This window comes from Vigna umbellata, chromosome 5 (genome assembly GCF_029865625.1).
Source record: "Vigna umbellata cultivar VRB3 chromosome 5, Vumbellata_1.0, whole genome shotgun sequence".
Taxonomy (NCBI): domain Eukaryota; kingdom Viridiplantae; phylum Streptophyta; class Magnoliopsida; order Fabales; family Fabaceae; genus Vigna; species Vigna umbellata.
The window spans coordinates 59348206-59636563 of record NC_142169.1 but is presented as its reverse complement, the minus strand read 5'-3'; the positions used below and the strand labels follow the sequence as shown (position 1 = coordinate 59636563).

At 33.8% G+C, this 288358-nt stretch overlaps 25 protein-coding genes, 4 long non-coding RNA genes and 1 pseudogene across 48 annotated transcripts; 15 read left to right on the top strand and 15 right to left on the bottom strand.

Annotated features, from left to right (window-relative positions):
• The first annotated feature begins 6709 nt into the window (after positions 1-6709).
• Positions 6710-8845, top strand: LOC124836019 (uncharacterized). Its single transcript, XM_047311074.2, has 3 exons — positions 6710-6968; positions 7087-7162; positions 7401-8845. Exons 1-3 carry the CDS (start codon positions 6939-6941, stop codon positions 8705-8707), a joined length of 1413 nt encoding a protein of 470 aa, XP_047167030.2. The 5' UTR covers positions 6710-6938; the 3' UTR covers positions 8708-8845.
• Positions 8846-9124: 279 nt separating this feature from the next.
• Positions 9125-15646, bottom strand: LOC124836018 (mannosylglycoprotein endo-beta-mannosidase-like). The gene is made up of 11 exons (XM_047311073.2): positions 15385-15646; positions 15154-15292; positions 14522-14749; positions 14257-14315; positions 13999-14047; positions 13342-13572; positions 12407-12576; positions 12084-12288; positions 10731-11399; positions 10378-10605; positions 9125-10113 (listed from the first exon to the last, which is right to left on the bottom strand). The coding sequence occupies exons 1-11, from the start codon at positions 15531-15533 to the stop codon at positions 9322-9324; spliced, it is 2919 nt and encodes a 972-aa protein (XP_047167029.2). The 5' UTR covers positions 15534-15646; the 3' UTR covers positions 9125-9321.
• Positions 15647-19847: 4201 nt separating this feature from the next.
• Positions 19848-23029, bottom strand: PGSIP4 (plant glycogenin-like starch initiation protein 4). The gene is made up of 2 exons (XM_047311069.2): positions 22297-23029; positions 19848-20746 (listed from the first exon to the last, which is right to left on the bottom strand). The coding sequence occupies exons 1-2, from the start codon at positions 23027-23029 to the stop codon at positions 19848-19850; spliced, it is 1632 nt and encodes a 543-aa protein (XP_047167025.1).
• Positions 23030-27935: 4906 nt separating this feature from the next.
• LOC124836003 (cyclin-P3-1-like) lies at positions 27936-28815 on the top strand. The gene is made up of 2 exons (XM_047311054.2): positions 27936-28308; positions 28497-28815. Exons 1-2 carry the CDS (start codon positions 27947-27949, stop codon positions 28654-28656), a joined length of 522 nt encoding a protein of 173 aa, XP_047167010.1. The 5' UTR covers positions 27936-27946; the 3' UTR covers positions 28657-28815.
• A 1173-nt stretch (positions 28816-29988) lies between these two features.
• On the top strand, positions 29989-32955 carry LOC124836016 (Rrp15p protein). Of its 2 annotated transcripts, none has more exons than XM_047311070.2 (9): positions 29989-30120; positions 30534-31051; positions 31132-31233; positions 31361-31442; positions 31565-31584; positions 31707-31767; positions 31953-32032; positions 32468-32575; positions 32655-32955. In XM_047311070.2, exons 2-9 carry the CDS (start codon positions 30560-30562, stop codon positions 32715-32717), a joined length of 1008 nt encoding a protein of 335 aa, XP_047167026.1. In that variant the 5' UTR covers positions 29989-30120; positions 30534-30559; the 3' UTR covers positions 32718-32955. The 2 variants fall into 2 exon arrangements, with proteins under 2 accessions (XP_047167026.1, XP_087971462.1); XM_088115336.1 differs by having other exon boundaries at positions 32453-32575.
• Positions 32956-35082: 2127 nt separating this feature from the next.
• On the top strand, positions 35083-40936 carry LOC124836007 (uncharacterized). Its single transcript, XM_047311058.2, has 6 exons — positions 35083-35239; positions 35320-35359; positions 35439-35519; positions 39564-39750; positions 40145-40412; positions 40508-40936. Exons 1-6 carry the CDS (start codon positions 35183-35185, stop codon positions 40712-40714), a joined length of 840 nt encoding a protein of 279 aa, XP_047167014.1. The 5' UTR covers positions 35083-35182; the 3' UTR covers positions 40715-40936.
• A 750-nt stretch (positions 40937-41686) lies between these two features.
• On the bottom strand, positions 41687-42961 carry LOC148198748 (uncharacterized). Its single transcript, XR_015786969.1, has 2 exons — positions 42755-42961; positions 41687-42039 (listed from the first exon to the last, which is right to left on the bottom strand). It is a non-coding gene; the product is annotated as an uncharacterized LOC148198748 (long non-coding RNA).
• A 2448-nt stretch (positions 42962-45409) lies between these two features.
• Positions 45410-46303, bottom strand: LOC124836021 (putative GPI-anchored protein At3g06035). Its single transcript, XM_047311076.2, has 2 exons — positions 46143-46303; positions 45410-46036 (listed from the first exon to the last, which is right to left on the bottom strand). Exons 1-2 carry the CDS (start codon positions 46222-46224, stop codon positions 45519-45521), a joined length of 600 nt encoding a protein of 199 aa, XP_047167032.1. The 5' UTR covers positions 46225-46303; the 3' UTR covers positions 45410-45518.
• Positions 46304-49807: 3504 nt separating this feature from the next.
• On the top strand, positions 49808-51540 carry LOC124836006 (NADPH-dependent aldehyde reductase 1, chloroplastic-like). Its single transcript, XM_047311057.2, has 4 exons — positions 49808-50095; positions 50196-50572; positions 50711-51069; positions 51155-51540. Exons 1-4 carry the CDS (start codon positions 49973-49975, stop codon positions 51175-51177), a joined length of 882 nt encoding a protein of 293 aa, XP_047167013.1. The 5' UTR covers positions 49808-49972; the 3' UTR covers positions 51178-51540.
• Positions 51541-51952: 412 nt separating this feature from the next.
• Positions 51953-55543, bottom strand: MK (mevalonate kinase). Of its 3 annotated transcripts, XM_047311056.2 has the most exons (6): positions 55253-55543; positions 54813-55050; positions 54467-54720; positions 53576-53989; positions 52338-52478; positions 51953-52217 (listed from the first exon to the last, which is right to left on the bottom strand). In XM_047311056.2, exons 1-5 carry the CDS (start codon positions 55383-55385, stop codon positions 52360-52362), a joined length of 1158 nt encoding a protein of 385 aa, XP_047167012.1. In that variant the 5' UTR covers positions 55386-55543; the 3' UTR covers positions 51953-52217; positions 52338-52359. The 3 variants fall into 3 exon arrangements, with proteins under 3 accessions (XP_047167012.1, XP_047167011.1, XP_087972346.1); XM_047311055.2 differs by lacking the exon at positions 51953-52217 and having other exon boundaries at positions 52272-52478; XM_088116220.1 differs by lacking the exon at positions 51953-52217 and having other exon boundaries at positions 52272-52478; positions 54813-55024; positions 55253-55539.
• An 8120-nt stretch (positions 55544-63663) lies between these two features.
• LOC124836008 (nuclear transcription factor Y subunit C-3-like) lies at positions 63664-66406 on the bottom strand. Of its 2 annotated transcripts, none has more exons than XM_047311062.2 (4): positions 66298-66406; positions 66002-66050; positions 64319-65126; positions 63664-63952 (listed from the first exon to the last, which is right to left on the bottom strand). In XM_047311062.2, the coding sequence occupies exon 3, from the start codon at positions 65123-65125 to the stop codon at positions 64343-64345; it is 783 nt and encodes a 260-aa protein (XP_047167018.1). In that variant the 5' UTR covers position 65126; positions 66002-66050; positions 66298-66406; the 3' UTR covers positions 63664-63952; positions 64319-64342. The 2 variants fall into 2 exon arrangements, with proteins under 2 accessions (XP_047167018.1, XP_047167017.1); XM_047311061.2 differs by having other exon boundaries at positions 65995-66050; positions 66298-66383.
• Positions 66407-83275: 16869 nt separating this feature from the next.
• Positions 83276-85992, bottom strand: LOC124836010 (cation/calcium exchanger 5-like). Its single transcript, XM_047311065.2, has 2 exons — positions 85055-85992; positions 83276-84429 (listed from the first exon to the last, which is right to left on the bottom strand). Exons 1-2 carry the CDS (start codon positions 85862-85864, stop codon positions 83665-83667), a joined length of 1575 nt encoding a protein of 524 aa, XP_047167021.1. The 5' UTR covers positions 85865-85992; the 3' UTR covers positions 83276-83664.
• A 1953-nt stretch (positions 85993-87945) lies between these two features.
• On the bottom strand, positions 87946-93899 carry MEF19 (mitochondrial editing factor 19). Of its 7 annotated transcripts, none has more exons than XR_015779884.1 (7): positions 93771-93899; positions 93345-93556; positions 91402-93232; positions 90830-90933; positions 90409-90722; positions 89460-89515; positions 87946-88234 (listed from the first exon to the last, which is right to left on the bottom strand). XR_015779884.1 is itself a non-coding variant. In XM_088091980.1 (3 exons), the coding sequence occupies exon 3, from the start codon at positions 93148-93150 to the stop codon at positions 91465-91467; it is 1686 nt and encodes a 561-aa protein (XP_087948106.1). In that variant the 5' UTR covers positions 93151-93232; positions 93345-93556; positions 93771-93899; the 3' UTR covers positions 91321-91464. The 7 variants fall into 7 exon arrangements, 1 of the variants encoding a protein (XP_087948106.1); XR_015779883.1 differs by having other exon boundaries at positions 90409-90701; XR_015779886.1 differs by having other exon boundaries at positions 91543-93232.
• A 1256-nt stretch (positions 93900-95155) lies between these two features.
• Positions 95156-98120, bottom strand: LOC124836013 (cation/calcium exchanger 5-like; annotated as a pseudogene). Its single transcript, XR_015786862.1, has 2 exons — positions 96931-98120; positions 95156-96306 (listed from the first exon to the last, which is right to left on the bottom strand). The product of XR_015786862.1 is annotated as a cation/calcium exchanger 5-like (transcript).
• A 143-nt stretch (positions 98121-98263) lies between these two features.
• On the bottom strand, positions 98264-101356 carry LOC124836017 (signal peptidase complex subunit 3B). Its single transcript, XM_047311071.2, has 6 exons — positions 101100-101356; positions 100949-100996; positions 99665-99727; positions 99232-99285; positions 98640-98726; positions 98264-98550 (listed from the first exon to the last, which is right to left on the bottom strand). The coding sequence occupies exons 1-6, from the start codon at positions 101223-101225 to the stop codon at positions 98425-98427; spliced, it is 504 nt and encodes a 167-aa protein (XP_047167027.1). The 5' UTR covers positions 101226-101356; the 3' UTR covers positions 98264-98424.
• A 600-nt stretch (positions 101357-101956) lies between these two features.
• On the bottom strand, positions 101957-103389 carry LOC124836011 (basic 7S globulin-like). The gene has a single exon (XM_047311066.2). It carries the CDS (start codon positions 103327-103329, stop codon positions 102055-102057), a length of 1275 nt encoding a protein of 424 aa, XP_047167022.1. The 5' UTR covers positions 103330-103389; the 3' UTR covers positions 101957-102054.
• Positions 103390-131686: 28297 nt separating this feature from the next.
• LOC148198746 (uncharacterized) lies at positions 131687-158981 on the top strand. Of its 2 annotated transcripts, XR_015786834.1 has the most exons (12): positions 131687-133069; positions 133191-133228; positions 133341-133665; positions 133907-134049; positions 147386-147477; positions 147825-148174; positions 148334-148769; positions 150902-151563; positions 151805-151947; positions 157141-157201; positions 157999-158090; positions 158477-158981. It is a non-coding gene; the product is annotated as an uncharacterized LOC148198746 (long non-coding RNA). The 2 variants fall into 2 exon arrangements; XR_015786835.1 differs by lacking the exons at positions 148334-148769; positions 150902-151563; positions 151805-151947; ... (1 more) ...; positions 157999-158090; positions 158477-158981 and having other exon boundaries at positions 133341-133617; positions 147825-148255.
• A 2338-nt stretch (positions 158982-161319) lies between these two features.
• LOC148198745 (uncharacterized) lies at positions 161320-165062 on the bottom strand. Its single transcript, XR_015786841.1, has 2 exons — positions 164923-165062; positions 161320-162967 (listed from the first exon to the last, which is right to left on the bottom strand). It is a non-coding gene; the product is annotated as an uncharacterized LOC148198745 (long non-coding RNA).
• LOC148198744 (uncharacterized) lies at positions 162961-174600 on the top strand. 5 transcript variants are annotated; one of them, XR_015786838.1, is made up of 6 exons: positions 162961-164358; positions 166514-166590; positions 166712-166749; positions 166862-167092; positions 167428-167570; positions 174059-174600. It is a non-coding gene; the product is annotated as an uncharacterized LOC148198744 (long non-coding RNA). The 5 variants fall into 5 exon arrangements; XR_015786837.1 differs by having other exon boundaries at positions 166862-167138; positions 174059-174598; XR_015786836.1 differs by having other exon boundaries at positions 166862-167186; positions 174059-174596.
• Positions 174601-177535: 2935 nt separating this feature from the next.
• LOC124846681 (Tetratricopeptide repeat (TPR)-like superfamily protein) lies at positions 177536-179816 on the top strand. Its single transcript, XM_047323999.2, has one exon. It carries the CDS (start codon positions 177594-177596, stop codon positions 179559-179561), a length of 1968 nt encoding a protein of 655 aa, XP_047179955.1. The 5' UTR covers positions 177536-177593; the 3' UTR covers positions 179562-179816.
• A 5585-nt stretch (positions 179817-185401) lies between these two features.
• On the top strand, positions 185402-187851 carry LOC124846680 (Chaperone DnaJ-domain superfamily protein). Its single transcript, XM_047323997.2, has 6 exons — positions 185402-185642; positions 185734-185858; positions 185930-186009; positions 186844-186927; positions 187071-187179; positions 187372-187851. Exons 1-6 carry the CDS (start codon positions 185439-185441, stop codon positions 187511-187513), a joined length of 744 nt encoding a protein of 247 aa, XP_047179953.1. The 5' UTR covers positions 185402-185438; the 3' UTR covers positions 187514-187851.
• Positions 187852-188990: 1139 nt separating this feature from the next.
• On the bottom strand, positions 188991-191875 carry AXR4 (alpha/beta-Hydrolases superfamily protein). Its single transcript, XM_047323992.2, has 2 exons — positions 190587-191875; positions 188991-189471 (listed from the first exon to the last, which is right to left on the bottom strand). Exons 1-2 carry the CDS (start codon positions 191775-191777, stop codon positions 189277-189279), a joined length of 1386 nt encoding a protein of 461 aa, XP_047179948.1. The 5' UTR covers positions 191778-191875; the 3' UTR covers positions 188991-189276.
• A 222-nt stretch (positions 191876-192097) lies between these two features.
• Positions 192098-198988, top strand: LOC124846673 (Metallopeptidase M24 family protein). Its single transcript, XM_047323989.2, has 13 exons — positions 192098-192453; positions 193168-193293; positions 193383-193502; positions 194112-194387; positions 194597-194769; positions 194951-195205; positions 195701-195852; positions 196192-196382; positions 196597-196705; positions 196802-196956; positions 197478-197570; positions 198161-198241; positions 198609-198988. Exons 1-13 carry the CDS (start codon positions 192157-192159, stop codon positions 198684-198686), a joined length of 2106 nt encoding a protein of 701 aa, XP_047179945.1. The 5' UTR covers positions 192098-192156; the 3' UTR covers positions 198687-198988.
• A 4599-nt stretch (positions 198989-203587) lies between these two features.
• On the top strand, positions 203588-205642 carry LOC124846672 (microtubule-binding protein TANGLED). The gene is made up of 4 exons (XM_047323988.2): positions 203588-203665; positions 203765-203889; positions 204523-204557; positions 204637-205642. Exons 1-4 carry the CDS (start codon positions 203588-203590, stop codon positions 205509-205511), a joined length of 1113 nt encoding a protein of 370 aa, XP_047179944.2. The 3' UTR covers positions 205512-205642.
• A 1356-nt stretch (positions 205643-206998) lies between these two features.
• NP2 (NPK1-related protein kinase 2) lies at positions 206999-212906 on the bottom strand. The gene is made up of 17 exons (XM_047323993.2): positions 212438-212906; positions 212135-212176; positions 211724-211789; positions 211526-211636; positions 211357-211437; positions 211201-211278; positions 211012-211094; positions 210382-210466; positions 210211-210311; positions 209850-209889; positions 209608-209664; positions 209472-209521; positions 209165-209318; positions 208861-209091; positions 208426-208757; positions 208267-208334; positions 206999-207418 (listed from the first exon to the last, which is right to left on the bottom strand). The coding sequence occupies exons 1-17, from the start codon at positions 212726-212728 to the stop codon at positions 207315-207317; spliced, it is 1974 nt and encodes a 657-aa protein (XP_047179949.1). The 5' UTR covers positions 212729-212906; the 3' UTR covers positions 206999-207314.
• Positions 212907-221763: 8857 nt separating this feature from the next.
• LOX1 (lipoxygenase 1) lies at positions 221764-229565 on the top strand. Its single transcript, XM_047323995.2, has 9 exons — positions 221764-222020; positions 226093-226391; positions 226519-226759; positions 226872-227210; positions 227326-227411; positions 227530-227637; positions 227741-228045; positions 228142-228405; positions 228609-229565. Exons 1-9 carry the CDS (start codon positions 221864-221866, stop codon positions 229360-229362), a joined length of 2553 nt encoding a protein of 850 aa, XP_047179951.1. The 5' UTR covers positions 221764-221863; the 3' UTR covers positions 229363-229565.
• Positions 229566-230564: 999 nt separating this feature from the next.
• On the top strand, positions 230565-266233 carry REV3 (recovery protein 3). Of its 4 annotated transcripts, XM_088116090.1 has the most exons (24): positions 230565-230750; positions 230912-230994; positions 231243-231297; positions 231628-231677; positions 231808-231920; positions 232073-232115; positions 232283-232351; positions 233079-233189; positions 233325-233496; positions 233622-233713; positions 233803-233978; positions 234060-234207; positions 234395-236024; positions 245617-245838; positions 246217-246521; positions 247087-247229; positions 247376-247967; positions 248467-248613; positions 249754-250029; positions 260491-260598; positions 260952-261157; positions 261431-261734; positions 264997-265608; positions 265911-266233. In XM_088116090.1, exons 1-24 carry the CDS (start codon positions 230639-230641, stop codon positions 266082-266084), a joined length of 5943 nt encoding a protein of 1980 aa, XP_087972216.1. In that variant the 5' UTR covers positions 230565-230638; the 3' UTR covers positions 266085-266233. The 4 variants fall into 4 exon arrangements, with proteins under 4 accessions (XP_087972216.1, XP_087972215.1, XP_087972217.1 ...); XM_088116089.1 differs by having other exon boundaries at positions 233803-234207; XM_088116091.1 differs by lacking the exon at positions 249754-250029 and having other exon boundaries at positions 233803-234207.
• Positions 254614-255388, top strand: LOC124820997 (uncharacterized). The gene has a single exon (XM_047292790.2). It carries the CDS (start codon positions 254614-254616, stop codon positions 255358-255360), a length of 747 nt encoding a protein of 248 aa, XP_047148746.1. The 3' UTR covers positions 255361-255388.
• Positions 266234-267462: 1229 nt separating the features above from the next.
• Positions 267463-272188, top strand: LOC124822029 (zinc finger (Ran-binding) family protein). Its single transcript, XM_047293980.2, has 5 exons — positions 267463-268181; positions 268492-268609; positions 268988-269340; positions 269675-269773; positions 270649-272188. Exons 1-5 carry the CDS (start codon positions 267604-267606, stop codon positions 271925-271927), a joined length of 2427 nt encoding a protein of 808 aa, XP_047149936.1. The 5' UTR covers positions 267463-267603; the 3' UTR covers positions 271928-272188.
• A 1530-nt stretch (positions 272189-273718) lies between these two features.
• On the bottom strand, positions 273719-281727 carry LOC124822027 (sucrose nonfermenting 4-like protein). The gene is made up of 14 exons (XM_047293978.2): positions 281474-281727; positions 281028-281384; positions 280787-280874; positions 279305-279472; positions 278505-278612; positions 278342-278401; positions 278095-278184; positions 277474-277608; positions 275634-275778; positions 275378-275551; positions 274562-274625; positions 274387-274456; positions 274191-274308; positions 273719-274107 (listed from the first exon to the last, which is right to left on the bottom strand). The coding sequence occupies exons 2-14, from the start codon at positions 281150-281152 to the stop codon at positions 274016-274018; spliced, it is 1437 nt and encodes a 478-aa protein (XP_047149934.1). The 5' UTR covers positions 281153-281384; positions 281474-281727; the 3' UTR covers positions 273719-274015.
• Positions 281728-288358: the final 6631 nt, after the last annotated feature.

Here is a 288358-nt window from a genome sequence, read left to right as displayed (position 1 = left end):
AGGTAAGGTGAGAGAATGAGGAGGATGTATGATCATGTGTTTGTTGAGAATACTATGTGAGTTTAAATTTTATATTAAATAAAGATAAATAAAATATATATTTATTGTTTTAAAGCTTTAAATTGAATATTATATTAATATCTTTATGTGTAGATTAAACTTATATTTTCTTGGTGCTATATACGGAACTGTTTAACGTTAAGAGAATATAAAAAAAAAATAGTAAAAATAAGATGAAGTGGTTAGTTGATATCTAATCATTAAATTTAAAACTCGATCAAGAAAAAAATTTCATCTTAAAAAAAAACTTTATAGATATCTATCGATTCAATTAGTATCTAAACTTTGCTTATGAAAAAAAAATAATGAACTATGTATAACTTCTTCAATCCAAAAATTCGAAGCTTAATTAAAAATAAATGTATATAAATTTATATTTAAATTTACATACCAATGTTGAAATCCTTGGTCAAGAATTTTAAGGAAGCAAGAAGGACTTTTTGAATTTTAGAATTCAAATTTAGATTTAAATCAACGACCTAGATTGGTCCATGGTTGATTCATACTTCTTATGTTTCAATCACACTTATTATATTTAAGTTATCCATAATTTTTCTTTGACTTTGACTTGTATGTTTGGCATATTGGCTTACATTTGGGTTTGATTACATTTAAAATTCTCTTAATTTTATTTTTTCAATGCTTACATCCCTAGCATACTGAACGTATAAAATGCAAATACAAATTATTATTTATACCTATTTAATACATGAAAGAAAATAAGAATATTTATTAATTTTTAAAATTTATAATAAAAATAATTTTTATTCTAAAATAATATATATGTTTATTTACTACTATTTAAAATCTTTTCTATTTATATCCTCAGTAGCAGTGGTCACTAAATAAAAAAAAAAAGAGAATGGATCATTACCTATCAAATTAGAAACCTTACATATGTTTTTTAATAATTCAATATTATAAAACTCTGTTACAAATAGATTGCAAATATGATAAATGTTCAAATTTTTTATACACGATTTGATATATCATCTATTATTCTTCGCTTCAAAATCCTTTCATTGCAATTCCAACTTTAGACTATTTTTTCTAACTTTTAAAAATATTCAAATCAATATAATTGAGAAACTTATTTCAGTAAAGTAAATCCTAATAATAAAAAGTTAATGTTGCCATTCTAAAGTGCAAGAATTATATTACAACATGTGGTCTTCTCTAATCAACATTCTCTAGAGTTGACTCAACCTCTCAAGAGAACCATCAACTACTTTCATTCCACCACTTCCACCTCTATCTTCTGCCCCCACTTCCACTTTCATAGTTTTATCTTATTGCTTTGGCCCAACCTAGCTTTAGGAGGAGACTATCACATTTTGAACTTGTAAAGTTTATTATTGTTATTCATTGTTATAATAATTTTAATAGGCAAGGTATTCACCCTTCTCATGACTTATGTATTAAGAGATATAACAGTACACATGAACTATTTTCACAATCCCTCCTAGAAATGACTTATCATCTTGCATAAATATGGAATAAAAAGGGGAAGCAGAAGGAAGTTTTACTTCGGCCCCATTTTGAGGGTCAAATGTTCTTATCGAGATTCGATGTGTGAACCTTTGAACAGGTGACAAAATCTTAACAGTGACTTGAATGTTCCTCATGATTGGAATTGAATCTCTCATTATTTAAAAAGGAAAAATCCATCCACAAAACACTATTCGACACTCAAGTTAGTAATAATGTTTTGGATCTTTATGAATAAAAGAGAGAGTATGAGAAAATTGTGTGTGTATTTCCTAGTGAAATACCATGTGTATTTATAGGATTTCTGGGTCCCATAATGCTTGTTGATAATATTAACAGATATAATAACTTACTATATATATGATAATTAGCGAAATAATAACAATAACGTGATATCTTACCTGATATTCCAAATATTATATAAATATATGATATTAAGAAGGGTTAAATATGTTTTCAGTCCCTAAACTATTGGTCGTTTCTGGTTTTAGTTCCTCTTTCAAAATAAGGTACAATTTGGTCCTCATTCTTTTCGAAACTTTGGTTTTAGTCCTCTAAAACTAACACCGTTAAAATTTAGCTGACGTGGCTAACGGTAGACTGAGATACTATTTTTTTTTTAGTGTTTCTCACCACTTCTTCCTCTCTCTCTTCCTTCCATCTTCCACCCAACTTCATCTTTCACAGCATCTTCGATCACAAAGGTGGCAACTTCTCAACCAAAGCTGGCAGCCCATCTTTTGCATCTGGAAGGAAAAAGTACATGGTGAATTGGCGTTTATCTTCGCCTTGCTTGTAGGGAAGACCAAGGACTTTAAAACCCTCAAAAGGCCTTATGAATTACTTCTTCTTGCTAGTCATAAAGGGAACCTTGACTGATTTGCCATAAAAAAGGTGAAAATCATGGTCTTTTGTAATTGAAGCATCAAACTTCTCATTCCACGCTCCTTTGAAGTACAGTGCATTTGCAAAGATGAGTCTGGTTGTACTGTCAACAGATCCAGCAGGAAGAAGTTCTTTTACAAGGCCATTTGTCTCCTTTTCGGCCCAAGAATTAACTTCATTGGCCACTTCAACAGCCTTAGAAATTTAAAATTATTATCAAATTTAAAATCAATTGTATAAATGGACAACAATGAGGAGAGCTACAAAAACAGACCATCAAGTCGATAAGGGAACAATTCCAAGGGAAGTTGACAGTCGTGGTGCTCTACAATCAACTTGACGATGGATCGAGAGATTTGTGTTCTATCTAGTACTACATTACGGGAGCAAAAGACCAGAGGTTCGTTAAGTTATTGCAGCACTGGTTGGCACATGGTCACAAACTCGAAAAGACTAGCAAGTCCAGTGATTAAATGAAGATGCTTGGATCAATTTTAAATTGGTAATGACTACAAAGACATCAATTGGATGTTTTCCATATTTTATGGGCAGTGGCAAGGTTGTATCAACAGAATAAGAAGCATTTCATACTTATAAATAGCTAAAGCTTTCAAAAGGATGAAAAAGCATCCACACTGTCACACACAATGCTATTGAAATTTGTACTAAATATTTTGGTTTGAAGGTGGCATTGATCATAGTCTAATGTCAATGTTTAGATGAAGACTTGTTTAAGAGGAAAATAAGAAAACAAATAAATAAAATAAGTTTCTCTACCAACATAAAATTAGGTATATGCATAAACTAATTTCTGCTTTTGGAGTAATTAAATCATTTATCTTATCCAGATATCGAAGCTAATTTTAGCTTGCGCTTATTTCTCTTTCCTTGTTTTCTTCATATAAAAGTGTTTTGGCTAGTTTTTGGAGAACCTAATATGGGAAAACTTCTGCAAATTATCTTTTATGCATAAGATCTCAGAGGAACTTCTTCCTTTTTCTTCTCATTTCTTCTTCATTTTTAAAATCAATTGTATAAATGGACAGGTGCCCCTTTTATCTCATGCATTTCAATAAAAGTGTTTAAGTTTTTGAAAAAAAAAATTCCCACATAAATACGACTGTAACAGACAGCAATGAGGAGAACTACAAAAACAGACCATCAAGTCGATAAGGGAACAATTCCAAGGAGAGCTACACCATGTACTTTTTCCTTCCAGATGCAAAAGATGGGCTACCAGCTTTGGTTGAGAAGTTGCCAGCTTTGTGATCGGAGATGCTGTGAAAGATGAAGTTGGGTGGAAGATGGAAGGAAGAGAGAGAGGGAGAAATGGTGAGAAACACTTGAAAAAAAAAATAGTGTGTCAGTCTACCGTTAGCCACATCAACTAAATTTTAACGGTGTTAGTTTTAGAGGACTAAAACCAAAGTTTCGAAAAAAATGAGGACCAAATTGTACCTTATTTTGAAAGAGGGATTAAAACCAGAAATGACCAATAGTTTAGGGACTAAAAACATATTTAACCCTATTAAGAAATATCATGACATAATCAAAATATTGAGATTTTATTACATATATTTGAATATTTATACCAACAAATATATCTTAAAATATCTTTCAAAATATATACATAATCTCTTTAATTTTAACACGTGACATATTTTAAATAAAAAATACTCAATGACATATAACATACTAAAAAAAATGGTCATATTGAGTTTTATTTATAAAGATATAGACTTAATCAAATAAAAATTATAAAAATTAAAACAAATTAAAAACATAAATAAGAAAACTAAAATATTAATTAAACCTAAAATATTATAAACATAATTTTGTGCCGTCCACTTGTAAGAATTGAAGCATGCTTCTTATAAACTTTGAACTCAGAAGTGCAAAAACCAAAACAGGTTCCTTTTGGAGGATTTCTTTTGCACACCAATATTTTTTCTTTTCATCACCTCCGTAAATATGAAATTTCATACTTAATATTAAAAAATAATTTTTGAACTATGTAATTCAGAAATTGCTTTAAATCCTAGATTATACAATTTAAAGACTTTTAGACTTTTAAATTATATAATCCATTTTTTCTATTCTAAAAATTATTTTAACATTAAGTTTTTCAATTTTATAATCTGAAAATTATTTTTAACTTTCAAACTATATAACCCTAAAAATCTGCATGAAATCCAAAAATTACTTTTTTTTAAAGAATGTTAGATTAAATAATCCAAAGTATGAAATTTTAGATTATGCAATTTAAAAGATTTTTGAACTTTTAAATTATATAATCCGATTTTCCTTTTATTTCCAATTTGTATCTAAAAGTGATTTTTTTACTTTTACATTATACCAGTTAAAAGTTATTTTTACATAAAAAAAACAAACTTTTTGAAAATTATTTTTAACTTTCAAATTATATGATTTTTTTTTATTTTTAAATTGTGTAATTAAAAAGTAAAATTTTATATTAAAGAACATTAGTATAAACCTAATTCAAAATTTAGTTTTTGTTTGCATGTTTGCGATTCTTGTGCGAATTGGGTTAATGATGGAAGAGATCGCGATGAAGGTTTGGATGCTTTTAGTTTTTTGATTTGGGTATCTATGGTGGTGGAAGAAGATGAACTGATACATAATTTGGAGAGATTTTTGGACACTGGAGATGGAGGTTTTACGGTGTCCATGGAGGTGAGTGTGGTGGAGGGTGGTTGCGCATGAGAGTTTCGCGGTTGATGGTGGTGTCGGAGGTGTTGGAGGTGGCGTCGGAGGTGATTGTGGTAGAATCGGAGAGAGAGAGGAAGGGAGAGGAACTGAGAAAGATTAACTGGTGTCAGAAAAAAAAAATAACGTGACACACTATCGTTAGTCACATCAGTCGGTTTTTAACGATGTTAGTTTTAAAGGACAAAAAATTAAGTTTTTCTCAAAAAAAAGATTAAAATGTACCTTACTTTAAAAAAGGGATTAAAAATAAATTCGTTTCATAATTTAGAGACTAAAAACATATTTAATTTTATATAATTTAAAAGTATTTTTACTTCCAAAATTTATTTTATCGTATAAAAATATCTCCTAAAATATAGAATTCAGAACACAAATTCACGAGTGATTCAACACAGACCCACATGGAAATTATGGGTGCATAAAAATGTCCTTTGGATAACTTAAAACACAAGGATCACTAAAATGAGGTTTTGTCTTTTTCCCATTATCTGTATTCCAAAAGAACATATGTCACCCACTGTACCAACCATCGTACCCATTGCAAGTGCAGATTCTTCCGCAACACTGTCTCAATACAGAGTATATACTACAACATGCATTTTAATTTAAATTCATATACGTTGGTCACATCAACTTTTAATTAATTTTCAAGATTTTTATTTTTTTAAAAGATAAAATTTGCTCTAATCAAATTATAGTTTAACATAATTTACATTATATTAAATGTCAAGCGTATTTCTTTAACAGTAACATCTTAAAATTGTACGAAAGTCAAGAGAGTCAATAAATATTTTAGAAGAAATTAGAACTATTTATTTTTAAAACACGTCTTAAAAAATAGAAAAAAATATATGATTTCATTTTTACTTTTAAACCATATAAAAGTATTAAACATGGTAGGAAGAACATTTAAACCTTCCTTTAAAGTTTCAAGTTAATTTTTATTTCAGGTGGTTCGAACAATTCTATGAAACACATTTATATTTTTACTCTTTAACCATTAGAGTAGTAAAATTTATTTATAATCCAAATTCGTTTTTTTTTTGTTCCAAATCAAAAGTACGTACAAAAGTAATTCGATACTCAAATCAATAAATGAATAAATTATCTAAATAAAATCAGAACAAAGTTTTAAATTTATAATAAATATAATTATATATTCTTTATTCTTACTTTTTAACTTTTATTTATAACTTTTGAGATAAATATAAAATTAGTAAGGTGTTAATCACGATTCAATCTCAATCTATTATATTAATTGGTATTTACTTCTAAAATTGATTCTTAATATTTCTTAAGAAATGTTTTGATCAGAAATGTTTTGATCATCAATCTAGACTAGAGTAGACTGATGATCCTTGTATTAACTTTCCTTAAATTAGGTATTTAATATGAATCTTTACAGTCGGATCCGTCCGGTGATACAGTATATAGTTTTATTAATAACTAAACAAAAAAGCTAGTGAGAGACCTTAATTATTGAACAATGATTTTTCTTTTTTTGCTTAATGCAGGTTTGAGAATGAAGCTTCCACCACCGCCTTGTATGTGAAAGACAACTCATTGTTCCCCTTTTTGTTTATTTGATGTCTATGACCGCCTTCTATTTTCTATAAATAAAGGAACTGTCTTCTGCAATAGTCACTGTCTGCACACTCTATAGAAACTTGAACACACACAAAATTAGTACTGTCTTCTTCAACACTCTTCTTCCTTATCTTTCACACTACTTTTTTCTTTCCCTTTTGCTCTCTCTTCTCTCACTTCTGTTAAGAATGAGTAAACAGGACTTGCTGAAAATTCAGGTACACTACACACTTCATTCTCTAGTACTGTTTTTGTTACAGTTATGTTTGTGTCTGGTTTTTGGGCCCATGGAATGTTAATTCTGAACCGTTTTTGCTGTTTTTGGTCTCCTTTTAGACCTGTGTTCTCAAGGTTAATATCGACTGTGATGGCTGTGCACAGAAAGTTAAGAAAATCCTGCAGAAAATCGATGGTACATTAATCTTAGCACACTTCTTTTTTTGTTTCTTATTTCAAAATTTCTTTCCATGTTAACATGTTTCGTTCTCAACTTTATTACCATGTCAGTTAATCAACATGTCCTGCTTTTTGTGGTTTGCAACTTCCCTTATACAGATTATATTATCTGGGTTCTTCAAGTTTACTTGGTCTAATCTTCATTAGATTAGATTCATTTGCCTGTAAAAGAAATTGTTATTGTTGTTGTGCAGGTGTGTATTCCGTGAAAATAGATGCAGGTGGAGGGAAAGTGGTAGTGGCAGGGGATGTGGATCCAGAGAAACTGGTGAAAAAGATAAAGGTGGGAGGGAAACATGCTGAGATATGGGGTGGAGAGAATAGGAACCATCACATCAACCCTAAATTCCAGACCTTGCAAGTTGATAACAACAAAGTGGGAAGGGACATTAAGTCCCAAAACCAGAAGGGTCAGAAAGGTGGTGATGGTGGTGGAGGAGGTAAAGGTCAAGGTCAAGTTGGTCAAATGGCACACTTCACAAACATGAAAGGGATTCAAGATCTCAAGGAACCTGTCAAGGAACAAAAATCTGTTAGGTTCAACTTACCAGAGAAGGAGTTTGAAGCTAGTGATGATGGTTTTGATGAATATGAGGACAGTTTAGATGACTATGATGATGAAGAGGAAGATGAAGATGAAGTAATAGGCCATGGGCATGGGTATGGGCATGGCAATCCAATGCATCATAAGATGATGCCAAAGATGGGAGATGGAGGTGGGCCTCATGGGCCTGCTGGTGTAATGAATGGGCCTGCCATTAATAATGGCCATAAAGACAATGCTGGTGGGAGTAGGAACAATAATGGAAGTGATAAGAAAGGTGGTGACATTGATCAAGCAATGCTAATCAAGGGCAAAGGTGGGAATTACAATGAAGCCAAAGTTGATGATAATGAAGGGAAGAAAAGTAGCCAAAAAGGTAAAAAGAAGAAGAAAGATGAGATTAAAAAAAAGGATGGTGGATTGCTAGGTAGGTTTCTAAGCTTTGGGGGAAAGAGCAAAAAGGTTGGATTAGAAGAAGTAACTTATACCAGTAGCAAGAACCAAAGCAATGAAAGTGGAAATAAGAAAAACAAGGAAGGAAAAATGAAGGACCATAGCAATGGTAAAAATGATTTTGATTTTCTTGATTATGACAAGACTCCTCTTCTTCATAAAAATGGCAAAGTAGGTCAGATGGATCCAAGCCAAAAAGGGTATCAGGCATTGCAGGGTGATGCAATGGGACATCAAGGAATGCAGATGCAGCATGTTCCATATAATAACCTTCTGCAGCAGCAATACATGGCTATGATGATGAACCAACCACAACATCAGCATCAACATCATTATCAACATGAAACAAATATGAACAACATGTATCCAACAAACATGATGTATGGTAGGCCACATCCGTCTATGAACTACATGGCACCACCTCCTATGCCATCTCACCCAATGGCTGATCCTATTACTCATACTTTCAGTGATGAGAATGTTGAGAGCTGCAGAATCATGTAGTAATTAGTAGTTACAAACTATTACATTCTGTGTTTTGGTATTTTGGGAGTTCATAGAACTGGTAAATGTGTAATCTTTAGATTAGATTATATTATACTTTACATTATAAATCATAGTATAATTTCTTCTTTTTTTTCATTTATGGAGCAGTTTTTACATTATTAAGACAATTATTTATAAGACAAAGTTAGACAGTTGTCATATTTTGGAACACTGTTAATGGGAGATAGAGTGAGAGTCGGACAAAGCCGAAGCAATTATTTTCACTCTTCATTGTTTTTTTCAGAAGAAATTTAAGAAAGTCAAAAGTTCACAAGTGAAAGAGCGTGAAGGTGTCCGCAAAATCTAAATAATTTCCATTATCATGTTTGTAAAAAAAATGTTATCACTAAGTTTATGTCTGCATTGAAATTGTCATAATTTAAGAACTTGCAACTACACACATGCATTGTTCTCTTTTATTTTAATTGCAGAGGTTTACCATTGGATATATTAGCCTTTTAAGGTATAGTAAACCAACAAAAAAAATTGAAATCACGAAGGTCTCTCTTTATGATGCATTTTTTAATGGCAAGATATACCAGAACAACAATCCCTGATAATTTCAGGGGGTTTTATACAACTTCATAAATGAGTTCACCTCCATTGTAATTCCAGCCATGAAGAAGTACTTGAGGAGTGACACCCTGAGGAGCCTCAAAGGATATATTTATAGGCATGGTCTCTCCAGGGACCAGTGAAAAGTAGTTATCAGAGTAATGAACAGGAAGAATTCTTGTGTCTTCTTCCCCTTCCTTGCTGTTCTTCTTTGAAGTATGAACAGAAATTTGAAGAAAGAAAGCAACGCCTACATCAGATCCCTTTATCTCTGTAACTTTCAGACCGTCACTTTTCCCAGAAAAACATCCGTGTATCCCCTTCAACAAAACAGTTTCATGTTCTCTTCCAACACTAAAATGTGGAGTTTCCAGTGATTGTGTGCCACAAAAACCATCACTTGGCCTAACTGTTGAGCTTCTTGACTCTGGTCTTTCAGATGAATTTGTCACATGCATTTGGATATTATAAACGGATTCTTCAATTGAAACCTTCGATGTTATGTTGAGAGGTATTTTCTTCTCCCTATATGGCTCCAATAACTTGTAATCTCCACCAGAAAGATGCAACCAGTAAAAGTTTCTGGATATAACACTTTTATCTGACATGTTATAGAGTTTGAGAAGAAGAAAGTAGACAGGCTTTGGATCTTTTGACTTTGGATACTCCATCTCAATAATAGGTGCTACTTTTTTTGGCAGAAAAGAGAGATTTTCATTAAGACTGTAGTACGGGCGTGTTCCTTCAAGATCCCACACGGAAGTTTCAATGGCAACATTAGACAACTCTTTTGATGTAGTATTAACAACCTGTTTTGGGGAGGAAGATAAAGAAATACACAGCCTTTAAAGATTTACTCTTTTATTAGAAAATCATGCATAAATTGAAAAGAAAATTATAATCAAACAATTTTCCACAATTTCATTATCCTTCAAATCTTTTTAACTGGCCACTTTTGACTTCCAATCTCAATTTTAAATTTTAAATTTTAAAAATATATTATCAAATCGGTAAAATAACATGACTACTTATATGACCTACTCATAGAACTAGAACTTCATTTCGATACTTACCTCTATCAAATATGTAGCAAGATTAAGCTGTACATGAATTGGTTCTGCGGCACACCGACAGCCATAGAAACCTGCTGTTTGATCAAGTAGATGGTCGTAAAATTGACCTCTCAGACCAGTCCAAGGATTTTGTGTCTTCCATATCAATACACCTGTATATTTGCTCCACATGTGAGAAGTCCATCCCTCAAGAAGAGCTCTGTATTGAATGTAGTTAACAAGTTGAGCCTGAGGAGATTATAGCATCTAAATTAAACATCAATTCAGCAAAAAAGAAAAAGATCAAGAGAAATAGGATGATGAAATATTCATCACTAGTGGCCAACAGGATAAGGTTTCTACTCTCTTCTTACCTTCAAACAAAAATCATCAAGATCTTTTGCATCACCATAAAGTTGAATCTGATCATGAACCTTGTTTGGTTTTGAATAAGGAATATATTTATGGTATTCCCATATGGCATTTGGAACTTCTTCAACATAACCATTGGGAAGTTTCTTAAACAATGGTATCTTCCAACCTTCTGGAGGCATTGTTGCTCGTATGGTAGCTGCAACTGGCATTCCCACAGAACCAACCTCTGGATTGAACCCATACTTATAGTAATCGTCCTTGAAGAAATCTTCAGGATTTTGAATTTCATAAGGACCATCAGTGAAGTTCCCCATCCCATCAGCAAACCCATCCCACATTGAACCTTGTATGTAAATCCGTGTGCCGTCAAGGTACTGACTAGGATCTGACGGTGTTGGGGACAAATCTCCTACGGGTTTGCTGCTTTCATCCTTACTTTCAAAATAAGGATGAAGCCTTAGATCATATTTTAGAGCAGCGTTTATATCAGCTGGTGGAATTTGCTCATTTCCCCCCACCCATAGGGCAAGACTAGGATGATTTCTTAGAAGCTTAACTGTGTCTCGTGCACAAAACAAGAAAAGATCATGGTCCAGAGGACCATCTGGATTAGATACTGGGTCACCACGTCCATCAACATCCCCAGTAATCCAAAACTCTTGCCACACCTACAAAACTCAGCCAGCAACTAGATAAATTTTCTAAACCAACACTGCTACTAATGTAGTATAAACATGAACACAAGATATTGGACAGGACCAAGGATTATATGGTAAAACTTTGTCTAAGCTTCAAACCAGATAAATCATCAGTGACCACCTGGTCTAGCTGTAGCAGGAGTAGCGTCACTTTTCAGAAACACAATCTGGGTATCCCCAACATCATAATCACCACATAACAACCATTCACTTAAAATCACTATCAAGAAACCCAGACAAAATAATGGGTTTTAGAAAAAGAAGATTAGAATCAAATCTCCACTTAAACAACATAAGACTAAAACATTAGAGGAATTATAAAATGTATTAAATAACCAGGTGAACTATAAAAACCTGCCCTTAGCAGGGTGTTTGAGTCATTCAAGTCACTGCTATATCCACACTAAAGTACCCATAAATGAGAGAACGTGACAAACCATACATGCATATATGTTACTCAGCTGTGCATAGACACATTGAGGGGATTCTATCACATTAATGTAAACCATTTCTTTCTACCCTTCTAAAGTGGCCTTGAAATTTGGATGTTAACTTGATGGCATGCATATATAAGCAAAAATTGAAATTTGGATGTTAACTTGATGGCATGCATATATAAGCAAAAATAAGGATCTGGTAGCAGTTTTAACTTACCAGAAGGCCATAATAATCACAGTAATAATAAAACTCGGGTCTTTCAGCCAGCCCACCTCCCCAGCACCGAATCATGTTAAAATTCATATCTGCATGAAATTTAATATCTGAACTATACCGCTTCTTTGATAACCGCAGAAGTCCATCAGACAATATCCAGTTACCCCCTCGAATAAAAATTGGTTCTCCATTAACTTTGAATAATCTATGATATTCAATGCACACAACAAAACATATACAGAAACAATTTAAAAATTGAATCAATTCTACCAAGTAAAAGGTAGATAAATACAACATTGATTAAATTTGAGAAATCACCTTACCTTCCACCAGTAGCATCATCGATATGGCTCTCAATTTTGCGGAATCCAAAGTGATGGCTCCATGAATCAGATTCACCAAATCCTTTAACATCAATGTTAACAACAACATCATACAAAGATTGCTTTCCCATTCCATTCGGCCACCATAAATACGGATTGGAGAAGATAAGCTGTTAATTTGCATCATTAGAACTTGAAAAGAAACGTTAAAACTAAAGCCCCAACATGTGCAAAATAACAGGCTTGCATGTGTGCAATGCCAAATAAAGAAATAGCGTTGTCCCTATGATCACTTGGGTTGGTTTAAATGTTTCTACATGCTTTATTGTTATATCTATCCAGGATTGCATACACTCAATGTAAAAAAGGGGGCAGGGGTTTCCCTATGATAACTTGGCTACTTTTGATCAGTTGGCTTATCTAAGTATTTGGCCATCAGCTTTGTTACTCCAGATCATACACATCAAGCATAACCGGTAAAGAAAGACATCAAGTAATAACTTACAAATTATGGAATCCAATGTCTTGACAATTCCTAATGTATATTTATCAAATTTATCCAATCATATCTGAACCTTTGTTCCTATGATAGGTAAGGAAATATAAGATCCATTTAACCTAAACACAATTAGCAGTGTAGTAAAGATTGTCTGGTTACATTACAAGCTCAAGAAATGATAGTACATTTCAATTATAATTACAGTAAATTAGAGTTATCTAAAAGTTAGACAAACTTATATACCACAGACACATGATGTAAGCCATATACATAAACATATACCAATGATGTCTAAGAACCAAGAGAATAGGGTCTGAAATTGAACAAATTTACTAAAATAACCAAATTCATTGATAAAGTTGTTCTTCAAATGTAATAAAGGTGTACGCGCAATGAAACAAAATTTGTCACAAGCATAATGAATACAATCACTAACCTCAGGAAATGTATATTGCACCCGTGAGTTTGCGGGTATAGAAAGATTTTGAGATTGAAGATGCTCTACCAAGATAATGCTATCCTCGGGTTCTATTGTCACTTGGACACTCAGAGAACACTGAGCAGTCCAGGAGCTTCTGTTTTGCAATTCAATCGTTGTATGTAGATACGCCTTCTTGTAGTCATCAGAAAATGTTGAAACCAAGTGCGGATCAATTATTTTTACGGGCTGCACCAAACACAGACAATGAAATTATTCAACCAAGGAACAACTACAAGCACCATTGTCTATAAAAGAAAGACAATCAAAACTCTAGAATATTTAATCGGGTTTGTTGATTTATGGACTGCACTAAAAGCTAAAAAGAGCATAGCAATTCTATGCCTCCGCAATTTCCTGGTTTAGTTTTCCAAACATATCGAGGACTCCCCAGACAATATTTCATGAAGCCAGCCTATGATTGGACTTGAAGTTCATCAATATTTGCTATGAACTACAAAAAAAAACTAGTTATAGCAAAAATGTAATAAACACAGAAGAGTCGGGAAGGAAAATGAAAGGCCTCCGAAATTGGTCTCAGTGGGAAATCTTAAATTGATTAAAAGACCAATGGTGAAGACTTCGGGATGTAATTAAATAATTAATGCTACTCACCCCAGTAACAGAAATAGAAACTTCATCCCATATTCCAGTATTCCTATCTCTGCAATCATATTAAAAACTCGCATTAGTCATAGATGTACTTACTTCCAACTCTCCAAATTTTGAACTCAATATCTAATGCTAAAATTGCTGTAGAAAAAGAATTACATGTTTTAGTTCAGAAAACAAAGAAAAAGTCAATATTTATTTTTGGATCAAAAAGCCAATGATCACACATCAATACATCTATACAAGTATTAGCAATGTCACCTTATAGGAGCCATCCAATCCCAACCTTCAACATATTGTGTGGCCACATCTTTTCCTATCTACAAAATAACCCCGAACAAAATGAATTAGATATCCAGTACGCAACAACAAAGCATTGTTCCTCTTCCTCTTTCACTGTAGTCCTAATTGATTCCAGAAATTAGGAAACACTTGAAATTGAAATCTAAAGGTTACATGTAACAGAAAGGTTAAGTAGTTAAAAGAATAAAATTAATTGATTAGAAGTATGAATTTAATTTCCAACCTCGTGATCACCACCTTGTCCCCCCTTGGGAGGAATTCTCCCAGGATGATCTGGAGGATGAACAAGAACAGCAAGCAGGTTTGTGCCATCAGCATGAACAAAATCGGTGACATGAATGGAATGCCTCCGAAACATCCCTTTTGGTAGGACGATTTGGTGGCCATTCAAATACACATCAGCAGAGTAATTGATTCCACGGAAGTTCAGATCACAGTGTTCATTGTTTGACTGCAAATGAAAAGGAGTCAAGTAATTAGTGATGCCCCCTTCCATCAAAATAAGAAACCGCCATCGTATATTCAAAAGAAGATTATTGTTGAGATACTAGAAAGGTTTTAAAAATGGACTCTCCACAACTGCAAATTCAAGCTACATCAGCCACATCTGTCAACAAACTTTTGAAATATCCCAGATCATAACTAAACCACAACTGTAAGTCTGTGACTAACCACACTTTAAAACCTTACGCACTGTATACTATACTGGCCTACTATTGGAAAACTAATCTCACAAACTTGAAAAAACAAAAATATCAGCATAAGCCAAAAAAAGGAGTATGAAATTAAAGTCAAAGGGTACCACTTAAAAATCCAAATCTGTAAAATGTACAAGAGAACAATCACAACACGTACAAGTTTGCAGTTAAAGGTTGTAAAGAACCAGAAGGTGTAATAGTCTCTTCCAGAATCAGCAATGTCAATGATATGTTCATTTTGCAGTCCATAAAAAGGATCGGGCACAACTTTGTTCTTCACCAAGGTCGCCAGAACACTGTTATGATGTTATGTCACATTGTGTGGAATCAAGTCAACATTGTATGAAAGTAAAATAACAGAAATGGAGATAAAAAAAATTGTGATTACGTTGCTGGAACGAGAGCTTCCATCCATGGTGAGGTGGGGCCAGTTGGAGGGTGCGTAGTGGTGAGCTGGGTTCCGGTGAATTGCACCTCAGTGGACCTTGCTGCGAGCCAACCTGAATCCAGCGTTCTCTTACGGTGCTGCTCCGCCATCACCGAAACCTTAGATCGCCGGAGAGGCTTCTTCTTCACTGCTCTTGTTCAAGCGTACGCAAACAAGAAAGGAAAAGAAAAACACTCGTTTTTATCTTTGCGTTAGACACGTGGATTTTGCTCCTTCCAGGTGATGATTTACGTTAAATTGTTTTTTTCCGAAATTTGGGTTGAAAAGAGAAAAGGATATACTTTGAATTAAAGGGACCGGATAAAGTACCCCAATATTAGGTTACTCAGGATCGTCGCGACTATTACTAAATTCTTTTTTTACCATGTTTAATTTCATCATGTTGTGCTATGTTCAAACGATTTTGTTTTAATTGAAATAAAATCATGTTAAGTGAAGACAACTAAAAATAAAAGTATTTATAATTTGAGACATAATTTCATATTCTTTTATGAAATATATTGAAATCGACTTTCGTTTTTATAAAATGTACTGCAGTCGTTTAAATTGTGACAACTTTATTTTTTTAAGTCATATTGATTTAATAAAATCACAGTTAAAATAAAATCGTTTTAATTCATTTTTATGAAATCGTAAAATTGACACGACTAACTCAAATTCAAAATTCTTTTAAATGTTACCTCAATTTAGTAAAATTTACTAATGATAATAAAAAACCACTGAACTTTCTAATAACATTACAGCCTCATTCTAACTGTATAAAAATATTTTTGTAATATATTTTGAAGTAATTTATTTAAAAATTCAATTTATGAATTATAAACAACGTTATTTAAAATAGTTTATAATTTATAATTTATCTTCTTTTTGTTATTATTTATAATTTAATTAGAGATATTAAAATTGGTTGTCCACTCACGTGAGTTCCATTGAATTAGATTGAATTAAAAAAAATCAATTCTTTAAATGTGAGTCAAATTCAATCTGAATCACTTAACTCACAGGTTAAACCAAACCGTTTAAAACAAGTTGAAGATATTATTATTTATCATCTTCTGACAACAACTTTTTGTTATTTTTTTACCATTCTTCATAATTTTTTCATTTGAAATATTTATTACTTATAATTATATATGTTGGAAGTCCCACATCGATTAGAGATAAGGTCAATTCATAGTTTATAATTGGATGCAAACCTCACCTTACAAGCCGGTTTTGTGGGGTTGAGTTAGGCTTAAACCCACTTTCTAATAATATAGGTTGAGAATTTGATATTCTTAAAAATTAAGATATTACTCAATAATATTTGAATACTTTTATAGTTAGTTTATTTATTTGCCTTTTTATATAAGTTGACACCTCAATTTTTAATTATAATCTTTATAGTAATATTTCATGAAATAGGAAAACACTTTAATTATATAACTATAAATATATATAAGTGTGATCAATCCACTTTAATTGTGTTGCATTAAATATATAAAATGAATTAGAAGAATAAAACATTTTTAAGCGAGTTAATTCACCTAATTTAACAACCTATATTATCATGTTACAAAATTTTTAATTCACAAAAAGTAAATTAGGTTGAGCTAACTTTTTTTTAACTCAATCTGTAATAAATTAATCTATATGTGAACGAAAAGAAAGATATTTTTATATTATTTAAGAAAAAAAATTATATTTTATATTCCACCAAATGTGTTGAAAAATTATATATTTTGTTGTAAAATTCTTCAATGTAAAATAACAAAAATACTTGTTTTTTTCACCTTCTTGTGTTAAGGAGTTATGAAAGTCTCAGTAACATCAAATTTATTCAATGACATCTTTGTCAAATTTATTAAATAGCTTAAGTTTGTCCAATTAATCAATCTGTGTTTGTTTTAATTATGATAAAGAAGTATAATAGATATGTTCTTATTAGATTGTTCCAAATTTACATCTTGTTACTTAATGTTTTAAAAATAATTACTTGTTATTTTTCTTGTGATTGAAATGGTTATGTGAAATAAGTACAAGTGAGAGATTTTTTATGAATTTGTACGATGAACGATCATATGTTGACTGGTTGTAAATCATTGAAGTTATGTATGATTTGGTTGTGAAATTTTAGGTTGTTGGAGTTAATGATTATACATAATTGATGGTAGCATTTGTGATGAGAAAGGAGTTGAAATACTTTAGTATATAAGTATATAAGGTTGTTTTGTTTTTGTTCTTGTAGGTTCAAGAATACACCGGAAAGACTCCACAAGAAGTTATTATCTTCACTCTTTAACCTTTAAGTGTCGAGATATTTCTCAGTTTATATATTGTTTCAAGCTGAGAGGGAATGTGCTTGTAAAAGACAATCTGATGTAAGTTAGGAGTGTGCGTCAAATGATAAAAAATGTTGTAATAATGAATATGTAATTAATTTACCTTGTGAATTGTGTTATTTATACTATATTTATGCGTTTTGACCTGGTTGGACATGATACACAAATATAATCACCTTAATTAATTTGCCTAATGTCGTAGTAACATGTTTTAACTACTAGGACTTTTTTCATAATGTAATGGTCGACATGATATGCTATTGATCAAGGGAATCTCGATCATATAAGTATAATCTAAGATAATATTAGATAAGTATGAGAATATATTAGTAATATAAGTCGAGATGTTCTCAAGTTAAGTACCCGAGATAATCTTAAGTATATGTAGTACAATATAAATATTTGTGTTTAAGAAGTTATAAATTGAATATTTAATTAGTGAATATATAAAAAAAATTATAATAAATGATTAATATTCATAAAAAAAATAATTACAATTATACTAATGTTTTTAATAAAAATACTCAATACTAAATATTTTCTAAATAATTTTATAAATTATAAGTATGGAGAATTAAATTAACTTTAAGTTCCACAATATAAGAAATTTGAGTAACATATAAAATAAAATATCATAAACATAGTTTTAAGTAGAAAGGGTTGTTTGATCCTTAAACATGTGGGTTAGATTTAATATCGTAACCTATTAAAAGCCTATAAATTAAAAAATTGTTAGTTTGAAAATAATTATAAATTTAACTTGGCAAAGTTATTTTTAAAATTAAAATTGTTATTTGTGGTTTGAAAAACTAATACCAAAGTTATTGATAATCTCAGTCTTATTTTCCTTCCACCCATATCAATGAATTGACGAATTATTTTTCAACTTTTGTTTAATACATTTTAGACTTGATATTATGTTTTTGTTTTTGTTTTTCTTATGTAAACATAAAACTAAATCTATCTTAGCTCAATTGGTTAAGTTTGGTCCATACAAACTCAATATTTAAAGTAATTCTCTTTTGTAGTTTGTTTGATAAATTAAACTAATTAATAGATAACATCATATTTGGACATCTCGGATTGAAAATTTTTATATTATTAAAATAAAATATATCATGTGAGACATAATATATAGGTGTAAGCGAACTTTACTTCCTAATAAAAACTAAATGAGAATTCTATTTTAGTAAACCAGAGTCCATTTATATTATTATAATATAATTATGAAGCGGGTTTTTAGTTATCATAGTATTAATTTTTTAATTGTAATTTAATTGTGTTTATTACTGTATTAAAATATCATCATCATATTGAAAACTATCATTTATTAGAAAAAATATTTTTAATTTAACAAATGCTTAACAAACTACTTTGAAGGATAACATGATTACTAAAAAAATAAATTCTTATAATTATAAATAAAAAATAAAAATATTATACATTAAATAATTATAAAAAATATTAAATATGAAAAATGTGAAAATATATAACACTTGTTACGTCACGTCAACTTTTACCCTTAATTTTACTGGATTTCAAAACATACGTCTTCAAAGTTTATATATTCTAATTAGCTTGCTTATAATATAATATAATATATATATATATATATATATATATATATATATATATATTGTAATTAGCAGGCAGATTATATATATTTTGTAATTATCGTAATATATTATCTTTAAAATTGCGTTGTTAAATGGTTGAAAAAGTGTTATAAGATAATTTTTCTTTGTAAGAATCTCTCATAGAAAATATTTTATTTGTTAGTTGTACTTTTTAATATGTTAATTTTAAAATGAATTATTATTTTATCATTAATTTTAGATGCTTGCATTAAATTGTTTGATGATTCAGATCATGTTATTCGAAAAAAAAAATTGTAATATAAAACCAAATGGAATGTCATCATAATTTCAAAATGCAAACAAAGTGAACCTATGATTTTGTTAATATGGTCTGTATCAAAGTAACAGGAAGAAAAATGTTCTAAGTCTATGAAGTCAATATCAGCAAGAACACTGAAGGTTAAATCCAAACCTTTATGCATACACAGCACCACACCAGCATGTTCTAATCTGAATGATAACTACCCTTTCTTGGATCTTTCACCTTGATCTTCCAATGGCCATCAGACAAACTGGAATTTCTTGCTATCCTTCTCCACTTCACGATCCTTTCATTCATCTTCTGCGTAAGTCCACAGTAAGATTGCAACTCTTCAGGCATAGTATCATAAACCTGCCACCACCTTCTGTGAGCAGAATCACTTGCAAAAATATGACGATCCTGCATGTCCCAGTTGCAATCATAATCCCTATAACACATCCATGGCTTCAAACCCAAGTAGTGTATGGCATAAGGGACTTCATGATTCTCGTCCTCATCGTTTTGAAAACCTTTCAGCAGATTAACCTTCGTTGGCAAACGGTGCCACCACGTGAAGATCTCATTCAGAAAACCTTGGTCACCCCCGTTGTAGGAACGTACCTTGAAGGTTTTGTTCATCATCTGTTGGAACATGCACTGGGATGGCTCGACCACCATCAAGCCCGAGTTGAACAAGACTTTCTCGTTAGGTGCTGCTGACAACTGAGGGTACACGAATAAATGGTCGAGGTTGTTGAGGAGTACGAGGTCGGAGTCTATGAAGATGATTTTGTCGTACTTGGTGAGTTGCCATATTCGTAGTTTGCTGTAGTTCCACTTGTTGTATGCACCCGTTTTGGCAAAGGGGCTCAAGATGCGTTTGATGCGTTGGATCTTCCACCCTGCAGCTTTTAGACCAGTTATGGATTTTGGACCAATGGATTTATCAACCAGGAGTAGAAGATCGTTTGGAAAATTGGTATTTGCTCGAAGAATGCTTTGAGCAAGTGCTATTGCACCACAAACATAAGCTTCTGAAGAGTGAAGAACAGATACGTAGGCTACTTTTGGAACACTAAAGAAATTTCTCCACACCTCTTTACCTGCAAAATATCATCATAAACTGAATAAATTTATCATTTATATTCCATGATGTCTTGTGACAGTGAAACAATGGTCCATGCATTTGCGGTATACATCCCACTTATATATACGCTAATTTTGCTTTATACCAATAAACCAATTCTTCAAACTTCTCTCAAAAACTCATTAGTACTTAGGAAAACATTAACACTTGAGAGTATCACTTTTTTCATGCACATGAAAGTACTAAATATTATATATATATATATATATATATATATATATATATATATATATAAATATAAGTATATATAAATCTTATATTATAAGTTAATTGTATAGAATTGAATTAAATTACTTTTTAATATAGTATTAAAGTTATAAATTATAGTCTATTTAACGAAATTTATTATTTGTTAGGTTTATTATTAGTGTGGTTTATTATTAGTGTGGAACTGTTATTGTATCAATTGTGATTTTAGGTTAAAAATAATATTAGAATTGATTTTATAATGTTGGATTACACTTAAAATTTAATTCTGAACAATATTGGATCATAAAATCTAATGATCACCTATTAATATTTAATATATCTTGGATGAATTTAAGTTGAAAATGATATATTGTTGTCTTATATATCTCATCAATGCCAAGTATCTTTCCTCGTAAAATCTCACATAATACAAATCACTACAAAGTGAAGTGTTGAACGAAGATAGAAGATATTACAAACAGGTTTTCAAGCAAGCTCGTAGAATGATTATAGTTTAATATATGAAAAATATTACTAAAGAACGTTATAATTAAATAGATATTACGAATTTAAAATCATAAGCCCTGAGTATATGTCTAAAAAAATAACGGTTACAAAAATCAGAATTAATTAATTTATACATGATTTGTAGATACATCAATTATCTGAACTGATATTTAGACACTCCATGTCGTCACTTATATATGAAAAATGTGAAAACAAAAGAAAGTATACATGAAAAGCTACACCACATGCACATATTATGGTTAAGAGATTGGGTATAGGAAAGAATGTCTATGAATTTGGAAATTTTGATTAGTTAAGGAAGATTGTAAATTCCAACATTCCTTAACCGTGCCAAGCATATATATAAGTTACATCATTATCTCATCAAAAGAACAATTTCCGTTGATTAAATAATTTATTAATACTTTTTTTTCCTTAAAATGTAATATTTTGATTTTTTTTCTTTTCAAATTCACGAAACATTGTTAAAAAAAATGGTAAAACTAAATTAAAAATAATTAAACAATATTAAAATGAGTTTAAAAATAAGAATTAAATATTTTTTTTCTTTATACTATTTTTAAAAGTTGTATTTCATTAATAGATTAATTAAATTATATATCTATTTGGTCTTTATAGTTTTATAAAAATAATGTAATTAAAATATCTTTGAAATAAGCGAAATGAAAAAATGAACCTTTATAGTATGCAAATGATGTTTTATATAACCTTTATAAAGTGAAAAATATATTTAACCTTAAAAATAATACAATGTATTTATCAGCATTGGAAGGATTAATTAAGGTGTACCTGTTTTTGCATACCCAGGAGCAATTTGACATGAACCAACAGGCATAAGTGTTTTCTGTTTTAGGCTCCATAGGTCAGGTTTGTACACCCAATATTGTTGTTGATGCGACAAAAGGTTGTCACAACTGAAAATCTCTTCCATGGGACCACAAGAACCAACAAACACAACATACACATTCCTATGATGATTCTCCATCTTGTTCACCCATCCACTTCTCACAGCCAAATTTGCCACCACCAAATTCACCTGCAACCTAAACACATCTCTAACCCCACATGGAACCTTTGCCACCACACCATTCAGATCTTCAAAATTCTCCAACTTTGGCATTGGAATGTCTGGGCATTTGGCTTCACCCCACTTCCCATTTTCATCAATCCATTCTGGAAATATCTCCTCCCATTTCAAATTCCCATCAACATGATCAAAATCTACAAACACACTCTCCATTTCACCCTCAAGTGACAACAATTCTTCATCTCTAGCATCGATGTTAACAACACCTACCTTAACTTTCTTCTTATTGAAACCTTTTCCTATCACATCAAACCAGGTTGGTCTTTGTCTTGGTCTTGACTTCGGATCCACCTCAGTTGTTTTGTTCATCATCCTGTTGTGCTTCTCTAAAACTATGAATACCATGAAGGGTAGAGACATAAGTAAGATACAAATGAGAAAACGTTTTGCCCTTGAATGATGAGATCTCGAAGTAAATGACTTTATAGAAACCATTTTTCTCCTCCTTTAGTTTGGTGGATGTGGTTTTGATTGATGACTATATCACAAAAAGGTTTCCTTTCATAAGAGGCTTATTTATACTCAACAACTTTCCTTTCATGGAGTTTAAATTTTATGCCCTTTTTATATAACCAAACTATTATAAAACATTATTATATATAGTTGTAAAACATCTCAATAATTTTTATTTTATAAAATGCCTCTGATTTAATTAATAATTATTTTAATATATAAATTTGATTGCTGTTTAATAATTTTATTGTGATATATGTATATAAAACTTTTATCCTATATTTTTTTTTGCCTATATCTGATATATGGCAGATTACAAATGTAGAAATACTATATTAATTCATAGAAAATTTCTAATACATTTTTTTATTTTTTATATTTTATTATAAAATATTATATATAGTTGTAATTTAGTTTTTGATGAAAAAAACTAAAAAAAAAACATATATTCCACTTATTTATCCTCTTTCATCTTTTCATAGATGTGTGTGTGTGAATTATTTTATCAAAATATGAAAAATTATCATACAAAAATTAACATAACAAGTCTCTTTCATGATTCCCTTGGCACCATGCATATTTCATCCGATAGTTAGAAGAATTTAGGATGCTTATGGGAATGAAGAAAAAGGACTTAAGAATGAAATAATAGTTTTGAGTATTAATGGTAAGAATGTGTGAGTTGTGAAAAGAATTTGAAAACAGTAGGAATAATAGTAATTTGAATAACAATGTTTCTCCTAACAATGAATCACAAGGTTTCAATGTTCTTCATCCTTATCCATTTTCTCATCGTATTTTTTCTATCCATATATATATAACAGAAAATAATTACGACGATGATCCAAATATAAATTGTAAAAAAGTATTTAATAAATTTAAGTTTATTTTAATAATTTTAAGTTGATAAAAAAAGCAAATAAAAAAGACAAAAGAATACCTATATATAAATCAATAGACTAAAAAGTCATTTGCATAATTAAAATTATGGATATTTTTATTATTTGTTAGATATTAGTTTTTATTTATTTATTTCTTTTCGGACCCTGTCTAAATCTGACAAGTTTTACGAAATAAAAGACACGTAAATTATTAACAAGTAAAATTAAAGAATGAAAACTCAAAATTTACGTAAAAAATATTAACAGTAAGCAGAATTTAGATGGTCCCAGGGTTAGCTGCAGAACATCGAATAATAAAACTATTCTACACAGTAACAATTGAGTGTATAAATGACTTATAGTTTTATTTTATTATATTTATTGAAAATTATAAAAGGGTTTGCTAACGCGCGTACGCCTATTTGTCAGTTGATACATTTTAGCAATGTGTACCGGATTTTAATAGACAAAAATACCCTTATATATCATGGATTCTAAGTTTTAACGTTGAGGGTATTTTAATAATTTTCATTCTCAAAACTTAAAAAAAAAAAAAAAGAAATCCCCAAACCCTTACTCACCTCTCTCATTCCTTTCAATCCTTTCTCTTTCATCTCTCTCACTCCAACCTTTTCTCTGTCATCCCTACTGTAATTCCAATTGAAAACCTTTAAAAGATTTGCCTTTGTAAAGAGTTGAGTCATTGACATATTCACCTTTAAGGCAAAGGTTCATTCAAGATCTCTTCAATTTCACCATCTTCACTAACCTCTCTAATTTCATCATCTGTATTTGTTGAATCATCATCTCTAAAAGAAAACCCTCCAGGCCAATTACCAATTCTTTCGGATGTCATTATGCTTGTGAAAATTAGATAAAATTATATAAGACAAAAATTATAAAATGAAAACTCATTATAAAGTCATTTTTTGTAAGAAATTGTTTAACAACTGAGTGTTTCTGATTTTTTTCCTAGCCAATTACCAATTCCTTTGATGTCATTATGCGTGTGAAAATTAGATAAAATTAGATAAGACAAAAATTATAAAATAAAAACTCATTATAAAATCATTTTTTTGTAAGAAATTGGTTAACAACAACTCATTATAAAATAATTTTTTTGTAAGATTGTTTAACGGCAAGTGTTTCTGATTTTTTCAATTGGGGCTACAGTAGGGTGTTTCTGATTTTTTCAATTGGGACTACAGTAGGGATGACAGAGAAAAGATTGGAGTGAGAAAGGTGAAAGAGAAAGGGTGAGTAAGGGTTTTAGGGTTTTTTTTTTTTAGTTTTGAGAATGAAAATTATTAAAATACCCTTAACCTTAAAACTTAGAATCCATGGTATATAAGGATATTTTTGTCTACTAAAATCCGGTACACATTGCTAAAATGTACCAACTGAAAAACAGGCGTACGCGCGTTAGCAAACCCCATTATAAAATTAAGAATGAAAAATAAGAATTATAAAACTTTATGACTTAATAAAGTTTTATTAATAACAAATGTTATAAAATGTGTTGTTTTTTTGGTTCTAAATTGTTAAAGGGAACTCTTGTTTATAATAATTTATTCTTTTAGAATAGTATTTTATCGTTGTTGTTGAAATTAAAAAATAAATAAATTTCTGAAATTTTTTGGCAACACAACCTATAAAATATAGACACACCATCAACATTCTTCGTTAACAGAAAATTTATTCAAGATTTTGTCATTAACAGAAAATTTGAAAATGCAGGCAGAAAATTTGGAGGTACAAGAAGAAATTATTTGCTTATAGTCTAATAAAAAATGACTAAAATAGTTGAAAACTTGAAAAAAAAAAACTAGTCACTTATAAAACCTAACACCAAAACACAACATGAAAAGAACATTAGTTGAAACAATAAAAATTCTAACTGGACCAACAAAAAGAAAAAGAATTTATCACAAATATAATCAAATTATAAATAATAGGAGCTCATAAAAAATGAACTTGTTGCATGCAAAAATCTAGTAAAATATTTGTGGATTTTTGAATGAGTCCAAAAGCAAAATCATAATTAAAGAGAGAATTGGGAGAGGAGGAAAGAGGGAAAAAAAGAAGAAGGAAAAACAGAAAGAAGGTAAAAAAAATGAACTTGAGATATTTTTTAGAAACTAAATATGTGGTAAATGATATCAATTTACTCATGTATATTAAGTTAGTCAAGTCACAATTCAATTATTTAATTAAGATTGTTATATTATTAAGTAAAGCTAGTTATATCTTAATTATCGATTATAACTTTTATTAGTAGTTATTTGATTCAATAATTAGTATCAAAATTAAGGTTATAACTTAATTTCCAGAAGAAAAAAATTGCTACAGAAGATAGTTGCATGTGCAGGTGGCAGACACCAACAAAATAAAATAACTAATTTTAATTATTAAAGTTTTTATAGTACGTTCTTTTTGAAAAATATAATATAATTGCATTGTAAATTAATATATATATATATATATATAATATATATATATATATATATATGTATATATATATATATATATATATATATGGGATTTGCTAACGCGCGTATGCCTGTTTTTCAGTTGGTACATTTTAGTAATGCGTACCGGATTTTAGTAGACAAAAATACCCTGTATATATGGATTCTAAGTTTTAAGGTTAAGGGTATTTTAATAATTTTCATTCTCAAAACTTAAAAAAAAAAAAAAGAAACCCCCGAAACCCTTACTCACCTCTCTCATTCCTCTCTCTTTCATCTTTCTCACTCCAATCTTTTCTCTGTCATCCCTACTGTAGTTCCAATTGAAAAAATCAGAAACACTTGTCGTTAAACAATCTTACAAAAAAATGATTTTATAATGAGTTTTCATCTTATAATTTTTGTCTTATCCATTTTTATCCAATTTTCAGAAGCATAAAGGAATTGGTAATTGACCTGGAAAAAATCAGAAATACTTGCGGTTAAACAATTTCTTACAAAAAATGATTTTATAATGAGTTTTTATTTTATAATTTTTGTCTTATCTAATTTTATCTAATTTTTACAAGGATAATGACATCAAAGAAATTGGTAATTAGCCTGGAAAAAATCAGAAACACTCGTTCTTAAACAATTTCTTACAAAAAAATGACTCTATAACGAGTTTTCATTTTATAATTTTTGTCGTATATAATTTTATCTAATTTTCACAAGCATAATGACATCCGAAAGAATTGATAATTGGCCTAGAGGGTTTTTATAGAGATGATGATTCAACATATGCAGATGATGAAATTAGAGAAGTTAGTGAAGATGGTGAAAATGAAGAGATCTTGAATGAATCTTTGCCTGAAGGTGAATATGTCAATGATTTAACTCTTTACAAAGGAAAATTGTTTCTGATTTTTTCAATTAGGGCTAATAGGGATGACAGAGAAAATGTTGGAGTGAGAGAGATGAAAGAGAAAGGATTGAGAGGAATGAGAGAGGTGAGTAAGGGTTTGGAGGGTTTCTTTTTTTTTTTTTTAAGTTTTGAGAATGAAAATTATTAAAATACCCTTAACCTTAAAACTTAGAATCCATATATACAGGGTATTTTTGTCTACTAAAATCCGGTACTTATTGCTAAAATGTACCAACTGAAAAACAGGCGTACGCGCGTTAGCAAACCTATATATATATATATATATATATATATATATATATATATATATATATATATATTTTATTCCTTTCAATTTATTTAATTTGAAGTATTAAATGACTAATTAAAAGGTTATGCCCAAATTGGTCCAATCAAATGGAATTGGTTCCATTTTTTGTCAAAACATATACACAATATTCTTTGTGGTGTGATTCATATCTCAAACCCAAAGGAAAGAATAGACTTTTGTAAATATTCTGCCAGAAAGAAGCAAAAGCAAAACTTCTCTACCAATCCAGAACAAACCACAGCACACTAATTAAACTGCTAATACTGTGATTAAGGCATGCCTAATGATGGTGCAGTACTTAAATAGAAACAAACACCACCACCAACATCAAAAGCCATGACTATCATAAGATCAGAGGTTTTTAAATCATTAGAATTGGGTGGTGTCTCAGAAACTCCACTGCTGAAATTGTGTTCGATTTTGGAGAGATCCATTTTGAAGAATGAGAAATTGTTGGTCTCAGGAGGAAACTATGATCCTGTTACCATCTTTCATGGGTCCAAAGCACCAGACATGAGTGTTACACAATACATGGATCGCATTTTCAAGTACTCTAATTGCAGCCCTTCTTGTTTCTTGATTGCACACATATACATGGAAAGGTTCTTTCACAACAATGGTGGTTATCTCACTTCCTTCAATGCTCATCGCCTCCTAATCACAACCATTATGGTAGCTGCTAAGTTTCTTGATCATAAGTAAGTACTTCACAAAAACACAATTTGGATTCTCTTTCTATTTTTAGTGTTAGTCTTGTTTACATCCTACTGGAAATTTATTTTATATATTGTAAATATAGTCTATGTAAAATATTCGACCATAAGAAGTTGAAAATGTTACAGTTATAAAATACAATACAATTAAGTTATTTCAATTTTTTGTACAGGTACTGTAGCAATGCTTACTTTGCGAAAGTGGGAGGGGTTAGCACAGAGGAGATGAATAGGATGGAGATAGAGTTTTTGTTTCATCTGAAATTCAAACTCTTTGTCACAACAGAATTATTTCTCAAGTACTGCGACAAACTTGATAATATGTGTCTGTGAGAAACATCTATTTAAAAATTTTATTTGAAAAAAATACCTTCTAACTCTAATCCTGAATGTTATAATGTAATTATATTAACTATGTCAAATTATAAACAAACAAGGGTTGCAAAATAAACAAATAACAGATCATTATAATTCATTATAATTAGTAGCACCAAAAACAAGGATATTATGTCGAAAATTGTAATATTTTATTGAAAATTGTAATATTTTATTGAAAATAATAATTTTAAAATTAATTTAGAGGTTATATAATGTATAAATTATTTGAGTAGAACTACCACAAAAGTTGTCGTGTCTAAATTCTAGATTTAATTAAATGTTTAATGTTGTTTTTAATATAAAAGTACTTAAAACATTTTTTTTCAAATTTGAGAAATTTAAATAATCTTTCTTCAATATTTAAAGAATCTAATTGAGATTCATCATAAATTACAGGATTAAAAGTATAATTGTTTATACTATTTTTATAGGAATAAAAGTTGTAGAAATAATATACACGAAAATTCATATTTTTTATACGGTGCGCCATAATTCATATGTATAATTTGAAGAAATGTTACATATATAAGATGGGAAGGACTAAAATAGTCATACATATACAATAAACTGAAATATTCGTGTTTATAATACGAGAAGAAATTGTGTATATTTACTGATAATTTTAAATATAAATTAACTAATAAAATTTATGTTGTTTAATCTATAATTGTAAAGAAAATATTGATGAAACGTGTTTGATTTAGATTTTATATATAACATAATTCCTTATTATTTTTTCACATAATGTTATAATTTTACAAATAAATAAATTTTTCACTCCGTTATTTCTTTTCTCAAAAATAAATATTTCAATTTGCTCTTTTCTTTCTAGCTAGCATCTCACCTCAGGTATAACCTTTTTTATACAAAATGATATGATAATGTAATCTAATCTAATTATGAAAATGACGAATTTGAAAATTTATAACAATGTAATATGTTTATACATTCATAATTTGTAATATTTCAATATTACTTTTACAAAGCTTTATTTCAATATTTTCCATTAAAATATTTCCAAGTTTTTTACTATTTTTTGTATTCTAAATTTAATAAATATATGAATTTTATCCTAATAGTTATTTTATTACTTTTATTTTTTCCGAGGCTAATAATTATGATAAGTAATTCAATAGTATAATTAAAGAAATTTAAATTTAATATATTTTGACTTCCAATTTTTTATTTACAAATAATTTTTTCCTTATAAATTTAAATATCTGTTAAAGATAAACCTAAAAGCGTATATTAGAGATGGAAATTTAAGATTTTAGCCAATGTAAATGATGTAAAATAAATAGATAAATAATAAAGTTTGTATAAGAGAAAATAAATAGGTTTAAATATGCATCCATCACACTAACGTTCCCACTCCGGCGGCCACGGCAAATTCTACCCTCGCAGACATCGTCAATTCGGGTACGACCCATCACTCTATTCTGTTCGCCAATTTATTCTTTATTTTAGAAATTGAACTTCAATGTATTCTCTAGTTCTCGTCTTTTCATGATTAAGGGCAAACCAATCTACATTCAATCAAAGGTTTATCATTCTGATTGATTTTTTGTTTGATATTTTTTCAAGTTTAAGGACAAATGAGTTTGTGGATTAGGTTTTTTTTGGTTGTTCTGTTTGTGAGGTGTTAACTTGAAATTTGAATTCAGACTGTGAGTTGGGAATTATTTAGGGTTGCTATTGGTGCTTACTTATTTTTTCTTCTATTTATGACTAGTGTCACATTCATTCTTGCGTGGTACATAATGTTGCACCCTTTATTTTTGGGTGGATGCTGAATGCTGCAGTTTTTTTTTTACTGGTATTTACTTATACAGGTTGGAGTTGGGTTATAAAACAGTCAATGGCTGAAGAAATGGCAATGGTAGAATCTGGAAGAGCTAGGAGGAAATTTGTTAAAACGCAAGGCCGTAAGAAGTCAAGTAAGAAAGGAAAAGTGATGCCATCACCACATGGACAGAAAAAAGTTAAAATAGACAAAAAAATGAAGAAACTTTTCCGCAAGCGAGCACGGGAGTATAACTCTGATGATGAAGAAGATGAGGCCATTGTCACTGCTGCCTCGGAGACTAGACGTTTGGCATCTGTCACCAATAAAAATAATGAGGAGGATGACATGGAAAGTGGGGACAATCAGTCTGAAGATGAAGAAGCTGCAGCACCACTAAAAACATCGAACAAAAATGCTACTGGTACGAATGATCACAGTTCTGATGATGAAGGAGATGATGATAATGAAATACAGCCTGGAATTACAAAATTCACTGAAGGATGCCGAGCATTCAAGATGGCATTTAGGAATATTATGAAGAAGAGTGTTCCTGATGATATGTTGGTAAGTTATTTGAATACAGTAGATTATGATTTTACAGAACATAGGGAAACTAGTTTTTTTAAGACTTGGATAATCTGCAGGGTCCAATACTGTCAGCACACAAGAAACTTGTTATAGAAAAACTAGGAGAAGAGCAAGCAGAACACAATATGAAGGGAGAGGCCAAAAAGGAAAAGCAGATGGTAAACTTAAATTATATTTTGACAGATTTTATTGTTTTCCAAAGACAGTTACAGTTTATTTGTATGCTCAGTTTTTATCTCCCAAAAGTTTCCCTGTCTTAGATCGTAATCTTATTGCTTTTTACAGTTAGCAGAAAAGGGACACGTCAAACCTGCTCAATACTTGGACTCACATGAAAAGTTTCTAATAAGTGTTGCAACAAAAGGAGGTAAATGAGTTGAATTTCTTAAATAAAAGTCTATAGCTGTTTTAATTTGTTTGACGACTTGCATTTTCTTGTTATTGATGTGGACTTTTGTTGTGACCATGCATCAAATTGGTTACTTTCAGTGGTCAAGTTATTCAATGCTGTAAGTTTTCACTTAACATTTAACCAAATTTGGTTTCTTCATAGATTTTTGTATCTGTGTCTCTGTGATGGTTTGTATCTCTATCATAATTAAGCCAGAGATTTTGTTCACATCTGTTGCAGGTCAATAAGGCACAAACTGCTCAAAAAGGGTTGAACCCCTCTAGGAATAAGGATGCAAAAGGTTAGTTGTTTGATTCTGTATTTCCTTTTTATTCTTATTATAGAACTACAGTACTTTACTCTTGATTCTCTGTTTATTCCTACATGTTCTATTTTCTTGGATCTTAACATGTTATCCAATGTGTGTATAATTCTAATCTTGGTGATGAGTGTATAATTCTAATTATCCAATGTGTATGCTGGCAGAGATACGAAAACGGGCCAAACAAGCCTTCTTTTCAGAGTTAGGGAAACCGTCATTGCCTTCAACTGGCACCTCAACAAAGGTGATTTTTAACTGCTCATTCTTTTTTTGATGTCAATATTTGGTTAGGTCAATTTAGCTAACAGCTCAATAATTTTGATTAGTGATTTAAAAGTGGTCAGAGTAGTCTGGTCTCAATTTTACCACTTTAAATTTTATTGAAGTTTAGTAGGGAAATCTTGAATGTGGAAAAATTTTAGTAATACTATTTTGGATGAGGATGTAACCATTAATGTTAAACATATTATTTGATGTTCCATTTTTAAAATTTTATATTTTATCTGGTCTGTCTGGTCAATTGTCAAACTGGTTGAACTAGGTTTGATATGTTTAAACCAGTGCCTCAGTGCCTTGTTTAAAATTTCTCTTTTTTCCCAATAAACTGTAGCAACCCTATCTTGATGAGATAGGTTCTTTCTTTTGCTTAATTATCAAACTGTAGACTTTTTATATGCAGATCAACGAAGGCACAGGCAAGGTAGAAGACCAACAGCCTGCTTGGGCTCCATTACGAGATAATTATATGCTGACAAGTTCAAGGCTAAAGGATTGGGACAAAATGCCTGTAAGTATCATTTGAAGTTATAACAAGTTGCTTTTATGTTGCACAGTTACCTTCCACTCATAACTTTGCATATCCGCAGGATAAAAACGTATCAGATGACTTTGGAAGGATTTCTGAAAATAGTAGTTCAGATGAAGATTAGTATATTAAAACTAGAGTAAGCAGTATTGAGATTTTTATGGTGGGACAATCTGTTAGATTTAGAATATTCGAGTTGTTAAGTTGTTACAGGCACGGGGTAGGAGGAATATCTTATAATCATACGTTTTTCTGTCAATGGATTACTAAGACTAGTAATGAATTATTCGTATTGTAATTTCAAAGAAATATTGTAGTTTCAAAGATCATTTATTGGTGTTGTCGGGTATTCTATTTTACAATATTGTAGTTTTAAAAATATGATTTAGAAGCAATATATAATAGGAATGCTATCAGATTGTTACATGTCTATCTGTAATTATTTAGTTTTATGTTGAGATGTTCACTTATCGATGGGAGAAGGTGTTAAGAAATTCACGTCACATATGTGTTTATGTTAGGTTTTAAGCATACGATATGATTGATGTTTTTGAATGTATAGCTAGGAAAATCTTCTCCTATGGAGACACTCTCCCAACTCACTCATAAGCTCTTTCAATTTGCTTTTAACATTTTTATTGTTGGAATTTTGATGTTTAATGTTACTTGCATCAATTTCATGAGTGTTCTTTCCATGTCTACACGGGTAGCGATCGAATAACACCTGTGATTTATACAACTAAATGAGATTCAAATCGAAGCTGTTTATGATTTTTTGAAGACACAATAAATGTGAAAAAATTCAAAACATTTAACAGTGGGATTTAAAGATTTTTTGTTTAAATTAAAAGATACCGAATAGGATAAATGATTGATGTTAATTAAATTATCCACGTTCAAAATGAATATGAAAATATGTTAGAGATTTTATTTTTAAATATTTAACTAAATTATAATATATATAAAACTTATAAATATTGTTGTACTTGATTTTGAAATGTTGATATAATTAGGGATGGTAAAATGGGATGGACTGACTAGTCTGTTAATTAGATAGGTTAAAATTGTGAATTAGTCCAATCCAATCCATTGGTCTGTTTTTTTTATAATTAAATATAAAAATAAAAAATATTTTAAAAAAATATTTTTTTTATATTATATTTTTCAAAACTGTGTATACATTAGTATTGTAACTTAAATAATTTAACTTATAAATTAAGTTTCATTTATTAGTTATAGTAGACTAATTTAATATATAAATACAATAATGATTTTAATTTATTTAATTAAAAAGATTAACTAATCAATTAAAAGTTTAGAAAATATTTTATATGATTAAATATGTTTCTAATATTTATTTATATGTATATATAAACCAATTTTAGAAATAAAAATTTTAAAAATTAAAAAAAATAAAAGAAATTAAAGAAGAAAAAAGAAAAAAGTGACAGGCTAACTTGATTTGGTCTGTTTCCATGCGGGAGGTCCGACTAACTATTTTATCATCTATTTTAAATTTACAGTTTTCGATATTATTTATAATGTGAAAATTTGCATGATTATATACCTTTAGTACTTTAGAATTTGGATAAGGTATCCGTTATTTAATTTTTAAATAAATCATAATTTATTGTTTGAAATTGCAATAATATTTTATCATTTCATTAATATGGACCATTTTACTACAATCTCAAAAACTTCAAAACTTAAATACAAATTCGAAATTCATATAAAAAGCCTTGAAATAAGAGTTCTATTCAAAAAATTAAAATGATAAGTATTTTAAATATAAAAGTTATTTTTAACTGAGAGTTTGTTAAAGTAACATTATTTTAATTTCATCCAATCAATACATATAATTTATTTATTTATTTTGGAACTATGAAAATGGATTTCAATTAATGTTTAAAAATCTTTTAGTCCTACACTTAAAGAGAAAAAACTGAGAAATAATTGATTAACATTATTAAAACTATTTATAAACTTATTTTGAAACTAAAAGTAACTTGTATATGGCTATAAATTCCCTTGTATGTTTTTAATTTATTTATTTTTATATAAATTAATTTTAATTTATGATAAAAATGATTTATTTTTCTTCTTTTGTAAAATTTTATTCAAACATCTCACACTCACTCTGCATGAACAAGCCCGTCTACACGAGGAATTTACCTTTCTCACTGTAATAAAACAATGGACAGAACATCATTTAAAAGTAAAATAATCCAAAGAGATACTTTCATTACTTTCAAACATACATGAGAGTAAAATATTTTAATGTGTGGACAAATATAATTTGGTATAATTAATTTATACATAAATCAATTTTAACTTTTTAAAAAAGATTTTTTCTCAGTGAAGAGATAACTTAATAAAGATGAAGAGACTAATGTAGGAAAAACAGTAAAAAGAAAAAAAAAAGAATAAAAGAAATATTTTAATTACATTTGTTAAATATTTTTTAATAGACTTATTTAATTATTTAAATACAAAACGAAGAGTGGAAGCTTTTGGGGGAAAGAGAAGAGAGGAGAGATCTGAGAGAAGGAGAAGAAGAAGGAAAAGGGAAAAGAAGAAGATCAAGTCAAGATGATGTCGGGAAAATATACCTCCATTGACGCGCAGCAAGTTCAGGGATCTGTTCCTGTCAGTTCTCTTTATCCAAATCTTTTGTTCCGTTATTAACTCTTCAATTTCTCACTTCTCTCTTTCATTTTTTTTTTCAGGCTGTTCCAGATTCACGACAGGTCACTGTCAATTTCGCAGGTTCAACTATTTCCTTTCTCTTTCTCTCATTCTCCTATGCTGGATCTGATCACCGATTTGTAATTTGTTTGCATTTTAGATTCAAATCTTCAGACATTTCCTCCTTCTGGAACGCAGGGCAAGATTACCGCTGCTTCTGGACCTCCTCGTGATGCCGATGGTATGTTATAACTACACTCTCTTCGTTTTTTTAACATCTTATAGAAAAATAGGTTAATTAAAAGCTTTCCTTTCCCAGTGATTGATTATTTTATGATCCATGATGGAAGTTCTGTGATTAGTAGTCTATTAGACGCCGTGACTTAGTTAGGACTTCGCTTGAATTATTAAGTTGACAGGATAATAAAGAGATGAGATGACATCATAGGACCTTGGGTTTACAGACGGTGGTGATGATACTTGAAAGGTTTTCAATTCTTGCTTTAATAATATTCCCCTGATCTGGCTTTATATTTCGTGAACTTGTCTATTCTTATGCTTTTTATCATGTTTATCGTATGTGTGTGTGCTGTTTATAGTATTAAATTATGCGTTGATTTGTCTGATGGGATTGTTAGAAGGTGTGCGTGGAAGAGGGAACTAGAGTTATCAGTAGTGCAGCAGTTATCAGTAGTGCAGCAGCTATGGGCTGCTACGAAGTTTGCGCTACAGTACCCTTTTGAACGGTGGCTGTCATAGCTGATATTGTTGCCAAAGTAGTAGCCTATTACAGCACTATAGCGGCACTACAATGACACATCTTAAAAATCCTATTTGCCCTTGAAACTGCGTTGTCTGAGAGAGGTGGGGTTGAGATTTCCCTTCCCTAGTCAGAATTTTAAAAAACCATAATTAGATGTAGTTCCCCCTTGGAATAGTTGTTAAAATCTTAATTTACATTGTGAAATCGCATAATCCTAGGTGCCAAGCAGCCTTGTCTGTGCTGAATTGTCGCCTGGATCGTTTGGGAAGAGATTTAGAATCTTCCACGTGGGATGGTTGATCTCAAAGCCAGAAGTTGGCCAAATAACCTGTTTTGACAATCCTAGAATCACTTTGTTCCAATCGTTTTTCTCATTCATTCCCATTTGCAATCTGCTCTTGTTTGCTGGCTGCTTCTCCTTCAGTATTTGCTACTGCCAGACCTTCATCCTTCATCACCATTGCTACCCAGGGCCACTGCCGATTTCTCCCCTGTTTGAAAATTATGTTTTGTGAACTGAACTTTTTTTCTTTTCATGCCAGGTTAGTTCTCTGATTTTATTTTTCTCTATACTCTCATTTGCAAACTAAATTTCGTTTTCCATTCATTTTGTTATCGTGTCTTCTTCTGATTTGCCAAGATTTTTTGGAAGGAGCGTGTGTATTTTGAGTTATTAGTGAGCCTAAGCATATAACATATAATTATAAATATTCATATAATGAATACAATACAGCTTTTCAATAAAACTTATTATAATATATAGTTATTCTATTTTTATTAGCCTAACTGCTCCCCTTTTTTCTTAATTATTAATAATCATACTAATATATTATAGTTATTCTGTTAATTATAATATATTATCATGGTTATGAAGTTTCAATTTAAGTTTGTTTAAGGTTGTAATATAGAGGTTATTTTCTTTATTTGTTATTTTTAGGTCCTATTATATTAATTAGGCATAAAAAATTTATATATATATATATATATATGTATATATGTATGTATATATGTATGTATGTATGTATGTATGTATTACATATGATATAAGTATAATTTTTGTTTGAGTGTAAGATCTTTCGATCCAATCTACATTCTGATATACTATCGCCAGTCATGAATTTTCATCCTCTTGTGATTCTAGTTAGAATCCTGAGTTTAAGAACCTTGGTCCATGCTTCTCTCTGCTGTGCAACCAGAAGCCTCGGTCCTCCAGCAGTATTTCTGGCAGACACCCATTTCTGTTCTCATCGGTGGTCAAATGGAATAGTTTGAAAACTATTGATGTAACCAAAGTCAATTTTTAAATTATTGATGTAACCAAAGTCAATTTTTTATTTTTTCTTGTATGTTTCATAAACGACCTATGATGTTTTTAATGTTAATTATGACTCATCATGATTTTGATTAGTAGGGAATAGTGCGCTCTTATGTTGCTATGGAATTCAGAAAGCAATGTGGTTTTCAAGTGTGGCTTTTTGCATACCATTGCGGTGCTACCATGCCTTAGGCTTCCAAACCCATTGTTACTCCTAATACAATGTTTAGAATCTTTTTTTTGGGTAAAATTGTGATTTTTCTTTATTTTCTATTGCATTTTATGCCACAGAAACAATAGGACTAACCCTTCTTCTTCGAATATTTTACAGAAAGTTACCTGTGTTTGGCCCTTTGTTTCTTAACTCTTTTCAGGACTTTTTTTTTTTTTTGCGTGTTTCATTCTTTCATCTTCCTTTACGACTCCTAGTTCATATTATGCTAATTTTTTTATAATTTGTTATGTTTCTTATTTTCCACTGATTTCACTATCATCTTTAATTTTTCTGATTTCATTACTATGTTCATATTGCCCCTAGATTGACCATGTCTGAAAATAGTCGTGAGTTTTCATTTTTTATGAATTTCTTTAATTTTTCTTTTGGTTTGATTATTTATATGAGCAGTATAAATTTAGTTTGTATTATAGTATTTAAAATATACGTCATCCCACTTCCCTCTTACCTCATGGGATTGATATTTTTAAGGTTAAGTTATGATTTTGTTTTTAAACCTGTCTGTTTTTTTTTTTTTTTTGTTTAAGTATCTATATGAAAATTATTACATTTTGGTTCGCATGAAAAATTACCGATTGATCCCAATCATTTATTGAAGTGATGGTAAATAATTTTTCATGTAAGGACCGAGACAAAAAAATATACATCATGTGTGGAGGCCAAATATGTGGAGTTTCTCACAGGGGGGAGCTGAAGTAATTTTTAATTTCTTTTACTGTGTAGTGTAGATATTTGTACAAAAATGATGTCAAGTATAAAGAACAAATTTAATATCATACTTTGGTTGATGGTAGTGACTAATTCGGAAAAGGTTTTTCATAAAGGGATTCAAATGTAGGATCTTTTTATGCAAGGAATAAAACAAAAAACAGTGTTGGCAGTAAGGACTATATGTAGGGGTGTCAAAATGGGTTCAAACCCATGAGTCAATCTGGCTCACCATGGGCTGTGCTGAATATGGTTAGAAAAGAATAGTTTTTTATTTTTTTTATTTTTTAAATGTGGACTATATTGAAGCCAGCTAACTTAATTAGTGGGTTAAACTTGTTTGAGTCAGGTTGAAGGTGGGTTGACCAGTAACCCACCACCAACACTCCTTTATAATTTTTTTCATTATAATTATTACTATAATTTTGTAGGTTGACACTTTGGTTTTTTTTAATATTAGAATGTTATTCAATAGCATTTGAATGGTTTGGATGCTTAATTTATTTGTTTAGCCAATTATATAAGTTAACATTTTTTATTTTTGATAATTATCTTTATAATATCACTTCCTAATTGTGGTTATTGTTCAGTGAAATAGGTGGACGTCTTAATTTTACTATTATAAATAGGTGGATTGAGTCAATGCACTTTGATTGTACTGGAATGAATTTATGAAACAAGTTGGAAAAACAAAATATGCTTAAATGAGCCAACTCACTTTGTCCATTTAACCCAACAACCTTTGGTGGGTTGAGTCTGAGTTACAAACTTTATAGATTGCAAAAAAGTGAGACAGGTTGACTTACTTTGACTCCCCTATCTATATGTATACTATAGAATATGCAATATAAATTTTGACGATTTCACTATGGTATTTGGGGGCTTGTCTTGCAAAGTGTTGCTGTTCCATATTGATATCTATGGACTTTGGTGGAAACTGTGCTGGTAACTTGGATGGATGTGATGTAATGGTGACACCTATTAACCTACTATGTATAATTGTAACAAAGATACTGTTAGTACCGACTTATAGTCAATGCCAGCCCATAAAACATTAGTATTATTTTCTGCTGTTGTGTTTGGTCCGATCTTGTACTTGTTTCTTTTACTCTCTAGAGGGAGGGTGATTGATGCATATTACTTATGTTATTGCCTTCTCTTGTACATTGGGAAATTTCATGGTTGGAGCTGTTGCTTTAAATTATTTCTCTTGGGTATCTGTTTCATATGTTTGTGTTGAATTGTTTCGTTCATTTTTATGCAGATTCATTTTCAAAACCTATATCTGGTTCTGATGAACCCCAGCAGGGTGGTTGGTTTCGGACTTTTACAGTTGCCGCTTACAAACCGTACTTTGATGTTGACACTTCAGATGTTCTTGAGAGAATTATTGACTCGCTATTTCCATTTAGAGGATCTTTTAATGAAAAAACTGCTACCAACCCTGATTTGTGAGTGGACTGTCTTTTTCTCATGTCATTGACTGAGCATACTACTACCAATTTTCGGTTTTGATTGCTGACGTTTTGAAATTATGTTATGCACATTGTTAAATATAGGTTTTATGGAGAAGTGGTGTATCTGTGTTGTTGTGGCCAGTTTTAATATGCTAATATCTTCCAAGCTAAACACTCACGTGTTTAATGATCTGTTTGTTGTGTTTCATTTTTATGTGAAAATTTATTGAAGTGTCTTCTGTGGCCTAATCTCTTGTTACTTAAATACTGCTGTGTGGACAAGATGATGTTTACCTTTTTTTGTTCTTGGAGAACAACACTTTTATAGCTTTGTCGTAAAAGGAGTGAGTTTTGTGCATGTAATTTTTAGTTCACATAATATATGCAGGTATGGTCCATTCTGGATTTGCACTACCTTAATATTTGTAGCAGCATCTATTGGCACCTTTGTGACATATGTAGCACACAAGCTGAAGAGCAAGGAATGGGATTATGACATAAATCTGGTGACTTGGTCTGCTGGTTTGTTTTATGGCTACGTTACAATAGTTCCTCTTTGCCTGTATGTAATCCTCAAATACTTCTCTGCACCTGCGGGCCTTGTGCAACTATTCTGTCTATATGGGTATTCCCTGTTTGTCTTTATTCCGGCACTTGTAAGTTGTTCTTCCTTTTTCTACCTTCAAGGAAACATAAAATATGACATTATTTTGTATTGTCTTATCAACAGTCAAACCCTTGTTTTATGCAGTGTATGTCCATAGTGCCACTGGATATATTTAGATGGGTGGTTGCAGGTGTGGCCGGGTTCATGTCAGCGACATTTGTGGCACTTAACCTCCGGGCACATATCAAATCAGCAGGTGAAAGGTGGTTCTTGATTGTTGCTGGCATTTTTCTGTTGCAGCTGGCTCTGGCCGTTGTACTAAAAGTTTACCTCTTCACAGTATCAGTATAAAAGGAAACTGGACATCATGAGTGAAATATATAGAACGAAGGTATAGCTTTTTGGCATTTTAGAATATGTAGCTGAAACACAATCCAAAGATTAAGTAATCATGTATTCATTCATTTGTGGCAATATAGAGGCGATAACTTGTGATTATCATAACTAAAGCTCTTGTCTTTGACAATTTATTACACGTACTTCAGTGATATCTTGTCATGTTTGAGTTCTGAATGAGTTTTTACTGATCGAAGTTCGGACTATACGGTTCATTGATATCTTTGAATTGAATGTATGGGATACCTTTAAAACTCCCTCCAAAATTACCTCCATCCAGGGTGGCAGAAACAAAATTATTATTTTCAGAAAGTATATTCAGGGTGCTCCAACGGAAAACGAACAGCAATATTCATAGAAGTCTCATTTAAAACCTTGATTTCCAAAATGGTATCCAAATAGGTAAGGATATATTTTATACATAAACTCTCTCTTTTCGCATTAACCGTGCAGATCCCTAATTGGGTGGCTAAAAAGCGTTCATCACTACAGAGCATAAAAAATTTGTTGCTCAGTCCTATGACCAGCCCTTTACGACCGTTCCTTGCTGAACGTAATGACCTCGTCCGTTGGATAACTGAGTTGAATGAAATCAATATGACAATTCATAGATGAATGAAATCTAAAATGTTTTTTTACTGCTGAACTTTGGATTGTTTTAACAGGAATCCAAAATGTTTGAAATGCTGAGTGATTGGATTCGCCTCATTTTCCTTCTAAAAAATCACGTCCTTCTATTTTGCTTAGATTCGCATATCCCCGACTCATTTTACCACGAGATGTGAACCAAGCATACACACATTTTATTCGTATCTCAGGTATCTTTAGATATTAATATTGTTGAAGTAGGGTTTGTTTTTTCTAACAAAGTATTCATTCGTAAGGCCAAGAATTGAACCCTGATAAGACATTTAAAAGACTCAAATATCTGCCAATTTTGTCAATACTATCTCGATATTTAACATATACATATTGGACTCAGAAAACTGACAATTAAAATTGGTTTTGATATCATCCTATAGGATTTTTATCTCAGGATTTCTGAACCTATCTGAAGACTCTATTGTAATGTATTTTTTTCCTTTGTCTAATGCAGGTAAAAGTAGGTTTTTTGAATCAGGTCAAATTTGTACATTTTACTAAATGTACCTTTTTTGAATAATCTACCGACATATCAGTGTAAGAAGTTTAAAACGAAAATGATCAAATTTGGAGAATGTAACTATGCTTGAGTGCTTGTAACATTTTCAACTTTAGCACAGCTTGGACATGATATGGCCCTGAAGAAAGTCAAACTACAGGGATTAAGCGAATCCACCGGCACACAAGTATAGAATATTTTAATGAAAGTAGAATAAATTCAATTTTGGCCACTGCTTGAACATGATTTCGCACTGAAAATAGCCTATAGTCAGGGAATAAGATATTAGGCAAAAAATAGACAATGGCAACGCGCTGCATCAACGCGAACCACGCGATGACTATTTGTTTGCTTCAATAATTTCCAGAGGCAATAATCATATCTGTCCTTAGTCTATCAAATTAACACACCATAACTTTTCCTCCAGAATTTGACCCCAACAGCACTATGTCCACCATTCGGATTTATCCCAATAAGAATTGCTACTATAAAGTCAACACAATCCCTTAGAAGTCTTTGAACATGCTTATTGTTTACGCCAAACTTTCGTTATTACTAGTACTAATTTGACCTAATTTAATTTTTAGGCAGTGCCAACTAGAGTTAGAGAAGAGAACCGACCAAAATACATGTTTTGAAGTGATAGATTAATTGGAAAGAAATTTGTGTTCACAAGAACATCTGACAGAAGAACGAGTGCTAAGGTTGAAAATGACGAATCCCAAAATTTGATATGAAATAGATTATAGAATCTGAAAGCTCCCACAACCTAGTCCAAAGAAAGAAACAAACCCCACTAGAATACATTACTCTATAAACATTAAGCCAGACAGATAACATGAGCTAAAAGATACCTTTTACAGTTTACTGAAATCTCTTACTCCCTCATCGAGCAAGTAACTCTCAAACATGAAGAGACCATAGGAAAAAGAAACAAAAGTCACACTAGACCTGGAAAATAGCATTGACCACCCATACAAAGCACACAATTTGAACTTTAAAGGTGGAAAAAAAGTTAAGATAAAATAAACTGGTGTTAAAAGTCAAGTTCTGATCCTGAAATTGGGGTTCTGCGATTAACAAGGTTAGGGTGATTTTGGAAGTATAAGGAGTTTATTAATCGACTTAAACAACAATATTCCATGGCCATAAATGTTTAATAGTTGATAAAGGAATGGTTGGTTGGTATCCAATAGACAACAGTGTACATATTTCACCATCAATGCACAAACTCTCCAATTTCTGGTTTCTGAAACGTCCTTATATTGCATGTCGGGTCAGGTTTAATGAAATGGACACTGATTATGAAGTACCACACATGAAAACATAGTCAAACATTATTAACTCTGACTTCATCTGTATTGGAACTAATATTATTATTACTAATTAAATTAACTGAAACACGAGTTTGGAAATTTTTTTCCTACATTTCCCTTGTCTCTTTCTTTACAATGAATAATGCAATGTATACCTACACCTTCCACCTATGTTTGATGACTAGGATTTGGATTTGGGAGCTACCAATTAGAAACCAACCAGTGGAATTAGAAGACTTGACCCACATCCGAAACAAATAATGATTTGTTTTACACATGTAGGTGGGAAACAACTATCCTCATTTCAAACTCAGCATACTAAAAGAGTCATAACTCATTATTCTTAATCTTCATTTCCCTGCACACTTATATTGGGAAGAATCATTTTCCTTTCTCTCCTTGCCACACACCTATTCTTCAACATCTTTCTAGTTTAATTTCCTTTCTTGAACATACCAGAAGAATTTGGTGATGAACAGTTGCAGTGAAGTGATGTCGATTTCAAGGTCTCAAGTGGGGTGTCTCTTGCTGGTACTACTAAGTATTTCAGTTTTGAATTGTGAAGTATTGGGTGGTCGGTATGTAAAAGAAGAAATGGAGGCTGTGCAGAACAAGTATGGAACAGGGAGAAAAGGGTTTATAAATGAAACAAATGAAGGGTCTTCTTATGCTGCAGTTAATAGAGTAGTTCCCTCTTCTCCAGACCCCTTGCACAACAGGTAGGTGCAACCATAGACCCTGTATCCTATGTTGATACAAGGAAAAAGTTATTCTGTGGTTTTCGATTGTGTGGAGTCCAGGTTAATCTCTACTGGACATGTAACTATATTTTCAGTTTATGAGAAAACAAAAGTTTTACTGTCATGTAGGACAGACACTATAGGAGTGAACTTAAAAGAGTAGCTGCTAGAAAACATTTTTATTTTTATTTTTATTTTTTTTAATAATAGCTATTTCAAATCTGCTTGTATTAATAGTTTTTAGTAATAAATTATTTTTGTAAAATTTTCTTTCTTTGTTTATTTATGTGTATCTTCTGTTAGAAGCGGAATGGAAATATTTGGTGTTATAGACAAAATTGTTCAAGCTTCTATATTTATTTATATTGGTATTATCTTCTCTAAACTCTAAATTATCTATTTCATATCTTTTAACTAACATAAAAGACTTTTACATAGGTGCTCAAACAAAATATCCATCTTAATATTAATCGTTCAGGCTAAATCATATTTGACATAATGATTGACTTTTTGGATTCATACCTAATTATTTTTAGGTTAAACATTTTACTATGCATTGCTTAATATATATGCGATTCACATTTTACTATGCATTTTTCTTCTTCTACAACTCATTGGTGTAATCATTCATTTTCGCTCTACAATTTTTTTTCTTCATGAAAATGAGAAAAACATACATATATATATATATATATATATATATATATATATATATATATATATATAAAAAGTGAATAAACAAAATTTTAAATTCCTTTTTGTCTTCGTTAAGATGTCTATGGGAGTGTGGGTTTCTATGATCAGAACTTTTCAATAGTCATAATTAAAATATTACATTAAACCTTTGCCCTCCCACAAAAAAAAAAAAGAATGGAAGAAAAGTAAAGGATGGGTAGATAAATAGTGTGAAGCTACATGGATGCAAAAAAATATGAAATGAAGAATATAAGAGATGTATTGGATGCAAAAAAATATGGAAGGAAACTTTTATATAGTAGACGTATGACACAGTATGCTTCGTAGATATTAAAATATTGAAATCTGAATAGAAACTCTAACACATACCAGAAAACTCAAATGTTCAAATTCAAATTCATAAATTAATATGCAGTTATTTTCTTGTAGCTTTGAGATAAATCTTGGACAGTGTAGACGTAAAAAGTTTTTCCAAACTCTTATTCAAATTAAACACATCATTGTAAGAACCATTTTTTTTTATTCTTAAACGAGCAAAAGAAGAGTGCAAGCTGAAATTATGAAGGGCAGGAAGAAACGGCCCATCTGGAATTTTTGCTATTCTATAGGGCCTCTTTGGGCCCGTCCTCTTTTCTAGTTTTAGACTAAAACCACAGTCGAAAAAGAAAAATGAAGATTGATGGCAAACAAGGAAGAATTTTGATACGAAATTTCACACAGCATCTAACGGTGAGGGGATGGGGGAAAGAGGAAGATGTAAATAACAGCAACACACAAGTTAATTCATAAATTTCACATTACACAAACAGAAGTGATATTAAAGGGTCCACATTCCAGAAAATGAAGCTGAAAAGAAAGCAAAGTGCTCAATCAAAGAAGTTGGTGAGCAGAAGCAGCAAAGCAAAGAGCAAAAGCCCCACAGAAAGAACAACATTAGAATTAACACAAGTTGAGGAAGCAGAAGCAGAGAAACTCCCACTGACAGTGTTGGTGGTAAGAACAAGGACCATCCAATCATCCTCAGAACCAAGGCCTGCTCCCGAGTATTTAGAATTGTTGAGAAACTGTGCATAACGATCTGAATGAGTGTAATTAGAGAGCACAATGGTGGGTTCCAATTTGCGGACACAAACTGGGAGAATGACTCCATCTGTGGTGCTAGTGATGTTGATGTCACATTTTTCAATGTGCTTCCTCAAGTTGGGGATGTTGCCGCCACCAGAAACAGTTGGGTAGAATTGATTCACGTTTTCACATGCTGTTTTCTCTATTTCTTCTGCAACTTCACCGGCCAAACATTTCGCCTTCGAAACTTCGACCAAGGGTGTCAGCTTTTTTGTCTGCCTGTAGCTGTTGATTCCCTTTAACACACTGTCCTCCTTATCTAATCAAACAAAACATTCTAATAACTAAGTTTCATGAATAAAATGAAAGACACCGTTTATGCAATAAAATATCGATTTATAAGGTTGGAGTTACAAGGTACTTACCATCAGAGAGCACTGAGTTAGAAAAGGCTATGAAAGCAAAGAGAAGAGGAAGAAGAAAGAGAGAAAGTTTGAGGGATTCCATGGTGATTTTGAGTGGCAGAGAGAAACAGTGTTTGAAGAGGTGGAACAGCAGATATTGGAGCCTAAAAGTAGTAACAGGTATCAACGTTTCATCTTCCACGTGGCTAACATGCAAGGTAACAACTTCATCCTCATCTGGTCAGTGTTCATGATAATCAAAATGCATAGCTGTGAAGCCATTGAGTTTAATTACAACGTATTTATAGTGTAACGTCTATATTTTAAATTTACTTTTCTAAGTATATGTATTAACTACTAGCAGTAATACTATGGCATTCACATCTGTCAATTCATCAGATATATTTAATTACATCAATTAATATCATAAACTCATTGTCAGAAAATAAATTATTTGCTCAGTTTAGTAAAATAACCATTAAATTTTTAATTAATTACCTTTCAATTCATAGAGTAAAAAATATAACTTAATAATATAACTTTTCTCTATACAAATAAACTAATGATATTATTAATGATGGAGGTCTCATTAAAATATATATATATATATATATATATATATATATATATATATATATATATATATATATATATATATATATATATATATTATATTGGATACAAATTTTCCACTATAAATCGATTATGGATTTTAAATAGATGACAAAATTATTAATTATAATGAATTAGTATGTGAGTTTAGCTTCATTAAAAAATTAAAATCCAATAATTTAACTGAAATTTAATACCGTTCGACCAAAGTTTAATATAATTCAGTCGATGTATGATATAACTCGGTTAAGATTTGAAACCATAACTCTTTCAATCCGGAATCAGTCCCGTAGCTGATCATTAAACTATTTTCATGTAAAACAAATTAACTCATTTTTATGTTATATTAAACTTTTGATGAAAAAAAAACAAGTAACTCAATCAGTTAGGCCAAAATTCAATCCATTACAGACCAGTCTTGGTCTATTTTTGACATACCAATATTAAACCAAATTTAAATAATTGGAATGGCCTGTTTTATCACCTTTAATTTTAAAAAGATGAATTAAATTTAAATAGTTTTTTAATTCTCTTTTTTAATTTAAAATATTAAACTTTTAACTTTTTAAATATATTTTATTATTATTAATATTAAATCAAAAAAAAATTTAACCCACGTTGGAACATTGATTAAATAAAAAAGAAATTTAATCAGCATTCGAATGTCGATTAAGTAAAAAAAATTGTAAATAACGTTCGAATGTGGGTAAAGTGTTAATCGATGTTTGAATATTGGTAATTATTAATGAAAAGGATATGTATAAGAAAATTATGGAGATGTTGAGAGAACTGATGAAACTTTTATGAGTTAAACTTCAATTTGAAATTGGATTCGACTTTTTGTTTAAAATTTTAATTTCAAATTTCAAAAGTAAATAGATATAATTTTTTAATTTAATCTTCAATTTTTTATATGTTAAATGGTATTTTAAAATAAGTTTTTTAAGTTGGAAAGTATTAAATAATATAAATAATGCAAAAGCAAATTAAAATGCAGTTTAAAATGTAAAAAAAGTTTACATAATATAAAACTTATATCTATTACTTTTAAACTTTTAAAATCAAAATATATCAAAACAAAAATTTTAATTTTACGTATTTAATAGAATATCAATATTGTTTCATATCTACTCTTTTTCATCTCGATTCTTTAAGTATCTGTCCAAACCGACACAAATCATCCAAATTCTTTCTGCCAATTCTAGTTGGCAACGTCAAAATGAAATATTAAAACAATCTGTATTCCATATACAACTTACACACACCTATGCTATAACTACTCGTCAACCCGCTACTAATTAATTATAGGTTAGATCTGTTTCAAGAACAGAATAAATAAATAAATTATATCATTTTAAAGTGATTTAATGAGACTATATATATATATATATATATATATATATAATGAGATAATAAATTTTATTAAATATAAATAATTTTTAATCTTTGAAAATATTTATTTTATTTTTTTATCCTTATTTTTTAAATTACACATAAAAAATTTAATTTATAATTTATAAATGAAGGCAAACCTCATTCTAAAAATCTATTTTTTCACTTTATGGAAGGTCTTTCTAAACATATGTTCTAAACATATGTAGGTGTTAAATTCTGTGAAATGTTTTCGCGAGTACAGAGACGATAAGGATAAGGCACGTGTGATGTAGTGTTCAAGTTGTGGAGCATAATGGTTTTACGTGTGAGATCATTACATTTCTTATAGGTTTTTGTTAATGCTTTAAATTTCCAGTGCTCGAAAATTTGGAAAATTAGGTGCTTATTAATTTGTTTTCTAAATTAATTGCATGGTTATTCTTTGTCTAATTATTATGTATATCGTTGTAGTAATGGATAGGAGGGTTATTATGTATTTGTAAATGTTTGATTTCTAATTAAACAGGACTAAATAATAATCCCCTGACGACCGCTATAGAAAATAATTGAAAATTTTAATGAAAGTAGAAGTCAAAATACAATTCACAAAGATTGAATAGTAATTTTTCTAGAAACTATCAATTTATCATTTAACTATAAATCATCCTTAACGTATTCAAAAAATAATTTATTTTCTGTCACATTAACTACATAGTCAAATGCAGTTCCATACCAGGTACTATGAATTGTAAAATTACATTTTCTCATCATGTTCTAATCATAATAAAGAATTCTAGCATTCTTTATAAATCTTAATAAAGAATTATAGCATTATTAAGTAGGGAAGTGATATAAGTAATATTTAATTTTTTTTAAACTAGGTATAAAGACAAAAATAATATATAATATATATTATATATTTGATCTTTTTATTCATCCTGTTTTAAATTATTAAAACATATATAATTTTCAGATAATTTACAAAATTTATATGAATTTTTTATTGTCTTTAATTTTATAATTTATTTTTAGAATAGGTATAATTTTTCCTCTTCTCTATATTTTTATCCTATTTTTTTATTTAATTGTTAATTATTATTTGTATCATGTTTATTTTATTATAGTTTTTATTTTTATAAATTATTTAATTAATGTTTAAAAAAATAAAATAACTTACAGAAAAATGTATTCGATGTTTGATAGATATGAGAATAAAATTTTATACACATGTAAGTATAAGATAGGAGTATGGGAATGATAATTGATATTTTTTACCTAGTATGTTTTTTATTAGGACTGTAATGAATAGGTTTTACACTTCCGAAAATTGTATTGTAGAAGTTAGTTGTAGCCGATCATATTAATTAGACGGCACCTTCAAGAATACGTTTTCTCCAAATAAAGATGCCCCGACAGTTGTCACAAAATTAGTTAAGGAAAAAAAAACGTGTCCTGAAGGAAACCACTTTAACATTGGAAGGATAACCAAATAAAAAACGTGTCTAACACCACAAGCTAATCCCACCGAGTGCCACTTCTACAATTATAGTGAAGAATGGTACTTTGGCATCTAATTGTTTTTATTCTCAATAAATATTATTTTTTTATTCTCTTTTTATGCAACTTATCAACACAACACATGAGCGCCTCCTTCTTGCTAATTCTGAATAAATCACTAGACAAAACATGTGTATTAGTATGTGTATCCATCAATTTGCATTCCATAATCACAAACGTACCCTACGTTCCTAACACTTTCTTCAACAAGGACAACGTTATAAAGCATCCTTTCACCTAAGGACTACACCACACAGTTTTCGACCATCTTTTAGATTCTCAAAATTGAAGCTCTTTTACGAGAGAGAATGGCTTCTGGTAAACAGAACTTCCCCCCTCAGAAGCAAGACACACAACCTGGCAAAGAGTATCTGATGAATCCACCACCCCAATATAGCAGTCCAGATTACAGACCATCAAATAAACTTCAAGTATGAAGGCATATATATATATCATAATATGCAGTGATTTATTTATCTGAAAGTACTTTTTTCTATCTCCTTCTGCTTAATCGGTTATATATATTTTCAGGGGAAGGTAGCTGTAGTAACTGGAGGTGACTCTGGAATTGGCAGAGCCGTATGTAACTTGTTTTCGTTGGAGGGTGCTACTGTTATCTTCACCTATGTGAAGGAACAGGAAGACATAGATGCCAAAGACACACTTGAAATTATCAGAAAAGCTAAGACTGCAGATGCCAAAGATCCAATGGCTATAGCTGTGGATGTGGGTTATGAAGTCAACTGCAAAAGAGTGGTGGATGAGGTGGTAGATGCTTATGGTCGCATTGACATTTTGGTCAACAATGCAGCCGAGCAATATGAGAGTGAATCATTGGAAGAGATCGATGAAACTAGACTCGAGAGAGTGTTTCGAACTAATATATTTTCTCATTTCTTCATGACCAAGTAAATAGATAACCAAACCTAACATTTTTTCCGACATTGATCTTCACAACATGATCTATTTTATCTATTTCGTTAACTATTAAAGCAGTGATTGAAACTAAAATAGATTACATGTAACCTATGACATTCATTTTATAGGCATGCTGTGAAGCACATGAAGGAAGGAAGCAGCATTATCAACACAACATCAGTGAATGCATACAGGGGACATGCAACGCTGGTGGATTACACGTCCACAAAGGGAGCCATTGTGGCGTTTACGAGGGCCTTAGCACTTCAGCTTGTGAGTAAGGGAATAAGAGTGAATGGGGTTGCACCTGGACCGATTTGGACTCCATTAGTAGTAGCAACTATGAAGGTGGAAGAAATTGTTGAATTTGGTTCAGAAACACCAATGAAAAGAGCAGGCCAACCTATTGAAGTTGCTCCATCTTATGTCTTTCTTGCTAGCAACCAATGCTCCTCTTACATAACTGGCCAAGTTCTCCACCCCAATGGTCATAAACACACTAATACTATTTTAACTACAGGCACTTATTGTTCCGTATTTGACTTACTTTTTTTTTGGCTTTTTTCTTTCAGGTGGAACCATTGTGAATGCTTGATGAGTTTTTCCAAAGATAATTGATTCTCATTAATAGAGGTTGGTGTACGTTACATTGACAATCTCTGGGGAGTTAATGTGAAGGGAAGAATTTACATGTTTGGATGAAGATTGTAGTTGAAAGTAAGCCATGTTTTGCTATGAAACATATAGTGTAAAACTAATAAAAATGCTACTTGAAATTGAGTGTAAGACTATCTATTGTAATGTGGACAGATGTGGTCATTGTAGAGCTCAATTTCTCCGTAATGATTGTCTTAGCCACCAACTGCCATTTTGTCAAAATTCTGTTCGTAATTATTTTACTGAACAAAATTAAGCGTGATTATGAATAATAAAAGTGTGTTTATGAAACTTCCTATCACGTGAAACTCTCAATTGGCTTATTCATCCAAGAAAATAAATCAAGTGAACTAGGCAATGTAAAATCATGAAAATTCAATATATTTATCCTCATAACTACAGTAAGAGTATTTTTATACTTTACACATCCTATAGATGTAACGTAAGTAACTTCTACGAAGAGTAAAATAATCATTTTAAAAATTGAGGAAACACTTACTAGTTATGGGAACGCAGGAAGAAAAGAACACTTCTGTAATTAAGAAAGTATCCTCATTCATTTCCATATTTTCAACTCCTTTTATGTAAAGGATGTACTATTTTTATTAAGGGTCAAGAAAATGGATCCGATTCATCTCTCACGAGTCTAGCAATATAACTGGATTCAATATCCAGACACAAAAATGGCTTGGCTACTTAGTACGAAAAAGGGGTAATTTGTACGTACTGTTCTGTTTTCAGTTCATCCGGCAATATTCTCGAAGCAGTCCAGGTAATTAGTATCTGAGTCAGCCTTATGACACTAAAACGTTTTCATACAATTTTTAAACCACATCAGTAAGATCACTTAAAGCGTGTGCGTGTGAAAGAGACGGACCTTGGATACGATACGTCACTCCACGATCCCGCTGACTACCATGTTCTTAATCAAATACGCGAATTTATATCCGCCAATTCCATTCAGGATTGAATAAGAAACTGTTTAAATTAATTCAACAACAGAGAAAAAGTTACAGATTGACACGCTAGATGTAAAAAAGGAAGCATATTTATTTATGCTGTTTATGTGAGGATCTGATACTTGTCGATATCAAATACCTGGAAAAATAAAAATAGAAAATCAAGATGACATCGCAAAGTTAACTTCAACACCTCCCCCGCCAATTCCAGCAATGAAACACTGGAATCCGCATGACTCCAGTTCAGCAATTACTTTGTCTACAATAGTGCCTGATAGTACTGATTAAAGTATGTCAAGGAAGCGATACAAGAAATTGAGATTAAAAAATATATTATACTTACAAGCTAAGAAATCATGATGGGCAACAAGGATTAAGGAAACGACTTTGGTTTCTATTCTTATGAAGACAATAAATCGTCCACCACCAGAAAATTAAGTTTTAATCGCCCAAACAATATCTAGAGAAAGAAAACTGTGATGTATGAAGTGGAATGACATTACTTGGAGTAAATGAAAGTCATATAGAAAAAATAGATAAATGCAAAGACTTTCCTCTAAAGAAACACGTCTTTACTGTCACTTCCAGGTTTTCTAGCCATGCTTATGTAGTCAAGTCCATATATCATAACAAACACTTAGAGAAGAAGAACAAAATAAATCAAGAAGTTGCCTCATTTAACTTTCAACCAGCACATATGCACTTGGGCATAAATTTCTGAACAAGTACTTGCAGTCCTTAACTTTCTAAGAAGGTTCCTCATTTAACCTCTCCCAATTTTCTGACCCAATTACTTCATATGCCCCTAATTCAAATTTATGGGCTACCTTAAACTTATCTCAACTGGAAAACTCCTGTGTTAAAAAGTTAATCCAAAAAAGGGCATGTCTAGGGTTTAATAAACGCCTTATGAGTGTATATATACAAACCTCGTGCTTATCTAACAAGGCAGCACATAAATAGCAGAACATCCAGGACAATCCTGCCGGCAGTATTTACGGGTAAAAAGAGCCCCTCCCTGTTAATTTTGTCTCTCCTCCAATATTTAAGGATTTGAAGGTGAGGGAAAACGCTTGAAGTTTGTAAAATTGTCTGGTTAAATTATCATTAGTTTGAATACTTGAACTTAATGGTTTCATTAGTATATGATAAGAGTATGATAGTGTATTATTTTATTTTCTGTCAAGTCCACTCAAACTAAACAAGGAGTCCTTCCCTTTCCCTCCTCTTTTCTAAACCAAAGCGATTAATAGAATAATAAAGCAAACATAGGTTATTAACTAACTGCAGACAAGAAAATAAAAAAGAAAAAGAAAACTAGAGAGTAATGGAAAGCATTAGAAGCACAAGGAAAAGAACAATAATTGAAGAGGATACATGTTGGAAGCAGCGTCAAAACACAGCCCCCACCACCAGCTCCAGTCAATTTGGAAGCTAGCTTATATTTCAATGTTGTTCTCAGAACAGTTTCTATAGTGGCATGACTGACCCCCATAGACTGGAGCAGACCTTGATTCATTTCCATTAGTTCTTCTATCTTCTCTTCCTTCTCAGTTAGAGAGAGCTCATCAGGTGTGGGTGACTTGAGAATGGAAGTCAGCTCCTTGCTAATAGAATCAACAGCACTAAACACGAAAGCCATTATTTCAGGATGCCTTAGCATCCTCTCTCCAACACCAGCAACCAATGCTTTTGTGTTTCTCCCAACTTTTGTATTCGTGATGAGCATTTTAAGTGTCAAAGTTGACTTTGTTCGCGTTATGTTACCTGACTTGAAGCTGATAATGTTACCTGATAATGGTAACTATCCAGTGAGTTGTAGATTCAATGGCAGTAACTTACATTTGTAAACACAGTATATGATAATTAAACACTCCAAACAAATCACAATTTATACATGATATATCTCCCATCATAGACTTGTATATTTCTCAATTCACTGGCACAAATCAGTGTGCCATGCATGACCTTAAGTTATGCCTTCCGGTCCACATTAATTAAAATTAGTTCTGGTGAGACTATTAACAGAACAAGTAAAAGAGAAACACGTACACGGCTAGTTCCCACATCCCTTCTTAACAACCGAAAACATTTCATTCATCCTCTCCAAACTCCTATTATACAAAGGTTATGTTCCTTTTCAGCCTATTAATACAAAATATTCAAACTCTAATCATCAGTAACTAGAATAAATGCACAAAAAGACAAGTTCCAAACAGTAATCAATAAAAGTTAATGAAACTTAGTAGCAAAATCGCTGAGGCATACCATACGAGCTTACTGTGTTGTCAATTCCAGATGGCTTTCCATGAATGATCTTCTCCCCTTCAAAGGCCCACTTATTTACCAACTCAAGATCCTTCTCCGTAAAGGAGAGCCATCCTTGATGACTCAAATCCAGAGAAACAGAATCAGTATAAGCCAACAAGGCCGACGCGAGAGCCACACAAAACGCGGCCGAGGAACCCAATCCTGAACCGAGAGGAAGTTCAGAATTGACAACCACAGTAGCAGGCTTAAATCTACACAAAGAGCAAAACACAATCAAACCTACACAAATAAAACAAAAACACATTCACACTCACACAACAAGAATTTTAGAGTTGGTTCAGACCCTTGAATAGAAGAGTACAGCCAGAGAAACGCGGAAACTCCAGAGGCAATTCCAATTTTGGCCTCTGGAATGTCCAGCTCTTCAACGAGTGCGGCAATGATCTTGGCAACCTCAACGGAGCAGGAAGTAGGAGTACAAGATAACACGGATTCTAGAAACGCCGCTTTTATTCTACTAATAGGCCACGAGAACTCCAAAGCCGTGTCCTTCAGCTGCAGTGTCAACAAATCCCCGTCGTCTATCACACAATCCACAAATCCTAACCGAATCAGAATCTCAACCATAACTAAAACAGCGTCTCTCAAACACGCCATTACCGATCATGACAAATTTCGCAAGTTTCAACCAAATAATAACAATAATAACACATATCTGCGATCGCGAGGCGGATATTGAAAGAACAACAGAATGAAATCAACGAGAGAGAGAGAGTAAAATACCGGAAGGAGTGGAGAAGTGGACAAAAACGTAGGTGTATAAATCAATGGAAGTAGCAACTGCGGTGGATCCATGAACCACAGCATGTTCCCCGGTCAATATAATCTTCCCCGGTGCTCTGGCTCTGACCTCCATTTCTCTTCGGTTATGCTATGAATTGCGATTTCACAAACCAAAAGTTTCTCTCTCACTTCATTGCTTTTTCTTCTTCTTCTTCTTCCCCAAGGGTTCTGAGTAATCCGTGTCGTTTTGTCTTCCTATATGTGTCTGAGTCCAGTGAAGCGGATCCATGTGGAATGCGTGCGCAATTAATTTATCAACAAACATTTCTGTACATTTTCACCTATCATCCAAGCCCAACCTTAATCACTGGTGTAACCAATTTTCCGCTATAGTTTTTAATATCAAATCATAATTTTTATTACATATAAAAACACTAAGCTATATATTCTAAATTATTAATTTAACTTCCACAACACATCTACATTGTGGTGGCATCTTTTGTGTAGGCTTAATAAATTCCAAAATAACAATTGTGTCATAAGTTCAATCCTTAACATTTAATATTCAATTTCTTACACCAAATAAATATCTTGGTTCATTCTTTTTATTTTAGTCAAGGATGATTTTATTTAGTTTATATATTATAATTTTTATCGCAATAGAAAAACTAATTTAAATAACACCATGTTTATTCGACGTAATAATTGTGCAACTCCTAGCAATTTTTTTCTCTATAACCTACAACTATTAGGAAGGTTAATATACGGACATCCATATATTAGTTTTTGAGATATATATTTTATTTTTGTCATTTTCTTTATTCCTGTTTTTTCTCAATTAGTCCTTAAAAAACCCTAGCGCCGCGTCTTCTCGTTCATCTTGCGTCAGATTTAGTTTCAATTTTTGAATCATCTGTAACTCTTCCTCGTCACGCATCCCTCTACAAAGCAAAATCAGGAGAAAACAAAGAAAATATCTCAGCCATTAGTTTTGAAATGGACAAATTTATCAATCTAAGCATGTTTTTTTTTCCTCTTTGAACATAGATATATAGAATTTCTAACTATCACAAAGTAAAAATGCAACTAAACCAGCACGAATGATCTTGAAATGTGTTTCATCGTTACATCTATATATAATTAAGGTCTTAAGCTACGAATATCTAAAGGTGGTGAATGCAGAACCGAAAACTCGAAGGCCACAACCACATTGCCACCACAGTAGCGAAGTCCAATTTCTTGATCATACTTCAGATCTCTTTTCCTTATGATCTGTCTGAAAGGCTCGATCGAATAAGCAAACTCTTCCCTTGCCTTTTCCAAATTGTAACAAGGTGGCTCCTCCATGGATTTTCCCTTCGTTGGTTTTTCACCAGAAACAGGCATAGGATCAAACCAAAATGACTCTTTCTTGAACAACTTAGCATCGTAAGTTTCACCGTTATCAACATCATAAATCAAGATCTTCACTGGAATCCATGACTCCAAAGCTTTGCGGCTGCTTTCATTCATGTGCCCTAGCAAGCTTTCTTCAAACTCCTTAGGTGAAATCTTGAGGCTATCCCAGCGCATGCAATCTCTTGTTAGCTTCATTCTGCATGGCCACACATCATTTGTTTTCTGAGCACTCCTGCTGCTACATTCTGTGACATTGGCCATGGATAAAAAATATCTCGAACAAGAAAATTACTATGTATAACAACAGAAAATGATATGGTGTGAGAAACAGATACCAATATATATGCAATCTCTTTGTTTGTTTGTGTATGAAGTGTGCATTACACTCCATTTTCAATGCTCATGTAATATGCATGGATTTCCTGAATAACTCACGTTTATGTTCTTACCTTACCTTGTTGTTTTTTGTTTTCATCCAACGTAGTGCCAGTTATGGTATCAATTTTGTTTGCACCTTCATCGAACTGTGTATTTGCTGTTACAATACTCCAACACGGAATGATTATCTGTCTATAGGAACTGACATTATGCAAAGTTGATGCCATGTATTATGTCCAAACACATCCTATTTTCCTTATAGATTCATATTCACCTTTCTAATAACTCCATCAGTTAAATGAAAACACAAATTAATAAAGTAATCATTATATATGTTACAAATATGTTTCTCTATTTGTAAGAAAAATCTTATCTTTCCAACAGAGAAAAATTAAAATGAATTTTTAAAACCTTTCTACTAAAAACCTCATATGATTTTGGTAGAGATGTTATGAAAAAAAAAACACTTTTACTTTATATTCAATTAAAAAAACTCTACTAACAAAGATTGTAATTAATTATCAAAAATATTTATTTAAGTTTAAGAAAAAAAATAACATAAGAACTACTATTACCTTGCCACATCACCATGTTGCGTATGATAAAGCTAGTTTTTTTTTAAAAAAAAAGGTAATGGAAAACACTTTTGTAGTATAAATATACTCCAGTTTTGATATTGTATCATTTAAAACAGTTTTATTATCTATGCGCTGTCATTATCAAATTGTCCTTATTAAACGAGTTAAAACTCATGATGAACATGATTCATACACGTTTTGAACAAACCAGATGATAGTTCTCAAACAGAAAATATGAAAATTCGTTTTTTTTTTCCTTCGTGTATTGAAAAAGAAAGTAACGTACGAGAAAAAACACGAGCCAAACAGTTTTTTAGTCTTCCCATTTGGAGAAGATGAGGTAAGAAAGATGAGTTGTGCATTTAAAATATTAATTTATGTTATTTATGATTGTAAAGATGTAAATTCAAAATATTTATGTTCCAGCTCATTTACAGCCAGATAATGGATAGGTCTTTGTTATTCATTCCCATAATTATGTGCAATTGAAACAATTTATTAACAATAGGTATCCCAAAAGGGGCAATCTTTTGATCAAATCAACAAAACCAACCAAGATTGCAATGAATTTTCAGTATTTTATAATTTTAGGAACAGTATTTTATGTCTCTATCATGCTCAAAGGTCACATCTTTTGGATATTTTCATCCTATAAGAACACATTTGGATCCATATTTATCATTGGGGCTGAAAATCGGATCTTGCTTGAGCTACATCAAAATAGTACAATGAAAATGTTCTTAAGGAAACAATTGGGGTATGTAGATATATACTCTCCAAAATGTAAACTTTTGGTTTATTTTGCAGGAGAACACAAAAACCTCTAATATTACAAAAATATTACAAGCCGGGATTGTTTATTAGAAAATAGGTACATATTAGAAAGTAGGTTTTATTTAAAAAAGGTCATGGTGGGACTATTTGGTCCATGGCTTGGGCCAGGGTAACAGGGTTCGATCCGGTTCATTTAAAAAGGGTACAAGAGTTCCAAACATCAAAAATAAGTTTTTATTAATTGATTTTTGTTATCTCTTTTTTAAAAAAAAGGCCCAAAACGGTGAGAATCATTAAGTATATGTATTTTTAAGCTCATACCCTAGAGGGTGACATATTTTAGATCTTGTTTTGGTGTATAAATACTAAATTAATGAAGGTTAGCCTCATAATTAAACCTAACCACCTTGAGAAAAATTTTAGACAAAAAGATAGGACTTTTGGGTTTGTCATGCCAAGGTCAAGAAGTTGAAAGTGTTAGAGGTTGAGTAAGGATAAAGGTTTGCTGAAATAATAAGGAGAGCTAGCCTTCAACGTTTATGTTTAAGAAATTATGTGTGAGTGCATGTCCCTTTTGTTTGGTGTGTGTGTCGTGAAGGTGATGGTATGTCCCCTAATATTACAAGGCCATGGTGGGATTGTTTATTAAAAAATGGGTACCATATTAGAAAGTGGATTTTAAGCCTAACTCAATCCCAAAAAATCAGTTTGTAAGTGAGGTTTTTATATATTATAATTTGGCTTTATTTCTAATCGACACGGTCTTCCAACGTGTTCTTGAGCATAGTTGGGGATGATAAACAAAAATTCCATTCTCTCTCTGTTAGCAAAATGCAAAAGTATGAGTGAAATGAAAAAACTGCATGGGTTAATAGTCACAACCCCAACTATTAAGTGCATTCGTAAGGCTGGTTATGATCCCTGTCTTCACACCTAATAGTAATATCATCCTTTGCAACTGCAATTCTTGATATGTATGCTAAAAGTGGTTGCTTGAAGATAGCCCAAGAGAAACATTGTAGCTTGGAACAGTATGATTAATGCCTACAATCAGTATGAGAGGCATCAGGAGGCGCTAGATCTCTTTTTTGATATGTAAACTAGTGGCCTTTATTTCTGAGTGTTTGTGCCCATCTGTGTGCTCTGGCATTGGGACAAGCTGTTCACGCTTATTTATTAAAAACTAACATTTTGCAATGTTACTGCTCTTCTTGATACTGCTCTTCTTGACACCTCTTCTATGTGTTTCTGAATGATGAACCCTATAGCACTCATTCTTATCACCTCATGAATCTTGTGAATCCCCTTTTTCTTCATCCAAGAACAAAGACAGATATGTTCTTGGCCCTCTTTTTTGTCCACCTTCCCACAATGCTCTACACAAAGCTTGGAAACGATGCAACAAATGGTCATTACCTGGCTTACAAGATCAATGGCACATGTTATATATCCAGCAATCAGACATGTGAATGGACTCTATTTCCAACATTTGGAACGATCTTCATCAAAGGTTCTCGCATGGTGATAAATTTCATATGGTATCCAAGAATAACTTCAAAGCTGCAGACAAGGTGATTTCACAGTTTCTCAATACTATACTCATCTGCAAGTTATTTCGAAAGAACTGGCTTTATATCGAATAGTTCTTGTTTGCAGTTGCACTTCTTCCTGCAATTGTGGTTTAATATTGAAGATTCAAAAAAGAGTGTGATGATGATTGTGTTATAAAATTTCTTCGTTGCCTTAATGTTGATTTCTCTCTCAAGTTTATTCTCAAGTCATGCTTATGGAACCTATGCCAACTCTTGTTAACACCTTTTCCTTAATTCTTCAACAAGAACGTGAATTCACTGGTTCTTTCCCCCATAATTCTCAAGAGTCTATTGCTCATCTTAAATTTCAAGACAGTTCCAACAAGAGTTCTTTCAACAACCGTGGACGTTTCTCAAACTGTCGTGGAAGAGGTCGTTCAAATAAATCTGGTGAGTGCAACACCAAATACTGTAATCATTGTCAAAGGACCAGGACCAATCATACTTCTGAAAATTGTTGGATCAAATATGTTCTTACTCAAGGCTGTCGTAACAATACTAAAAATAAATCTACTCCTCCAAAGTCTTATGCTAGTATGTTTGATATTAAATCCTCTACAGTTGTTGATCCGCATGTTGTGAAGAATGATAAAAGTAGTACTCAATTTGTTTTCTCTAAAGAAGAATATGAAATTATCCTTGCTTTGTTACAATTAGAAAGGAAAACGAGTTGGATCAAGCACATAAAATGTTTACTGTTATTTGGCTTCCAATAAAAAAAATTCACTCATTACTTGTCTTATATATTGGATACCCATTTTAAAAATATATATAACTATTTTAGAACTCTAGAACTCGTGTGGATATTCACATATATTTTAAAAAAAATATTTTATAATCTTTTAAAATAAAATTAAAAAAATATAAAATATAATATAAATTAAATTTTAATTTTAATTTTAATTAAATTTAAATTAATAAAATATAAATTAATTTTAATTAAATTTAACTTAATAATAAATTAAAATTTAATTTTAATTTTTTTAGATAATAAATATGTACACGTAATTGTAGTTATAGTATGATATCTACACTCTACTAGTTTATAAATATATATTAAATATTTGTAAATACTAACCATTTGTTATGGATTTTATCGGGTATACTCACAAATATTGTTGTCATTCTTTATTACATCATGTTATTTAGGATCTTCGCTCAAACATATGTTTTTGCTATACTTCTTTGTCCTCTGCTAATCCCAATCACAATAATACTGAAAAGCATCCTTTTGATATAACTATTTTTTTATTTTCCTTCTTTAATTGTTTCAATTGCCACAGCTCCCACGCAAGATAGTAATGACACTTCTACTATTGTTTCTAATAATTCTCAAGTTATTGTTTAGGCAAATGGTCATAGAACTTCTCTTAGAGTTAAAACTAGGTCTTGATACTTGGACCAATATTATTGTGATGTTGCTTCCACTTCTCTATCTAATTTTCTACTCCTTATCCTATGCATTTATTCCTTTCCTATATGAAGTGGATATCTGCATGAAGAAAACTATATGAAGTCTCCATCTGGCCTTTCTCTTCCTCATCTGAAACTCGTTTGTAAGCTTCACAAGTCTATGGCTAAAAATAGGCTAGTAGAAATTTGAATAAAAAATTGACTTCCGAACTTCTCCTTCTCGGATACGTTTGCTGATTATTCTTTCTTTGTGATGAGTTCAACATCCATGACCACTACTCTAGTAGTTTATGTTAATGGTGTGGTTCTCACTAATAATAGTCTTTCAGAGATAGTTTTTGTTAAAAATCATCTTCATTCCATATTTGGGATCTTGAAGTTTTTGTTAAATATCGCAATGGTTTGATTTTAAAGATTATTTCAAAAGCAGGTAAGCTTAGCTGCAAACCTTCTCCTACTCCTTCAGACCCTTCAATCAAACTTCATCTAGATCAAGGCACACTTCTATCAAATCCTTCTCTCATTGGGAGACTGCTATATTTGACCAAAACCAAACCTCACATGCAGACAGCCATAAGGATTATTAACTACTTAAAATGTTCACGGTTCCGGTTTCCTATATCAGTCAAATACTCCATTCAAAATACATGTTACCAACAAATGATCTATCTTTGGTTATTGTGTCTTCTTAGACACATCTCTAGTTGCTTGGAAATCCAACAAACAAACCACTGTTTCAAGATCTTCGTACGAGCCTGAATTCTGAGCTTTGGCTTCTTTAACCTGCGAGCAACAATAGCTTCAGTATTCGTTTCAGGATCTGCATTTCTCTGTTTCAGCTCCCTACTCGACTTTTTTTTACAATAATTTAGCCCTTTAGATTGCAAAAAGAAAGTAATTTTCGTGAGAGAACAAAACATACAGAAATTGACACTCATTTCATCAAACAAAAGATTAACTATGGTGTCACACGACTCCTTCATTTTTTATTTTTTTATAGACATCAAACGAATCCTTCATATTCCTTGTACAACTCAACTTGTTGATATCTTACTAAATTTCTTCATCTCGCTACTTTCAAGACTGTAACGCTCAAGTTAAATCTCCATGATATTCATGCCCACTATGAGAAAGAGGTGACAGAGATATCATTATTTGAGATATCTTCTTTCATTTAGTTTCAGTTAATTAGTCGATTTATTTTCTATTTATAGACTATTTGCCTGAATCCTGTATATTCAAGTACTCCAAACTTTTGTGTAACTCTGTTTTCACGTTTTTCATAATGAAATCTTTTCTAACAAACATTTTCTCAAACACTTACGACACACACGCTCACTCTACCTTCCCGTTCCATTCATGTTGAATTGGCCATGGCATGACTAGTGGTCATTATTAACCTTGTTTGAAGTCAAATACAAATCTCGACAACTACAAGCTATTTGTGCGATGAAGGAAAATAGAATATATGCAATAGCATGAAATTATGTAATCATTATAAATTGACAACAGATATGGAGCTAGATTCGACTTCACACAACAATATCAGCATAGATATGAAGAACTGACTCATCATAAAGGGTGTGACTGGAGAATCTTTCTACCAACCCAACCGTCTAATTTCCAGGTATCCGTGCTTGGTTCACCGTCATTTTCTGAGCACCACACACTTGCAATTATCATTATTTCCTTGATTGAGTGGTCCCTATCCACTTTTTCAGAGTCATTTAGCTTTATCATGATCTTCATTTTATCTCGTAATGTTGTTCCATAAAGCTAGATCACTAGTGATTTTCCAATCGCAAATTGTTAGCTTGCTTCAAATAATTTTGATTAACCATGACTTCCGAAACCAATTAAAGCAAAAGAAGAGCTAAAAACATTTGTTTTAATTGTTAATTTAAAAATCAGTGTGGCTTTAAGTATAAGATAAACACTAACATCATACTCTTCACAATCCTAAACAATTTTTTTTATCATTAACTAAAAATTAATTATAAATCATGTAATTCTGCAAGTAATTGCTAACAATACCCCTTCATACGATTTATCTGTCCATGGACTGCTTACCAAAAACGGAATCTTGCAGCAACAAAGTAGCAGTCGTTTCTTCCTTTCATTGTGATGAGTGATGGGATAGAAGACTATGTAACTCGCAGTGGAATTACTGATACTGTACATATCATAAAAACTGCAAATGTGCTCTTGCACATGTTCTGAGCATATCAGATGTGACAGCTGAAAATTTTCCAACAAAGCGAATAAGAAACCCATAATGTGAATGATAAGATGGGATATATTTTGGGCACATGGCAGGTTTAAACACTCAAGTAAAAATCCTGCTGTGCACCAGTAAATAAATATCATCATCTGATGACCTGTAATTTAAACATGAAAAATACCATTTTATCCAGCTAAATCAAAGACAAAGTTAAGTTTTCCCTAGCACATTATCTACATATGTTTATAGTCTGCATTGCATGTAAACTATCAGCTACAGCTTCTGCTCGCTATGGACTTCCCCAACCTTTCAGTCACATTCACAACTCAATCTGGTGCCTGGTTATCTGCAAGATATAAAATATAGGGTATTATCAGACCAAAAGAACTGTGAATCTGTGATGAATAACAATACAGAAAAAATTTAAAGATGGCTTAAACTGATCAAAGTATAAAAACAGAGAAAATATCAGTGTTGAAAGTCCAACAAAAGCTTGTTTATGAAATGGCAGTACAAAAGGGCATACCTATTATACGAACTTTTTTAACTATCAATAATAGTCTACATAACAGAATAACATTTAGAATCCATCAAGGAAAAGAACTGAAATTGAAAGCACGCAGAATAAAAAATTTAGTATAACTTACTAAATAAGCATTTCAACATAAAATTTAATTCAAAACCTTAAAAGTGAAAGAGCCTAAATCCCCACCTTAATTTCCATAACACATCAGAGCTAATGTTCTGGGGATGGCTGACGTTGGTCTGGAGGCTGGGGCCACATTTGTGGTGCCATGTAGGGGTGAGACTGCTGAGCATACATGTTTGGGTCCATCACAGGCTTACCCATTATGACACCACCGGTTCCAACTTGAGGAGCATGCTGAGGAGGCATGTAGCAGTATGGAAGTGCATCAGCGGGCCCTCCAACAGGCATTGTTCCTCTAGGGATTGATGCAAGCACTTCATCTTTCAAGTCCTCACGGGGTACAATGTCAACCAAGAAATCAAAGATGTCAGTCCTTGTGATTGCTGCAGCAATGTCATTTTTTTGAAGTGTTCTCCTTTTGTTTTCTTCAGTGTGATTCCAAGAACGCAGGGTTAACTCTAATATGAACATTTCACATGCCCTTGCAAATATGACTGGTGCCTCAGCTGAAATCATTCTAACATCCTCATCAGCCTTCATAATTTTCTTGATCCTTGCCAGGGGAAGACTGTGGTTCTTGAAATCAGTAACCTTCTCAATTTCTTGGTACTGATTTGACCAAAATTGTTGGAGCTGTTGCTGAAGCTGATGTTGTTGTTGCTGATGAATATGCTGATAAGCAAGTTGATGCTGTCCAAGCTGTGCTCCAGCAGGTTGACCAGTAGACTGAATGGTCCCAACAGATGCCACAACCGACCCTGGTGGCCCAGTTATTTGGCCTTGCTGATATGGGTTAGAACCATATGTTAATTGAGCTCCACTACCAACAACCCCCATAGATGGGTTCTGGCCATGCCCTTGATGATCCATTCTGTTTCAGGAAAAATAAAACTATCCTGAGTGTTTTCACTTCTCAATTAAGACAAGTTTCTCTATCATACTAGTATGTTTTACTATGATTAAATATTCAACTTAAACGTGGAAGGGATGAAAAAATGGTCTCTAATGCAGTGCCCCTCAATCATGTGATGGAAAACAACATGAACTTCGCGAAAAAAAAAGTAGGTAAATATTTTTCTTGATTTGCGCTAAACACTAAAGCAGGCAACTATTTGCATAAAGCATTAAAGCAGGTGAATATTGCACACAAAGTATTAAAGTAGGCAACTTTGGCAGCTAATAGAAACACACATGTAATATGTGTGACACAGTTCAGAAAGCACGGTAAACCAAATATATATGATCACCAAAAATATCTTCACCAAAATGCGATCCCATTTAAAGAAGTATCGGATGCCTCCAAAAATATAAGACAACCACCCAACTCAACTAAAGAAAGAAATCTATAAAGAAATTAACAGTTCAAAATAACATGCAATCCAAGATTTCCGAAGATTTTAATTCTGAGCTGATTTTAGCACGGAATCATAAAAAAAACAGCTTTTATTTTTCATATTTTCTAACAATTAAGATCAAAGAGAATTCTTCAGTCCAAGACAATCAGTTTTCACAATCGCGAAAATCCGTGTCCGGGGCGTCAGGAAAATCAACCAAAGGAACCTCAACAAAATGGAATAAAACAACAGCAAATTGAATTATGAGTAACCAATGAAAAATATCCAAAAATATAATAACTGATAGACAAAAGCATGAAGACCACGCTACAGTAAACCTAAACAAATGCAGAATCATGAACAAAATCACATAGACATATGTAACTTTGTAGCAAGAGTTGTTACTTGATACCTTCCCCGAGAGATGATGTTGCGCTTCCCAAACACTTATAATCCAGAACCTGAAAAGGAATTAAAAGGCGATAAAAGAAAAAACAGAGAAATGATCAGAAATTGTGTTCGAATCAAAGATCTATGGTATAAGAATTGTGGTGGATGGAGCACAAGAAACAGTTTTTTGAAGTGTGAAAGATCCCAAAGTTCATAGCAGACAAAAAAAATTTAGGGTTTCAGAATAAAAATACGAAAACAAAAAAAAGCATAGCAGAACTGGTCATGAGGATTATCGATGTTTCTTTTGGAACGAACCTCAGACAGCGAAGTGCGAAAACAAAAGCTGTGTGATCGATTCTGACTAACATTGTCGGACCTAACTCTTATATTGCCCCAAGTGTTTTCAATTTTCTCACAATGACCAATTTACCCTTTTCATATTCCGCGCTCTCAACATGACATTCTTCTTCGCAAACTTACATAGATTTAGATCTTCCCCTTATTTGCCTAAGTTCACGCGGTCATATCAAAATTTTTTTTTTTCATTTTTAATTGTTAAAAAATTAACTAATACTATTGAATTTATTATATTTTTTAGAATTTTAATAGGCTGTATGAAGACATAAAATAAAGTTTTATGTCCAAGAAATTAACTCTCTAAAGTGTATAAGATGTTAATTATTAAATTTAAATTAATTTATGTTTTTGTAAACAAATTATTGTCTTATTTTCTTATATTTGGATATTTAAGAAAAAAACTAGTGAAAAAAACATTGCTATATTTAAATTAGAATTATCTTTTTTATTTTATTAAGATTTTATGTGATGATAAATTTTGGAGGTGTCATAGATATCTAAATTTAAAATAATACTTATTTAAAAATTAAAATTATCTTTTTTCATAATTAAATTTTTATACATGAAACTACAGTACTAAATGGATACTAGTGGTTTTTACAGTTAATAGCAGTAGAATTATATTTGAGAGAAAAAGGTGATCTTTAATTGAAGAATTCTAAACATTTAAGATTATTTGGATTAAATGAAAAATAGTAAAATAGGTGAGAAATAAGATTATTATTATTATTACCATTATTTTATCATGTGTTATTTCTATTACAATAGAGTAATATAAAAATATTTATAATATGTTTTATAATCATATAATAATATGATGTTAAATATTATATACATCTCAGTTAAATTGATATAAAAAGTATATCTATAATTTATTTATCATGGTATATAAAAAATGTATTAAAAACTTTAAAGCAATTATTTAGATCTGGAAATAAAAAGTATATCTATAATTTATTTATCATAATATATGAAAGTAAAATATATTCTTGATAACTTATTTTTATAATATTTTAATATTATTTACGTGTTATTTAAAATTATTTTATAATTAATAATAATTATTATAAACACTAACCGATCACATAATAATAATATAAAGGTGATATTAAAATATTGTTAAAATTTCCTTTTGTTAAATTATCATTGTCTATCTGAAAAGTGTATTAAAACTTTAAAGCAATTATTTAGATTTGGAGATAAAAAGTTTATAAAATTGTTGTGAGTTTTCAGCATTTATGAGAAAATTGGTAAAATTGATGTGCATAAATGAAGTTATGGAATCGAGAGCTGAGAAGTGGGGATGCTCTGACATTTGTATTTAATGCGTGAATTGAAAACGTTGCAGGAAAACAGAGCAGGAATTGCTTTTGGCAGGATTTTAGGGTTTCTTCTTCTTTTCATTTGTTCTATTCTCTGACTCATCAACCATTTCGCTATTTTCCTTTCTGCTATCATCAATGCAACGTTCAAACCTTCATAACGGTACTTTTTAGCTTTTTCAGGTTCGCTTTTCTACTTTATACAAAATATAATTTTAGTCTTACTGCGTTCATCTACTTTCACAAAGTTTTGATTGTGGAAAATCTTTAACTCTTGTTATTTTGAATGGATTTGAGAAAATGAATTTAAAGAGATACGAGAAGATTTAAAGGTAAATTTTTTATCGTTTATTTGAGTAAATTTGAAAGTAGATAAGAGTAAATTTAGAAATAAAATTTGTGAGAATTAGTATAGAATTATATTAACGTGACAAATTAAAAAAATTTATTTTCAAATTCATTCTCATTTACATCCAAATTCACTCAAATAAACAACAAAAAAATTTATTTTTAAATCCTCTCCAATCCCCTCAAATCCACTCAAAAAAACAAGATCTTAATAATAAATCAGCATGCTCATACAAAATCGACAATGGAATACTGAGATTATAGTATGTAAAGGCTTTTTTTAACAACTTAAATTCTAAATGTTCATCTTAAGGTAGGTGAGAAGTACTTGGTTTTCATTTTTTTTTTAATGTGTAAAGGTATTATGTAAAAAAATATTTTGAATGATGGATTAGATACAATATATCATATTTTACCATATATCATATTTTACCGTGTTAATGAGTTTTTATCAGTATGGGCTCAATTTACGTAGTTAATTATTTTGATTAACTTCATCTTATCTTAATCTCATACTACTAATATTAGATATATGACCATCATGATGTGACATGATTATACATAAATCGAGTACATCTTAACTTAGGTGGTTAAGATGTTTCTTGACATGTACAGTAGAGTACCTGTAGAGTACCTCTCTCCTACTCCTACATGACATTATATATGTTTAAGTTCTTACAATGTTGGCATGAAATCAGTATTGGAGTTTTTATGATGTTAGTTTTGCTAGGTAAATACAAATAAAATTTGTATTTCTTTGATTATATAACCTTATAGGTATACAATCAAATTAAATCTATTTTAGTGTTGTAATTAAAAATTTTAAAAATCAAATATAAATGTTGATTAAAAAATTAAATTATATCTATAAATTTTATTGTATAAGTATAAGTGTAAGGATAAAAATAAATAGTAAAGAGTTGTAATGGTTTTTTAAAATGTGACAAAAGTCTATTCTAAAAACTTCTCTATGTATTTTTAACCTTATTTTTCATTTGTTTAAAAATCAAAGAAGATGCACAGAACTCCACACATTTAAATTATCTGAATTCAAAATAGAATAAGTTTATTTTTTTCTCATTTTTTATTTAGTATAGTATTTTGAGTTGCATATGACTATTTGGTTCATGCATATGTGTCTCAAAATAACTCAAGGTTAAAGCATGAGGATTAAGATAGAATTTTCTTTGTGTAATTAAAATATCTTATGAGAATAAGAGTTGTAGTAATAATCTCTAAGTCGATTTTTTTTATTCTAGATAAGAGAAGTTAGTACTATTTTATACTAATTTATGTCTGAACTCAGATTAATCATATGATGGATGATCCATGACTTCTGATTGATAAATTGTTAATTATGTTGTGAATTGTTTGAATATTCTTAGTATGTGATGAATGAATGTCTTATGGATGACACAATTTTGAGGATAGGTATATGAGTTTGATTAATTGCTTCATAATAAAGTATTTTTAATTGATTGATGCCAATTGTGGTTTATAACAGGATAAAAATATTGATTAGATCCAATTGAGTAAAATGATATACTTGAATCATTTCTGGTTTTATGCATACTCATTAGACGAGCAAAATCTCTATTGAGCGAGAGTTAAAATTAGGATTACAAAAAGTTGTAGGACTTTGAACTCGTTGAAAGAGTCAGAGCTCATTGGGCGACCTTGATTTTAAACAAACCCCTAAGGCCTCAATCATTGGGTGAGTGAAAGATTTGCTTGACAAGACTAAACTTCATAAAAAATGGCATAAAGGCAAGAGAGGTTTAGTCATTGAGTGATCCTAGCCTCATTGAGAGAATTTTTCATATTATTATTTCTAGGGCCTGAGTTATTGAGTGAGTCATCTATTCATTGAGCTAGTATACCACTAAAGGTAACTCGTTGAGCGAATCTAGGAAGGGTTGGATGAAAAAAAAAGTAGGTTTCAAAATCGAAAATTGTAGAGGTGATTGTGAATGTTATGAAATGATTATGATTTATAAAAAAAAGTTGACATGTACTTAAATAAGGAAATAAATTCTATGTGGATATTATGTGTATTATATGGATATGGTCTTTCCTAAGGAGGAATGACATAGTGATCACTGTAGTGTGTGTAAGAACCAAGATGATAAAGTTTTCCTAACTCCATTAAACTCGAACTCATGGGAAATGAAGTTTAGGTAGTGACAATTGAAGGAGGTTCCTATAGTGGGATTCGTTTTGGAAAAACTCATTTTGGGCGAAGTTAAATTGAAGTAACTTTGTCACGAGGGATTTTAGACCAATTAAATTTGGATAATGACATTTTATTAAAAGGTTACATGACAAATTCAAAACTTAATTAGTGTTCAAAACAATATATAACTAATTCATAATTGAGTATGTAGTAGGTTACGTTAGAGTTTATAAATTGAGAATGTGCTTAAAAAAATGTTTGAATGATAATAAAATTTGAATTCTATCAATTTATATATATATATATATATATATATATATATATATATATATTATTTTGTATATTTTTTAAAATTTGTTTATGAAATAAATTTTATCAAAGATAAGTTTTTAATTTTTGTGGAGACTCTATATGAATAATATTGTTTAATACTTCTTAATTATCATACTTAGATGGGATGGGATGTTGAAGTATAACAAGTAATAAATATAGTTAATTATAATTATAACTTCTTTTTTGTTAGATTAATTTCCAATAATTGATTATCTATTAACAATTATGATATTTTTCGAAAACTTAATTAAAGTTGATGTCATCTCTAAATTTAAGAGCTTTATTTTATTCTATTGAATGTTAAAAGTATTTATATTTTTCAATTAGACCTTGACTAATTGATTTTTCAATGTGACTATTTGATTTTCAATATCAATGAAACTAGTAAATCTTAGTAATAAGAGAAAAAGTGTTGAAACCTTATTTTATGAATTAAACACTAAAATAATAATAAAACTAATCATGTGAAAACATGAGACATCAAATAATGATGTATTATAAAAAATAATTAAATTTTAGAACTTTTTTTTATTATCTAAATTTATGGTGTTCTATTTGATATTACAAAATCAAATTATTACGTTATTTTACCTAGCTGTAAAAATTCATTATAATGGATTTTTTTTATTAGAAAGCGATTGAAAATAGTTAAATTGAGTTTTTTTCATTAAAATTTAAAATTTTATTAAATTATTTATTTATTTTTCGTATAAAAATGTAAATAAATTATTACGTCACTTAGTTTGTAACAAAATTAAATAATAAATATACAGTTAAAAAATATAAAGTTTTAAATACTTAATATATTAAAAATGTTAATAAAATTTTAATTAAAAACATCGATTGATATAAAATTTAATTAAACAGATTATTATATAACTATAAGTAGCAGTGGTAATAAAGTGAACTATTTATTCCATTCTTAACAAAATTAAATTTTTATAAATGATTGATTATAAGTTTTCGTTTAATGTCTCAATAGTTCCCTATTTTTGTTCAGAATTTGAAATAGATCCCTTTATTTTTTGGCGTCTCAATTGGGTCCTTATTTTTGTTAATTTGATGCAAATAAATTCTTTCCTTCAATTTCATCAAACGGTGTTAAGGATCCAATTGAGACGCCAAAAAATAAAGAGATCTATTTCAAATTCTGAACAAAAATAAGAACATATTGAGACATTAAACCTTATTATTAAAGACAAAAATATATTTAATCCAATAAAATAACATAATCTTATATTATTTTAGTTAATAAAAATATTTTCAATTATTTTGAAATGAATATTTGAAATTAAAACTAGACAGTTAATATTTAAATTTTAACAATTGCAATAATTCCAAACTTTGATATCAACAAAGTAAAGTGAAATATGTATCACTTTTTACAAGAAAACTAAATCTCATTCTGAATTTAAATAATAAGTGAATATGTTTATTTGATTACATGTTACAAACTGTTCAAAACATCATGACTCATTTATTATCTTTGACTTTTCTATTAAAGCTTTTAAACCCTGTGCTCGTCATTATTAAAGGTGCCTCGTGTAGTGAAGTCAAACGAAGTCTATTTCTTTCAAAGTGACATTTTTCATCTAAATTTACTCTATATTTCATTTTATATCATTTTAAATTATTTATAATAGTTTTTTTTTTTCAATTCTTGTATTAACGGGGTCTTATTAATCATTTATTTAAAAAACAGTTTAATATAAAGCAATCTTTAATATATGATTTATCTCATCTAAAATATGCATCTTTGGTTTTCAATCAGTTATTTTGAAATAATATTTTCCCTTGACGTTAACATATGTCATTATTTAAGTGAATGAAAGTTAAAATGTAAAATTTCATCATGGTTTTAAAATAACATACATTATGATTATTAACTGTGATTTAAATATATAGACATAATGTCTATATTTTATATCTAATTTAGATATATAGATATAATGTGTATATTAATATAAATACATTTTTATTATCATTATACAATTTCGGAATATGATTTTTAAAGAAATCAAATTGAGCATTTCCAATCGGAGTATATTGTTGAAATATATTATGGAATTTCCCTCCAATAAACATAATAAAGATAAATTGTATACCTTTTTTTAATAATTGTAAGGGTGAGTTTGTTTACACCTCTACTAATAGCATTAGAATGTAACATCATAACTTAAATTAATATATATGTTTTCTAGGTTTCACATATTTTTTATTCAAGGAAAGTAGGCTCAGTGTCTATTATTACGTACAATGACATCTTTATACTCTTTAATTAATATCTTATAAGATTAGCTCAACTTTGACACTAAACAACTTTATTGCACCTTTGGATCAGACCATAAATGAAAGTATTTGTATAATAGATTAAAAAGATGGACTTGATCTCCCTGTAATCAAGCTTTCCCAATGAAACTTGTGTAGATTAAGTTAACCCACCAACCACCTAAGCAAAAAGAAAATTCACTCAGTTAAGTTAAATTAAAGTTTTAAAATGTTATGTATTATACAAAATTTTCAAAATCTAAAAACATGTATAAACACCTTATATCTACTTGAAAAATTGAAGTAATTAAGGATCGAAAAATATATACAAATGACAAAAACTCGTATTGCCTAATTATTCTTGAATTTCCTCTTATATTTTCACAAAATATTTGACTTAATCAATACATGATAAATACACACATCTTTGTCACTTTATTGTTTTCATATTTAATACTACTTTAAATCTTTACTTTATGTGATAAATATAGGCAATTATGATTTATTAATCGTTATATAACTTTAAAAAGAGGGAAGTATGAATATTTCTACATTGACTTTTTAACATATTTCTAGTGTTGGATAATCTCGTAGAACTTACATGTCATGTGTTTCTATAGAGTTAAATCGTTCATCAAAAGTCTTATGGATAAGGATCACTACTCTTATCTCCTATGGTGGAGTCCTTAGGTTTCACTTTTCACTACTCTCTCAGAAAGCCTTACGGATAAAAGCATCTATCTCTCACATGTAGGCTTATGCGAGCTAGTAGGCTTAGAATCTCGGCCCACCAGCCCGCTACATACTTTTCACAGCAGGCCTACATGCCCACTTGTCTTACATGTCCCACATTGCCACCCCTATTTTGAATTGTTTACGAGCTAATGGGCCAACATGCACCGCCCCATCACAGGCCTACATAAGTTGTGGGTTATGTGAGTCAAACTTATGTGGGCTAGGGTTATGTGGATTAAAAATCTCAGCCCTACCCGCATGTTTCAAACTGGGTCTATAGGCCGACTCACCTTGCATTGTCACTCACCTTGCATTGTCACTCAGATAACATACTCTAGCATTTTCTCATATAAAATATTCCACCACATACAAACAAAAAAGTAAGAAAGAAAGCAAGTAAATAAGAATGTAAGCTCTCCCTATCTCATACTCTTTACTTCTTTTTGGATTTGCCCGCATTTTTATTTAAAAATCTTATCCTCTGATATATTTAAAAATCTAATATTTGTATGGAAAATACAATATTTTATTCTCATTTATATAATATAATAATATATAAAAATATATGATAATATTTGTAAGACCCTTGAAAATAGTTGTAATTAAGATACTAGATTTTTTTAAATAAAAAATAATTTTATGTATAATGCTTTAGTAAAATGCTACAGTAAAATACGTATAGTGCTACAGTGAAATATGTACAGTGCTATAGTAAGAATATCTCGTGAATCATGTGTTTCTACAATACTGCTACAGGAAAAATATAGTTCAAGCTACAGTACTGCTATAGTGAATTGTAATACAGCTACAATACTGCTACAGTAAAATGTAGTACAGCTACAATACTGCTACAGTAAAATGCAGTACAGCTACACTACTGCTACAGTACTGTTACAATAACCCTAACTTCAACTAGAAATAGGGGTGAGAAATGAAGTTTTGGGGGAAGGAGAATGAAATTGAGCAAGACTTTCGTTGAAAATAAGGAGATATTAGGACTAAAATCTGAGTTGTAGAGAATGTAGCAAGAGTTTCTAAAGAGGTGTTCTTCATCCAGGAAGGAGCGAGAATTAGGTAAGGGAAGCTAACCTTAAGTCTTGTGTTTTTTTGTATGATCTGAAATCTTGAATATTTTTAGAATTTTGATTCTCTTTATGGATTTAAAATGATATTCTGCTTTTGTTGCATTTTTCTGGAAGGATAATAAGTTGTCTAACTGGTTTTGCCAGATTCAACTTCTTGTTTCCCTAGAACTTTTATTGTGTTTCTTTTTCTCTTGCATTTTCTGGAAGGATAAGAAGTTGTCTAACCGACTTTGCCAGATTCAACTTCTTGTTTCCCCAAAACTTTTATTGCGTTTCTTTTTCTCTTGCATTTTCTAGAAGGATAAGAAGTTGTGTAACTGGCTTTGCCAGATTCAACTTCTCGTTTCCTCATAACTTTTATCGTGTTTCTTTTTCTCTTGCATTTTTCTGGAAGGATAAGAAGTTGTCTAATCGGATTTGCCAGATTCAACTTCTTGTTTTCCTAGAACTTTTATTGTGTTTCTTTTTCTCTTGCATTTTTCTGGAAGGATAAGAAGATGTCTAACCGGCTATGCCAGATTCAACTTCTTAGTTCCCCATAACGTTTATATTGTGATATTTTATTATTGTTAATTTATTTTGTGATATATTCATTTTCTATGGAATATGTGATGAATACATTTTATTATGTTGAATAAGTAAACTATAAAATTGTTGAAGTAAATATTCAATCAAATTGTGAAATTTAAAATTTTGATCATGTTTTTTCCATTTTTCGAAGCTATCTTAGTAAAACTCTAATTGCTACTTAGTCTACCATTAGATAAATCTGGAAATTTAATATATAATTTATAAGACGTAGAAATTAACTTTGACCATCAGGATCTTTAATTTGAGAATTGTACTTAGAGGAGATAATATTATAATTTTGGGTAGATTGACCATCACTTTATTTCTATCTCTAACTTATATCAGAAAAATCTAAATTCCCCCTTCTTTTGCCAATAGATTAAGTTGGAAATTTTGATAAATGATTCCAGAAATATATTACTATATTTTGACCACTCGAATTTGTAACTGGATGTTTGTACTTGGAGGAATTAATTCCGCAATTTTGATAGAGTCGACAACCCAATGAATAATGTTTTCAAATTGTATAAATCTCAATCTCTACCTAGTTAACAGTTAGATTAACCTAAAATTTAGATATATGTAGTTGCTAAGACATGTTGATGTATTTTGACTGTTCCATTTTTTAAAAAAAACTAAGTAGTGTTTATTTAAGGATCTCAATTTTATGTTCCTGAATTACAGATGCAAAATTTTAAATTTTCACTTTATTAATGGTTAGATCGAATTGAAATTTTTATCCAAGATTCTAGTAAATTATAATTCAATTTATCAGTTTAGATCCTGAAAGTGAAACTTGTACTAAGAATAATTTTTTATGTAACGTCATAAAAAAATAAATAAAATAAATAAAATTTGGCCGATCTATAACCTTTGATTGGTGAAATTATGTTGAGTTTGTACTAGTTATGGAAAAGATGAGATTATAAGAAGAATATTATATCTGGCAATATGTTTATTTTATTTTGGATATTGACACGAAAATGGGTTATTATCAATTTATGATTAGAGAACGAACATGATTGAGTTAGATGGATGAGAAGATATGATTTGTTGATGTTAGGAAATGTTGGAGTGAATATAAGAAATCGTTAATTATGAAATGATGTTTACTATCGGGAGTAGTATATTTGGTTTATACCATGAGACCTTGATATGAGCAGAATAACACATGAGGTTTATGAAAGCAAGCTGAGACTGGTCTGATCATAAGGCTTTGACATAAACATATTACTCATAAGTTTTATAGAAGCAGGCAGAGAGCGGTCTGACCATAAGGCTTCGGAAAGTAAAACATAGTATACGGGTAAGGCTTAAGGAAGCAGGCAGAGAGCGGTCTGACCATAAGGCTTCTTGAGTAATCATAGTATACTTGTAAGGTTTATGAAAATGAGAAAGATGATTTTGAAGAAGTTAAGGAAAAATGAATTAATGACATCGTGATAATTGTGTTAATACATAATTGAATTATATATTATAAATAAGTTTAATGATTGTATGTTATGGTTAGTTTACTCCTATTTGTTTGTGCTATGATCGTATAACTCATGTTAAGTGAAAAAATATGTTGTGTAAGACTTGTAAGTTTAATTTCGAATTTATGTTAAGTGGTGAAAAGTATATTGTTTAAAGTTTGTAAGTTTGAAACCGTACTTTGGTTGAATTGAAATAAAGTTTGGTTATTTATATCATATATCGAATTAATTTAATTTAGTACTAGTAATACCCTTAAATTGGGTGTTACAATATCTAACAATATATAAGGATATATTTTAATTTGTAATCATGTAACAATATCTAACCATATCAACTAATATCTAACAATATTCAATAATATTTTTTCTAATTGAATAATTATTCACCAAATCTTATTTTTTAGATTTTTTAAAATAAAATAAATCATTTAAATTATAACTAGCAAATTATCTTATCTTTTACTTAAAATATTTAAAAATATTTGTATATTTTTTCTAATTATTAAAATTGACAGGATCTCACAATTATTATATTTCATTTAATTTTATTATTATTAATTATTATCATATTTGTAAGGACTTGGATTTGAGTCAGCAAAAAGGGGATGACAAGTGGCAAAAGATGAGAGGTTGAGTACTTTAAAATAAAATTACATTAGTTTTGAAACATTGATTTTTAACTCATTTCTCTTGTCTGAGAAACCATTCCTCTTCCTGCAAGCTCTCTCCTCCTCCTATATCTTCTCCCTTTCCATTCTTCACACTGAACCATTAAATTCTCGATTAGGTGCTGCCCCAACGATCACAAAGTAGCGGGTGTTGCTCTTAGTCGATCAATTTTCTCTAATCTGAACCGGTAAGAAAACCCCTTTCTCACGTGCCCTAGGGTTGTAAGCATGTGATTGAACTTGTTGCATGCAACCCATTTCGTTTTCTTCCATAATCTAGCTTCTATGTGGTGCTAAGATTCGTTTTCTATCATCAATTGATGATTTATAGGTGATTCTAACATTTTGAAAGTGCAAGCAAGTGGTCTAGGGTTCCTACTTGAGCTTGGTTGTCTACACTTAAGGTAAGGGGAGCTAGTTCTTCTTTTTCGATTTAGTTGGATGACGTGAATGCATGATGATTTTCAAATTGGTATGTTGTTGGAAGCATAATTTTGATTTTGCTAACTTGAAATGCATGTATGGAAGTGTGAGTGTTATGTGAATTTGGTGATTGATGGATATGAACTGTTTAGGATGATTTTGAGTGATGAATTATGTATGTTGGAACTGCTTTGGTGTGGAAAATTTGTTGTGGTGTTGATAGGAAGGAAAATCAAGTGTCTTAGGGTCACTTTTTGGTCATTTTAGAGGAAGTGAGGTAGTGATTTTGAGCAAATGAGGTTGATCATGTTTTTGGACTGTGGGGACAGTTTCACTCACTGTATTGTGACTTGTTTGAGTCACTAAATTGGTCAAGATAGGTGCAAAGTGGTAAGATTGGGTTTTGGGTCCCTAAGTTGTTGAAGTTACTGTTTTGGGGCTGAGAGTGAACTTTAATCACTTAAAAATGGTAGTGGAAATGTTTAGAATCATTTGGATAAGTTTAATTAAGCCTAAAACGAGAATTAAGAGTCTAAGAAGTTGAGAAAAGTGGTTAGAAATGGTCAAGGGAGATTCTGATACAGTCTGCAGGATTCTGAGAATTCTGCAGAATTAAATTCTGCAGAGTGCGCAAACTGAGCGTTCGTCCATGTCGGAGTTGAACGCTCGGTCATGCCATGTGCTGAGTAGCGTTCGGTCATAATCATGCTTTGGTTTAGGCAATTAGCGTTTGTCCTTGTCTGGAGAGCGTTCGGTTTTAGGGGATGATATTAATGGCGTTCGGTCATTGGTTTAAGTAACGATCGCTCAAGTTATGGTTTAGGAACGATCGTTCAGGTGTTGGTTAGTAGCGTTCGTTCATCCGCTGGTTTAGTAGCGTTCGGTCAGTTGAAGGTTTAGTAGCGTTCGGTCAGTTGAAGGTTTAGTAGCGTTCGGTCAGTTGAAGGTTTAATTAGCGTTCGGTCAGGGGTTGAATTAGTAGCGAGCGTCCATAGGTAGCAGCGAGCGTCCATATTGGTGACGTTCGGCCTAGTGTTTGATCTCACAGCGTTCGTCCATGGAACGCTTGCATTAACAGCGCTCGTCCCAATAGTGCTCGACTAAGAGTAACAGCGTTCGTTCAAATAGTGTCCGTCCAATGGGTTAGGACGTTCGTCCAAACAGTGTCCATCCAAGGGCTTTTGGCGCTCGTCCATATAGTGTTCGTCCAGTGGTGATATTTTCTGTTATGTTTTCTCTTATTCCAGTAAGTGATGCTATTTAAATATTTCGGTTACAATTTATGAATGCATCTTCATGTGATTCAGATTGGTTGAAAGTGTATGGTTATAAGTGGTTTATGATGTACATTGTTGATCCAAAAGGAATATTATGAGATTTAAAATGGTCGGATTGAATCGGAAATTTAGATCCCTCGGTGGGATCAGTTAGTGTATTGAATGAATGTAAGAGGCTTCCATATGGGGGGTTATCCCTAACACTCCAACGGTCTTTCATTCTCACTTAGAGAGGATTGACGCGTGTGGTGGGAGTAGTGGGAGGTCCTAGGGTAGACGCTATCACTGGAGGTCTATTCCGCGGTAACGGATTAGCCTTGTGTATGGTCGGGTGGAACCCCTCGGCAATGGCTTTGCAAAGCAGTAGAGGCCATCACAAGTGCACAACCCGCCCCAGCTCTACATATATTCTATGTCCGGACGTGTCTAGAGTCTTAACACGATAGGATGCTTGTCTTGATGAGTTTTATGAAATAAATGCTTATGTTTATGATGACTTATGTGTATGGATATTCTGGTAAATGCTAGATTGGTTGAAAATGAATTGTATGATTGTTTGAGACCTAGCTCACCCTTGCATTTGTATGTGTTGCATGTGTTTGCTTTCCCCCTTGCGATGATCATCCAATCCTTTGGATGTGAGCAGTAGGTGATGATGTACCTTTGGAGCAAGCTTTGGAAGTTGAGGAAGACCCAGCACCTAGTGCTTAGGATTTCTACCAGCTCTTATGTTAAATAGCTTTTCATTTTGAAAGACTTCTAGACTTCATTTTATCATGATCCGTCATTTCGAGAAACTTTTTAGGCCCCTTTAAAATTTCATTAGTCTTGTATTTTGGAGAATTATGAACTTGTACTTAAGTTTTAAAGTTTTCCAGCCAGACTTGGATAATTGTACTCCTTAATTCCATCTATTGTGTACCCTTAACTGCTTTCTATTATTATAATCGATGCATTCTACGTATATACATTGCTATATATTTTGGGATGTCACAATATTAATTTAATTTAATTAATATTATTTATTATTAATTATTTAAAATATAGGTTAAATATATTTTTGTTTTAAAAACTATTTAAAAAAATTGTATTTTATCTTTAAATTACACATTATAGTGTTACTTATAAAATGTATTAAGATGAATGGGAAGCATTAGGTTACATTGACCTGCTTGAGACATATAATCCCAGGTAATAAATAAGTGTACCTACAATCCTTAATTTCTTTAAGTAACTGAATTATTTTCAAAAAATACACATTTGAATTTTAAAAAGAAATGAAAAGTGGAAGGACAGTGAGATTCCTTAGACATATTACATATAGTCTTAAGATTCGATTTTGAGAAGAAAAAGAGGACAAGAGGACACGAGAGAATATATTAAGTTGAAATTTTGATTTCGTTTCAGTTAACATATATATAAAATTCTAGATAATTTTAAAAATTCATAAAAAATGTTAAGTTGGTTTACTTGTCAAGAAGATTTAATTAAAAATGCATTTATATTCGTATTTTCTATCTTATTAATTTGTGTAACTATAGCAGAAGATATAGCAGCATTCAATAATTAAAAAAAAAAATCAACAAATCTTGGTCTAACATGTGCTAAGAACTTTTGATCCATATTTGTTGTTCTTTAAGTGTGAAATTGATTGAATAGATGGATGGTAATTTTTAATGTGAAATTTGTGGGAGTGGTATGATTGCTGGGGCAATAGATTAGGGTTTGGGTGGAAGAGAACCGTTGAATAATTCGGTGATGATATGATTAAAGATGCTGTTTTTCAACTCCCAAAGGTCAAGAGACCAAAACACACGAGAAGAAAAATAAAGAAAACCTTAGATTGTGAGTGGCATATAGCACAAAACACTTCTCTCTTCTTCTTTTCTCAAAACCCTACTTTTCACTGTATTCATTCAGTGCTCACTTTTTACACCCATCATCCATCACCAACTTTTATTTCATTGGCCAACAATTATTCCAACCTCACTTGCAATGCTTAGGGTGCCACCTTTCCAAGAGTCTACATGGTAACGGGTTAGATAGGTACAATGACGTTGATCAGTTCGTTATTTGTATGAATATTAATTTAAAAAATATTTACGAATTTTTTAAAATTTATGGAGACGTGAAAATATTTAAAAAAAATATATTTTATAATTTTTTAAAATAAAATTATAAAAAATATATAAAAATATAATACAAATTAAAATTTAATTTTAATTAAATTTAACTTAATAAAATATAAATTAATTTTAATTTTAATTAAATTTAACTCAATAAAATATAAATTAATTTTTATTTTATTTTTTACAAATATCAAATATCCACGTATACAAATAGTATACAAGTAATATAATACTCGTATTCGACTCGTTTATAAAAAGATATTAAAATAGTCAGTAGCCACAAGTAATATGCGAACACTAACTATACACAGATTTTATCTACTGATACTCATCGACACATATTTTTGTCTTCCTATCAACCACCCACATTGTTCGAAACATTGCTTTGAACTTTCTTCTTAACAAAATCAAATAAGAGAAAAATAAAATGTTATGAGTGAGATGAGAAATTTGGATGGAAATCCAATCATAAAGTTGTTTAGGGTTTAGTTAAGATAAAATTATAATAGAATAACCGTACACTAAAACAAATAACCCTAACAATTTTGGAGTTAAAAATATGATAAATTTGATTATCATGTCAAATATTTAAAAATTCACTTATTTTTTAATATTCTGGAAAACTTTAAAAACTAAAATTAAGAAATATTTTATATTTAGATAAATTAGGTTGTGAATGGTTGTGAGAATGAATTTACTGGAGTAGGAAGATGAATGACACTAATGTGTTTACTACCAAAGTAAAGTAACCAATGCATGCTGAAATAGGGATAAAATAGTAATTTAATATTTTAATTTCATTTTTTTCGTTCTTTCCAACAATCATAAAAAAAGTAATCCCCCTTCTCACCACCAAACAAAAGTAAGGAAGATGTCTTCTATCTAGCGAGGACGGAGGAGAATGATCAGACTAAAAAGCAGGATGACATAAAAACCCATACTCGCGGATAAAATCTGCTATAGATATTTAATACCTAGGGATAAAAGGTATCCGCGGGTAGCAGGTATTTTAATACTCGTTTGTTAACGGATCAGGTTCGGATATTATATTATCCGTACCCGCATATACCCGTAACCCGTCTGAAAAATGAAATTTCAATTTTATCTTTTTAAATTATTTTCTAAGCTCTCTCTGTCGTCAAACCTTAAATTTCAATTTTTTTTTTCTCCTACATTCACACTATCGTCACAGAGAGAGAGAGAGAGAGAATTCTTGGGTTTCCTTTTGAAGGGTCACACTCAGTGGCTCATTCTATCCTTTCTCTTTCTCCTTCATCACACTAAAGCCAGAAGCTTGAAGTTTATGTTTTTCTCTCCACCGCAGACGACCCAATGTTGGGGGCGATGATGATATGCGTCTTGAGCAGAGGCAACAACCTCACAGCGACGATGATGGAGCAATGGCGCGACAAGAGCATAGCCGGTGGACCAATGATGGCGCGACTCACGGAGGCATTCTTCCTTTCTTCTTCGTTGGATCGGGAGCGAACTCCCTTTGTCATGGTGCGACAAGGCGCGACAGTGGCAGTTTGGAGGCGGTGAGGCGCTAGATCTGCGATTCGTTCTGTTTCAGTTTCGTCTTTCAAAGGGAAAAAAATTTGGCGGCCTGCAGTGTGAGGGTTATTGTTCGAGCTTGTTTCATGGGGGAAGAAGTAGTTGTCCCGAGACTGCTAAGAACTTCTCCTCTACCGCACCGCACACACACCGGGGAGGAGAATGACGACTACTCTAAACATGAGGAAGAAATCCTAAAGAAGGGTTTAGGCTTGGTCCATCTTTTTATTATGGAAAAAAAACCTAAAGAAAAGGTTTGTACCTGCCATTTTGAAGAAAATAAATAGATAAAATATTATTTTTTAAAAATATTATTGGATTAAAACCGGTATCTAACGGGTATCCACGGGTTTGAAAAAATCCACCGGATTTTTTTTATACGAGTATCCGGCGGATACCGGGATGGGTACGGGTATAGTTTTTAACATGCGGGTCAGGTCCGGGTATCACACTATTCGTGCCCGACGAGCCCGACTCGACCCGTTGCCATCCAGACACAAGTAGAATTAAGCATTTCATATTTTACTCCACCATAGCTTCATGTTTATGAAATGGAAAAATTCCAAACTAATGAGATGTCAAAACATTAATTTTATTACCGATTACAAGTACATTCAATAAAACTAACAATCAATCTCCCCTTCGGTATCACAGAACTTTAAAAAAAAGAAGAAAAGATCAATTGTGAACAAAATGTCAGTAAGCAGAACCAGTAACAGATAGCTGTAATTACAATGATCTAGCCTGCTTGGGACGGTATAACAATTTTATGTTGAAAAATTCCAATTATCAGGACCCAGCTAATTTTTTTATCCTACCTAAACCAAATGGAGAAACCTAAAAGGAAACCCATCATAAACATATATATACGTGCTGAATACTTCTTTCAATAATGCCATCTATGAGGATTTAGCTTATGGTTGAGTTTGAGTATGAATATAAATCATAGATCTACCTAAAAAAAATCACCCTGAGAACATGGCTATTCCTAAACTTGCTGCCGTAAAAGTAGCATAGATGCCTACCAGACAGAATCCCCAAAACCTAGGCACTCTGAATCTGCACCAAGTGATCACTAAGAGAGACCCCATAAGGCTTAAAAGCAGGAATACAAATGCCATCACTATACCAACGTGGAAATTAAGCTCATAAGCTCTAGGATATACATTGGCCGTCTGTATGACTAATGCACTTCCAAGGCCAACAAGCATGTTGAACATTGGTCCGGCAAAACATCCGGCCATAGCCATCGCCGGATGACCGGCTTTAGCAACTGCAACATCGGCAACAAGATCACCCACTGAATTTCCCCATGCCAGCACAGTAAGACCCAGAAGTGCTGGGGGCAGTTTGAGATGTGTGCCTATAGCTTCCAGGCAGTTCACCAGCTCTCCAGCTGTAGTAGATATCCAGAACACGCTCATCACAAATGCCATGACAACCACCGGCAGATGCTCTGTTTTGGGGGGTTCCTTTTCGATTATAAAATGAAGAAATGCAAGAGAGAAACTTGCCATGAAAACAACTGACCAGAGGGGAAAGTGAGTGTTGGGGAGGAGGAAAACTATGGAGTGATTAAATGGCATGAACGAGTTGCAGGCGTACAAGAGGGCAAGTGGACAAAGTGCAATATTGGCTGATGCATAAAATCTGCTCCATTGTGCTGGTACTGGTTGAGGGATCGTCAATCTGAGGACAGTTTCCACAGGAAGCTCCCATGTTTTTGAAATCTGAGTGCATAGGGCAAGGGATGAAAAGTCAGGACTGCAAAAGAAGAGTGATTAAGCAATATCGTAAAGAACCAGAATTAGAAACATATCCAGCAATGCATAAAATTCCCTAATCTTTGTACTCAAGAACAATGATTGACTATATTGTGGTGAATCATTGATTTTAAGATAGAATCATATCACTCTCTCAGAAATACCACCCACTTAGCAAATTTATGAATGATCAATATGTTTTGTCTACATATATCTAAAACCTTCCCTATATTCTATTAAGAAAAACAAACACATGATTATAATCGTATCTCGTTTCCTTCCAAATTCAGACATACTATTCTACCTCTAACTTGAGAAACATATCACATTACTAAAACTGATACATGAAAACATTGAAAAATGGCAAGCAAGATGCTAAAAGTGAGTATTTTAACGATGCAAGAAAGTTAGTCGCAGCATTTTACAGATGCAAAAGTGCTTACTACATCAAAGACAAAAACTAGAAAGGAATCTTAAAAGAAATAAAGTAGTTCAGTGTCAATTGCCTTGCTAGGACGGAAAGATCATATACCCATGCACCTACGCACACGAAGTGGAAACCACTACAGTAACAACAACAACAACAACGTACCAATCGAAACGCTCCACGCACTCCAGAAGCGCGTTTCTCTCCCTCGACTGATCTCGAAACTACAGCGTCGGGATCCGATTCCAACTGTCCCTCGAGATCCGCGGAACTCTTTTGAGCGCGATCCGCCATCCCGAAATCCATGTAGAAGACAAACCCTACGAAGAACAAGTAGAAGGCAACGAAGCCGACGGCCTGCCAAAGGAAAATCTCGGCGCTAAGGTATACGTAGAAGAGGAACATTGCAGCGGTGAGGTAGAAGAGAACATCCCTAACGAAAGGCGCGGGATCGACGGAGAAGGGCGCGGCGTAGATGGCGACGAAGCCCACGACGAGGGCGGAGACGAAGGTGCCGGCGGAGAGTATAGCGCCGAAGCCAGTGCGGTACTGACCGGCGCGGAGGGCTGCGAGTGAGGAGAAGACGTCGGGGGCACCGTTGCCGAGGGAGAGAAGCGTGACGGCGGCCATGCTGGGGGAGAGGGCGAGGTGGGAGGCGAGTTTGGTGGTGACGAGGGAGAAGTGGTCCTGGGCGGTGGTGATGAGGATGTAGAAGTGGAGGAGGAGGAATAGGGAGAGGATGGGAATAGAGAGAGCGGTGTGTTGTGGGAAGAGACATTGGTATTTGAGGATTCCATCGGATTTGGCGGAACACGGTGAGGGAGCGAGGAGGAGTGACCTCCGTGGTGTGGAAATGGGAGAAAGAGGGTTTATCGAGAAGAAGAAGAATACGAGAAGAATGAGAGTGGTGGTTAGGATTATTGAGAGTGAAGAAGGTTTTGGTTTTGGTTTCAATCTCAACCATGGCAGCGCCATTCGTGCAGTGCCTTCTTTCTCGGCGCTTCCGCCATCTTAGTCATCACCCTCGCCACTCCATTCCTGGGATGGGACCCACCCTGTTTTCCGCGTTTCTTCCTCTAACAATAACACCCCTGTCAATCTATATTAATAATTCAATTATATATAAACATGTTTATGTCATAATTTAATAATATTAAAAGCTAAAAAATAATGTCATTTTAACATTCATTAGAAATCAAATAATTCGTAATATTTAGATTTAGGATTCAATCATACACAAAGAACATTCTTTAAAATTATAAGTTTCTGGATAACGAAATCATTTATATTTATTCTTTTTTTTGTGTTGAGTGACAATATTGAAAGGAAGGATATAATGTTTCTTAAAACACATTATTAAATGCATTGTTAATTAGAAATCAACTAGAATTAAAATATATTTTATTTTTATTTTAATGTTTGTATATCTAGATAGAGAGGTATCATCTAAAAATGACACGTGTTTATGTTGTTGAAATAACATGAGAGAAATGATTTCATTATTATTATTATTGTTGAGAGCATTTGATCCAATGTGCTTTCTCATAAGAATGAATAGTTATAAAAAATTGTTGTGTTTGATCATTTTACCAAATTAGATCGAGTATTCAAGTCTCAACACCTCAACATTAAGAGCTTTCAATTATGAAAATTTCAATTTGATGGTAAAATATCGATAAATATTCAAGTGTTGATACAACCTAAATTTGATATCAGATTAAATATATTTAATTTGATATCCAGAGATTATATATAATATTTAAAGAAAAAAATTCGAAAGGTCCAAATATTTAAGTTACAATTATCAACTGTAATTATAAATGATCACATTAAAGTTAATATAGGGATAGTGACTCAAATCACATGGTAGGAGTTAAGGAAAAACTTTTAAACATACCTTAATTTAATAACGAGTAGGAATTTTAGAAAAATAATGTCAGTAATATAATGGATATCACCGCAAATAAAGAGAAATGATCACAATTTTTCAGGAATAATATAAGATGAATATTAAATACTCTAATTAATATATAAAAAAAAATTGACCGCAACAAAACTCCATAATCTACATGTATATATACAATATCTTAATTAGGTAAAAGTATTTTTATAATTTAATTTAAAAATAACTAATGAACAAGATGTTCACATTATTATTATATCAAGACTTATATTTGAGTGAGTTAAAAATATGTTTTATCTTTAATGTTATGTTTAAAGGATTTAATTATAAAATTTTAAGTTGTATCTGTTTAATTTCTAAATTAAGAAAAAATATCATTTCAAAATAGTAATAGTAATTATATATAAATAATATTTATTCTTTAACTTTCATATTTATATTTATATACAATATAACTGATTTTATTTACTAAACAAGGGTTAAATATGTTTTTAGTCCCTAAACTATTGACCGTTTCTGGTTTTCGTCCCTGTTTCAAAGTAAGGTACAATTTGATCCTCATTCTTTTCGAAACGTTCGTTTTAGTCCTCGAAAACTAAAGACTGTTTAAAAATTTGGTCCTCATTTAACAACAAATGAGGACTAAAACCAAAATTCCGAGGACTAAAACGAACGTTTCGAAAAGAATGAGGACCAAATTGTACCTTACTTTGAAAGAGGGACGAAAACCAGAAATGACCAATAGTTTAGAGACTAAAAACATATTTAACCCACTAAACAAAGACTTCTAATATTTTTTTTTTGGCTTTTTCCTTATCTGTTATGCAATTTCTCTAATTTTTATATATCTTGTTATAAATGCTTTGTTTTAATATACAAATATTTTGTTTTAGGTTAGTTCTTTATACATTTTTAATTGATATTTTAACTTAAGAAAAAGTATTTTTATTTTTATTTTTCAAATGGAATGTGTAATATTCCTAGTGGCAAAATAAGAAAAAATGATAAAAAGATTTATTAAAAAAAGTAAAATAAATTGGCTATGCATATCTACAAAAATTTTATAAAATTAATGTTTCCTAAAAGTTTGGTTTTATATATCTACAAATAATTATATCGTTTATGATGAAATATGTCCAATGACACTAATGCATACAAATTATAAAGCTTGTATATTAAACAAAAATACATGATGAATGTGTTTTAGCTTTAACAAAAGATTTTAGACATTAACTAAAACTCGATTACATCCAATAGATGTTTTTTTAGTATTTTTAAAATTGATATTTGTTTATTAACTTAAAACATAAGTGAAGATAACAAAGTGCTCAAGTATGAGATTAAAATCGTTATCTTCCTCGGTATCAAAATCCTTAACCTTCACATCTGCATCTTCCCCATACTGGATGCAGTTGTCAATTTGGCCCAGTACATATTATATACTGCAGATAGAAGAATCCAGAAAAAAGCATAAAACAAAAATAGATTAGATAGAAGAATCCAACAAAAAGTATAAAACAAAAATAGGTTAGACAAAAGAATCCAACAAAAACAAAAATAGGTTAGATAGAAGAAGCAAACAAAAATAGGTAACAAATGGAAAAAGAATGGTGAGACTAGCATGGACTATAAGGAAAATAAGGAAGAGTGATTCCTCTAGTTTGACAAAATATTATTTTACCACAATATTACTATAGTTATTTAAGTCCGTGAACATTATTAGTAATGCCAACAAGTTATATTGTTCCAAATTAAATTTATTGTTTTAATCAATTTTAATATAATGAATTTTTTGGAGGAAAACGAATCAGACTTTACATACTAAAAAAAACGTAATTAAATTTATAAAAATGTGTTTTTCTTAAAAAAACAGTTGAAAATGGGGAAAATAAGTTTGAATTCAAGGAACACAACACAATTCCAAGTTAGCATGTTAATTCCAGAGTACAACATACTTCATATATCTCATGAAGACAAGCTTTCTTAAGCGATGAGACTTATTCTTCCCCCAACTAACATTATTCAAACGATATGTTCTATTCGTTTCAACCATTACAGAGGAAAGATCTAATACAAAATCAAATCAAAGTTCATTTATCTAAAAGCCTGCAACGATTTGCCAATTCACAGTCATCCAACAGCTATGGAAGCTCAAGCTACAAGAGCCATAATTTGGGTTCATCTGATAGGAATCAGTTCTAATCTAATAAAACTGTGACTTGTATTGAATGAGAAAAGAAGAAAAAACAACAAAAACATAAGAAGCTGAGACAATTAATCTAGATCTTCTCTTTATAACATATCTATATGTATACTTTCTCTCTGAATAACAACTAGCATTCCCTCCACGGACCAGTGCCTAGGAAAACAGGTGTAAACCAGGGCCGTCTTGGCCAATTCCAGTTGGACCATGGTGCTATCTTCAACTATAATAGTTTAATTTATGTTTATTCTATCTTTTTTTCTTTTTACCATAGAAATAATTTACACCTATTCCAGTTCCTACCATAAAAATTTAGTATTTCAGCATCACACCCATGGTAGATACCCAACACCAGTCTATGATGCACAGGCACACAATTATTTCCGCTATATGCCAACTATATAAATATAAGAGTATTCAAGAAATGAACCGTCGCTAGGATATGCAAGGAAAAGAGAGAATACCTTTTTTCCTTCCTCAAGTCTAGTGGTATAAAACTCACCATGCTATAGTTATTAACCTGTTCAGAAAGAGGAAATCGTTAAAAAAAGTAATAGAATAAAAACAAAGTTCTGTGACAGTTCAATAGGGACTGATTGTCCCATGAAGATATATGGGAATGGGTTAAGCAGAACCAATTCCCTTAATTATTTTTGAAGATTGATCCCAAAGGAAACGCAAATTTCATATATATATATATATATATATATATATATATATATATATATATATATATATATATATATATATATATATATATATATATATATATATATATATATATATATATATATATATATATATATATATATATATTTATTTATTTTGAAGAGATGATTAATAAGTGTACAGTGACTAGAAACATAGCAAGATTGGGTTAGTTTAATAGACTGGTCTCATATTTGGAAATAAAATGCATTTAAATGATAAAACAGGTGGCCTATCTGAACCTCATGAGTATGGTTGCACTCAGACAAAATATGATATTTAAAAGAGGAACATCAGCCCAATAATCTTGCCCAGAAATTCAATGACAATTCATGGTTGCTTAACATCACCCAAGTATTACTTTTACAAAAAAGAAATAATGATAAACTCAATTGCTTATTTAGATTTAGAAATTGTTGTCTACAAAAATCCACTATACCTCAGTCTATATCAATTCTAATAATATAGCTATCTATGTTCTATGTTCCTGGGTAGTAGTCCTACATTCTACACAAACCCGGCACGCATATGATGGAAGTGTAAATTGCTGTCAAGTTGTGAAAATATAACATGACATGGTATATAACCCAGACATTAATAAACGGTTTAACATTGAAAACCAACATGTACACATTATATTAACTTATAATATTATTGGGAAAGGAGGAAAATGGCATAACTTCCATAAAAGCATAGATGACCTACCAATATTATTCAGCTTTGCATAGAGGACCCATCCGTTGATTCAATTCAGACAGTAAAAGGGTGGGCTCTGGATCCCAAAAACTCAGAGCAAATGTATATTAAAACTTGAATGAACGAAAATATCAACAAATTTGGGAAAGACAATTTAGTGACAGTGATTACTCATCAAGATCTTTCTTGTTAGTCACAAGGTCCATTTTTTAGAGGATATTAACATGAGGTAGTTCAAGTTGAACCATTGCAGAAAGGCATGCCATGCATCCACTAATAAATTTGGTCACATCTGTCATGAACTGGAAACAATTTAAAATCATCTGTCAACAAACACGATAGTGCATATAAACAACAGCTGGAAGCCTAAAGAAATACGAGAAATCCAAAAGTTTAAAAGAAAATATGCTTTCAGAAATCTACCACAAACCTGAGAATCAAGTAAGTAAACAGCACAAACACTAAAATTTTTCCGTTTCAGATGTTCCACAAAATTCTTAAGCATTGGAACGTGTGAATAAAGTTCTATCTGACCTGCAAAACATATTACAAGGTAAAGCTGATTTATAACAACTTGTCAAGCCAACCAAAAATCATGATAAACAACCGAAAAATAGACTTCAACATTACAAAAACTGGCCCTACTACCGTTCTGTTCTAAAAGAACAAAATTAAAGTAGTTCATTATACCAACCCTTCTTATTTCTGGCCTTCCATATATGTTATTGCATTTTGTAATTATAACAATATTATCACCACCTCATAATCACAATATCCTCCAAAAACTTCAAACATCAAACTTCCGCTACTAAAACAAAAAAAATAAAAATAAACAAGAAAGATAGAGAAGAGAGCGTGAATACCAGGGCAATCAAAAGTTTTTGAGTGCTTGAATATAAAGGGAATCAAGAAAAAAGTCTATAAACAGGAAACAAATCATGTGTGGCAGTATTATGGAAGAGTGACAATACAAAAAATGGCAGTTACTGTACAAAATTTTACCACTATGGATTCTGAATCACATCTATTTGATATGTTTCATACACTTGTACAAATTATACAAACTTATATAATTTCAAGCGAACTGTGACCAATTGTCTTTGTGATCCTTCTATGCTTCATAATTTTTCTAGTCACATTTACCTCCTCCCACATGCCAGCCGTTGCATATATATTAGATAGAAGAACATGAACCCCACTTTGACCAGGTTCCCGCCCTGTTAGTCGTGGTTTCACTTGATTAGCAACAGACAAGTTTTCATGAATCTGACAGCCATTTAAAAGAGCACCCCATATGGCAGTATTTACTTTTACGGGCATTGTCCCCACTAATCTTTCTGCTTCTATGAAATGACCAGCCCGACTCAAAAGATCAACCATGCACACATAATGCTCTCTTTCTGGCACTATACCGTACATTTCTGTCATTTGTCTAAAATGTTTTTGAGCCTCTTTAACGAGTCCAACATGACTACATGCAAATAAAACTCCTAGGTAGGTGATGTGATCAGGAACTAGAGAACTATCCTTTTGCATTATTTGAAACATACTCAATGCTTCATTTCCACGACCATGCATGGCTAAACCATTGATCATGCTAGTCCAGATCACCACATCCTTTTGCTGCAAACTGCTAAAAATCTTCCGTGCACCTCCTAACTCACCAGTCTTGGCATACATGTCAAGAAGAGCAGTATCAAGGGCAATGTCTGTTGCAATAATGTTAGTTTTTAATAGATAAGCGTGAACAGCTTGTCCCAATGCTAGAGCACACAGATGGGCACAAACACTCAAAACACTTAGAAAAGTAGCCTTATCAGGATAAATGCCACTAGTCCACATATCAAAAAAGAGATCTATCGCCTCCTGATGCCTCTCATACTGATTGTAGGCATTGATCATACTGTTCCAAGCTACAATGTTTCTCTTGGGCATTTTGTTGAACAGTTCTCTTGCTATCTTCAAGCAACCACATTTGGCATACATATCAAGAATTGCAGTTGCAAGAATGATATTACTATTCGGTGTGGACACAAAGGGATCATAACCAGCCTTACGAATGCACTGGTGGATCCGACGTCCACTGTCAACGTCTCTGCTAAGAGCACAGGCAACCAAAGCATTCACCATAGTTATTTCATTAGGCTCGACACCCCAATGGCTCATGTCTTCAAGCACCTTCAAAGCTTCATATGGTTGATTATTGTTCACAAACCCAGCAATCAAACAAGTCCAAGCAACCACATTCGACTTGGGAATATTATCAAACACTTGCAGTCCTGACTTCATATCTGCACATGACGCATACATTTGGAGTAATCCAGTAGCAACATAGGCATTATCTTCAAACCCGGATTTCACTATGCAGCTATGAATGCATTTTCCACAATCTTGATCGGCAATTAGACAACATGCTTTGAGTGCAAATGGGAAAGTAAAGTGATTGGGGGAATACCCATCTTCTATCATTTGTCTATACACAAGCATAGACATTCTTGGATTGTGACGGTTAACAAAGCCTCGTATCATAGAGTTCCAAATGTAAACGCTAGGGGTATCAATTTGGCGAAATACCAAGTTTGCATAATTGATGTCCCCAAATTCTGAATCTACACAGAAGTCAATAAGCTTGCTCAAGGGGACTATGCACTTAATAGTTGGGGTTGTGACTATTAAACCATGCAGTTTTTTCAATTCACTTATACTTTTGCATTTTGCTAACAGAGAAAGAACGGAATTTTGGTTTATCATCCCCAACTATGCTCTAGAACAATCTGACCATGGCCTTGTAATATTAGGGGTTGTTGTGGTGCCAACTCGAGCAATAGGTAGACTGATTGCACAAAAAGCAGGACACACAGATAATTGCAGTTTTGTTAAATAGCAAATTTAAAACCTTGGTATGTGATTTAACTCAGAAAATTCTGTGAAAGCAATAGAATTACCTTGCCACTACCAGCAGGACCTATCACAAGCAATGCATAACCCATGGTAACCTTATGAAACAGCAAGGAGGTTTCAGAAAGTACAGAAGTAATTGACTGCTCGAAAGGAAGCGAGAACTGCAACAGTAATGTAAGCAGTACACCAAACCGCAAGGGCAAACAACAAATTCACCACATCACTGTAGGCCATACACCACACACTACTACAAAACCTGAACATAGCAAAAATCAAAAGCCAAAAAGTGTAAAATACGAAAAAGAAAAAAAAATCGCTTCATTTCCACTTTGTGGTTCTCCCTAATTGTTTTTGCATTGCAAAATCCTTAGTATTAAGTATGATTGATTGCAATGCTAAGAAACAAATTAAGTTTAGTAAAAAAAAATGTAAATAAATGAGTTAATGGATTTGGATGATGATAACAAAACCTGTGAGAAGCGTGTTAGGGTTTGATTGATTGAACGGGGGAATAGCAGAGAATAGTTGTGGAATCAAAAGCCTAAAGGTCTCCTAGTAGATGGCGTGGGTGCTACTTATACCAAACCGTTGTTTAGTTTAATTTTTTTTCACGGAAAATAATAATGAAAAATAAAATAAAAATTCATTATTTCTGTGTGTTTTTATGAATATTAAATTTACAATTTACATCTTTCTATTATGTAATGTAATTTTCAAATTAATTATTTCTGTGTGCTTTATGAAAATTTATAAAAAGGAATGTTTTTAATATTTATAATGTTATTTCTTCTTATAAACCAAGCCTTCCAATACCCAGTCAACAGCAGAGCTGCCATTTATGGATGTCCAATACAAAATATCTCCAAAAAATATAACAACCTATAGACAAAATCACGAAGACCACGATACACTAGACCTAAACAAACGCAGAATCATGAACAAAATCACATGGACATTTGTAACTGTGTATCAAGAGTTGTTACTTATTATCCATGTTGAGAACTAAGTGCAAAAAATCGATGTTGACTAACATTGTGTCACCTAACTCTTATATTGTTGCGGAGTGTTTTCAATTTTCTTACATGACTAATTTACCCTTTTCATATTCCCCAATCCCAACCACATTCTTCTTCTCAAACTTGCATAAATTTACATCTTCCAACTTATTTGCCCGTCATGCGGGTCATATAAAAAATTCTTTTTTTTCATTTATAATTGTTAAAAGAAATTAACTAATATTATTCAATTTGTTACAATTTTTAAAATTTTAATAGGCTGTATAAAGACATAAAATAAAGTTTCCAAAATCATGCCAAAAAAATTAACTTTGTAAAGACTATAAGATGGTAATTATTAAATTAAAAGTAATTTATATTTTTGTAATCAAAGAATTGTCTTATTTTCATATAACTAGATATTTAGTAGTGCCTATACATTAAGAAAAGAACCAGTGAAAGAAAACATTATGAAATTTAAATTAAAAATTTTATTTTAACAAAATTTTAAATAATGATGAATTTTGATGAATTTGAAAAAGTGTTCAGAGATATAAAAATTTATAATAACACTTAACATAAGCTTATTTTAAAAAAATAAAATTATCTTTTCAATATTTAAATTTTGATACATTCAAATGCATTTATACAAAATGCATACGTGTGTTTTTTCATAGTTAATAGTAGTATATTATATTTCAGAGAAAAGGGTGTGTCATTAATTGAGAAATTCTAAACATTTAAGATTATTTGGATGAAATGAAAAATAGTAGAAAATAGGTGAAAATAAGATAATTTTAATTATTATTTTTAATTATGTTTTACTTCTATTACAACAGAATAATTCCAAACTAAAGAGATGTCAAAACATTAATTTTATTACCGATTACAAGTACATTCAATAAAACTATCCATTAATCTCCCTTCGGTTTCACAAAACTTAAAAAAAAAGAAAATATCAGTTGTAAACAAAATGTCAGTAAGCAGAACCAGTAACAGATACCTGTAATTACAATGATCTAGCCTGTTTAGGACGATATAACAATGTTCAAAAATTCCAATGACCAGGACCCAACTAATTTTTTTATCCTACCTAAACCAAATGGAGAAACCTAAAAGGAAACCCGTCATAAACATATATATACGTGCTGAATACTTCTTTCAATAATGCCATCTATGAGGATTTAGCTTATGGTTGAGTTTGAGTATGAATATAAATCATAGATTTACCTAAAAATAATCACCCCGAGAACATAGATATTCCTAAACTTGCTGCCGTAAAAGCAGCATAGATGCCTACTAGACAGAATCCCCAAAACCTAGGCACTCTGAATCTGCACCAAGTGATCACTAAGAGAGACCCCATAAGGCTTAAAAGCAGGAATACAAATGCCATCACTATACCAACGTGGAAATTAAGCTGATAAGCTCTAGGATATATATTGGCCGTCTGTATGACTAATGCACTTCCAAGGCCAACAAGCATGTTGAACATTGGTCCGGCGAAACATCCCGCCATCGCCATCGCCGGATGACCGGCTTTAGCAACTGCAACATCGGCCACAAGATCACCTACTGAATTTCCCCATGCCAGTACGGTAAGACCCAGGAGTGCTGGCGGCAGTTTGAGATGTGTGCCTATAGCTTCCAGGCAGTTCACCAGCTCTCCAGCTGTAGTAGATATCCAGAACACGCTCATCATAAATGCCATGACAACCACGGGCAGATGCTCTGTTTTTGGGGGTTCCTTTTCGATTATAAAATGAAGAAATGCAAGAGAGAAACTTGTCATGAAAACTACTGACCAGAGGGGAAAGTGAGTGTTGGGGAGGAGGAAAACTATGGAGTGATTAAATGGCATGAACGAGTTGCAGGCGTACAAGAGGGCCAGTGGACAAAGTGCAATATTGGCTGATGCATAAAATCTGCTCCATTGTGCTGGTGCTGGTGCTGGTTGAGGGATCGTCAATCTGAGGACGGCTTCCACAGGAAGCTCCCATGTTTTAGAAATCTGAGTGCATAGGGCAAGGGATGAAAAGTCAGGACTGCCTCAAGAAGAGTGATTAAGCAATATCGTAAAGAACTAGAATTAGAAACATATCCAGCAATGCATAAAACTCCCTAAACTTTGTACTCAAGAAGAATGATTGACTATATTGTGGTGAATCATTGATTTTAAGACAGAATCACATCACTCTCTGTCAGAAATACCACCCACTTAGCAAATTTATGAATGATCAATATGTTTTGTCTACATATATCTAAAACTTTCCCTATATTCTATTGAAAAAACCTCAAACACATGATTCTAATCGTATCTCGTTTCCTTCCAAATTCAGACATACTATTCTACCTCTAACTTGAGAAACATATCACATTACTAAAACTGATACATGAAAACATTGAAAAATGGCAGGCAATATGCTAAAAGTGAGTATTTTAACGATGCAACAAATTTAGTCGCAGCATATTACAGATGCAGAAGTGTTTACTACATCAAAGACAAAAACTAGAAAGGAACCTTAAAAGTAATAAAGTAGTTCAATTTCAACTGCCTTGCTAGGACGGAAAGATCATATACCCATGTGCGTACATACGCGAAATTGAAACCACTACAGTAACAACAACAACGTACCAATCGAAACGCTCCACGCACTCCAGAAGCGCGTTTGTCTCCCTCGACTGATCTAGAAACCACAGCGTCAGGATCCGATGCCAACTGTCCCTCGAGATACGCGGAACTCTTTTGACGCGATCTGCCATCCCCAAATCCATGTAGAAGACAAACCCTACGAAGAACAAGTAGAAGGCAACGAAGCCGACGGCCTGCCAAAGGAAAATCTCCGCGCTAAGGTATACGTAGAAGAGGAACATTGCAGCGGTGAGGTAGAAGAGAACATCCCTAACGAAAGGCGCGGGATCAACGGAGAAGGGCGCGGCGTAGATGGCGACGAAGCCCACGACGAGGTCGGAGACGAAGGTGCCGGCAGAGAGTATAGCGCCGAAGCCAGTGCGGTACTGGCCGGCGCAGAGGGCTGCGAGTGAGGAGAAGACGTCGGGAGCACCGTTGCCGAGGGAGAGAAGCGTGACGGCGGCCATGCTGGGGGAGAGGGCGAGGTGGGAGGCGAGTTTGGTGGTGACGAGGGAGAAGTGGTCCTGGGCGGTGGTGATGAGGATGTAGAAGTGGAGGAGGAGGAATAGGGAGAGGATGGGAATGGAGAGAGCGGTGTGTTGTGGGAAGAAACATTGGTATTTGAGGATTCCATTGGATTTGGCAGCACACGGTGAGGGAGCGAGGAGGAGTGACCTCCGTGGTGTGGAAATGGGAGAAGGAGGGTTTATTGAGAAGAAGAAGAATACGAGAAGAATGAGAGTTGTGGTTAGGATTATTGAAAGTGAAGGTTTTGGTTTTGGTTTCAATCTCAACCATGGCAGCGCCATTCCTGCAGTGTCTTCTTTCTCGGCGCCTCCGCCATCTCAGTCATCACCCTCGCCACTCCATGGGACCCACCCTGTGCTCCGCGTTTCTTCGTTTAACCATAACACCACTGTCAATAATAATACTCTACTCAATATCCGAAATTAGGTACTGCTCCACCCGTTCAATCTATATCAATTATTCAATTATTTATAAACATGTTCACATCATAATTTAATAATATTAAAAGCTAAAAATAATACCATTTTAACATTCATTATAAATAAAATAATTCGTAACATTCTTTAAAATTATAGGTTTCTTAATAAATTCTTTCAAAGAAAAAAATCAATAAAACATTTAAATAATAATTAGAAAATTTCTTTCGAATATTGTAAACCAGTTTTGGAAGGATTGCCAATTTTTGATGGGAAGAATTTCACTCTTTTCCCCGGTGTGCAATGTCTAAGTGGTTTCAACAGCTAAAGGGTTCATTGTAGCATAGTATTTTTTTTTTCTTGGAGAAATGAAAATGGTTCAGACCAATCCAGAAAGCAAACTTGGGATGTTTCAGTGTTCATTCAAGCGCAATTGATTTCACTTTCCAAAGCACAAATTCCCTTCCTCATTCTAGTTCTTTGAACTAACCTTCTATATCCGTCATAAAAAAGGGTTTAACGTTACAACAAAAAAAAATAATATGACGAGGCATCATCTATACTCCGCAGGCAATCGGTAACCCGACATGACTATTTTATCTGCAGACATTTTGCCAGTCTTTGGCATAACATGCCAATGCATGGTAAGGTTATATTCTTTGCCACGCAAATTGCTTCCCTGGACATATGAAATAATAGAAAAGTTAAGTCCTAAAGAAACCGGAAGCAAATCATAGCAGTGAAAAACATCATTCTAGAGTTGCATACCTGGTCAATGAATCGGTACTTATTTGATGTGTGAATCCAAAACTTCGCATGCTCTTTAGAGGGAATGATACCATCCCATAGGGATATCTGTAAAATGGCAAATTAAGAACCTTAGTAACATGCATGCACGACACAAGGATGGCAGAGATGCACCATAATATGCAAAGCCACGGCTATCTGGGTGATATGAATAGTATTAAAAAACTCTGACTAGAAAACATATATCAGTAAAACAGAATAGTCATGTTATGTATGAATCCAAAACTTCCCCTGGTCTTTAGAGTGAATGACACCAACCCATAGAGATATCTGCAAAATGGCATTTCAAGAACCTATGCAACATACATGACACAACACATACCAAAGATGGCAGAGATGCAGCATAATATGCAAAGCCGCAGCTATCAGAGTGATGTGATTTGTATAAATAAATTCTGAAGCCACCGCCTCACTAATAAAAATTCAAGATCCTTTAATGCACCAGTTACCATGGCTTGCTTTTATTCTTTCTTTTATAAATACAAGCTAGCAAACTTACAATTTAAATGATTATATTTCAGATGTAGATTCAAACAAACCAAACAATTCAAACCTGATTCAAGGAATGCTTCGGTGTTTCATACTCAGCAGCTAGAAAAACAAAAACCTGCAACCATACAAAAATAACAGAACTAAATCACTGGACAGCACCGAAATTTGTAGCCTTGACACAGTTTATCTAGAATAATTGATTGGAAATAAGGATCTCATAGGTGTGTCATTAAGCAGCTTGAACAGACAAAAAGAAAAAGCAATGGGAAAGAATATAAATTAATATTCCGCGACATGAAACAAGATATGTTGGAAGATATCAAAGAGCAAACAAACACATTTGTTTTAGCTTATTTCACGAAATAGTCACTTTTTCCCCAAAAGCAATTTAATTCATTCTTCACTGTCATACGAAGATCATCCATAATTTTCAGAGTCAAAGGGAGAAAGGCAAAAATTAATTATAATGAAAATTTCAAATTAAAGATAGAAACCTGTTTTGTGTTCCAAGTGAAAAGGGACTGTAAATCTGCGGATATATTCAGTGTCATGCTGACCTGCAGGAATAAAAACGCCTCCACTTCAGATTGAATAATGAATAATGACCTTTAAATGACAGAGAAAATTATTACAAAAGCTGTTTTTTTTTTTTTGACAAACTATGGCATCCAACGTCATAATATTACATATGCAGCATACAGGGCATGAGCACGAAACATGAATTTGGTAAAACTAGATCTTCTTCTAGGAAAAAAGCACAATACAGTTATAAGTTTTACCATGCCAGGCTAGTCTAAATAGCACAATATACCTTAAAAGCTTTAAACAATCCCAGATTGATATGTAAAATTATGGTTCGTGTATGGTTGATAGTCTTGGGATTTGGAACAATAGAAACTTTAAATAATTGAGCTATTTGTAATCAATTTGAGCTTGACCCGCTAAAAATGACCAAACTCAAACTTTACCCTAATACTTCATCATCTTATAACATAAAAATCTCTACTAAAAAGCAAATTGGTAAACTTCAAAACTCATTGTGAATCGATCGGATAGAGGAAAAGCAACTATTCATGCTAAAAAAGAACAAGAAAAATGAAACACAGACTTCATATTTTTAAAAAGTCAAGCGTAAGATTTAATTTGCCTCTATCTCTATTTCGCAAGTACGGTCACAGCTTCAAGTGCTCAGTTTTGCTCATATATAAATACTAGGCACCTTAGATTCGTGGAATTAATTTACTACTTTCATTTCATCTGTGTTTGATTGTTCAAACTCTTTCTTTCCTATGTGACATAACAAACAATCTACAAATAAAAAGTATCCTGTATGCCATGTTTTAGCAGTCATTATATATTTTGGTTGTTTGTTACCGCGACGACAACCATAAACTGAAATTGCAGAATAAACTGTCTAAGCATCAATATTAATACCGAGTTCGCAACCGCGGAAAGATAAAACAGAAATAAATATCATCTACTGGACAATTATGAGTTTAATTTTGAAAGAAGGCGAAGTGCAAAGATCTCAATGGTTTTTTTACTTGTGGGTCAAATAGAAATCAGTAATCACCCTAAGTATAACTTTTAAAACGAATGAGCAATTTTTCAGTCACATCGCAATCCATAGAATAAATGAAAACCAAAAAAAAATTGCAACTTTAAACACGATCCTAAATCTGAAAGACATTCCAGAGAAGAAAGTGGGAACGAAGAAACCCAACAGACCTAGCCACCAGCCAGGATGTTGTTTTGATTAGGAAAAGAAAATGACTTACCTCGTCATTGCCGTTGGGCTGTTTCTGAAACCAGTTGATATTGAGTACCTGCATCCAGGAAAGCAAAAAAGGGGATAAAAGAATTGGCGAATTGCAGATCCACAAAAGTGAAATTATAGAGACACACTCAGAGAGAGAGATAGAGAGGGACCTGGACTTGCGCAGAGGGAGTGGGGGTGTTGAAGTTGTCGGATAGAGAGGCCATGGCGCACATAAGAGCAAGAATTGTTATGGCAAAGGTTAGTAACGCGTTGGCTCTGTACCCGAACGAATGCATTTTCAAGGTTTCTTTGTTTCTTCCTCTTCGACTGCGCTCTGTGTGTTTGATCAAAAGACTGAGAGAGAGAGAGAGAGAGAGAGAGAGAGAGAGAGAGAGAGAGAGAGAGGACTAGTTGACTGTTCTGAGCAGACAAGGAAACGTTTTGGAGCGTTTATTTTTCGGTGTTTTGGCATTGGATCAAACACGCACTCACTCCTCCGAACCACGCACACAAATCTTTTGCCACCAATTATACAGTGCCACGTCAATAAAAGTTCCACATCAGCATTCTCTTAGAACTAATTGAGACCCTAACTCCATTAAGGTCATTTTAATGTTCTTAATTGACTTTTTTAAGTCTAAATTACACAACAATAGAAGTTAGACTATAAAAAAAATTATTCCATAATAATAAGTCTTGCTGTGATGGTTTCAAAATATTTAAAAAATAATTATAAATTATATATTCTGAAACGTATTTTCGTAAATAGTATAATCTATAATCTTTTAATTCTTTTCTAATACCATGAAGTGATTTCTTTTTTTTAAGACGATATTTTGATATACACAAAATTTTTATATTTATTTAATATTATTTATTTTTTTACTGTTTTTTAAAATACAAAAATTTATTTTTTATTATTATTTTATCTTTTTAATGTATGCCAAATGAATATAAAAATGATTACGAAATCACTGTATCTGATTAATCGGCAAACAAAACAGGTAAAAACAACAACATCAGTTCCTGAGAGAACAAACAAGAGTTTTTATTCTGAGTTTACTTTATTAGTGCTTATTTCCTTGTAAAAATAAGCATATGTAAAAACTTAAACTTTCTAGTCTCTCAGGCATTAACAAAGTTGAAGAGATCCCCACATTTCACCCCAAGCGAGCTCAGTGGGGAAGTGCTAAAGCCAACCCTTGATTTTGCAAGGTCGAACACCACCAGATTCTCTTCCAATTGCCGTGCTCCTATGGTGATTTCAGCGCTAGGTTGCATTCCACCATTCACAACAGCCAAACATGACACCCCGGGTTGTGTCTGCACAGTCAAATCCTCTCCAGAAATTCTCCAAACAGGACCATTAGGCTTCTCCATCACAAGCTCCACGCTAGGATATTCACTGATGTTTTTGGAGTGAAAACACAGCTCAAATGGTGCCACAGCTTTCACTTGAGCTTGCTTTGGAAGCTGCTGAGCAAACACTTGAACGAAAGACATATAAAGAGATTGCTGCAGAACCATGTGAGGAGTTGAGGTGCTAATCATGGTTCCTCCAGAATGTCCTACTGTGGTTGATGATATCTTGCTCACTGGGGTCACGCTGTACTGGTTGATTCTTATGGAGTTGACTCTCACATTGTACTCTCCTTGTGGGGTGATGGTTAACGGCGTGTAAGCCAAATCATGGAAAATAGCGTGGCCGTGAAACTCACGCAAATTGTTTGGTGCATCTCCAAAGATGATAGCACCCTTGGAAGATGAAGAGTAGCGAGAGAGGCAGGTGGTGAATTGGCGTTGCAGGCCAAAGTGAGAAGCAAGTTGGTTTGGAAGAGAAATAGGTGCATGTCCTAAGCCAGCTACTCCTTCGATGTTTCTTGGAAGACCCTTTTGGAGAAGGAAAGAAGGTGCACAAGAAAAGAGGAACTGAGGGACTGTGAACAGTTCACCAAGTTGGGTTCCTAGAGAGATGTGGATTGCGAGTACATCTTGGCCTAGTTCACCCAAACCGTTTTGTTGGGTGACAGGGTTGGTGGACATGAGACCACATGTGTTTTTGTGGCACCCTGGCCTTGATGCTGCTGGGCAACTGAGGCATTGGTTTGTGTTGGCTCTGAAGCACTGTGCAGAGTGACAGAAGGGTGCTTCGTAGGTTTTGGATGAGTAATGTTGCTCACAGTTGAGCCACACCTGGTTTCCGTTGAGGTCCACTAGGACTGGTACTTGTGTTAGAGGTGTTCTTTTGAGAAGGTTGGTCCAATGGAGACCAGTGGAAGCATCTTTTTGAGTAGGTAGAACAAGCAGGTATGCAGGATTCATAACATAATTGGACTCAGATAGTGAGAAAAGAAACGAGCAAGAAAGAGAGAGGACTAAAAAGTAGAGGATAGAAGCCATTACTAGTACAGTCTAAAAGGGATGCAAGGTTGGAATAACAGATGATAATGTATGTTACTGTATTAGTGAGCTGAAATTTATAGAGAAAGGACCATATAACCTTTTGGATGGAGGTGACTATGGGGAAAAACATTATGGCAGGGAGATTCTCTTTTCTTTTGGCAGTGTTGATCACAGAGCCAGTCACTAAATTGGAGCTGTTTGATGTGAATTTCAAGGAGATTAACCTTATCAGTAAGAACGACAGAAGAAACAAAAAGGATATGGTGAGTGAGAGGGTACTTGGCAGCTGAAAAGAATGCTTATGCTTAGTTGCATGCATTCAGTGTTTAGTTATGTAAAAGAGCCGTGTGAGTTGGTGCTGCCTTGTTGCGGTGACTCTTATACCTTAGCTTGGATTTTTGTCTTGGTAATCAATGTATTAAAATTTCTCCACATGTTACTGTTTGGCAATATTATTGTTCATTTTATCCCCTTAACACTACTAAACCTAAAACCATTTGCTCAGTTCAGTTCAGTTAAGTTATGTAATATACTGAGGTTGAAGTTTGAGTTACAACTGAGTTTGATCAGTCACTTGTGTTTTAACTAATTATATAAATTTCTCTGCATATTTTGGCCACTGAACTTGTTTAAATACATAGTGGAAAATTTGTACTAGTAAAAGCATAATCTGTGATATATTTGTATCAGTTGATATAACTTTCCTGGTTCTGTTCTACTATAAAAGTTGAAGAAAGTTGCATCCACCAGATATTTGTTGAAAAGTCTCTGCCACCATAGTGAAGATAGCCGGAAAGGGTTTGGTTTGGTTATGCACGTCTGCCATAATCCCTTGAGCAGTATAATAAATTGATCATTTAAAACCAATACAATCATTGAAATTTCACGCTATAAATTTATTGGGTATAAATGGATGTAATTCTCTCATATAAGTCAGTTTTGTACCTGATGAATTAGATTTAAAATTTATTTTAAAATATGGTGAATGTTATATTCATCTTATAAACAAATTATGTAGAGATGAATAAGATTTAAAATTCACTTTTAAATATATATAAAACTCATTTTAGTATATATTTTAATAAAATTTGTTATTTATTAAATTAAGTTTATAATATATTTTTAAATCACAATAAGTCAAAGCTAGAAATATGTAGAAATTTAACTTGTTTCACTTCATTATTCTCAATCTTACAAGATATTCTCAAATATATTTACTTTTAAAGAAAAATTTAATATCAACCATTCTTTCATAAATCACGCATTTCCTAACCATGATTTGAATAAATTATTATTATATTTAATTGAGTCTGTAAATTTAAATATTTTTAATTAATTATTTAAATAATTTAAGCCTATGATAATTTGTTGGATTTAAGTGAGTATCTGATCATTTAAAACATATTAATTACATGAGTTAATTAACTTATTTACAAAATTTATTATATGTAAAAAATTTATGATAAAGTAAATTTTGAATGTTTTTATTTTAATTTTTTGAAATAATAATTTTGATATTTGCGTCTTATAAGTAATTATATAAAATTGTGAGAATGAATATTGAGATAGTAGAGAAGAAAAACAATTCAATAAGCCTTTCACTGAATCAGACTCGATTTTCACAAATGTAAGAGATTGAAGTATGATGAATCAATTTAAAGTGAAAAGTTAAGAAAATAAGTGACCAGACACTTTATTCTAAAACTATGTGAATTTATTTTTATTAAAGAGATATCTCTTTCTTATGAAAATGATTTTTTTTATTAACGTAAGAAAATAAGTGAAAGATCCTAGATAAGATGCAAGGCATTGATTTTATACTGAATGAATGAAAAGATGACAACAATTATGATTTGAAGTTTATAAATTATCTTTGAGCATCCGTTATACTTTGGACTTATTTTCATGGTTCATTTTATTTAAATTTATATACATAGGCTTTGTTGTTTTGTAGTGATTTAGAAGAGATGATTTAGAGGAGATGATTTGAATGGATTTGAGTGGATTTTAGGATAATTTTTTGGTTATTTTTTTGAGTGGATTTGTGGATAATTGAGAGTGAATTTGAAAGTAAAATTTGATTGATGTGAAAGTTTTAAAAAATTTGTTTAATTGCTAGAAATTAAAGATTATCAAAATGTCCCTAGTTATTAAAATAATATAAAATGATAATGGTTAATATTATATTTAATTATAAAAATATTTATAAAAAGTAAAAAATTTAAAAAAATTATTAAAATTATTTTTTAAAAAGTAAAAAAATTATAATTTAGTGAAATGAATACTAATAATACATGACATGCTATTAATTATTTTTTTAAAAAAATAAGTTAATTAAAATATTTTTTCAAAAGTTAAAATAGAATTAAAACTTAAAAAAAAAAACTAACTTACCACGGTTAAACTAAAACGGAACCGAGTAATTAGAACTAGAGTAAAGAAAAACATATTAAAAAGAAGGACATTTTATAAATAAGAAAAATAAAGTAATTATTGAAAGAAAAAAGGGTTAGCTTAGAAAAGGGTTTTTTCTAGTGAGTAAGGAAACAAGGTGTAGTGAGAGCAAGGGTTTTTGTTAGGTAATATATGGCGATAGCCGGGCAATGCAGTGTTGACGCAGATGGGGAGCACGGCGGTGGAGAAGACGGAGGAGGTACTCCGCAGCGAGATCGATGAGCTTCTTCGCCAACAACGTGAGGTTTTCTTTCTAATGTTTGTTGATTTTGTAGATTACGGAGAGGCTTCGAGATCCTCGAGGTCTTCGCAACGGTGCCTTGGCGGGCCTCTTCTTCGAACTAATGGTGGTGTTCGCCAAACGCAAGTGCGTCATGAGAGTTGCGAAGAGGAATTGAAAACTGCGATTTTGATTTAAATTGGAATTTCGTTTTGGTTTCAGAAACGCTGAAGTGGTTCGAAGAGGAACCACTTCTTCCTCTCTTCTTCACAGTGATGGCATTTTATAAAAAGATTGAAGGTAAAAAGAACGAACATTTCACCGTTAATCCGCTTAAATCTTCGCAAAACCGCGAAACATGAAAAATTCCTATATCTAGCAAATTTTCGCAAATCGATCTTCGCAAATCCTTTCATGTGAAAGCGTTTTTTATCGCAAATCATCTCTCACAAATTTCCGTGAAGAATAATTCCTCACAAGTGAACACAGGCTTAATTTTGTTTTGGAAGTTTTCTCTACCTCCATATTTCCTTCTTAATGTATGGACAATGAAAATCAGAAGCACGAAATAAAAAAATCAATCAAAATCATAGATTGCCATAGTGCTGAAAGCGAAAAAATAAATGGACAATATTTGTAATTGATACCACAATTCCATTGTAAAAACGGAAGTATCCTACAATTTCAGTCTTATCTCTTCTCTAGTGCTGTTTAGCAAAATCTCCGGACAAACGAATCAACTACTAGTAACGATTGAAAGCAACTCCGGTGGTTAAAGCAAATGCCTCACAGCCCATTCTGCTTGTCCAATGATACCATAAATCATTCTCCTCTAACAAGTGTAATGAACTAATCTTTCCGGATTTGGACGAAGAAAGAGTTATATTTTTTATCTTATGAATAAATTAAGTGAAAATAATTTAATAAAAGTATAATCTAATATAAACTTCAGTTAAATGAGAAATTTTCAGATCTATTAATATACATAAGATTATATTCATACCATAATTATGCTATTATTAATATATATATATATATATATATATATATATATATATATATATATAGAGAGAGAGAGAGAGAGAGAGAGAGAGAGATAGAAATTAGATAGGTTGAAATACAAAACCAAATCCATGCTACTAAATTTGTAAACAAAAGTTTTCTTTTTATTTATAAATTTATAAACTTTTTTGACAATTAAATAAATTCTTATCATAATATGAACAAAATATAATACATTAATTTCTCTCCACCATTTGTTTCATGATTAAGATCAAAAGGTTGTTTTTTTTCTACACGTCTATAATTTCTTTCTAATTTCTTTCTGTACTTTTCTATTTTTCAAAATTCCAATTTTACTTTCTTTTAATTTGAGTTCTAAATACACAATTCCAAAGTTATAGAATATATAATCTAAATAATATGCAATATAAATTTTGGTTTTCCTATTTATATAATCAATAATATAAATATAAATATAAATGTCAGATTATATATTTTATAATGCAAATACTCTATTTTAGAGTATTTTAAAATATATTTTTTTTATTTTACAATATATAATTCAAAATGCTTTTTATTATTTTGTATTCTAAATTTATAATTCACAAAATAAAATAAAAAATTAATTCTAAATTGCATAATCTTAAATACATATTTATGAAATAAAATAACATTGTATTAAAACAATAGAAATTGAGAAAACATTTGGTGTATTCATGAATCCCTAGAATACTAGATGTACTTGAAAATTTATGAACTTAAAGATATAAATTTAATAAAATAAAAGTGAAACAATTTATTTTCTTAAAATAGTTATATTTTCAATTATAAAATAAAATAAAGTGATTTTATGGGAAATATTAAAATCATAATCACTTTTGCACGAGGTTAAAAGATGGTTGTAAATTTTCTTAGATGCGTTCAAAATAGATTTTTAACTATAAAAATATAATTTTGGGTGAAACATGACTTATATTTTTGGTTTAATTATTTCGAATGTTCCTATTTCTGCAGAGTAATCTCAAATAGGTCCTCGTATTTTTTTTTTATCTCAATTAGGTCTTTGTTCCTGTAAAATTAAGTTAATTGTAACCTTGCCGTCAATTAGACCGGACGGTGTTAAATATTTTGGGTCGTGGATAGTGACTGCGCAATTATTAAGCATGTGACACATATTACATGAAATTTATTTATTTTAACATTTAAATAAGTTAAATTTATTTCCTAGAGATGACGTCATTCTTCCACTCCTCAACGTACTCATTCCCGTTGCACCACATGTATCTTCCCTCCCCTCCTGCAGGTTGCATCGCCACCAACCCTCGTACACGTCGTCGTTCGTGTACTGCTTCTCCCTGAACATGTGCTTCCCGTTCGTGATACATATCCCCGTCGACACCGACGAAGGTCTCAGTTCGTGCATCCTCCCGTTCGTGCATCCTCCCGACAACAAATAATACCGTCCAATATAAACCAAACTTCTGCCAATCCAAACCAAGCCCACAAGGACTCCACCACGGTCATAATAGAGCAATCTGCTGCCAACCACCACGCAAAACAGGTCGTCGCTGCCATCGCAACCACCGTGATACCGTTCGCATCCCAACTTTGCCAGAACTGAAAATTGGAAACCCTTTCTCCCACGGTCACACCCAACATCACGAGACAAGAACCAACCCCAATCGCTAAGCCCCAAATCGCACCATGAGAAACAAGAACAAACTTTAATCGCAAAAAAAAAAAACTCAAAACACCCAAAATTGCATGAACAGATTCCAAAACCCCCCAAAATTCTAAAAAAAAAACCCTAATTCCTAAAGTTGTGACACAGTATGATGTTTCGTTCCTTTTCCTTAATCGCATCGCGAACCTACTCGTACATTACAAATGCTCTCTTTTCATTCTGGGCCAGTTGAACTTTGTTCGCTTAGTGAGAATTAGCTTCAGGGTTCTTTTTTTTTCTCTGGTTTTGAATTTTAGGTGTGATTGTTTCTTCCATTATTGGTTAATTGTACTGTGCGATTAGAATTAGCGAAGATAGGTATGACTGTAATTTTTAGGTTATTGTGCCGTCTGGTTTCAGTGGTCGGAAGTGGAGTCGCAAAACGGTGATGCCATTGTGGATACCATGCTGGAGATTGTTGCTGCTTCAAAGATGAGGGCTAATGCAATTCTGAAGAACGAGGACAGGTTCTCCATAAGCAAGTGAAGGTGTTGGATGAGTTGCAAGGTGTTGATGAACAATTCTACTTTCTTGCCTTGGATTTGTTTGAGAACAACTCCAGCGCCCGCGAGATTTTTATCTCTCTCGAGGGTGACAAGAGGCTATCATTCTTTCATCTTTGAATTTAGAGATTTAACAAAATCCCAATTTTTTTTCAGTTTTAAATTACACATACAATTGACGCAATTTTACAAAAATAGAAACCTAATCGAAATAAAAAAAAATACGAGGACCTATTTGAAACTACTTTACAGAAATAGGCGAAATTATTAAACATATATTTTTTATTTTGTAAATAAATTAAGTGAATTTTTTTTAATAAAAAGTATAATTTAATAGAGTCCAATGAAAAATATTTAGGTCTTTAAAAGTTTTATATATAAGATTATGTTCATAAATCAATACATGAATATTTTGAAATTATAAATATGTTCAAATATTAAACTAAATCCATGGTACTCAATTTTTGAAGAATAATTTGTTTTTTATTTATAAATTTACAAACTTTTTGACAATTAAATAAATTCTTATCGTAATATTAACAAAATATAGTACATTGATTCTCCCGCTCACCATTTGTTGATAAAATCAAAAAGATGTTTCCTTCTACACCTTTATAATTTCTTTATGTGATTTTCAATTTTTCAAAATTCCAATTTTACTTTCTTTTAATTTTATGTTCCAGATACACAACTCTCCGATGTTCTAGAATATAATTTTGGTTTTTCTATTTATATAATCATAACTATAAATAAAGAAAATACATGTCATATTAAATGTTTGATAATACAAATATTCTATCTTAGAGTATTTTAAAATATAATTTATTTTATTTTACATTATATAATTTAAAATACTATTTATTATTTTGTATTCCAAATTCTATAATTCATAAAATAAAATAAAAAATTAATTCTGAAATAAATAATCTTATATACATATTGATGAAAAAAATGATATTGTTTTGAAATAATTGAGGAAAAAAAAAACATGGAATACAAGGAAGAAAAGGAATGCTTGTGGTGAGTGAAAAAGATTTAGGGTTCTAAGCAAAAATGGTGAAGAAGATAGAAATGAAAATTTATGAACTTGTATATAAAAATTTAATAAAATAAAAGTACAATAATTTCATTCTTTAAAATAATTATGTTTTAATTTATAAAATCAAATAAACTAAATTTTATCATAAATATTAAAATTAAAATCACTTTTGTATAAGATGGTTACAAATTTTCTTAAATGCGGTTCAAAATAGGTTTTTAACAAAATATATATATTTGGGTGAAGCATGAATTATATTTTTTATTTTGTAAATAAATTAAGTGAAAATTTAATAAAAGTATAATCTAATAGAGAGTTAAGTTACATAAGAAATGATCATGTCTATTAAAACTTTATGCATAAGATTATGTTGATCCCATAATTACGCTATTATTATATTTAGAAATTAAATATGTTGAAACACTGTACTAAATCCATGCCACTAAAATTTTAAAGAATAATTTTTTTTATTTATGTATTTATAAATTTTTTGACAATTAAATAAATTCTTATAGTAAATATTAAAATCAGAATCACTTTTGCACAAAGTTAAAAGATGATTATAAATTTTTTTAAATGTCGTTCAAAACAGATTTTTAAATAAAAATATAATTTTGGGTGAAGCATGAAATTTTTTATTTTGTATATAAATTAAGTGAAAAGAATTTAGTAAAATTATAATCCAATAAAGAGTCTGGTTACATAAGAAATGTTCAGCACTATTAAAGTTTTATACATAATTATGTTTATACCATAATTATGCTGTTATCAATACATATATATTTAGAAATTAAATATGTTAAAACACTACACTAAATCCATGCCACTAAATTTTTGAAGAATTATTTATATAATTATAAACTTTTTTCAGAATTGAATAAATTCTTATGGTAATATGAACAAAATATAATACATTGATTTCCTCCTCCACCATTTTTTTATGATTAAAACCAAAGGATGTTTCTTTCTACACCTCCCTAATTTATTTTTGTACTCTGCTATTTTTCAAAATTCCAATTTTACTTTCTTTTAATTTAAGTTTCACGTACACAAGTATGAAGTTCTAGAATATTTAATGTAAATAATATGGAATATAAAGTTTGGTTTTCCTATTTTTATAATCAATAATATAAATAAAAAGCTACATGTCAAATTATAAATTGTATAATACAAATATTATATTTTAGAGTATTTCAAAATATAATTTTTTATTTATTCAAAATGTTTTTAAAATAAAAATTTAATTTTGAATTATATAATCTTAAATACATATTGTGACATCCCAAAAATATAACTTGAAACTATAAGTCTTCACATTTACAATAAACTAGAACAATTACAAAAAATTAAATTTAACTTATAGTCATTCTAAAATAACCATAAATTAAAACTTTACAAAAACCTATACTAAAACAAACCATAAGAACCAACCGAACGGTCATACAAGCAGTGTATTAACTGAACGACCCTACATTAATAAAAAAAACACAAGCACAAGACTCATGGTTTTACTCTAACGGAAACCATCATCTTTTGCCAGCGCCTGCTCCAGAGAACCCTTATCACCTTCTGCTCACACCCACGGGGTGATCATTGCAATGACAAAGACACAACATGACAAAAAATGAAATAAGGGTAAGTTAGTGTAATTTAATTAACTATGTTAACATACAATTCAAACAAACATATAACACATTCATACATATACAGAAATCATACAAGCATGTTATAACCGACCACTTTTACTCTGACTGTCCGAACTGTATGAATTGTGTAGCTTCGACGTTTGTGCACCCGGATGGTGTAGTAGCTGGGATGCCCTCAACAGCTGCCACCGGGGTTAGTCCGTTATACCTCGCCCAAGTTACCATTATGGACTAGGACCTCCTGCCATTCTCACACATGAGTTACTCCTCCTTACGTGAGAATGAGTAATCACAGAATATCAGGATAAACGCTAGCTAAGCAATAACCACATTCATACTTTACATTTCCATAACCATCCGTGAGATATTCCTCCTTGGAATTATCTTCCACATTACTTAAAACACCATCATCATTACATAACATATAATTTCATTCAACAATCATATCTTTACTCGTAAGACCGAGAACTTTGTGAACGTTGGAGACCGAATGAAAAGTATCACCCTAACCTATGAATATGACCGAACAATATTGGCTTAGGCCGAACACTTACTAACTTAGGCCGAACGCTAACTCTAACATAACTGCTAGTATAAGACTGAGCAGTACCAAGAACGAGAGCTAGTACGAAACCGAGCACTACCAAGAACGAGCGCTAGTACGAAACCGAGCACTACCAAGAATGAGCGCTAGTACAAGACCGAGCACTACCAAAGACGAGCACTAGTACATGACCGAGCACTACCAAAAACGAGTGTTAGTATGAGACCGAGCGCTATAACTTAAGACGAACACCTACAGTTTAGTCTGAACACTTACGATCGATCCTGAATACTTATTCATAAAACCTAACACTATTTAGAGATTGAGTGTTACAACAATATGACCAAACTATGGACAAGAACTATTATCCAATCATAACAGAATACATTCAAGACTAATACAAGTACGAGGTCGAGCACTAATATAAGAACGAACGCTAATAAGAGATTACACAACCCAATAAGATCGATCGTTACCAAGAGATCCCACAACCTACTAAGAACAATCACTACTAAGAGATCCCACAACCTACTAAGAACGATCGCTACTAAGAAATCCCACAACCTACTAAGAACGATCGCTACTAAGAAATCCCACAACCTACTAAGAACGATCGTTGATATAACACCGATTGCGACTAGAAGACCAACCACTCACCTAGGACCGAGCGGTCATGCACGGGTAAGACTAAAGAGATCTAACCCGACTAACTAACGAGTATCTGAACATGAATGAGCGGTCAACATCGAACACTTAGTTTTCTACCTAATTTTGTATAACTTCTGCATATTTATGAACCAGCTAGATTTACCAAAACTAAATATTTTTCCCAATTTCACCATCTCACTTCCTTCCAATCTCACTCGGTCACTAAATTAGAATTAAGCAGAAACACAATCATCATAAACACATCATCAATATTTCATACCAACAGCATTGAATACCAAATCATTCAATTTCATACCCATGCATAATCATCAAACAACCTATTCATACATCAAAACCAAGTAATTAAATTAGCTAGCTGCCCTTACCTCTTGATTGGACCGCAAGCTCAACCAACTGCAGAATTGCGTTCAGTACACACCAAAATCCTAGAACACCTAAAGCTCACCGATTGAGAAGGAAGGATCACCCCAAAAGACCAAGAACGTGATTAGAAACGAAAATAAGAAAATGATGAGCACATGCAGCTAGAAATTTGGCTTGCATGTACCAAGAAACAGAATTTCTAGGAAGAGAGTGAACTTACTAACTCTAAACTTGATTTTGATCGATGAAAATGAAGATCTTGACTCCCAAAATTGCTCAGATTGTGGCTGGTTGAAGAAAAGATGGAATGAGATGAAGAATTTCTAGAGAGAATGAGGAGAAAAGAAGAGAGAAGAAGTTTTAGAGAGATACCGATTTTGAGAAAAATGAGATGAGTTACGGTTTGAAAATTTCTATAAAATGCTCAATCCCTTTTATTTGAGACATTTGTCACTCCCTTCCACATGTCATTTTCAGGGTTTGACATCCTCCCCATCAACAAAAATCTTCGTCCTCGAAAATTAAGGCATCCTATAGAACAGACGAGAGAACAATTCCCTCATGACATCTTCAAATTTTCAGGTAGAGTCATCTGTTCTCCTATTCCCAAACAACCTTAACTAAACTGATGGATTTTCCTCTAATTTACTTAGGTAGACTCTCCATAATGTTGACCGGCTGCATCTGGACCAAACAGTTAAGGTTAAGTAAGGGGTCGGATGGTGACATTTAAATTAAGAGGTTGTGACGCTGAAGGGAGAACCGAAGGGTAATATTAATATCGAATGGTGGAAAGTTACTATTAGGAAGAGTCACAAGTCTGTCAGGAGAGAAAGAAATAGTGGAAAAGTTCGTTAATTGTTTAGGGAAGAGAGAGTATAAATAATTGTTGAGTGGTTCGAAGAAGGGGGCATCAAATATTTTAGGTTTAGGGTTGAGACTGGATATCTTAGTCAATGGAGGAAACGAGGCTTCCTAGGAATCGTTTACTAGCATTCTCTTCTTTATTTTCACTACAGATTGAATAAGATACATATACATACAATATATTTTCCTACTGTATAGCGAGTGAGTGAGTAGAGAGTTAAAAATTTTAGATTTCTTGACTAAAGAAACCTAAAGGTAGTACTTCATCCCTGACTCCTAAAGGATCCAATACATACGCCCCTACAGATCTTCAAGTGTCTGGATCGTCCTTTTCGTCTGGTCATTCGTCTAGGGATGATAAGCTGAACAAATCTTCAACTGGTTGTCCAACTCTCTCTGCAATGGTTGTCGAAATTGAGAGGTGAATTGATGATCTCTGTTTGAATTGCTACTAGACGACACTCCAAGCAACCAAACCACTTCCATACTGTAGAGTTGAACCAATCTTTGACATTGACTTCTCAACTCGATGATCATAAAGTAAGCACTCTTGGTCAACTTGTCCTCAGCAACTCAAACAATATCATGGCCTTTTGACCGAACGGGAAAATGAGTGACGAATTCCATGGTAATGTTATCCCATTTTCGTTCGACCTCTAAAGCTCTACCTTCACCTTTTGACATGATAAGCAAGAACACATAAATCGAGCGACGTCTGCTTTCATACTCGACCACCAAAAATGATTTTCTTAAGATCCTGTTAAATTTTAGTTATGCATTGATTCATACTAAAATGATTATGATAACCTTTCTCAATAATCAATCTAAAATGATTATGATAACCTTTCTCAATAATCAATCTCTAAATTCTCCACTATCAGGAACACAAGTCCTTTTTGTTGAATCATCAAAATAGTGCTCGTTTCCAACACAAAATCTCACGTTTTCTTACTACTGATCGGTTCTCTAGAAATCTGCAACTCAACATTTGTCGACTGATTATCTCAAGTCTTGTTGAATAGTTCGCTTCCTACCACCAACTGATGTATCTAATACCGTTCGATTTTAACTTCACTTGTAATCTCAAGTCCCTGAAACTCTCAACTAAACTCGACTCTCGGACTATCATTGCCTACACATGTCCTAAAATTTGTACTCCATTCATCCATAATTTACACTTGAACAACTTTAGCATACAATTCCTTTTTCCTTAACACGCCGAACACTAATCTTAGACGTTCCTCATGCTCCACTCCGATTCATCCTTCTTCTTTGCCAATAAAATAAGCGTATTCCATGATGAAATGCTCGATTAAGATAAACTGATTTTTCAGTTTCATCAACTCTGCTGAAGCTACTATATAAGAGGCTACTAATATTGGTCCCACACCTGTCACTAGATTAAGGAGAACTCAACTTCACGGAGGAGATAACTTAGGCACCTCTTCAGGAGAACTCAACATCCCAAACGTTTCTTATTACCGTTTGGGCACCCCTCTTGCTACGGAACGGTCTACACCAATAGATACCGAGCAGTCTACACATCATTCACTTGGAATAACTTCCAAGTTAGGAAATTCCAAAAAATAACACGCTTACTCAACTACTAATGAACATCTATCTCACATGATAAATGTCCAAACTAAACCAATTGCTGGTGTTGACACCACCAAATCAAGCAATCAAGTAATTGCTGGGAATAAAATTACCTGAACCGACTGCTTCTACACTTTCACAATTATAACTCTTCCTTTAACCCAAGGTTTGGCATCCCCCTCGGCTGAAACCTTCCTACCGAACGATTTTGAGTAATTGCTCGCCTACCCAAATGACAGTCTTTCTCAAAATGACCTTCACTCTTGCACCGATATCATCTATTGTTTTCTCTGGATTGCGGACAAACTGATTTCAAATGAGGTCGTCCACAATTGTAACAACTTACTGAACCTTGCTATACCGACTGACCGAACGGTACAAATGATTGTGAGTAGAAACCATTGGACCTAGAAAAAGAAGGTGACCGAGAATAATAAGTATTCATGGAACCGTGACTGCCTCTAGATACGTACGGTCCTCCAATCCTTAGTCTTTTCTACGTCCCTCTTTGTCTTTTCCAATACTCTTGCTCTCTCAACCAAAATTGGAAACTCCTTGATACCCAACCCGGTGATAGACAACTTGATATCACCCCTCACCCATTCTCAAACTTTCTACACTGTCATTCTTCATTCATTGCCAATGTATGAAACCTTAGAAGATTCTTAAACCGATCGACATACTCAGACACACACATGCTCCCTTGAACCAATTCCAGAAACTCCACTTCCGAACGCTGTTAGGAAAGTACTCGGCGTAAAACTTTTGTTTGAATACTTCCTAGGATATAGGTATACCGTTTTCTTCTAACAACATCCTCATGCTACTTCACCAATGACTAGCTTCCCCACTCAGCAAATACTCAGAAAAAATCAGTCTATTCTCGTTCAAACACTTCTTGGCATTGAAAATTTTATCCACGTCTCTGAACCACTGGTCGGTCTCCAGAGCAAATACTCACAGTAAGACAATTTCAATTTTTAAAGTAATTATGTTTTGATTTATAAAATAAAGTAAACTAATTTTATCATAAATATTAAAATCAAAATCACTATTGCATGACATTAAAATATGTTGAAATACTAAACTAAATCCATGCCATGAAATTTTTAAAGAATAATTTGTTTTTTATTTATATATTTATAAGCTTTTTTGACGATAAATAATTTTTTATCGTATGAACAAGACATAGTACATTGATTCCCCGCCCACCATTTTTTATGATTAAAACCAAAAGGATGTGTCTTTCTACATCTTCCTAATTTCTTTCTGTACTTTTCTATTTTTCAAACTTCCAATTTTACTTTCTTTCTGACAGTGGTGGTAATGTTATATATATGGTAAGTTATTTTTTCATATGGCTTAATTTATTTTAATAATCTGTATCTGTCCTCTAGTGTATCTGTAAATTTCATAAAATACGCACACAATAGTGCTATTTACCCAAGTTATGAACTACCTGATCTGTAAAAACTGACCCTTATTTGTGCTAATGCTAGGTCATAATTGTAACTGATTATTGAATCGTAGGGGTAAAGAAACTAATCTGGAGTGGTGATAACACTCTAGATTTATATATTTTTCTATGTTAAAAATCATTTCTTAGATTTCTTTAGTTTTTAATTTCTTAGAATTAGGTTAATTTTATGTTTTTCTCTTAATTCTTTAGAATTGTAAAATTTTAGTTAAAAATAGGTTTTTAGATGCAATTTTTAATCTTTGTTAATAATTAGGAAATTAATATTTTTCTGAAATTCTTTTAATAAAAAAATGTTTGGTTTTAATTAGGTTTTAATCTCATAATATTTCTTCTTATTTGCATTCTAATTCTTTTATTATTTTTTTTAGATTGGATCTGGTTTTATTCCTCTTACATCCCTTGTTCACTGTTGTATTTATATGTAAAATGTATGGATAATAATCACATAGCTCCTGGCCATTTGGTTTCCACCCTCACTCTCCTCTGCTTTTCTCACACAGCTTTTATCTCGGGCCTTCATTTCCATGTCCAACACCTTGACCCTCTTGCCCTGAGTCAATGCCTTTTCCTTTTGTTCTTCTTCTATACAGTTTGCATTTAACGACAAGTTTGTTGCCTACTCTTCTAGTCAATGTAGCTCTCTATTACAAGTGAATTATCACTTCAATTATGTTATGGATATAATCTTATGTATAAATTTTTAATAACCTGAACATTTCTTATAAGACTGGTTCTTTTCACTTAATTTATATACAAAATAAAAATATAACTCCGGCTTTTATTTTATATTAAAAATCTATTTTGAATGACATTTAAGAAATTTTTTAACCTCATGCAAACGTGATTCTGATTTAATATTTCTAATAAAATAGGATTATTTTATTTTATAAATTAAAATATAAGCACTTGAAGGAATGAAATTGTCTTCATATCTAATGAATTCACAATGATTACTTCTTTCTTTCTTGTATTCTTGATCTTTAAATTAAAATTTGATATGGTTCATTAATGAATGTTTTACTAATTACATATTTTCGAATCATAACAAGAAAGTATAATTAATTATAAATAAAGAAAATATAATAAATGATTGAAGAAAGAAAATCAAGAGTATATAATAAATGATGAAAGAAATAAAATCAAGACGATATAATCAATGATAAAAGATATACATGAATAGATATTTTTCCTAAGAAGGTTCAGAGCCGTTATATCTAGACATTCCTAGTTGAAAAAAGAAAAAGACATTACAATTACAAGTGTTCTTTAGCGTTCTCTATTTTTTTTCTCTCTCTAAATTGTACATTAAAGGGTCTCTTTCTCTCTCTCCCCTGCAATATCCCGCAGCCCAAAGCCTAGCAAAGCCCGAGGAAGCTGATTCTTCTCGCGCCTCGCTTATTCCAATCCAGGTCAAAACTAAACCCTCTTCTGTTCTTCTGCATTTTGCTTTTTCTTATAGTCTTTCAAATGTTTTTTCTTATAGCCTTTCAAATGCTTTTTCTTTGCCATAATCCCTAATAAACCTCCGATAATACCCTGACAGACCCAAAAATCCCCTTAAACTCTTTACCGATTTTGGCCGTTCCCAATCCACCACCGCCTTTATCTTTTCATCGTCCATCTCCACGCCTCTCTACGAGATGATATGTCCCAAGTATTTAACGTGGGTTTGCCCAAACTCACACTTCCTCCGATTGGCCACCCACTTGTCCCGACTCAGCGTTTCCAGGACCCTTCCGACATGCTCCAAGTGTTCCTCCCAGGTTCTACTGTAAACGAGGATGTCGTCGAAGAAAACTAGCATGAACTTCCGCAAATAGGGCTCGAAGAGGTGATTCATAGTGCTCTGAAATGTCGCCGGCGCGTTGGTGAGTCCGAAAGGCATCACCGCGAACTCGTAATGCCCCTGATGCGTGCGGAACGCCGTCTTCTCTATATCCTTCTCAGCCATGCGGATTTGGTGATACCCGGCCTTCAAATCCACCTTCGAAAAATAGGTAGCCCCTCCTAACTCATCCAGCAACTCCTCTATCACCGCTATGGGGAATTTATCCGGCACCGTCGGTCGATTTAGGGCTCGGTAATCGATGCAGAAGCGCCAGCTTCCATCTTTCTTCTTGACTAAAATTACTGGGCTCGAGTACGGGCTATGGCTTGGTCGGACCACCCTCGTCCGGAGCATCTCCGTCACTTGCTGCTCGATTTCATCTTTCAACACGTGTGGGTATCGGTACGGACGAACATTGATCGGACCTGTGCCCTCTTTAAGGGTGATTCGGTGCACTGTCTCTCTGCTAGGTGGCAACCCCACTAACTCCGCGAATACCACGTCATGAAATTTTAGTAACTTCTCCATATGATGTTTTTATCTTTCAGTAAGCCCCGAACAATTTGGGCCGCTCGCCTGGGTCTCATACGAGCCCAATTCCCAAACCAATAACCACACCGCCACCTCATCTATTTTCTGTAAAGCTCTGGGGCCCACCACTCTTCGTTCTAAAGTGGGATCCCCTTTCACTGTTATCTTCCTCTCTCCCTGACGGTACTTCATCGTTGATTCTTTCCAGTCCACCACCACTTTCCCGAGCTTTTCTAACCATTCCACCCCCAGAATGACGTCGACTCCGCCCAACTCAAAAATATAGAAGCGTTCGACCACTTCTGCTTCCCCTATCTCCAATGCCACCTTTTCACAGCACCCGCTAATTCTTTCCCTCTGTCCGTTTCCCAAGCTTACCATATACGGTGGGGTTTCCACCACCGTCATCTCTAATTCCTTCACCACCCGTCGACTTATAAAATTGTGGCTAGCGCCACTGTCAATTAAAACCAATACCTCACGTTGACCCATTCTCCCTCGTAGCTTCATCGTTCGGGGCGTCGTGAGGCCACCGGCAGAAAGGGCCGATAACTCCATCTTGGTGATGTTCAGCTCATCCTCCCCGTCATTTGCCGATTCTTCCTCCTCTTCAGCCAAAATCATCATTCTTATCCCCCTCTCCGTACAACGATGACCGGGGCTAAAAGGTCCGCCGCACCTGAAACATTTCCCCTCTTCCCTCCGTTTGATGTACTCAGAGTAGGGAAGATTGCGGACACTCCTTTCATTTCCGCTTCCGCTGCCGCTGTCTCTCCTGTGGTTTCCCTCGTGGGTCACACCTTTGTTTACAGAACCGACACTTTCCGCTGGTCCCGCTCGTCCCGCTGGTTCGCGATTCGTCTCCACCTTCATTACCGATCCCTATGTTTTTCCCCAAGAACTTGGATTCTTGGATATCCATCCTCCTCATGTCTTCGCGCACAGTTTTTCCACATCTCTCGCCACCCGCATAGCGGTCATCAAATCCGGTGGATCATGAGGCCGGACAGAAAATACCCCATGATCTGCTCCTCAGGTATCTGGGTCGTTTGCCCCACCAGAACTTCAAAATCACGTATGTATTCCCCCATCGATCCCGTATGTCGTATGGTGGAGAGTCTCTCATACACCGTTCCTCTGGTTCCTCCCCCAAATCGGATACCCAGTGCCCTCTTCAACCCCTCCCAAGACAGGGTCTTGGTTTTCTCTCGCCAGAATCGGAACCAGCTTCCGGCGTAGACATCCATGCTAATAAAGGCCAATTCCAACTTCTCCTCCTCCGCCACCTTCTGGACTTCGAAAAACTTCTCCGCTCGGCCGATCCATACCCACGGTTCGCCCCCCTCAAACATGGGTAATTCAACTCGCTTCCTCCACTGGCTCATCCCTCCTTGGTTACCTTCTTCCCCATTTTCTCTTCCGCCATTCAGACCACCGCCATTATCGTTCACCAACGACTGACTCTCCCCTTTTCGCTGTCCTTGGTTAATGGGTATACGTTCTCCCATCGCTTTCAAGATTGCTTGGACGTCCTGGCGTATCGCCGCCGTATCAACCTTTGTCTCAGCTATTGCCACTTCCACCGCCTCTAAGTGCCCTTCGACCACCACCATTCTGCCCTCCATCTCCACGCGCGAACACTCCCCTATATGGATCCGGCAGGTCGGACCAAATGTTGGGTTCCTAAATTGGGAACCCACTTTCAAGACTCCCTTCCTACCCAGAAAACACAAAAAGAAAGAAAGAAAAGTCTGAATGTTATTCACAAGTATAATATATGTACAATCAACCGCAGAGGCATAACCCTCTTCCACAGGTATAAACCCGTAAGCAACTAGGCAATCAAAAGTCCCCCAATCCCTTCTACTCAGCCGCTATTTATACAATCTTACAATCTCACCAAAACTGTCCTAACTGTCCTAACTGTTAGTTTGTTATATTCATTTCCTCCTATTCCTCCTCTCATAAACTACCCATCCTTTCTTATTCTTATCCCTATCAGTTCTGTTATGGATGATGTTGTAATATAGTTATTTTACTTGGATGTTATAATGAATTTTTGGAAGGAGTATATGTCTACTAATTCTAATGCATATTTTGATTTGGTTCTTAACATTACTGCACCATCCGTGATGAGCTTGCTGAAATATATGTATGTAGGGTTAGGGCTATGGTTATGGTTAGGGTTAGAGTTATGGTTAGGATATGAGAGGGAAATTAGTGGTATTCATGGACTGTGAAACCCCACGTCAGGTAGAAAAATTATTAAGACGACTAGTATGTAAGTAAAAAGACTCTCATACTTATTTAGGGTCGGGTAAAAAAATTATTAAGACAACTAGTATGTAAGTAAAAAGACTCTCATACTTATTTAGGGTTAGGGTTATGGTTACGGTTATAGTTGGGGTACAAGGGAGAGATTATATGGAATCATAGTGTTTGAACCGCACATCGAGTAAAAAGTATGTAAGATGACTTGTATGTAAGTTGAAAGATCCATTGAAATATTTAGAGTTAGGATTAATGTTAAGATTTGAGGGGGAAATTATATGGTTAGGGTTACAATTAGGGTTAGGTTTGGGGTTAGGGTTTGTGTTAAAGTTAGGGTTAGGATTTGCGTTAAAGTAAGAAGGGGGAATTATGGGACTCATGGAGTCTAAAGCCCCCGCCCACATCAAGTAAAAAATGAGTAAGATGACTATTTTATAAATAAAAAGACTGAGATACCTTCAAGTAAAAAATCATTAAGATGACTAGTACATAAGTAAAAAGACTTCGGGTTAAGGTTCGAGAGATAGATTATCAAGGCTGGTGGAGTCTGAAGCTCCATATCTTGTTAATATTATTATGCATTATTGACATTTACACTTTTTTGTTTTGTTTTCCTAATCAAATCCATTGGTCCAGTACTTCAATCACATAGTAAATCATAGTAAATCACTGTGATTAGTTTTATTCCTCTTTCACCCCTTGTTCTATTTGGCTGCTTTTCTCACACAGCTTTTATCTTAAATTATGGTATGGATATAATCTTATGTATAAAATTTTAATAACCTGAACATTTCTTATAAGTCTGGGTTCTTTTCACTTAATTTATTTACAAAATAAAAATATAACTCCTGCTTTTATTTTATATTAAAAATCTATTTTGCATGACATTTAAGAAAATTTGTAACCATCTTTTAACCTCATGCGTGATTCTGATTTAATATTTATAATAAAATAGGATTATTTTATCTTATAAATTAAAATATAACTACTTGAAGGAATTGTCTTCATATCTAATGAATTCACAATGATTACTTCTTTCTTGTATTTTCTTGATCTTTAAATTAAAATTTAATATGATTCATTAATGAATGTTTTACTAATTACATATTTTCGAATCATAACAAGAAATTATAATTAATTATAAATAAAGAAAATATAATAAATGATTGAAAGAAAGAAAATCAAGAGTATATAATAAATGATGAAAGAAAGAAAATCAAGAGTATATAATAAATGATGAAAGAAAGAAAATCAAGAGGATATAATCAATGGTAAAAGATATATATGAATAGATATTTTTCCTAAGAAGGTTCGTTATATGTAGACATTCCTAGTTGAAAAAAGAAAAAAACATTACAATTACAAGTGTTCTTTAGCATTCTCTATTTTTTTTCTCCCTCTAAAGCGTACATTAAAGGGTCTTTTTCTCTCTCTCGCCTGCAATATCTCGAAGCCAAAGCCTAGCAAACCCCGAAGAAGCTGATTCTTCTTGTGCCTTGCTTATTCCAATCCAGGTCAAAACTAAACCCTCTTCTGTTCTTCTGCTTTTTGCTTTTTCTTATAGCCTTTCAAACGCTTTTTCTTATAGCCTTGAAAATGCTTTTTCTTAATCATTCGCACAAACCTGTTTTTTTTTTTATTAATGTTACAATTTTCTTTGTCTTTCATTCTAATCGATGAGAATGAGTTACTCATCTCACAAAGTAGCCGAGAAGTAAATACCATTGCATTTTGATGATTCTGTAAAACTAGACTTTCTAATGAGTCAAGCTTTTCTTGTTTAGTGTTTTTATTTTCCCCTAAAATTTGCATGCCTGCCGAGCACATTGGGAAGCGCTTTTTCTTGACCAAATTCTTGGGAAGCCCTTTTTCTTGACCAAATTCTTGTTTTCCATAAGATTGTATCTTGGCGTGTGACATAATGAGCTGAATGGAAAAAATATGTTATAAAAGTAACTGTGCCAAGAATGGTTCATGCAACTTGAATAATACAGGTAAAGAAATATAGGGACTAATCTTGAGAGGTAACCCAAGATATATATTCAGTTTAATTGTTTCATACAGTTGCTGCTATACTATTGAGTTTTTGTCATGTATTCTAACACGGATTAGATTTGGCATTGTTCTTTTGTACCAACAATCTCCATTCAATATTGTTGGGTTTTTTTAAATTGATGTTAAAACTTTGTGTGCCTTCTTTATCAGGGAAAAAGAAGTTATGATTACAAGTTCCAGTCATATAATAACATCCAGTTTTTAATCAAATGCGTCTAGGTTGGTAACTATGTATTCTTTCTTGTTCCTTTCAGCTAAAGGACAGGACTATTTGTAGCAGGATATAAGAGAAGAGAGGCCAGCTTTGTTCAACATTTTTACACCTGTATGATCCAGTAGCATACAGGTTTGATTTCAGTCCCAATGAAGTATTCATAGTGATTAAATGAGTAGCATAGTGAGTGAACCTTTTAGTTTAATTTCTTACCAACAGTTTATTTGTAAAATATTCCTCTGATTGTTTTGGAGCCCTAATTCTTTTAATTTACTAAATTCGTGCATTGTATGGAGCATATATTCTAATGTACAGATTATGATAAGTAGATATTCATATATGTTGGATCTGCTGAGAATAAGACTGTATATATTTAACCTCCCTAAACCCCATTAGGACTAGGAGGGTTTTTGAACCGGGGAGCCTTAAATATAATTAGGTTTTCTATGTTGTTTCTGATTTTGGTTTTTGTTTTGCAGAGATGATTTCTAACCAGTGTTCTTATTTTCTCTTTTCAGTTGCGGATGGTTTGGTTCTATTTTACTTCTTTTTGCTAATTTTGTGTTGTTAACTGGTTTACCTTACTGATTTTAGTTTGGAAATTTAGTCTTTTGCCAGTAAGACCTTTTGTTGTTTATAGTTTGATTTCAGTACTTATAGCATTTTGCAGACAGACAGAGACTGTAGATTTTGGAGTTTTGCTCAATGTTACTTGATAGCATTCAGAATTTGAATCCATGGTTAAAATTTCCTGAATGTGTATTTTGAATCCTTTTAAATAGTGTATATTTATGTTCTTGTGTCCAACCTTGTGTATTTTTAATGATTTTTTCTACTTTATTTCAGGAAGCTAATGATTTTGAACCGCTGAAACTTCTTGTTCTTGGAACTGATAGTGATATGATAGACAAATCTAATGAAGAGGCTGAAGAAACGGATGGTTTGGATGTTTGTGCACTTTGTGACCATGGTGGTAATGTTATATATATGGTATGTTATTTTTTCATATGGCTTCATTTATTTTAATGATATGTATCTGTCGTCTTGTGTATCTGTAAATTTCATAAAATACACACACAGTAGTGCTATTTACAAAAGTTACGAACTACCTGATCTGTAAAAACTGACCCTTGTTTATGCTAATGCTAGGTCATAATTCTAACTGATTATTGAATCATACAGGTAAAGAAATATAGGGACTAATCTTGAGAGGTAAACCAAGATATATATTCAGTTTAATTGTTTCATACAGTTGCTGCTATACTATTGAGTTTTTGTCATGTATTCTAACACGGATTAGATTTGGCTGTGTTCTTTTGTACTAACAATCTCCATTCAATATTGTTGGGTTTTTTTAAATTGATGTTAAAACTTTATGTGCCTTCTTTATCAGGGAAAGAGAAGTTATGATTACAAGTTCCAGTCATATAATAACATCCAGATTTTAATCAAATGCATCTAGGTTGGTTACTATGTGTTCTTTCTTGTTCCTTTAAGCTAAAGGACTGGACTATTGGATAATATAAGAGAAGAGAGGCCAGCTTTGTTCAACATTTTTTCACCCGTATGATCCACTAGCATACAGGTATGATTTCAGTCCCAAAGAAGTATTCATAGTGATTAAATGAGTACCATAGTGAGTTACCCTTTTAATTTAATTTCTTACCACCAGTTTATTTGTAAAATATTCTTCTGATTGGTTTGGAGCCCTAATTCTCTTCCTTTACTAAATTCGTGCATTGTACGGAGTTTATTTGATTTTACCAAAGTTCGATAGTAAATATATTCTAACAGTAGTGTACTTATATTATTGATAGTAGGAGTTTGTAATGTGATTTTATATTAATTGTAATATGAATTGATGTTGGTGGGCTTTTCTAGGACAGCAAACCATGACCTCGCTTTATGTCTGACATTGTTAAAGAACTCCTCAACTAACTAACCCTAGTTAACACACCCTAGTTAGCAAACCCTAGTTAGCAAACCCTAGTTAACTAACCCTAGTTAACAAACAGCCACTTGAATAAGATTTCCTTTTTCCTTATCTCTTTTTATATTTTTAATTATTTTTAATTTTTTTTGTACATTTTGCGGAATAGTTCTATCCTTTGCATGTTTTTTTTTCTTCTGTTTTCACTTTGTCTTTATCTATTTTTGTATGACAAAAAATTAGCAAAACTTTTTCTTTTTTGTTTCTGCTTTTAGCTTCTGTTTCAGTTGTGAAAATTGGTATGTTTGAAAAATAGTTATGTCTTAGTATTTTGTTTTGATGTTTTAGTAGTTCTGGGTAGTTTTGTTTCACTCTTTGCTTACTTTTTGCGGACTGACATGATGAAAGTTGTGTTTCTTTTTAGTTTGAAAATGCTGAGTGTGTCATTAGATCTAAATTTGAGTAGATGATTTCCAGCGGTCTCTTTTTGCATTTTGATTCCGTTGAGTTAAGTAGTTTTTTCATGATTGAGAAACAGCATTTCAGTTTTGACAAATATCAACCCTTGAGAGATTTTGAGCCTTAATTCTTCATTTTTGTGTGACTGCATGCATGTAGAGTTACATTTCGGAATTTGCACTGATTCTTTTTGGTTTGCTTGACCTCGGATGCACTCTAAATATGATCTAGGCCTTTTTTGTTCCAGCCACTTAGCCAAAAATGACTTACCCTGACATCTTGCCATTGCACCTGATTTTTTGAGCTTGAATGGACCTTTCTTGTTTAATTACCCTTTTACAAGCCAAAGACCTGAAAAACCATGAATTACCTAACTTGTGAGTATAGAAGGTCAAGGTGCGTAATGAATTTCAAGTGTGCCAAGTGTGCGAGTGCAGTTGCTGATTCAAAAAGAAAAAAAATGAAAAAAAAAGAAGCAAAATTCGTTAGTGTTAAAACAATGTGTGAAATGACTGAAAAAGAAAAAAAAATGAGGAAAGAAAAGTGCAAAAAGAAAAAAAAATGAGGAAAGAAAAGTGCAAAAAGAAAAAAAAAAAAAGAGGAAAGAAAAGGATGTGAAACAAAGCTGAATTTAAAGAAGAGTTGGTGACGGAATTACTTGAGCTGAATCTGCACTGGAAATTCATGCTGCCACCTTTATTTTCTCATGCTCACAGGTTCATAGCTTTGAATTCCATTTCCGAAACCTACCTCCAACCTGACCACATTACAAGCTGAGATGAAGTCCTAGTGATTTGGGGTGTGCCCTTGGATTAAGTGATGCTAGATAGAAGCTTTTCAAATTCATGAAGTGTGCTTTTTCATGTTTTGCTGAGTGGTATATACAAGCCTATACACATTGAGCGGTTGAGTGCAAACACTTATCTTGTGAGGTTAAATCTGAGATGTTGTTGATCTTGATTGTTTCCTACTTGATTTTGATTGAATTAATATGTATTTTTTGACCTGCTGGCTTTCATGAAACTTGAATTTGGAGGGTTGATGTCCATTTTGCAGATTTAAGCTAGAGTAATACAGCAGAGTTGTGCAGATTTGTAAATAGAAGTGAATTGTGATAGTTTGTTTAGAATTGTGTCCGTTTTGTTTGCCCCAGTCCATGAGGGTAGTGTGTTCTAAACGGGGGTGTGTTAGCACTCCATTTTTTCTCCTTTTTCCTTCATAAAATTTCTTTTTTAGTTTTAATATGTTTGTAAAATTCTAGAATTAGGTTAGATTTTTGTTTTAAGTGCACAAATAGAGTTTTGTAGAAATTATTGTTAAAATTGTGTTTTTAAATAAAATTTGCGTCTAGAATAAAAGACTGTAAGTATTACATATTGAATTATTTTTAATCTAAAGGTTGTGGAGAATAGCAAGGTTGATGCGGCTTGGTTTGCCCAATATTTGTGAATTTCACATGTAATAACTCTTTTACTAACTTTCTAAGCAGTTTTTTATTTTGTTTCTGATTTTGGTTTTTGTTTTGAAGATATGATTTTGTAACCAGTGTTCTTATTTTCTCTTTTCAGTTGCGGATGGTTTGGTTCTATTTTACTTCTTTTTGCTAATTTGGTGTTGTCAACTGGTTTACCTTATTGATTTTAGTTTGGAAATTTTGTCTTTGCTAGTAAGACCATCTTTTGTTGTTTATAGTTTGATTTCAGTACTTGTAGCAATTTGCAGCCAGACCAGACTGTAGATTTTGGAGTTTTGCTCAATGCTACTTGATAGCATTCAGAATTTGAATCCACGGTTAAATTTTTTTTCTCATGGATGTGTATTTTGAATCCATTTAAATAATGTATATTTATGTTCTTGTCTCCAACCTTGTGTATTTTCAATTATTTTTTCTACTTTATTTCAAGAAGTTAATGATTTTGAACAGCTGAAACTTCTTGTTCTTGGAACTGATAGTGATATGATAGACAAATCTAATGAAGAGGCTCAAGAAACGGATGTTTTGGATGTTTGTGCATTTTGTGACAATGGTGGTAATGTTATATATATGGTATGTTATTTTTTCAGATGGCTTTATTTATTTTAATGATATGTATCTGTCCTAATGTGTATCTGTAAATGTCATAAAATACGCACACAATAGTGCTATTTACACAAGTTATGAACTACCTCATCTGTAAAAACTGACCCTTGTTTATGGCAATGCTAGGTCATAATTCTAACTGATTATTGAATCATACAGGTAAAGAAATATAGGGACTAATCTCGAGAGGTAACCCAAGATATATATTCAGTTTAATTGTTTCATACAGTTGCTGCTATACTATTGAGTTTTTGTCATGTATTCTAACACGGATTAGATTTGGCATTGTTCTTTTGTACTAACAATCTCCATTCAATATTGTTGGGTTTTTTTAAATTGATGTTAAAACTTTGTGTGCCTTCTTTATCAGGGAAAAGAGGTTATGATTACAAGTTCCAGTCATATAATAACATCCAGTTTTTAATCAAATGCGTCTAGGTTGGTAACTATGTATTCTTTCTTGTTCCTTTCAGCTAAAGGACAGGACTATTTGTAGCAGGATATAAGAGAAGAGAGGCCAGCTTTGTTCAACATTTTTACACCTGTATGATCCAGTAGCATACAGGTTTGATTTCAGTCCCAATGAAGTATTCATAGTGATTAAATGAGTAGCATAGTGAGTGAACCTTTTAGTTTAATTTCTTACCAACAGTTTATTTGTAAAATATTCCTCTGATTGTTTTGGAGCCCTAATTCTTTTAATTTCCTAAATTCTGCATTGTATGGAGCATATATTCTAATGTACAGATTATGATAAGTAGATATTCATATATGTTGGATCTGCTGAGAATAAGACTGTATATATTTAACCTCCCTAAACCCCATTAGGACTAGGAGGGTTTTTGAACCGGGGAGCCTTAAATATAATTAGGTTTTCTATGTTGTTTCTGATTTTGGTTTTTGTTTTGCAGAGATGATTTCTAACCAGTGTTCTTATTTTCTCTTTTCAGTTGCGGATGGTTTGGTTCTATTTTACTTCTTTTTGCTAATTTTGTGTTGTTAACTGGTTTACCTTACTGATTTTAGTTTGGAAATTTAGTCTTTTGCCAGTAAGACCTTTTGTTGTTTATAGTTTGATTTCAGTACTTATAGCATTTTGCAGACAGACGAGACCGTAGATTTTGGAGTTTTGCTCAATGTTACTTGATAGCATTCAGAATTTGAATCCATGGTTAAAATTTCCTGAATGTGTATTTTGAATCCTTTTAAATAATGTATATTTATGTTCTTGTGTCCAACCTTGTGTATTTTTAATGATTTTTTCTATTTTATTTCAAGAAGCTAATGATTTTGAACCGCTGAAACTTCTTGTTCTTGGAACTGATAGTGATATGATAGACAAATCTAATGAAGAGGCTGAAGAAACGGATGGTTTGGATGTTTGTGCACTTTGTGACCATGGTGGTAATGTTATATATATGGTATGTTATTTTTTCATATGGCTTCATTTATTTTAATGATATGTATCTGTCGTCTTGTGTATCTGTAAATTTCATAAAATACACACACAATAGTGCTATTTACACAAGTTACGAACTACCTGATCTGTAAAAACTGACCCTTGTTTATGCTAATGCTAGGTCATAATCCTAACTGATTATTGAATCATTCAGGTAAAGAAATATAGGGACTAATCTTGAGAGGTAACCCAAGATATATATTCAGTTTAATTGTTTCATACAGTTGCTGCTATACTATTGAGTTTTTGTCATGTATTCTAACACGGATTAGATTTGGCTGTGTTCTTTTGTACTAACAATCTCCATTCAATATTGTTGGGTTTTTTTAAATTGATGTTAAAACTTTATGTGCCTTCTTTATCAGGGAAAGAGAAGTTATGATTACAAGTTCCAGTCATATAATAACATCCAGATTTTAATCAAATGCATCTAGGTTGGTTACTATGTGTTCTTTCTTGTTCCTTTAAGCTAAAGGACTGGACTATTGGATAATATAAGAGAAGAGAGGCCAACTTTGTTCAACATTTTTTCACCCGTATGATCCACTAGCATACAGGTATAATTTCAGTCCCAAAGAAGTATTCATAGTGATTAAATGAGTACCATAGTGAGTTAACCTTCTAATTAATTTCTTACCACCAGTTTATTTGTAAAATATTCTTCTGATTGTTTTGGAGCCCTAATTCTCTTCCTTTACTAAATTCGTGCATTGTACGGAGTTTATTTGATTTTACCAAAGTTCGATAGTAAATATATTCTAACAGTAGTGTACTTATATTATTGATAGTAGGAGTTTGTAATGTGATTTTATATTAATTGTAATATGAATTGATGTTGGTGGGCTTTTCTAGGACAGCAAACCATGACCTCTCTTTATGTCTGACATTGTTAAAGAACTCCTCAACTAACTAACCCTAGTTAACACACCCTAGTTAGCAAACCCTAGTTAGCAAACCCTAGTTAACTAACCCTAGTTTATGAAATGTAGTTAACTAATCCTAAACCTTAACTCTAATCAATAACCCTTACCCTAAACTGTAAACCCTAATCCTGAAGAATAGCCCCAACCCTAAGCCCTCAACCCCTCACCCAAAAGCCTAAATTCTAACCATAACCCTGAACACCAATCATGACCCTAAACCCTAATGATAACTCTAACTCTAAACACTAAACCCTACTCATATATTGCTAACAATAACCCCTAAATCATAAACCCTAACTCTTAAACCATAAACCATAACTCCTAAACTTAAATCCTAAAACACTTGTTAACTAACCCTAATCATAAACCCTAAACCATACACCCTAACCCATGACCCTAAGCATAACCCCTAACCTTTAAACCCAAACCCTAAACATTAATCCTATGCCCTACAACCGAACCATAACTCTAAACTCTAAATCCTAGTTAACTAACCTTAAGCATTACACCTAATTGTAAATCCAAAAATCTAAACCATCAATCCTAAACCATAAGCCATAACCCTAACCCCTAAACCATAACTATAATCATCACCCTACCTCCTAAACCCAAACCACAACCCATAACCTTAAACCCCAACCCTTACCCTAAATCATAAATCATAAACCCTAAACCATAACGCTGACCCCTAACCATAACCATAACCCTAATTCTAACCGTAAACCTAACACTAACCCTTATGCCCTAACCCAAACCATAAACCCTAAACATATACCATAACCATAAGCCATAATCTTAACCAAAAATCTTAAACATTAACCCCTAAAACCAAACCCTAAACCCAAACCCTAACTTTAAACCTAAACCCTAATCATAGCACTAAGCCTTGAAACCCAGACCCCAAAAGTTTGCATTTGCTTATCTATCTTTGTTTTGGGCCCTTTCCTGCGATGCATCCTTCGAAGTCTCCAAAAGCATATTTGATTATGACGAAACCTTCATCTAATGGATGGGTTGAGATGGAGGTGCATCTACCTACCGTTACCCATACCACCCTGCTTTATCAATTATAATGTCCCCCTTCCTTTGTTCATTCATTATGTTTTGTTAAATATGGTTAAATATTTTGTTATCACATCATGTTTCCCTATTTACTGTAATCAAATCATATTTCTAATGTTATCTAATCATATCTCTAGCATAATTAATTCATATCAATAACAAACTCAAATATGAATAAGATAAATTTCTCCATGGACTCTTGATGTTACTTTACTAGAGTTTGTAATATTTTTAATATTATATTGGAAACATTAGTATTACATTAAACTATTGATAGAAAAATTCAAACTGTCTGATGTGTATAATTTATTTATTGAATGAGTTTGATAGTTTCTAATTATACTTAATAAATACTTACTATTTTTTAGAATTAAAAGGTATTATTATTCTTAGAATTTTGGGCTTTAGAGTTAACTTAAGTCCACAAAATTGACTTGAAAGGTTAAAATTACACAAACTTCACATGTTTCATTTGACTTGAAAGGTTAATATTGGACTAATCAACACCTTTGAGGCTGCAATTAAGACAACCTTTCAACATTTATATATCTGAGAAAGTGCACTTTAAGCTGAACATAACCTCCTAAAATTTATTTGTAAGGGAAGGCTTGCACTCATGTATATATATAATTTGACCATATTTCTAGTTGATGTGACATCTCTAGTATGCTCTCTAGTTGTGTATAATGAATTATAACCCTAACCCTTACCCTCAAACTCATTGTCTTGGCTTGTGTTTCAGAGGTTTTAGCATTTGCAGATGGGAGTTTATTTCCATGCCTCCAATCCGTGTGTTTATCCGTGTTTGCAACTGTTACAGTATTATTGCTAATCCTTAGTTTTCCTTCTCACTTTCATTCACAGCATTATTGGTTGTTGTTTTGAAATTTTTCTGTGAGTTATTGTTTTTGGTTCTTTGATAGCTCTTGACTCTTTGCAGGCAGAAGATAAGAGTGTTATTGTTTCTCCAGCATAAGAGTATGTGTGGACCCTGATATAGGTTCTAAGATGAAACTTCTATATTTATCACTGTCTTTTCTTTTTTTCGTTTTGATCATAAGCTTTCCCCTTTTCCTGTTTGATATTGCAGGTGATTTGAATGAGGCTGCTGAAGCTGACTTTTGCATAAAAACACTGATGCTGTTCTGTTTCCTGAAAGTGACACAGCGGCAGCTGCTGCTAAAGGCTCCTACTCTAGTTTCACGAAACCATAAGCTGCCATTGAATGTGGAGCTGATATTGCTGCAGCAGAGGTGCCAAAAGAGCTGATACAATCATCTAAGCTACCAGAACTGAAAAAACTGCGCAGACTTTTATTCATGTAAATCCTAAAACCGATGCTACAAGGCTTCCTGATGCAGAAACTGGTATAACCTATCACTGTCTTTTCAAATGGAATTCTCGTTAACTATAAGGTATTTGATGTCAGTTTACATCAGATTCTCATGAAATTAGCACCTTATTCTCCTTTGCCATGTTATTGTGCTCAGCATTGTGTATTTAAATTTGCTGACTAGGTCTACATGCATTTCTTAAGTCCACTACTCTTCTACTTCCTTGTTTGTTCTTTTTTGCAACAATGGATTGTAAGGAGACATTATTTGACCTAAACTAAACTTCCAGTTTCCTATTATTAATGCCTTTTATGGTTGACAGATATCCTAAACTGAAACATAAAGTGGTGTGATAAGGCTGATTGTTGGTGGCAGATGAAAGTTCCAATTCAAGAGGATCTCTGGATTGTTGGTGTGAGGACACTTAGTGAGGGAGGTTGTGTTGGTAACTTCTCAAGGGAACAGGTAACTATCTTTTCTTACTAATAGATGTTTACTAGTTTTAAATCCATGCGTATGGGACGTTGTTTCTTTGTCTTTATTAAAAGAGATTTATAGATTGAAGAAAGAAATAATAAATATTTTCAAATTTATAATTAGGTTTTGAATAAAATGAACGTAAACAATGATTTACATGTTTACAAAGTCAATATATATATATATATATATATATATATATATATGGAAATAAAATAATAGGTTTTTTAAAATATAAAGATAAAGTATAGTAGACTCTCCTAAAATATAAAGGATACGCAAAATTATCATCAAAACTCAAAAGGTCCATTGTGATTAGACTGTCTACATAGGTTACGAAGGTTAGACCATCAACATTGAGATCTTGCAAGCTGACGGTGACTGGATTTGCCTGATTTTTGCAATTATTATGAGCATTTAAGTTGTTGAGCTCCTTAAGTGAGTTTTGATTAGGTATGACTCACATCACACTTTAAAAGAGAATATGTTTTTTCCAGCATCTTGAATTAATCAAATGGATGCAACAAGATCCAATTAAATCATTTTTGTTTAGAAATTTATGAAACCCTACCAAATTAAGCTGTGTATCGACTCATAGACTCTATTGCTAAAATCAGTCAAGCATAGTGCTTAGCTCAAAGAGACAGAGATAAGCAAATGGAGTTGTTGTAGTTGCTTGCAGTATGAGTATGATAGGTTTTCGATTAAGAAACCTATTCAAGAACCTCTAAAAACACCTCTTAGGCGCCAAGAAAAACTAGAAAGAGAAACAGAACTGAATATTATTCACAAAGGTAATGTCTGTACACTCACAGTAACAAGGGCTTAACCCCTTTCACAAGCTTAATCCTGTTAACAAACAAACTACCAAAAGTCCTTTAACTACTAACCCCTCCACTATTTATACAACCGTTATTCTCGCCCTTCCCAACTGCAATAAGCAGTTGGGTTGCTTAACTAACCATTTATCTTCCTTCTCTCATAAACTCTCCAACTCTTCTCATTCCTAACATTGCCCTCTCCCTGAAGTTCAACCTTGTCCCCAAGGTTGAAATCGGGGTACTGTTCTTTGATAGCAACATCATCTTCCCACGTTGCCCCTTCTTGCCCTCCATCCTGCCATTCAATTAACAACTGTGACACGTCCTCTTCCCCTCTCTGCGTGACTCTCCTCCCACGAACACTGATGGGGCAAAAAGAGGGTCCATCGGCCTGCAAGTCTGGAGGTAACTCCTCCACTTTCTGCTCCCCTATTGCCTTCTTTAATTGTGATACATGAAAGACAGGGTGTATGCGTGCTGTCTCCGGTAACTGGAGTTTATAGGCCACTGCTCCCACTCTCTGGATCACCTGAAATGGACCAAAAAATCTGGCTGCTAATTTTGGGTGAAGTTTGGTTGGCATGGAAGATTGTCGATGGGGTCTTATCTTCAAGTATACCCAATCACCCACTTCAACATTTGAAGGTCTCCTCCACTTGTTGGCTTGTTTTACCATCAGCTCTTGTGCCCTTTCCAAGTGGAACTTCATCTGCTTTAAAGCTTCATCCCGTGTCTGCAACTCCTGATTCACTGCCTCTACCAATGCCTCTCCCGGTATAAATCGTTGCAGGGATGGAGGTGGCCGGTCGTCCATGGACCGTTTCAAACGGTGTACATCGGATTGCTCCCTGATAACTGGTATTATACCAATACTCAGCCCAGGGTAAGACTATCATCCATCCTTTCGGTTGTTCTGAACAGAAGCATCGAAGGTATCCCTCCAAAACACGATTTAGAACCTCCATTTGCCCGTCGGTCTCGGGGTGATAAGCAGTACTCATTTTCAATTGTGTACCCTGCCCTATTAATAGCTCCTGCCAAAAAATGCTGAGGAATAGGGGGTCCCGATCACTCACGATTGATTTCGGAATGCCATGCAACCTAACAATTTCCTTGATGAATAACTCCGCTACCATTCTAGCTGAATAAGGATACTTGAGTGGTAGAAAATGACCGTATTTACTTAAGCGATCTACTACCACTAGTATAGCATCAAATCCCTGAGATTTTGGAAGCCTTACTATAAAATCCATGCTTAACTCTTCCCAAATGGCATTCGGAATTGGCAATGGTTGCAGCAGTCCTTGAGGAGAAGAGGACAAGTATTTGTGCTGCTGACACACCAAGCATCCCGCCACATACTCAGTTACCCTCTTCTTCATATCGATCCAATATAAGGATTGGGCCAACCTCGATATGTTCTATAAACACCCGAATGCCCCCCGTCTGCGTAACATGGAACTCTGCCAGCAACCTGGGAATCCACGTGGAATTGGCTGACAAAACCAACCTTCCTTTATAGTGTAACCTGTCCTGCTCAATGGTATACGCTGGATGGGTATTTGGATCCCTCCTAAGATCCTCCATCACCTTCTTCAACCTGTCATCTTCCTCCACCTCTCTTAAGATCTCGCCAAAGTCCTGCCAATATGGCCTGACCATCACTCCTAATTCTTTTACCTCCTTGATAGGGCATCCGCCGATCGGTTGGTAGCCCCTGCTTTGTATACTATCTCAAAATCGTATCCCAACAATTTTGCAATCCAATTCTGTTGGTTTTGAGTAGTTATACGCTGCTTTGACAAATGGCGAGGGCTTCTCTGGTCAGTATGCACCACAAATCTTTGCCCCAACAGGTAAGGCCTCCAATGCTATATGGCCAATACCAAAGCCATCAGTTCCTTCTCATAAATTGATTTGCTCAACGTCCCTGCTGATAACGCCTTACCAAAATAGGCAATGGGTCTTCCCCCCTGAGTCAAAACCGCCCCCACGCCCACACCCGAGGCATCACACTCTATATGAAATGGTTGTTGGAAGTCTGTCAAAGATAACACCGGGGTTGTCGTGATAGCCCTCTTCAGTTGTTGCAAGGCTTCTTCAGCCCTTTCATTCCATAAGAACTCTCCTTTCTTCAGTAGCTCAGTCAGGGGCTTGGCAATCTTCCCATAGTCTTTAACAAACCTCCTATAATAACCAGCTAAACCCAAAAATCCCCTCACTCCTTTTACCGTTTTCGGCCTACTCCATTCAGTCACAGCTCTCACCTTCTCAGGATCCATCTCTACTCCCTTGCTCGATATAGCATGACCCAAGTACTTAATCTGAGTCCGCCCGAATTCACACTTCTTTCGGTTTGCCACCCAATTGTTCTGCTCTAGAGTGGCCAACACAATAGCAACATGTTCAAGGTGCTCTCCCCATGTGGTGCTGTAAACCAATATATCGTCGAAGAACACCAAAACGTATTTCCTTAGATAAGGCTGGAAAAGGTTGTTCATGGCATTTTGGAATGTAGCTGGAAGCATTCGTAAGGCCGAAAGGCATTACCATAAATTCATAATGCCCTTGGTGTGTCCTAAAAGCCGTCTTCTCGACATCTTGCTCTCCCATACGGATTTGATGATAACCCGCTTTCAAATCAATCTTCGAAAAGTAGCAAGCCACCCTCAACTCATCCAATAGCTCCTCAATTACTGGTATTGGGAATTTATCCGGCACCGTGGCACGATTCAACGCCCTGTGATCGACGCAAAACCTCCAACTGTCGTCTTTCTTCTTCACTAAGATGACCGGACTCGAGTAGGGACTATGGCTGGGTCTAATCACCCCTGGTTTGAGCATTTCCTTTACTTGCTGCTCTATCTCCCCTGTTTTTAGCATTTCCTTTACTTGCTGCTCTATCTCCCCCTTCATCACATGGGGGTACCTGTAAGGCCTAACATTTACAGGATCCCTGCCCTCTTTGAGAGGTATGTGATGCACCATGCCATGATCAGGAGGTAGCCCCACTGGATCCGCAAACACCCCCTTGTACTGGGTCAACAACAACTCCGTTTCTTTTCCTTGTCCTTCTGTTAAACTCTGACAGTTCTCACCTTCCTCCTTTGAATCTAAAGATCCAAACTCCCAGACCAACAACCAAATCTCTACCTCGGTCATTTTTAGTAAAGCACCCGGTTCCACCATCTTCCTTATCTAATGTTGGATCCCCCTGAATCCTTACCTTCCTCCCTAGCTGTTGATACGCCATGGTCAATTTACTCCAGTCCAGGGTCACTTCTCCTAACTTCTCCAACCACTCCACTCCTAATATTACTGTCCACCCCTCCTAGCTCAAACAAGTGGAACCTCTCTACCACTTCCACTTCGCCCAACACAATCTTCACCTTCTCACAGCAGCCCCTTGTCTTTTTTTGATATCCGTCTCCCAAGCTGACCCTGTAAGGCGGGGTATCCCTTACTATGATTCCCATTTCCTCCACTAACTCCTGGCGTATGAAGTTGTGACTGGCTCCACTGTCAATGAGAACCAGCACTTCTCGACCCCCTATGCTTCCTCTTGATTTCATTGTTTTAGGGGACGTCAACCCCCTGCTGAAAAAGCTGATAACTCCATCTGGGACTTGTCCATCTCATTTGTTGCTTCACTCCCATCTTCCTCCTCCTCTTCTGCCAGAATCAACATCCTCAATCCTCTTTCTGGACATCTATGACCTGGGCTAAAAGGTCCCCCACATAGGAAACACCTTCCCTCTTCCCTTCTTTTTATGAATTCCGAATAGGGTAAGTTTCGGACGCTTCTTCCTCTTCCCTCTACATTAGGCCTGGCAACACCACTTCCCTGGTTCGTCTCACGCCTGACCGACCCTACACTCTCTGCGGTCCCCCCTCGTCCCTGTACCTCGCGACTGAGTTCGCTTCTTGTGGCCACCCTCGCTGTCCCTCCCCAAACGTTCGCATTCTTGGTCGATTGTCCCCCACCGATCTTCGATTGGGAACACAACTTTTGTACGTCCCGAGCAATACGCATAGCAGTCATTAAATCCTGCGGGTCATGGGGCCTCACTAAATCGCTCACCTCCTCTTGCAGCCCTGCCATAAAGTATCCCAAGAGTCGTTCCTCCGGAATCCCCGTCGTCTGCCCCACCAACACTTCGAAATCCCTAACATATTCGCTCACTGCCCCTACTTGTTTAATGGCGGCCAATCTCTCATAGACGGACCCTCATCCTCCTTCTCCAAATCTGATCACCAACGCTCTCTTCAACCCTTCCCACGATCTGTTCCTTGTTTTTTCTCTCCAAAAACGAAACCAGTACGTTGCATACCCTTCCATACTGATGAACGCCAACTGTACTTTCTCGTCCTCGGCCACCTTCTGCACCTCAAAGAATTTCTCTGCTCTACTTATCCAAATCAATGGGTCGCCCCCTTCAAATCCCGGTAATTCTACCCATTTCCTCCAATTGGGAGGGCCTTCTTGATTTCCTTCCCCTCTTCGCTCCCTATCTCCTTCGATTCCGCCACCGTTGTCGTTCACAGACGACTCACTAGCCCTTTGGCGATTTCCATTTGGATCGCGGTTGCGATCCCCCAGCATCTTCAGGATCGCCTGGATATCCTGCCTCATCGCTTCGTAGTTTTGTCTCAAAACCCCCGTATCTGCCTTCGTCTCTGCCCCGACGATCTCCACCGCCTCTAACTGACCTTCAACCGCCACTACTCTTCCCTCCATCACTCGTGCACGCCACTCCTCCAATTGGGATCTGGCAGGTCAGACCAATTGATAGGTTTCCGATTAAGAAACCTATTCAAGAACCTCTAAAAACACCTCTTAGGCGCCAAGAAAAAGCAAAAAGAGAAACAGAACTGAATATTATTCACAAAGGTAATGTCTGTACACTCACAGAAACAAGGGGTTAACCCCTTTCACAGGCTTAATCCTGTTAAGAAACAAACTACCAAAAGTCCTTTAACTACTAACCCCTCCACTATTTATACAACAGTTATTCCCGCCCTTCCCAACTGCAATAAGCAGTTGGGTTGCTTAACTAACCATTTCTCTTCCTTCTCTCATAAACTCTCCAACTCTTCTCATTCGTAACAGAGTCAGTGATTAAAAACTAGCAATCATCTCAATATCCCCATTTATGGGGTCACCGTTCTGATCCAGAATCCATTATTGGTTATTGTGTTATTCTCTATGCATTCTTGTGTATAACTTTTATAGTGTCTTGTTTTCATAATATACTGCAGAGGAATGGAAAAACTTTCTTGCTAGAATTGGCCGTGATTAAGATTCCCTTGGGAATGAACTTTATGATAATCCTAGTGATATTCTTGAATTGTGATTTTTGGCTTCGTAGCAGGGCCAGAGCAGGTAATGTTTTACTAATGAACTTGATTTCTCCCTTATTAAAGTCTGCAGAAAACCTTTGCTGTCTTAGTTATAAAATTATGCAGAAAAGCTTTGCTTTATTGCTGTAAAATCTGCATCAAATCTTTGTTTTCTTGCTGTAAGATTCTGCAGAAATATCTTGTTGTTTTTGCTGTATAATCTGCATAAAATACCTTGCTGTTTTGCTGTATAATCTGTATAAAAATCCTTGGCTGTTTGACATTTGTTAATGTTGATTGAGTAGTTTATAGCCTTGGGAGATATTGTTTTATGTCGTTTGGGTATTATTGTGGTTAAAGGTTGTTGTTGGATTAAGTATAAATATTCTGGATATACTGTTGAAGTGTATTGATGCTGAGATTGTTGTGTTCAGTTATGGATGATGTTGTGATATAGTTATTTTACTTGGATGTTATAATGAATTTTTGGAAGGAGTATATGTCTACTAATTCTAATGCATATTTTGATTTGGTTCTTAACATTACTGCACCATCCGTGATGAGCTTGCTGAAATATATGTATGTAGGGTTAGGGCTATGGTTATGGTTAGGGTTAGAGTTATGGGTAGGATATGAGGGGGAAATTAGTGGTATTCATGGACTGTGAAACCCCATGTCGGGTAAAAAAATTATTAAGACGACTAGTATGTAAATTGGGAACCCACTTTCAAGACTCCCTTCCTACCTAGAAAACACAGAAAGAAAGAAAGAAAGAGAAGTCTGAATGTTATTCACAAGTATAATATCTGTACAATCAACCGCAGAGGCATAACCCTCTTCTACAGGTATAAACCCGTAAGCAACTAAGCAATCAAAAGTCCCCCAATCCCTTCTACTCAGCCGCTATTTATACAATCTTACAATCTCACCAAAATAAGGACTGGGCTATCCTCCGGTATGTCCGGCAAACTCCCGAGTGGCCCCCCGTTTGAGTTTGGTGGAATTTTGCCATTAGCCTAGGTAACCACGAAGACTTTGCAGACAATACTAACCTCCCTTTGTAATGCAACCTTCCGTGTTCCACCATGTACGCCGGGTGAGAATTTGGATCCCCCTTAATCTCTTCAATCACCTTTCGTAGCCTTTCGTCCTCCTCCAGTAAGGTCTGGCTATCACCGTCAGTTCCTTGTCCTCTTCTTTTTCACCCTCCGCTATGCGAGACAAAGCATCAACAGCTCGGTTGGTCGTCTCAATCTTATACATAATTTCGAAATCATATCCCAATAGTTTAGCTATCTAGTTTTGTTGATTCTGCGTCGTGATCCTTTGCTCCAATAGATACCTGAGGCTCTTCTGGTCAGTGTGCACTATGAATTTCTGCCCCAGTAGGTAAGGACGCCAATGCTGGATAGCTAACACAAGAGCCATCAATTCCTTCTCGTAAATGGATTTGCTGAGAGTTCCTTCAGATAAAGCCTTACTAAAAAAAGCGATTGGTTTTTTTCCTTGCATTAGTACAGCACCCACTCCTGTACCCGACGCGTCACACTCAATGTGAAAAGGTTGCTGAAAGTCGGGTAAGGACAACACCTGGGTGGTCGTGACGGCTGTCTTCAGTGTTTGCCATGCCTCTTCCGCCCTTTCGTTCCAAGCAAAGCCCCCTTTTTTCAACAGTTCCGTTAGAGGCCTGGCGATTTTGCCATAATCCCTAATAAACCTCCGATAATACCCCTGACAGACCCAAAAATCCCCTTAAACTCTTTACCGATTTTGGCCGTTCCCAATCCACCACCACCTTTATCTTTTCATCGTCCATCTCCACGCCTCTCTGCGAGATGATATGTCCCAAGTATTTAACGTGGGTTTGCGCAAACTCACACTTCTTCCGATTGGCCACCCACTTGTCCCGACTCAGCGTTTCCAGGACCCTTCCGACATGCTCCAAGTGTTCCTCCCAGGTTCTACTGTAAACGAGGATGTCGTCGAAGAAAACTAGCACGAACTTCCGCAAATAGGGCTCGAAGAGGTGATTCATAGTGCTCTGAAATGTCGCCGGCGCGTTGATGAGTCCGAAAGGCATCACCTCGAACTCGTAATGCCCCTGATGCGTGCGGAACGCCGTCTTCTCTATATCCTTCTCAGCCATGCGGATTTGGTGATACCCGGCCTTCAAATCCACCTTCGAAAAATAGGTAGCCCCTCCTAACTCATCCAGCAACTCCTCTATCACCAGTATGGGGAATTTATCCGGCACCGTCGCTCGATTTAGGGCTCGGTAATCGATGCAGAAGCGCCAGCTTCCATCTTTCTTCTTGACTAAAATTACTGGGCTCGAGTACGGGCTATGGCTTGGTCGGACCACCCCCGTCTGGAGCATCACCGTCACTTGCTGCTCGATTTCATCTTTCAACACGTGTGGGTATCGGTACGGACGAACATTGTTCGGACCTGTGCCCTCTTTAAGGGTGATTCGGTGCACCGTCTCTCTGCTAGGTGGCAACCCCTCTAACTCCGCGAATACCACGTCATGAAATTTTAGTAACTTCTCCATATGATGTTTTTGTCTTTCAGTAAGCCCCGAACAATTTGGGCCGCTCGCCTGGGTCTCATACGAGCCCAATTCCCAAACCAATAACCACACTGCCACCTCATCTATTTTCTGTAAAGCTCTGGGGCCCACCACTCTTCGTTCTAAAGTGGGATCCCCTTTCACTGTTATCTTCCTCTCTCCCTGTCGGTACTTCATCGTTGATTCTTTCCAGTCCACCACCACTTTCCCGAGCTTTTCTAACTATTCCACCCCCAGAATCACGTCGACTCCGCCCAACTCAAAAATATAGAAGCGCTCGACCACTTCTGCTTCCCCTATCTCCAATGCCACCTTTTCACAGCACCCGCTTTCCCAAGCTTACCATATACGGTGGGGTTTCCACCACCGTCATCTCTAATTCCTTCACCACCCGTCGACTTATAAAATTGTGGCTAGCGCCACTGTCAATTAAAACCAATACCTCACGTTGACCCATTCTCCCTCGTAGCTTCATCGTTCGGGGCGTCGTGAGGCCACCGGCAAAAAGGGCCGATAACTCCATCTTGGTGATGTTCAGCTCATCCTCCCCGTCATTTTTCGATTCTTCCTCCTCTTCAGCCAAAATCATCATTCTTATCCCCCTCTCCGTATAACGATGACCGGGGCTAAAAGGTCCGCCGCACCTGAAACATTTCCCCTCTTCCCTCCGTTTGATGTACTCAGAGTAGGGAAGATTGCGGACACTCCTTTCATTTCCGCTTCCGCTGCCGCTGTCTCTCCTGTGGTTTCCCTCGTGGGTCGCACCTTTGTTTACAGAACCGACACTTTCCGCTGGTCCCGCTCGTCCCGCTGGTTCGCGATTCGTCTCCACCTTCATTACCGATCCCTATGTTTTTCCCCAAGAACTTGGATTCTTGGATATCCATCCTCCTCCCGTCTTCGCGCACAGTTTTTCCACATCTCTCGCCACCCGCATAGCGGTCATCAAATCCGGTGGATCATGAGGCCGGACATGATCGCTCACTTCTTCTCTTAAACCAGACAGAAAATACCCCATGATCTGCTCCTCAGGTATTTGGGTCGTTTGCCCCACCAGAACTTCAAAATCACGTATGTATTCCCCCACCGATCCCGTATGTCGTATGGTGGAGAGTCTCTCATACACCGTTCCTCTGGTTCCTCCCCCAAATCGGATACCCAACGCCCTCTTCAACCCCTCCCAAGACAGGGTCTTGGTTTTCTCTCGCCAGAATCGGAACCAGCTTCCGGCGTAGCCATCCATGCTAATAAAGGCCAATTCCAACTTCTCCTCCTCCGCCACCTTCTGGACTTCGAAAAACTTCTCCGCTCGGCCGATCCATACCCACGGTTCGCCCCCCTCAAACATGGGTAATTCGACTCGCTTCCTCCACTGGCTCATCCCTCCTTGGTTACCTTCTCCCCCATTTCCTCTTCCGCCATTCAGACCATCGCCATTATCGTTCACCGACGACTGACTCTCCCCCTTTCGCTGTCCTTGGTTAATGGGTATACGTTCTCCCATCGCTTTCAAGATCGCTTGGACGTCCTGGCGTATCGCCGCCGTATCAGCCTTTGTCTCAGCTATTGCCACTTCCACCACCTCTAAGTGCCCTTCGACCACCACCATTGTTCCCTCCATCTCCACGCGCGAACACTCCCCGATATGGATCCGGCAGGTCGGACCAAATGTTGGGTTCCTAAATTGGGAACCCACTTTCAAGACTCCCTTCCTACCCAGAAAACACAAAAAGAAAGAAAGAAAGAGAAGTCTGAATGTTATTCACAAGTATAATATCTGTACAATCAACCGCAGAGGCATAACCCTCTTCCACAGGTATAAACCCGTAAGCAACTAAGCAATCAAAAGTCCCCCAATCCCTTCTACTCAGCCGCTATTTATACAATCTTACAATCTCACCAAAACTGTCCTAACTGTCCTAACTCTTAGTTTGTTATATTCATTTCCTCCTATTCCTCCTCTCATAAACTACCCATCCTTTCTTATTCTTACCCCTATCAGTTCAGTTATGGATGATGTTGTGATATAGTTATTTTACTTGGATGTTATAATGAATTTTTGGAAGGAGTATATGTCTACTAATTCTAATGCATATTTTGATTTGGTTCTTAACATTACTGCACCATCCGTGATGAGCTTGCTGAAATATATGTATGTAGGGTTAGGGCTATGGTTATGGTTAGGGTTAGAGTTATGGTTAGGATATGAGGGGGAAATTAGTGGTATTCATGGACTGTGAAACCCCATGTCGGGTAAAAAAATTATTAAGACGACTAGTATGTAAGTAAAAAGACTCTCATACTTATTTAGGGTCGGGTAAAAAAATTATTAAGACAACTAGTATGTAAGTAAAAAGACTCTCGTACTTATTTAGGGTTAGGGTTCGATTTATGTATATGGTAGGGTTATGGTTACGGTTATAGTTGGGGTACAAGGGAGAGATTATTAGGAATCATGGTGTTTGAACCGCACATCGAGTAAAAAGTCTGTAAGATGACTTGTATGTAAGTTGAAAGATCCATTGAAATATTTAGAGTTAGGATTAATGTTAAGATTTGAGGGGGAAATTATATGGTTAGGGTTACAATTAGGGTTAGGTTTGGGGTTAGGGTTTGTGTTAAAGTTAGGGTTAGGATTTGCGTTAAAGTAAGAAGGGGGAATTATGGGATTCATGGAGTCTAAAGCCCCCGCCCACATCAAGTAAAAAATGAGTAAGATGACTATTTTATAAGTAAAAAGACTCAGATACCTTCAAGTAAAAAATCATTAAGATGACTAGTATATAAGTAAAAAGACTTCGGGTTAAGGTTCGAGAGATAGATTATCAAGGCTGGTAGAGTCTGAAGCTCCATATCTTGTTAATATTATTATGCATTATTGACATTTACACTTTTTTGTTTTGTTTTCCTAATCAAATCCATTGGTCCAGTACTTCAATCACATAGTAAATCACTGTGATTAGTTTTATTCCTCTTTCACCCCTTGTTCTATTTGGCTGCTTTTCTCACACAGCTTTTATCTTAAATTATGGTATGGATATAATCTTATGTATAAAATTTTAATAACCTGAACATTTCTTATAAGTCTGGGTTCTTTTCACTTAATTTATTTACAAAATAAAAATATAACTCCTGCTTTTATTTTATATTAAAAATCTATTTTGAATGACATTTAAGAAAATTTGTAACAATCTTTTAACCTCATGCGTGATACTGATTTAATATTTATAATAAAATAGGATTATTTTATCTTATAAATTAAAATATAACTACTTGAAGGAATTGTCTTCATATCTAATGAATTCACAATGATTACTTCTTTCTTTCTTGTATTTTCTTGATCTTTAAATTAAAATTTGATATGGTTCATTAATGAATGTTTTACTAATTACATATTTTCGAATCATAACAAGAAATTATAATTAATTATAAATAAAGAAAATATAATAAATGATTGAAAGAAAGAAAATCAAGAGTATATAATAAATGAGGAAAGAAAGAAAATCAAGAGTATATAATAAATGATGAAAGAAAGAAAATCAAGAGGATATAATCAATGGTAAAAGATATATATGAATAGATATTTTTCCTAAGAAGGTTCGTTATATGTAGACATTCCTAGTTGAAAAAAGAAAAAAACATTACAATTACAAGTGTTCTTTAGCATTCTCTATTTTTTTCTCCCTCTAAAGCGTACATTAAAGGGTCTTTTTCTCTCTCTCGCCTGCAATATCCCGCAGCCAAAGCCTAGCAAAACCCGAAGAAGCTGATTCTTCTTGTGCCTTGCTTATTCCAATCCAGGTCAAAACTAAACCCTCTTCTGTTCTTCTGCTTTTTGCTTTTTCTTATAGCCTTTCAAACGCTTTTTCTTATAGCCTTGAAAATGCTTTTTCTTAATCATTTGCACAAACCTGGTTTTTTTTTTTAATGTTACAATTTTCTTTGTCTTTCATTCTAATCGATGAGAATGAGTTACTCATCTCACAAAGTAGCCGAGAAGTAAATACCATTGCATTTTGATGATTCTGTAAAACTAGACTTTCTAATGAGTCAAGCTTTTCTTGTTTAGTGTTTTTATTTTCCCCTAAAATTTGCATGCCTGCCGAGCACATTGGGAAGCGCTTTTTCTTGACCAAATTCTTGGGAAGCCCTTTTTCTTGACCAAATTCTTGTTTTCCATAAGATTGTATCTTGGCGTGTGACATAATGAGCTGAATGGAAAAAATATGTTATAAAAGTAACTGTGCCAAGAATGGTTCATGCAACTTGAATAATACAGGTAAAGAAATATAAGGACTAATCTTGAGAGGTAACCCAAGATATATATTCAAATTTATTGTTTCCTACAGTTGCTGTTATACTATTGAATTTTTGTCATGTATTCCAACACTGATTAGATTTGGCTGTGTTCTTTTGTACTAACAATCTCCATTCAATTGTGTTGGGTTTTTTTAAATTGATGTTAAAACTTTATGTGCCTTCTTTATCAGGGAACAAGAAGTTATGATTACAAGTTCCAGTCATATAATAACATCCAGTTTTTAATCAAATGCGTCTAGGTTGGTAACTATGTATTCTTTCTTGTTCCTTTCAGCTAAAGGACAGGACTATTTGTAGCAGGATATAAGAGAAGAGAGGCCAGCTTTGTTCAACATTTTTACACCTGTATGATCCAGTAGCATACAGGTTTGATTTCAGTCCCAATGAAGTATTCATAGTGATTAAATGAGTAGCATAGTGAGTGAACCTTTTAATTTAATTTCTTACCAACAGTTTATTTGTAAAATATTCCTCTGATTGTTTTGGAGCCCTAATTCTTTTAATTTACTAAATTCGTGCATTGTACGGAGCATATACTCTAATGTACAGATTATGATAAGTAGATATTCATATATGTTGGATATGCTGAGAATAAGACTGTATATATTTAACCTCCGTAAACCCCATCAGGACTAGGAGGGTTTTTGAACCGGGGAGCCTTAAATATAATTAGGTTTTCTATGTTGTTTCTGATTTTGGTTTTTGTTTTGCAGAGGTGATTTCAGTACTTATAGCATTTTGCAGACAGACCAGACTGTAGATTTTGGAGTTTTGCTCAATGTTACTTGATAGCATTCGGAATTTGAATCCATGGTTAAAATTTCCTGAATGTGTATTTTGAATCCTTTTAAATAGTGTATATTTATGTTCTTGTGTCCAACCTTGTGTATTTTTAATGATTTTTTCTACTTTATTTCAAGAAGCTAATGATTTTGAACCGCTGAAACTTCTTGTTCTTGGAACTGATAGTGATATGATAGACAAATCTAATGAAGAGGCTGAAGAAACGGATGGTTTGGATGTTTGTGCACTTTGTGACCATGGTGGTAATGTTATATATATGGTATGTTATTTTTTCAGATGGCTTCATTTATTTTAATGATATGTATCTGTCGTCTTGTGTATGTGTAAATTTCATAAAATACACACACAATAGTGCTATTTACACAAGTTACGAACTGCCTGATCTGTAAAAACTGACCCTTGTTTATGCTAATGCTAGGTCATAATTCTAACTGATTATTGAATCATTCAGGTAAAGAAATATAGGGACTAATCTTGAGAGGTAACCCAAGATATATATTCAGTTTAATTGTTTCATACAGTTGCTGCTATACTATTGAGTTTTTGTCATGTATTCTAACACGGATTAGATTTGGCTGTGTTCTTTTGTACTAACAATCTCCATTCAATATTGTTGGGTTTTTTTAAATTGATGTTAAAACTTTATGTGCCTTCTTTATCAGGGAAAGAGAAGTTATGATTACAAGTTCCAGTCATATAATAACATCCAGATTTTAATCAAATGCATCTAGGTTGGTTACTATGTGTTCTTTCTTGTTCCTTTAAGCTAAAGGACTGGACTATTGGATAATATAAGAGAAGAGAGGCCAGCTTTGTTCAACATTTTTTCACCCGTATGATCCACTAGCATACAGGTATGATTCAGTCCCAAAGAAGTATTCATAGTGATTAAATGAGTACCATAGTGAGTTTATTTGATTTTACCAAATTCTCTTCCTTTACTAAATTCTCTTCCTTTACTAAATTCGTGCATTGTACGGAGTTTATTTGATTTTACCAAAGTTCGATAGTAAATATATTCTAACAGTAGTGTACTTATATTATTGATAGTAGGAGTTTGTAATGTGATTTTATATTAATTGTAATATGAATTGATGTTGGTGGGCTTTTCTAGGACAGCAAACCATGACCTCGCTTTATGTCTGACATTGTTAAAGAACTCCTCAACTAACTAACCCTAGTTAACACACCCTAGTTAGCAAACCCTAGTTAACTAACCCTAGTTAACTAACCCTAGTTTATGAAATGTAGTTAACTAATCCTAAACCTTAACTCTAATCAATAACCCTTACCCTAAATTTAAACCCTAACCCTAAAGAATAGCCCCAACCTAAGCCCTCAACCCCTCACCCAAAAGCCTAAATTCTAACCATAACCCTGAACACCAATCATGACCCTAAACCCTAATGATAACTCTAACTCTAAACACTAAACCCTACTCATATATTGCTAACAATAACCCCTAAATCATAAACCCTAACTCTTAAACCATAAACCATAACTCCTAAACTTAAATCCTAAACACTTGTTAACTAACCCTAATCATAAACCCTAAACCATACACCCTAACCCATGACCCTAAGCATAACCCCTAACCTTTAAACCCAAACCCTAAACATTAATCCTATGCCCTACAACCTAACCATAACTCTAAACTCTAAATCCTACTTAACTAACCTTAAGCATTAACCCTAATTGTAAATCCAAAAATCTAAACCATCAATCCTAGACCATAAGCCATAACCCTAACCCCTAAACCATAACTATAATCATCACCCTACCTCCTAAACCCAAACCACAACCCATAACCTTAAACCCCAACCCTTACTCTAAATCATAAATCATAAACCCTAAACCATAACGCTGACCCCTAACCATAACCATAACCCTAATTCTAACCGTAAACCTAACACTAACCCTTATGCCCTAACCCAAACCATAAACCCTAAACATATACCATAACCATAAGCCATAATCTTAACCAAAAATCTTAAACATTAACCCCTAAAACCAAACGCTAACCCCAAACCCTAACTTTAAACCTAAACCCTAATCATAGCACTAAGCCTTGAAACCCAGACCCCAAAAGTTTGCATTTGCTTATCTATCTTTGTTTGGGGCCCTTTCCTGCGATGCATCCTTCGAAGTCTCCAAAAGCATATTTGATTATGACGAAACCTTCATCTAATGGATGGGTTGAGATGGAGGTGCATCTACCTACCGTTACCCATACCACCCTGCTTTATCAATTATAATGTCCCCCTTCCTTTGTTCATTCATTATGTTTTGTTAAATATGGTTAAATATTTTGTTATCACATCATGTTTCCCTATTTACTGTAATCAAATCATATTTCTAATGTTATCTAATCATATCTCTAGCATAATTAATTCATATCAATAACAAACTCAAATATGAATAAGATAAATTTCTCCATGGACTCTTGATGTTACTTTACTAGAGTTTGTAATATTTTTAATATTATATTGGAAACATTAGTATTACATTAAACTATTAATAGAAAAATTCAAACTGTCTGATGTGTATAATTTTTTTATTGAATGAGTTTGATAGTTTCTAATTATACTTAATAAATACTTACTATTTTTTAGAATTAAAAGGTATTATTATTCTTAGAATTTTGGGCTTTAGAGTTAACTTAAGTCCACAAAATTGACTTGAAAGGTTAAAATTACACAAACTTCACATGTTTCATTTGACTTGAAAGGTTAATATTGGACTAATCAACACCTTTGAGGCTGCAATTAAGACAACCTTTCAACATTTATATATCTGAGAAAGTGCACTTTAAGCTGAACATAACCTCCTAAAATTTATTTGTAAGGGAAGGCTTGCACTCCTGTATATATATAATTTGACAATATTTCTGGTTGATGTGACATCTCTAGTATGCTCTCTAGTTGTATATAATGAATTATAACCCTAACCCTTACCCTCAAACTCATTGTCTTGGCTTGTGTTTCAGAGGTTTTAGCATTTGCAGATGGGAGTTTATTTCCATGCCTCCAATCCGTGTGTTTATCCGTGTTTGCAACTGTTACAGTATTATTGCTAATCCTTAGTTTTCCTTCTCACTTTCATTCACAGCATTATTGGTTGTTGTTTTGAAATTTTTCTGTGAGTTATTGTTTTTGGTTCTTTGATAGCTCTTGACTCTTTGCAGGCAGAAGATAAGAGTGTTATTGTTTCTCCAGCATAAGAGTATGTGTGGACCCTGATATAGGTTCTAAGATGAAACTTCTATATTTATCACTGTCTTTTCTTTTTTTCGTTTTGATCATAAGCTTTCCCCTTTTTCCTGTTTGATATTGATGAGGCTGCTGAAGCTGACTTTTTCATAAAAACACTGATGCTGTTCTGTTTCCTGAAAGTGACACAGCGGCAGCTGCTGCTAAAGGCTCCTACTCTAGTTTCACGAAACCATAAGCTGCCATTGAATGTGGAGCTGATATTGCTGCAGCAGAGGTGCCAAAAGAGCTGATACAATCATCTAAGCTACCAGAACTGAAAAAACTGCGCAGACTTTTATTCATGTAAATCCTAAAACTGATGCTACAAGGCTTCCTGATGCAGAAACTGGTATAACCTATCACTGTCTTTTCAAATGGAATTCTCGTTAACTATAAGGTATTTGATGTCAGTTTACATCAGATTCTCATGAAATTAGCACCTTATTCTCCTTTGCCATGTTATTGTGCTCAGCATTGTGTATTTAAATTTGCTGACTAGGTCTACATGCATTTCTTAAGTCCACTACTCTTCTACTTCCTTGTTTGTTCTTTTTTGCAACAATGGATTGTAAGGAGACATTATTTGACCTAAACTAAACTTCCAGTTTCCTATTATTAATGCCTTTTATGGTTGACAGATATCCTAAACTGAAACATAAAGTGGTGTGATAAGGCTGATTGTTGGTGGCAGAAGAAAGTTCCAATTCAAGAGGATCTCTGGATTGTTGGTGTGAGGACACTTAGTGAGGGAGGTTGTGTTGGTAACTTCTCAAGGGAACAGGTAACTATCTTTTCTTACTAATAGATGTTTACTAGTTTTAAATCCATGCGTATGGGACGTTGTTTCTTTGTCTTTATTAAAAGAGATTTATAGATTGAAGAAAGAAATAATAAATATTTTCAAAATTATAATTAGGTTTTGAATAAAATGAACGTAAACAATGATTTACATGTTTACAAAGTCAATATATATATATATATATATATATATATATATATGGAAATAAAATAATAGGTTTTTTAAAAATATAAAGATAAAGTATAGTAGACTCTCCTAAAATATAAAGGATACGCAAAATTATCATCAAAACTCAAAAGGTCCATTGTGATTAGACTGTCTACATAGGTTACGAAGGTTAGACCATCAACATTGAGATCTTGCAAGCTGACGGTGACTGGATTTGCCTGATTTTTGCAATTATTATGAGCATTTTAAGTTGTTGAGCTCCTTAAGTGAGTTTTGATTAGGTATGACTCACATCACACTTTAAAAGAGAATATGTTTTTTCCAGCATCTTGAATTAATCAAATGGATGCAACAAGATCCAATTAAATCATTTTTGTTTAGAAATTTATGAAACCCTACCAAATTAAGCTGTGTACCGACTCATAGACTCTATTGCTAAAATCAGTCAAGCATAGTGCTTAGCTCAAAGAGAGAGAGATAAGCAAATGGAGTTGTTGTAGTTGCTTGCAGTATGAGTATGATAGGTTTTCGATTAAGAAACCTATTCAAGAACCTCTAAAAACACCTCTTAGGCGCCAAGAAAAACTAGAAAGAGAAACAGAACTGAATATTATTCACAAAGGTAATGTCTGTACACTCACAGTAACAAGGGCTTAACCCCTTTCACAGGCTTAATCCTGTTAACAAACAAACTACCAAAAGTCCTTTAACTACTAACCCCTCCACTATTTATACAACCGTTATTCCCGCCCTACCCAACTGCAATAAGCAGTTGGGTTGCTTAACTAACCATTTCTCTTCCTTCTCTCATAAACTCTCCAACTCTTCTCATTCCTAACATTGCCCTCTCCCTGAAGTTCAACCTTGTCCCCAAGGTTGAAATCGGGGTACTGTTCTTTGATAGCAACTTCATCTTCCCACGTTGCCCCTTCTCAGGATCCATCTCTACTCCCTTGCTCGATATAGCATGACCCAAGTACTTAATCTGAGTCCGCCCGAATTCACACTTCTTTCGGTTTGCCACCCAATTGTTCTGCTCTAGAGTGGCCAACACAATAGCAACATGTTCAAGGTGCTCTCCCCACTTTGAGAGGTATGTGATGCACCATGCCATGATCAGGAGGTAGCCCCACTGGATCCGCAAACACCCCCTTGTACTGGCTCAACAACAACTCTGTTTCTTTTCCTTGTCCTTCTGTTAAACTCTGATAGTTCTCACCTTCCTCCTTTGAATCTAAAGATCCAAACTCCCAGACCAACAACCAAATCTCTACCTCGGTCATTTTTAGTAAAGCACGCGGTTCCACCATCTTCCTTTCTAATGTTGGATCCCCCTGAATCCTTACCTTCCTCCCTAGCTGTTGATACGCCATGGTCAATTTACTCCAGTCCAGGGTCACTTCTCCTAACTTCTCCAACCAATCCACTCCTAATATTACGTCCACCCCTCCTAGCTCAAACAAGTGGAACCTCTCTACCACTTCCACTTCGCCCAACACAATCTTCACCTTCTCACAGCAGCCCCTTGTCTTTTTTTGATATCCGTCTCCCAAGCTGACCCTGTAAGGCGGGGTATCCCTTACTGTGATTCCCATTTCCTCCACTAACTCCTGGCGTATGAAGTTGTGACTGGCTCCACTGTCAATGAGAACCAGCACTTCTCGACCCCCTATGCTTCCTCTTGATTTCATTGTTTTAGGGGACGTCAACCCCATGCTGAAAAAGCTGATAACTCCATCTGGGACTTGTCCATCTCATTTGTTGCTTCATTCCCATCTTCCTCCTCCTCTTCTGCCAGAATCAACATCCTCAATCCTCTTTCTGGACATCTATGACCTGGGCTAAAAGGTCCCCCACATCGGAAACACCTTCCCTCTTCCCTTCTTTTTATGAATTCCGAATAGGGTAAGTTTCGGACGCTTCTTCCTCTTCCCTCTACATTAGGCCTGGCAACACCACTTCCCTGGTTCGTCTCACGCCTGACCGACCCTACACTCTCTGCGGTCCCCCCTCGTCCCTGTACCTCGCGACTGAGTTCGCTTCTTGTGGCCACCCTCGCTGGTCCCGCTTGTCCCGCTGGTTCGCGATTCGTCTCCACCTTCATTACCGATCCCTATGTTTTTCCCCAAGAACATGGATTCTTGGATATCCATCCTCCTCCCGTCTTCGCGCACAGTTTTTCCACATCTCTCGCCACCCGCATAGCGGTCATCAAATCCGGTGGATCATGAGGCCGGACATGATCGCTCACTTCTTCTCTTAAACCGGACAGAAAATACCCCATGATGTGCTCCTCAGGTATCTGGGTCGTTTGCCCCACCAGAACTTCAAAATCACGTATGTATTCCCCCACCGATCCCGTATGTCGTATGGTGGAGAGTCTCTCATACACCGTTCCTCTGGTTCCTCCCCCAAATCGGATACCCAGCGCCCTCTTCAGCCCCTCCCAAGACAGGGTCTTGGTTTTCTCTCGCCAGAATCGGAACCAGCTTCCGGCGTAGCCATCCATGCTAATAAAGGCCAATTCCAACTTCTCCTCCTCTGCCACCTTCTGGACTTCGAAAAACTTCTCCGCTCGGCCGATCCATACCCACGGTTCGCCCCCCTCAAACATGGGTAATTCGACTCGCTTCCTCCACTGGCTCATCCCTCCTTGGTTACCTTCTCCCCCATTTCCTCTTCCGCCATTCAGACCACCGCCATTATCGTTCACCGACGACTGACTCTCCCCCTTTCGCTGTCCTTGGTTAATGGGTATACGTTCTCCCATCGCTTTCAAGATCGCTTGGACGTCCTGGCGTATCGCCGCCGTATCAGCCTTTGTCTCAGCTATTGCCACTTCCACCGCCTCTAAGTGCCCTTCGACCACCACCATTCTTCCCTCCATCTCCACGCGCGAACACTCCTCGATATGGATGCGGCAGGTCAGACCAAATGTTGGGTTCCTAAATTGGGAACCCACTTTCAAGACTCCCTTCCTACCCAGAAAACACAAAAAGAAAGAAAGAAAGAGAAGTCTGAATGTTATTCACAAGTATAATATCTGTACAATCAACCGCAGAGGCATAACCCTCTTCCACAGGTATAAACCCGTAAGCAACTAAGCAATCAAAAGTCCCCTAATCCCTTCTACTCAGCCGCTATTTATACAATCTTACAATCTCACCAAAACTGTCCTAACTGTCCTAACTGTTAGTTTGTTATATTCATTTCCTCCTATTCCTCCTCTCATAAACTACCCATCCTTTCTTATTCTTATCCCTATCAGTTCAGTTATGGATGATGTTGTGATATAGTTATTTTACTTGGATGTTATAATGAATTTTTGGAAGGAGTATATGTCTACTAATTCTAATGCATATTTTGATTTGGTTCTTAACATTACTGCACCATCCGTGATGAGCTTGCTGAAATATATGTATGTAGGGTTAGGGCTATGGTTATGGTTAGGGTTAGAGTTATGGTTAGGATATGAGGGGGAAATTAGTGGTATTCATGGACTGTGAAACCCCACGTCGGGTAAAAAAATTATTAAGACGACTACTATGTAAGTAAAAAGACTCTCACACTTATTTAGGGTCGGGTAAAAAAATTATTAAGACAACTAGTATGTAAGTAAAAAGACTCTCGTACTTATTTAGGGTTAGGGTTCGATTTATGTATATGGTAGGGTTATGGTTACGGTTATAGTTGGGGTACAAGGGAGAGATTATTAGGAATCATGGTGTTTGAACCGCACATCGAGTAAAAAGTCTATAAGATGACTTGTATGTAAGTTGAAAGATCCATTGAAATATTTAGAGTTAGGATTAATGTTAAGATTTGAGGGGAAAATTATATGGTTAGGGTTACAATTAGGGTTAGCTTTGGGGTTAGGGTTTGTGTTAAAGTTAGGGTTAGGATTTGCGTTAAAGTAAGAAGGGGGAATTATGGGATTCATGGAGTCTAAAGCCCCCGCCCACATAAGTAAAAAATGAGTAAGATGACTATTTTATAAGTAAAAAGACTGAGATACCTTCAAGTAAAAAATCATTAAGATGACTAGTACATAAGTAAAAAGACTTCGAGTTAAGGTTCGAGAGATAGATTATCAAGGCTGGTGGAGTCTGAAGCTCCATATCTTGTTAATATTATTATGCATTATTGACATTTACACTTTTTTGTTTTGTTTTCCTAATCAAATCCATTGGTCCAGTACTTCAATCACATAGTAAATCACTGTGATTAGTTTTATTCCTCTTTCACCCCTTGTTCTATTTGGCTGCTTTTCTCACACAGCTTTTATCTTAAATTATTGTATGGATATAATCTTATGTATAAAATTTTAATAACCTGAACATTTCTTATAAGTCTGGGTTCTTTTCACTTAATTTATTTACAAAATAAAAATATAACTCCTGCTTTTATTTTATATTAAAAATCTATTTTGAATGACATCTAAGAAAATTTGTAACCATCTTTTAACCTCATGCATGATTCTGATTTAATATTTATAATAAAATAGGATTATTTTATCTTATAAATTAAAATATAACTACTTGAAGGAATTGTCTTCATATCTAATGAATTCACAATGATTACTTCTTTCTTTCTTGTATTTTCTTGATCTTTAAATTAAAATTTGATATGGTTCATTAATGAATGTTTTACTAATTACATATTTTCGAATCATAAGAAGAAATTATAATTAATTATAAATAAAGAAAATATAATAAATGATTGAAAGAAAGAAAATCAAGAGTATATAATAAATGATGAAAGAAAGAAAATCAAGAGTATATAATAAATGATGAAAGAAAGAAAATCAAGAGGATATAATCAATGGTAAAAGATATATATGAATAGATATTTTTCCTAAGAAGGTTCGTTATATGTAGACATTCCTAGTTGAAAAAAGAAAAAAACATTACAATTACAAGTGTTCTTTAGCATTCTCTATTTTTTTCTCCCTCTAAAGCGTACATTAAAGGGTCTTTTTTTCTCTCTCTCGCCTGCAATATCCCACAGCCAAAGCCTAGCAAACCCCGAAGAAGCTGATTCTTCTTGTGCCTTGCTTATTCCAATCCAGGTCAAAACTAAACCCTCTTCTGTTCGTCTGCTTTTTGCTTTTTCTTATAGCCTTTCAAACGCTTTTTCTTATAGCCTTGAAAATGCTTTTTCTTAATCATTCGCACAAACCTGTTTTTTTTTTTTTATTAATGTTACAATTTTCTTTGTCTTTCATTCTAATCGATGAGAATGAGTTACTCATCTCACAAAGTAGCCGAGAAGTAAATACCATTGCATTTTGATGATTCTGTAAAACTAGACTTTCTAATGAGTCAAGCTTTTCTTGTTTAGTGTTTTTATTTTCCCCTAAAATTTGCATGCCTGCCGAGCACATTGGGAAGCGCTTTTTCTTGACCAAATTCTTGGGAAGCCCTTTTTCTTGACCAAATTCTTGTTTTCCATAAGATTGTATCTTGGCGTGTGACATAATGAGCTGAATGGAAAAAATATGTTATAAAAGTAACTGTGCCAAGAATGGTTCATGCAACTTGAATAATACAGGTAAAGAAATATAAGGACTAATCTTGAGAGGTAACCCAAGATATATATTCAAATTTATTGTTTCCTACAGTTGCTGTTATACTATTGAATTTTTGTCATGTATTCCAACACTGATTAGATTTGGCCGTGTTCTTTTGTACTAACAATATCCATTCAATTGTGTTGGGTTTTTTTAAATTGATGTTAAAACTTTATGTGCCTTCTTTATCAGGGAACAAGAAGTTATGATTACAAGTTCCAGTCATATAATAACATCCAGTTTTTAATCAAATGCGTCTAGGTTGGTAACTATGTATTCTTTCTTGTTCCTTTCAGCTAAAGGACAGGACTATTTGTAGCAGGATATAAGAGAAGAGAGGCCAGCTTTGTTCAACATTTTTACACCTGTATGATCCAGTAGCATACAGGTTTGATTTCAGTCCCAATGAAGTATTCATAGTGATTAAATGAGTAGCATAGTGAGTGAACCTTTTAATTTAATTTCTTACCAACAGTTTATTTGTAAAATATTCCTCTGATTGTTTTGGAGCCCTAATTCTTTTAATTTACTAAATTCGTGCATTGTATGGAGCATATATTCTAATGTACAGATTATGATAAGTAGATATTCATATATGTTGGATCTGCTGAGAATAAGACTGTATATATTTAACCTCGCTAAACCCCATTAGGACTAGGAGGGTTTTTGAACCGGGGAGCCTTAAATATAATTAGGTTTTCTATGTTGTTTCTGATTTTGGTTTTTGTTTTGCAGAGATGATTTCTAACCAGTGTTCTTATTTTCTCTTTTCAGTTGCGGATGGTTTGCCTTACTGGTTTTAGTTTGGAAATTGAGTCTTTTGCCAGTAAGACCTTTTGTTGTTTATAGTTTGATTTCAGTACTTATAGCATTTTGCAGACAGACCAGACTGTAGATTTTGGAGTTTTGCTCAATGTTACTTGATAGCATTCGGAATTTGAATCCATGGTTAAAATTTCCTGAATGTGTATTTTGAATCCTTTTAAATAGTGTATATTTATGTTCTTGTGTCCAACCTTGTGTATTTTTAATGATTTTTTCTACTTTATTTCAAGAAGCTAATGATTTTGAACCGCTGAAACTTCTTGTTCTTGGAACTGATAGTGATATGATAGACAAATCTAATGAAGAGGCTGAAGAAACGGATGGTTTGGATGTTTGTGCACTTTGTGACCATGGTGGTAATGTTATATATATGGTATGTTATTTTTTCAGATGGCTTCATTTATTTTAATGATATGTATCTGTCGTCTTGTGTATGTGTAAATTTCATAAAATACACACACAATAGTGCTATTTACACAAGTTACGAACTGCCTGATCTGTAAAAACTGACCCTTGTTTATGCTAATGCTAGGTCATAATTCTAACTGATTATTGAATCATTCAGGTAAAGAAATATAGGGACTAATCTTGAGAGGTAACCCAAGATATATATTCAGTTTAATTGTTACAGTTGCTGCTATACTATTGAGTTTTTGTCATGTATTCTAACACGGATTAGATTTGGCTGTGTTCTTTTGTACTAACAATCTCCATTCAATATTGTTGGGTTTTTTTAAATTGATGTTAAAACTTTATGTGCCTTCTTTATCAGGGAAAGAGAAGTTATGATTACAAGTTCCAGTCATATAATAACATCCAGATTTTAATCAAATGCATCTAGGTTGGTTACTATGTGTTCTTTCTTGTTCCTTTAAGCTAAAGGACTGGACTATTGGATAATATAAGAGAAGAGAGGCCAGCTTTGTTCAACATTTTTTCACCCGTATGATCCACTAGCATACAGGTATAATTTCAGTCCCAAAGAAGTATTCATAGTGATTAAATGAGTACCATAGTGAGTTAACCTTTTAATTTAATTTCTTACCACCAGTTTATTTGTAAAATATTCTTCTGATTGTTTTGGAGCCCTAATTCTCTTCCTTTACTAAATTCGTGCATTGTACGGAGTTTATTTGATTTTACCAAAGTTCGATAGTAAATATATTCTAACAGTAGTGTACTTATATTATTGATAGTAGGAGTTTGTAATGTGATTTTATATTAATTGTAATATGAATTGATGTTGGTGGGCTTTTCTAGGACAGCAAACCATGACCTCGCTTTATGTCTGACATTGTTAAAGAACTCCTCAACTAACACGCCCTAGTTAGCAAACCCTAGTTAGCAAACCCTAGTTAACTAACCCTAGTTAACAAACAGCCACTTGAATAAGATTTCCTTTTTCCTCATCTCTTTTTATATTTTGAATTATTTTTAATTTTTTTTGTACATTTTGCGGAATAGTTCTATCCTTTGCATGTTTTTTTTTCTTCTGTTTTCACTCTTTGTCTTTATCTATTTTTGTATGACAAAAAATTAGCAAAACTTTTTCTTTTTTGTTTCTGCTTTTAGCTTCTGTTTCAGTTGTGAAAATTGGTATGTTTGAAAAATAGTTATGTCTTAGTATTTTGTTTTGATGTTTTAGTAGTTCTGGGTAGTTTTGTTTCACTCTTTGCTTACTTTTTGCGGACTGACATGATGAAAGTTGTGTTTCTTTTTAGTTTGAAAATGCTGAGTGTGTCATTAGATCTAAATTTGGGTAGATGATTTCCAGCGGTCTCTTTTTGCATTTTGATTCCATTGAGTTAAGTAGTTTTTTCATGATTGAGAAACAGAATTTCAGTTTTGACAAATATGAATCCTTGAGAGATTTTGAGCCTTAATTCTTCATTTTTGTGTGACTGCATGCATGTAGAGTTACATTTCGGAATTTGCACTGATTCTTTTTGGTTTGCTTGACCTCGGATGCACTCTAAATATGATCTAGGCCTTTTTTGTTCCAGCCACTTAGCCAAAAATGACTTACCCTGACATCTTGCCATTGCACCTGATTTTTTGAGCTTGAATGGACCTTTCTTGTTTAATTACCCTTTTACAAGCCAAGAGACCTGAAAAACAATGAGTTACCTAACTTGTGAGTATAGAAGGTCAAGGTGCGTAATGAATTTCAAGTGTGCCAAGTGTGGGAGTGCAGTTGCTGATTCAAAAAGAAAAAAAATGAAAAAAAAGAAGCAAAATTCGTTAGTGTTAAAACAATGTGTGAAATGACTGAAAAAGAAAAAAAAAATGAGGAAAGAAAAGTGCAAAAAGAAAAAAAAAAAAAAGAGGAAAGAAAAGGATGTGAAACAAAGTTGAATTTAAAGAAGAGTTGGTGACGGAATTACTTGAGCTGAATCTGCACTGGAAATTCATGCTGCCACCTTTATTTTCTCATGCTCACAGGTTCATAGCTTTGAATTCCATTTCCGAAACCTACCTCCAACCTGACCACATTACAAGCTGAGATGAAGTCCTAGTGATTTGGGGTGTGCCCTTGGATTAAGTGATGCTAGATAGAAGCTTTTCAAATTCATGAACTGTGCTTTTTCATGTTTTGCTGAGTGGTATATACAAGCCTATACACATTGAGTGGTTGAGTGCAAACACTTATCTTGTGAGGTTAAATCTGAGATGTTGTTTTCTTGATTGTTTCCTACTTGATTTTGATTGAATTAATATGTATTTTTTGACCTGCTGGCTTTCATGAAACTTGAATTTGGAGGGTTGATGTCCATTTTGCAGATTTAAGCTAGAGTAATACAGCAGAGTTGTGCAGATTTGTAAATAGAAGTGAATTGTGATAGTTTGTTTAGAATTGTGTCCGTTTTGTTTGCCCCAGTCCATGAGGGTAGTGTGTTCTAAACGGGGGGTGTGTTAGCACTCCATTTTTTCTCCTTTTTCCTTCATAAAATTTCTTTTTTAGTTTTAATATGTTTGTAAAATTCTAGAATTAGGTTAGATTTTTGTTTTAAGTGCACAAATAGAGTTTTGTAGAAATTATTGTTAAAATTGTGTTTTCAAATAAAATTTGCGTCTAGAATAAAAGGCTGCCAACAGTAAATATTACATATTGAATTATTTTTAATCTAAAGGTTGTGGAGAATAGCAAGGTTGATGCGGCTTGGTTTGCCCAATATTTGTGAATTTCACATGTAATAACTCTTTTACTAACTTTCTAAGCAGTTTTTTATTTTGTTTCTGATTTTGGTTTTTGATTTGAAGATATGATTTTGTAACCAGTGTTCTTATTTTCTCTTTTCAGTTGCGGATGGTTTGGTTCTATTTTACTTCTTTTCGCTAATTTGGTGTTGTCAACTGGTTTACCTTATTGATTTTAGTTTGGAAATTTTGTCTTTGCTAGTAAGACCATCTTTTGTTGTTTATAGTTTGATTTCAGTACTTGTAGCAATTTGCAGACAGACCAGACTGTAGATTTTGGTGTTTTGCTCAATGCTACTTGATAGCATTCAGAATTTGAATCCACGGTTAAATTTTTTTTCTCATGGATGTGTATTTTGAATCCATTTAAATAATGTATATTTATGTTCTTGTCTCCAACCTTGTGTATTTTCAATTATTTTTTCTACTTTATTTCAAGAAGTTAATGATTTTGAACAGCTGAAACTTCTTGTTCTTGGAACTGATAGTGATATGATAGACAAATCTAATGAAGAGGCTCAAGAAACGGATGTTTTGGATGTTTGTGCATTTTGTGACAATGGTGGTAATGTTATATATATGGTATGTTATTTTTTCAGATGGCTTTATTTATTTTAATGATTTGTATCTGTCCTAATGTGTATCTGTAAATGTCATAAAATACGCACACAATAGTGCTATTTACACAAGTTATGAACTACCTCATCTGTAAAAACTGACCCTTGTTTATGGCAATGCTAGGTCATAATTCTAACTGATTATTGAATCATACAGGTAAAGAAATATAGGGACTAATCTCGAGAGGTAACCTAAGATATATATTCAGTTTAATTGTTTCATACAGTTGCTGCTATACTATTGAGTTTTTGTCATGTATTCTAACACGGATTAGATTTGGCATTGTTCTTTTGTACCAACAATCTCCATTCAATATTGTTGGGTTTTTTTAAATTGATGTTAAAACTTTGTGTGCCTTCTTTATCAGGGAAAAAGAAGTTATGATTACAAGTTCCAGTCATATAATAACATCCAGTTTTTAATCAAATGCGTCTAGGTTGGTAACTATGTATTCTTTCTTGTTCCTTTCAGCTAAAGGACAGGACTATTTGTAGCAGGATATAAGAGAAGAGAGGCCAGCTTTGTTCAACATTTTTACACCTGTATGATCCAGTAGCATACAGGTTTGATTTCAGTCCCAATGAAGTATTCATAGTGATTAAATGAGTAGCATAGTGAGTGAACCTTTTAGTTTAATTTCTTACCAACAGTTTATTTGTAAAATATTCCTCTGATTGTTTTGGAGCCCTAATTCTTTTAATTTACTAAATTCGTGCATTGTATGGAGCATATATTCTAATGTACAGATTATGATAAGTAGATATTCATATATGTTGGATCTGCTGAGAATAAGACTGTATGTATTTAACCTCCCTAAACCCCATTAGGACTAGGAGGGTTTTTGAACCGGGGAGCCTTAAATATAATTAGGTTTTCTATGTTGTTTCTGATTTTGGTTTTTGTTTTGCAGAGATGATTTCTAACCAGTGTTCTTATTTTCTCTTTTCAGTTGCGGATGGTTTGGTTCTATTTTACTTCTTTTTGCTAATTTTGTGTTGTTAACTGGTTTACCTTACTGATTTTAGTTTGGAAATTTAGTCTTTTGCCAGTAAGACCTTTTGTTGTTTATAGTTTGATTTCACTACTTATAGCATTTTGCAGACAGACCAGACCGTAGATTTTGGAGTTTTGCTCAATGTTACTTGATAGCATTCAGAATTTGAATCCATTGTTAAAATTTCCTGAATGTGTATTTTGAATCCTTTTAAATAGTGTATATTTATGTTCTTGTGTCCAACCTTGTGTATTTTTAATGATTTTTTCTACTTTATTTCAAGAAGCTAATGATTTTGAAGCGCTGAAACTTCTTGTTCTTGGAACTGATTGTGATATGATAGACAAATCTAATGAAGAGGCTGAAGAAACGGATGGTTTGGATGTTTGTGCACTTTGTGACCATGGTGGTAATGTTATATATATGGTATGTTATTTTTTCATATGGCTTCATTTATTTTAATGATATGTATCTGTCGTCTTGTGTATCTGTAAATTTCATAAAATACACACACAATAGTGCTATTTACACAAGTTACGAACTACCTGATCTGTAAAAACTGACCCTTGTTTATGCTAATGCTAGGTCATAATTCTAACTGATTATTGAATCATTCAGGTAAAGAAATATAGGGACTAATCTTGAGAGGTAACCCAAGATATATATTCAGTTTAATTGTTTCATACAGTTGCTGCTATACTATTGAGTTTTTGTCATGTATTCTAACACGGATTAGATTTGGCTGTGTTCTTTTGTACTAACAATCTCCATTCAATATTGTTGGGTTTTTTTAAATTGATGTTAAAACTTTACGTGCCTTCTTTATCAGGGAAAGAGAAGTTATGATTACAAGTTCCAGTCATATAGTAACATCCAGATTTTAATCAAATGCATCTAGGTTGGTTACTATGTGTTCTTTCTTGTTCCTTTAAGCTAAAGGACTGGACTGTTGGATAATATAAGAGAAGAGAGGCCAGCTTTGTTCAACATTTTTTCACCCGTATGATCCACTAGCATACAGGTATGATTTCAGTCCCAAAGAAGTATTCATAGTGATTAAATGAGTACCATAGTGAGTTACCCTTTTCATTTAATTTCTTACCACCAGTTTATTTGTAAAATATTCTTCTGATTGTTTTGGAGCCCTAATTCTCTTCCTTTACTAAATTCGTGCATTGTACGGAGTTTATTTGATTTTACCAAAGTTCGATAGTAAATATATTCTAACAGTAGTGTACTTATATTATTGATAGTAGGAGTTTGTAATGTGATTTTATATTAATTGTAATATGAATTGATGTTGGTGGGCTTTTCTAGGACAGCAAACCATGACCTCGCTTTATGTCTGACATTGTTAAAGAACTCCTCAACTAACTAACCCTAGTTAACACACCCTAGTTAGCAAACCCTAGTTAACTAACCCTAGTTTATGAAATGTAGTTAACTAATCCTAAACCTTAACTCTAATCAATAACCCTTACCCTAAACTGTAAACCCTAACCCTAAAGAATAGCCCCAACCTAAGCCCTCAACCCCTCACCCAAAAGCCTAAATTCTAACCATAACCCTGAACACCAATCATGACCCTAAACCCTAATGATAACTCTAACTCTAAACACTAAACCCTACTCATATATTGCTAACAATAACCCCTAAATCATAAACCTTAACTCTTAAACCATAAACCATAACTCCTAAACTTAAATCCTAAACACTTGTTAACTAACCCTAATCATAAACCCTAAACCATACACCCTAACCCATGACCCTAAGCATAACCCCTAACCTTTAAACCCAAACCCTAAACATTAATCCTATGCCCTACAACCTAACCATAACTCTAAACTCTAAATCCTAGTTAACTAACCTTAAGCATTAACCCTAATTGTAAATCCAAAAATCTAAACCATCAATCCTAAACCATAAGCCATAACCCTAACCCCTAAACCATAACTATAATCATCACCCTACCTCCTAAACCCAAACCACAACCCATAACCTTAAACCCCAACCCTTACTCTAAATCATAAATCATAAACCCTAAACCATAACGCTGACCCCTAACCATAACCATAACCCTAATTCTAACCGTAAACCTAACACTAACCCTTATGCCCTAACCCAGACCATAAACCCTAAACATATACCATAACCATAAGCCATAATCTTAACCAAAAATCTTAAACATTAACCCCTAAAACCAAACCCTAAACCCAAACCCTAACTTTAAACCTAAACCCTAATCATAGCACTAAGCCTTGAAACCCAGACCCCAAAAGTTTGCATTTGCTTATCTATCTTTGTTTGGGGCCCTTTCCTGCGATGCATCCTTCGAAGTCTCCAAAAGCATAGTTGATTATGACGAAACCTTCATCTAATGGATGGGTTGAGATGGAGGTGCATCTACCTACCGTTACCCATACCACCCTGCTTTATCAATTATAATGTCCCCCTTCCTTTGTTCATTCATTATGTTTTGTTAAATATGGTTAAATATTTTGTTATCACATCATGTTTCCCTATTTACTGTAATCAAATCATATTTCTAATGTTATCTAATCATATCTCTAGCATAATTAATTCATATCAATAACAAACTCAAATATGAATAAGATAAATTTCTCCATGGACTCTTGATGTTACTTTACTAGAGTTTGTAATATTTTTAATATTATATTGGAAACATTAGTATTACATTAAACTATTGATAGAAAAATTCAAACTGTCTGATGTGTATAATTTATTTATTGAATGAGTTTGATAGTTTCTAATTATACTTAATAAATACTTACTATTTTTTAGAATTAAAAGGTATTATTATTCTTAGAATTTTGGGCTTTAGAGTTAACTTAAGTCCACAAAATTGACTTGAAAGGTTAAAATTACACAAACTTCACATGTTTCATTTGACTTGAAAGGTTAATATTGGACTAATCAACACCTTTGAGGCTGCAATTAAGACAACCTTTCAACATTTATATATCTGAGAAAGTGCACTTTAAGCTGAACATAACCTCCTAAAATTTATTTGTAAGGGAAGGCTTGCACTCATGTATATATATAATTTGACCATATTTCTAGTTGATGTGACATCTCTAGTATGCTCTCTAGTTGTATATAATGAATTATAACCCTAACCCTTACCCTCAAACTCATTGTCTTGGCTTGTGTTTCAGAGGTTTTAGCATTTGCAGATGGGAGTTTATTTCCATGCCTCCAATCCGTGTGTTTATCCGTGTTTGCAACTGTTACAGTATTATTGCTAATCCTTAGTTTTCCTTCTCACTTTCATTCACAGCATTATTGGTTGTTGTTTTGAAATTTTTCTGTAAGTTATTGTTTTTGGTTCTTTGATAGCTCTTGACTCTTTGCAGGCAGAAGATAAGAGTGTTATTGTTTCTCCAGCATAAGAGTATGTGTGGACCCTGATAAAGGTTCTAAGATGAAACTTCTATATTTATCACTTTCTTTTCTTTTTTTCGTTTTGATCATAAGCTTTCCCGTTTTCCTGTTTGATATTGCAGGTGATTTGAATGAGGCTGCTGAAGCTGACTTTTGCATAAAAACACTGATGCTGTTCTGTTTCCTGAAAGTGACACAGGGGCAGCTGCTGCTAAAGGCTCCTACTCTAGTTTCACGAAACCATAAGCTGCCATTGAATGTGGAGCTGATATTGCTGCAGCAGAGGTGCCAAAAGAGCTGATACAATCATCTAAGCTACCAGAACTGAAAAAACTGCGCAGACTTTTATTCATGTAAATCCTAAAACCGATGCTACAAGGCTTCCTGATGCAGAAACTGGTATAACCTATCACTGTCTTTTCAAATGGAATTCTCGTTAACTATAAGGTATTTGATGTCAGTTTACATCAGATTCTCGTGAAATTAGCACCTTATTCTCCTTTGCCATGTTATTGTGCTCAGCATTGTGTATTTAAATTTGCTGACTAGGTCTACATGCATTTCTTAAGTCCACTACTCTTCTACTTCCTTGTTTGTTCTTTTTTGCAACAATGGATTGTAAGGAGACATTATTTGACCTAAACTAAACTTCCAGTTTCCTATTATTAATGCCTTTTATGGTTGACAGATATCCTAAACTGAAACATAAAGTGGTGTGATAAGGCTGATTGTTGGTGGCAGATGAAAGTTCCAATTCAAGAGGATCTCTGGATTGTTGGTGTGAGGACACTTAGTGAGGGAGGTTGTGTTGGTAACTTCTCAAGGGAACAGGTAACTATCTTTTCTTACTAATAGATTTTTACTAGTTTTAAATCCATACGTATGGGACGTTGTTTCTTTGTCTTTATTAAAAGAGATTTATAGATTGAAGAAAGAAATAATAAATATTTTCAAATTTATAATTAGGTTTTGAATACAATGAACGTAAACAATGATTTACATGTTTACAAAGTCTATATATATATATATATATATATATATATATGGAAATAAAATAATAAGTTTTTTAAAAATATAAAGATAAAGTATAGTAGACTCTCCTAAAATATAAAGGATACGCAAAATTATCATCAAAACTCAAAAGGTCCATTGTGATCAGACTGTCTACATAGGTTACGAAGGTTAGACCATCAACATTGAGATCTTGCAAGCTGACGATGACTGGATTTGCCTGATTTTTTGCAATTATTATGAGCATTTAAGTTGTTGAGCTCCTTAAGTGAGTTTTGATTAGGTATGACTCACATCACACTTTAAAAGAGAATATGTTTTTTCCAGCATCTTGAATTAATCAAATGGATGCAACAAGATCCAATTAAATCATTTTTGTTTAGAAATTTATTAAACCCTACCAAATTAAGCTGTGTACCGACTCATAGACTCTATTGCTAAAATCAGTCAAGCATAGCGCTTAGCTCAAAGAGACGGAGATAAGCAAATGGAGTTGTTGTAGTTGCTTGCAGTATGAGTATGATAGGTTTCCGATTAAGAAACCTATTCAAGAACCTCTAAAAACACCTCTTAGGCGTCAAGAAAAACCAGAAAGAGAAACAGAACTGAATATTATTCACAAAGGTAATGTCTGTACACTCACAGTAACAAGGGCTTAACCCCTTTCACAAGCTTAATCCTGTTAACAAACAAACTACCAAAAGTCCTTTAACTACTAACCCCTCCACTATTTATACAACCGTTATTCCCGCCCTTCCCAACTGCAATAAGCAGTTGGGTTGCTTAACTAACCATTTCTCTTCCTTCTCTCATAAACTCTCCAACTCTTCTCATTCCTAACATTGCCCTCTCCCTGAAGTTCAACCTTGTCCCCAAGGTTGAAATCGGGGTACTGTTCTTTGATAGCAACTTCATCTTCCCACGTTGCCCCTTCTTGCCCTCCATCCTGCCATTCAATTAACAACTGTGACACGTCCTCTTCCCCTCTTGCGTGACTCTCCTCCCACGAACACTGATGGGGCAAAAAGAGGGTCCATCGGCCTACAAGTCTGGAGGTAACTCCTTCTCCACTTTCTGCTCCCCTATTGCCTTCTTTAATTGTGAAACATGAAAGACAAGGTGTATGCGTGCTGTCTCCGGTAACTGGAGTTTATAGGCCACTGCTCCCACTCTCTGGATCACCTGAAATGGACCAAAAAATCAGGCTGCTAATTTTGGGTGAAGTCTGGTTGGCATGGAAGATTGTCGATGGGGTCTTATCTTCAAGTATACCCAATCACCCACTTCAACATTTGAAGGTCTCCTCCTCTTGTTGGCTTGTTTTACCATCAGCTCTTGTGCCCTTTCCAAGTGGAACTTCATCTTCTTTAAAGCTTCATCCCATGTCTGCAACTCCTGATTCACTGCCTCTACCAATGACTCTCCCGGTATAAATCGTTGCAGGGATGGAGGTGGTCGGTCGTCCATGGACCGTTTCAAACGGTGTACACCGGATTGCTCCCTGATAACTGGTATTATACCAATACGAAGCCCAGGGTAAGACTATCATCCATCCTTTCGGTTGTTCTGAACAGAAGCATCGAAGGTATCCCTCCAAAACACGATTTAGAACCTCCATTTGCCCGTCGGTCTCGGGGTGATAAGCAGTACTCATTTTCAATTGTGTACCCTGCCCTTTAAATAGCTCCTGCCAAAAAATGCTGAGGAATAGGGGGTCCCGATCACTCACGATTAATTTCGGAATGCCATGCAACCTAACAATTTCCTTGATGAATAACTCCGCTACCATTCTAGCTGAATAAGGATACTTGAGTGGTAGAAAATGACCGTATTTACTTAAGCGATCTACTACCACTAGTATAGCATCAAATCCCTGAGATTTTGGAAGCCTTACTATAAAATCCATGCTTAACTCTTCCCAAATGGCATTCAGAATTGGCAATGGTTGCAGCAGTCTTTGAGGAGAAGAGGACAAGTATTTGTGCTGCTGACACACCAAGCATCCCGCCACATACTCAGTTACCCTCTTCTTCATATCAATCCAATATAAGGATTGGGCCAACCTCGATATGTTCTATAAACACCCGAATGCCCCCTGTCTATGTAACATGGAACTCCGCCAGCAACCTGGGAATCCACGTGGAATTGGCTGACAAAACCAACCTTCCTTTATAGTGTAACCTGTCCTGCTCAATGGTATACGCTGGATGGGTATTTGCAGAACACGCGGCCGAGACTGGCCGAGAAGAAGCGGCGCGTGATAGTTGGTGCGGAGGCTTCAGAGGACGGGACCATTAGGGTTGGGTTGCGCTTCTCAAGGCGTCAGAGCAAACGATGTTCGGCGGCGACGACGATGGCGGACTGGCCAGAAAGAAGCTCTGCGTGGCGGCGCGTGACTGAGAAGTGGCTCTCAAAACCGGCGTGGTTGGTCGTCGCTCGAAGAGACGGTCCAGATTCGCAGGTCACCTGTCGAAACTGTGACGGTGGCCGGCAGTGGCGATGGCTACGGCAGCGGCGGCGACGGTGGCCGGCCACGGACAGAGGTTGGCGGCGGACAGTGGCTGGCGATGGTCGACGGCAGAGGCGACTGACTGCACTGGTGCTGACTGTGGCACAGATTTAAGAAGAGAATGGACTGCCCACTGAAATTTTAGGGACTGCCAGCGGCCATGGCGGTCGGCCGCCGGCAAACAGCAGAGACCCCAGAAGAAGATCAGAGAACCTGCTCTGATACCATGTTGAATATAGTGAAAAACTATATTTGGATTAATCTCCCTTATGTTAAATACACACATAGGGTTCTCTATTTATAATAGAATAAATATGGGCTAAGCCCAAAATACAAATGAGAAATAATAACAAACTAACTAAAAGATAAAAGATATAATATATCTAACAATATTGTCTTTAATATATATATATATATATATATATAGTAGTACCTAGGTCTGCATGTGGGATTATCCTATTTATCATGTACTTTTGTATCAGAACTTTCTTATATATATAGAATAAAAGTGAGAGGGATCTTTCAAGCCCTCGAGAATTATTTTACAGTTTCAATCTCCAGTTGGTATCAGAGCGGGTCAATCCCACTCTGGTTTTTGTCTAGTCTTCAAACCTCAATTGTTGTCCGTAACTATCCGACACTGTTTGTCGTTGTCCGACGCCGTTTGTCGTTGTCCACCATAGCCTGACAAACTTCATGGTCCACTGAAGTTTGTCACCATCAACCTCTGTTCCTTGTCATTTCGATGTTGTCCACCACTCTCCGTCGTCGGCCACCATCACAGTTTTGTCTTATGACCACTAGATCTAGTTTGCCACTCCGTGCGAAGCCAACCCTATTGGTGTCGGAGCTCCATTCTCCTCCACGCACCTCCACGAGCAGCATTTTTGTGCACCATGAACAGGTATGTGCTTCTCACGCATCGCCATCTGCTTGCCGGAAAGCCACCGTGCAACCTCCATAGTGGTTGCCAGCCTCTCCTATCTCTGTTCTGCCCCTTCGAACCATGCTCTGTTAGCGTTTAGACGGAACCCTTTCGATAGTCACCTAGGGTTTGCGGTTTCTCCTTCGAATTCTTTATCTACCATCTCTTTTTCCCCAAGTCCCTCCATCATGTCTCCAAAGTTAAATGGAAAAATTACTTATCTTGGTTGGTTGTCGTTGTCCTGTGTTGCTGCTCCTAATCCTAAAGTGCTATATGATCAACTTGGCCATCCTCGTTTGTCCAAATTAAAAAATATGTGTCCTGAACTTAGTGGTCTCCAGACCTTAGAATGTGAGTCATGTCAAATAGGAAAACATGTTAGATCTACCTTTCCTAAAAGGTCTCAATCCATATGTAATTCTAGTTTTTCTATCATCCATTCTTAAGTATGGGGACCTAGTCGTATTTTTCTCCTTTGGTTTTAGATATTTTGTTACCTTCATTGATGAATATTCAATATGTACTTGGGTTTATCTTATGAAAAATTGTTTTGAAAGCCATCTTTACATCGTTTTTAAATGAAATCAAGAATCAATTTGGTCAAGTAATCAAAATATTAAGAAGTGATATGCCAAAGAGTATTTCTCATACCCCTTTTTTGTCATCTTAAGTTCTCATGGTATCTTACATTAGTCTACTTGTCCTCATACACCACGGCAAAATGGTATAGCCAAGAACGAAAAAAGGTAGTTGGTTGCCGATGGGTGTATGCAGTTAAAGTGGGCTTGATAGGGAATTTGATCGGCTTAAAGCCCGACTTATTACAAAAGGTTACACTCAGGTTTATGGTCTTGATTATTGTGAGTCTTTCTTTCATGTATCCAAGATAACTATTATTCACCTCTTCTTTGTCATGGCAGTCATTTGTCACTGGCCACTTCATCAATTGGATATAAAGAATGTCTTCCTACATGGTGATCTTGAGGAATAAGTTTATATGGAGCAACCTCCTGGGTTTGTTGTTCATGGGGAGTCTGGTATGGTATGTAAATTGTATCAATCTTTATATGGCTTCAACCAATTACCAAGTGCTTGGTTTGGAAAGTTTACCTCCATTGTTTAAAAGTTTGGGCTAAAACACAGTGAAGCAGACCATTCAGTTTTCTACTGTAATTCTTCTCTTGGGAAATGTGTTTACTTAATAGTACATGTTAATGATATTGTCATTACAGGAAATGATGTTGTTGGAATATCTCAACTGAAAGAGTACTTATGTAGACATTTTCAAACCAAGGATTTTGGAAATCTCAAATACTTCTTAGTATTGAAGTAGCGCAATCAAAAGATGGAGTTGTAATCTCCCAAAGAAAGTATGCTCTTGATATATTACAAGAAACAAACATGATTGATTGCATACTGATAGACAGTCCCATGACCCAAACCAGAAATTAAGGACAGAAGAATGTGAATTATTCTCCGATCCAAAGAGGTATAGGAGGCTGGTTGGAAAACTAATTTATCTTACTATTACAAGGCTAGATATATCCTTTGTAGTTGGAGTGGTTAGTCAGTTCATGCAGACTCCATGTGTTGACCATTGGAATGCCCTCATTTGCATTCTAAGGTATGTCAAAAAGCCTCTCAGTGAAGAATTGTTATATAAAGGAAGCATTCAGGTCTCTAGGTATTGTGATGTTGATTGGGCAAGTTCGCCTATTAATAGAAGGTCTACTACAGAAAATTGTGTTTTTCTGGGAAGAAACATTATTTCATGGAAAAGTAAGAAACAAAATGTAGTAGCTCAGCTAAAGCCGAGTATAGGGTAATGACGTCACTAACATGTGAACTTATATGGGTGAAACAATTCTTTCAAGAGCTTAACTTCTTTGACATCCATACTATGAAGATGTATTGGGATAGTCAAAATCAAATCCATTGTTTCATGTGAGGACTAAACATATAGAAATTGATTGTCATTTTGTTTGTAAAAAGTTGTTGACTAAAGAAATATGTACTGAGTTTGTTGGGTCAAACGATCATCCTCGGATTGAGTTTATTTATTCCAAGCTTGGTACATACAATTTGTATGCTCCAATTTGAGGGGAGTGTTAGAATATTTACTCTATTTATCATCATTATATGGTGTCTAGTATATATATAATAGTACCTAGGTCTGCGGCTAGGGTTATCTTATTTATCATGTACTTTTGTATTAGAACTTTCTTATATATAGAATGATAGTGAGAGGGATCTTTCAAGTTCTCGAGAATTATTTTACAGTTTCCATCTCAAGTCATCTAATCAAGTGGAAGTTGTCGTTCTCGGGCCAGTAGCTTTGAAAGCTTAAAAGAAGGATTATATTCCGAGTCTATCAAATACAAATGCAAGCTAAGGAAGTTTGGAAGCTATAGTTATAGTATTTTAATATCAATAGAGCCTAGTAAAATTCTTTTTTCTTTCCTTCTTAAGATTTTGTTTACTTGAATGGATTTGAGGGAGAGTGATTGAGGGGATTTGAGAGGATTTGAAGATAAATTTTTTTGTTGTTTATTTGAGTAGATTTGGAGGTAAGAAAGAATAGATTTGGAAGTAAAATTTGTGAGAATTAATGTAGGATTTGATTGACGTGACAGATTAAAAAAATTTACTTCCAAATTCACTCTCACTTATCTCCAAATTCACTCAATTAAACAACAACAAAATTTATCTTCAAATCTCCTCAATTACTCTCTCCCAAATCTATTAAGTGAACAAAGCCTAAATCTCAGAAAAAGAAAGGGGCTGGTTAACGAGTCTAACTAAGATTCGACTTGAATGATGTTTTTGGTGTTATTGGACAGAATTGTTGCCCTTTTTCCACGCCTCATTTTTCAGAATATGATTATGAGCTGCGGAGGAAGGTCTCTCATTCAGTGTGTCAAAGCCGACTTTTGAGAAACAAAAGTGGAACAAATAACCTCGGAGATATGGATTGAAAGGCATTCCTCGTCCCAACCATAAATCAACGGGTAAAGACTGGCGCAACCAAATCAACCATGTTCTATCAAGACTGGGAGTAGTTGATGAATGCGTAAGCGTAGTTGCTTTCATAACTATATATTATACCATACCTTCTTCTACGTAGTGTTATAGTGCTGACATTGATTAAGTTACTTAATTATCCTTGACTATGTTATCAGGATGATACCATAAATTTATTCACATATGCGGTACTAAGGTTGACTCCCCATGCTTTATCATATGGATCAAGTTCATAGTTCTACTTAAGGAAAGGAAGTACTGTATCAAATGTTGCCACTGAGTCTAATTCGACCTATCCAAATTCCCTGTCTGAAAGTTTATATGGCATATCTGATATATCATCTGGTGAAGATAATACTTACATAATTGAATAAGAATATTGTTTAAAAACTTATTGATGACATATTGGCTTAGCACGATATATTAACACACTACTAATTTAAATAATGTAGTAAAATAGCAAATCAAAATAAATAAACTAATTAAACATAAAACTAAAATTGTGACCCAATTATTTATAAATTCATTAATGTTATTAAAGTTGTTAAAACATTTTAGAAATGAGTTAATTTCTTCAAATCATTTGAGTCATGGTAAATCGTTGATTACATCGACTCACCTTGCTTTTTCTGGTTGATTACACAAAGCAGTCCTGGTTAGTACAAAAAACCACTTCTGATTATCCCGTCTATCAAAAATAATCTTTAACTTAGTTTTATTATTTTTTGGTAACCATTTCTAGAATTGTTTATTAATTAGTTTCTCCTAATGATTTAGCTATAGCGGTAATAGACATTTTAGTTCTAATGAACAACTATGCACTTTAGAATTCTTTGCATTTAGATATTTCTTCAAACCAACACTACTATAAAAGAATATAAAGACCCTAGATAACCATTGTCTCTCCTTCTAGATTTTCAGAAAGGAATATTGTAAAAGTGGTCTTCACTCATATTTTCTGGTCCCTGAACCTGGAAAGGATGGCTACCTATCCTTTTCAAAAACGCTATTTCAGCCTGCTATGTCTCTTCTACACTAAAATAATCAACTATTCTTAGTAGATAATCAATTATCAAGTTTCAATGTATCATTTTTTCGGTAATAATCAATTATCAATAATGATTTAGGTTATTTCTAACCTTATTCCAAAATTTGAAATTTCTTCAAGAATAGTCAATTATCAAGGACAATAATCAATTATCCCCTTTCGAAATCTCATGAATCTTAACTTTTCTTCCAATTTTCAGGGTTTTAAAGTTCTTTTTCGATTCCCATGGATCTTACACTCAATCATTAATCTTCAACCCTAAAAAATTGTAAACGGTAAACTCTCAACCTTAAAACACCCTTAATCCTAAAACCTAAAACACAAAACCTTCCACTTTCAACTCCAAAAAAATCCTCAACCTTCAAATATATATATATATATATATATATATATATATATATATATATATATATATATATATATATATATATATAAAATACAAGTGCTTGGACTTTGGAACTACCTTCTTGTTTAAGGTGTTACTCCCTCCACCACCACACTTTTCTTTCATCTCCTTAAATTTTTTTAATTCCAATTCTATTTTTAGGTTAAAACTTTTTTCTTTTACTATTTAAGATTTTTTAATTAATTTAAAAACCTTATTTCTACTCATTTTTGTTATGCGGTTGCACCCTTACACTCCACTCATCTCTCACATATTTCTCTCTTTCTCTGTTTCCGTTTCACTTCCTCTCATTTCTTCTTCCTGTTTGTTGTAGGTGTTGCAAACATATACTAAATAAGTAGAAATAGAATTTTAAAATTAATTAAAAAATGTTAAATAGTAAAAATAAAAAAGTTTTAACTTAAGGATAAAATTGAAATTATAAGAATTTGGGAAAAGGGAGGAAACATGCTGTGATGGTGAAGGAAGCAACACCGGCTTGTTTATTGCCACCAAGATTGTAAATCATTTAAAAATGAGTATTTATGAATATATTGGGAGAAATTATTAATATTAGGATTTGAGGTAACATTCATATATATATATATATATATATATATATATATATATATATATATATATATATATATATAAAAGTAAAAGGGGTGAGTGTTAGGTTTTAAAGTAAAAATGAGTAAGATTAATACATAAGTAGAGAGATTATTTACATTCTATGTGTGTTTAGATATATATAACTAACTAAGTATGAGTTTGAACACTCCTATAGGATAAAAATGAATCATATGTCTAGTACATAAGGAGAAGGATTTATGGTTTTGGGATCCTAAACCTTCACCCCTCAATCCTAAAAAAAACCCAACCATAAAAAATCATAAATCCTAAAAAATCCTCAACTCTAAAATCTAAAACCTAAAACCCTCATATATGAAAAATGCAAATGCTTTGACTTTAGAACTACCTTCTAGTTTATAGACACCAAGATTGTAAATCATCTCCTTCTTTTTGCTAAAATATTTCCTATAAAACATAACCCAAGGGTCGAAATATATACGTTGTACCCTTTCTAAATAAACCAAGTTTTGCAATATATCCTTAGTGATTCACTAAAGTTGGAATGTCCTTCACCTTTAGTCATATTACTTTGTATGAACTATAAGTTTTTTTTTTTCATTACAACTTTAATATTTAAATAGGAAAACATCCAACTCTTTCAATTTCCAATTAAATGATTTTTTGAAATCAAATACCCAATTAAATTCATTCGCATAACAGGGAGATCAAATTACAAAATAAGCAATCATTTATATTTCATAGATCAAGCCATTCAATTTTTATTTAAATTTTAATTCATCCACTGTGGAAAAACTTTAAATTGGTGAATAAGGTGCAATAGATTAATCATAATTTCATTATACACAGCAGAAATATAAAATCTCTAAATTTTAAAGATTCATTTTCATCTCGAAAGACCTCACTCGCGAAAAGTAAACTAACTTATCTTATTTATTTTGGGTCTTAAATACACTATCATTGTTACATAAAACAATATCACTTTGACTTATGATAAACTTTTTATTTTTAAAAGAAATTAAAATAAAAATAATTAAAAAAATATTTAAAATTTTTTAAAAATCATAATAGATTACACTGTTAGTACGAAATTAATTTCGATGATCTAATTGTTTTAATTTTTTAAAATAAAAATATTAAAAAAATAAAAAATATATTTGAGAAAATATACGAAACCATCTAAATGATTAAATCTAATAAATAATATTTACATAAGGGTCTAGGGTTTTTTAAATGGGTAAATTAAAAAAATCTTAATTTTTGTAGACAAATAAAAAAGACATGATATATCTACACATTCATTTTCTTTTTTCAAATGTATTTTCATCGCGCAGCCATCAGCATCCCTTTTTGCCCTTTCATGGATGAAATCCAGATGGAACTTCAGCGCTCAACTCCCTTCATGGCTGGATTCTCTGAATATACCCTTCACCATGAAGGCACCAACTTTTCAAAACCCATTTCTTACAACCTCAAAATCTGTCCTCAACCATACAGAGTTGAGCTCTCTTCTCTCGGTTTGCGGCAGAGATGGAAATCTTAATCTCGGTTCTTCCATCCATGCCCGTATCATCAAGCAACCTCCATTTTACGATTCTGATAGCTCCCTCCGCAATGCCCTTTTTGTTTGGAACTCTCTCCTTTCTGTGTATACGAAATGCGGTCAACTGCAGGATGCCGTTAAGTTGTTTGATCACATGCCTGTGAAAGATACCGTGTCATGGAATACAATGATTTCTGGGTTTTTAAGGAACAGGGATCTTGACACGGGTTTTAGGTTGTTTAAGCAAACGAGTGAGTCAAGGACAGTGTGTTGTCGATTTGACAAAGCAACACTGAGTACAATGTTGTCAGCTTGTGATGGACTGGAGTTCTCTGGTGCGACCAAAATGGTCCATGGTTTGGTTTTTGTTGGTGGGTTTGAGAGGGAAGTCACGGTGGGGAATGCACTTATAACATCATATTTTAAATGTGGGTGTTTTAGCGAAGGTAAGCAGGTTTTTTATGAGATGCTTGAGAGGAATGTTATAACATGGACGGCAGTGATATCTGGCCTCGCAAAAAGTGAATTTTATGAGGATGGCTTGAGATTGTTCAATCAAATGCGTTGCGGGCCAGTCAGTCCTAACTCTTTGACATATTTGAGTGCGCTCATGGCTTGTTCAGGCTTACAAGCATTATCGGATGGCCGTAAAATACATGGTATGCTATGGAAATTGGGAATGCAGTCGGATTTATGCATTGAAAGTGCTTTGATGGATTTGTATTCTAAGTGTGGCAGTTTGGAAGCAGCATGGCAGATTTTTGAGTTTGCCGAGGAACTTGACGAGGTTTCCTTGACTGTAATACTTGTAGCTTTCACGCAAAATGGACTTGAGGAGGAAGCTATCCAGATATTTATGAGAATGGTGAAATTGGGAATTGAAGTTGACCCCAACATGGTTTCTGCCATTCTCGGGGTATTTGTTCTAGGTACTTCTTTGACTTTCGGTAAGCAGATTCACTCTTTAATTATAAAGAAGAACTTCAGTCAAAATCTGTTTGTTAGTAACGGACTCATAAACATGTACTCCAAGTGTGGAGATTTGTACGACTCACTGCAAGTCTTTCGTGAGATGACTCAAAAGAATTCGGTTTCATGGAACTCTGTGATTGCAGCTTATGCTCGCTATGGGGATGGTTTCAGAGCGCTTCAATTTTACGATGCTATGAGAGTGGACGGAATAGCACCAACAGATGTTACATTTTTGTCATTGCTTCATGCATGCAGTCATGCAGGTTTAGTTGAGAAGGGCATGGAGTTTCTGGAATCTATGACTAAAGATCATGGGTTAAGTCCACGGTCCGAACATTATGCCTGTGTTGTTGACATGTTGGGGAGGGCTGGACTTCTTAAGGAAGCTAAAAGATTTATTGAGGGATTGCCTGAGAATCCTGGTGTCCTGGTTTGGCAAGCATTGCTTGGTGCTTGTGGCATACATGGTGATTCTGAAATGGGTAAATATGCTGCTGATCAACTATTCTTGGCTACACCAGATAGCCCAGCTCCTTACGTGTTGATGGCCAACATTTATTCTAGTGAAGGGAAATGGAAAGAGAGAGCACGTGCCATTAAGAGAATGAAAGAGATGGGCGTAGCAAAAGAAGTGGGTATTAGTTGGATTGAAATCGAAAAGAAAGTAAATAGCTTCGTAGCAGGGGATAAAATGCATCCACAAGCTGATGTTATATTCTGCCTCTTGTCCGTGTTATTGGAACACCTAAAAGATGAAGGTTATGTTCCTGATAAAAGGTGTATTCTCTATTACTTGGATCAGGATAAAATGGATTAGTCAGCAAATATACTAATGGTTCATTTGCCAGTGAGGACCCTATTGAGTTTAGTCAGAAAACTAGCCATCCTAGAGCTTTGTTTGAATTTTTGTGGATCAGGGATGTCATGTTTGAGGTTGCAATTCACTGTTTAATTAATTTATCATTGGTTGTTACAAGCATGCTGTTTAGAAATAATTATTGATAGAGAAAAACAAGTCTCTCGGTATTTTTTAAATATTTGTATTATAAGAGAAGTTATTAATATTTGTAAATTAATCTTAAATATTTTTATTATAACAAAAGTTATTAATATTTACAAATTATTTAAATCAATGTATAAATTAGGTTACAAGACCTGATTGTTTACTTATCGAACAAAAGGAACCAACTTCTACATTGACAGGGTATCTTAAATAAAGAATGTGCAATGTTGTTGCTATACCAAAGGAGGTCCAAGCTTAAACAATTTGACCCTTACTCCTACAATATACAATTAATGTACGATAAATGAATGTTTTACTGGTTCCTCTTGGTCCATCCACAAAAAAAATACCTGAGTTGGATACAATGGATTAAATCTAAAATGGTACTGAAAGCAATGAGTTGGGCATGACTCAATCTATGTACATTGTCAATATTTTCATTTGGTATCTATATTGATAACTATTCTTGTATAATTATTGGTACTCAAGTAGTTTCAAATGCATCAGAAGATAAAGTTAGCAAATCAAAATCCCTATTATTTTACCGTGCTGAATTAAAAGGTCATTTAAATCCCTCAATAACATAGGAACGAAGTTCATGCTTGTGAAGTGTTGGTTGAAGTATAATCTTCTAGCATAAAGGTATAGAACTTATTCTAAAGACTTCTTCTAACATGAATTGGTTTAAAAAAAAAGAAATATGGTCACAAATAATCTCCTTAAAGAATTTGAAAAGTTGATGCTTCAACCAAACATTCATGAATACTATTGTTACTTAAAAAAAATCTCCATTTCTTAGCTTTCTTTTTAAATGTGGGACAATATGTTTCATTTGGTGATAATGGGTATTCCCAACTGGTTAGTTCTCCTATGTGGGAAAGCAAAATACACAAGAGCTTAACTTCTTCAGAAAGAGATCTAATATAAATTTGACCAATAACTTCTTGTTTGACCTTCTTTAATCATTTTGTTTGTAATTCCAACAATAATGCTTTGGAACTTCTCTATAACAAAATCTTCTAGAATGTATATCTCTTACATTGAAAGCGAAAAATTGTGTTACATGGTTTTGGAGTTGTTATCATTTAACATGTTATTGATGTTTTGATGTTTATAAAATCATACCTGATGTCGATTTGGTAAATGGATTTGCAATCTTTCAACACATGGATTCGTTCAATAAATTGTAAATCTCAAACACAAATTCATTTATCACGATATTGTTGGACTACGTCTATATAGATCATTTATAAATCTCCATTGCTGCTCGATCTTGTAAACATATTTATGGATTGAAAATAAAGAGTAATTAATGTATATAAAATGATATAAAAAAAATAGTAGAACAACATTCATTTGTGTATTTAATATTTTTTAAGGTACTGGAACAACATTCAACACGGCGGGACGTGGTGGACGAAGGTTACTGCGGTGGTGGAGGAAACCAAAGACCTAACGACGACGGTAGAGAAGACCCATTTTTTGACCGAAAAATGCCCAAACCTCGGGGAAAGGAGACACTTTTACTCCATCCAAGCAAGACACTCCTTCCCATAAGAAGAACTTCAACAAGTGAAGGAAATGACACCGCTTCAAATGGTGGTCGAGAATGCAAGAGAGGATGGAATGCGAAAACGATGGTGGAGCAACGGTGGAGATGACAAACAAGAAAGGAAACCTCTTCTTATAAAACATAATGATATTTTGACAACATTTTAACATCATCTACATATGTGATTGATTGGTCCATGTTGATGTTTATGATTATTATTATTGATTGTGGAGTAATTTTGAACCAATCACAGAATGACACGTAGATGATGTTAAAATGTTATAAAAAAATGTTATGAAAGTATCATAATCCTCTTACAAATCCATCGTTCGTTGTTTTTCTTTTCCAGAAACTAAGTATAGTAATAATAGTGGTTGTAGCGAGTTTAATATTTAAGAACATAAAGTTTGTTCTTGAGCTCAAATCCCTAGGTCTATCATGCAAAGAGGTTTTGAAAAGGTTTTAATTAATAGGAAAATGTTTTTTTAACAACTTTTTTTGTTTATGTGGTAGCTTGTGATTGGTCTATTTCAAATATACAGAACAATAAAATAGTGACACATAATCTATTGTCAAAATATTGTTAAAAAAAGTTGTTAAAATATCATGGTCCTATAAAGTGAGTTAGAATTTTAGCTTGTTCTTACTCTTTTAACTTGGGCCTTATTTTTTGTTTTCAAATGGTATGATTTTTAGTTTAGGAATAGGCTTTCTCATCTTTCATTTGAATGGATTGAATTTTAGAAATATATATATATATATATATATATATATATAATTCTTTGGAAATTACATGACTTCAAAAAAAAAGTGGCATACCTTATCAAAATGTTTTCTTTTGGAGATGAATTCATTTTGCATTCATGTATTTAAGTTCTTTGCCTTTGCATCTGGAAGTTTAAATTATCCTACTGTATACTGTCTTAGTTTCATGCATTCATAAATTACATCTACATCCTTAACCCAATGCTCCTATACAGTTATATTCGTTAATATTGGTGATGTTAGTTTGAGTCCCACTATGTATTTATCCTATAATTCCAGAATTCATTTCTTATATCATTTCTAGATTTAAACCATTTTAGGTTTTATATTGCATGTGCTCTCCACATATCTTTGTCAATTAGGTTTATTTGCCTACATTATATCATTGTACATAGCATTCATACATTGAAGAAGTAAGAGAGAAATATATAAATACAAGTGACATGTACAATTTGACTAAGTAGATGTCATGTGAAAGTTCATGACAAAATGGCATGAAATGAAGTATCAAAATTAAGATGTTTTGAATGAATAGGAGTAGGTGTATTTGAATATGATGAAGAAACAAGTGTATTCTTATCTTAAAGTGTATTATTATCTTAAAACACATCACAAATAAAACATTATAATCCATTAACCTATTTTTATTGTTATTTTGGATTATTTTTAAGTATGTATTTTAAATTTCACCCTAAAAATATATAGATCTACAAAATTAAATTAATTTTTATAGTTAATGTATGATATAAATAATTAAACGTATTTATATAGTTTTTCTAACATCCTAAAATATAGCATTATACTATATAATAGTCATCACATATTCAGTATAATAGATCAGTCGACAAACAGAGTTATAAAGTTATTACAGTCATCTAATAACCATAAAAGAGACTTTATATTTACAAACCATCTATGATCAAAACTAGCTACAAGAATAACTAAAAGAAGTATAAGCATCCGCACCATCTCTATCCAAGGCCTGCTCTAGAAAGATCTCATCTCCCTCTGCTCATACCCACCGGATGATCATAGCAAAGAGAAGAAGCAAAGAACATACAAACACAATCACAAGAAAAAGGGTAAGCTAGAATACAACAATTAATGATATATTAACACATGTTAACATTCACACGAAAACCTATACCACATCAAACCAAACAACCCCTTTTATGCATGACAACCCTTTTGACTTGATCACCTAGATTAGATGAATATTGAACTATGACAGTTCATGTACTTGTTCTAGTGAAACAGCTGGCCCACCCCAAGCTACCACACAAGGTTAGTCTGTTATCACTCACCTTAGGCCAAGGTAAAGCCTCAAGACTAGGACCTCCTACTATTCTCACGACATGCCTCACCCTTCTCTACTTGAGAATGGATGACCATTAGAATGTCAGGATGAATTCCAAGACTGAGTTTCCCACATCATACTTACAATACTTAGAACCACCATCGAGAAGTTCCTCTTTGGAACTTTGTTCTACACCTTTGAAACCATTGATATTAATTCACATTCACACAGTACACCAATACTTGAGACTATTGACCATGCATTAAAGAAATAGAAACACAATTACAAGTCATCAAAAATCACCCAATAACACAATTTATTCATGGTATAATGATACTCATATTTAGGTAAGGAAAACAGCTTTGAAACTCTCACAAGTCCAAATGAACTTAAATTCACTATCCAACACCCTCTTAATGGACTTAAATTCACTTCAACCAAGCCTCACCATCACTTTTTTGCATAATAAACTAGATTTTACTGGTTTAATCACCTCACAAATCCAAATGGACTTCAAAACAACCCCTGAACATCCCTTTTTTCCAATCCAATGCTTACTAAAAAATCCACCTACCAAAACCAATTTCAAACTGCAAATTCCACAATGCAATCAATATTTCAAAAATTGACATACCCACTTCATCAATTTAAGCTACAAAACCAGTATGTAGTTTTCACACCTTCCCAACCATCATTATTAATACTATTTTATCTCAACAACACATTAAGTTTATCATATCATAACTCATAACAACAACCATAACTTCCTAATTCAAAAACACATCATAATGTAATCGCATTCAACATTTTTCGCAAATTTAACATCATAAATTACCATATAATCAAATACACACAATTCACAAATTTCAAACATCTTACAATATATATGAAAAGTAAATTAGCTTCCCTTATCGAAAATTTATTCTCTTTCACTAAAATTTCAAGATCACAAGACGCCGGATGAAAACTCCTTTTTGAAATCCTAACTCCCAGATTAGAACTCAAAAAGTCTCCTTCTCTTGCTCTCCTTTTCTCATGCCCACAACTTTCCATTACTCTAAGATTTAAAAAAAAAAAAAAAAAGAAAGAGAGAAGAGTGATGAGGGACACAAAAGAAAAATGGAAGAAGAAGAAAAGAGAGAAGAGAAAAGATAATATAGGAAAGGGTAAAAGAAGGAGAAGAGAAAGGTAAAAGGGGTTCTTAAAGTTTTTTTCTTTAAAAGAAAAGATTTTGAAAGTAAATATTTGTTCTATTTTTTATCCTTTAAAATTTCAAACCTAAAGGTATGCTTCCTAAATATTAAATAATTTCAATATATATATATATATATATATATATATATATATATATATATATATATATATATATATATATATATATAAAATTAAAATATAATAATATAGTTTTAATTTAAAATGATTATTTTTTATACTAAAATTAACTTTATATTTGAACCCACTGCGAATTTATTGCATTCTTAACCATTATATTTTAAATTAGTTAGCGATCAATAACAAAAGTACAAAATATAACAATGATTATAAAGAGCATACATAAATTCCGCATTTTAAATTATTAATGACTTCACTGTACTTAAAAAATTAAATCCTAATTAAAATTCAATAAATCATATATAAACTTAATCTAATATTTTCTCTTCATGAACCAATTACAATATTTTGAAAATATCTGAAAATGACAAAAATCAATTAAATTAACAGTTAAAAATTAATTATACGATAAATATAAAGTTATTAATTCTTTATGTTAAATATGTATTTATAGATTTTAAAATAAATTTTTAATTAAATCTATTCAGAACTCAATTATAGGTAATCCTATGTTAATTAATATTAAAGTTAATCGATCTTATTGGTAATTTGTTGGATGATCCGAATGAACCGTCCGATCTTTGAGTGATCCAACGGTTATGGTACATATAATTTAAGTGGTATTGGGAATGGCAATCTTATGTCCACAAAGTTGAATTTATAATAGTTAATAAATAAATAAATAAATAAATAGAATTGAGTAACTGCAATTGGAACCATTATTTTGTTGTTCTGACTACAGAAAATGAACATCACGAGCTTTAAAACGACACCTACGTCTCTCTATTTTGGAAGTAGCGGTTTTCCAGGGTTTATGAAGAAGAAAGCAAGAGCGAGTTGCAGTCGCAGAGACGATGATGGTCCTATGACCTCTGCTTCGGCTTACGCCGTGCTTGGACTGAACCCTAACTGCTCCGCCGCTGATATGAAAGCTGCTTTTCGCGCCAAAGTACCGCCATCGTCAACATCATTATTCCATTCACTCCTTCCAATTTCACTACTCATTGATGTTTGTTTCTCACTTTCTCTTGCTCTCAAAGGTAAAGGAGTTCCATCCAGACCTCTACAAACACTCTAATACAACACACTCTGATGCTATGATTCGCCGCGTAATTGAAGCGTACCGGATACTATCCAACTGCACTCCATCACAATTAATTGAAAGGTAGTGATAATTTTTTGTCATTTCTTTAACCTTTCAGTTTTTTAATTTGGAAACCTGTCACCATCTTGTAGTGAATGCTTGGATCCCTTTGACACGCCAGAGTGTGAAGCTTTTGATCTTTTTGTTGACCAACTGCTTTGTGTCGGCAAAGGTAGGGGACATGCCCTTCTGTTCTTGGGTTCTTATACTGGAGCGCAGAGATGACTTTACAAATTTACAGCTAAATATTTGATCGCTTTATGCTAAAATCTTGGCTTAGTTAGGATTACGGGTAAATGGCAGAAGAGGAATTTGGGAGGGTGGGAAAGAAGGGAATCGGTGGAAGAAAAAAAGGAGACAAAATTGTAGAAAAGCTGGAAGGGTAGGCTTGTTAGGGCTCTATCCATACTTCTCTGTAATGGGGATCTTGGCTAGAGAAGGTTGAGTATAAAATCTATTTATAAAGAGAAGAATGGGACTTGACCGGATAACTAGTCATAAAATGAGCCATGCACGATATAGTGTAATGCAGAAAAAATGTCAATAAGGTAAAAAATCTAGAGTTGTATCAAAAGCTACACAACTCTGTTAGGAAGAGAATTTGCTAGAAGTTTATAGATAATATCGGTGTATATTACATGCTCTAATTTACTAATCTATGTTCTAAAATAAGTTGTGGATTATGTAATACTAGATGAGTACACCTACGTACTAGCTATCGGTCTCTTTCTTCATCATGTACCAGATCATTTATATATATTTTAATGGTGTCATTGGCTCATCTTTATATCGTTTTTACATCTTTTGCCAATTAATGTTAATGTATATTGTCTTCCATTTACTTCTCACTGTCATCACACACACTAAACGCAACTAGCACGCTATCATGACTTTATTTCTAACTTTTGACTATGACAGTTTTGTCATTTGTCAACTCTAGGAAACTAGGAATAGATCAATATGTATTTACTTGTCCATTTCAGCTACAAGTTTAAATTTTCTGCAGCGTGTTCGAATTCCTGTGTGAAAAGAGCCCCTCATGCTTTTACATATGCCTCTTCAACTGGAACAGCACGTGCATCTTCTCAAGGTTTTCTTACCTGAAATTTAGTTACATAATTTTGAGCAAGGCATATACCAAAGAATGGCATATGTCTCACCTAATTTTAAATTTGGTTTATACCATTTTATTCATAGTTCTAATTACATTGCCACCATCAATAACTATTTAAGGTCACGGGGATGATTACCAAGTTCAATGTGCTGTTGGTCAATGTCCTAGAAATTGCATACACTACGTTACCCCATCACAAAGAATTTTCTTGGAGGAGCTACTTGACAGGTAATCTTTATCATACCAAAGTTATCTGGTATGCTGATAACATGGTTATTGATGTATTATTTCTCACATAAAAGGATACAAGTTTGCCTTGTTTTTCATTAATCTTCCTTTGTATATGAAATTCCATAATTCATGTGGCAATTTTGTGGTATATTCCATTAAATTCTTGTTTCCATTTGGTTGATGTTGCAGTATACTTGAAGCACCCTATGATACATCAGCTGAGGCAGACTTGTTGTATTCACTTATAAATAAAGCTAAGTTTGAAAATAACCGATATCAAAAACCACAGAGGAAACCCAAAGCTTCAGGCCAAAATGTCGATTGGTTTTAAGAATTTGGGTAGTAGTTCTGTCCATATACAGTCCCCAACCAATAAGTCTGAGATTGTTGGGTCATGGTTTTACAACACACTAACAATGGCTGGATATTAGATTCTTGTATAAGGCTTATCCCTTGTCTGAAACATACTAGAAGAATATATGATACATAGGGTGTGATACAGCATATATAACAGTTGCAATGCAAAATGTCCATTGGTCATGTGTAAAACTAGTTTATCTTACCGTAGACAGATTAAAAGTCTCGATAGTGAAAAATGTAGAATGAAAGAGAAATTATTAAAAACACGTTCAAGTTCATTAATTTGAAAAGGGAGGTTTATTATTATTATTTGACAGATTGGTTGGAAACTAATTTTTAGATTGCACTTGATTAGTCCTTATTTTAATTTTTTCATTATTTTATAATCTTTTATTTTTCATTATTATGTTTCTTACCTTATCTTATCTCTTTTTAATGCTAAAATAATTTAATAAATTTAATTTACTTTTCTTGTTTAATTGTTGTTTAACAAATTTTATAACTCCGTTTTTTTTTTCTTATGATCATATTTTTTACGCATTTGACGATATGTTACAACGTCTTGTGGTGTACAAATGAAACTTAATTCCACAGATTTTACTCATCTATTTTTCAAAAAGAGTTTATCTACACTCTTGTAAATCAGATTTTTTTTATAAACTATTCTTGGGATGCTACAAAGGTTAAGGAATCAATATATATTCAAAGCATATACAAAGTTATTCGTTGGTTTAGAAAAGAATTCTTGCACTTATCATCTTTCAATTGTAAACATTTCTATACAACAAATCCAAATCAGTACATACATCTTAAATTTATAACCATGATTCCATAGTTTGCTTGTATTACATATAACTTCTTAAGGGTAAAGCATTGGTCATTTTAACCAGGATCATCAATCAATATGATGCGATATAAAAAAAGAAATTCAGCCTTATTGGCAAATTAATTGCATGTCCAATTAATTTATTTTGTTTTTGGAACTGATAATGATTATCAGTTTTTACATTTGATGATTATTAATTAATTTATGGAAATATCGAAGTTAAGAATTAAAATTAGTAACTTTATTAGCTGTTCTGAAATTGTAGACCCATTAAGAGAGAGGAGTATTTTGTAGACCCACTAAAAAAAGCCTCTCTTTTCCCACACATCCAGCTCAATACACAATAAAGTTATCACATGGATGAATAAACTTTTCGTAAAGCTTATACTTTATCATTATCACTCATCATATTGTTCAGATATTTAGGTTCATTACCAGTCAAAAGAGTAGAGAATGCCCCTTTTTTTTTCATAACCAGTATAATAAGTTTCCAATACCTAACCTGGTCTGCTATTCATTCAGGTTCAGTTTTAGTAGTCATGGTTTTCACAGAAATTTCAATACTTCTAGTTTTCTGCAACCAGAATTTTAGTACATCATCTATCTAAATTGCTAAAATATGTCCACGGATAAAAATCTATTCTTTCCAAACCCAAAACTCAAAAAGTAGGTCCAAGTAGCTCGATGTAATCGTTGTTAGGAGTGACACTCTAAAGATTTTGAAAATGTAAAACAGTAAAAATAAATAAAATACAACATGTATGCTTTAGCTGCTCTGGGTGCAAACTTAAGCTTCTTGACTAATACAATGTATGAGCACTAGAGTATTATCTGCAATTTTGAATCCGATGTTCACTTTCACCAACCATGAGGTTCATCTATAATTGGCTCCATGGATTTGAGAATCATCATAGTTCATCATGGTGATCATGTCCATGACCATGACTATGATGGTGGTGGTGATCATGACCACTGTTTTTTGCTTCATCAAGCATCTTCTGTATGTGCTCTGGGATGGATTCTTCCTCAACTTTCCTGACAGACTTTGGTAATGACAACACAAACTGAGAAATTTTGTCAGCTATCTCCACTGCTGCATCTTCCTGAGATCAAAACAAATTGGATTAGTTTCAACAACAAAAGGAAAGAACATTGACATTGCATGGTAAAATGGTAAATTTATGGTATATTTCTGAAAAATCCTATCATGAATCGTAGTATCGAAAAGATACATTCACAACAACTAGTTAATTAACCAATTCTGTTGGCAAATGAAAAAAATAAACAGTTCTTAGTGAATTCTCATTCGATATTTTAATTATAGACCGCCTGAATGCACCAAAATCAACAACAACACATCCTCACACAGTAGAAGTCATCACTTCATTAGTCTATGGGAATTTAAGGGAACCTTTTAAGACACAAGGGGAGGGGCTTGTTGCTGGAAACTTTTCTATTGTAACAGACTGCAAACAAATTCGATAAGCAAATTAGTCTCACAAATTACAATGACAGCTGAAAAGGAATATAGAACTCCTCCACATTAGATTAGGATGTAGGAAAAACCCACACATAATATTTAAGAACATTGTATATAAAATACACTAAATTGTTCCATCATCTAATCATTTTAGTTAACTCGAGGTTCATGAATTCTTTATGTGCCATCATAAACAAACCATACAAAAGGAACTACTCTAGCTACTTAGTTTGACTTACTACAGAGACCATAACCGCATGCTTTTCACCAGGATCAGAAAAACCCACAAAAACTGGCAATGCAAAAACAGCACAAGCCAGTTCAAATGTATACATTGCCAATAGCTTCATCACTAGGTGTACTAGAAGGTTGAAAAGTTAACATCTATATTCTGTGACAACTTGAATATATACAAAAGTTCATTCAAAATACAGCAAGCAGGGTCTTCAAGAAAGTGTAGATCAACATAATATAGCATCAGAGCATAGTTACATCTGAAAGCATCACAAAACCTAATACCGAAATTACTTGGCAAGTGATAAAGGCTTACCAACAATATCAGTAACCAACTTAAGAACTAGGGAGAAGATGACAAATTCAGAACCCTTAATTTACTAGTTTGATGTAAAATGTAAAAACCACCCCAGTTTAAATTTCACCCTATCAACCATTTCAATCCTATTAAACAATCTCTTCATGACAACACAAAGCCAAAGAAAAAACAAATCTTGATCTAACCTGAGCCCAGCGTCCTCCAGAATGTGTAACAAAACTGGCCTGTGGAAGCGCATTGGCAACCCTGTCACCTTCCTGACTCCATTCATGAGACCAGCCAGCAGACCACAGCACCTGCATTGGCATAGCTTTCAATCCCTCACTCCACTCTGCCAAGTCAAAGCTGGAATTCACCCTCTTTCCCACATTCACGACCGCCCTCCTCCCATCCCTCTCCTTCAACAACAACCTCAACGCATCCGAATCAGCCACGCCAACCCTCTTGGAACAGCACAAACCCACCACCTTAGCATACACAAAAGAAACCCCTAACACCACTTCCCTCACCACAGGGACCTCCAGCACCCAAAGGGGAAAAGCCCCATACGACGCCGCATCGATAAGCGTCACGCTCCTCACCAACTCAGCTCTCTGAGAAACAAAATCAGCACACAACCCCAACGCGGAATCGTGCAGAACTAAGTGAACAGGTGCAAGCCCCATCGAATCGATAACTTCCTCCAACACTTTTCCCATCTCTTGTGGACCCAAATCAACGGGCTCTCTCACTTTTCTCTTCGACATACGCGCTTGAATCTCCTCGTACGGTATTTGACCGGTTTCCACCATCTGATCAAACGCCCAGAAGACACCCTTCTCTTGAATCTCACTGTACACGTACTGAAACCGCCCCAAAATCCCGTCGACCCCCTCCATGGACACCTCCACGGACTTATCGGAGAAGCCGTGTCCAGGGAGGTCAACGGCGGTGACGTGCACTCCCTTGGCGGTGAGAGATTTGGCGAGTTGGCGGTAGGAGTATGAGCTGAGACCCTGGCCATGCACAATGACTATGTTTTCGGACGATGTGGAACCCTCTTGAAAGGTGAATACTTGGATGGGGGTTTCGTTGGGGTGCGTCTGGACCTTGATGGTGCGGCCGTTGGAGTAGTGGTGGCGGAGGGAAGCGGGGAGAGTGAGAAACCAGGCTTTGGGGTCACGGGGAGAAAGGGAAGAGGTGAATACAAAGACGAGAGTGAGGAGGGAAACGGAGAGAGTGAAGTAGAACCAGAAAGAGAAAGGGTTGTTGTTGCTGTTGCTGTTGTTGCTGTTGCCGCCGTGGGTTGGTGGAGAAGACGGACGTTTGGCTTTGGTTTTTGGTTTGCGAGGTTGTTGTTGTGGCTCTGATTCTGGTTCTTCTGTGATGATAGCCATGGTCGATGCTCCGAGCTTGAAAGTTGAAACCACCTTCAAGCTTTGACAGATAGTAATGGAGACATCATCATTGCGCTGCTGATGGGGTATTAGTGGGGGTTCTCGAAATCCGAGCTTTTTAAAAAAAATAAAAAAGAGCGAATATTTTCAATCTGTTTTTATTTTTTAAGAAATATTAAATATTTTTTCAACTTTAATATAATTTAATTTTTGCATATTTCTTTCTTATGTCTAATATATTGCAATATTAATTTATTAGAATATTTGATATTTTCAAGTGATTATTATTAAAGAGCGAACCAAAGAATATCATCTACTGATAATTATAAATTCTTGCTTCTCTGCAATTTCATCTTCCGGCACAAATCATCAACTTACGATGCAACAACTCGCTCTCATTTCACCGTCTTTTTCACTTTCAACGCGCTCTTTCTTCTTTCCCCTTCCTCTCTTCTCTCGCCCAAACCCAAATTTCTTCAGACTCAAATGGAATAAACCTTCCTTAACCGTTCGGAATTGCAGCAGCAGTTCCTTCAAAGTGAAACCCTCTTCCGAAATTAGAAAACCCCTCGCAGAATCCCAACCTGACACCAAGCTCACCGCGCTCCGACGCCTCTTCTCCAAACCTGGAGTTGACATTGACGCCTACGTCATCCCTTCTCAGGACGCTCACCAGGTTTGCTTTGCCTCAATGTCTCTGTCAATGTAATGATTAGCTTGATTCAGGAAAGAAAATAAAAGAATGGAAGAGAAAGAAAAAATAAGATGATTCTTTGTTAAAAAGAAGGATAAGTAATCAATGTTGTCTCTGAAATTGTGAATAGATGTTAAGTTAGCTTGTGAAAGTAAACAATTATAAAGACTTTCCTTAAAGTGAAGAGCCTCTAAGTCAATTTGGTCTTGCTCTTAAACTGATTTTGTAGACTTAATGAGTTTTTATAATGATAGTTGACTGTGTACAAGTGAATGGCATCGGACATTCTGGTTAGATAGATTGAATTAAAAGTTTACTCTTTCTCTTTTTCAAAACCTGTGACATCCCAACGTATGTCATTTTTAATTAGTTACTAAACTGAACTGCTTACTATGGTTTTAGTCCCTAACTTGGCCCATATCACTAAGTTAGATGTTGCATGTTGTGTATGTAATATTGTAACTCAAATTCGCGTGGTGTATGTTTGAGATGAAACTAATTTATGAGTAATTAAATAGTATAGTTAATGGATAAACTAAATTCAACATATTCTTAATACAATTGGAAATAGAGAATGTTCAAATGAACATCCCTTTGGATTTGTACATCGTTCATCCTTTCATTTTTTTCTTTCTAACTCACTCTAACCAAAAAGACCAAGGGTGTATATACATGATTATTTGAATTTGGTGTTAGAGTGAGTTCATTGCTGAGTGTTACACGAGGAGAGCCTACATATCAGGTTTTACTGGCAGTGCTGGAACTGCTGTGGTTACTAAGGACAAAGCTGCTCTCTGGACAGATGGCAGATATTTTCTCCAGGTTAGGTTTTATTGGACTCGAGCTGCGCATTTCATCTTCATACAGAATGAATTGAACTAATTTTGTGATTATTTTCCTGCATTGGGCAGGCAGAGAAGCAGCTGAACTCCAATTGGATTCTAATGCGAGCAGGAAACTCAGGAGTCCCTACTGCAGGTGAATGGCTCAATGAGGTTTTGGCTCCAGGTGGCAGAGTTGGCATTGATCCCGTGAGTTTTCTTGGGGCATTTATATCCTCTTTTTATGTTGCATGCATATTTTTTTCAATATTCTTTTCTGTTTTTATTGCAAACTGTATGTTTAATTCTCTTGATTGTAACATTCAGCAAAACAAACTGAAGTTCTCCCTATTTATTGCCCAGTCATATGAACAATGTTGTATTGTCAGCATAGCCAATTAAGTAGTAGTGTGATGTGTGGATAAGCTTTTCTTTAAGCACTAATAGGAGAAGAAAATAAGAAAAAGATGAAATAAACTTTTTCCATAAACTAAAATTTGTTTATGCTCTAGTTAAAATCAGTTTTGGGGAAGCTATAACTCAGAAATTTTACAGAATTTATTTGTGCATATGTTAAAATTTAACTTATTGAGAAGCATGTTTAATTATTTCTGTTTATTTTCCTCTATAATGGAAAACTCTTTATCCAAACAAAGCCTAGGTTATTTGTTCTAATTGTTAGTCTAAGCCTGAATGTCATGTTACTTATACTTACCTTGAACAATTAAAAAAATTTTACCCTTTCTTTTGAGCTTGCATACCCGTTATTTGGTTTCTTTTCCTAATACGATGTTCTCTTCCATATTGTTAAGGAGGCAGTTTCTTTTTACTTGGGATGCTGCAGAGGAACTTAAGGGGGTTATCTCTAAGAAAGATCATGAGCTTGTTTACTTGTACAATTCAAATCTTGTGGATGAAATATGGAAAGAATCTAGGCCAAAACCTCCAAATAATCCAGTTAGAGTGCATGACCTAAAGTATGCTGGTTTAGATGTTGCGTCAAAATTGTCATCTTTGAGATCAGAACTTGTCAATGCTGGCTCTTCTGCAATTGTCATCTCCATGCTTGATGAAATTGCATGGTTGTTGAACTTGGTAATGTATCTTTAATTATTTACACTTTCTTTTTCTTGATATAATGATGGTTTGGTTTATACTGTTACATATCCCTGTACACCTTCAAGATTTTATTAAAGTTGCTTGGATCTAAATCTAACATAAGTAATTTATGGGTTCCTTTTTTCCAATGTTCTTTGCTAATGTTTCATTCAGTGAGAGTAACATGTTGACTTTTTCTTTTGAAGAGAGGCAATGATATTCCACATTCACCAGTTGTGTATGCATACTTGATTGTGGAGATTGATGGAGCAAAATTATTTGTAGATGATTCCAAAGTTACTGAAGAGGTGAGGGATCACTTAAAGAAAGCTGATATACAGATCAGGACATACAATTCAATTATATCTGAAATTGAAAGGTGATTATGGAAAATCCTTATTTTTATGCCCCCCATTTTCCCACTGTTTTGCTTGAAATGTTCAAGAATATTGTTGGAGACAGACTAATGTGATTTTATCTTTCATTTTGTCAATTGTTTATGCTTACTACTTTTTAAAAGCATCATGGCTTTGGGAATTGAGCTTGATTTTCTTTTTAAGATTGGCAGCACAAGGTGCTGCTCTTTGGTTGGATACTTCATCTGTTAATGCTGCTATTGTAAATGCCTATGGAGCTTCCTGCAACAGATATTATCGGAACCGAGAGAATAAACACAAAACCAGGACAAATGGTTTTGATGGGTCTATTGAGAGCTCGGATGTACCCTTTGCTGTCCATAAAGTCTCTCCTGTTTCTATTTCAAAGGCCATAAAAAATGAATCAGAGTTAGAAGGGATGCAAAATTGCCATTTAAGGTAACCCTGTTTTACCATTGTCAGGGTTATTGCTGATGGTTTATGCATGTTTCGATTTCTGTGCTTTAATGATCTTTTCCTAATTGGAGCTCTGCATATTGATGGTGGCTGCATAATTCATTCTTCATTCAGTTAGATATTCATGGAGGTTTGATAAAAATGTTCAATTAAATTAGTGTACTTGTCAAACAAAAGGAGGCATACACACATGTACGTTAGAAGGGATGCAAAATTGCCGTTTAAGGTAACCCTGTTTTACCATTGTCAGGGTTATTGCTGATGGTTTATGCATGTTTCGATTTCTGTGCTTTAATGATCTTTTCCTAATTGGACCTCTGCATATTGATGGTGGCTGCATAATTCATTCTTCATCCAGTTAGATACTCATAGATGTTTGATAAAAATGTTCAATTAAATTAGTGTACTTGTCAAACAAAAGGAGGCATACACACATGTACGTATGTACATATAATTATGCTATCTTTTCATTTCTAGGGATGCTGCTGCCCTTGCTCAGTTCTGGGATTGGTTAGAAACAGAAATTACCAAGGATAGAACATTGACAGAAGTAGAGGTTTCGGAAAAACTTCTTGACTTTCGCTCAAAACAAGCTGGTTTCCTGGATACTAGCTTTGACACAATAAGTGGTACTGTGGTTGACTGTCAATTTCTTTCAATATATTCTATTGAATTATGGTTAAAGAAACATGAAAAGATACTGCCATAATTTTTCCTCAATTTTATTTAACTGCCAATTATTTTAGGGGAAAATTCAGATAACATACCTCTTGCTATAAATATGGAATGCAAAGGAACACCATTTAGTAATCCTATCTAACAGAATATGATAATTCTATTGAAATACGTTGCTATTATTCCTCACAGTACTTATATTTACCAGTAGTTCGGTTTATATTTTTACTTCTCTTAGTCTTCGGTACAATTCCTCTGTTTTGAGCAGTAGTTTGTGCATTTCATTGGTTCAGGTTCTGGTCCAAATGGGGCTATCATACACTACAAACCAGAACCAGAGAGCTGTAGTTTTGTGGATGCCAATAAATTGTTCTTATTGGATAGTGGTGCTCAATATGTTGATGGTACAACTGACATAACACGGACAGTTCATTTTGGCAAGCCTACAGCAAGAGAGAAAGAATGCTTTACTCGAGTCTTGCAGGTAGATTGCTTGTACCTCTTTCCTGGGTTTATTTATGCATTTCATTCATGCAAGTGTCCTTCTCAATTCAGCAATCTAGATTGTGTTTGTCTTACAAAATTTATATGCTTTTATTTTCTAGTGCATGCATAATGTCTGTTATTAATTTTTGATCTATCTGTCCTGGTAATTTGACCTTCTTAAATAATTCTCTGGCTAAACCCATATATTACAGGGCCATATAGCTCTTGATCAGGCTGTCTTCCCTGAAAATACCCCTGGTTTTGTGCTGGATGCTTTTGCCCGCACCTTTCTTTGGAAAGTTGGACTTGACTACAGGCATGGTATGTTCCTACTTCAAATGGAGGGCAGTTATTTTCTTAAAACCGAATGGATTCATTGACTGATTGAACAATTTTGCTTAATTGTCATCTGTTCAGGGACTGGGCATGGTGTAGGAGCTGCATTAAATGTTCATGAAGGCCCTCAAAGTATTAGTCACCGTTTCGGAAATTTGACCCCTCTAGTGAAGGGCATGGTAGTTAGCAATGAGCCTGGCTATTATGAAGACCATGCCTTTGGCATTCGGATTGAGGTCATTTTCTCCTAAGCTACCTTATATGCTTTGAAATGTTAACTTTAGCCCCTAGTCTTGCTGTATTGTTTAGATTATCATACAAGTAGTTTTATTAGGTGTTGTTAATACTTGTATTAATTTTATTTCCTTTAAGAAGCTCACCATTTACACCTAATGAAAGTTGAGGTTTAGGAATTCGGGAAGTATTCTAAATTTCTAATGAAAGGCTGTCTTTTGAGAACTTTTGAATCTCGATTGCTACTTTCCAAATTCCTTTTCTGGTTAAGGAGTGGCAGTTTCAATTTCATGTGTGCATTGCATAACTTTCCATCAACCATGAGTATCTTTTAACAAACTTGCAGTGATTATGCTATTCAAGATTTTTCTATATTTCATTATTCTTAGCACCACTTGGCAATGAGTAGAAAATACCGGGACACCGTCGCACTCTATTCCTTTTTTGATCCTAACTGTTAGAATAACATTTTGACTGTCTTATATTCTGGTTTGCATGATGATGATACTCTTTTAGCTTGCAGAATCTCCTTTTTGTAAAAAATGTCGAGACACCAAATCGTTTTGGGGGAGTCCAGTACCTTGGATTTGAAAAACTTACGTATGTACCCATTCAGGTATGTTGTTGCCTGTTGGTCATCTTTTCCTCGTATTTTTGTTGCTACAGTTGATGGATTTATTTTCTTTTCTTTTTGGGTGATGTTTGTGCAAGGTAAAATGCCTGTTGCCGGTTTATAGTTCATCATCAGGACATTGAGGATGTAAAATAGCTTATATTCTCATAAAATTTTATCTAATTATGCTTCTATACTAATGTAGTAGCAGCAAGTCTTTTCTTTCTTTAGGAGTTGAAACGAGACTGATGGTGGACAATTCAGTGCCTAACGGTTTTTAGTCAATCAATTAAATTTTTTTTATAGAATATTAATCTTATAAAGCACAAGCAGAGATAAGTTACTAACCAAAAATTATAAATAGTGTATTTTCTCCGTTCCTGCATTGCTGAAAGTATCATCGGGAAATTTATCATTAATTTGAATTGGCTGCTGATTCCATTCTGAATGTTTGTTTATTATTTTAAATATAATTTCTGAGGACTTGGAGTAATACTTTCAGTTTTCATTTGGTCGTCTCACTGAAACTTCATAACTTCCAAGCCATATATATCCTTCTGTACTCTTTTTACTAACCTGAGCATATCCTGCAGATTAAATTGGTTGATTTGTCTCTGCTATCGGGTGCTGAGATTGATTGGCTTAACAATTACCACTCACTAGTCTGGGAAAAGGTATTTTGCTTTGGCTATTTTAGGTTCATTATATTTCCTTCTAGTGTATTCCATGACTTGTTTTATGTTGTTGTTTTGATTCTCCTTAGATGAACTTATTCCATGGTTTTGCTTTCTTGTAACTGTCTGTCTGATCCTTTTACTTATGTTTCTTGATAATAGTATTTTTAATTCCACTGCACCTCAGCAGTTCAAGAATACTTAATCATCATAGAGCATGCTTGTGTGTGTGTTTATCATACCTGAACCATCTTTAATCCTGCTTTGTGCAGTCTTTTCCAGCTCCCTATCCCAAAAACCTTCTCAAATCTTCTGTTTTGTAATCTTGCATATTGTTTGTTCTGTTAACTACTATGATACCTAACAGGTTTCACCATTTTTGGATGGCTCTGCTCTCCAATGGCTTTGGAGCAACACTCGACCTATCATTCATGAGAGAATTTAATTCATGTTAATGTGCTATGGAAAACCAGGTTCACATTCTGGCGTGCTACCCCCTTACCTGTTTTGTTTGTCTCTATACCCTGAACATTATTCGTACGCTGTGAATAAAATAATGAATAGGAACGACTAGAATTTGATCACAGGATCTTGGCAGGAAAAGGGAATATTTAGCCATTTGCAGCCCTGATTATGCTTATTTTATGAGATTCAATGTAATTATTTTGCTGTTGTGAAAGTTAACACTCAATTCTTAATTATAGAAATTATGAAAAACAAGATGATAAAGTCTGGCATTTGTTGCTTTCTATGGTATCAATTATTATTAGGAATGAAATGAACAATATCGACACACGTCCATACTGAATCCATGCTTACCTTTATGGATATACTGATGATTCCGTGGAAACTTTAGAAGTATCTGTCCAACACATATCCTAAACCCTAAAACTAGCACCAACATGAATGTAATGTGTCAATTTAATGTTTAGATTTTCCAATACATCGAAATCAAAATATTGAACAATTAAAAAACCAAATGCAGTTAGAGAGTCGTTTAGTTTTGGGTTTAATTTATTTAATACTATTAACTGTCTATCAAACATAGTGCATCAAACATTTAAAATGTAAAAAAAAATGTTTGAGAAGTAGAATTAAAAACGTAATTAAATAGAAAAATAACAGTTAAAGAAAATGAATTAGTAGGATTAAATAAAATGGATTAATTATTTATCTCCATTAAATAATCAATTATCACTTATTAACTTGATTCTAAATTTTAACTAATATACCATTATTACACCTAAATTAATCCATCCATGGGAAATTCACACCTTAACATACTACAGCTGAAGTTCATTAACTGTAAAACCAGTTAAAAGTAATTCTTCAATCTTTGAATAGAATTAATCTCTCAAATCTTTAAACTTTCAATTATAAATGTTGTACCCTACTTCAAAAAAAATTGATATAAAATAGTAAGAAATTTCAAATACAACCAATTGTTTATCCATTTTGAAATATGAGAAATGTGACATCCCGATTATATAGAAAAACATATATAATAAAGACGTCATCATGCATAATATAGAAAAACAGTCAAGAGTAATTAGGATTACAGTCATCCTTAAAATAGCTTCAGAATTAATTTAACTTTAACAAAAGAGGTTTAAACTGTAAACTTAAAGATGAAAAATATTTCAAAATATCATCAAATGACTAAGAAACTCCTAGGAAGCCTAAACTGCAACATTGTCGTCTTCTTCCAAAGTTGTCTCCAAGGAAACCTTCTCGCCATCTCCTCTCATCCAAGTGGATGATCATCGCAAAAGGAATCATACACGAATAATACAAACAAGCAAGGGTGAGCTAGGTATGAAAAACATGTTATACAGTCACACACACAACATGCATAGTTCACTCAAAACATGGTAAATGACATTACAAGACTTGTTGCATTATAAACCGACTCGTCCGGACTAGAATGATTGCCGAGCTATGGCGGGTTATGCACTCGTGGTGGCCTCTACTGCTTTGCAAAGCCGTTGCCAATGGGTTCCATCCTACCAAACTCACAAGATTAGTCCGTTCCGCGCCCTATAGCATACTAGAAGCCTCCAAGACTAGGACCTTCTGCTACTACTCACCACATGATTCAATCCTCTCTACTTGAGAATGATTGATCATTGTAGTTTCAGGAAAACCCCCAAGACTGAGCTGTCATGCAATCATTCTACACATTACTAGGGCACCACCATGTATCCTCTCCTTGAGGATCATGGAATTACGTCCATGAACCATACTTGTTACACTTACGCCAATCACAACTTTGTTTTATACATACTTCCAAACTATAATTCACACACAATACAACATACTCTCAATCATGTTGCAAAATCAAGCCACCCAAATCAATTATATAGCAGTCAAACAACATCAAACAGCTCAAACAGATGAAGAAAAATGTGAAACTCACTGAATCAGGTCGCACAGCGCACCAGGGTGCAAGGCAAGACAGCAGAAATTCGCACAGCGCACCACCCTTGGTGCGCTGAGCGAATTTTCCTGACGGGGGAAGTTTTTCAGCTAAAATTCGCATAGCGCACCACCCTTGGTGCGCTGAGCGAATTTTCCTAACGAGGGGAAAACTTTTCAGCTAAAATTCGCATAGGGCACCACCCTTGGTGCGCTGAGCGAATTTTCCTAACGGGGGAAAGCTTTTCAGCTAAAATTCGCATAGCGCACAGGGTGCGCTATGCGAGTCTGCATAATTTACAGAACAAAATTCTAAAAATTTCAAGTACTCAACACCCCAGAACTCGTTCTAGACCTCTTCCTTAACTTCTAATGATCCTAGATCGTAGTATAAGCCTAATTAAATTTGTCTATTTGATTATAAACATTATTAACATGATTCTAAAGTGATCAATATCCAACTTTTAGCTTAAAACTTCGATTTCATTAGTCCAAGAACCCAATTTCAATTCTACCATTTTGAACATGACTTTACTCAGTTTTATGACCCTAACCAGTTTTAATTGACTCATCCAAGCTAGCCAAACTGTCCAATTGCACTCAAGACCACCTATACTCAAATTTACTACCTCAGTTCCTCTCAAAAGACCTAAAACAGTACTTCAGTAAATGTTGACTCATCTAACAAGGCTAATGCATGATTTCCACCTCAAACACTCATTGCTAACCCAATTGGTCATCGGAGAAGAATCCAATGTCTGAACGCATCAGACTCACCGTCAACGCCAGCACATATGACTAGTCACAACTGACTGGATCAGACCAGAGTTGCTCTATGATCAGGGATGTGCCAACTCAGGTTTTTAAGATTCCTCTATCCTACCAACAAAGTACTCCCAACAAGTCGCAATTGATTTATCTAAGTCACCCAAACTGTCCTATGGTGTTCTAGACTCCAATTGCTCAATTTCAATACTTCACTTCCTCTCACAGTAACCTAAAACAGTACTTGTATACCTACTTACTATTCATATTAACGATATTACAGAATTCTTACTCCAAACCTCTCTAACAAAATCAAGTACAGCCAACAAACTCATCCAAGTCAAATAATAATCAGCACACCATGGTTACACAAATTTCACATTATCAACAAATGCAACTCAACATGCTCACCACCAAAATATAGTATAACAGTAAGACAATTCACAATTTATCAAACATGCACATCATACAGCTCCTAAAAAAATATAACTAGCTTCCTTTACCTGGGTTTCTCCAAGCACAACTAATTGAAACTGTCCTAACAGTACCCTTCACAGCACAAGAACTCAACCTGACCCTACAAACCACCAAAGTGGTGACAGCAACAGCTCTTAGAGCTTGATTTGACAGAAAATATAAAGACGAAACCCCACTAGCAACATGCAACCAATAAAGTTGCATGCCCTAGGCTCCAGAAACAGCGAAGGAAAGGGGGAAAATCACTTACCGGTCCAAACGAAAATATGATCGGGTTAAAAGGAAGCCTTCGGTGTGGTGAACGCTTGAGCACCTTCAAATCCAAGATTGGTTTAGTGAATGTAAATTTTTAGAGAGAAGGCAGAGAGAATTTAAGGCAAAAGAGTTTTAGAGAGGGAGAGAGCTCAAGCAACTGAATCAGACTTTCCTAAGGCTAAGTTGTCCTTGGTTTGGTCTAGTTGCCTCACATAAGGTCCAATGGCTCTTTTATATTCTTACAAGCCCTCACAATAAACACTTTAAATATTCAATTAAATTATAAATGTAAATACATTAAATATGTTTGTAATATTTAAACTTAAATAAAAATTGAAATTCGTCTTTATTTCAATGATATATTTTTTTTTTACCTTTAAAAATAAATTGTTATATTTTTTCAATTCAACAAAGTTAATTTTTTTTATGTGTTAAAAAGATATTTTAGATTGATATTTGAGTTAAAAACATGTATAAACAATCTAAACTCGACTTACAATATTGTTTAATTATATTTATTATTTTTAAAATTTGAACACCTTTAAAACGTAAATAAATTTCACTTTTGAATCAAAATTTAAAAACAAAAAATATATTTAACTACATAAATATAAAATATATAAAATTATAAATGCAAATAATCTTGTACTTGTAGAAAATATTAGTCTAGAAATTTTACATTACCTAATTTTCACATCTATACTATTTATATAAAGAGATCCAATTTTATTCTTAAATATTTTTTCAATCAAAATATTTATTTTATAAACTTATTTAGGTTTGGAAAAGTTTTATATCTGATCTTGAGTTTTTGAAAGCTAGCCGTTATGGGACATTGAGATATGTAATGGCCCCTCAAGTGGTATTGTGTAATTCTTGACAACATCATCATGCCTTCATATTTATTGAGTTGAAACAGGCTATATTTTCTTAGTGCCTTTACGTTTAAAACGCTTTGCGAAGTGAGAGAATTTGGATGACTTATTTTCCAGCATTGTCAGATTAATCTATATTCTTTTTGGAATTAATAATGATCATTAATTTAGCTGATTTCAGTTCTGAAAAGATCAAAGTTAAAGAACAAAATACCCAGCAAAAGAGTTACAACTCTAACGTTAAGAATCGAAATGGTCATTTATTCTAATATAACGATTTTTAAGTGTTTTTATTCTCTGAAAGAAGATTGGCTGAGTTGAAAACAGTAACGTGATTTCTTGTTTTTAAAATTAAAACAGAACGGTTGAGTAACAGTCGTAAACGTTTCCTGCGAAGAATAGGAGAAGAGCATTACAAAAAATAAATTTTTATGTTTAAAAATAATAATATTAAATAAATATAAAAAATTTATGTATCAAAATCTTATTTTTAAATAAATAAATTGAGTGATGATAAAGGAGTCTACAGTTTTGAAATTTTGAAACCCTTTCTGCAAAGATGATTGGTAGAACCTCACCAAAACAAAATAGAATGTTGATTCTGAATCCTGTTCTAATCAGAGAAACACTCAACAAGGTGATACGTTAATCCACGTTATTCATTTTTTTTTCTTTGCTTTGTTGATTTTTTTTTTGGCTGAGCTTAAAATTGAATTGTTGTGGTGGGTGATTGAAGGTAGATCAGTGCATCGTTCGACTACACGAACTTCAGTACACTGTGGCCGGTGGAACGACGGTGGTCTCAGGGGTAAGTCTCCTCCCTCCGACCACCACTTTCAGGTGCAAGCAAGAATCAGTCGGGTAAATTTTGGTTTTGCATGCATCTTATTTTAAGATTATATTACAGGGCCTTATATTTTCTCATTAGATATTGTAAAATATGATGAAAAGTATAAACTTTTATGGGTTTTTCTTACCATAATCTCCAATTTTATAAACAGCTTAGTAGAATTAGCAAGTATTAAAAATATTATGGAAATGGACAAATGACTTAATTGTATGACATGATTTTAGATTTCTAAAAAAAATCCAAATGGTCTTACACTTGGAAATGAAGCCATGCAATATGTAAATTCTATTATTTTGCATGATTTCAATTCAAATCATATTAGGTCTAATGAAATTTGTACAACTTTTTTTCAAATTAAAAAGAAAAAAAAATCAAAGTTGTGTTTCATTTACACAATTTCTCCTCTCCCTTACAAATTGTGTCATGATCTCTTTATAATAAAGTCATGCAAGCACAATTTATCCTTTGTAAAAATTTATAAAACTTGCTTGTTTCAATAATTTGTATGTACAATTGCACTATTATAATAAAAAAAAACGGTTTTTATGATTGTTGATTTGAACCGTATGTTTAAAATGATAAAATCTGTATGAAAGGGGTAAAAAAAATACTAGTTGTAATTGTGATTATTCATATATTTGAAGGAACAAGCAGGATGCAGCAAGAAGATATCCACCGAGTAAGTTCCGAAATCATTGTGAATTAACTTGTCATGTGCAACCATTGAAGTTCATGTGTAAAAGAAAATGTTTATGCAGGTGAAGAATGGAGACAAATGTCATTGTCCTTAATGCTTGTTGATGAGACTGTGGGAGAAATTTTACAGGCAAGTCGATTTACTAGAGAAATAGTTTCAGCTGTGAGTAAGAAAAGTGGCAGCAAGGCCCCACAAACTCCACTGTCCCAACTGTCAAATAAGAAAGCTGACCCTGAAAACACAGAGCTCCATGATAGAAGGAAAAAAGAGAAACAAACAAAAGTAGTTTCTGATTCCCCACAACCTCTGCGAGCTCGTTCTAGGATCGACTTTAAGGTTTCTCCTCCAAAAGCTGCAGAGTTTCAGAAACAGAATGATGTTAAGTGTTTAAAGGTATCTACCAAGAATAGACCTTTGTTCTTCTCTACACATTTTTCAAGGCAACAACAGTTTTGCAAGACAAAGTCTCCTGTCATATCAAGAAACATGGGAGCACAACACAAGTGTTTGATGAAGTGCCCGGCTGAAAAAGCTTCCCAATTTCAAGGCAAAGTTAAAAACCCATCAACTTTTTCTATTTCCTCTTCGCTTGCGAGACCTGCCACTACGAATTTGAGTTTAAGCAAGAAGAGTTCTCCAAAGAGATGGTTTCGATCTTTCTCTCCTTCTAGAGTCGCGGCGAGATTATTAGCTTCCTCGCCATTAAGGAGTAAGAAAACTGAGAAAAAAAATGACGGGGTAGTGAATTTGAGAAAGAGTTCTTCAAAGGGATCACTTACATCAAAACTATGTCGATCTTTCTCTCCTTCAAGATTGGCAACCAGATTTGTTTCACCGTTGAAGAGCAGGAAAAATGCACAGCAAAGTGAGGGAATACTAAATGGAGTGAAACAACGACCGGCAGCAACTGTGAAATTCCCTCCTCCAAAAATTTGAAAATATATATTACGTTTATGCCTTTCATGATGGCAGTTTTATCTGAAACGTCTGAAGGAAGGGATTTTATTAAATTTTTTAGAATAAAGAAATACGTTTTAACTTCAAAAGTAATGCTACTTCTCCAAAGCGCATGCATAATATCTTTATCTTTTGCTATGTTTTGCTCCTTTTCTAAACATTTGTTTCCTCAAAAAACATGTCATAAGCTCGTGGTTTGAACTCACGTTTCAATGAATTAATGTATAGACTACCTTGCAGTTTTTTATTACTCGCTATAAACATGACATTTTACCCAAATGATTTATGGATCAGATTGGCTGGTAAAAATATTTTTTTTTATATACTGTATAATGGATAAAACAATATTTCTTTTATATTATGTTGGTAATGAATTGGTTTGGTATTTGTCTGGATACTAGAAATTTTATAATTGAGAGAAAGAAAGAAGAATGTAATGAATGTTAATTTTTTTGGGACATATCGATATTATGGTATAGAAAGTATTATTGTATAAATTATTGTATGAGAAGATACATTAATGACAAAACTCTATCTAATTTTCACGAGTTTTATGTCAACTTGTATTGCCCTATTTAGTTAACCTTTCTCTAGTCCAAATCTACTACTTTTGTTGGCCAACACTTGATCGTTCAGCAAGGTACATTTAATTAAACAAACAGCACATATTGATCCGACTATAATAATGAAAAAGGGTTTAATATGCTTTTTATTCTTTGAGGTAAAATTGATTTTTTTTTCTTAACTTTGATATATCAACCTAGAACAGTATTTAATAAGTCTAAAAAAATTAATATTATTAAGTTAAAAAAATTATATTCATTTATTTTTAAAATGTATTAAAATTTAAGATATACACTATATCAAATTTTACATCCAAATTTAAAAATATATTTAATCCTAATAAAAATAGTCGAAATATGAAGTAGACTTATTGTTGGTTAAGTGTTTTTTATTTTATCAAATATATTACTCTTCTCGCTTCTTTATTGTCACATGTATGCCAGAAATATTAAAATGATAAGTGATTTATTACCCTTTTTTAACAGATGGGATTCAATTTCTTAAACCGAGTCACCTCTCATTCATTCCTAATTAAACTTTCCAGAATACGTTTTTCATATATTCTAAAAAATCCATTCCGAAATACATGAGAAGTATCAGAAGAAATTTATGGAATAAAAGAACACCTTAACCAATGTGCATCAGCTATACTAGAAAACAATGCGGAAAAAATTTTCATGCAAAAGGTGTAAGACTAGATTGAGTGTTCAAGTCCAATAACCAACTAACTAGTTCACATCTCAACAAAATAATTATGTTCTATTCTACAGAAGTTGACGATTCTAAATAATAGTTCTAGTTCTACCCGTGAGAAGTTTCCTGTCATCAATAGATTAATTTCGTACTGTAGTAGTAAAATCAGATCACAAATTACCATTGGAAACCAATTAGCAGGGGAAACATAGACAAGTGGCAACAGATTCATAGGCAATCTTGTGCCACATAGTTCTGATTATTTCTATTTTCATAATACAAAAAGGGCATAAAGTTGACGGCCATGCATCTCTAAAACCCCAAAGAAAAGTAAAAATTTTCAAAGTAAAGCATGTATAAAAAGCTTTACATGGCACAACAATACGACAAAGATTAGCATGTGATTTTTTTTATAAGGCAAAAAGGCCCAATTGGATATATAACATTAACGACCTCAGGAAAACTGCAGTAACACGTGTTTGCAATCTCAGTAGTTAACGCAGCATGAACACTCTAACGAGTTTCTTATTTGCTGGGAGAAGCAAATCTTGTTCGCTCCCTCTGCCGATGTAAAGCTCGATCCTTTGGTGAAGATGTCTTTCCGCCCATGCCAGCCTGACGCATCATTTCTGCAATATTTGTCCAAATCAACTTGTAAATTAATGAATCCTACCAAATTCAGCTAACATATTATGTTTTAATTGTGTTAAGAATAAAGTACGATTTTTAGAAGGAATGTGAGAGAGTCGCTAGCATTCTCTGCTCATGAGAAAGAATGTTGAAGACAATGACAACTTTGAATTCTCTGTTCGTGTCTCTCGCTTACATAACAGTCAAATTGAGTAAGAGTTCTAAATTATAAACTTAATCCTTAACATTAACATCATGGTTTGGTCTCGGGTATTACAAGGAAAACGATCTTGTTTAATTGTAATAAATATCAACTAATTTGATTCTTGGAATTGACACTTTCAATTTGGTTCCAGCATTATAATTTCATCCTTAAAACTAGCATCGTTGCTCAATTTGATCCCTGATATTACAAAAAAGGAGATTTTATTGACTGTAATAAATAATTATCAATTAATTTGACTGTTGAAATTGACAGCGCCAATTTGGTTCATTCATTATCAAATTAGTCAATTTGGTTCCAAATTAGTCAATTTGGTTCCAAATTAGTCAATCTAATACCAAAATTTGGCAATTTCGTCTATTGGATACTTATCAATTAATTTGATTATTCAAATTAACACATCAAATTAGTCAATTTAGTAACTATTTGACAATTATGGTCACTTTGATACTTCAATTTAACTAAATCAATTGACTTCGTACTAGATATTATGTATTAAATTAAATTGACTAAATATGTACTAAACTTAAGGATCGAATTAACTAATACAGCCAAACTTAATGACGGTTGCAAAATCAGGAATTATAGAAACTTATTAGTTATGTTAGTAAAAAGATTTCGAACCTCGCTTTCTCTCAAGCTCCTGGTCAAGCTCTTCTTTCCATTTCCTCTGTCTCTCAGAAAAGCTTAGACTGCAAGTACAACATACAGTGCTTAAATTACTTTATATTTCTGAAAACAATTCAAGCTTAGAAAAGCAAGGCAAGGCAAAAACAAACAAACCTTGGGCTACTAGGCTGCTGCTGAGAGTCAACTATCACTCCTTTCCATTCATTAAGGGGAGATGCTGGAATATCCTGAGATGTATGGTTATTTACATGGCCAACAGTAGATGAGGACTGGCCATTACTTCCAGGACTTCCAGTATTATCGATGGCTTTAGATGGTGTGCTGATTGGTACTCGATTAGGTGACCTGCTTTTAGGAGGTAATTTCAAAAAATTTCGAGAAGCAGTATCATCACTTGTCCTGTCAACATTGGGAGAACAGGATGTATTTAAACTGTTGTAAAACTCTTCATATAAAGGTGTCTGTAGCTTTTTCAGTTCAAGAGCCTGTCATAAATGTATGATCAACATATGACACAACAGTTAGTACACAAAAAAATTGATGAATTTACAGCGAAACGACAAACTTGATTTCAACAAAAAGCAATACCTTCTCATCCAAAAAGGCTTTGATTTTTGACTCTGTGAGTTCATCATCTTCCTCTGAAAGAGATGGGACACCTGGAAAGGAAAAATCTGGCTGCCCCTTATCATCCCCTGACTGATCAGGTGGCATGTAATTTTCATCTGTGACAAAATTGACCTCTCGATTTTCCAGTTCTGAACTTGCATCAAATTTACACCCCCAATCATCAGAGGGATCAGACATTGGGTTGAAACTCTACATGAAATAAAATGTGTCTGAGAAGTCATTAATTTCATATTTAAATAAAACAATAAGGACCTACAATCACCTCAATATCAGTTGACATCAGTGATTTGTATTTAACATCATTATGCGAGAACTCTTCTTTGTCGTCAATTACACACATATCATCATCATCATTGCTCATTCCCCACAATTGTTTATTTCCCGAGTCCAGAGGATTTACTGTTGAAGAGCAAAGGCTACATAAATTACAAAAAAATTGCTAAATAAAACCATATTGCCATTCACTAGCATCAAGAAAAATATAATATTGAAATTATAGCTCCATTATATGCTCCACATAAATAACTACCAAATCTTACAAGTCCTTGAAGGAAATATTCAACACTTACATGGATTCATCATTTGGGGTACATGATGGTGATGAAGCTATAAAATTTTCCTGTCAGCAGTGAAAGCAATTTTTTCTTAAAAATTGGTTTGTAAAAGATACAATAGCCTTTCAAATATCACATCAATTTTACATACCGTGACATTAGATGACAAAGTAAGAGAAGTCATATGTTCACCAGTTACAAAGGGATGCTGCAGTCAGTTACAAACTTAAAATAATGTTAGGGAGAGCTGAAATATTTCATGCAAAACACTGTTAACAGCAGCAATAAGAATAAAAAAGTAGAGTCTTCTACCAATCAATATTACTAAAATGGCTACACAAAAATATTATACACTTCAGATGCGCAGTCTAAAAGAGATGCTTGAAGTATCACCTGCAGCAGTTCTGATGCCGATGACCTCAAGACCGGTTCCCTACAAAAAGATTATAAATTTACATGATTTTTGTAATCTGATAAACAAACTTTGAAAAAAAAAAAAAGCATACTAGGCATATATTCTCTCTTTTACACACAACGCACACATTGAAAGTTAAGTCACTTTTAATATAGAAATGTGCTGATGGATCTTTCTCCCCATACCCCCTCCACGCCCCGCTCCACCCACCAAAAAAATAAAAACTCAATAATGTTTAGTTGATCAATCTTCCATCATATGCTTTGAGACAAGTATTAATCACAAAGAAACACACTAAAACTAGGAATTTGTAATGCAAGAGAAGCAGATGAAACCTACTTCTGCAAACATTTTAGCAGAAAATCTTTTGCTGCAGCAGAAAGATGATCAGGGATTGGTGGATGAGACTTAGTTGTCCCTATATGGAAGAGAACAGCAACCTGAAAGTTTTGTCTTTTAGTAGATTCAGAGAGAACCTTAAGCATAATTTAAGGACTCATAATGAGATACCTCTTGTTGGTATTGCTGACTCCAGGGAGGCTTTCCAGTGGCCATCTCAATCACGGTACAACCCACACTCCATATGTCAGCAGAGCTGAAATGAAAACGTTTTTATTTAGTTAACATCAAATGAAACACCATTTCAAAAAGATATATTATACAATTGCAGAAAAGAACTAAACAAAATAAAATTCAAGAAATACACCAAGAACAGTATATAAGAATCTCCTAGTAGAATTTCAAAGGTAGAATCAGTTTCTAAAACATACAACTCTTTCTTCAAGACATGACAACTGAGACGAAAGCAATTATGACTCTGCTTCAAATTGCTTAGGACTAGAAACTTTAAAAGCATATTTAGCCTATGTATCTTGCTGAAAATTCCTGCCACTAACTTCTTCAATATCTCAACCAAAGGTTTCTATTTCTAACAGAAACCATCATTGTATATTTAAGGCAGGAAATTGTAAGACAACTTGATACACAGAATGGTAGACACCTGGAATTGTAAACAATCAGTCACAACTATGATAGCAAGTGATATCTAACCAGAAGAAACTTTCGGTTTCTCAATCACGTTAAACCATACTAATAACAGAATAACATGTTAAAATATGTCTAGAGATTTAATGTCCTTACAAGCTATGCCCAGTCTGGAGAATAACTTCTGGAGCCATCCAATATGGAGTACCCTTCATGGACTTGGCCCCGGAAATGGTTGCCTAGATAAAGAAAAAACACTGCTTAAACAAATTTTCAAACAGAAGAAGCCTCACAAAGGTAAAGCAATATAAATAATAGTAGAGCAACAGATAAGACTGAGATTACCAGCTCAACGACCTGTTTGGATGCCCCAAAGTCTGCAAGTTTTATGCACCCTTTATTATCTACCAGAATATTGGCCCCCTGAAATTAATTACAACTTGAACATCAGCCACCAGATAAGAACCAAGATAACATGAGTATCAGTGAAATATAATTCACCTTAATGTCTCTGTGCATGATTCCATTTTTGTGCAAGTATTCAAGTCCAAGTAGTAGCTGCTTCGTGTAGGTTCTTATTACCTGTTGAATGAATTAGTTGAATTGATTTAGATTACAAAAAACAATTTAAAAAAAAAAAAAGTATAGCAGCTCAGTAACTAAAACTTACAGCCTCAGGGAAAGCCCCAAACTTCCCCAACAGCGATGATATGGATCCACCTGGAACAAACTCCAAGAGAATATTTAGGGTGTCCTCTTCTCTGACCGTACCCAAATATCTCTGCAGCATAAAAATATACAGTCAAGAAATAGTCGTCTGAACTAAATTTGCCTGAAGTGTCTTTCATCCATAGAATATCATACTCACAACAATGTTTGGATGAGAAAGGTCTTTAAGTAATTTAACTTCTTCTTCTAGCTCTTTTATGTGAGCCTGTTAGTAGTATATCAAAACATTAATTAAGGAACCGCATAAGGAAAAAACAAATATGACAAAATAAAATAGTAATGCCTCTCTAGAAAAGAAAATTGTAACAGCTAACAGCAAAAAGGAAAATTCAGATGAAAAAATATACGTAATGCCTTTAGTGAAAAGAAAAATGTAGCAACTAACCGAAAAGGAAAGATCAAACATCTATAAGTTACAACGATCCGGTTTATCATTTAGAACTGTATAAACAACTAACAAACGTCTATAATATGCAAGTTACAACAATTGGCTGGCTTTAGTCGATGAAATCAGAAGTAGTTGCGAATGGGATTTGATCAGACAACAAACCTGTGCCTTCTCCTTCGAAGCACTACTCGCCGCAATCAAAACCTAAAAACCAGAGCAGAAAACGAAATCAATTAGCGATAAAGCTATAACCACATTAATTTCAACTTATTGAGGATCGCAATGACAGACTCACCTAACAAAGCCAATTCTAATAAAGAATGAAACGAAAAAGAATAAACAAGCAGATGCTAAGAACTGAACTCCAAAAAAAAAAAAAAAAAACTATTCTAAACGAAGATAAACTAGAAAGCATAAATTAACGATGAAGTCAACAACGAACAAAGGACGGAGAAAGTAATTGACCTGTTTAACCGCCAGAAGCTCTCCGGAATCGATATTCATTCCAACGTAGACTTGGCCAAAGGCACCGCAACCGATCAACTCGCCTTTCCGCCATCGGATCGGAGGCGCAGCGTCCTCAGGAATAGACGGCGAAGGCGACGGCGGCGAGGGTTTGGAGAAGACTCTGGAAGTTCGTATACAATAACTGATCTTATCGACGAGGCTTCCTCCGACTCCGAGCGAGGTCTCATCGCTCTCCGGCGAACCGCGGAATACCAGTGATCTGCGAACTGATCCGAAAATGTCTTGCATTTGCGATCTTTCTGGCGTTCTCCGTGAGAGTGAGAGTGAGAGAGTGAGAGAGTGAAGAGCGATGCGTGTGTGCGATAGACGTTGCGTCGGCAACCACAGAACTGAACTATACAAATACAAAGGAGAGAATAGAGGGAAAAGGGAAAGGGGACACCAACTTCAAATTTTGGGTGATTTTGGAATATAATAAAACTAATGTTTGGGGCTGTTTTGCTAATTTTTCAGTTTTTTTGGACTTGTTGCTTAACGTGAAACAAACACTTCAATTTCCTTTTCAGCTTTCACCCCTTTTCACGTACACCAAGTCCACCCCTTGTTGAACTCATCATTATTATTCTCTAATTTTAGAATTTTACTGCTTCATGTTGGTTTCTTTTTCGTCTTTGGAATTCACCCCAGAAATGTGCTTTTAACAGAAATAATTGAAAATTATTATTTCACTCTAACAAATATTAGTTGCCTGTTTTGCATAAATAATCAAAATAAGTCTGAAATGATAGCTAAACACAATAACAGATTTCAATTATGTAAGCAACTTAAATAATAAGTATCTAAAAACGCCAACAATCACTTTCTTTTAATTGATAATAAATTTTTATAAGGAAAAGGCCCAAAATTTCGGGCCGTGTATGGCACCAAGAGGAACAGCATTAGAGGATCAATTGAATATAATTTTAGCAGATACGTGATTGAATTTGAAAGCCTAAAGTTTTCATGCCATCATTAGTTATAAGCATCAAAGAGGCCCAATAACCTCCCATTCCAATTTTATATTTTTATTTCCCTCAAAAATTATCATAATTCTCTCTATTTTTTTTTTTAAGTTTGATATAATTTGTCATATTTTCTCCGTAAAAGATTAATAGAGTTTAGCTACTTTCATTTGCTTGAGTCTTGAATTGATATTGAGGTTGGAAGTAGAAATTTATGAATTTAATAATTTGGTAAAACTTTGAATAAATTGGTATCTTAGTTTTGTTTGGATTTTGCACTTAAATCATAGGAAACCAATTAGAGTTAGAAGTAGTCTCTGTGAGTTAGAAACAAATTATTGATGTTTATAAATATAAAGTAATTGTATGATAGTATTTGTATCTTGTTGAAAATATTGTAAGCTATTTTGGATTGATGTTGTGCATTGTAAAGTGGTTTGAAATTTTTTTTCAAACATTTGTTTTTATTTTATTTTTGTTGAAGTGAGAGATTTTTTCTTAAATTAAAATAAAACAAAAGGTTTGTTTTTGATGTCTTTTGCTTAAGTGAGTGAGGCAGAAAAGAAAAATCTCATCTATAGGTAATTTTTATTTGGTTCTATGTTGGTTATGTATAAATGAAAATTTTATGTTTATATTTTTATATGTAATGTGAATTGTATTATATTGATGAAAAACAAAGTTGTGAAAAACATCTGTTTTTATTCTTGAAAATTATTTTATTAATAGAAATTGTACTTAACGCAACCAAGGGCGCTCAACACCTTTTTGTTGTTCAACAAAACTATAATAGTGTCCAAATCCCTAAAGTTATTTTTGAATTTTAAATTCCAAATTGCATCTAACAATCCATGGGTGGCACTCAACACTAACAAAACAATAAGTTCACTATCACTTTTGCGCCCAAATGTACTAAGATTATATTTAGTTCGACAAGGAAACACTATTTGATTAGCGCATAGCGATGTTGTAGGAACGTCCAATGCTACATCAAAAAGGTTGAGTTTCTTTGCGAGATTTGATTTATCAATTTGGATTTTTCTGAGCTTTTTCATTGCTTATTACGTTTCATTCTAATACAATATAACTTTGTTTCAACACCAGGAAACATCACTTTGATCAATTTGATATCTCACAAAGAAATTCTCACTAATAACCAATCAACAAAACCCAAGCAATTCAAGTACACAATTTTAGCTTCTAACCTAACATACAAAATTATATATCCAATATACCTAAATGAGGTCAATCTCTAATCGTTTCTAACTCAAAGACTATAGTATACCATCTTAAGCAACTTTATACCCAATTAGATATATTAGATTGACACAAATATATAAGCATAACATCAAATAGTTACATTCCAATATATCAATCACAATTTCACAATCGGTTCATCAAATCAAACCACGATTTAATATTGCTATTTAAACTTAATCTAGTTTCCCTTACTTTGATTGACGCTCTAAAGTTTTAAAAGTAATCCTCCAACAACTCACCCTCATAGATAATACACATAGGAAAATTGGATCAACAATTTGAACATACCAATAAGACCACATACATACAGAGACTTACTTTAAATTATAATGGAGCATATACAACCATTTATAACAAATTTGACTATAGAAAAATAGCATAAAAAGAACTTAGTTTATTCATTAATCTAATAAGATAAAGTATTAAGATTCTTTATTGTGAGTCCAACTACTATTTCTAATCAAATAATATATAACGACAAAGTCATAAATTTTAGAGAGATATGAGAGGAGGATTTAAGAAAAGATGTTCAGCAAGATGATGAAATTTTATAAAATGAAACTCGATAAACATAAAATATATTTGTAGTTAAGCTTTTTATTAATAAAATAATCATGTATTATTATTTTCAACCTATTGTCATTCTAAAACTATTTTATAGATCTTTACATATTTTTATTGGTAAAATTCTTTAATAATATCTGTTAGGAAATTCAAATTTTTATTACATGAAAATATTCGTTAATGAATTTTTCGATAACATTCATTAGTAAAATGATTGTCAAAATTCTCGTTTTGAGCTTTGACCATGTCGATAATTGTATTTTTTTTAAAATCCATCCATAATTTGTTTGGTAAAATGTGTGTACATTTCTTCACTATTTTTTTTGAAATATTTGTTATAAATTAATTGACATGGATTAGAATAATAATGATAATAATAGAATAAGAAAGAAGAGGTGAAAGAGAATTATGTAGAAAAGGAACCGACAACCACAAAAACGATGGTGACAAAGACAATAACAATAAAAATGGTAGCAGTAACAACAATGATAAAGGAACAAGAGAAGAGGGAGAAATAATCAAAGGCGACAATTACGACATAGGTAACCATGACGAGGAGTAAGAAAAAAAACAATTTTTTATATTTACCAATAAATTTCAACTATCGATAATTATCGATAGATTTATTAATAGATTTTAATTGTCATATTTATTAAAAACAAATTTTATCCATTGATAAAATTTATTGATAAATTATGATATTTTTTTATCATTATTAAGTCATCGATAATTTTAATCTATCAACAAATTTTAATAATTGTTTAATTTTTCTTGTAATATATATATATATATATATATATATATATATATATATATATATATATATATATATATATATATATATATATATCGGAGAATGTAAGTTTTTTTTTGAGTATTTTAAATAAATTTATCAAAAGTATTCCTATGAGATAAGCAAATTATCTTTTATACTAAAAGTAACTTACAGATAATACTTACGTTTAAACAAATTTAAAAAAAAAAAAACTGCACATAAGAGTTTATATGCGTAAATCAATCTTAATTTATGGAAAAGTTTATTTAATTATTGTTTTTTCTTAAAAGTGTTTATAATTTGTTTTCATCTATATACTTCTAGAATGACTATAAGACAGTATCTATCATCTTCATAATCCATTTTTTCATCATCTAATGAATAATTAATTGTAATCTTAATTAGGAATATAAACAGTGAAAATAAAGTGTAATTCTTTTAAAATTATTTTAAACCAAATTCAATCCTTTCTCATATTAAAAAAATATATTAATAACTGAAAAATTACTTTTAACAATCATATCATCTGATCTATTTTCCACCCTCTCCCACCTAACTAATAAGAAGAAAGTGGTTATTACATTCACAGGTAATGGTTGGACAATGGACCATGCAGCCTGACTTGTTCCAAACGACTCAAAATCCTTAAAAAAAACCATATTGACTGAAATTAGGCCATGCATCTGTCTAAAACCATTGTGTCAAGTGTAAAACGTGTAATCTACATGAATGCTTTTCAAGGAGAAACAATATGAAATTTGAATATCAATAAGTTACCAATAAATTTATATATATAATATATCACAATATTACAATCAACCAATACTTTAAAGTATATATTTGTGAAGAGTTTTTATTTATATATTGTCTATTTTATCGATTTATAAATAATGTAAATTTTTTAACTTATCTTAAATTTCTAACATAATCATATAACATGATAAATAAAGGTAATATAGCTGCAATATAACTTCACACTAGATGGTATATTTTTTTTTATATAGATTTATTGTGTCACTCTTATTTTTATTAACCAACCTTTTTTATTTATAGATTAGAAGAAATTATCTATAATGACAGTTTTTTTCTTATTTTTTAATAGTGATATAATTAGATATTACCTAAATTTATGATGTTTGTAAGAAACGTCTTTATCCTTGCGATCAAGTTATATGGTTATCTCTTTGACTTGTTTCGAGATCTTTTCGTTTTAATAGGTCTTCTTAATTAGAGATGGCGTGTTTAATAACACTTTAACATTCAAATCAGACATATAAGAATAAATTATTTATATTTTATTACTAGTGTTTTTTTATACTGACTTTTATCTAAATAGGTTTATATTTGATATTTTAATCTTATTTTGTATCATCAAGTGTATTATGATTTCGTTTTAATTTTTTATTTATATTAATCTTATTTCAAGTAATTGAACTGAAATAACTTGTCTTCTTCTATCAACACTATCTAGGTCTCATCCTATATAAGTTTTGTAACTGGTTTTTCATATGACATGTATGGTTACTTTTATACACTTCATATAGTCTTATCACGTCTCTATTTTCCTTAATTGGTGTTTTTGTTTTTCATTTCCATCTTTGAACTTAGTCTTCAATAAAATCCAATTTTTAAAAATAGAATATATCAAATGAAAATACAACTATACAAAATTAACAAACAGGTTTTTAATAATTTTATACTAAATTAATTATTTATCAATATATATATATATATATATATATATTTATTTATTGTGAGACAGAACTTACTTTAAAAATAAAAAGATAATGCTAACAAGTGACTTTAAAATATTGATTTAGAAATTAAAATATATAATACTATTTAAAATTAAAAAACTAGGTTATTATTTTGAAAGTTTCTAATTAATACAATCAACACAAATTCATATGAAAAAATAATTAAAAATAATAATTGATATGTTAAGAGCTAGCTAAAAGAATATTAGGGATGTAAGTATTTTACATGGATTGTAATGTAATTTAATTATTTATTAAATTTAATTAGATTGAATTGAGTTAAATTGTTTATTGTTGTTTAATAACTCAATTCAATTTAATAGGTTATTAACTTGAGTAATTTAAGAAAATTGTTTAACAAACAATATAATAAATATTTTTAATGTTTCTTAATAATTATAAAGTAACAAAAACATATAAAAAAATAAGATTTATATGATAGAATATATAATAACTTTAATAATAATCAGATATTCATTACATAGTTTTGTTAGATTAAATTTATGAAATTTTAAAATTACAAGTTTATTATTCAACTCAATTTTAATTGAAAATGTTAAATGAAACTCAATAGAATTCATCAAATATAGTAATATAATTAAGTCAAAAAGTAGGTTTAGAGAAGTTCTTTGTCGTAATTGAAAATATTTGTTTAACATATTTTTCCTTTAAGGAATTTATTAATTAATTACTGGAAACATTTTGTCATAATTATTATAAAATGAAATATAAAATAAATAATTTTATAAATTTATTATAAGTAAATAAAAAAGCAGCTTTTTATAGCAAACTTTAGCTCTAAAAAATTTATTAATTAACTAACGGAAATATATGCATATAGTACTGTCATAAAAATGGGTGTATTCATTATTATGGTAAAAAAAGTTAAATTTTATCATAATTATTAAAGTAAGATGAAAAAATAAATAATTTTAAAATTTTATTATAAGTTATTTTTATTATTAGTATAAAACCTATAAAATGATATTTTAGAAGTAGTAGTATTCCAAAAATAGTAAAACTCGATTATTTTAATATTAAATTATTTTAATATAAATATTTTAATAATAAATGAGTTTCATTATTTTAAAATATATCATCTTTCTACAAATCACTTTTTTTTAGAGTTTTATGACTTCTCTTGAGGAATTTTTCACTTGCGTTCATCTGTATGAAGATCATAAACCGTTTGAGTGATCACAACAGCGAGATCTTCAAGTATACTCAATTAGTTTCTCCAAAATAATAAGTAATTTCTACTCTTTTTTTTAGTCTGTCTCATTTTCTTTGCATGTGAATCATAGTGTTTTTGCATGTGTCATCTGAATCTTCTATAAGACTCTTTCTTTATCAATGGTTCTAATGATACACACCTTGATCATGTTTTTGTGAGTTGTAGGTGCAGGTAGAATTCCTTAAGCTGGAGTCGTTTGAGCTATTGTAGAGTAGTTGAGTTTTCTATAAAGTAAGTGAAGTTAAATACAACTTTTTTATTATTTTAGTGCTATAATAATCTAAGTTGGTATGCTTGAGTTTGATTAGGAGATTTTGTTTGTTTGAGATTCTGATGTGTTGTACTATAATTGTTTTAATTTTAATTATGGTAAGGTGAAATTCATTAACAATGATTTTACAAAGCAGGCGATGCTATCATAAGTACAAAAACAATCAAGAATCATGTATCAAGGCTATTTAGATAATTAAGTCTTTTATTATTTCTCTTGTAAATTATACATGTTTCAATTACTAAATCTGTTAAGAGCATTTTTTTTAAAATGAATTTTGTATTTTTTGGGGTTGTGCATTGGTTGCTGAAATTTATTCATAAGAAGATTAAAATTTATCATAATGAGAGGAAATTAATTTGATTAACTGTAATTTTTTTTAAATAAAGAGTGATTCATCTAAAGACTTATTCTTCTAAATTTTATTATACAATATTTAATATTACTCATATAAAGGTTATGTTTGATTAAAGAATGTTTTGATTGACAGGGTGAGAGGAAAATGTCAAATGTATAGTAATTTGACAAGTAAAAGTATTAGAAAATGTGCATAATATATTTGTGAAAGCTACTTATATATATAATATGTGATTTTGATCTAAGATGAAGCTGTCATATGAAGAGTTGTAAAGAAAGACACGTTATAAACAAGTAAATAAATAATATTTAAAGAAGAAAAATGTGACAAAAAAAATATAATTATATGAATAGAAAAAAGCAATTTAAAACTTGTATGTAACCAGTCTTTACTTTCTTCATGTAGGTAAAAGACTAATAAGAACATGTTAATAATATAACTTATTTGTACGCGGTCATTTAATCATTTATATTGAATTATCAACATTTTATTAAATTATTTTTAAATAACTTTTAATTTATTGTTAATATAAATATGGGTTAAAAAATATTTTAATATTTATACTAATTCATTACTTTTAAACTTAATAAACATATAAACAAATACCAACGGTGAAACTAGGTATAAAAATATAAATAAAATATTCTTAAATAATTTAAGGTGTACAAAATTAACGATATCATTTCTTATTATCGTTATTATGTGAACTATTTTAAAAAAATTAAGGTATAAACTAAAGTCATGTTTTTAAAAAGTTGAAACAGTAAATTATTTGAAAATACAAACAGCAAAGCTAAACTTGAAAAAAATATAAATATAAAAGGTACATTCCATATCAATTTCAATATTGCTATAATTAAATATGTTTATAGTAGTGCAAATTAAATTTTGTTATTTTCTAAAATTTTCAAACATTTTTTTTTCAAATTTTAAAAATGAATAATCTTTTTAACTTAACATCTATTAACTTTTTTATTAACATTTGAACGTGTTATTTTGTCAAACAATAAAATTAATTCAAGCAGTAATTTAAAACGTTAGTTAACAGAATTAAATTTAAAAAAAAGAATATTTATCACATAATCTAAGAAGAAAATGTACAAAAATTCTGAATAAAAAAGAATTTCAATGGTCCAAATTTAAAAACTATAAATATATTTAATCTTTGATTTTATATCTAAAATTTAATCAATGCTTAGATACGAGGAAACACAGAAAAGCTAAAAAAGATGAAAGACGAAAGACATTTCTTAAATTTAACTTTTTGTATTATTGTGAAAACATTTGTGTAAAAGTTAATCCAGGTTTGAAGATATAATTTATTATATATATCTTAATTATTAGAAAAATATATATTATATATAATCAATTAAGTTAAAAATTTGATGAATTATATTATAAATATTTTATTATATCTATTTAAATAATTTAATTATATAGAAATTAATTGTTTTTTATATAACTAATTAGTTTTTGAATATATTCCATTTTATAGTTAAATTTTATTAATATTTATTATAACACAATAAATTCAATAAATAATTAAGATACAAAATAATAAAAATAAATAAATTAAATAACGAGTAATTTATTTAAATTTATTGTTTTGAATATATATATATATATATATATATATATATATATATTTACTTTTCAATATTTTTTTTAAGTTTTTGTTTTAATTTTAGTTTATAATTTTAAAAATTATTTTTAAGTAAAATTATTATAAAAAGTTACATAGAATAATTCCAATTATTTTACAAGAACACTATCTGCAACAAGAGAAATTATTTAACTTGAATGATCAGTATATTGAAATATTTCTTATTAATTTTTAATTATATTTACTTTAATATAAAAATGATTTAATATTTTTAAATATACTAATTTAAAAAAATTGCATTGAAAGAATCAAACTAATAAAAAAATTATTTCTTCTCTTACTCCAAATAATTTTACTTTACAATTTTTTTTATTTCTTTAACTTTCATAGTTTTTTTCACCGCTACTCCAAACAAACAAATGCTTAAAAACAGCTTTAAGGCAAGTTACTCTTAAATGAAAAAAAAAAACAATAGTCTATAAATACACAACAGCACAACTTGGTGCATCAAGAGTTTCTTCATTGTAACTTCTGAGATAAAAGCACGTCAAGAAGAAGACCGTGTTTGGCAATCTGGTGAACGCCCTTGAAAAAAACAACATGGACAAGAGAGATAGAATGAGAGGGAGAGTGGTGTTGATGAAGAAAAATGTTTTGGACTTCAACGATTTGAGTGCCTCCTTGCTCGATCGTCTTCATGAGTTTGTCGGAAAACGCGTTTCTCTTCAACTCATAAGTGCTTCTCAAGCTGATCCTGGTCAGTGTTTTCTTTTTTCACGTACAAATTATCTATCTGTATTCTTCATATCTCATGCTTGCTTTGCTTTGCCCCCAATATCTCATGCATGTATTTTTGAAATTACTTGTTACCATGTTTATGAAAAATTTAAGAAAAACCTTTAATTTGTTACCATATTAAATAATTTCATAAGAGTACTAATATTTTTTTCTTTAAACTTTTGTTTAACATGTGAAAGTTAGTTTTCCAATGTCGTGCATGAAACTTAATAAAAACTGAGGCAAAACTTGTTTTCCAATATCACTTAAATAAAAATGTTAAATATAACTTTACTCTCTAAATTTAAACACAAAAATAAAACTTGTCTTGATTCTAACTTTAAATTCAATAATATTAATCTTATAAATAAGATTTTAAATTCACATTGAAACTGAAAGGTATCATATATTTAACCTTTAAAAAAATAAACTAAATTTGCAGATTTAAGAAACTAAAGAAAAATATCTGTGACGTGCTACATAAGAAATTACAACCTAGTAAAAGCATTAATTTTATGAACATTTTTAGTTAGCATTTATTACCTTTAATCAATGACTATGTAAACAAAACTGTGTTGGAGTTGAAAACCATACGGCAACATTTTTTTACATAAATGCGATAACAAATATGATTAAATTAAACTCGACAACAATTTTTGATGTAGAGCATTTGAAATTATAAGATGTAGAAAATTAAGGTGAAAGATGATGAAAGTAGTTTTCATATTACAACCAAAGACATAGATATGAAGTTTCTACGTTGTATCTGGAATGCTTGGCGTCCAAGTTACGTGTTTTGTTTAGCTTTCTCTTCAAAGACTTAAAAAATGAAGATCAATTTCATTAGGTGTTTCGTTGACTACAAGGAATTAAAAATATGATTTCGTTGACTAAGGAATTCAGACTGTAATTTGTTGATAATAAAATAAGATTTAATTAACATTATATCTTTTAATAAAACACATTCGAAAACAATTAAAAATATGTTGAAAATAGATGTGTATTTAAGTTCACAGATAATTCTAACAGAAAGAAATAGACAATACATATAGAACCGCCATAATTAATGTTTTCACACACACATACGATAAAATATGACACTTCTATCGCAATAAGATTACTAAATATAAACATAAACATTAATTAACATTTAAATTTTAATGCTCCTAACATCATAAAATAAAGATGATACTTAAGATAATAAAATAAACATTAATGGAATATAATAAAAGATAGTTTTAAAGGATATTTTCTTTTATTAAAATTACTTGTAGTTTTCTAGAATTTGACTTTCAGTTTACATTTTCTAACAAAATATAAAAAAATAAATTAAAAGAAACTATCTAAATAGTAAAAACAATTCATATAATCACTAAATTATTTTTTATGTAAGCATAATTTTCAATACTATTTCTTTCCTCAAAATATATATAGAGGTGCAAAGGGCATCTTTTTCATTAATTTATAACAACATTGTATATTGAACAAAAATAATAAGATTTTAAAGTTATAAAACATATTTGAAATAATAATTACTAAAGTTTAATATTTTAATAAATAATATAGTTTATAATTATTTGTCACAATATCTACAAATGTAAGATAATATATAAAAAAAAATTATGATACATATTATTTATAAATGAATTTTTATAGTATAGTTAATTTTTCTTAAATTTATAAAAAAAAAAACACACACACAAGCTTTATCAAATTAATATTATATACAAAGACATTGTAATAGCTTAATTGATGTTATAAACCCCAGACCTAATAAAAACCAACGTATTCATGAACCTGTAAGGTTTAAGCTTGAACTTCCCAAGTTCTATTAAAAAATATACATTATGTTAATAATGTATGTTTGTAAAGTAAAGACTAACAATATATATATAACTAGATAAATAAGTGGTTCATTTTATAAATTGATTTTATATATTTCATTTAAATTTAAAATTTATTTTTTAAAATAATATTAGAATTATGAATTAAAGTTTCTAACAGAATTTACTACTTATTGGATTTGTTGTTTCATTTATTATGTATGCCTTAGCGATTTTAAGTTATATTAGAATCAATTTTATAAAATTAAACTATATTAAAGTCTAACTTTTAATATAATATTAAAAATTAATAAATTAGAATTTATATTAACAAAAATTATTATTGTTCCACCTGCTAATAGTGGATCACCTCATGTCTAGGATGAACTTTGGTCATAAAATCTCACATAATACAAATTACTAAAAAGTGAAGTGTACAAGAGGATGTATGGTTATCTTCACTTCTCGTAGAATGATTATGGTTTAATATATGAAAAATATTACTAAAGAACGTTATAACTAAATAGATATTACGAATTTAAAACCAGAAGCACTAAGTATATGTCTAAAAAATCACGGTTACAAAAATCAGAATTAATTATAGAATAATTTATACATGATTTGTAGATACTCCATTTAGACACTCCATGTCGTCACTTGTATGAAAAATATGAAAACAGAAGAAAGTATGAAAAGCTACACCACCAGCACATTATTAAGAGATTGGGTATACGAAAGAATGTGTATGAATTTGGAAACTATGATTAGTTAAGGAAGATGGTATGTTACAACATTCCTTAACCGTGCCAAGCATTTATATTAGTTACATCATTGACAATGTAATACCAACTAATAAAAAATCAAAGAACAATTAGTGTTGATTAAATAATTTGTTAATATTTTTTTTAAATGTAGTATATTGATTTCTTCTTTTTAAATTCACAAAACATTGTTAAAAAAAAAGTAAACAGAGTCAAATATGGGACAGAAGTTGAATCATTGGAAAAAATAATTTAAAAGTACTTGATACTCTTGAACGTGAATACCCTCTTCAGCATAATGTTTTTCACAAGTGACTAAACTTTTGTAATAAATTTGACTTCTATGTTTATTAATTTTTGTTCAATTTTATTAAAATCTTTCATTTGATATGTATGTCCCAAACTAAAATAAGTTTAAAAATAACTATATAATTAATTGTAGTTTTTTTTATTGATTGTAGAAATGTACCACGATGAAAACAAATGTGTGATTTTGATTTTAAATGTCATCAAAGTCAAAAGAACACAACTTTTTTATTTTTACAAAGAGAAACAAAATAAGAAGACATTGATGCAAAATCATGATTGAGTTTCTCAATAAATAATTTCGATCACAAATGAAAATACAAAGTTTAACATAAAATAAATATACGTTACTTCTTATTGTCTGATATAAAACAAATTATTCACATCATACATTAGCTAAACAATAAAAAGTTTCATCTAAATAACTTTCATTTATTTACAAAAATATTACAGTTAGGGATGACAAAGAATCGAGTCGAACAAAAATATAGTGTTTACTCATTATCCGACTTGTAATAAAAAAAATCCATTTATTATCAGTCAAATATCTATTTAAAAAAATACTCGTAAGTATCCATGAATACCCTCATATATTTAAAAAAATATATTTTATAAAATTTTAAAATAAAATTTAAATATAATAAAAAAAGATATAATATAATATAAATTAAAGTAAATATAAATTAAAATTTAATTTTAATTAAATTTAATCTAATAAAATATAAATTAATTTTTTTTGTGAATAATGGATATTTAATAAGATACAACACTGAACCATTTATAAGTAAATATTACAATACATGCTATCCACACTAATATTTTATCGTAAGTATGAAATATTTATCCCGAATTTTATTGCAAATACTCACTTACAAGAATATTTTTGCCATTAGTCACCACACATTTTTTAACGGGGTTTCTTGACATAAATTAGGTGACTATTTTTGTTAGTGGTGGCTAAGAATAATTTTTCAATGAAAGGGTATTACTTATGTATAAAAGTTATTCTAAGTTTAAACTGTACAAAAAATCATATAAGACTAATTTTCTTTGTCAATTGTATCATATTTAATTGAAAATTATCTACATTTTTAATTATTCATTCTTCGTATGAGGTTTTCCTTACCTAACATGTAACCTGAACGTTATTATGGTAATCAAGTTGAAGGTAACGAGATGAAAGGTAAACTGGGAAAGCCTGCATACTTGGAAGATTGGATCACCACAATCACACCCTTGACCGCCGGTGAATCAGAATTCAGGGTCACATTTGATTGGGATGATGATTCTATAGGAACCCCAGGAGCTTTTTTAATAAGAAATCATCACCACACTGAGTTCTACCTGAAAAGCATGACACTTGAAAATGTTCCTGGCCATGGTGTCATCCACTTTAACTGCAACTCTTGGGTATACCCTGCACACAAGTATAAAAAGGATCGCATTTTCTTCAGCAACAAGGTAAAGCAGCAAAGTACAAATGTAACTGTCAATGCCATGCAAGGATTACTATATAGCTAATCTCTACACATAATAAGTCTTATTTTCTCTTAGTTATTGTGAATTACTAGTAATGTGTTGCATGCAGGCATACCTTCCAAGTGAAACGCCAGAGCCACTTCTTAAGTATAGAGAAGAAGAACTAGAGAGTTTGAGAGGGGATGGAAGAGGGACCCTACAAGAGTGGGATAGGGTGTATGACTATGCATACTACAATGATTTGAGTGATCCAGATAAGGGTGCAGAATATGCTCGTCCAGTTCTGGGAGGTTCCACTGAATATCCATACCCTCGAAGAGGAAGAACTGGTAGACCACCTACAAAATCAGGTTAAGTTTTTCATGTGTTTCTTTGGTATTCATTTAAGTCTGAAAACGTTTTAGAAAGTGAATTTTGGTCTTTTAGTTTTAAATTTCTGATATGGTGTTGTTATTTTAGCAGATGCCAGAAGTGAGAGTAGATTGAATTTGACCATGAGCTTGGACATCTATGTTCCAAGGGATGAAAGATTTGGACACTTGAAATTGTCAGACTTTCTTGCTAGTGCACTTAAGTCCATAGTTCAAGTTATCAAACCTGAGCTGGAATCTCTATTTGACAGTACACCTGATGAGTTTGATAGCTTTGAAGATGTGTTTAAACTCTACGAAGGTGGGATCAAGGTGCCTGAAGGTATACTTAATAATGTTAGAGATAAAATCCCTGCAGAGCTGCTCAAAGAAATTCTCCGAACTGATGGAGAAAGGTTCCTCAAGTTTCCCGTGCCTCAAGTGATTAAAGGTATTTTTTTTACTTACTTTCACAATAATGGGTTTGCAAAGAAACCTGAAAATCTCACTGTTTTTTTTTTTGTAAATGACTCCGATAATGACATTCTTATAATGTTTTTGAGCAGAAGATAAGTCTGCATGGAGAAGCGATGAAGAATTTGCTAGAGAGATGTTGGCTGGTGTAAACCCTGTTATTATTCGCTGCCTCCAAGTACGAGCAAGTGATTTTAGCCTTAATGTGTTCATGTTTGTCGAAATTATCAAGTATCTTTTCGTAAACTTAATTGATAATAATCGTTTTCCACACGATTATCCAAAATAAATTGCAGGAATTCCCACCAGCAAGTAAGCTGGATGGTAAAGTCTATGGCAACCAAACCAGTACAATAAGGAAAGAACACATTGAGAGCAAAATGGATGGGCTCACAGTAGATGAGGTAATTTTGAAGTTAGCTAGAACTTTTGTTGCCAAAGTTAATTCACTGTTTATTTTGATGGTATGATTTTGTTGCTGTGACTTTTTCATATCTGGTTCAATAGGCTATCAGACATAAGAAGCTGTTCATATTAGATCACCATGATGCACTGATACCATACTTGAGGAGGATAAACTCCACTTCTACAAAGACTTACGCCAGCAGAACAATTCTTTTCTTGCAAAACGATGGAACTTTGAAGCCATTGGCTATTGAGTTGAGTTTGCCACATTCTGAAGGAGACCAATATGGTGTCATAAGTAAGGTTTACACTCCTGCAGATGAGGGTGTTGAAAATTCCATCTGGCAGTTAGCTAAAGCTTATGTAGCAGTAAACGACTCAGGCTATCATCAGCTTATAACCCACTGGTATAATACTATAACTTCTTCAATTATGAAGAAACAGCAAAAACCATCTTAATTAATCTTTCATTGAAAACAACTTTTTGTATCTTTTCGTCACAGGTTGCATACTCATGCAGTGATTGAACCATTCATCATAGCTGCAAATAGATGTCTTAGCGTGCTTCACCCTATTCATATACTCCTGCATCCACACTTTCGTGACACCATGAACATAAATGCACTAGCAAGACAAATCCTCATCAACGCCGGTGGCTTTTTAGAGGCCACAGTTTTTCCATCAAAGTATTCCATGGAGATGTCATCTGTGATCTATAAGAACTGGAATTTCCCTGACCAAGCATTACCCACAGATCTCATCAAGAGGTACTACCACACATGCACAACATCATTACTAGACTAATCGTTTGTTTTAAACATATATATGTTTGAAAGCATGATAACATAAGGATCATGCTCACTACTTAGTGATCCAAATCATGACAATTAACTAACGTATAACATTAACTTATACACACACACACATCCAATTTGATATTAATGAGCTGATACGTAGCTGCTTCTATCAGAGGAATGGCGGTTAAAGATTCCAGCTCTCAACACGGCCTTCGACTTGTGATTGAGGATTATCCGTACGCTGTTGACGGGCTAGAGATTTGGTTTGCAATAAAGAACTGGGTTCAGGAATATTGCTCCTTTTACTACCAGGATGATGACACGGTTAAGGAAGATCGAGAACTACAATCTTGGTGGAAGGAGTTAAGAGAGGAGGGTCACGGTGACAAGAAAAATGAGCCTTGGTGGCCAAAGATGCAGACTCGTGAAGACCTCGTAGAAGTGTGCACTATCATCATATGGGTTGCTTCAGCCCAGCATGCATCCACCAACTTTGGCCAATACCCTTATGCAGGTTTCCTTCCAAACCGTCCAACAATAAGCCGAAGATTCATGCCTGAGGAAGGAACTCCTGAATATGATGAACTTGTGGACAACCCTGAGAAGGCTTTTCTGAAAACAATCACAGCACAGTTGCAGACCCTTATAGGCATTTCACTCATAGAAATATTGTCTAGGCACTCTTCTGATGAGGTGTACCTTGGACAGAGAGACACTCCTCACTGGACTTCTGATGTGGAACCATTGAAAGCCTTTGAGAGGTTTGGAGAAAAGCTGGCGCAAATCGGAGTAAGGATTGTGAAAATGAACAGTGATGGGAAACACAGAAACAGAGTTGGACCAGTTAACATGCCTTACACTTTGCTTTATCCCAGCAGCAAAACTGGACTCACTGGCATGGGAATTCCCAACAGTGTCGCAATTTAAAAGGGCTTGCATATAGTACCATGCATATTTTTCTACCATTCTTCCCAATGATACTTTCAGCTTTCTGAATTTTCATTGTTGTTCTTTTTGCAGACGGTTTCATTTACTGTTTGTATGTGTGATGTAAGAATAATTTCTTCTGTGGAATTGCATATGATTTGAATAAGATTATCAATAGAGAAAAGTTTAAATTTAAATTATAATTGATCAAGATTGTATAGTTTTAAAATTCAGTATCTCTGAAACGGGAACATTTAAAATTAGAATTAAAATGAATTAAATTATAAATATAATAAATTGCAATGAAAAAAAATAAAATTGAGGACACAATAAAAAATAACATGATTTAACAAGTGAGAACTAACATTAAAAATTTGAAGTTTTTGTTCACCATCCCATGTTACCCATGGTTATTAATATTGAAGTTAAATTTGTTTTTAAGTATTTAAACTTTTAAGCGAAATTGATTATTTTTTTCTGAAAGTTTGATATATTTTAGTTGTTAAATTTTAAAAATGAATAAATATATATTTTTAACTAAGTTAAAAATTTTTAATTTAAAAGTTTATATTAATATTTAAGTTGTTTATACTATTTAATAATTTTTTATTTTAATATTATAAAAAATATATTTAATATTATAACAAAAATTATTATATTAAGTCAAAATAATAAAATTTTAATCATATTTATTTTATTTTTAATTTAAAATTTGAACATATATTATTATTATTATAACATTATAGAAAATTGTAAAGTGGGAATATTTTATTTGAAGGGAGTCAAATATTATTTTTCTTCCAAAAATCTTATTTTGAAAGTTTTGTTATCAAAATCATGTTTCAGAAAGGCTATTCTAGAAATTGTGTTCTAGAAATTTTGAAAATCTTATTAGAAAAGATTTATTGAATGGTGTTCTAATACTTACAATTGTAAAGAATGGAATGATCATTTTTTAAACAGGGGTAAAATGGGGTTTATGAATTTAATGGGGATGCAGGAAACAAAAACGGAGATACAGAAAGAAACTACTATTTAAAGCGAAACTATGGTTGATAAAAATTGGGCCAAATTTGGGCGGGCCTCATCGATTTCGGCCCTTACAACCCCGCGCGCGGAAAAGAGAAAAATAGAACTAAGCGTGAGGGAGAAGTTTTAAGTTAAAAAGACTTCTCCTAACTACCTAGCGCCAAAATAAATAGACGAAACGAAGGCTTTCTCATCCTCTTTCTCTCTTGGCTACTCTTCCAAGAAGGAACATAAGTGAGCGTAAATCATGTCAGATTCACAGTCCAATTCTGAGATCTTCACCATTCGGATTGTCTCCATCGACTATTACATGGCGCCGCCAATCCCCGACGCCGATATCTGTTATAGTAGCTTCCACGGTACGAATCCAGCCCTATGTTCTTTTTCACTTTCCAAGAAAGATTGAAATCTGTCCAAGAACGAACGGCAACAGCTAAGGGTTCATTTCGCGTTTCAAAGTTTTAGTGTTCATCTCACTGAGCACTAGTTTGCGTTTCATTGTTTCATATTTTTCACTTAGGTGGAGAGGTGAACGAGGTGCCTGTGATAAGAGTGTATGGTTCTACTCCTGCTGGCCAGAAAACTTGCTTGCACGTGCATCGAGTAAGATCACATGTGAAATTTCTTTGTGTTGTAAACCATATTCGGTTTAGAAACTATGCATTACTCGTTATGGTTCATATTTACTTCCCTCTTTTTCTCATTGAGTTTAATGTCAAGTGATAGCGTTTTTTCTATCATAAATGCAAGACAAATAGTTTTACTATTTTGTAATAAGCGAAGTTGTGACTGTTTCTTTCATATGGGACTGTTGTTACGCTTAAATTGTGTAATCTAATTATTCATTGTAGGCTTTACCCTATTTGTATGTGCCGTGTTCGGATATACCACTTCAACTGGACCAAGGTAATAGCAAGTCACATTTACCAGTATCTTTATTTCTCTACATCAACCGTGTGTTTGTATCGTCGTATTTATATTTGAATTAGTTTCATTTCATTCTTTTGACGATTTTTATTTATAAGTTACTTATTTTTTATGTTTTAACTATTTTATATGCTGTATGCAAATTTTATTTATTTTTCTTTTCTCTTTTTTACTTGTAGGCCAGTTTTAATAATCTGGATGACGCTTTTGATTTATCTAACTTTCTTTCAGTATCCATGCTTTAAACAAATCTCACATTTTCATTTACTTACTTGATATGCGGATTTAATTTATTTGGTTGTTGCACAGGTGATGCATTCACCTATAAGGTAGCTGCTTCTCTTGAGAAAGCCTTAAAGGTATCATTGCATAGAAAGTGTTTAGTACCCTCTATTTCAATCTTTTTGTGTTTATGCTTAATATATACGGTTTCTTATATTAATATTAAATATAAAAATGTGGTGCCACATTTGGTTGCAACTTCTTCAGCTTAAAGGCAGTGCTGGTTCTACAAGACAGCATGTACATGGATGCAGTATTGTACAAGCAAGGAAATTCTATGGCTATCATTCACTTGAGGAGTTATTTGTAAAGATATACTTGTATCCACTATCCTGATATTTTGTACATATTTTTTATGTGATATGTTTCCATGTGCATATATACCACTCTTATCTACAAGCTCAGATGATGCATGATTAAATCATGGAAACATTCTTACCCAAAAAAAAGTAAGCCTTGACTGGTGCTTAAGATATTATCCTCAAGATGTTTCTCGTGCAGCTAGTCTTCTCTTGGTACAATTTCTGGATATTTCTTATAAGTTTGATGCTTGTACCTCGGTTATTTCTTTGTTCAAAATGTGCAATTTTTTGTTCTCAAGTGGAAACTATTTGTTGAATTTATTGCAACTTAATTTGATGTTATACAGAGTAAGCTTTAGTCTTGACATTTTCTTTTTCAGGCTGGAGCTGTTCTTGATAAAAGTTTACAGCCATATGAATCACATATTCCCTTTATTCTTCAGTTTCTGGTATGTACATTCGTATGATTTATTGTATCTGAATGTTTAACTGAAGCTAAAAATGACATTATGATTAAATTAGTCACTGTCCTTGCATAGCGCCTCACAAACACCAATTTTTTTTCTGCCTGGCTGCATTCATTGGCTGGAACTGATCAGTATAATGCTATGTTTTCCCATTTCTTATATGGTTTGGGTTTACTTGGTTGGGTTTGGAACATCCAGCTGCTGTCATGTGCTTGGAACTTATGTTATTTGTTAATTTTGATTCATCTATTATCTTATGATTTACTCATTCCACTTTTTACGTTTTGATAACTAATTGGTCAATGGTTTGTGTGGAGTGACATTTGACATTTGTATAGTGGATTATTAGGATAAAAATATTCTAATATCTCCACTGCAATTAGGAAAAAATAATCCTTAGAATTTTCGCATTCATTCCATCAAATTTTATTTCCTTTAAGAGAATGTGATTGTTACAAATAAAGGAGTTGATAATCTAATTAGCATGATTGTTATAAATAATATATTTCTTTGTTCCCTCTCATCATTCAAGCATGTTAAATTGGTTTATTGACATTTCCTAGGGCTACTTATGTGAACTGATAGACTGATTGTATTGCTCCATGAATGTTCAATTACGTGATTGCAGCCCAAATGAAAAATATTGTAACACATTTTTGCCTAGTTTTTCTTATGTTGTAGATATATACACTTTGTTTTGTTGTGTTAGGTTGATTACAACTTGTATGGCATGGGTCAATTGCACCTATCAAAGATGAAGTTCCGCCATCCGATACCTGACACTTTCAAGAAATTAAATATTGATGGCCAGCATACAAAGGTGTGTTGCCTTTCACATTTTTCATTTTCAAGTCCCTTTATTTTTCCTGTATTGTGTAACTAACAAATTGTTATATTTTCAATGATATATGTATGTATCCCTTATTTATATTTGATACTGTAATATTTTGATTAGGCAGATCTACTTTCTCATGCATGTCTAGAGTCAAAATATTGGATGTCTTCCACAATTCCATCTGAGTGGATATGGTTACCCACAAGCAAATCCAGTGCTTCTTTAAATGATAAGGCTCACTGTCCTAAACGCCAAAGCATCTGTGAGCTTGAAGGAGATACTTCTGTGAATGGTTTGTCTAGTTTCATGGCCATACTGACACAAACACAAATGTGCATGCACACGTTTATGCTTAAATATGTAATGGTATCTTCTGATACTGTTGTTTTCCTTACGAAGACATATCTGTTGTGGCAGAGATTCTTAATCAGCAGTTTAAAATGTATTCATCTCTCTCACAAACATGCTCAGATACCAACATGGTTCAGTCACTTGTACCAATATGGGAGGTAGCTTATCATGATTGATCTTCCTGTATCTCTGTTCTGCATGTTATTTGTTTGGGTTTTATCTAAATTAATTAGCTTAATTGTTTCAGGAACAACAGAAACGGACCGGGATTCATGAGGCTGCTATGCCTTCTGGTCCTGGCAAACCACTTCCAGAAGATGTTATGAAACTTTTCTCTGTTGGTCTGGACTTTGAGAAAAAATTTATTGAGTTATGCAGTGAAGTTGGAACCTTATTTTGTACTCCTTCTGGGAAGGAATTGAGGTTTGTATTAAGTGATTTATTATTACATGATGAAAACTTTATTTCATGTTGTGAAGCATTAAAACCCTTAAATTGTTTCAGTGAAACAGACATAATAGGGTCAGCATCACCACCTGCTACATTATGCAAAAATGCCAAATTGCAAACAGAAGGGACTGATGCCAATCTTGAAATGTTGACTATGGATGAAATTCAGTCAACTGAAATGATTGGATCGGTGGACATAAAGGCAATACCGTTTTCCATGACTTTTAAATTTATTTGTTGTTTTTCTTAAAAACAGTCCTGGAACAATATCTGAAATGAAGGCACAGGGGTGTTATATTTATCATAGCACCATTCGACCTTTGCTTTTCTTTTAAACAATATGGTCTTTAAAAATTTTCTCTTGGATTTCTGTATTTCCTGCTTTTTAGGCTGTTGATAAGGAAGCGAAAAATCTTCTTAAGTGGCTTGCAACTTCTCAAGCTGTAGAGGATATAAACTCTGATGATGATCTTGCTTATGAAACAATCTTGACTCCCTTGCTGCCTGCTGCAACAATTGATAAAGTGTTGGAGGAAGCTAATATTGCCTATGAGAGTGAGTCCCAGAAGGAGTGTCAGGATATTCTAGATTCAACTGATGATATGCTTGAGTTGGAGTTACCAAAGGAAAAGCCTTTTCTTTCCTTTGGTTACAATTGTCCTATTGAAAATCGGAAATTACCCCAAGTTGATGGTTCTAATGATGAGTTCTCAGGTCAATGTGGTAGTTTGGCTGGAACCTCTTCTCCAGCAGATATAAACAGTGAATTCAAAAGCGCCTCTGAGTACCATGTTCTGCATAGTACAGGCACGAGCACAGTTAGTAAAGATAGAAGGAATAAGAAATGGGGGTCTTTGCCTTTATCTGCAATTGATCAGGTTAATAACGATGGAGAACGAGCTACTTTACTTGTGACTCATCCAGTTGAAAGTGATATTGGAGATTCTGCTTGCTCAGATCACCTAACTATAAATGAGGTTAGCAGTAGTGCTTGTATTTTAAGGAACAAGGACAAAAATGCTTCAGATTCGAAAGAAGTACACAGATCAGTTACCTGTTCTTTGCGGGACTTGATGAGGCGAAAGCGATCCTATCGAGTTGAACAAGGTGAATACGACTCGGGAACTACTAAAAAGCTTCTTTTAGACAGGCTTGAGGAACCAGATGTATGCTTTGGGCAAAAGCAACTGGATTTAAAAACAATGGAAGTTGATGTAGAAGAAATGGAAAACCAAAAGATTTGTGAACTTGAAGTTAGCAATCATGCTAATATATTGCATGGGAAACTGCTCCTTTCAACTTGCAGTGATGGTCCTTTACACGGTAGTAGGCCAAAAGATGAATGTTTTGGTCAACATGAAATGGAAGGTATAGAAGCGAGTACAGTATTGAGGAACTGTACAAAAGGAGGTTCTGCTTTAATGCATGATGGACCAGGGCTCCATAAGCCTGAAAAATTATGTTTATTTGATTCCATAGATCAATCTGTGGCTTGCAGGGATGAAAACCTTAAGGGTGGCTTGACTTTTACAAAGCATGTAGCTTCTGATGCATATATTAAAAGTCCCTTTTTAGACACTCAGTTCAGAACAGCTGCTGTTCATGAAGTCAGAGCTCCCGAGAGCAGTCCACAACCTGATTCTTCTGCTTCAACTAGTGTGCAGAGCTCGTTCATTATTGATAGAGTGTCTGGTAAATATAATTTTGTGGATCAAAATTCTCACCAAAGCTTATCATTTGTGGAACATGATCAGATGATGTTTTGTGAGAATTCTGTGAAGAAAAGTGATGCAAATGATGTGCAAGTATTGCTTAGTGAAAAGCTGGATAATCACAAGGTGGATGGAAATTTGTTACATGAGATCATTGACTCTGAACCCACTGACCTAAAGGGTAATCACCCGAAATTAACTGAAGTAACCACAAGCAAGAACCCTCTGGTTGATAAGAATCTTGAAAGTACAACAACCTGTAATACCTATTTACATTTGGATGAAGATAGCTCTGATGAAATGACAGGTTTTAGCTTTATCCTCTTTGATCCAATTTCCTCTATTTTTCCCTTATTTGCATTTGTTTCTATTTTTTCTGTATACATTGAATTGGTTTTGGGTCTCATGGCATACCTTGTTAAAGAATTGAGCCTATCTCATCCTAGGTTATGTATTAATATTCAGGCAGCCTTTTCAATATCTTTCTGTGGGGCTTAACCTACTATTTTCTATAATGGACAGTGTGTAGCTCTTACAAAGGACACTGAGATAGGGCTTTTATGTTGATCTATTTGTGTAGAAGTCAAACCATTTAAGAGAAGTTAATAACAAGTATCCTTTCATTGACTTCGTACACTTATCATTTGGATTTAATGCTGATTTATTTGAATTTGCCACTTTGTCAAAATAAGTTCACTGGTGGATACCTGCTTTTTTGGCATTGTTTTTGCTGGAAGACAAATAGGAAGTAGTATTATGAATGCTAATATTTGATAGAAAGTCATGAGGCTAGCAAAGCTTTTGCAAACAATTATTTTGTTAATGGACTTCCTACACTTGGCATAGGAAACTTGCATATTTAAATGTTTGTCTTCATCATATATACATTTAGAGGCACACACTATCATCTTAATGAATCTAGGTGACTTGATTGACCCACCCATGAAGTAACCTTTTGCTTGGATAGTGAATTTTACAATTTTCAGGAAATTCAAATACATTAAATATGAATTACTTTCCTTTGAAATTGTTTAATATTTTCAATGTATTGTTTGGATAAGACAATTCAAATTAATTGAGTTTTAGTTTTTCTGTTTGGAAAAAGTATTTCAATTATCACCAAATACAAAAATTCTCACCAAATAACATCAGCAAAAAAATAACCACTACATACTTCAATCAAAATAATCTGGTGACACTGAAAAATAGATCCATTGACATTGGTTGACAAAAACCTAGCAAAGGACAACTTAGAAATAGTTTTGGCCTACATAGGCACAATAATGTCTGTGAAAGTTTGAGAGATGGTAAAAAATATTATTACTGTGGGTTAAAGTTTCTATTACACAGAAAAGTCCTATATAAGGAACAATGGACCAGCACCTAAAAGCCCAAAACTAAAAGTCCAATTATACAATACAATATATTTCAACACTCCCCCTCAAGTTGGACCATATAGATCATATGCACCAAGCTTGGAACATATACATTGAATCCTAGGTCCCCTTAGAGATTTGGTCATAATGTCTCCGAGTTGTTCATTAGAATTGACAAACTCAGTAACAAGTTCCTTAGTCAACAACTTCTCTCTAATAAAATGACAATCAATTTCTATATGTTTTGTTCTCTCATGAAACATGGGATTGGTGGCAATATGAAGGGCTGCTTGGTTGTCACAGTACAGTTTCAACGACTCATTTCCACAAAATTTCAACTCTTGGAGAAGTTGCTTGATCCACACAAGTTCGCATGTAGTCAAAGCCATAGATCGGTATTCAGCTTCAGCACTAGATCTAGCAACAACACTTTGTTTCTTACTTCTCCAAGATAAGGTTCCCTTCAAGTAGAACACAATATCCTGTAGTAGATCTTCGATCAATTGGAGAACCAGCCCAATCTGCATCACAATATCCTTCAATCTGAGTGCTTCCCTTGTCCTCATACAACAATCCCTGTCCTGGATTTCCTTTTATGTATCTGAGAATTCGAATCACTGCATTCCAATGGTCAACATGTGGATTCTGCATAAATTGACTCACACTCCCACTGGATAAGAAAGATCAGGTCTTGTTATTGTAAGATATATGAGTTTTCCAACCAACCTTCTATATCTCTCTGGATCTGAGAAAGGTTCACCTTGATCTCTCATTAGCTTTTGATTTGAGTCCATAGGACTATCAATAGGCTTGCAATTTGTCAAGCCTGTTTCCTCTAAAATATCAAGAGCATATTTCCTTTGTAAAATGATGACACCTTCTTTTGACTGTGCCACTTCAATACCAAGGAAGTATTTTAGACGACCCAGATCTTTAGTCTGAAAGTGGTTGAACAAATGATTCTTTAATTGAGTAATTTTAGTGTTGTCATTCCCTGTAATAACAATATCATCAACATACACCATGAGATAAACACATTTGTCAGGAGAAAAATGACCATAAAACACTGAGTGATCCGCCTCACATCGTTTCAATTCAAAATTTTGCACAACCCGACTAAATTTACCAAACCAAGCACGAGGTGATTGTTTCAAGCCATAGAGGGAATGGCGTAATTTACAAACTAACCCAGACTCCCCCTGAGCAACAAACCCAGGAGGTTGCTCCATGTATATCTCCTCTTCCAGATCACCGTGAAGAAAGGCATTTTTAATGTCCAACTGGTAAAGTGGCCAATGACGAATGGCAGCCATAGCAAGTAAAATATGAACTGTACTGGTTTTAGCCACAGGAGAAAAAGTATCACAATAATCAATGCCATAAACTTGAGTATATCCCTTAGCTACTAGATGAGCTTTTAGACGATCAATTTCACTAGTAGGACCAACCTTAATAGCATAAACCCATCGGCAGCCAACATGCTTCTTACCAGGAGGAAGAGGAACAAGGTCCCAAGTACCATTGTGGTCAAGGGCCTGCATTTCATCAACCATGGCTTGACGCCATCCAGGATGATCAAGTGCCTCAAAGATTATTAGGAGTCTTAAGGGAGGATAAGGAGGAAACAAAAGAGAAATAGGTAGAAGACAAACGATGATAACTCAAAAAATTATAAACAGGATATGGATTACGAGTAGAACGAATACCTTTTCGAAGGGCAATGGGCAAATTATCATCTGAGTCAGTAGAAGATGAGGAGGATGAAGGATCCATGGTCTGGTGAGCTGATGGAGGAGGAGATGAGTCTAGAGGATCTTCATTGTTCTGAGCTTGAGATTGTCTCTGACGCTGATATGTGAGAAGAGGTGGAGGAACAATGTCATTCACATTTTGAGTTTGAGGTATAGAAGCAGGAATAACCAAGGGATCACACAATGGTAGAGGCAACATTTGTTGAACAGATGAACGATCCTCCACAGAGGACAAGAAAAACGGTGTATCCTCAAAGAATGTGACATCAGCAGACATATAATATCTCTTTGTGGAGGGAGAATAACATTTATACCCTTTCTGAAGACGAGAATATCCCAAGAAGACACACTTAATAGCCTTTGCGGATAGCTTATCAAGACCTGGAGAAACATTATGGACAAAACATGTACACCCAAATACACGTGGGGAGATATGATATAGAGTGTCATTTGGAAAAATGACAGAATGAGGAATTTTATTCAAGAGAGGAAGAAGGCATCCGATTGATTAGAAAACAGGCAGTGAGGACTGCATTGCCCCAGTGATGTACATGAATATTAGTATTCAACATCAAGGAGCGTGCAGTTTCAATGAGATGTCTATTCTTCCTCTTTGCAATACCATTTTGTTGTGGAGTGTGAGGACATGTTGACTGATGTAAAATTCCTTGGGAAGATAAAAATGAAGAAAACGCTGAAGAAAAATATTCCTTAGCATTATCACTACGAAAGATTTTAATTGTCTTCCCAAATTGGTTCTTAATTTCATTAATAAAGGACACAAATATGGACAAAAGTTCAGATCTCTCTTTCATTAAATAAACCCAAGTACATCGAGAGAATTCATCAATGAAGGTTACAAAATAATTAAAACCAAAAGAAGTAACACGACTTGGTCCCCAAATATCAGAGTGAATAGTTGAGAAAGGAGAATTACATAGTGTCTCAGACTTTTTAGGATGAGAAGATCCAACATGTTTTCCTAATTGACACGACTCATAATCTAAGACTTGAATGTTCTTGAGACTTGGAACCATCATCTTCAACTTGGATAAACTTGGATGGCCCAACCGATCATGCAAAAGTTTTGGAGATGCAGTGGTAAAACAGGAAACTAAAGAGCTATGTTTCAAAAAATAAAGTCCTCGAGACTCGTGTCCTTCTCCAATCAGGCGACCCGTACCATGTTCCTGTATAACAAAGGAATTAGCAGTAAAGGTTACAGAACAATTTAAGGAACGAGTCAATTGGCTCAAGGAAATTAAATTGTAAGGACAATGAGGAATATACAAAACAAAATTTAAATTTAGTGAAGAAGATAAGGAAACTCTGCCAATTCCCTGAGATGTAACTTTGGATCTATTGGCAACAGTAATTAAATGAGGAATTTTCTGAGAGGACATGGAAGAAAATGAAGAAATAGTACCAGAGATATGGTCTGAGGCACCTGAGTCAAGGATCCATGGATTGTGACCTTCCATAGATTGAGATATACAGGCAGTTGACACATTGGACATGGAAGAGGATTGGTCAGGATTAGAAGATTTTCCAGACTTATACTTCAAAAATTCTTGGTATTCTTCATTTGAAATTTTGGGTTCGAGATCATCAGATTTCGAAACATGAGCGACTTTGTCAGGATATCCATGTAAGGCATAACATTTCTCTCAGTATGGCCTATCCTCTTACAATATGTGCACTGAGGACGCATACCACGGCCACCACGTCCTCCTCGGTTGCCTCTGCCTCCTCCTCTTCCTTGTGGTGCTACCATAGCTGATGTTTCAATACCACCAATTGAACTTTCATCTTTAACTAATGAAGGTACCCGAAGAAGTCGAGTAACTAAGCTGTCCATTGATGGAACTTGATCACCAGTTAACATTTGATCACGAACATGATCAAAATCTGAATGTAGACCTCTCAAAATTAAGACCATATAAAACTTATCAAGCTTCTTGTTTAGGCCTTCTAAAGAATCAGCCACAAAGAAATTCTTCAATTCTTCTACAGCAGCACGGGCCGTTCCTATGTAAGTAACCATATCATGATTGTTTTGTTTGAGGGAAGTCACTCTTTGAGTTGCATCAAAGAGATGTTGCACATCGTTAGCAAAGATATCCTGAGCTTTTCTCCAAAAGGAAGAGCACGATTTGTAAGGTCTTAAAATTTCTAAGACTTCTGGTTCAACAGATTGCCATAGGACAACACATAATTGAAAATCAAGTTTCTGCCATTGAGATTTCTCTTCTTCAGGAACGGTGGAAACATCTTGTTCAAGATGATCATGGTGTCCTTGACCAAGAAACCATAACTCCACGGAAGAAGACCAAGATAGATAGTTTTTCCAATTGAGTTTTGCAGAAGTAATGGTTGGAGTAGCAGAGAGAGACGGTGTTCCAAGCCCAGCCATTATAAAGCCAAAAGAGGGGAAAAAGGTGAGGGAAGAAACCCTAAACGGAGCAACCGTCAACGGAACAGCAAATCAGAGACCACAATACACTCAGGAGATGGAGGCGAAACGACCGGCAGTGGCACGGTGAAGATCCAACACGGGAGAGGCGGCGCGTGAAGCCCACGCGCCCGAGAGAGGTTAGAGAGAAACGGCGCGTGACGGCACGTCGAGAGACGGATGAGGCGGCGACCACCAGGGTGGGTCGCGCTCGTCGAGGCGCACCGAACCCTTAACTTCGCCGGAGAAAAGGCAGCGACGGCGGCGTCGGCGTCGGGGGAAACGACGGTGAACGACGGCGCGGTCAGTGAGCAGTGGCGAACCCTAACCAGCTCTGGATACCATGTGAAAGTTTGAGAGATGGTAAAAAATATTATTACTGTGGGTTAAAGTTTCTATTACACAGAAAAGTCCTATATAAGGAACAATGGACCAGCACCTAAAAGCCCAAAACTAAAAGTCCAATTATACAATACAATATATTTCAACAATCTCTATTAAAAAATAACTTCTATTAGCATTGGTTAGAATACCCTGATTTACACTGGCAAAAATTCGTCTTATTGAAATTGAAAGTTGACAAACCTTCCACCATGGCAACGGCCACAAACATCTCTTAGAAAAGGATGAGCTACCAAAAATTTCTTGAAAATGATCTTGCAGCTTGAAGAGTGAGGATTTTCATAAGAGTGAGAGTAGTTCATCGTAGGAAGGAAATCATGCTTTATAGGACAGTTGATTCTAGCAAGTTCATCAGCAATGGACTTAATTTGTCCCAAGAGTTCACATGTAGTCTTGTTTTTAAGAGAGTGGACATGTAGATCAATTCGGAAGCTTGTTTAGCACATGCCTTGATATGGGCAAATAAGTGATCATGAATTTGTTCTCAAACTTGATATGAGTGGATGACTCTAAGAACACGAGACAAAATGAACTTTGAGATGATCGATTGAAGCCAAGTAAGCAAGATTTGATCTTGGACTTCCCATTCTTCGTAGGCTGGATTGATTGTTCTTTAGGCATTGTTAGAATATTTATCCTGTTTATCATTATTATATTGTGTTTAGGGTTATCCTATTTATCATGATTATATTGTGTTTAGGGTTATCCTATTTATGATGTACTCTTGTATTAGTTTATTCTTATAAATAGAAGATTATGAGAGAGATCAATTAAGCCCTTGAGAATTATTTTATAGTTTCAATCTCAAGTTAGTATTAGAGCATGTTGTCTGAGTCTCTTCCTTTGTTGCCGCCAGTGGTCGGTGGTTGTCACCATCGACGGCCTTACAAAAAATTGTCTTTTTTGCAATAAGTAATTGTGTTCTTTTAGTCTCATCGTATCCAATGACGATTTTTGCTATTTTCAACTATTCGCCACTACTGTCTGCCATCGTTGTTGGTTGTCGTTCACTATTATAGTTTTGTCCAGTGACCAATGGATCTGGATCGCCTCCTCGAGCAACGACCAACCTTGCTGGTGTTGAGGCTAGTTGTCATCCAGGTGTCGCCACGCGCGCCACATCTATTTGACATCCGCCTCCGTTGTCGTCACGTTTTCTCCGGCGAAGTTAGGGGTTTTGTGCGTCTAGAGGAGCACGACCCATCCCTGGTGGTCGCTGCCTCATTTTCCTCTACACGCGTCATCATGCCAGGCTTCTTTCCGATCAATTTTGGGCGCGTGATCGTCATGCGCTGCCTTTTCGGTGTCAGAGTGACACCGCACCACCGTCGGTCGCCTCACCGGAGCCTCTTGAGTTCGTTTTTGTCCTTGTTTCTTTGGTTTAGTGGGTGTAACTCAAACCTAGGGCTTTCTCCTTTGATTGTTTTGGAAACCTAAGTCCTTTAGTTCTCTTGTTCATCATTGTCTGACTCACCAAATCACGCTGAGTCCATATTTACCCATGGTTCCTAATTTTGAAGTCATGGTATTCTAAGTTCTCTCTTAAAACACTAAAGTCAAAAATTCCCAATTTCTTGTTTTTGTTTTGGAATGGTGGAGGCACGACTGCTTCTTCATCACCCTCTTTGCATCACTTAAGTGTCACTGACATAAGTCATCCAAATTCATTCATTGATGCAGCACACAATCCAGCCATGGTTATCCTAGTGGCGTTTTGGTTTCTTCTTCTCCTTGTATGCCACCGTTGGTTTTCTTCTCCTTTGGTCACTTCAACCTGTCTTTGGAATTTCAAGGGTGATGGTGAGCCTTGCGCCTAGGTTTGGTGTTTGTGAAGGAAGCAACCCACTGTGATAACAAATCTGTGTTTTTGGATTTTGGGTATTTTCCTGGTTGGTTGTTGTTTGAGAATGTAGGGTGATGAAGGAAATTGGTAGGTGAATGTGTCTCTGAGTGCTCCACATGAGGCTTAAAGGTATGGAGATTATGGAATTGAAGACTCATGATCTCTTGGTGAATGGAAGTGAAAATGAGATGAGAGAAGTCTTCCAGAGGAAGAAATAAGAAAAAAGCTTTCTGTTTCAGCATTGTACCTCTGTTTCACCATTGTTCCTTAGCCTCCTTTCAGAATGTGTGTTTAGCTTTGCATATTGTAGCAGCTGTGGTGTTCCTGATAGCTCGTGTCATTTATTTACAAGTCTTTAAGGAGAGTCTGTGCTATCAACTGGTTAACACCAAGGAATTTCAACACAAAAGTCATGGGTTGAAGGTTTCTCATGGCATGAGGGGAAGGCTATTTCTGGCAAGATTTAGAATCTTAGTTAAACAATTTCACTAGCCCCTTGTTAGATATGTTTTTGGATGCTTTGATGAATAAAGGAGACCATCATGACCTTCCACCTTCACAGTTTGTCATCGGCGTGTTGTCATTTCCATCGTTCGCTGTGAGGGGAGTATGTTTCAACCCTTGCTGGCCCCATCAGTCAGGGTTGACAATCCCTGCAGTTTGTCTCCTTTAGCCACTACAGGCCCCATCCTTACTTGATGGCAGTTTAGTTCCTGCAGTTTGGTCGCTTTCAGCTACTACAAGCCCCATAAGTCAGTGATGACAATCTAGTCCCTGTAGTTTGTCACTTTTAGCTACTGTAAGCCCCATCCTTACTTGATGACAATCTAGTCTTTGTAGTTTGTCGTTGTTTACCAGTGTTGGCCGTCATCCACTTTTGATGGAAATCTCCTTTATCAAAGTCATCTTAGTTGAAGTTTCGTGGTTGTCCACTGTTGTCCAGTATTATTCTCCATAAGCTTCTGAGGAGTTTCTTTGGCTACGCTAGTTTGTAAGTTCAATTTGGTTTAGAGAAATTCTTTCTCGATGCTCTGAAGTATACATGCATCTTGTTCGAAGCCAAAGTTACCATGTCTATTGTCTCATTTGAAACAAGTTGATTTTGTTGGATCAAATGACCAACTTACATATGTATTGACCAAGTTCTTAAAGAGATCTCAAATTGAGTTTATTTATTCCAAGCTTGGTTCATACAATCTATAGGCTCTAGCTTGAACGGGAGTGTTACAATATTTATCCTATTTATTATCATTATATTGTATTTAGGGTTATCTTATTTATCATGTACTCTTGTATCAGTTTATTCTTATAAATAAAAGATTATGAGAGGGATCAATTAAACCCTTGAGAATTATTTTATAGTTTCAATATCAAGTGGCACGATCATCATCTAGCAGGAAGCACGGAGGAATAACTGGATTTACAACAAATTTGTGAAGTCTGTGAGTTTGTGACAGGTTCAACTTGTTTCCAATGCAGATAACTGGAATCAAGTTTTTCAGCTATAGAATTGAGAAAAAAATTGGAAGCGAATGGGAGGGAGCTTAAATTTACCATTGTGGAACAATTGCTGGCTCACAATACCGTATCAGAATTTTGATATGAGGAAAAACAGAGAAAACCTTAACAGAAATAGAACTCAATATTATTTTGCTTAATCATAAAGAATACACTACCTGAGCATATAAAGGCTGAAAAGAGTTTACACAATCATAACAAAAAACGGAAAAAAGTAACATCCATTTGAATAATTGAATGTTCACATGTACATCTCTAATGTTATACATTCCTAAAAATTTAATTTCTTTTAAAATTTCCTCTTCGAACAACATATTTTTGTCATTAAACATTCAAATTCTCTACAACAATGAATGGCCTTTTAAAAGTTTTCCATCCAAACAAACGACAATGCATTTTATGAAATTTCTACACTTGTCTTTTATCTAGCTGATACCCATGTGGTGGAGACTTGGTGATGGTTATTGATTTTAGTTTGTTATGCATCTAAGTTCTGTGGTCTTATCTTATTGTGTGTTTGATGAAACTTCACATCGGATTGTGTTTATAACTTGAAGGTGATGATCTGAATGTCTTTCTTCCGATTTCTGCAAGGAATTCTAAGAAAGGGATGGAAACTTGCAACGAGTATGTTACAAATAAAACCCTTACATCTAATGGGACAAAGGTTGCCAACACTCTCTACCAAAATGATGGCTCTCACCTTTACCTATTAACGCCTAATATTTTGCCTCCTTCTGTGGATACTGTGCATAGATGGCTACTTTGTAATGAGAGAGGTATCTACTAAACCATATGTGCATTTTGTACCTGATGAGTGATTTTTTTTTACCCATACTACTTGTTCTAGGAAATTCACTAAAGAAAAAATTGGCTTCTTATCTGAAGGGTACAATGTTTTTCTCAATTTAGTATGTAAGTTGCACACTGGAAAAATGTTGGTTTTTCTTCAGCCAGTTTTTACAGGTCAAGAATGGAGTTCTTGTCTTGGTCTGAATAGACATTGTTTTTACAGCTTATGAAAAAAAAATAATGCATACAGCTAAAATATGCAGAACTTAAACATACAACTAAGACAAATAAAACATCTTTGTACATCTATAACAATTATGACAGGGTAATACCTAGATCTGGTTATATCAATATTCTTTCATCAGGGCATATTGTTGAGCATATACATCAAGAAACAGATGCAGAGAACAAGGATGTACCTAAATGTGCTTCTGAGACTGAACCTCCTCTTAGGCCTAAGCTGCATGAAGATGCTGAATCAGAACAGAGCCCCGAATGCAATAGAGAAGGACAAACAGAAAGAGTGAAAACACTTCTTGATGACTCACAAGATACTTCTCAGATATCTGCCCCTGATGGAAAATCAATCTATACCCCTCTAAGTCAAATTGGATTTCGAGACCCTGCAAGTGTTGGCTGTGGACAGCAACTGACATTACTTAGTATAGAGGTATTGGAGATTGAACACTCCTTTTCTTTTCAAGCTAATATGTTGTAGCTTCTAAAGTTCTTTTACATCTATCAAATTTGCATGTTGAATTCTGATTTGAAGACCTTATCATAGGTATTTGGTTTTTAAAGCAACTTTTCCTGTCATTTCCTATGAACCCTTGATACGGGTTACAGTCAAACATGATGTTAATAACTCAGCCATCAGGCTGAGTTCTTTTGTTACTAGTTATTGCTATTATTAGATGCTTTATGGTGTTTATTAAATCAATTTGCTATAGTTATACTGAAAAGATTATGCCTTAATTTTTTACTATATTAATTTAATAGCAGAAGGGTACGGGTCATTGGTACATGCTTATACTAATACTTTAAGGAGGGATCAATTTTTTTTTATAATAGGATTATGGAATGTATTTGTCTTTTAGTGCTTGTTATTAAAAGGTAATGGTTTTTTGGATATGTAAGTTTTATTATCTTTGAACTATATTTTTAAATTTTAAATAAGCTTTTACTTCTTTTTAAATTAAAATCTTTATAGGTCTAAACTTGACTGTAACTTGTAGATTCTTGCAGAGTCTAGAGCAGACCTTTTACCTGATCCTCAATTTGATGGCATCAACATTATAGCTCTTGGTTTTCAGAATGACAGTGATTCTGATGTTGAAGTTCTAGTTCTTTTACACAGTAAATTCGTAACTTGTCAGAGGTGCGATGATGTCTCTTTTTATACCCATTTTCTTTCTTGATTAGTTTTCTATTGTTGACAAATTTTGTATTTTCGTAAATGCTGTATCTCTTACAGGATGATAACATTTAAAAAAATTCCTGTTCTTATTCTTCATTGGTTTGCAGAAATTTTGATGGTCTATCTGGCTCTAAAGTATTAGTCTTCACTGATGAAAAGCTATTGTTAAAAGAATTCATAAAGATTGTGTCTTCATCTGACCCAGATATTTTGATGGGTTGGGATATTCAAGGGAGTTCTCTTGGTTTTCTAGCAGAAAGAGCATCCCATCTTGGTTTGGGATTACTTAATAATCTGTCTCGCACTCCATCTGAGTCTTTGATATTTTCTGATGATATGAAAAGTTCTGAAAAAGATATCTTGGAGCTGGACATTGATGACACTCCTAGTCTAGATTGTTGTGTGCCAGAAAATTCAATAATCGAGGATGAATGGGGACGGACACATGCTAGTGGAGTTCATGTAGGAGGTAGAATTGTTCTTAATGTATGGCGATTGATCCGTGGAGAAGTTAAGTTGAACTTATATTCAGTTGAATCTGTAGCTGAATCTGTATTGAGGCGGAAAATTCCTTCGTTTCACCACAAAGTGCTGACAAAGTGGTTTTCAAGTGGTCCTGGACGAGCAAGATATCGGTGTATCAAATATGTGATCGAGAGAGTAAAGCTGAACCTTGAGATATTAAACCAACTTGATATGGTAAGGTAGCATTATAGGCTTATTGTCAAAATAAGCATTTTCTTAACTAATGTTTCAGTGCTTGTTATGGCTACAAATATTACCTGAATCTAGTCATATTTGGGTGCATTGAAATCTCAAAAACATGTTTGCAGTTATTTACGCATGCTTTTGAAGTTTCTCACAAGTTATTTTAAGCTTCTCTCTTTAAATAGAGTAATAGATGTGTTCAAAGAGAGAGAGGAAATGAAAAACTTATGGTGAATGTGTTTCTCAAACAAGCTTTTACTCAGTCAAATACGGAGAATAACCATTACTACCGTCATCATAAATGTACATACAAAATCTCATGATATTTCCTTATTTGCGATATTGCTAACAAGGTCATTCATCCATATTGTTCATGCAAGCCCATGTGTGCTTGGATTCCTTAATTAGATTTGTACTGCTTTAACTAACATTTACATTTTCTTCTCTAATTTGTTAGCTTTCCTTATTTTTGATTATTTTTCTTCTGCAGGTGAATCGAACATCAGAACTTGCTCGTGTCTTTGGCATAGAGTTTTTCTCTGTTCTCTCTCGAGGATCACAATACCGTGTTGAATCCATGTTTCTGAGGTTGGCCCATACACAAAACTACCTTGCTATCTCACCTGGAAATCAACAGGTTCTCACAAGGTTCCCTTATTATTTCCTTTATATTTGTATATGACTAATTATGATGTTGAATGTTTGTAATGATATCATAAACCAAGCCTAACGAGATTTTATAGAAGTGCTGTCCAGACTCCAATGTATCATGCTCTCTCCTTGCGGGGTCTGGGGAAAGTAAATGTACGCAGCCTTACCTTTGCTAGCAGAGTGGCTAATTTTAGAATTTGAACCTGAGACCTCTATACCACAAGACAGCAACCTGACTGTAGCTCCCTAAAGCATAATAAGATTGTATACTGTGACACTAGTCTGGAAGTCTTGTCCTTATCTTGACAGTGTTGGGTTAAACTCTCTAACATTTTCAATTGTCCACCATCCTTCTAACGTGATTTCGTTTTTCATTTGTGATATATGTTTTTGCAGGATTCAGTTATTTAACATTTCATGCCATTTTTTATTTATTTATTTTAGATGATGTTGTTATAACTAAGAAATCTTATTTGATAAACTGGTTTTCTTTGACACAAGGAAGAAGGAGATCTCAAAACTAAAAATATACAAGTTTTAATAAGATGTTCAAACAGAATTTCACCAACCTTTCCTCTGCTGCCACAGCCAACTCTCCCATCAATACTCTCCCATCAATACTCTCCCAAGCTTTTCCTTCCCCACCCGTACCCAAACAAAAAACACTCATAATTTAAAGAGGGGGAGGAGGGAGGTTCTTCAATTTTATCATTCATAGCATAGCCTGCATGTCTACTACTAATATTGAATGCAACAGAGGACAACCATGTTGAAACCTGTCATTTTCTCTCCTCATTTTTCTAATTTCTTTTCTGTTATTTTAGTTATTAGAAAGGAGATTGGGTGTGATAAAGAAAAAAAATAGCAATAAAATGTTCTTAGGAGGGTTTTGTATTCAGTGCATCACGAGGTTACTTATCCAATAATTTTCTTAATATGTTTTTATCTCTATCTACATTTGTTTCACTTATTCACCATTGAAAACAGTTTTGGGAGGCATTGCTGTTCAACTTATCAAGGTGTCCCTTGTATTTTTGTTATTACGAGGCTTCCTTTGTGGTCTTTTTAATGCTTGTTTTCATCACCAGTACCTACGGGTTTAATAAATAATTTTTGTATCATCTAGGTTGCTTCTCAACCTGCTATGGAGTGCCTTCCTCTAGTAATGGAACCAGAATCTGGATTTTATTCAGATCCTGTTGTTGTGCTTGACTTCCAGTCTTTATATCCATCCATGATAATTGCATACAATCTTTGCTTCTGCACTTGTCTGGGTAAAGTTGTGGGATCAAAGGCTAATACACTTGGGGTTAGTCCCTTCTCACCAGAGCAACATGTTCTGCAGGAGTTAAAGGATCAAATCTTGCTCACTCCAAATGGTGTTATGTTTGTACCTTCCAAGGTGATTCAGTTAATATTTTTTTTCCTATTCTCTAGCTCCTTTTGTATTTTGAAGTCCTAATATTAATGGAACTGAATGAATTCAATAGATTTGACAACTGCAAATTGTGGGGCTAGTTTCTCCTTAGCTGATCAGTGTATTCACTCAATCTATTATTTTTGATAGGATATAAGTAATAGGTTATAATGGGTTTAAGATAGAAGGAAGAGGAAAAGAGACGGCAGTTAGGAGGGAAGAGTTGTTTGACAATTAGTTAGTTAGTGGGAAGGAGAAGAGAGACTTTATAAATAGGGTAGGTGTTCTGTACAGGAGGGGGGATGATTTTTGTATTCATTTGAGTATAGACAGGAACAATTCTCCTGTGGAGAGGGATTAGGCTCCCTGGCTTTTGCCATTTGTGTACACTGTTTGGATAGTTAATACAAAATCCCATTCTTTTTTCAGTGTGATTTCATTGTTGTGAGTGTGTGAGTAGCTGTCTAGGTTGGGTTTTATATCCAGAAACCTAACAAATTGGTCTGACCCGCCGAATCATCAAGGGAGTGCTGCCCGATTACCCTTAGGAGAGGATGGTCGGATCAAAGCTTGCGGATCAAGAAGTGATCAAGAAAGGGTGGTAGTGTGGAAGGAACAAACAATTCCTTGGAGAGAAGGACCAACAAACAAAAAATGAGCAGGACAAAACCAAAAATGAGCATGGCAGAATGGAGAAGAAATACGCCAGAAATGTGGCAGGAAACCAGAGAACTCTTGTGAGTTCTTGGAGGAAGGGTGTGGAACCAGGAAAAAGGATTGGAAGGCAGTCCAGGGTCTGTAGATGAAGATCAACATTCTGTTAAGGAGAATCGGAGAAGGAGAAGAGAGAGCTTGGAGGAGGAACTGGATGAAGACCGAGGAGACGCCCAACCTAATTGGGTAAAAAGGGTAGATGATAGGCAGTGGAAAGTGTATGAGAGGAGAAAGAGGAATTAATATCCTAACTGTTTTAACAGTGTGATTTCATTGTTGTGAGTGTGTGAGTAGCTGTTTGGGTTGGGTTTTGTTAGAATAATTACTGCTACATATCATCATTAAGGCTAGTCTGCTAGACTTGTAATGAGTAGTACCTAGTTCTGTACCTAGAGGTCTATGCAGACTCTTGGTGTTCCATGTACTCTTACCTTTTTCAATATATATAGAAGATAATGAGAGGGATCTGTTAAGCCCTCAAGAATATATTTTTTATCAGTTTTAATCTCAAGTTGGTATCAGAGTAGGTTCATCCTGCTCTGGTTTCTGTCCTGGGTTGTCTACCAGCATTGTCATTGTTGTTCGCATCTGTCCGGTGCCCTTTGTCACTGTCCGCGGTTGTCTTCTCACTACTTGCAGCTGTCAACTGCAGTTTAAAGCTCTTCAACTTGGTTCTCTGCCATCTCACATCTGTTCGCCGCTGTCCGTCGCCGTCCGCCGTCACTGTTCTGTCCGACGACCACTGGATCTGGTTCGTCTCTCCACACGACGACCACCCCCACCGGTGCCGGAGTCTGAATCTCCTCCACGCTCCGCCACGCGCAGCTTCTTTGTGCGTTGCGAACAGGCACATACTGTTCACGCGCCGCCCTCTGCTCGTTGGAAGGTCACCGTGTCGCCTCCATAGCTGTCGCCTGGGCCTCCTCTCTCTGTTCTGACCCTCAAAACCCGGCTTCAGTGAAGTCCAGGAGCTCCCCTTGAAGAAACCCTCTCAGTCTTTATTCCTCACTGTTGTGTTTTTTTTCTTTCTCCTTTTTTCATCAAGAATGGCGTCTGGAAGTGTTCTTTCTTTCTTTGGAAGTCCCTCCATTACTTTCGAAAAGCTAAACGGAAAGAATTATCTGTCTTGGTCTGCTGCCGTGGAAATGTGGTTCCTTGGTCAAGGACATTATGACCACCTTGAAGGGGATGGAAGCGAAGTATCTTCTGAAAAAGTTGAACAATGGAAACAAGCATATTTCCAATTGTGTGCCCTATTGTGGCAATCTGTGGAACCCCGACTTTTGATATCTCTTAGAGCCTTCAAAACATGTCACTTTTTTTGGAAGAGGGGGGATGATTTTTGTATTCATTTGAGTATAGGCAGGAACAATTGTCTTGTGGAGGATGACTAGGCTCCCTGGCTTTTGCCATTTGTGTACACTGTTTGAATAGTTAATGCAGAAACCCATTCTTTTTACAATGTTATTTCATTGTTGTGAGTGTGTGTGTAGCTGTCTGGGATGGGTTTCTGTTAGGAATAAAATAGGAGAGAAGTAAGGGCCAAATGGTAAGAGGAGAGAAGTAAGGGCTGAACGGGTAAGAGGAGAGAAGTAAGGGCCGAACGGGTAAGAGGAGAGAAGTAAGGGCTGAACGTTATATATGCTAATATCGAACGGTGGGGAAGAGAGGTCGAACGCTAGCTAAACGGAGAGGAGAAGAAAGGCTGAGGAAAGCTAGACCGAACGATATTAACCGTTAAAGGCCGAACGGTTGTTTCAGTTAGGAAGGAATGCGGGAATGAGATATTATAATGCGGCACTATAAATAATCTTCTTTGATTTCTGTTCAGGGAGGGAATTCATTTTGAGTGTAGACTGGGCATATTTGCCCGTGGAGGAAGATAGGCTTCCTTTGGGGAGATTACACTTGTAATTTTCATTACTTTACAGAATCAATAATACATACATACATACATACTTTCATTTCTGTTGATCTAGTGTTTGAGTGAGAAGAGAGCATAGATTTAGGTTACTCGCATAAAGTAACCTAACAATTGGTCCGACGTGCCAGATCCAAATCGGGGGAGAGCAAGATGGAAGGGAAGTTACATGCATTGGAGAACCGAATCGAAGGGAGGATGAGCGCGTTGGAGCTTGCGGGAGAAGAATTGAAGGCAAACAATATGGGCATTTGCCAAGACTTGAAAGAGCTTACGCGAGTGGTAGAGAGGTTGGCGCGAAATTTAGAACGAAATTCGGAAGGAAGTCAAGAGTCCATTAATGACAACCGGCGGAGAAGAGAGAGCTTGGAGGAAGAATTGGAGGACGACCAGGGAGATGCACCACCTAATTGGGTGAAACAGGTAGAATTACCCACTTTCGAAGGGCTCGATTCGATGGGATTGATTGCTCGAGCGGAGAAATTCTTCGAGATCCAAAGGGTAGCAGAAAAGGAGAAACTCCGATTGGCCGTTGTCTGCATGGAAGGTAGCGCCAACTACTGGTTTAGGTTTTGGAAGACGAAGGTAACGGAGCCTAAGTGGGAAGGATTTTGTGATGCTGTGGTGCGGCGGTTCGGTGGGAGAGAGCGGGGAACTGTGTTAAAAAAATTATCATCGCTGCAACAACGAGGGTCTGTGGAGGATTATGTGCAGGAGTTTGAGATGCTAGTCGCCCAAACAAGAGGAGTGACGGAGGCGCAATTGATGGGTTATTTTGTCGCAGGGCTACAGAATGACATTCGTAGCCAGATCAGACCTCACAATCCTGAAGACTTACTCACGACAATGGAGGTGGCGAGGGATGTAGAGGAAGTCGGCAGGAGCCCAAAAACGAATAGCGGGACAATGAACAAAAGTAATATAGGGTGGAGCAGGTATCAGGGAGGATCAGGAACGTTGGCCAGATCTGAACCGTTCAAGGGGGCACAGAGTAGGACAAACGCTTCAGAAAATTTAAGTGAGCCGAAGAAGGAAAGCATTGGATGCACGACAACTGCAAGAACTGGTAACAATTACCAGGGCGATACCAAAGAGCGTGGAGTAAGGAATCTACCTTACCCAGAATATATTAAGAGGAGGGAAAAAGGCTAATGCTTCCACTGCAGCGATCCATACAGTCTGGGGCATCGTTGTCCAGAGAGGAGTATGAGGGTGACCATTCTAGCGGAAGACGAGGAGGAAGAAGAAGGGGACAACGAGGAGTTGTCCATGATTTCGGCAAGAGGGCTCACTCCATCGAACATGTTGAAATTGCAAGGATGGGTGCAAGGGAGAAGAGTCCTAGTATTAATTGACAGTGGCACGAGCCACAGTTTTATTTCAAACCGACTGGTGGAGGAATTGGGATTGGAAATAAGAGGGACACCACCTTACAAGGTGAGTCTGGGGGATGGGCAGAAAAAATAGCACATGGGTGTTGTACGGGGTTCCACTGGTTATGGAAGGACTGGAAGTGAAAGAGAAATTCTACCTCTTTGACTTGGGAGGAGTAGATGTAATATTAGGGGTGGCATGGCTAGCAAGGCTGGGAGAAATTAAGGTAAATTAGGGAGAACTTACGATGCGATTTGAGTCAGAAGAAAAAGAAGTAGAAATTCAGGGGGATCCAACATTGACACGTGGTTACTCCTGAGGCAATGTTAAAAGAGAGGGAGATAGAAACCATGACTTTAGTTTGGAGCTTAAGCCAAGCAGAAGTGACTAAGGGAGACTGGGAAGCAGAGAGATTGGCACCAGAATAGGAAGCAGGGTTGCAACAGATTCTGGCAGATTTCGAGGGGGTGTTTCGAGAACCCCAGGGGCTGTCGCTTGAGAGGAAAATAGACCATCGAATCACATTGAAGGAAGATAGACTTCAAATTCAAATTAACTCAATGCAGTTTGTGCGTGCAATGGAGGTGCTGTACACGAAACTCCATGACAAGTACACCGAAGTCAAGACTAAGAAACTATCTGATTTGGAACACATTAATGAAGAACAACTTAAATTCATCAACTGCTTGTCCGCTGCAGAAGAGGTAATAGAGCACTTGAAGATCGAGAAGGAAGAGCTTCTTGGACAAGTCAATGATTTGAGAGTTGAGCTCTCTTCGCTAAAGGCTACCAAAGACAACCAGTTAGCGGACTATAATATAATTTTGAGGAAGGAAAGCCACAAAAATGAAACTCTTTCTGAAGAAGTGGAGAAATTACAAGAGCTTTGCCAAAAAGGAGCATATCATGATTTGAATAATAGTAGAAGGATCATAGTTGTAGATGACCAATTTAAGGCTAAGTCTAACAGATCATATGTAAGAACGACTACAAAACGTATAAGACAAAATGCTTTGAAGGACGAAGCAAGGTTTATATCTTTTGAAAATGATCAAGTTAATTCTGTTGAGAAAGAGTCCATGCACACTGCCTGCAAGGAGACAGCATTTGGTATGTCGTTGGAGTGCGGTAGCAAGGCTTATGTTCTATTAGGCCTCGATTTACAAGAAACTGGCCATGGTGACTGGCTTATTCTAGTTCTTTTTGAATATGCACTGGGAATGAAATTTTTCACTTACTGTCAAACTGGACGGATTTGCCTTTCTGCAATACGTCTATCAAGTGGCTACTCCTTCAATTTATCATGAATTTGCAAAGCCCCTGAAAAATGCTACAGCAAAGGAACCAGCAGCAGCAAGGGGAGGAGATACCCAAGTCTTAATACAATGGCAGCAAGGTGGATTGGAGGACGTCACCTGGGAAGAGGAGCATTAAGTCAAATAACAGTTTCCTGACTTCAACCTTGAGGACAAGGTTGATTTTGAGGGGTGGAGTAATGTTAGGAATTGTGAAATAGTAGAGAAGATTAGGAGAAATCTCCCTTATGTGTTTAGCATACACATAGGGTAGTTTATTTATAATGTAAGATAAGGGTTAAACCCTAAATACAGAATGGGCTAAGCCCAATTAACATAAACACACAACTTAACATCTAACACTCCCCCTCAAGCTGGAGCATATAAATCATATGTTCCAAGCTTGTTACAAAGATAGTCAATTCTAGGTCCTCGTAAGGACTTGGTGAATATGTCTGCTAACTGGTTGCTTGAGTTAACGTACTCAGTCTTGATATCTCCGGATATGATTTTTTCTTTAATAAAATGACAATCAACTTCAATGTGCTTGGTTCTCTCATGGAAGACAAGGTTAGAGCTAATATGAAGAGCAGCTTGATTATCACATATAAGTGTCATGTGAGTGACATCTCCAAATTTCAATTCACTAAGTAATTGTTTAAGCCACACAAGCTCGCAAGTAGCAGATGCCATAGCTCTATATTTTGCTTCTGCGCTGGACCTTGCCACAACACTTTGCTTCTTACTTTTCCAAGATATCAGGTTGCCACCAATAGAGACATAATATCCAGAACTAGACCTCCTATCAGAAGGGGAACCAGCCCAATCAGCATCTGAATAGCAAACGATTTTTGTATCGTTGTTAGGGCCATATAGCAAACCTTTTCTAGGTGATCCTTTAATATACTTCAGTATGCGAACAACTGCATCCCAATGTTCTTCACATGGGGAGTTTAGAAATTGACTCACCACACTAACTGTAAAGGAAATGTCAGGACGCGTAACAGTATGATAGTTTAATTTACCAACTAATCTTCTGTACCGTTCAGGATCTGAGAAAGGCTCCCCCTGATTTGGTAGGAGTTTGATGTTAGGGTCCATAGGTGTCTCAACAGATTTACAGTTCATTAACCCTGTTTCCTCCAAGATGTCTAACACATACTTCCTCTGAGATATGATAATACCATCATTGGATTGTGCTACTTCAATACCCAAAATGTACCGGAGTTTGCCAAGATCTTTGGTCTGAAAATGGTGACAAAGGTGTTGTTTCATCTGAGAGATGCCGAGATAGTCACATTCTGTGAGAACAATATCATCGACATATACTATTAAGTAAATACATCCAGCACTTGAGTGGTGATAGAACACTGAATGATCCGCTTCACTGCGAGACATACCAAATTGTTGAACAACACAACTAAATTTACCAAACCAGGCCCGAGGAGACTGTTTTAGGCCATATAAGGATTTGCGAAGACGACATACCAATCCAAATGACTCCCCCTGAGCAACAAAGCCAGGCGGTTGCTCCATATAAATTTCTTTATGCAAATCACCATTTAGGAAAGCATTTTTGACATCAAGTTGGTAAAGAGGCCATTGTTGAAGAGCGGCCATGGCAATGAATAGGCGAACAAAGGTCATTTTTGCCACTGGAGAAAAAGTATCACCATAATCCAAACCAAAAATCTGTGTGTAGCCTTTGGCAACCAGTCGAGCTTTCAGACGATCAATTGTGCCATAAGGGCCAACCTTGATAGCATACACCCACCTGCAACCAACAACAGACTTTCCAGATGGTAATTGGACAAGCTCCCAAGTTCCACTTTTTTGTAAAGCACTTAATTCATCCAGCATAGCTTGACGCCAACCAGGATGAGTTAAGGCATCACCCACAGATTTAGGAATTGACACAGAAGAAATGGATGAGAGACAAGTGTAAAAAGATGGAGATAATCTGTGGTAACTAAGAACAGTATAATGGGGGGAAGGGTTACGGGTAGAGCGTATACCTTTACGGAGGGCAATAGGCAAGTCAGACTCATTTGCTGGAGCCGGAGGAGACATAGGAGGCAGCACTGGAAGTGAGTCATGAGGGAGACGATTGCGGCGACTATAAACCTGAAGGGGTGGTGGTGAAGGACGATCCTATGGTGAACGAGAGTCTAAAGAAGGAGGAGACAAAATGGGTGGAGCATCACCAGGAGGATCACAGATAAGAGGAATATCAACAGTAACAGGGAGAGGTACAGAACTAGATGATAGATGTGTAAAGTAAAAAGAAGATTCATCAAAAGTGACATCAGCAAAGATAAAATGACGATTGAGGGAAGGGAAAAAACACTTATAGTCCTTTTGTGACCGTGGAAATCCTAAGAAGACACATTTGTGAGACCTAGGAGATAACTTATCAAGACCAGGACTAAAATCATGAACAAAACATGTAGACCCAAAAACTCTAAGAGGTAATGGATGTAGAGGGTCTTGAGGAAATAAGATAGAATGAGGGATTTTGTTATCTAGGACGGAAGATGGCATGCGGTTGATAAGATAACATGTCGTGAGAACAACATCACCCCAAAAACGTGAGGGTACTTGACCATGAATGAGAAGGGTACGAGTTGTTTCAATAAGGTGTCTATTCTTGCGCTCAGCCACCCATTTTGTTGAGGGGTATAGGCACATGAGGTTTGGTGAAGAATGCCATGAGAAGCCATGAAATGTTTAAACGGTTGAGAAAGGTATTCACGGCCATTATCATTGCGTAAAGTGCGAATAGAAACCCCAAACTGAGTTTTTATTTCATTGAAAAAAGATTGAAAAATAGAAAACAACTCAGAACGATTCTTCATGAGAAACAACCAAGTACATCTGGAATAGTCATCAATAAAGGTAACAAAATACTGAAATCCTAAAGTTGACTTAACACGACTAGGTCCCCAAATATCAGAATGAACCAATGAAAAGGGGGATGACGCTCGTTGTGAAACACTACGAGGAAAGGAACTACGAGTATGTTTACCTAACTGACAAGACTCACATGACAAACTTGATAATTTCGACAGACTCGGAACAAGTTGCTGCAGTTTGGCAAGACTGGGATGACCTAACTGAGCATGAAGAAGGGATGATGACTCCATGATTACGCCAGCATGTGGAGAAGGGCTGAGATGATATAGGCCATGAGACTCACATCTTGTGTCAATCATGTGTTTCGAACTCCGGTCCTGCAACCAAACAGAATCTTTTGTAAATGAAATAACACAATTAAGGGAACGAGTTAGACGACTTATGGACAATAAGTTAAAAGGAGACCCAGGGACATAAAGTACATTATCAATGGATATGGACGGAAAAATATGAACAGTACCAATACCATGAGATGAGACTCTAGACCCATCAGCCATCGTTACTGAGGGTAAATTATTCGGACATGACAAGGAAGAAAACAAGTACTTGTTACCAGTGATATGATCGGTGGCGCCTGAGTCAAGGACCCAAATCCGAGAGAGTGAGTCAGACCAACAAAAGGAGTACCTGTGCGTATAACAGAAGCAGATGTAGTGGAACTAGAGTGCTGACGGTCCTCATACCATCTGAGAAATTCCTGAAAGAGTACAGGGTTATTTATGGTATTTGATGAAGTAGGATGGTCTGCAGACGATGATCGGGGAGGACGTCCATGAAGCGCATAACATCTATCAATTTTGTGGCCTAGCTTGCCACAGTGGTCACATTTTGGACGTCCTTTACTTGGCTGGCGAGACCGACTCCGATCATCAAGTTGGACAGCCATGGAGAGGGAGAAACCCTACAAAAAATCCAAAGTGCTCTGATTGACGCAACGACAACAGATCCAGAAAGAGGACGAGGAGGCGAGCACGACGATCCTGGTCGGCGGCGGATCTCGCTGGCGACGCGCCGGCACGCGCTGCGGGAAGCGGCGGATCTGGTGACCTTTGCGGCGGCGCGTGGGTGGTCCGTTCACCGCGATCTTTGTACCATGGTGGTCGCCCGACCGAGACGATTTCGATGGTGTGGTCGTCGATCGATTCTGGAACTCCGGCGACGGTGGCGGCGACAGCAGCGGCAACGGCGGCGGCGATGGGTACCGGAGACTGTGGAACTGGCTGGAACAAAACCTAAGCTCTAGATACCATGTGAAATAGTAGAGAAGATTAGGAGAAATCTCCCTTATGTGTTTAGCATACACATAGGGTAGTTTATTTATAATGTAAGATAAGGGTTAAACCCTAAATACATAATGGGCTAAGCCCAATTAACATAAACACACAACTTAACATCTAACAGGAATAAAATAGGAGAGAAGTAAGGGTCAAACGGTAAGAGGAGAGAAGTAAGGGCCGAACGGGTAAGAGAAGAGAAGTAAGGGCCGAACGTTATATATGCTAATACTGAACGGTGGGGAAGAGAGGCCAAACGCTAGCTAAACGGAGAGAAGAAGAAAGGCTGAGGAAAGCTAGACCGAATGATATTAACCGTTAAAGGCCGAACGGTTGTTTCAGTTGGGAAGGAATGTGGGAATGAGATATTATAATGCGGCACTATAAATAATCTTCTTTGATTTCTATTCAGGGAGGGAATTCATTGAGTATAGACTAGACATATTTGCCAGTGGAGGAAGATAGGCTTCTTTGGGGGAGACTACACTTGTAATTTTCTATACTCTACAGAAACAATAATACATACATACATACTTTCATTTCTGTTGTTCTAGTGTTTGAGTGAGAAGAGAGCATAGATTTAGGTTACTTGCATAAAGTAACCTAACAGTTTCACATCCAGAAACCTAATAGTCTTCCATCTCTCCTACGTAATTCATTGTGCACATACAGATGAAGGATTCTTGAACTTAATATTAATGGAGCTGAATGAATGGCTTATATTTGCTGAACTTTTAATTTCTAAAAATTATGTGCATAGTTTCTGTTTAACTAATCACTTTCCATATCCCAAAGACCATATGCACAGCATTTTCTTTCATCTAGTACTAATTATTTCCATTGCTCTGTACAACAAACTGTATCTTTTTAGCCAGAAGATGTTTCATTATTCTTGTAAGTAACTCCTGTCGAAAGGATGACTATAATCTGTACTGTGCTGTGCATACTCATACAGGTTCGAAGAGGTATACTGCCCCGCTTATTGGAAGAAATATTGACTACTAGAATTATGGTAAAACAAGCAATAAAAAAATTGGCTCCTGCAGAGAAAGTTCTTCAGCGGGTATGGATTTGAATTCCTTTTCATTGTGCCCAATGTTTGTTTGAGTACAAATATCAAGAATCTATGTTCTTTTGTTTTATTTTGTTATATTTATTGCTTATACTGTACAAAAGAAAACACTAAATTGTGATTCTTGTAGTCGGGAGGATTTTCTGAAATCCTCCAATTATTTTTTGAAAAAAAAAATGAAATTGAGAAATTTTATAAAATATTCCAACTGAATGCATGCTAAATGTTTTTTAGTTCATGAATTTACTTATATCTGCTATTTGTGATGTAAGGAATGATTCTTTTATTTGCTTAATTTAAAAGACTTAAATAGTATTTACTCAGTAATATAATTATCTTTTCAGATATTTAATGCGAGACAGCTTGCTTTGAAGCTCATAGCGAATGTAACGTATGGTTACACTGCTGCTGGATTTAGTGGTCGCATGCCCTGTGCAGAACTTGCAGACAGTATTGTTCAGTGTGGTCGTAGTACACTGGAAAAGGCTATATCATTTGTAAATCAACATGAAAAGTGGAATGCTAGAGTTATTTATGGAGATACTGATAGGTAACTACATACCATGTGTAATTAGAGTAAAATGTATTATTGTCTCCTGAGATTTGCCTATGGCATACCCAGGTCTCTTATTTTGGAGGTTTCCTGATCCTCATTTTCAATTTTTTACTTCCAACAGCATTTACATACAGTTGGTTGGGTTCTGAAACAATGAAAGATAGCCAATGGCTACTTTTTACCGTAGTACCATTTCCTTCCTTCAAGATTAGTAAGGTGGCAGGGCTATAATTAAAAAAATTAATTAAGTGATTGTATTTTCTGCAGTATGTTTGTCCTTCTTAAAGGACGCACTTTGAAAGAGTCTTTCCAAATTGGGAATGAGATTGCCTCTGCCATCTCTGCTATGAATCCAAACCCTGTCTCCTTGAAGATGGAGAAAGTTTATCACCCATGTTTCCTTCTTACTAAGAAACGATATGTTGGCTACAGTTATGAAAGTCCTCATCAAATGGAACCTGTTTTTGATGCCAAAGGTATTGAGACAGTTCGCAGGGACACATGTGGTGCAGTTGCAAAGATACTGGAGAAGTCTTTGAGACTCTTTTTTCAGCAAAAGGATTTATTGGAGGTATAAATGCTAGCAGATTAAGCCTTTTATATATACATCACACTGAAAGTAATAGTCGTTTAAAATTTGTTATAGGGAGAGAAAATGAGAAAAATGTGATGAATTCCCTGTATCAATTGCACAGTGGAGACTATTGTATATTACGGGTCATAAAATACAAAGACTATAGCTATTAGCTACCCTGATTATTGTTATCACATACTAAAATCTCTTTTTTTTTTCACAAGTTGAGGCACTCTCTCATCTCATTCATCCTACTTGAATTTTATGGTTTACATCTTCCTCTATTTTGTTGTCTTTTATGCTGGACCCTAGATATTAAGCCTGTTACTTGTGGCCAAATTTTGTGAGTTGCAGTTTCAATGAGTTGCATTCCATTATAATTTATTCCAATTTTTTGGCTACTACATAGTGTGAATCTGGTGCAATTGATGCTCGTGTATATGTCCACGCTGTTTTCTGCTGCATAATTAAGATGCTTGGTTCACTTATCCTGATTTTATTTTATATTTTTGTGACAATATTGTAATAGAAACTGTCTTGGTGGAAAGCCAATATTCTAGATCCTTTGTACAAGCAATGTCTTTGTTAGAACAAATGGTATAAGGATATAGTAGAATTCCAACTATTTGTGCTGGATACTTCATCTGATATGAAAGTTAGTGTTAGGTTTCTGGGTATGAAACCTAACTGTCTCACAACACACTCACACAATAGCACCCAAATGGTAAGAAAAGAATGAAAATATGCATTCACATCAACCAATGTCATGTACAACCAGTAACTCGGAGCATAATCCCCCTCCCCAGGATCAAGGTTCCTGTCTATACAATTGATATCAAAAACTCCCCCCTCTACCAGACCCCCCTTGCCTTCTTATAAAGGCAACCCACTTCTAACTACCCAACAACAATTAATTCCTAAACTGAACAATTAATTCTTCAACTGTTTTCTCTCTCCTGCCACCTATTACCCATTATAACCTATCATATTATATCCTATCATTACACCCTGCTGCAAAACAACCTTGTCCTCAAGGTTGGTACAGTAGTGCTTGTTCCCATGGCTAATCATCATAGGAAGGGAACCCACTGGCTGCTGCCTCCAATTCAGGTCTGGAGGTTTGGGTGGTGGTCTATATGAAAAAATTGTTGACTCCTTTAACAGTTGCTTTTTTTCCAGAATTCCCATGGACCCTATGATTGTTCTATATTGCCTTCTGACCTGGTGACCACTTACATGGGCCTGGATTTTAACTCTTTTCTGATGAATGATCAAGAATTCTTTTCTCTTCTTCCACCCCCAAAACCTTTTTTGTATTTTTATAGCAGCAGTACTGGCGAAGCCCTCTCCTTGCCCAAATTTGTTCATCCTAGAAGCTAAAAAGGAAAGAACTTGTTGATCTGACCATCCAATTCCTTCATCATCATCATGTTGAGCTAACTGTTTCCTCTGAATGTTAAATTGCAGCCCTGCAAAGAAATATCTCTGCCATTGGTCTTCTAGTGTTTTGTATGTTTGTGACAACCATATTTTTTCCCCACTCAAGACAGCTGCATCTTCTACTTTATTTCCAGCCATCATAGTCACCCTGTTCCCACCATATTCTGCTTTCTTTCCTCTGTCTTCACCCTTCTTCTCTGTTTTATCATACACATCACAACCTACCCCACTATCTCTCCTAGAAACGGCAGCTTCTGCCACTTCCTGGGCAGCAACACAAACAATGCCTCCATCACATTTTTTGTCTTCTGCACTGATATCTCTTTCTCTTTCCTTCCCAGAAACAGCAGCTTTTGCCACTTCCTGGGCAGCAACACAAACAATGCCTCCATCACATTTTTTGTCTTCTACACTGATATCTCTTTCTCTTTCCTTCCCAGAAACAGCAGCTTCTGCCACTTCCTGGGCAGCAACACCAACAACTTTTGCTACTTTCCCAATAGTAGTAAAAACAACAGCTTTTGCAACTTTTCCAGCAGCAGTCACACCAATGTTTCCATCACAGTTTTCATCATTGCCTTCCTCTCCACATATATTTTCTTCTCTCCTATTCTGTCCTCTAATTCTTGCAAAACCATCAACACTCAAAACTGCAGCTTCCGTTTCTCTTTTCTTCTCAAAAACAGAACCTCTAACTCTTCCTCCAAACCCCCTTATCAATGCCTCTTTCAGCCCTTTCCAAGAATGGTTCTTGGTTTTATTTTCCCAGGCCCTGAACCAATAGATTGCACCTCCCTCCATGCTAGCATAGGCCAATCTTAATTTTTCCCCCGCTGCCACGTTTTGGATCTCAAAAACTTTCTCTGCTCTGGATATCCATCCCTCTGGATCAATCCCCTCAAAAGTAGGCAATTCTATCTGCTTCCTCCACTTCTGCTGCCCTTTGCCCTCGTCTTCCTCTAGCTCTTCCTCTGAACCATCTTTCTTTCCTTTCATGGCAGATTCATCACTTCTTGTTGAGCCCTTTATCTGAATCTTGATATTCTGCATCATTTCTTTTATTTCTTGGATATTTCTTCTCCATTCTGCTAGCACTATTTTCTGTCCGCTGGCCCACCTTTCCACATTATCGATTCTTCCTTCCATCACGTTCTCCTCTCCAAAGGATCCGGCAGCTTCTTGATCCGGCAGCTTCTTGATCCGGCAGGTCGGACCAAATTGTTAGGTTTCTGGGTATGAAACCTAACTGTCTCACAACACACACTCACACAATAGCACCCAAATGGTAAGAAAAGAATGAAAATATGCATTCACATCAACCAATGTCATGTACAACCAGTAACTGGGAGCATAATCCCCCTCCCCAGGATCAAGGTTCCTGTCTATACAATTGATATCAAAAACTCCCCCCTCTACTAGACCCCCCTTGCCTTCTTATAAAGGCAACCCACTTCTAACTACCCAACAACAATTAATTCCTAAACTGAACAATTAATTCTTCAACTGTTTTCTCTCTCCTGCCACCTATTACCCATTATAACCTATCATATTATATCCTATCAGTTACAATATTTGTTTCGTCTGAATTCATGTTTGTTAAAGTGAAAGGAAAAGCAGAGACATGATAGATAGAAAACCCATGTTTGAGGATGCAAGTTATGGGTGTATATAGGCTTAATACATTAAATAAAAATGATTAGAGGATATATAGTTTCCTCTAGACCTGAAATTTTGTTGCCTATAAACCATACACAATAAATGTAGAATATTCTATTCTAAATGTCAACAATGGTTAATACTTTTTATTTGCTATCTGCAGGTGAAGACTTATTTGCAACGTCAGTGGAAGAGGATTCTTTCGGGAAAATTCTGCTTTAAAGATTTTATCTTTGCGAAGGAGGTTCGGTTGGGTACCTACAGGTCAAGAATGTCATCACTTCCTCCTGCTGCAATTGTGGCCACTAAGGCAATGACGGTTGACCGCAGGGCAGAACCACGTTATGCTGAGAGAATACCCTATGTTGTAATCCATGGGGAGCCTGGAGCCCGTTTGGTTGATATGGTTGTGGATCCCTTGGAAGTTTTGGCAATTGATTCCCCGTATAGAATAAATGATTTATATTATATTAATAAACAAATAACACCAGCTTTACAACGGGTATTTGGGCTTGTTGCTGCTGACCTCAACCATTGGTTTTCAGAGATGCCTCGTCCCACAAGGGAAGCTTCTGCAAAGCATAAATTAACTTCAAATTCCCATCGAACCAGAATTGATTATTACTATCTTTCAAAACATTGTGTATTATGTGGTAGGTTGGCCCAGGCATCAGCCCATTTATGCAATCAATGTTCAGAAAATGAGGTAGCTGCTGCAACAGCAGTAATTAGTAAGACTTCGAAGTTAGAGCAAGCGATGCAACATCTTGTTTCTGTAAGTATATTTGCATGTTTTTTTCATCTATTGTTCATTGTGTTAAAAGTATTTTCTAGAGATTGTGTCTAACTCTCTCTTTTGATAATGGGATTGTTTGTCATTCCACGCGTGGGGGGAAATTTGCTTAAGTATGATAAGCTGTCTATGTACTTGGATTAGTTTGCAGCTTTCTGTTGATTTTCCACTTCTGCTATCAAAGAAACACCTTGTTACTTTCTGTAAATCCCTTAGATTTGATGCTTTGTGATGCTTTTTCTCTTGTTGCTCTGTTGATAGTTATATTTTTAAAACTCTGGTAGATATGTCACCATTGTGGAGGCGGGGATAGGCTTCTTGAAAGTGGTGTGAAATGCACGTCCATTTCATGTTTGGTGTTCTTTGAGAGGCGAAAGGTTCAGAAAGAACTGCTAGCTGCCACCCATGTTGCTGCAGATAAAGACTTGTACCCGAGATGCAGAGTGGAATGGTTCTGAAAAAGTGTTTTGCTTGGTAAGGTGACATTCCTGTACAAAATGGTAAAAATATCTCCATTTTTCGATAGAACGAATCAAATTTGTATAATTCTGTAATGTAATTAATCAGGTGTAAAGTTAAGTTAATCCCCCTGCAATTTGTTTTACAATTTTCTTTCGTCAAAGCATAGTGTGTATATTCTTGGATGACGTGCTCAGCATCCTGCACACAATCATAGACTGTGTTTTTTATAGGATTTTTTACCAAAATAGTGTAATCCTACAAAAAAAATTATTAAAAATAGTGCAAATTTTAAAAAATTTACAAAAATGAGTAAGCCATGCTAACAAGTTTTTTCTCGCTATGAAGTTGAGTTATGTTGTCATCTCTTATCTATTGTAAATTTTTTTAAATTTGGACCATTTACGTAATTTATTATAGGAATTGCATTGGTTTGGTAAAAATCCCGTTTTTGATATTTCTTTTCCTTAAAAATAACATTTTCTCTGAAAATTTAGTTCTGAAATTTGTGAAATGTTTTGGTAACCTTTTTCTAAAAAGACAAGCTATCTGCATTGCTTAAGAATTTAATTAAAATGTATAAATACTGAAATATCTTTTTGACATCATTTACATATGAAGTGATGTGCATGATGAGTAGTTAATGATATATTTGTTTTACGTTTATAGTGTGTTAAAATTAAAATTATCATTAAAAAGAAATTGTTGGACAAAAGCATAAAATGATTTTTCATTCTAGTATTTTGTTTATAATCAACCAATTTTAGAGAAAAAATCTTTATTTGATACTGCATATAAAGAAAGTTATACTGATTTATTGTGTAACTTAGTTTCTTAATTCTAATTGTTTATATTTAGTTCTCATAATTTCTCAGTTGTTAAAATTGAAACCAGAATTCTAGATTTGATTTAAAAAGTTAACAAATGTGTTATTTACTTATTTTGGCAACAAAAGGATCCTAAAATATTTAAGTAGAAACGGACAAATATAAATGGCTTCAAAATGTAAATTATCAGCTGTATTATTTTTTAATTTTAAATGTTTATTATATTCTTGTTACTTGGATTTGAGATAAAATAGTTAAGTTTAACAATTAAGAAGTTAACAAACTATTATAGTAAACTCTAACGAAATAATTTTAATTGTGCATTCTAAAGTTACTCATAAAATTATTAATTTCAAAACTCTTGGTCTCAATATTATCACGCACGTTAATCTATAATTCGTGTGCACAATTGTGGTCAAACTAATATTAGAGGTAATTAAAATAAAATTATAAAAATGTTATTCAGGTAATATTTAATATCCTTAATTTTTAATTTCTTTAGGTTATAAAAACTAAAAAGGGGGGAAATAAAAAGAGAAAATATAGAGTTGAGAGGCTTGGTGCAATCTAACACTATGGTACAAAGTTGTAGGGTTTAAGGTTTGTGACAGTATCCATGGAGGTTTTAAGTTTAAAGGGGAATGCGATACTATCATAGTCCCTCAAACACAACACTGTTGCGGTCTAAGTAATGGGTTATGGTTATGGTTATGGTGCGTTCTCTCTTCTACTAACCAGGCGCCTCCATCTATCTTCTTCTCTACACCATAGACCCTTTTCTTCATTCTTTCACCTTCTCGCCAAACCTTTCTCTACAACCCCACCAGACCCTAATCCTGATCCCAAACCTTCTTCCCTCTCCGCCCGTCTCAGTTTCGTCTTCGATCAGATCGATGCCATCGAGAAAGAGCGTTCTCAGAAGCACGAAACGCTTCAGCGCATTCGAGCCTGGCGCCAATCCAAGGACGCTCCCCCTCAAAACGACGCCCAACCTGAGCCGCCGCTCTCTCTTGCCGATGAAACACCCCCGGAGCCGCCGCCCAAGAAGGCAGTGGAGCTGGTTCACCCATGGCCCGAGTGGATCCAGTTGATGGAAATGCTCGTGCACCAGAATTACTTCGACCACAGAAGGATGGACGAGGATAAAATGGTCCTCGACTCAGGGTTCAATCCGCCTGTGGTTGCTGAAGGATTTGATTTCACCAAGGATTTCAAGAGCGTTCACATGGCGTGTCTCAATCACGGAAGAGACCGTTTTGATATATTGAGGTTTGTGCAGCCGAGAGTGTTGAACTCGTTTTAGTGATTGGATGGGTTTGGTTATGCAACAGAGTGACAATAATGGTTTAAGGTTTTACATTGTTAACTAATAAAATTTTGGAAATGACTTTTAAGATAGTCATTGTAAAAGCCAGTGATATTGCTTTTCGAGGCAATTTCTGATTAATTGACATTTTACAAACGCATTATGCTATTGGTGATATTGTAGTTATTACTTATGGCTTTGTTTTGTTGAGGAATATGTCTATGGGAAGATTTTATGCGCTTCAATGATGAAACCTTAGATGATTGATTTCAGGTCCTTGTCGAGGAAGGATATTCAAGTTTTGGTTGGTTATGGATGCCCCACTATGGACAGAAAGGTGGTTTTCTCTGCAAAACTTTTAAGAAAGCATGCTCACCTTGACGAAGGAGATGTAAGTATAGCATTATTTGTTTGGTGCCAATTTTTTGTAATTGTTGTGTGAATTGTGAATGTGGAAAGTTTCTTTGTTTGAGTTCTTATTCCATATTCATTTGTAAGTGAAGAGAAGTTATGATTTAGGCCATTCAACCGACACTAGATATTTAAATTTGTATCTGTGTGCCTGTATTTGTCGTTGGCAGCAAAGAAACTCCTTTTTCTCTGCTGGCATTCTTTTTATCCCTCTCCTACTCATGCATACGTGCTACTTTTTTCTTTGTTAGATCCCCTTTACCATCTCTTAGTTGGTCTCATTGTTTAATCCATAACACGTTACTGAAGATTAAATACATATTTTGTATAATTTTGATGAGAAATTCATTGATATCAGGTCTGTAGTTCCTGCAGCTTGAGAAACAGTTGTGAACGGGCATATCTGCTAACAAACAAAGAGGATGAAGCACGGACTCTTGATGTCATGCGGCTCCTGCTCACTTTTGGTTTTGATCCTGTTGATGGTTCAGTCATCAACAAGTCACTTCTTAAGCAGAAGTCTGTGAAAACAGTGGTTCGGAAATTGCTTCATGAGGTTGTCAAGCTGAGTTCGGTTCCCATTGATCCAAATCTCCCCCCTCCTGTGATTAAAAAACCACCACCAAAAGTGAAACAACCACCTCCGCCTCCAAAGAGACGAATAGGACGGGATGATGTTGAGATGAAGAAAGGTGACTGGCTATGTCCCAAGTATGTCCCTGAATCTCTCTGTTTACTTTGCTATAACAATCACAGTTTTCCAACTGACCAGTGGCCGCTGTCAGTTTCAAGTGAATTTCAATTTGAAAACATTGTTTTAACAAATTTATTATGCTTGGTACTCCTTTTTTATCAGAGTGCCTTTATTTTTGGGCTAACTGATAGCTGTCGATAGTCAATTTTTCTTTTTTCCCTTCCTTCTTCTGGTAATTCGATGTATTGGATTATTCTAGGAAATAAATGGTGCATGGATAAGTCATTATTGGATGACATCACCGTATAGTTTTTTATTTCCCTGCTGTTTACTTACCATACTACTTCTTAGGTGTGAATTCATGAATTTTGCGAAGAATACTGCTTGCTTACAGTGTGATGCCAAGCGTCCCAAGAGACAGTTGCTGCCAGGAGAATGGGAGTGTACTGAGTAAGTTTAAAGTCCTTCAATTTTACCATTAACCTTCACTGTTACAGCCCTTCTCCCCCCTGTTTCTTTCTTTCTGTTACAAGTGTGTGCTCATGAATAGCTGGCAATTATAATTAGGGATGACAAAAGAATTTAAGGTCACATATTTAGCAAGTAAAATTTGCAATGGATACCTAATGGGTACATGTAATGGATACGAGTATTTTATTTGTCCGTTTGTTAACTGGATTAGTATAGTTATCATGGTATCCAAACTATAGATACTCACTGCCCACTGATGGAGATTTTTATATGAATATTTTTTTTAAGAATGAAGTGACCAAAACAAAGTTATTGGTAAAGAAACATTAAAAGTTTAAGAACTGTTTAGAATTTGATTTTATAAGTTTATGTTTTTATTTATATATACTTATGGAATTAAATTTATTTTAAAATAAATTACTTTCATTTGAGTTTATACTTTGCAGTATAATTTTTTTAATTGTTTTTTGGAAAGACTAATTTTAATTTTTTAATATTTTGTTATGCAAATTTATTTGGATTATACTTTAAGGTCTAATTTTTATTTGATTTTATTTTAAACAATTATTTTTAAGTAATCTTATTTAAAATTAAAACAAAATCCAGAAATATCTATAAATACTTACGGGTATTTTTCATACGGGTAGTGTGTAGATACTACGATATTGTGAGGGTCATCCCTAATTGTAGTGATCATATTAAAGCTCAGTGTGTGAAGCATGATGTTGGGATATGATTAACACTAATAGCATGCAAAATTATGTATACCAAACTTTTGTAACGCTGATGTTGAGCCCTGAAGCTTCTATTGCTGAAAGGTTTTTAGCTTGACTTGTTTATCTCTTGTCTGGCAGATGCAACTTCTTGAATTACAGGAGAAACATGGTATGTTTTCATTGTGAATGTAAGCGCCCACCTGATGAATTTCTGGAAAATAAGATGCAAGATAGGATACAGGGTTTCAAACCTAAGTTAGATAAGATGGGTAGCCGACAAGAGATTTCCAATGCCTGGAATTTTGACTTTGATGACAATGAATCAGATGGTGCGGATGTTGCTGCTTTTGAGTATGCAGATACTCATGCCTTAAATGAAGATTTCTCTTCAGGTAATAATACTCAACATGGAAATCATAAGGGGTGGGAAGATAATCTTGAGAAGAACAACGGAGTAAGAGGATCCCCTGATGGAGAATATGCTAATCGTGATATTTATAAGCCTGGAATAGGGTTTGATGATTTTGAGGAGGAGGATGATGTTGATAGTTATGAGCTAGAAACTACTCCAAATAGTAGTAGAAGGATGGAAACATCTAAAAGTAATTTCTCAGAAGATGAAAAGTTGTCAGAGTCAGAAGATATCGAAGGCAGTGATGATGAAAGGTACGCCAATCACAGAACAGCTTCTCAAAGAAGTGAACCATACCGGTCAATTCGTAAGAATACATCGTTCTCTGGATCTGAGGATGACGAACTTGATTTTGTTACAAAAGAACAACGGTCCACTCTTTCCAATTTCAAATCTGCTGGCAGAAGAAGTAATGGCAGAGGTCCATCTAAGAAATTAAGCTTTGGTTCTGAATCGGAGGACGACAATGATGCTGGCTTATACTCTGACGAGGATGATGACATACATAAGGCATATTCATTCAGAAAAAATAAAGGGGACAAATTTAATCCAGCCAGACAGAATAACGGGAATAGGCACAATTCTGGAAGAAGAAACTTCACCAAAAACCGGAATTCAGGATTTACTGATGGTCGCCGAGAAAATATGTTCGGTGATGATTTTGATGGATCGTCTCAGCAGTCTTACAAAAATGGTAGGGATTCTAAAGGAAATGGCCGTAATAGGAAGAGTTTTGAAGATTTTGATGGTCCATCGCGGCGACGATCAGTTGGTGATGGCAGAGGGTCCCGAGGAAACAGCCGTGGTGGATCATCCCGGCAGTCTTTTGGGAATGGTAGATCATCCCGGCAGTCTTTTGGGAATGGTAGAGGGCCTCGAGGAAATGACCGTAATTGGCATAGATCCGAAGACAGGGAGCATGGCACGGGAAAGTTAAATAAATATGGAATGGATGAGAAGGATTCTGGGGAATTTAGAAACAGTAGGCGTGTAATTGAAAGATAGCACCACAGCTCCATGAATACTGCTAATTGCCAAACACAAATGTGATACAATTCAAGCCTTAAATTAAAGATCAGTAGTGTTCATTAGATCAGTTGAACTGAACTTATGTGCAATCTCAATTTGCACACTGGAAAGTAGGAAATTTCTGCAACTAAACTGTAATGGAGTTCCAAAAGTATCCTTAATTGGTGGCACTTTTGGTACTGCAGCTTATGGGATGGTAACACAAATCAAATCAAATAAATTAATCTCTGTTTCAAAGTGTTTTGAGGTATTGATTTATGATCGGCTGGAAAGGAAAGGAAGAAATATGTTGGATAAAAATAGTAGGTAGGAAAGTTGAGCACAAAAGTAACAAATAAAATATAAATACAATAATTTAACTATAATTTTTTTATTTATTTTATAGATAATTTTTAAATCAAATATTTATTTTAGTTTTCAAAAATAATTAAATGAAAAAAAATTATATTGAAAAAAACGACCAAGATTAAAAAATATTACTTAAAAAAATTATAAGAATTTGTGTAACAGAATCTGTTATAGATTATTACCACAAACATGATTTAAAATTAATTATCCGTATACATATTGATAAAAAGAAACTCAATAATAAAATCATATAACATTAGAAAAAAATACATTTAGCTTATCCTTGAGGAAATGAGGAAGTAAAAGAGAAATCTTATTATTCCCACCTGGTAGTAACATTCATTTACTTATAACTTCCTATAATTTTTTTATGTTTCTTGTTTTCCGATTTTACTAAAAATAATCAAGGAAAACTTTTTAAAAATGAATACTGATTTAAAAAAGAATATTTGAGGACTTTTATCTGAGCATGCTCATGTTGTATAAAATTTAAAATTATGTTTTCTAAATAATACATTGAATTATAAGAACAATAAATTATTTTGAAATTAAAAAAACAAAAGCGTAAGAATAAATTTGAAAAACAAAAGTTTTATAAGGAGTTGGTGATATTTGTCTAATTAACTGTTTAAATAAGTTTTTGTTACAAAAGAGAAGTATAGACAACTATCTGTAGACTGATATAAGTAGCTACTACTGATGCACAAATAACATCTGCTATCTCATTGTGCTGGAACACCACAAACAGTTAATCTCTTTTTCAAGACTTTCTCGTCAGTTAAGATTTTCTTTAGTACGTCACCGTGTCGAAAATGTTAAAAAAGAGGGCAATTTCTTAGTATTCCAAAATGATGGATAGAGTCAAGGAAGTGACACAATGCTCAATCAATTTAACTATCTTCAGGAGGAAAGTCGCAGTCTTAGATAAATTTAAGAAATCTGTAATCTACAAAAGTCTTCCAAAGGTCTATTTTGTTTGCCACGTTGCCTCTTGCCATCGGATTTCATAGTTCATGCACTATTTCTTGGAAAATGATTGCATTGTTGGTGGAAAGACCCTTTGATATGTCCCAATAATATTACAATTAATAGAAAGTGAATATTGTTTAACCTTGTTGAGAATTATATACAAGGTTAAAAAACTAACAGAACAAAATCGGGGAAACAATTGTTTCGCTATTATGGGATCAAAATAACAAGTTATGAGGTAAAAAGAAACTAAATTTGCTATAATACCTCTTTTTAATTTGTATTTATCAAAGCAAAAATACAAGTTAATTAATATTTGAACATAAAAATTAAAAGATGGAGGAAAAGAAAGTCAAGTGTTAGGAATTGGAAACGTAATGGTAGTTGTGAGGTAAAATGGTATGGAAAAAGAAGAGAAGAAGAACCTTAAATTACAAGGATAGAACCGACTCCAAGGAACAGCAGGTGATGGTGCTGCATTCGGCTATATATTTCATCTTTTCCTAGTCTCTGTTTTTATTTTCTTTTCACAGTTTCTCCTTCATTTCTATTAGCCCTGGACACATGTATTGCAGATGTGCCGGCACACAGGAGAAACGATTTAGTCGAGATTTTTAAGAAAGAGAAAAGCATCCTCAATTTACAGAAATTTCTCTCCAGTTTCTTCTATCCTAAAAAAGCATACCAGGACAACAGCATCTCAGAAAAGCATTGCAAATACAAAAAAAGGAGTCCTTCACATCACAACTAGCCTAACAAGAATCTGAACACATCACTTAAAGAAATAATTCCCTCCACGCGCTTGCTGCCAGCCTCCACAACCACAAGTCTTCTAACCCCTGCAAAGTGAAGCAAGTTGGTGAACCAAGAAACTACTCTCATTTTTTACCTTTTCGTAATAATTGAGTAAAGAAAACAATACCAGGAATAGACAGCCGCTCCATCACTTTGTGCAACGAATCAGATCTCAAACACATGTGACATCTGTGACCGTTGTAAAGCCCATAAGGAGAATTTGCATCTTGTCCCAAAAGCAATGCCTACAACCATTAGTGTAAATATTTAGAGCCAGTTTTTGGTAACAAACAAATGTACTATATCTATCACGCAGTGATCACCTGGTGAATACTAATTTCCTCGAGAGATGTTCGAGCATATGCTTTATCTTTAGCCAATGCTGTAATATCGCTGAGAGTAGAATAATAGGCACATTTAATATAGGCTGGAGGAAACCTTTCGATCATACACATGGGACAAAAGAGGGGGTGAGAGGGGGGAGGAAAGGAATACCACCTTCTTGAATAAATGTCCAGCAAAGAATCATTGTCATCCACAACCGGTATTGAGCTAACTTCAGCTGTAAGGAAAAAGTAGATTTGCTAAAAACAATGTAAATAGGGTAATTATATATTACTTTAGTATTGATTATGTAATTGGGTAAGGTAACAACTAGATATGGTAACAATAAACCCATGTATTCATTAGTTTCAATACAAATAAAATGCTCTGTTGTATGATAGACACAGTTTCAGGTACAAATCTCTCTTTCTAATAATCACATGGAATACAAAAAACTAGCCAAAAATGCTATGTAATTTACTCTCAATTCTGCACCACTATCAATATGTTAGAACCCAAAAGCAAGGTATGGAGTTGAGTCTCACATTCAAAGTATGGGATTCAAGAGTGGGGTTTATAAGGCCTTGGATTCTCCAACTACAACAGCTAGCCTTTGTAATGTGGTTCTACCAAGAGGTTCGTATCAAACTACATAATAGATCATGGTGAGTACCACTCCATACGGATCAGTAAAACTTAAGTTTTTAATTTTTCGGATTTGAGTCCCAACATATAATATCTACCAAACAAATTTATTTTTAATGGTTAGTGCACAAAGGAAAGGTACCCCCGTGGCTGCACAAACCTCCCCTTCAATTGTGTTCAATTTATTAATTGATATAATTATTTCATTTACGGAAAGGTCTTTGAAAGAATACCCTAGAAATGAATTTGAAGTTGGAACCCTTCACGAAAAATCTTTTAGGGGACCATAACTCAGCAACTAACTAAAACAAACACCTTGTTAACTTCACACAGAAGAATGATCACCTTGAACAAACATTGACAGAGCAGCACCAAGAGAAGCACTTGGTCTCAGCATTGCTAGTGGCCGTCCATTTGATTCCCCAACTTTAGGCATCCATGCACCCAAAGGTATTGAACCCACTGGATGTTGAAGAATGGGCAAAGAACTCAAGGAGTGCTTAAAATGTCTGCAAATACCTGAAAATTTGACTCCACATCAGTTCCAAGTCCAAACTTCCATACCATTTATTTATCTATAACCAATTGACCAGAAATTTACCTTTCAGTATTCCTGATAGGGAAGCAAGATGTAGCAGTTGAGGAAATGAACCATCCTCTGAAGAAGAATGGATGATAGGAATAGTTGACACCTTGTTTTGCAAAATCTTCAAAGCCACGTCCTTTAGACATTCATGTGGTCCGGCCTAGCAAAAATATCCAATCATAAAGACTCAAAGCTCACCTCCTACCCTCTCATAGATGGAGGGGAATCTAGAAACATAATCAGAATGATGTGCTAGACTAATATGCATTTTCAACATAAAATGTTAATTCATCATCACGTAGTATATCAAAATAAACCCAAAGATTTATATTAAACAAAAACGCTAAATAGTATACAACAAAAGAAGAAACAGATAACTGAGAGAAGCAATGAACACTACTACCAAATTCATCCCGCTAGATGAAGTTGACTATATGGATCCCACAAAACCATTGGACTTAGTTAAAGACAAAATCATTAGGGATATTTTTCAACATGAGATCACTCTTAAAATTTCTCCATTGTCCTTCCAGGTCTTGCTCTCCCCATTTTTACGAGGGCAAAACACAATGCAATCTACTTTCCCCACTAGGGCTTCCAGTTTTAACTTGAAAAGGAGAAAAACTATCTAAAGTAAAGTCACCTTTTAGCTTCAGCAAATAGCTCATCCAAAAACTAAAGATTGGCAGAAAACATCTATTAGTCTATATAAACTATAAGATCAATGAAAGTCCAAAGGTATTAGGACATAATAATACTAAGGAAAAGTATCGATGTTTCACACTCACCTCAGTTTTAGGGTAGCCAATAGCCATCAAAACCTTAATGTAGACCCACCCTCAACTTCTACTGAAACCTCGGATTCTAAAAGCTTATGTTTCGTACAGCTAGCTATAAAAAGAATTCATTGCAGCATCCACCACAACACAAGAAATGGAACTAGAAGTGCTTGATAGTATTCCATAATAAAACAGGGAAATTTCCATTCTAATCATCCTGCTCATAGCCATTGTAGTGGACCGGACTGGGACATTGCCCAAACTGTCAAAGCCAGCAAAGGATCAAGCTAGGCTCACAAGAAAGACCACTAAGCCCACATTGGATGGATAACTTCGTTAATTAGGCCCACATGTGTGATTGAATACCAATTCCATCTGTAATTATGAATGTTACAGGTGTAGGCTGTAGATTTTCAGATCATTGAGCATTAGTCTTAATAAGGACTACCCAACTTGTAATAATACATAAATGGTACTTTTCTTTCTCTGTTTAGATTTAACTTAGTATAGCTTTAATTACTTAGCATGGTATCCTATCATAGACACAACAGCATCCACCACATATACTACAAAACAAATGTCTTATCTCTCTCTCACACTTCCTACATATATCTATTACATACAGCTTACAAGAACGACAAGACAAACTTTCAGTTCTAAACTCTAGTATGAATTCTCCAATAAGATCTTGTCTCACTTGTTTTTGCTCATAAGTGTATGCATGCAAGAGTATACACTATAAACACAATCTCAGTTTGGTTCAGTACACAATGTTTGGCTGGAAAGCCCAAGCTATGAACTAAATTGTACATTTTTTTCTTAAAATCAAACCAAATGAAACTTACGCATTAAGAAGAATGTAAATTGAACCAGTGGTATATACCTATATCTAAATGTCTTACAAGATATTCATATTGTCTAGGACTTAATACTCATCAATTATGTTGCAAATGCATTCCAGGATATGTCTGCTTACAACCCTCAACATATAAAATGTTGACAATCTTATACAGTATGAAATAGGATGAATAACTTAGAAAACACAGAATTTATCACAACTGCTCATGAGCACTTACATGAACAAATCGCCAGGGATGTGATCCTCCATTACTATCAAGTGTTCTGCGTAGCTGTAATTTTCCCTCTTTCCAGGCTGCTATAGTATGAGTCTCAAGTTGTTCTTGAGTCAAATTCGAACCATGATTTCCCAGCTGAAATTATGTTTGTCAAATAACTACTGAATTTGAAGAAATATACCTCATGAATTCCATTATAAGACCAAGCAACAACAAACGATCATGATGACTACACGAGGGTTCTTAAACCATGCATATCTAACATTGGAAGGACTAAAAGATATTTGCCTAAAGACAATAGCACCAACGTGGTTCAAGAATGCAAATACTTTGGAGGTTTTTAAAAAAATGTCTCTTTAAATTATTTTACATAAGCCCAAATTATTCTGTACCAGTTAAATAAATGATTTATTATTATTAGCCTAAAATGACTGTAACAAGATTCTTTTAAAATTTTCATATTTTTACCAGTTTATAAGTTTTTACTTTAATCAATTTGTAACCAGCTCTTAAGTACATTAAAATATCAATGTTATAAAATTATGTTTTGCGGGACACAGATCATGACGTTTACCAAAAACTGGACAGGAGAGTTGCATAAATGTTTTATTCCCCACAAACCTCTTTCAGTATTAGAATGAAGTCCATTGCACTAAGAACTCCAACAAACTGACTCCTGCTAAAATCCCATAGAGGAGCCATAGACACGCCCTGAAAGCAAATTGCATTCAAATTCATACAACTTAAACTCATACGTGTAATGTGCATATGGGTATAACTTCCACAACCATGGACATGTGCCCTCATGTAAGTTAAAAGGAAAAGAGGGGGCGCCCGGTAATAAATGGAATAAAGAGGCGGGGAAAACCTGTTCATAAAGAACATGGAATGCTTGCTTAACAGGTAAATTTATGTCCAAGGCAATGATCTGCAATGATAATAAACCAAACAAGAAAAATTAGTTACAGCAAAGGAAATTTCACATTCTTAATGAATAAGGGGAAGGAAACGAGAAGGTAAAATATTCAAACCTTCCCTGACTCAGGAAGCAAATCATAAGCAGTATGTGTAGACAAGAACACAGATATACGCTGGCGAGAGACCACCAGATCAGACACGGGCATCCTGGAATTAGCTTCCTGGTAAATTATGAGGTAATGTCAAGTAGCCCTTTTGTACTGCATATAGTCTAAGACTACAATAAATTAAGAACTAAGGTATGAAATCTGATACTATTTGAAATGACATTCATATGAAGAAAAATCAAGATGTTTAATTATTCAAAGCAAAAAGAAGACTAAAAGATCCAATTCTTTTCAGTGTCTTTTTTTTTTGGTTTAGAATAGTTAAAGGAAGAAAACGGAAAATTCAACCATAGAACCATACATTATGAGTGTGTTTGTTGTAAGGTTTGCTACTCAAAAATATAAGTTAACCATAGAGCCATACATTATGAGTGTGTTTGTTTCAGGATTTACAACTTTATTCTTCGAAATGTAAACTCAGGAATGCAATATTCCCATAGCAAAGTCAATCCTCACCACATAAGATCAAATAATACCTAAACCACTTTGTGAGATGGTATATATGGAGGCAATCCTATTGGGGAAAATCTAAGTCCCACATTTATTAGAGATAGCAATAAAATTCAGTATATAGTGGAGGCAATCCTTACCCCTTATAAAGTCGGTTTTGTATAGGGTTGAGTTAGGTCTAAACCACTTTGTAAGATATTGCAAAGAGCAGTCACAGGTGTCAAGCTCCAGTCTCAATGAGAATACTATCCAGACACAAAAATACAATAACAGCAAATGGGGGAAAAGAAACTTACCATATTGTCAATCTCCATTTGGGATCTACCAGGTGCCTCATTACTTAAGATTGAAGGTAATGTATCTGGTTCTCTCACTAAATAAATAGTATTCACTACTCCACAGCTTCCACTTACAGATGGTTGCTGCTCATCGTGCCTCCACTCACCATCTACATTAAATTTGTACTGCACATGAGTGGAAACAAGATTTTCCCTGTCAGAATAAATCAGTTACTCTTTCCATATTGTGTTTAGCAGTACTTAACGTTTCCTAAAACATCACAGATATTATATCAACTAGATGGGCTATATTAAACATACACTGTTAAGTGGTTGTGAAAGGAAAGAAAGTGAAGTACCAGATAGATAAATCAAATATTAAATTAATATTTACATACATACAAGTTATGGAACATTTCAAAAAACATGAGATAAACAAATCTGGATGTGCCAAAAAATGGGAGCATGAGTTCTATCCTATCCAACATTTGTTCCATGATAAAACAAAATACAAACCCAACCTGCCAAACTTCTTAAATCTAGCTATCAAAAATTTTATATCTCCTACAATAAGAAAATTAATTCCAAAGAGAATATGGAAAACAATCATACAGATGGCAAAACATTTTAGTGACACTAAAGAATTGATAGAACTTATCAAAAATATCACATTGAAAGTTTATTCATGAGTTTGAATAATGATCAAATAACTCTTCCGAAGGTCAATTAAACAAGAGTACAAAACTTATACAGACTTTCAATTTTACAGATAGGAAATAGCAGCAAGTCAAATTGAGATCATGTAAAATTGATAGGCTGGCAGCTCCAGCAATATGACAGGCTTCAAACCCATATGTTATAGTTGTTGATAGAGGATAGTCCGATTGGAAATCTATGTCATAATAAACTTAAAGAGTTAAATGGTTCTATTGAATACATTAGTCTAATCTACCACACAATTGATCATCCTTATTCTGAGAAAACAAGCTTGCATGATTTCCTCAATAGTCAAAATGACACAAATTACCCAAAGGTTTTATCATTTATCCAACCATCAATGTTTACTGTTTACTCTTTACAACACTCCAAAGGGGCAAGACCTACTTCCTTGCCTTCCATGAAGGCCATGACAACTTTTACCCATCAATTACTGGTACAAAGTCCTACGAAAGTTTAAAACTATCAGGGTTCCTTACCAATCTCCACAAAATCTGAATTAAAAAGCACAACCATGCAAGTTGAAGTTTTAAAGTGATTAATTTACAAGCACACTTCTCTTATTTGGTTTTCATTTTTCCCAGCAAGATCAGCAAACACAATTTTACAAGATCATCCCCTCACACTGATCTTTCAAAGGGAAGCACTTGCTTTTGAACATAGCGGCCATCGAACACATCCATACATACTAACAAACATGCAAGTAAACAACGAAAAAGTGCCAATAATACTAAGGATTTTTTTCCTCGAGTTAGCCAACCAAATTCAAATAGGCAAAACAACCTGATGAAACCCCGGCATTAAGTTGCAAACAACTTGAAACACAGCAGGGCACCCCTCCATCGGAGACATAGCTATATGATCTGACCATCTGCGAGTACAATACAAGTCAGCCTTAATAAATCAATCCCATTCCTGACATCACAAAAATGAAAACCCACAAAATCCCATATTCACATCCATAACGCTGAATAACGAAGAACAAGTAACATAACGTCGAGTGGCGTTGTAATAAACAAGATACCTCGTGAAAGAACCACTCAAAAACACCCTTCTTCCTCCATAAGGCCACACAAAGCGTTGAGGAATCATAATGGATCCTGAAACTCCACTTCCCTCACATGCCCCATCCGCAACCGGAGCAAACATTTCCCCAACAAATCCAATACCTAATATTCAGAGCACCTCTCCAACTTCGAACAACAAAACCACGAATCTGAACAACCAACGCCGGGAATCCTCGCAGCAGAGGACCCCCTCTCCTCAGAAATGGAACATGCAGTGCACCTTCCCAATCAACACCGCACTCCCGATTGCAATTACGCAAAGCTTAAAATCTCGAGCAATGTCAATCGAAACCTCGTGATCGATAATTCACCGCCTGAAAACAAAAATCAAAAAATTACAGTGACACCAATTAAAAAAAAAAAAGAATAATCATAGCACCATTGAGTCTCAAAAGGTAAGTACAATTTGGGTGTAATCCGTCAGAGGCAAATGCGCGGAATCAGCACAAGATGATTTAGGTCAAAAGGAGAGAGAAACGATTGCGTTTGTGATGCAGCGAGCGAGAGAGCGAGAGAGAGAAAGAACGAAAAATGAGAACGGAAGAGGGGGAAGCACTAATTAAATAAATAAAATTCATAAATAAAAATAATAAAAATGGCAGGCAGAGAATAAAGGAGAAGAGAAACCGGAGAGAAAAAAATACAGTGTGCACTGGCAGTAATTATGTGATTCAGATTTCATTTCAACACCATCTAATAAAACTGCGCACAATACCTAATAAACAAATCACAATGTTTATTCATTAATTTCACCAACTCTATATACTAAGTTACAATGCGTTCATACTATTATTTAATTATCATAGATTAATAATAAAATTATTTGTACCGTTCACACAATGTTATTATAAAGAAACATGAGCTACAAAATAAAATAAATTCATGTATACAAACACCTACATTTCCAGTTGCATGTACTAACGTAAAAAAACTTAAACTATATATACTGACACAACAAAGTTTAATCATATCATCACTTATAATTTAATCAGCTGTTTTATAAACTGCATACTAGTAGGAATAAATATATACTTCGAAATGATAGAATAAATATGTAGTTAATTTGAATGAATAAACAGAAATAAAAATAATTAAATATTGAAAGGTAAAAAATAATTAATTGTAAATTGTATTTGGCATATGAAAAGTTTGAAGAGAAAACTTGAGAAAGAAATTAACATCTTCTGGGTTTAGATTGGAAGTACCATGGGAGAATTGAAGTTCGAGCTATATATAATATTCCTTAGACTTAAATATACTTTTAACTATTATAATTATCTTTGTTTTGTGATGTATATTTTTTTATTTTTAAATTATAAGCTCGTATCTCTAATTATTTTTTAAAACTAATTAATTTTATGTTCATGGTTAAATATCATTCTTAATAGAAATTCTTCTTCATAATATTATTAATATTGTGAGTATTTGATATTATTATATGAATCTCATTACTTGTATACTAATTATTTCACTCTTTTTAACTGATGTTAAACTTCATATTTAAATTTAATTAAACTAATTTCTTCCTATTTACATACTAGTCATCTTATTAGTTTTTTTTACTTAATTTGATACTTCAAATTCAATTAATCCTAACAATCTTCAACTGATTTTTACGTCTCTTAAAAAATGTTCTGTTATTGAGTTTCTGAGTCATTATACTTATATATTTGACATCTTAAACTCTAAACCTCCCTAAACTTAACATCTTCTCTTAATGTTCAAACCATAACTTTATCCTCAACCCTAGCCTTAACCCTAGTCCTAACCCTAGCTCTATACATAACCACAGTCTTAACCTTAGCCTTAACCATCACTCTAAACCTAACCATACTCATACTCATTGTCCTAATTATAAATCTAACTATAACCCTAATCTTAACTAACTAGTCTCATTTCAATTAATGTGGAACTTCATACCAATGTTAAATCCCCTCAACTCCCCCATTAAGTATAAGAGTCTCTCTACTCATATACTAGTCATTTTACCTTTTTTTAGCCGATGTGGGACTTCAAACTCAAAATTAGTCATACTAATCTCTTCCTAAACAGTGTTATGGATCGTTCTACTTACATACTAATCATCTTACCAGTTTTTTTAGTCGATGTGGGACTTCATACTCAATAATCCTAATAATCTCATCTCAATTGGATTTTAGATCCTTACTTTTATATTAATCTTCTTACTCATTTCAACCCAATGTGAGGGTTCATACTCACATTTAATCTTAAAAATATTTCCTTACTATGTTTTTGAGTCCTTATACTTATATATTTGACATCTTACTCACTTTTATCTGGAATCCATAACCCTCATCCTAAACATCCCAAACCATAAATTGTTCTCCTTATATACTAGTCATATTATTCATTTTGATCTGATACAAGGATTTAAACTCATATTGAATATTAGCATTAATAGATTTATGGGTTATATATTCATCCACTAATATATAGTTAAATTAGTCATTTTTATCTTTCCTTAACTCTAACCTTAATATTAACCTTAACCCTACCTCTAACCCTAACTCTACCCTTACATATACCACTACCTTAACACCAACATTACTCATATACATAACCTTAACCCTAACTCTAATCAATAGTGGTTCACGATAGTGGTTTGCGAAGGTAGTTGCACCAGGGGCAATTTGTGTCTAGTTGCATTAAGCACTTACTTGTTATGCATCTCTGGTCTCTCCCTCTCTCTAGTGCAGATTTGTTCGTTAGGTGGTTGAACGATCCTAAGTGGCGGTAAAGGAGGGGGTCGTGATAGTTGTGCGAAAGGAGTTCTTGAATCATATAGTCATAGTTGTTTGTTCTCGTGGAGAGAAGATGAAAACAAAATAAATAAATAAATAAAGACAAAAGTAAATACATTTTGGTCTTGGCATAAATAAACATTCAAATTTTGATCATTGTTTATAATTGTGAACGAACCACTTGAGTTAAGAAATCACCAAAATGAACCTTATATGTTCGGATAGTTCATAAGAAATTTTAAATGTTTATGTTTATGTATATTCACGCAAGTATTGATTGACCCTAATGAAGATTAATATTTGGCCACATTGCATACACAATTGTGATGATAAACATGTGATAATTATAAGGTTTTGTTTGTCAATGATAAATCAATCCAAATATAGGTTTGTAGTTGGACATGCTTTATTATCAATGTTTGATAATTATAATAAGACGTCCCTAACAATTAGTATTATTGTCCAAAGACTTGATATTAATGGTGCATTATGTGTCTTGAGATGAATTAGACCATTTTTTGAATATATTTATAATTATTATGTATTTTTATGATGTGAGCTTAACTACTTGATTTCTTTGGTTCTAAATTCAGTGACAATATCTTTAATTTCTACTAATTAAATGAATTTTGTTTTGGTCCTCAATGGAATAAGTTTAAAGTACTTAAAAGAGAGTTTGGAGATATTGGTTGCATAGATCTCGACCTTGCATTAAGGACTAAGAAATCTTATCTCTTACGGACTCAAATAACTTTGAAGAGAAGAAAGATTATGAGAAGTGAGACCACTCAAATCACATGAGTCTAATGATCATTAACTATGACATTCTAGAGGTCTTTAGGGGTGTTATATTTGAAGAAATAACAAGTGTTAAAGATTTCGTTGTTGGGATTGAAAAGTGTTTTACGAAAAGTGATAAGGCATAAATAAGTACACTTCTTCAAAGCTTAATTTACATGAAGTATCAGAGCAAAGGAAATGTGAAAGAATGTATTGGGGGTATGTCGAGCATTGCTTCAAAACTTAATGCGCTAAAACTTGATATGTCAAAATACTTACTCATACACTTAGTTTTTATTTCTCTTCCTTCACAATTTAGATGATTTAAGGTATTTTATAATTGTGAGAAGGAGAAATTGTCTCTTAATGACTTTCATGAATCATGGAATGTTTTATCCATAATAATTTATTTTTTAAATCCATTTTCTTCAAGAGTAGTCAAGTTAAAAGTTGTTAAAAACTCAAAATAAATTATATAATGTAATTATTAGTTTTCAACGTAAATTTTTTATTATACTCGATGAGATTGTACGTATATGGGGAATACGTAGTTTTCGATATTGCATGTACACAGCTAAAAAACATAACGTATCAAACATATTTTCAATATGTTCCATTCAAGTCTTCAAAGATTTTGGTCTCTCCGTGCATGTGGCTACTTGACAAATAATGTCATGTGTGATGCCCTCATTAGAAAAGGTCCCATTTAAGATGTGTTAAACACGTATTTAGCAATTTATATGATAATAATGGGTTAATTATGCAATTAAATCCATTAAAAGAAGTATAATTATTATTATTAACAATCAATATGATTTAATGTTTTCATTATAATTTAAAAGTTAACATATAAAATATTTTTAGTCATGATTGATGGATAGAAATAAAATCAAATTATAGTTTATAAATAAAAACTATCATTACTTTTCAAGTCATTAGTTTTTTAAATATGAGTTAAACTTAAAACATTTTTTAATACAAGTAGTAATTCACTTTGATAAGATTTGTTAAGTCTATTGTATCACATATTCTTTGTAACGATTTCAGAAATGGTGTAATTCTATTATTGTGTCATTACATTAGTGATATTAAATGATAACGTGTGTGTGATGTTGTGATTATATGATTAAATAAAAGGGTTCAATTTTTTTAGCTCATGATCGATTGGAAAAATGATTTATATGTGATGTTATGATTATATGATTGATATGATGTTGTGTGTTTACGAAACCTTGTATGAAAGATGGCATTGTGTGAACAATTAGGAGAGGACTTCATCTATAAGTCTTTGTGTGAGTAGTGGGGAATGGACTTTGTGGTCTCTGTTTGTAAGTCTTTGTGTGAACCGTGGGGAGTGGACCATGTGAGCAACAAGGAGTGTAGCTATGTGGGAGAGAATGGTTGGTAATATATGTGTGAGTGGAATAGCCGGTAATACGATGTGGTTGTGATATGTGGCAGACCTTCCGGAGCAAGTCACTTTGAGCTTTATTTGAGGAAATAATAGATGATTTTTGTGTGAGTGGTTATTGAAACTCCGTGAGCAAGTAACAATTTGTAGTTTCATCTAAGCAGGATATCTAGTAGTTTCGAGTAAGATAAAAGCTATGTGTAAACTGTGGAGTTTCTGTGAGAACCTGTAACTTTAGGAGTCTGAGATCTTGTGATGAAACAATGCTTGATATTGTTGTGATATTATGCGTGTGAAATTATGACTGTTATATGAATAATGTGTGGTTGTTATTATGTGTTATTTATGTTAGCTCACCCTTTTATTTTGTGGTCGTGGTTTCTACTTATGATGATCATGATTTATTATGTAAGCAAATGACACTAGAGGTGTTGAGAATGTAGATCAGTTGTGAGGACAATTACAAGAACATTTTTATTTAGTCATCTTTTAAAGAAGTTTATTTTCCTTTGTGAGTTTGACAATTTTATATTTTCAGAACAAAGAGTTTTGTATTTTTTTAACGTTTAGTGAGTAAAGTCATTTTTTTTATGTTAAGTAGTGGTATAAGAGTTTTTTATATTTTCAGTATAAGTGGGAGATAACATAAGTTTTAATATCATTCTAGTTGTGGTGTTATAACATATAGTTATATATGTATACAATGCATATATATATATATATATATATATCCTCCTAAATATAAAGGTTACTCAAAACTCAAAGAAGACTTATGCTAAACAAAAAAAAATTATATATATATATGCAAAATATTACTAAACAACTAAGCTCTCAAACATAATTCTCTTAATGTTAAGCCTCATTACCACATGTACCATCTCCAACTCAGTAGTATAATGTGATTATAGCGAAAAGAAAACAGATAACAACAAAAAAAATAAGCTAGCAAAGTTTTTAAAATATTATATATAATATATTTACATATATAGAGTTCAAAAAATATTGTCATTCTAATAATATTTTGTGCAACAAATATTTTGATTTAATTAAGAATGATAGACACCAAAACCCAATTTATGAAACTCAATTTAGAAAGAAGTTATAAAGAAATGTGGTCACAAATTTAGAGAAAAAACAAACAAAAAATAGAAAAAAGTTGTCAAGAGATTGTGATTTTTATAAACTTAAATTAGATTAATAAAAATTTTATTTATAACTTTTGACATTTTTGTTAATAAAATAATTAAGTCCATCTTTAAAAATCACCAAATCGCCACTATTCTAAAACTATTTTTTAGATTCTTATACTATCCATCAAGAATTATATAATTTTATTATGTTCGACATGACGAGAGTATTAAAATTTTTAAATTTGATAGAAATAAAGTTTAATTATATTTTTAAATTGAGATTATCTGGAGACAATTTTGTAAAAATATCAATTAAGACTCAAATCCACTTTCTAATAGTTTTTGAAGTAAAATAATTATAATTTTGAACTTATAAAGAAAAATATATAATTTCACATACCATTAGTTTAATTTTTCTGTCACTATCTCTGAATCACATTATTTAGAACATAAGGAATGATTAAATGAAAGAAAATTAAAAATTTCCAATGATTATCTTGCATGCTGTTTGTTGTATGTAATCCACAAGCAATGACATTTATTTGAGAATGGGACATTTGATTTGCTTAACTTGATGGATCTTGCTAAGCTCCGTTCATGGTCTTGATTTTTATGAAAAGGTTGGTGAGTCCTACAAGTTATTTTTAGATTGGTGCATGAATCTGCTTTCATGACGTAATTCTTTATGTTTCTTCTTTTTCTCCACTTTGCATGAGAGTTTGAATATTCCTATTACAATAATTAATTAAAAAGAAAATTAACATATTTTACTAAATTTATCTATTTAAATTAACTCATAAAACATTTTTGTTTCCTTTTTTTTCTTCCTTAACCTTTTACATATAAGATACGAGATAAGTTTTTCATTTTGCTTTCATTATCAGATTAGTCCAATCTAACTCATGTTTTCATCTCAATATGAGTTGTAAAGCACAATAGTTTCATAATATAATTTGATTGATGTTTTTTTTTATAAATTCTTACATTTAATGATGGCCAATCTCATAATTGTATATGCCTAATTTACAAAATTTATAATAATAATTTAACTTTCTCATATATAAATATTTTAACACCATTGACTAATAAAAAAATTAAACTATTTTAATTAAATTCTTAGTAGTACTTAATTATATAAGCTTTCGGAGATAATAATTCAAAAGTCGAAACCTGTAAAATTCACGGATTTGCTCAAATGGTTTAGT

Bases quoted from the DNA above. Each gene is read 5' to 3' on its own strand.
- LOC124836019 (XM_047311074.2), top strand. From the start codon at position 6,939: ATGAGTAAACAGGACTTGCTGAAAATTCAG. The intron at 6,969-7,086 runs GTACACTACACA...GTCTCCTTTTAG, and splicing joins AGGACTTGCTGAAAATTCAG to ACCTGTGTTCTCAAGGTTAA. The intron at 7,163-7,400 runs GTACATTAATCT...GTTGTTGTGCAG, and splicing joins AATCCTGCAGAAAATCGATG to GTGTGTATTCCGTGAAAATA.
- LOC124836018 (XM_047311073.2), bottom strand. From the start codon at position 15,533: ATGGCGGAGCAGCACCGTAAGAGAACGCTGGATTCAGGTTGGCTCGCA. The intron at 12,577-13,341 runs GTTAGTGATTGT...GCAAATTAACAG, and splicing joins TGCAATATACATTTCCTGAG to CTTATCTTCTCCAATCCGTA. The intron at 10,606-10,730 runs GTAAGAAGAGAG...TAATCTCCTCAG, and splicing joins TTGATGATTTTTGTTTGAAG to GCTCAACTTGTTAACTACAT.
- PGSIP4 (XM_047311069.2), bottom strand. From the start codon at position 23,029: ATGGTTTCTATAAAGTCATTTACTTCGAGATCTCATCATTCAAGGGCA. The intron at 20,747-22,296 runs GTACACCTTAAT...GATATTTTGCAG, and splicing joins TCCTGGGTATGCAAAAACAG to GTAAAGAGGTGTGGAGAAAT.
- LOC124836003 (XM_047311054.2), top strand. From the start codon at position 27,947: ATGACTATCATAAGATCAGAGGTTTTTAAATCATTAGAATTGGGTGGT. The intron at 28,309-28,496 runs GTAAGTACTTCA...TTTTTTGTACAG, and splicing joins GCTAAGTTTCTTGATCATAA to GTACTGTAGCAATGCTTACT.
- LOC124836016 (XM_088115336.1), top strand. From the start codon at position 30,560: ATGGCTGAAGAAATGGCAATGGTAGAATCTGGAAGAGCTAGGAGGAAA. The intron at 31,234-31,360 runs GTAAACTTAAAT...TGCTTTTTACAG, and splicing joins CCAAAAAGGAAAAGCAGATG to TTAGCAGAAAAGGGACACGT. The intron at 31,768-31,952 runs GTTAGTTGTTTG...GTATGCTGGCAG, and splicing joins TAGGAATAAGGATGCAAAAG to AGATACGAAAACGGGCCAAA.
- LOC124836007 (XM_047311058.2), top strand. From the start codon at position 35,183: ATGATGTCGGGAAAATATACCTCCATTGACGCGCAGCAAGTTCAGGGA. The intron at 35,240-35,319 runs GTCAGTTCTCTT...TTTTTTTTTCAG, and splicing joins AAGTTCAGGGATCTGTTCCT to GCTGTTCCAGATTCACGACA. The intron at 40,413-40,507 runs GTAAGTTGTTCT...TGTTTTATGCAG, and splicing joins TTGTCTTTATTCCGGCACTT to TGTATGTCCATAGTGCCACT.
- LOC124836021 (XM_047311076.2), bottom strand. From the start codon at position 46,224: ATGGAATCCCTCAAACTTTCTCTCTTTCTTCTTCCTCTTCTCTTTGCT. The intron at 46,037-46,142 runs GTAAGTACCTTG...TTGTTTGATTAG, and splicing joins TAACTCAGTGCTCTCTGATG to ATAAGGAGGACAGTGTGTTA.
- LOC124836006 (XM_047311057.2), top strand. From the start codon at position 49,973: ATGGCTTCTGGTAAACAGAACTTCCCCCCTCAGAAGCAAGACACACAA. The intron at 50,573-50,710 runs GTAAATAGATAA...TTCATTTTATAG, and splicing joins TCTCATTTCTTCATGACCAA to GCATGCTGTGAAGCACATGA. The intron at 51,070-51,154 runs GTCATAAACACA...TTTTTCTTTCAG, and splicing joins CCAAGTTCTCCACCCCAATG to GTGGAACCATTGTGAATGCT.
- MK (XM_047311056.2), bottom strand. From the start codon at position 55,385: ATGGAGGTCAGAGCCAGAGCACCGGGGAAGATTATATTGACCGGGGAA. The intron at 54,721-54,812 runs GTCTGAACCAAC...CTCTTTGTGTAG, and splicing joins CTGTACTCTTCTATTCAAGG to ATTTAAGCCTGCTACTGTGG. The intron at 52,479-53,575 runs GTATCCTCTTCA...TACTTTAATCAG, and splicing joins TTTGACGCTGCTTCCAACAT to TACTATCAGGCACTATTGTA.
- LOC124836008 (XM_047311062.2), bottom strand. From the start codon at position 65,125: ATGGATCATCAAGGGCATGGCCAGAACCCATCTATGGGGGTTGTTGGT.
- LOC124836010 (XM_047311065.2), bottom strand. From the start codon at position 85,864: ATGGCGCTGCCATGGTTGAGATTGAAACCAAAACCAAAACCTTCTTCA. The intron at 84,430-85,054 runs GTACGTTGTTGT...CTATGCACTCAG, and splicing joins TGCGTGGAGCGTTTCGATTG to ATTTCAAAAACATGGGAGCT.
- MEF19 (XM_088091980.1), bottom strand. From the start codon at position 93,150: ATGATAAACCAAAATTCCGTTCTTTCTCTGTTAGCAAAATGCAAAAGT.
- LOC124836017 (XM_047311071.2), bottom strand. From the start codon at position 101,225: ATGCATTCGTTCGGGTACAGAGCCAACGCGTTACTAACCTTTGCCATA. The intron at 100,997-101,099 runs GTCCCTCTCTAT...TCCTGGATGCAG, and splicing joins CTCCCTCTGCGCAAGTCCAG to GTACTCAATATCAACTGGTT. The intron at 98,551-98,639 runs GTATGCAACTCT...TCATATGTCCAG, and splicing joins AGTACCGATTCATTGACCAG to GGAAGCAATTTGCGTGGCAA.
- LOC124836011 (XM_047311066.2), bottom strand. From the start codon at position 103,329: ATGGCTTCTATCCTCTACTTTTTAGTCCTCTCTCTTTCTTGCTCGTTT.
- LOC124846681 (XM_047323999.2), top strand. From the start codon at position 177,594: ATGAAATCCAGATGGAACTTCAGCGCTCAACTCCCTTCATGGCTGGAT.
- LOC124846680 (XM_047323997.2), top strand. From the start codon at position 185,439: ATGAACATCACGAGCTTTAAAACGACACCTACGTCTCTCTATTTTGGA. The intron at 186,928-187,070 runs GTTTTCTTACCT...TAACTATTTAAG, and splicing joins AGCACGTGCATCTTCTCAAG to GTCACGGGGATGATTACCAA. The intron at 187,180-187,371 runs GTAATCTTTATC...TTGATGTTGCAG, and splicing joins TTGGAGGAGCTACTTGACAG to TATACTTGAAGCACCCTATG.
- AXR4 (XM_047323992.2), bottom strand. From the start codon at position 191,777: ATGGCTATCATCACAGAAGAACCAGAATCAGAGCCACAACAACAACCT. The intron at 189,472-190,586 runs GTTAGATCAAGA...TTTTGATCTCAG, and splicing joins CTGGAGGACGCTGGGCTCAG to GAAGATGCAGCAGTGGAGAT.
- LOC124846673 (XM_047323989.2), top strand. From the start codon at position 192,157: ATGCAACAACTCGCTCTCATTTCACCGTCTTTTTCACTTTCAACGCGC. The intron at 193,294-193,382 runs GTTAGGTTTTAT...TGCATTGGGCAG, and splicing joins ATGGCAGATATTTTCTCCAG to GCAGAGAAGCAGCTGAACTC. The intron at 196,383-196,596 runs GTAGATTGCTTG...CATATATTACAG, and splicing joins GCTTTACTCGAGTCTTGCAG to GGCCATATAGCTCTTGATCA.
- LOC124846672 (XM_047323988.2), top strand. From the start codon at position 203,588: ATGATTGGTAGAACCTCACCAAAACAAAATAGAATGTTGATTCTGAAT. The intron at 203,666-203,764 runs GTGATACGTTAA...GGGTGATTGAAG, and splicing joins TCAGAGAAACACTCAACAAG to GTAGATCAGTGCATCGTTCG. The intron at 203,890-204,522 runs GTAAATTTTGGT...ATATATTTGAAG, and splicing joins TGCAAGCAAGAATCAGTCGG to GAACAAGCAGGATGCAGCAA.
- NP2 (XM_047323993.2), bottom strand. From the start codon at position 212,728: ATGCAAGACATTTTCGGATCAGTTCGCAGATCACTGGTATTCCGCGGT. The intron at 211,790-212,134 runs GTTTGTTGTCTG...TACTACTAACAG, and splicing joins CTTCGAAGGAGAAGGCACAG to GCTCACATAAAAGAGCTAGA. The intron at 208,335-208,425 runs GTTTGTTTGTTT...TTGTACTTGCAG, and splicing joins CAGCAGCCTAGTAGCCCAAG to TCTAAGCTTTTCTGAGAGAC.
- LOX1 (XM_047323995.2), top strand. From the start codon at position 221,864: ATGGACAAGAGAGATAGAATGAGAGGGAGAGTGGTGTTGATGAAGAAA. The intron at 227,412-227,529 runs GTACGAGCAAGT...AATAAATTGCAG, and splicing joins TTATTATTCGCTGCCTCCAA to GAATTCCCACCAGCAAGTAA. The intron at 228,406-228,608 runs GTACTACCACAC...TGCTTCTATCAG, and splicing joins CCCACAGATCTCATCAAGAG to AGGAATGGCGGTTAAAGATT.
- REV3 (XM_088116089.1), top strand. From the start codon at position 230,639: ATGTCAGATTCACAGTCCAATTCTGAGATCTTCACCATTCGGATTGTC. The intron at 232,116-232,282 runs GTACAATTTCTG...TTTCTTTTTCAG, and splicing joins GTGCAGCTAGTCTTCTCTTG to GCTGGAGCTGTTCTTGATAA. The intron at 247,968-248,466 runs GTAAGGTAGCAT...TTTCTTCTGCAG, and splicing joins TATTAAACCAACTTGATATG to GTGAATCGAACATCAGAACT.
- LOC124820997 (XM_047292790.2), top strand. From the start codon at position 254,614: ATGCAGTTTGTGCGTGCAATGGAGGTGCTGTACACGAAACTCCATGAC.
- LOC124822029 (XM_047293980.2), top strand. From the start codon at position 267,604: ATGGGTTATGGTTATGGTTATGGTGCGTTCTCTCTTCTACTAACCAGG. The intron at 268,610-268,987 runs GTAAGTATAGCA...CATTGATATCAG, and splicing joins CTCACCTTGACGAAGGAGAT to GTCTGTAGTTCCTGCAGCTT. The intron at 269,341-269,674 runs GTATGTCCCTGA...ACTACTTCTTAG, and splicing joins GGTGACTGGCTATGTCCCAA to GTGTGAATTCATGAATTTTG.
- LOC124822027 (XM_047293978.2), bottom strand. From the start codon at position 281,152: ATGTTTGCTCCGGTTGCGGATGGGGCATGTGAGGGAAGTGGAGTTTCA. The intron at 275,779-277,473 runs GTAAGTGCTCAT...TATTTTTGCTAG, and splicing joins ATCCCTGGCGATTTGTTCAT to GCCGGACCACATGAATGTCT. The intron at 274,626-275,377 runs GTGATCATTCTT...TTTTCCTTACAG, and splicing joins TCTGTCAATGTTTGTTCAAG to CTGAAGTTAGCTCAATACCG.